This window comes from Seriola aureovittata, chromosome 19 (assembly GCF_021018895.1).
Source record: "Seriola aureovittata isolate HTS-2021-v1 ecotype China chromosome 19, ASM2101889v1, whole genome shotgun sequence".
NCBI classification, from domain to species: Eukaryota; Metazoa; Chordata; class Actinopteri; order Carangiformes; family Carangidae; genus Seriola; species Seriola aureovittata.
Window position 1 is genome coordinate 17,335,567 of NC_079382.1, and position 219,749 is coordinate 17,555,315.

Here is a 219,749-nt window from a genome sequence, read left to right on the forward strand (position 1 = left end):
TTTTTCTTTTTTATAACAAACTGGATCTCCCTGAATCTCGGAGAAACTGAATCACTGGCTCCTTTTAAGTTCCCAAAGGTAGAAATTTAGCTCTTTGTAAATGAAGGAACAAAATCACAGCAGGCTCCAGCGCTCCCTGATCAGACTTCAATCTTGGTCTTACACTTCTCTCTCCGTAGCAAATCCTTGAAAGGAACCCCAGGTGATTCAGCCCCCACATTTTCCACCTGTGCCAAAGATGACTAATCTGTGGCCTCCTCCGCATTACACCTCTCCTCCTCTGTACCGACACTGCAGTCGCTGCTGCGCTGGCCTCAAACAGCCACAAACCTCCCTGCAGGTGGACAGACTGAAACAAGCAAAGGGTCAGTCCGCAGCAGCAGAGGTGACGCACCAACGAGTCTGTTTATGCTTCTCTACATGCACTACTTGTTTTCTACACAAATTAGTCAGATGTTTAGTCTTACAACAGATATATACTTGTCAATGCACTTGACTGTGAAAGTGTTCAATCTGCGCAGAGATTTACTGAAGCTTCACGGAGGTGTAGCAGTTTTTTGTGTAAAAGGCAACAATCCCCTGCATGTGTCAAAAATCAAAAGGGTTTGGACAAGAAGACTTTTATTATTATCTATGTGATAGAATGTGAACTATGGCAGCTTAGAGAAGAGGTAACCTTGACTCTGACTCTTTTAGTCAGGACTACTTATACTGTTCATACGAGTCCCTCACCTCATTGAGCCGCGTCTTTTTTCTTTTTTTTCCAGGAACGAGAATAAACTGAGGTGATGCTTGTCATTGTTTGGTACCAGCAGAGGGAATAGTCTTTCTTTGCTCCATAGTAAAGACGTGATGTTTCTTTTCTCACTGCAAAAAAAGGGAAATTCAAGTCATAATATCTCATATGAGGGTGAAGAATCATCTTGTAAAGAACCATTTGCTTTAGATTATTAAACAAATGCATGAGTGCTCTGCTATTACAACATCTCAGGGTCCTCGTGGTTACCTCAGCTGACAAAAAAAGAAAAGAAAAGAAGAAGAAGCAATTAAGTCTGGATCATTTAAATTAAGCTGAATTAAAAACACACAAAAAAAAGTTGTAGCGCAGCTAGAAAGGAACTTGTGGTGACCCGTTCTGGTTTCCAAAGTCAAGAAATGAACTTTCTGTATCAACTTTAAAGTGACAAGTGGGCAAAACTTGGCTGAAGAAGAACATTGTTTACTCAAAAAATAATCTTTGTTTCAAGAATTTTTCTCTTGACTTTTCATTTCTTATCTCAAGCATTTCCTACTTTCAAAGTCAGACAGTGCCCCGACGTTTCTGCTAGTCTCAAACCTTTTCATTTTTGGTTAGTATATCATTTTTAGTTTTGATAACTGCAAATTTGTTTAGATTTAATACTAAGACCAGATGTTTTGCAGAGACGGATGTCAGTATTAGAACTCTTTTAGTAAAACAGTGGTGCAGTGTCCAGATGAAGTCATTTAGGCTGATACCTTAACATTTAGTTCTAGTATAGAATGACAGCGCTGTTTGGAAGTTGATATGAGTAGTTATCTAAAAAAACAACAACTGTTGAATTCTATCATTTCCCATCATCTCTTTCAGCAGTGCTGTCCATGCATAATGAGTGTATAAGAAACACAGGTGATGTGGTTTCTGGCTGGTGAGAGCAGTTAAGGTACAATCAGTTGAGTCAGTGTGACACAGGAGAACAATAGCACCCTGAGGGAGACACCGTGTAAATCCCAGGCCTCGACCCCCTCCTCACTCTCTAGTTACTCTCTGCAAGATACAATCAGACAGAAGCTCTGCAGGAGACAGTAAAGCAAATCTGTTTCCCTTCAGTATGAGAGACACAGTGAGGAAAACGTGAGAAAACGTCGGTGAAAGGGAAAAAAAAGGAAGCATCAGAGGAAGACGATTAAAGAGGGAAATGCATTACAGTGCAGAAACAAACAAGTCCAACAGCGCCGCAAATCGATACAGCATTTATTTATTTCAGAAACTTACTGTGATCACTGCAAATGTCTTTTTCATACCTTTACATTTTACAAAGACAATGGATCTGGGATGTAAACAGTTTTTTTTTGTTTTTTTTTTTTTAATTCTGCAAAACCTATGGTCCTCTTGAAATTGTGTTGTGCTTTATCTCCAGTCAGAGCTGATCACATTACTGCTTAGGTTTGTTCTTCCAACAGGAGGAAACACAGACAGACACACACGTCACAGCAGCGTGAGCCGCGACTCTGAGCTCAGCGTAACCTTCCTCCCCCTGATGCAATCACTGACCTCACAAGTTGTGCTTGACTGAAAACCAGCATCCCTACAGAACAAACAGCATCCAGCCTTCACTTTTTTTTTTTTTGTGAAGTGAATAAAGTCAAGCACCTTCCTCTGTTTGTCAGGAACTGCACTGGCAAGAAAACTATGGAGCAACATCTAGACAGAATATTGCACAGGAATGGACCAGTTCACCCTTCTTATATCCAAAACCTGTAAACACAATCCTTTATATAAAACATTGTGCAAAGGATCTCAAAAATAAGATATTACAAAATGGAACATTTGAACATCTGCACATTCACATTTCCCATATCCTTCTTAAAAGCAACAAAAACAAAGCGGAGGGAAGAAAACACACGACTTGCATTGAAAAATAACTTGTCACAAGAAAAGAACTGGAGCGGTGTTGTCTGTTTATGTCTTTGTATAAGGTTGACGACTGTATCTAACATCCAACCTGATGCACACTTTTAAAGATGCGAGTAAAACATCTGCACTGCACAGTTGAATCATTTGGCCATACTTCATTTGAAATACAAAAAACTAGAGCACTTTCCATGTACATTAAAATACGAAACATTACCTAATAGTCATCAATTAAGCTTCCACATAGTTCTGGATATGAAACCAGTGTTTATGGCAAACAAGTTACAACCAAAACTTTATGGATCAGGAACATTTCTGCCTATATAACTAATCTTTTTTTTTTTTTTTTTTTTTTTTAAAATTTGAAGGGTTTTTCACATTATCGCATGACTGCTGGACTGTTTTTCCCCGACTGGCCGACTTGTGAAACTGTTAAAACAAGCAAAATCATCTCACCAAGCAAATACTCACTGTCCACTAGTGCAGTTACCGTCCATGGCTAACAAGAGATTCTTAAAACAGAACCCACACGTCTACATCCCTTAGTTAAGAGTCCACTCATCTCCCTGCAGAACTGCAGAGCTGAATGTCAGTTATAGTAAACATCACATTTCTTTAGGCTTGTTTATATTTCTCTTTTACATTCAGACCGGGTGCCGTTTTTGTGCTATATGCTGCAGGGTTTTAATTGCATCGATTTAAGATGCAAATTTACTTAAAGAGTTTCAAAAACTGGGAATGCTTTTTCATCAAAAGGGCTTTGATGGTAGAAGACAGGGAATTAAGGCTTACACCACTACTGTGTAACAGTTTCAATGTGCACACTCAAGTTAGTGACCTGAAATAACCCCCCACCCCCCTCAAACACTCTTGTAGTCATGTTTGACACCTGGCTGAGGAAATAGCTCAGTGGCTGCTGCTTGTGTTGTAAGTAGCTTTGTGATCTGGGGTAAATGTTCTTCCAATACACTGTTATTACAGCAGCCAACTGGTCTGAATGATATACTGCATGTAACTGAATGCAAAGGCACGCACACGCACACACACACACAAACAAACAAACACTCTTCACACACTCTCATCCCTGTCATCAGGAGGCTGCCTGGTCTGTGAAAAATATTCATCTGAACGAGAGAAAATGGCTGAAGCCTCGCAGCAGATTCCCCGGACAAACATTTATGAGGCTGAATCTACAACAGTGAATATGATGCTGATGAACAATAATAGTGTTTAAAACAATAAGTTTTTTAAAAAGAGTGTGTGTGTGTGTGTATGTGCGTGCATGGGTGTGTGTGTGTGTTACCAGGTGTGTTTATTTTTTTCAGGATGAAGAAGAGCCATTCCCTTTTATCTGTTCCCCAGGTGCTGTTTCAAAGGCACGTCCCTGCTCTGCCTGGGAGTAAATGACCAAAATAAGTGACTGTAGGCACGACTGGATACACTGATGTACATTCACACAATGACAACACACACTCTGCCACTCGTACGGCCGGTACTGTAGCTCCTTCTGATCATGGGTATTTTAATATAGCCATACAAGTGAACTTTTGTTGAATTACTTTCTGAAAAGATCCCCAACAAAGACTGAACCTGAGCAAAACTAGACGTTTGAAGCACCGACAACACAAACACACGCACACACACATACACACAAGTACACCTATGGTCTGCTCCCTTTATCAAAAATCAACCTTTGATTGTCTCTCAGAGCTGGCTTCTGATTACTCTTCCTGTGCTGTGTGTTTGTCTGACTGATTGCTGAGGAGGCGTTGGAAAAATACAGAGTGACTGGCGGCACATTTAATAATCATGACATTTCCACTGGTCATCACTAGAGGGCACTGTAAGCAACACGACAGCAGGCTTGGGCATCACAAAATACAACATAATACAGAATAAAAAGCATATAGTCAGGCTTTAGCCAGAATTAAGAAAGAAAGCCATTTAAATAATATAGCTAGTGACCTTTTTCTTGAGGAACTCAACACTGATGTCAGTTGTACTGTACGAATAGAACAACTTATTTATTGGAATTATAATACAAGGAAATAAATTAACCTGGGAAAACCCTTAATTTTTCCCTCCCAAAATGTCTCTGTCATTTATTATCAGCTGGCTCTCTGTATTCCAGACAGTGACATGATGAGTGGAGTCCTCTCTTTCCTTTTTCCCCCAGAGCGTGATGTTCAGTGGAAAAAGATGGAGGTTCTTGTGCAGCAGAGACTGTCGTCTTACAAGTTTTACCTTTAAAACATCTTTTCCCACATCAAACTTCTTCCCAGAGCAAACTCTCCATTTTTTTTTGTTGTTGAGAGAAATACAGGAGTCCTGACTTCTTCCTATTGCTTTTAAGACACGTACAATGGACCAAAGTACTCTGGATATCAGTCTTGTTTTATGGCACCACATGCCGATGGCTTTTAAATATACTCCTCTGTCAAGTGTTGGCTTGTGCTGTTGAGACAAACAGAATCTTGTAATCCAGATCTGAGTGACACAGAGGAGAAGAAATGGAAAAAAAAAAGAAAAGAAAAAAAAAGTAGCTGTACAAATCCAGATTTTCCTCTGGTGCAGAGGCAGATCGACCTGCCTACGTCTCATTGGCTGACAGACAAACAGCCACAGTGACCGTTCAGAGAGGTTTAAGCTTTGAGGAGAGGAAACACAGACCTCTTTACTCTCCATTTAACATGTGAAGGAAATTAAATCTTCTCCTGTGTCCCTGTGGGCTTGTGGCTTTAGATTTATTATGAGTGTGTTAGTTTGTGTTAGAGCTAACACTCAGTGGCTGGCAGATTTGCTGCGTGTCTGACTTTGCGTGGCATTTCAGAGACTTCCACTTACAAGTCACCTGGATTGTCTCTGCTACCCCTCTGCTGTGGTGGGTTTGATTTGGCACAAAACACTTAAGTCACCTTTCAGGGAAGCTGGGCAACATTTGGGAAAAAAAACACAAAAAAACAATGAGGAAACAAAAGAGGCCAGATATCTATTGAAAGTCGTCTTAAAAAAGAGAAGCAGGTCCACTGGGAGAACGTGGCAGGGGGGTGAGGAGATTATTTACGTTCACCACTGGAATAAATGGAAGAGGCAAAGTCGACTTCAGAAAAAGGGAGGGAGGAGGAGAGCTTTCTCTTTGTTAGCAATTTTGCGAAAAAAGGATTTTGGCACAGCGAGATGAGAGGAAGGTCAATTCAGCAACGCTCTCGTGGTCCCACAGGAGAGTAGAGGTCAGTCCTTCATAATCTGATAAACGACGCCAATTTTTCTTGACTCTCATCCTGAGAAGTTTAACAGAGGGGTCTGTGGAGATTTGCGACTGACTGGCAATAAAACCCCCTGATATTTGAAGCCAATGGAAGATAGTGGGAGGGTTCAGCATCAGGCTAAATGAGTCTTAACAACAGGTCTCCACTTTTCTTGCCGACACCCCCCTCCCTCTGCGTATCCGTCCAGACTGTGTGTGCTGATGTATTGAGTTGTGTGCGTGCGTGTGTTCGAGTTAAAATGTGCAGGGGTGTGTCAGTTCATGTCGATGGTGTTGAAGACCCACTCTGTGAACTTCTTGAGCTTGGCAGCAGAGGTCTGGGACTCCTCCTGCAGTCTCTGGTTGTCTTCCCACAGCCTTTTGATCTGAGTCTGAAGCCGCACCTTTTCTTCACGCTCCTGTGAAAGATGGAGCAGCATGAATGAATAAAAACTACTTATTAAAATGCATTAAAACAAATGTTTTACTACAACAAAATAAGGAAAATACTGTCTGTCTCTAATAATCTCTGTTTGGTGTTTACATAAACAACTCGGGCCTGCAGACGGTGAGTCACAACTAGATAGAACTTAAGGGATTTGTGGGCAGATTTTATCAGTTGACATTTCGAATCTGCCAAAAGCACAACAAAAGTAAATCCTTAGTTGGGTGCACAAACATAAATATTGAGGCACTGGCATTTCGCAGTTTAAAGAAATCTCGGAAAACTGGAAAGAGTTGCTTCATGCAGTCTGTCAGCTCCAAGGTGACTGCTACTGGCTTGATGGTGGTTGCAGGAGGCAAGAGTGAAGCATATTAGTTTTTCCTGGTGTCAAATTCATCTATCGCTACTTTAAAAATAAAATATGTATTTGGCTCATCGCTTTCCAGCATTTCACAGAAAGCTCAAAGTTTAATCAGAATTGCATAAGAAATAAATCACAACCAGACTGCAGAAATTCTGTGGGTGAAAACTCTTCACTGCGTAGAGGTCAGACTTGTTAACTCTCTGGCTGCGAAGTCTGAACTAGCAGATAAAAACAACTCAAACCTTTAAAAAGGAACAGCGTGCCGTAGCAGCAGATGACCTTTTAGCTTCCAGTCCTCTCAGCTAAAGACGAGATGACGGAACTACTGTACATAATTACAAAAGCTGGATGAATTAAAAACAGTCCCTCGTGGTGATTTTATCAGCAGAATTTGGTGTTAATATAGATCAATCCGGTGTTGGGTCAGCAGTAGAAGCCGGAGCTGGTATAATGGTGTGAGGAGTGTTTTCTTAGTACACACTGGGTAAGTGTAGCACCAGCTGAACATCATGAGCTGGATAAACCTTGTTGCTCACTGTCTTTTACAGCCACGCTGGTTTTCAAACAGATAACTTCTGGCAGGATAATACCCTAAATTTGCTTATAAGAGAGACTCTGGAGTAGGTGGATGTGGTATTTGCAGCATGGTTGTGCCGTCATAAAATATGCAAGACTTGCTGACTGGAGAGTTAGCCCGGATAAAAAGTTGTTTTTGCCTGGGAACACAGTGGAAGTAACTGAAATGTAGACACAAACTAGAAAAAGAGTGTATGAGTGGATGGGAAACCCTTTGAGTCCATTAGTTTAAATGATTCTCATAAGAATACAAGAGCAGAGTTGAACTGTTCCCCTGCTTCCAGGTGATTTGAAGTAAGAAAACAACAGTTTGAGGGACTGCAGTGAAATCTGAGTCGACGATAATCAGAGGAGCAGAACCAAACAACAGAGGCGGCGCTCAACTGCTGACTGTGTGTTTTCTATTGAAGACGAAGTATTTATTTACATGCCCTGCTCCCTGTTCCACTGTAGGCAAATCAACTAAAGCTTTTTTAATTTTTCATCCTCTCTTGAACAGGAAAGGAGACCCAGAAAATAATCTTTTAGCACAACATGCTGTAGAGTAGAAATGTTACGGTCTACATAGAGAAAAATGGTCCTTTCATTTTCACGGCACGGAAATGAACTGAAACTCTCTGCACACATGTGTGTGTGTGTTATGTACTGTGCATGTGTCTACAGTGTGCATGTGTGTCATGTTTGTGTTTTCTCTCCCACCTTCTTCAGGTCCTCCTGGAGCATCTTCACCATGGCCTCCAGTTTAGTGACCTTCCTCTCCAGCCCTATGTGACCCTCACTGTGGAACGCACACAAACAAAGACCAATAATAACACATTGTCAAAACACTCTTGGTATTAGATAGTAGAATTATATTAAACATACATATATATCTAATCAGGGCTTTGACACACCCTGCAGAACCATGAATGAACACCACTTATAATATGTGACCCAAAAAGACATGAATAAGTGGCATCAATAAAGATAAAATATCACTGAGATGTGAGTCACTGAATTAATTTCAACTGTGTTTTTTTTTAGCAATAGCTTCCCATGATTAGCTTTACAGTTGAGTTGGCAGCGGGCTCACTTTTACTGTCTATAGATTGGCTGCAAAATCAACAAGCTGAGGCCACTTAATGTGTTTCTGGTGTAGTTCTTGTGAGTAAGCATTTAAGCCTTTTCTCTGTATCACTACTATGCCTGTAATTGTACTCTCACTCTCTCTCTCTGACGAGGTACTAATAGGGTAGATGTTACCTAGATGACGGCCGAGACAGTGGAACAGGCTGCAGCTCTATGTGAGGCTGTTGTGGACTGGAGGCCCCACTGCTTCGGTGGTTTGAATCCCCAAATACATAACTTCTCTGAACTGGAAGGAGACACAAATGGACAAAGGCAAAAACATGAAAAAGGAAAAATCATAAAGCTGCAGATCTAGAATTTAAAAGAAAAATAAATAGAAACATGCGGGAAAATGCAGATAAGTCTATTCATAGTGCAACATACAAACAGTGAAATGATCAAAGTCTATATTATAAAAGTTCTATCACAGGACTAGTGCCTGGTGCAGTACTTACTTAGTGCAAAGAAAAATAAGAAAAGGAGAAATTATTAATACCATAGTGTGTGTTTCTCTCACTCTCAAAGGTACTGGCCACATCCACCAAGTGCGTCCACTCTAGAGGGCTGTCCCTGTCTGAGGAAGGGAGGGGCATCAGCTCCTGAGGGAGGGGTCCACGGTGACGCTCCACCAAATCCACCAGTGATGTGTCGGATGCCGAAAGGTCACCTATAAACAGAAAATTATTGAGTTGTGGAAAGTATTGTATGTATTTTCTATTTCCTTAATGTATTTCCAATCAAAAGGGGGCAGTAGATCCACATCTGGAGCTTTAACAAAACTGGATCCATCACATACCCTGTCAGTTTATTTCAGTTATCTATTTATTTTTATCATCATCAAAAACAAACCACGTGGATTGGAATTAATTGTTGTGTCATATCACATCATTGGAAGTGAAGTGAATGAATGAACTCTTACCATGGAGTTTGACACCTAGCTTGTAGGAGGGCCGTCGAAGGGGCACCCCGCGGGTGGTGGGTGAACGTGGGAGGGTGGAACAGCTGAAGAGAACGTCGGCGCCGAGTGCCGGTTCAGCTACTGTGTCGCTCAGGGGGGGAAGGCGCTGTCCACGATAGATGCTCTCATCTGACAGAGTACGATGGAGTGAGCGACGGCGACTGAGGGGCTGGCCTGGTGGCGATTTCTGGCCATGCTGCACAGGAATGGGTGTAAGTGATGAGAAAGTGTAATATTACTAAAATACAAAATCTGAAACCATACATTGTGAGTGAACATCTGTATAGATGCCAGGAGCGTCAGTGCTTGTGGGTGTGGGAAATCTCAAGGCTACATCAGGATATCTGCTTACACAATTTAAAACAATAACAGTAAACTGAATTACATTTAAGATGGGTCTCATGAAAGCTGGTAACCTAATGGGGTTTCCAAGTAAAACCCTCCAGTCAATGTAATCAGGCTTTATCTAGCCCCATTTAAATAATAATAGATGTTCCTCATTTCTTCTTCTTTTACTGAAACATAAAAGCTGCATAAACTTTGTTATCAATAGTTAACTGTCCAATCATTTTTTTTTTATTACAATATGTCCCCATTAACAGATTGTCTGTGTTATATGCTTGCAGAAGCACCTTTTCCTTATGTCTGCGCGGTGGTGGGGGGCTGTCTGGGGCACTGTGCCTCTTCACGTCTTCCTCCATAGTAGATTTAGCATGAGGCTGGGGCGAGTGCATATCCCGCAGAGAGGGTCTGGCTGCAGGTGTTGGAACAACCTCCCCTCCACTCTCTCCTGGAGACTTCCTACACACACACACACACACACACACACACACACACACACACACACACACACACACACACACACACACACACACACACACACACACACACACACACACACACACACACACACACACACACACACACACACACAGTTAATGTGTTGTCCCTATATTCAAATAAAATGTGGATAAATAATAAGAGTAGAGTTCAACAGTAGTTTTTCATTGGCCAACTGCATTCATGTACTGCATCACTATTAGTCCCTTAGTGCAATACTCTCTTCAGCCACAAGGGGGTAATCAAGTAGTACATATATTATGACTACAAAATGACATCAATAGGGAAGTACTGTGGGTGGACAAGTAATGGGATCAAATGCAGTCTTATAAAGCCGCCCTGCAATAAATACTATCATTGTAAATCCAGTAATGTACTGTTTTGTCACTCCAGTATACATGTAGGGATACAGAAGACAAGCGAACTGCAGTCTGACATAACAACACAGCAAACTGTGGTCTAGAACGTTCCAGTAACACCTCTGACACAGTCTCAACATAAATGCAGAATGATAAACTTCATAAAATTTAGGTGTTATTGTGGCCTTCCTCTTTGTCTTCATCCATCCTTACTTGCGTGTATCTCCAAAGTCCACAGAATTGATGGTGGAGCCCGGCTTCCTCCAGCCAATCAGGTACTTGGATTGAGCTCCTTGACGAGGGTAGAAGCTCTTGGGCCCTGGGGACACTGAGGACTGGGATGAAGGAGAGGTGGCCGAAGATGATGACTCCTCTCTGGGGGAGCTGTGGCCTGAGTGCCTGGCGCTGATGGACAGAGGAAAGAAACAGAGGGACCCATCATGGTAAGCAACCAAAAACAAGTAAGCTTGGACGAGAGAGAGGATTATGATATAGCTTTGTATATATCTTACACCCAGGTCTGAAAACTGTCATCTAGGAATTTCCATGGAGGACATATATTACTGAGTTAGATGGAAAACTATATCAAGGTATCACCTGAGGTCAAGCCAATCCTGGCAGCCTCATTCCCCTTCCACCACTATGACAGAATACAAATGCAGCTTTAATGCTGGACAGATGATGCTCAGGTCATGAACTGTAATTCTATCTGAGCGGGTGAATTAAGACCTGCTCACACGGGAAGAGTGGTACACTGGAGTTCTCCCCGCTCTAGACACCAGTTCAGCTGTGAAAAGGTGGACACGTGTTCCACATTTCCTGAATCCTAATGTGGAAAGATAAGAGGGAGTTGAAATTACTCCTGTACTTGGTTTCCAGGAAAGAGAGAAGGGAAGTGGTCTAGTGTTTGTTCTTCTTGGGTGAAGAAATATTGGCTTGGGTAGTGAGTATTGGAAACATGTTGCAGAGGGGATGCAAATACCGAGATGACAAATGACAAAGTAAAAGAGGTTTAATTTAGGTCAGTTAAAGCTGTATGAGGCAACTTTTATTCAGTGAAATTAGATTTGCAGTTTTTCTTATTATCTTATGCTGATGGAAGTGTCTCTTATGGCTGTTTCACCATGTTTGTCTGCATCTGGCTTTAGATTTCAGCATATTGAGGGCATATGCTATTGGCTGCATGGGTGTGGCTAGTGGTCGGCTGCTTGTCCTATCAACGGTGACAGGGCAATAAGTAAACAGTAATGGTGGAAAGCCATAAAGAAGGAAAAAAAAAAAAGAGTAAAGCTAAGTCAGGAGCACAGAAGACCCACAAAAAAATCTAAATATCCTAAATGATTTGTTTATTAATACAGCACATTGATTTTGTTTGCCATCTGCTTCAGACACTGATTACCTAAGGCTCAGGCTAGATTGCATTTGTTTCAGGGTAAACAGTTCTTCAAGATGAGTAACAAGTGTTTGAGTAAGAAGTTGGCTAACTGTGTTTGTCAGGCCTCAACAATACACAATGTGTTTTGGTGAGGAACACTGAATGTGAACCAAAATCTTTTTGCTTTTAACCCTTAAAAGCAAGCAATATTTGCCTGTGACTCCTCATCACAGGCCACTAGCATCCCTTCTCTGACTGTTTCATTTGAATCATTTTTAAGGGGACATAAACTATACAGCATTTCCAAAGAAATAATAAAAATAGCAGAATTGTTTTTTCTTCTTCTGTCTTAACTTGTTAATCAGATTCCAACTCCTTAGACGGCCCCGGCCCCAGATCTGGAACCACTCCCTTAAAAGGATAAAGTTGTATACTGTTGCTCCATGTTTGGCAGAGATACACTAACTCCTCCTCCCTCTCACACAACCACTGAAAGATCACCAGGAAGTACACAAATACAGACCTTGAGTGCGAACCAGCATCACTCAGACTGTAGGTGCTGCTATCTCGAACTAGGAGATGAGTAGGTGGGCTTCGGCCTGTCCCGTCCAGGCTCCTTTCTCCCGGAGGGCCCGGGGACTCAGCAGCAGCAGGCGACCTCTCCAGCATCCTGCGGCCCCCCTCCGTGGGGCTGTGCCACGGAGACGCTGACCGCTCCCTGCTCTCTCTGCTTCCGCTGGGAGCCAGCAGGGAGGTGGCGCTGCCATGATGAGAGTGTGGGTGGGCGTGGTGCGAGGCTCCGTATGAGCTGGTGTCAATGCCACTGTCGGCCGACGCCCCTTGGAGATAACCTCCTCCTCCCAGGCCATTGGGCTCTGTGTCGCCCTGGTCACCGCCGGAGCCTCCGCCCACTCCCAGTTCATACCATTTATCACTGTCACTGTGGCCCCCACTGGAAGCTGTGCTGGATAGAGTGTTACTGCTGGAGTGACCAGAGTAAGGGCCGTCGGACTGCCAGAGCAGAAACAGTGGAAGAGCAAGAGGTTTCCATGTTAGTGATAAAATCAACTCAAAAACATCAGACTCGGAAAGTATTATTAACTGCGCTAACAGAATGCTAACTATGCTAACTTTAAGACTATATGCAAACAGAGATTCAGAAATCGTTTAAACAGTACTGTCAGAATTCTGACCTGGCTGCCCTTCTTCGGGGACAGGTGGATGACCTGCTCTTGCCTCTGGATGCGAGGAGCTCCAGAGTAGCCTTGACCAGACTTGGAGACTGGGGCCTCTGCAACAAACAGACCAATACACACAGCTGATGACAAACACATGCATAGACCCTGCGGTGCAAACAGATGACTTGTTGATGATTCGACAGAGAAGTTGTTCCCCCCTGCTCTGCTCATTTATGTGTGTTTTGCTAGTACAGCACGCCTGCTTCTAGGAGGCTCATGACACTGACATAGTTTTCATTCTGCCTCTGCCATCTCCTCGAAACAAAAACCCAAATCACTTGTCATCAAATGCAACATACATCAAACGGAAATGTATCCCCAGGCAGTGTCTGCTGGATTTGTTTGTTCTGGGCAAGCTGTGCCACGTGAGAGAATGTGTGTATGTGTCCTGAAGCAAAACTCGGGGTATAAATGGGACTGTTGTGTAATTGTCTAGATGTTATGCAACAAGACATACAGAGTAGGCAGCTAATGACCACAGCACCATGAGAGGGAAAGCTAAGGGAGGTATCATAACATCTGCTGGGCCTGAATCTAGTAATGTAGTGAACCAGCTCATATCTCACTAAGAATATTCATTACTCTGCATAGTTCTCTCTGCACAGCGACCCACAGGGTTTTCTGCACTAATTAGAGACGGTTGCACATGTGCGTGCTTGCTTGTTTGAGTGCTTGTGCTTGTGTATGCTCTACATTAGTCTACATGCTTGTGTGTGATATACTGTTTTGTTTCTTAAGAGTTTTGAGATGCGATTGATCAACCAGATGTGTTCGTATGCAAGGCCTGCCATTTCACGACAAAACAAAAGCATCAATCCCCAGCAGCTTGGCTTAATGTGTGCATTCCTGTAGGCTAGGTAGATAAAAGTCGCTGTACAATAATGGGATAGCAATTTTTTTGCATCTCACCAGCCAATGCATGAATTAACCATAAACCTGCCACAGGGTATCTAAAGAAAAAGCAGCAAATGCTGTGTTAAATGGTAGCTGCAACAGGAATTCTTGATGCAGTAATTATGTCAATGCAAAACCCTGCATAGGCTACATTAAGGTCTAAGTTAATGTTTTTGTATGACAAGAATTAAGAGATGAAAAGAGCAAAAGTGAGTCTTCTGCCCTCTGCATGACTTGTGTTATTTCTGGACAAAGCGTGGCCACATCATCATTGCTGAAGACTAGCGGGTCAAGGGGGTAAAATGGGAGGAAGAGAAAAGGACAGAACCCTAAACCACAGAGACAGCAAAGTGGACTGTGTACGGCTGGACACTTGGCTGACTTAGGCTGAGCTGGCCCAGCATTCATTGTTCCGCCCTGACCAATAAAGACTTAAGTGCTATAAACAACCACAAAATTAAAGACTGGTGGCCCTTCTCTGTGATTGTGGCGGTCAGAAACAGGTTGAGGACATGGCTGAAAGTAGGCTGGTCAACAATCAACCAAAGCAACATCCTGCTGGGATGTAGTCTTTATGGCTTTCTGAGACTGAGCTGGAAAACAAGAAGAAAACTCCCCAAAAAACAGTTTATGGGAGAATACTCATAATTAAATGAAAGCCAGTGTACAAGAGCATAAAAAGACACAAAGATACAAAGAGACAAACATAAATGTCAGTGGAGAGTGAGGAACAGACTGGAGGGAGAGAGGGAAAGAAGTAAAGGCACACAAAGAGTAGTTTGGCCAACTGTGTTGATAGGAAACAAAGAAATTGCCCCCCTCTCTTTCTCTTGAGAATAGAGAGAAAGTGACAAGAGACAAGGCTTTATATTATAATTGAGATCAGTGACTGACCCCCCCCCCATTCAATAATTCTCTCTTCGCTATTTCTGTTTGTCTCATCATCTTTCCACCTTTTTCGTCTGTTTGCAGAGACATCAAGACCTTCTCTGTGAAGGCAATATAATTCAGAGCTAGCTGAGTAGGAGGAGAAAGAGGATGACAGGGGGGAAAGAATGGGAAGAGAAGTGCTGTTTAGAAGAAGTGTGGATTCTGTCAGAGTTCGGATCTCAGCACTGGAAGGAGGAGGCTGCTGCAAAAAATGAGGAGGCACACACAAACATCATGTGCACACACTCTTCTGCATACCTGTCATCTCAAAAGTTTTAGTAATATGGATATATATTTGGATGATTTCCTTCCTGCGCTGTTACTCCCTCCCTCGCTATTCAAGAGTCAAACATCCTTACATTCCTCCCATATATAACAACATACACACACAATAGATGATGTTTATAAAACCAGCATGAGTAGATATATTTACATTTTTGAAAAAAATAGAATCTACTTGCAGTATCAATCCACTGCACATTCCTTTCTTACCAAGTTTTCTGTATTAGCTCCACTATTTCAACAGAAGATATATTCACCTGTTGACCCTCGTTCTGCTCCTCCCCCTTCCTCCATTCTTGACCAATTGGGAGTGGACTTCCCACTGCACCCGCCGTCTCCGACCACCTCTCGTCTCTCCGAAGACATGGGAGAATGGCGGCTGCCTGCAAACCTGGTATATGAGCACACATGCCCAGAATCAGAACGAATTCTTTGTTTTTAAAATAAGCTTATTAGCTTAAAATCAGTGTCTCCTCTTATTAAAAATGCAGAGCAAGAAAAGATAGAATAACAGCCTTTGAAAGATAATAGATTTTCCCACAGGCTGTAGTGGGTGGATGTAAAAGAAAAAAAAAAAGAAAAAAAAAAGACGTTTCCCACAGACAAATACACAAATTCTAGCACCTCACTCTCCTACCCTGTCATACACTGACACAACTGTCAAATTAATACATTTCAAGCCAGCTTTTGCTATATTGCAAATAATAAAATATGAATATGCAAATTTAACTTTCTGGGTTGAAATGAATAAATCAGCTTCTTAAATGCAGAGGACAACACTGAAAATAGTCTCACAAGATAAGTTCAGTCTTTCAAAAGATGAAAACTGACAAGTACCATTGCATTATAATGCATCAGCTACTGAGAAAAAACAGACATGTAATAAACATTTTATGGTTAAGAATAAGAAAAATAAGAGCCTCAAGCCAGCAGGAAACCTTTTTGTGAAACTGGGGGACCTTTTTTGCTTTTTTATATGATACATCAAAATCTGCATAAAAAATAATCCGACACTAGCCCAGAGACAAACACAACCCCCCTCCCTCCTCTTCCTTACTGCTCAGGCATGGACTTCTGTCTCCAGTGAGCAGAGCTTCCGGAGGCGTCACTGGAACAAGACAAGTTGCTTGGAGAGCTCCGATTGTGAGGGGAGCGACCCAACGCCAGGGAGGAGGCCAGGCTGTAGCTTTCACTGCCCGGAGACATCCTGGTGTACATACAATGACACATACACACAGGAACTGTGAGGATTTACAGGCGCATGGAAATGGAGGAGCAAAAGGAAGATGAAATAAACAAAGCAAAGCATTGTAAAAGTTAAAAGTTTTTCCCTTCAGAGGAAATTCCATTGATTGCTACTTTGTGATCCCAGTTCCCACATATTCTGGAGAGAAAAAAAATGTTGTGAATACTTAAAAGTTTCTGCTATATACCCACCAGCTGCCTTTTATGAGCTTTGTCAATACACTAGCATGCAGAATCTCATTTCACCTGAGTCTTAGAGGTGAAAATAGAAGCTGCAAATATTCATTATTTCGCATGAAAAAAAAGAAAACTGTCAAAATACCAATGACTCAATGATTACTTCACCAGCTGTGAGAGTTCTGGCCTTCAAAATCCATATTTTCCAGTTTGTACTCTCTTTTGGAAACCTTTCCCACCCTCCCCCCTACTATAAATGTGATTTTCCACTGATCCATATTTAAAAAGTGGACAGGTTCAAACCTTTTGGTGTCCAGGGGTCGACCATCACTGCTGACGCTGCGTGGGATGACGGCGCCCCTCTCCAGCCTCTCAGCTGACAGCGTCTTCCCCACAGAACTACCCAGGCTGATAGCACGGTTGGGCGTGTGGGGCTGTGGCGAGGCAGTCAGGGACTGCTGAGGGCTGCTGGACGTCCTCTGCCATTTGTTGTTGTTGCTGCGGAAGGGGAACTTGTATTCGAAGGAGCCACTATCGCTGCTGCTGCCCTTGTATTCTGACACAGGCATTCGATAGAGCTCTGAACAGCCTCTGTAGAGAGGGACCAAAGATGTTTAGTTAGACTCTAGTTTGTCTCACAGGGATTTCAAAGGTTTAAAATATTATTGTCTCCTTAAATAATGTGAATCCTGATGACAGAGTGCATACCATGGAACATTTTGGCACAAAAGAAGAGCTCATCTGTTTACCACCTCTGGAAAATAGTAATATTAAATAAGTGCCTTATATAAGTACCATCCCACCTACCTGCGTGGAGTGGCGTCATCATGTGGTGGGATGATAACAACACGCACTGTCACTGAGGTCCGCAGGAGGTCGATCATCTGCTCATGGGTCAGTGTTGCTACAGCAACTTTGCAGATTTCTACCAATCGGCTTCCCTGCCGCAGTCCTGCCTGCCAGGCATAGCCGTACGGCTCCACCTATAGTAACAAAATTTGATTGCATTACAGCTGAAGTGGTAAGATGCATAATTCTCCAAACAGTAATAAGATGGAAAGTCAAACTGTCCACATATGCCAATTCCTGGTTTATTTAAAAGTAGTTTTCTCCATTGAAAAAATTAATAAATTGGCATTTGTTTCTGCTGTTGTGTGACTGTGTGATACTAGCACATCTAATATAAGACACTGCACAACAACGCATGCAAGCAAATGACATCCACAGCCTGGCAGCTACACTCTTATGATCCAATCACATGTCTAAAATGAGGGAGAGCAATGGTGTAAAGATTTCTCTAATAAACCGGAGATAAAGCAGCTTCAAAGATACAGATCAAGAACTAATTCAATAAAAAAAAAAAAGTATTTTCACAAATTCATCACATTAATAATTAGACTACAACTAATAAAGCATATTCAGATGTTCTATGTAAACACGTGCTACCCCAATGATTTACTCTGTGGTACATTTTCAGAGGAACATTTGGGTTGTACAGAGGGATACCTCAGCCACGATGCCTTCATAGTTCACGTGGAAGCCAAGCTGCCCCAGGCCATTTCGACGAAGTGTCATCTCTGATGTCTCACAGCCTTTAGTCAGGAGCTGGACATCGGAAGGGCAGAGAGTATTGCACAATGAGAGTATGAGAGAAGGAGTGACAGTAATGATGGGAGGAGAGATGATGACAAAGAGCAAAAAGGGGTTAGAAGGGGGGGTAAAGGAAAAAAAGGGAAGTACAGAGAGAAAAAAAAATTGAGGTAAATTCATCTCATCTTCCACAACGTCAGTCAAATTTTCATAACAACCAAACACTGTCTCTGCGTACAAGTGGTTGCGGTTTGGTGTGCATGTCTATGTACATGTTCAGTGCATATGTTCACATGCTTCCTCTTAGGCTGAAGAGGAGATTTATTTTAAACAACTCAAGTGATCCGTTAGAGATTTATGGCCATAAATAAAGATGAATTAGTGCTTCAATGTAAGTGGCACACCTCTCACTAGATGTACGTGCACGTACATTCATACGCTTGACATATGACAGAAATGAAAGCAGATGTGTTTTTTTGCCATGACACTTCAGGCTGTGTTCACACAGAGATGCGTTGCTCAGGAGACCCGTTTTTGAACTTCATGTTTTTTCATGGAAGGATGTGACTCTTAGCATTCAGGAAAGGGTGGGGGAGCGCTGCAAAGCGGACGCTGTTCTTTCTCAAAGAGTGCCCGGTGAAAAAGTTGAAAATTGTTTTAATGGAGACACAGCTTGCATACTTGTCAAAATGCAAAAGGCTGCCAATGAAAAAACAGTCCTCAATCTCTACTACTTTTTCACTGTAGTCAGTCACAGGTGATCCGTCCTTCCCTCCCTCTATCTAGTGATACGCCTTGCATCAAGGTGCCTTGCATTTTTCTGTCTGAACAGGACGTTAGCAAACTGCTCTATAGAAGCCAACCTTCACAGGGAAGTGTGAATAAATCATGCTGCAGACTGGCACCTGATAGGAATTGTTATGATGCTCTCTGATGTTTCTGAATGTGTGTGTGGGAGAGGAAGAGAGTACAAGAAAAAAGGGAACGATAAACAGTAAACAAGAGGAAAAAAAAATAAAAGAGCAAAAGGAAGAGCATGAGCGAGAGAGATAGAGAGACAGAGACTTACAGAGAAGGAGAGGGAGTGAGAGAGAAAGAGACAAGTTCCATAAAGCAAGTCGCCCAAGGCCACTTCTCTTCCTCTCTCTGGCACTGAAGTAGTCCAAATGATTGAAGATTAACGCCAGATGCATAAAATGCAACATGAAAGTGATACACTTCTGAGTCCTGAGCCAAGTAATGATGTGTGTTTGTTCAAGTATGTTTGTATGCATGTGTGCAAATCAAAGATGGTGGACTCAATCCAGGTTACATAAATACATGATAAAAGCCATCGCACACACACATGCATGCACACACACACACACACACACACACACACACACAGTTTGAAGGTAGGGGGAGACTGGGGAAATGAAAGTATTCTAAAGCACTGATGATGACATAAGAAAACACCTTTTTTTCTAACCAGTTTCCATGGAAACAGCTAAGGAAGAGCTATCACCACTTCGCTGTATGTGTAGGTGTATGAACCATTAGGAGTATGTTGTCCAGAGGTGTTTCTGAAACTCCCTCAATAAGCTGAGACCAGTAATGAGACAGCAACTTGGCATGTAGACACAAAAATGTTGTCATTTTGGCAGACTGACAGCCGACGGTGAATAGTAGGAGAGACTGTGAGTGGGCCAGGTAAATGATCAATGGTATCCAGCAGCATTTATGTCCATTGATCTGCTTTCTCAGTACTTGCCTGCTCTATGTGAATGAATGTTTGTCACCTTTAGCCATTGTTTTTTTGTCTCATCCAGAGTCCTCTAACTACCACATGGAGTCTGGTACAATTTTGCAGCATAAGTGGTGCCACCCATTTGGTAATAGGGTAAATTATTTCAGTTCTCTTGGCAAATAAACTTGGCACCAACTGACCTAATTTGACTTTGAATGTGCAGTGTCCCAGCAGAGAGCAAAAAGCCCAGCAAATGTCAATTACTGATACAATTATGAAAATAAAGCAAAAAGTTACAAGTGAGAACAGGTTTTATAATTTCATTATCTAAGCATGCTGAGCACACTACCATCAGTCTCATCACAAATGTAATGTATCGGTGTGTCTTCTAACCTCTAGACGTTTGACCACTTCTTTGAAATCCTCAGTGTTATTACTGATACTCCTCAGAGATGCACTTTCTCCCCGCTCATAAAAAATCCGCAAAGACGCAGGGCTGCTCAGCGTCCAGCCAATCACGTCTTTTGTGGCACAGTTGAACACCACAGCCTTGGCATCTTGGTCCAACAGAATGAGAAAGTCATTGGACATGGCCAGAAGACCCTCCAGTTCCCCTCCAGTCCCATGATCCTCAGCGTGGACCAGCCAGGTCACCGCCCCCAGGCTGCGCAGCTCTGCCCCTCCGTACGGCCGGCTCTTCTCTTTCTTCTTGTGGGCCAGTGAGATGAAAGGAAACTTTCCAGAGGGGTCAATGGGCGTGCTGGTGGTGTGGCGCTCAGCCAGGTCACGCAAGTACTCCTGGCGTGTTCGGGTGGCCATGGCACGGAACTTGTGTGACTTGTGAGCGGCATTTTCTGCATTAATGACCTTGGCCAGCAGGAAGTCCCGGAACACAGAGGACTTGGGGAAGGTGACACCCTCTGGGATTGGGGGGCCGAATGAGGGCACGTCTTTGGAACGAGTGACCGCCACACTACATGGGGAGAAGTAGACCAGGAAGAAAAAATGAGACAAGAGGGGAAAAGAGGAAAAGTGGGAGGAGAGAAGAAAAGGATTAATGGTTAACAAATCAGTTGTTCCAGATGGGCCAACAATTTGGCAAATTTAGGCTGCTGGGTGTTTCTCCTCAGACATTACAGATCATATGGCTTAAATTCAATGTTTTATTGCACAGTAAATCAACATCCAAACATCCAAAGCTTGAAGGTTTAATGTCATTAAGATTTAAAAGTTAAGAAAAAAAAAATAGTGGCAGCCAGATTTGGCAACATAGATAATGTTTGATATAAAGCTTAATGCCGTTTGCTCACTCAAATATGGGAACACATAAAAACACAAAATCCTTGACTGGTATATATATTATATCTCAGGACACTGACACCTTTCCCACTAATAAATTTAGTCTGTTTTTGTCCGAGTTAGTTCCATTCTCCTCATTTTTCCTCTTGCTAAAATAATCTTTTTGGTTTCTGTATAATGTACTTCAAATGAGTCGTCTGCTGCTTTCTTTATTACCTCAAAACAGAGTTATGTGTCCAAATGATGTTCATAATAAGTATTAATGACTTTACTATAGCATGGAGGCTATGTGTACTTGCTGCCTTTTCCTTATAGCATGCATTTCATTTCCATGTCCTATACCTCCCTGTTTTCGCTGCTCCCCACCTCCCCTCTCATCTCCCTTTTCCTTTCATTAAGTCCCTGGAATGGCCATCTGAGACTGTTTGCCCTGTCTGGTATGTCAGGAACTCAGCTGAGCGGCCACGGAGAGGAAGGAGAGGAGAGGAGGAGGATGAGGGGAGACTGCTATTCGAAATCTCCTGCCCAAAGCCCCAGAAAACCCAGAGTGAGAGAAAAGGAAAATGTGGCTGAGAAAGGAAGAGTGTGTGGGAGACTGTGAGAAGATATGGGGATGACTGCTCATTGGAAAAAAAGAAAAGAAAAGACAAACAGACTTATGCCCAGATCTGAATCAGAATATCTGAGTCTGAGGCAGTTAAGAAATAAGGGCCTAAAGAGGACTATGTCTGTACATGGGTCAAATGTCCTGGTCTCAACCTCTTCATGACCAAATGAGCTCAATCACATATCTTCACTCAGGTGATAATTACCGGCTGACAAGAGTAGCACTGGAAGTCAGAGCCCTCAACCCACACACATCCCTGGTGACATGCATCAGCACACATGTTGACACCAGGATTAATCGCTTTGTCTAATAAGCATCTAAAGTCAATACGTCTCCCACATATTTCTAAACAAACCTTAGAGACAACCTGTCCTCACCGGAGACGTGCGACGTTCAATTATACTAACCGTCAAATTGTTGACACCTCATTTCCCACCTTTCCTTATTTGTGACAGATGCGGGTAAGAGAGGAAGCATGTTTTTTTTTTCTAGCTGAAATTGCCTTGGGAGAGTGAAAACAGACTCCTATACTGTAGTGCTGGTAAATGAATGCTGAGAAGCTGATAATACCCTCAGTAGTTGCCAGTGTGTCTAAATGTTGCTTGCATTTCCCACATTCCCCACAAAGGATAAGGTAGAAGAAGGAAAGAAGGTGGTGTGTGTACACATGTGTAGGTGGAGGGTCATACAAACATGTTCACATAAACATCTCTGAAGCTATTGTGGGAAGAAATTGTGTCAGTTTTCATTTGACTGCTTGTGTAGTTTCAATAAGAACCTTATCTCGATCATTGCTGCCATCACAGAGAATAATTCAAACAGTGGAAGAAAATCGCTGTGGCATCACTATGTCAGTTCATACATACTTTACTCAGGCAGCTCCTCCAGATGCAGCTTTGGTTTGCTGCTGATACTGCTGGTGCCACGATTGATAACAACAGACCTAGGATGGTCAGTCACAAGTGGCTGGGTTTTCTATGAATCAGCACATGGGCGGATATGGTCATGTTTCCTTGTTTATGGTCAATGAACCAATAGTGTGTTCACACATCCCTCTTCTTTTAGATATTTGACCAATTATGGAGTGTAAGCTATCTGTAGTAATCTCTCTAAGGGTATAAACACTATCCTCAGGGGTTCCTGCTTCAGATTTGAGGTGACATCATGCACAGAAGCCTGTATTGATGAATCCTCCTTTCTCCTTGATCAAGCATCAGTAAACATCCTCAGCATAAGACATCCTGGACTCCAGCGCTCTTTCTTCACCACCGATAAGAATTTTCCCTAACAGTTACAAACATCACTCAAAACATTACACTGGAGCTCTAAAAGCACTTGTACTGATCACGAACACCTGTGAGTCAGTCAACCAAAGACCTGTGAATCACGCAGGACAGAAGGAAGTGATGGAAAGAAAGAGCGAGAGAGAGAGAGAGAGAGAGAGAGAGAGAGAGAGAGAGAGAGAGGGAGAGAGAGGGAGAGAGAGGGAGAGAGAGGGAAACAGGACAGAGAACAAATCAGAAAAAAAACATGAATGAGAAAAAAAGAGAGCGAATGAGAAAAGAGGGTGAGAATGAGTGAGCCAGAGAGAGAGGGGTGCAGTGGGGATTGCTGGACTGTGAGGCTGCTGTGTGATCCTCGTGGCAGGAGGGTTGGCAGTAGAAATGAAAGAGCACATTCCTGTGGTTTCAGTGATTTGTGGTCTTATAAATATCCAGTGTGTGGGCAGCTCTGCTCCTCCAGCATCCACAACCTGCTGCCCACTGAGCCAGGGCAAGAAAAAGAACATGTCAATACCTATTGGAGTTGGAGGCTCAGAGGTGTGTGTGTGTGTGTGTGTGTGTGTGTGTGTGTGTGTGTGGGTGTGGATGTGGGGAAGGTACGCATCACATGTTTTTGTCGACTTGTCACTTGTTATGCAGTATTTCCAGTTAGGTTTGAGTAGCAGCTTTTTTAAGCTAAGGTGGACTTGACATTGGAAGAGAGAAATAAATATTTAAAAAGGACAGATTTGAAGTTAAAGATTCAATTAAACTACTACATAGATAACTGGAAACTGATGACTACAGGAATGACCTCAGACCTGCAATAGTAGTGTTTTCCACCAATAATATACAGTGGAACACAGGACAAGATGAATGTGTGAGCCAAAGAGGCCACATGAAGTTGTCATAAAGCCAAATAAATCCTGGGACTAAAATAATTTTTAGAATCAATTTTTTTTACACCATACAAAATATATTCATTGGATGTTACGCTCAGCTCAGTCATACAGTCACTATTACCTCATACAATGTAATGCGTCCTTGTCTCGTACAGTCTCATTACTTCAGAGACATGTGTGTGAAAAAAACTACTGCATACTAAGCACTCAGCCCTGAAGACATCTGTGAATTGTTGCATTAATCACTTTTCTGGAGATGAACTCTTAACATTTACTTTTCAACATGTGTTAAGTGTTTGTTTACAATGACACAATACCAATTTATTCTTTAAAGAAAAAACACCATAATTGCGGTCGCGCACACTCTTTCTCTTTCAGCATTGCTGTAATCTTAAATTCAGTACTTCTCATATCATAATCCATTTTATCTGCAGACATTAAGTCAGCCATTATTTGAGAGTAGTTTTTTAAAGTAGTTGGGATTAACAGGTAATCACATTCAATTATACTAAATAGCAACAGCATTTGAGCAGTTAATAAATAACAGAAAACATGTGGCCTGGTTCACCTCAAATAGTTGGAGAGGAAATACTCCTGTATGGGAATAATCTCTGTGTTGTTGGACTATTCAGGAACTTGGCGAGATGCATGTCTCAGAGGGAAAACGCGCTGCCTTGATTTTGGGAGGATAGGAAAGTGGTTTTAGATTTTTGGACCCCAATGTGCATCAATGTATTGACATTTATATTTAAATTTTTTTGTGTGTTGTATAACAATAACAATTCTGGTATAATTTCCGGTAAAACAATTAATCCATTAACATATCCTGGAGCCAGATAAGTGGCACAATATTCAGGGATGGATTAACCATTTTAAAACTATTAATTCAAATTCATTTTAAACTTTCCTTAAATTGAGTCTTCCTAGCAACTGTAGCCAGCAGTGACAGCAGTGACAGTGCTACAGGACTGATGGTGCTGACTAAAACCACATAAAAAAAAAAGGATTGAACAAACTCCTGCACACACCATCTACTGTCACATCAGTCTCACAGCCCACAAAACCACATTACAAAGTTAGAACCACTGTTACTGTCTACAGCAGGCAGGGAAAAAAATATTCAGGACCAAGAAAGATGCTTTTTCAGACTTTTGAAAACCTGCAGATCCCCTGGGGCGGCAGCCCAGGTGAATCTGGGAAAAGACTCTGAGCCTTCACATAAAGTAACAGGTACATCTGGCAGAGAAGCCCTGTAGAGAGCATAGCCGTATTAAATAGAACTATGAAGTGTGCTGTATTTCCCTGCCCTCTGTGTATAGGAAGGTCCTCTGAAACCTAAAGGAAACACACCAAGGCTTCAAAGCATTTAGGTCATCCTTACTTTATAACATTATGACTCAGTCAACTTCCCTGTGGTGACTATGAATCGTAATTTACCTCCAAGACCAGATGTTTCACCTCGACTGTGTATTTTCACTTCAGAAAAAACTTAATTCACATTTGTGAATCACAAAAGGCATGTGTAATAGTATTTGCTCTATAGTCACTCTGTGGCAGGGCTCTTGAGTGTGTGTGTTGTTGCTCAGTAACGAAGTAGCCCCATGGGGGGCAATTAAGACCTCACACAATGTGCTCAGACAGCAATTAAAACAGCCATTAGTATGAGAGAGAGGAAGGCTCATAGAGGGCAAGATAAGAGAGACTGACAGAACACTAGATAACAAGACAGAAGCAAGAATAAACAAGGAATGAAATGTCCTTCATAGCTGAACAGTTTGAAATAGGAAAATAGAGAAGGAGGAGAATGTTCATTATTCCTTTAAAATGACTCCAGGTTGGCACATTGTATTTCATATTACACATCTCTGACAATGGGGTAATAAATCGTGAGCTGTGGAGAGGGCTCTAAACACTCACAGCCTACTCTATGATGGAGTGATGGAACTGCAAAGGTAATGAGAGCTGTACAACTCTCTGAGCCGACAGATAAGAGCGTTATTGTTTCAGCAGTGACAGGAAATGATTCATGAGAAATCAAGCGCATATAATAAGTCTAACTAAAGTTTCTATCTAGACTTTTTCAAAAAAACAAATGTAATGCAGTGGCCTGAATATAAGATGAGACATTGTAAGACACCCTCCCCCCGTTCTTTGGTAAGGACAGTGGAAAAATAACACAAAATGGTCGGCAGGTACACAATATTTCATAACAAAAATATCATTTTTTAATTGATTTGTTGTGTGGTACTTCAAATACCATAAACTATACAAATAACAGTCTACTTCTTTGTCTTTCTAATGCAGCTTTAACACCTGAAAGAAACCTAACCTGTAAATTCAGCTGCTAGTGGATATCCAAAGCTTTCAGCTAACTATTGGTTTCTGTTAGTAGGCATTTCTTCATTCTGTTTAGTCACTTACTCACACAAACCCCTGCCAAATATCTGGACTCAAATACTGCAATCTTAATAATCTATATTTCAGCTCACAATCTTCTACCATTCTATTCCTTATATATAATATATGCCAGCAGATAAACAAAGGTCACTATTGGACAGCTAAAAATTCACTAGCCTAACAGTGTTTGGGCTTTAAACAACCCATAATACAGCAGTCTCTTAAAAAAATATCTATAATTCATGTATACATAAAGTACACAACATGTGGTGCTGTTGAATCTCACCTGTAGGAGCTGTTGTCAGAACAGGGGTTGTGTGCCCGCACAATCACAAAGACATGCTGGAAGTGTGAGCGAATGTTTTTGGGAGTGAAGGGAAGTGCACCGGGTTCTTGGAACACAATCGTGACAATGTCATTCCCAATATGACGCTTCCGCAGTAACTGGAAAAGTTCAAGAACAGCAGGAAAAACTGAAGTTAGATGTTGAGCTACATCAAATCAGATATATAGAAAATACAGAAAAACAATGCAAATGAGTTCAACAGTTAAATTAAAATATGTGTCGCATGATAAACATTAAGTGATCATAGAAATCGAGTGCTTTAGCTATTACATTATCTAGACAATTGCCACTTAAACCATATGCAAATTTATTGAAATGATCATGGTATTGATCTTATAAAGTCTGTACAACACATTATTTTAAAAGCATAAGTTTGCATGTTACATATTTGTAACAACTTCACATATTATAAATGTGTTTGTATATATTAAAATACCTGTTGCTTATTGTTGGGTGTGTAGGGCAGCATGGTAGACACATGGAACATGATCTCATAATCCTTGTAAGTGGTGTATAAGGAGTGGGTGCCCGTCGAGTCAGCTGAGGGGGAAACAGTCACAAGGTGTTTAAAAGGCCATACTTAACCTAGCTACATTACCTTTCCACAGGGAGCGCTTTGCATGGCTGTAATTCATTTATTAGGTTACTAAAGGATGTATTGCATGTCCTACAAAAAGCGAATGGGAGAGTTTTTGTCTCTCAAAGCATTATGGGGGATTATTCAATTGATAAAAGGATAATATGGTGAAGAACATCAAACACAGGCCTTGAAAAGTCATCAAGGGAGTAAAAATATAAATATATATCTTATTTGTAGCAATCACAGAGGTGGTCAAGCAAAGGCGAGACGTACGGAGGAAAAACAACAGTATCAGTATCACTTTCCCCAGTAGAGTAATATGACACCAAAGGCCATCTGCCACATGTCTGGAATTGAAGGCATTTTTGTTTTGAAGGCAGTGCACACAGAGGAAACTGAAGAATCACCGAAAAGGAAGCCAGAGGAATCAAAGTAGACTGAGAGTGAGGTGCAGAGGAGAGAAGTAGAAGCCATATTTAAAAAACACATGCATATGGACACAAATGGGCTTGAAAGATGTGTGCTCCACTCCCATTGCACTTTGGCATTGTGCAGACTGCAAGAATTACCAACGTCAATGGCACAGACAAATGCTTCAACTCTCCTTATATAATCTATTTCAGTCCAGTTTCTCATTTCACTCCACACACTGCACATCTGTATCCTAATGAAAACCCAGATGTTAAAATTGATTTTAGATTATTTGAGAGGACATATACTAGGTAAGAAGAGCTTTAGCTTTAGACTATAAGGTGTATATTTGGTGTGCTCTCATTAGTACATAAGAATGGATGGCTCATGTACCTGGTTTACCCACAGTGGCTTCAACTACCGTCAGATCTGTGTCTGTAAACACCACTAATTAATGAGGTAGTCTCCAAGAAGAGAAGTGTTCCTGTGTACTCCTACCCCCTGAGGGTGACACCTGTGCTTTGCTGGTGCAGAGCAACACACTTTCCTGGTGTACAGTTTGGTATTTTACTAATTTGTCTTAATTTATCAAACAGTTTGGACCTCCAAACTGGCAGTGATTCTGCTAATATGAATATCACATTGCATTTTCAGGCATTGAACACACACATCATGTCAGTGCTGATGGTCACCTCCCACATGCCACAATCCATCAAATGCTTGCTAAGCGACTGATCTCAAGACTCCTTCAATCGATGAGAACTTCTATACAGTGTCAATCTGCAGTAACCCTGCTGCTAGGGCTCAGGCATTAGTTTCAGCGTCAGTTTAACAACAACACAGGTTTTTCCTCGGTACTTCTAAGAGAACTTATAATTTCCATGTATGTACATACTCTTGGTGTCCAGCTGAGCTCGATACTTGGTGAAGCCTTTGAGTCTGACCCTCTCCCCAAGTAGATGAAGGAACTCCTCTAGTGCAGGACCAGCTGATTCGTTGTTGTACATCTCCTCCTCGCTGCTCTGGCCCGCCATGCAGTACATCACCCCCACCTTCCGCTGGAAACTCAGCTGTGGAGAGAGAGAGCAGTCATTGTTGCAATGAAAAAGGGGGCACACAAGCATATTATTGTGTAGAAATCATGTTAGAATAACCAGGTTGACATTTTAGGGAGAACTCATGTTGGCATTTTAAGAATAGCCACCTTGGGATGTTCTTCAGTGATCGCGGTGCCATTTTCCAAAGAAATCATGTTGACATTTACAGAGGTTCAGCTTTTGATGATTGCGTCAGGGAGCACGGGTATCAAAGAGCATGTTTTGTATTACTTATTTTTAAAGAGGTGTGTGTGTGTGTGTGTGTGTGTGTGTGTGTGTGTGTGTGTGTGTGTGTGTGTGACACACTTTGCCAATATGTGTTTCTCCACTTATATTCCACATAATAGTCTCATGGGAGTGAATGGTTCAATAAAGCAAACATAAAAAATAAGTAATTTATAGTTCTGCTAAACAATGAGACATCCCCCTCACCTAGTCATAAAATAATTAATAAAACCCAAAATGAAAATAATGCGCTGTTCACACAATACAAGATAATGGCTCAGAAACTTGTGTCTTTAGTTCAAAGAATGAGCAATTATGCTAAATGGATTCTATTTTTGAGGAATGAAGAGGAGATTATGAAGCCTGAGTAATACTGTCTTTTTATTAAATAGATAACAGAACAAACAGGAATTTCCTCCAATATGAGCAATCAAAGGAATTAATCAAATTCACCCATCCCAACTCAGTTTGCTCATTGCATCTTCTTACCCCCTGCTCGTCCAGCTTCATCAGCTGCTCGGTGACCTTCGGTGTGTTGAGTGCCAGGCGCAGGCAGTGAGCATTCAGCTCAGGCACCAGGTACTCCAGCACCTCTTTGAGGGGCAAGCCTCGAGCTAGGCCATGCTTGGATGTGGAAGGTACTGCATCTTCCAGGATGGAGCCTCTCAGGGTGTTTAGCTGGAAGCAGCCAACCAGAGGGAAACAACAAGAAAATAGGAAATGCAAGGGTCAGAGTAACAACTAATTTTTCAAGTTTAGATAAGAAAACTCTAAAATCTTTTGCAGTAAAACTGTGTAAATGACTAAACAACTGAAAATGATTTTTAAAAAAATAAAAGAAATTTGACTATAATGACTTGACTATTTCCTATCTCATTGTACCCAAGAGCCTGAGTTAATCATTATATATTTTGGGACCTGCATTGTCTCATAGTCTCTGTGTTCTTTATGGCATTTATGTAGATTCATAGTTAATTATCCAAATCATGTAGTCAAAAAGCCTCAGAGAGAAAACCCACTGTTGCACTATATAAAACACATTTCTTGCATTCTCTGAACTCCCTGAACACTCTTTAGTTTATTTTTAGAGCATGTTATTGCAGAAGCATGGTCACAATGATACAATGAGAGTTAGCCTGGTTTAGCTGAAGTTTTCTACTTAAGATAATTCTTCTCTCTGTTCTGAACATTTTCTGCTAGGTCCTAACCTTTCTGCTCGGTGCTGTGTTGGTTCTTTAAAAGTTGCCTATGACTGGCAACAACATAAGCAAAGCTAGTTCTCCGACCACAAGTAGAACATTAGTAGGTGTCTATGTCTGGAAAGCTACAAGGAAGCCTGTGATGAGGCCTAAAGGCCTGTGAAATGAAATTCAACTTGAAGTATAAGACGGTTCTTCAGGCTAAAACAAACTCAAGGAAGACTTTAATTAATCAAGAGGAAAGCAGAGGAACCAGAACCTGAATATCTATCTATGAACAAATAAACACAGCTGGATTATCTGTAGTGGCCCCATGGCTCTTGAGAATCACTTATAAGTGTGTGTTGCGCTTGTGTGTCTTCAAGTAGTGTTTGGAAGGCCCAGTGTTTGTGCCAACACCCTCAGGGTTAAACAAACCGATGATGAGAAGCACTCTAGCTGACGAGAGGACAATCGCTGTCCTCAGTGGACACTGAACTTATCTCTTTAACATCACTGCATCCCACTCACTCCCACATACACACATATATATCTATACCTGCCCAGCTCCTTGCTCTGAAAATAGCAATTAGAGAGGAGAGAGATAGAGAAAAGAAGGGAGGAAAAGAGAGGAAAACATAGCACAGTAGGTCGTGCGTCATCCCAAGAGATTGGAAGGGCTATTACTCATGGTGCGCTTCAATACAAGAGCAATATTTTTCCTTCTCCACTCGAATACCTTTGGCACTATTTTAGTCTCGTTTAGCTGCAAAATGGCACAGCTCAGTCCTTCACAGATGAAGGCTGACAAAGACGGTAGGTGGGCGTTCAGCTCAGGGAATGAGGACATGGATCTATGGCTCTAGTCTGTCTATTGGAGGAGATGACAGCGAGGGCTAGAAGGATTCACAAAAGATTCCTTCTCACTGCAAACTAGAGATTGAGTATTGTGAATAAACAAATGGGAGAATAAATTACAAATGAAGTCAAACCTGCCATCATTTGAGGTGGTGTTAAGAAAAGGAGGCAGTGGCTTCTAAGGTCTTGAGCTGTATTTAACAACCTTATTATGATGCCTTTAAACCCCCCCCCCAGAACCCCTCCCAAATGGGTTTTTCAATATGCACAGCTGGGAACAGATCCTATATTTTAACTCCAACACAATTTGAACTCATTATAGCTCCTTCGTAACATCACTGAGTACAGAATGTACTAAATATTGACACATTTGTAAGCATGAACATTCATGGCCCCATAGGGAACAGCTACAAACATTGTATACCCTGAAGAAAGGGCAGAACAACTAAAAACAAATAATATAACACACCAATCAACAAATCAAGCTGTTAAAAAAAAAAAAAAAACATCATATGTCAATGGAGAAAGGTGTACAGAGGGTCATGTGTCAATTTCAATATACCTCACTCGTTCTGAAGATGACCCTGTAGTTGTACTGCTGCCCATGCTCCTTGTGTTCTTCCAGCTTCTCCCTCCTCAAACTCACTGCCACTGGGCCCAGGTTCTCGTCGACCCCCAGATAGTTCCAGTGTTCTGGGGGGACAGGGAGGGATGGACACAAAAGGATGATGTTGAAGAGAGGAGAGATTTATTTTGGTTTACTTGGGTAAAAACTTCTTCCATTGCCTGCCAACTTTTCTTTTATCCCTAATGCAGAATTCTCATGACTACTGAATATTGTGCCAAAGGTCAAATAGTTGAAGATTGAGTGTAAGAAAGAAATGGCAGAAAATGACATTTTCTTTTCCAATTATGGGTATAATTTTTCAAAAATTCTCTGAAAGCATTGAAGACAATCAACCTCCACACCAAAGAAAGAAAACACAGACATTTAAGCTCAAGAAATACAAATCTAGAAAGCTCAAACGTTTGCTTACCTCTGAGGTAGAAGTACTTTCGGTAGTAATAGGCGCCGAGGTCAACATGTTCCACAATGTATCGTTTGGACCTGTCAGCATGTTGGCTTGGTCCGTCCTTGGGTGCCTCCAACACAGCAACACCAGCGTTGGTAAAGTGAGTAGTGAGTGTGGCATCCAAAGGTCCTTCCTCTGTGCTGCTGGAAGAATTGCTTGAGCTCCCACCACTGCCTATGCTGCCCTGCTGGAGGATGAAAGACAAGGAAAAGTAAGGCGAGGAAGCTGACAAATTATTTAATCAGTCAGTGCATCTTCAATATGCAATAATCAGCTTTACATTGATCTTCAATTTTGTTTTTTTTCCAATATGCTCCAAAAATGAATTGTGCAGACTGCTGTTTTTAGATTAAAACTGAGGGGGCCCAGAGAGCAATCTTTTAAGGAAATAAAACAAATCATATTTATACATATTTTTACAACATTTAATAATTCTGTTCTTGCACAAACCCTACCTGTTTAGCAGGAGAGATGTTTCTTTCACCCTCTCCCCCAATCTCATTCCTGAAACAAGGGCAGCTGAGCACCAGATCATTGCTCTTGTCATCACCAGGGTCCAAGGCGGGGTTGGAAGGGTGTCCTCCTCCTGCCCCCTCCTTGCTCAACTCTTCCTGTGAGCCACAGGGTGACCCATACACTCCACTCTGATTGGAGGAGAGGGAGGACGTGGCTGAAGCAGAGGCAGCAGCAGCAGCCGAGGCACCGGTTGTGGTGTTCTTGCGTTTGGACCCAGAATGCCGACTTTGGATTGCCTCATTGAGGTCAAAGAGTAGAGACTGAATATCAAAATGGGCAAAGCCTTTTTGACACACCCAGGGTTTGGGAGGCGGGCCACTCTCATCTCCTTTCCCCCCATCTTCAGCATCGGAGCCAGCCCTCGATGTGTCACCCTCCACCTTCACACTGCGCAGCTTTCGGAATATCGACTCTCCACCCGTCTCTGACTTTGACCTCCTCTTCAAGTGCTTCTCTCGTTCCTTCAGCCGACTGGCAGGACTACCTCTAGCTGGACCTAAAGGTCCATCTGGTAGGTCAAGGGCAGCCTGTTTTATGGGGGCCACAGTAAGGAGCTCTGTTAGCCTCTCTGGAGCTGGGCTTCGCTGATCAGGGGCCTCAGAGGACTGATAACCCTTTAGCATGTCAAAGAAGCTCTCTCCTGACACACCATGTTTATCTATGGATGAAGTGCTGCCATACTCGCGGTGCATGGGGGTCCACCCTGAGAAGGACCAGCCCTCATTGCCGTCCCCATCTAGCTCACTAATGGTTATATCACTGTTACTGCGCTGGCGGATACGCCTCATGCCTTTGCGAGGTGAACCCAGATAGCCATCTGGTGACAGGAAGCGATTGTCCTTTCCCTTGCTCTGCATCTTGTTCTTTAGTGTGTTGTGGATGTTGCGCAGCATAGATGAGTCCTGTGGGCTTATCAGGTGACCCAGCTTAGCTGACAGATTACTGTGGGCTGTGACAGCTGACACCCCTCCACTACCACTGCCACTATTACCACTACCACCACTTCCACTTCCTCCTCCTCCTCCTCCTCCTCCCCCTCCTCCAAGTCTTTCTCTATCTCCACTTCCTGATCCTGAAGAGCTGGTGGTGTTGGTAGAGCTGGGTGAGTCTGTTTCAACTGTAATATGCCAAACACCCCCTCCTCCCCCATCTTTCCTTGGGGGCCAGTCAGCCACGCGGGCCCGAACCCCCATCTTGGGGACGCCGGGGTTGGTACCGGTGGTAGAGGAAGAGGAGATGTGGGCGCTCTCGCTACGGGGTGGTGGCGCTCCTCCATTGGGCAGTCGCAGGCGTCGGGTGTAGAACTCATCAGAAGCCGGCACTGAGCCGCCAACCGAACGCTCTGTCTGAGAACGCTTCAGACTAGTCATGATGGAGATGGGAGAGGATGCAGGGAGGGGAAATGGGAGGGAAAGGTAGGGATGGGGAGCTGATGGGTTTAGATTAGGGTCAACATAATGCCCGGTAAGTGAAGTGCCGAGAGTCTCATGGACACATTTGGTTCTGCAGAAAGAGCAAAGGAAAAGAAAACATGAATAGGGCATAATGTTGAATAAACAGTAGTCAACAAAATAAAAAAAAACTTGTGAGACGTTGCAAAGATATCTTGCTTTAACTTAAAAAATCAAATAGTGAGTGCTAAAAAGTAAAACAGAACATGCATAGAGGATTAAATACTTGTGCCAGTATTGTCATCACACAACACCATGTTCAAGACCATAAGTTTATATTCTCTTCAATCAAAGAATAGTAGAAAATCAGTACCTTTTTGTAGCTGGAGCTTGATGGAAAGGAATGTGTTGATGATGAGCGTTCGCAGCTGAAGCCTCTACAAAGCAGCCTGCATTGCAATCGTGCTATAACTGAACTCAATTCAGTCTGAGAACCCAGCAACTGAGAATAAGAGTACAGAGATAGAAACAGTATAGGTAAAAAGGAAGAGAGAAAGAAATCAAGTTAGAGAGCATTCAGCATTACAGATCAAACCATCTTAATGAGGCTATATTCGAAAGCACTAGGTTAGCCTGTAGGTTTGTCTTTGTTATCTGAATTTGTCTTCATGACATCAAAGAAGGCATGACTCTATGGTTCCAAGCTGTGAGGGATGTTTGGGTTGATAAATCTTGACCAATCTGCCAAAGACAACTCTTAGACAGCCCACACAATGTGGCTTTTCCCTTGAAGGGCTCAGGAAATTACAAAATCACCATTTATAGCTAGCTTAGTCAGTCAAAAATAATGTGAGAAATAGCCGATGAGAGAGTTCAGCTTGCTTAAGTATGTGTCTGTGTACTGGTTTGTCCATAATGGTGCACTACCCCTCTTCCACACCACACTTTGTATCACCATGGAGATAAGGACTTGTACAGTGCAGGTTTCTGTGAGTATATGTATGTGTATGTGTGTTTGAGAGAGAGAATGAACAGGGCTATTCCTTCCCTTCGAACAGACCTCGCTGTGAACAGTTTTTAATTGAACTACCTCTACATGGTATGTGGATTATCCAGAGAGACAAGGACATTGTTTAGGTAGAGTCACATTACTGTTGAATTATTTTAATGTACTATAATCTTCAATAAATTAAAGAGCACAAACAAAACAATATTTGCTCCCAACCTCGTAGATGTCTCACAAAACCAGAACTATATGCACAGATCCATTCCACTCCTAGTAACAGAAAATGTTTTATGTGATATGGGTGAGCTAACATTTTAACATAGATCTGAGGCTCTTTATAGTCGCATTCTGTGGCCTTGAGGCCAGTGCTCATGACACTACAGTATCTACTCTCCTCTAACGCTGTTTGCGAGTTGTTCAGATGAGTCTGTTTGAGCAGCATGACATCCTAGTCTGGGATTCAGTTTGGCTTTAAAAACTGAAGTGTTTGAAGTCTAACAGGCAGAAACTCAAAGGTAAAAACTCAAAGTCTTTCCCATTTCACAGCGAGGTGTTGGTGAGTGTATGTGTGTCTGACTGGGAGATTTCCATTTTCAGACACACATACTGCAGAGGCTTGTGTTGTGGGAACATTTTTGATATGCTAAAGAGGCCTTTGAGTTTTTCTGCCGCAGATCATATTAAAAAGAGAAAAAAAAATACTGTAAATTTATCTCAACGCTCACAAGCAGTCATGTGAGTTGTCTCAAGTGGTGTATTAGTAGATAAACAATCATCTTGGGTGTATAATAATCCAATAATTACAATACACTCTCAAAGGACATTGTGGATTGTGCAACTGAAAGAGCATGAATATAGATGAACCTCCTCCGAGGATTTTTCTTCTATGCCTGCGGAATCATTTGAACTTGTCAAACCTTTTACTTCATTGCAAATATCAAAAATATGTGAAAACCTAGCCCATCCCAATGTAAACAAGTGGTTCACCAGTGTTTTAAAATATGCTTCTATTGGGCTAGAATCCACAAAATAACAAATTACAGATATGGCATTGCACAATCACAAAAGTAACATTTATCCAAACACAGGTGAGCAAAGTTGAAAATGTTAGAAAGGCAATCAGGTAGTGGCATCAACCTAGAGAAGAAAATGGTATGTGGCAATGAACAGTTTTTCTACATTACATAATGTGAAAGACTTTCTGTTTCCTGACATTCAGACAGATTTTGATCCTTGTCACTATGGATTAATTTTAGCAGACTCCATCATGGCTCTGCTTACTTAGAGTGCATCAAGGCCTGTAGTTCTTCAATACAAATTCACTACTGAAGCTAGTTTTTTTTTGTCTTATAGACTGACAACAGCCCTCGTCATGCTGATCTACAAGACCAAATCAAAAGGCTCATCACAATATAACGTGTGAAACATTACTGAATGACGTTAATGACTTTGATCAAAAGAAAAAAAAAAAGAAAGAAAGGAATATATAAGCAAAAGTGGATTTTCAATCCCCTACAGAAGAGCCACATAAAAATGTATAGCTGCTAATCTGCATAAATACAAAGTCTGCTCTGCAGAAACATTTCATAAAGGTAGATTCAAAACATTTAAGTGTTCCCTGTAATATACAAACACTGTATAGACAATTCTTTGGTGACTAAAGGGCAACTCCTGAGAATGTAAACAATAGATTACAATTAAAAACTGTTCTTTATTTTTAATATTTCATAGTTAATCAATTTCTGATTGGGGTTAGCTCTCTACCAAATTCCTAGTTATTTTTTTATTTATTCTAGCATGAGTGATTAACAGTACATAAATGAGGCACCTGTCCCTGACGCCACATATACATATATCAAAGTAATGTTAAGATCAAATTTAAGTACAGAGGATTGTAGCCTGCTGATCCACAAAACATGGTCAGTCATACAGATCGACACCTACCTGATACATCTTCAGCTCTACATGAGTGATTTTCACAAACACAAAGCCGAGCACTGTCAGTTAAACTATGATTCATACATTTAACAGAGCCACCAAGAAAAGCACATCATGGTTTCATAATTTTTCTACTGAAAGTCACATTAAAGTACAAGAGTAGAAATTCACTAGTAACACTGTGCTGCCCTCCACTATGAGCCATTGATGCCTCTGAAATCACACTCAAAAAGTGTATCCCAAATAACTACCTGCAGAGTGGCTTTTCTTTCTCCACTGAGGACTGGGTAGTACTCTTTAATGAGAGTTGGAGAGAGTGAGAAAAACAGAGTGGAAGAGAGATCAAGAGTCAGAGAAGAGAGTGAGAGAGGAGAGGATTATACTGTGGTGTTAGGCTGGGAGACCAGGAATTGAAACGAATGAACGGGGCGTAGCATGCCTCTCTGCAGTCACAAAGGACCAATTACACTGACAGATACTCAGTAACCTTTAGCAGCCTCTGAACGAGGTCAGTTCCTAAGGTAAATATGTGGCATCACTGCTCACTGCAGCTAAGTGCTGCTGAGGTTGTCTGCTGGCCCAGTCAACTGGAAACTGTTAACAGAGGGACTTATTTGCATCTTACAGATGATGGTAGCTGGGACCATTAACGTGACATCACAAGACCAGGAAGAGTTGTTGTAATACGGTGGAAAATGTTTATAGTGATCACGTCTGTCCGGGTCAAATTGATCACTATCAGCGGATGATTAAAACCAAATAGTTTTCTTTTTTCTTTATTTCTCATGCAGATTGCCATCTAATGGACATTTGCATATTTATTACATGAATATAAAGTGATGAAACAGACAGCTTTACCATTCACTGATTTAAAGATAAAATAACAAAGTGCACTGTGGCCCTGTCCTTTTCCAAGCCTAGGCCTGCAGCCTAGTCTGACTGGTCAGGGAGAAAAAATTACATTCCAATCACGTAACACACCTGCTGCTGTGTGAGAGTGGGGACGACAATTAGGCACTGTAAAAGTCCCAGAACACGAGCAGAGCAGGAACGGGAGGGCAAAATGACTCAGTGAGCCACAGTGGTGAAGACTCTATAAAGATCCCACCTTGGAAATACCCATGGAATTTTCCAAATAACAGTGAGGTAATTATGACATCACTACATTTTGACATTGTCATCGTGATAATCAGTGGTGGAAGTTGTGTCATGATGATGTGTGAAGAAATGGATAGCTTAGATACGACTGTGGAAAACACCAACTTCATAACAGTTGTGCTGGTTTCCAGTCCAGCCCCAACTGTGCTATAAAGGAGTAATGTTAGACTGCAGTTAGTTTGTAACGATATGTTAAAAGGAACCTAATGATGACATAATCATGTCATAGATTGTGTGTTAAATTGAGATTTGTGAACGCCCCAACGACTTGTTCATCATATATGACATGTTTGACTTTGTGGGTCTCTAATTTGCTGATAATTTCGTAGCAAGTTTCCTAGAAAGAACTACGTAATTTGGTACTATTTACAGTTCAAATAAAGACACGGACATGAGACAGTTTTTGACTTGAATTAGTCTTGTTGAGTTCATAAGCAATTGTTGATCTCCAGGGGAATTTCCTTGAAAGAACTGCTCCAATTAAATTCAAGGAAATATTCATTATCGCAAATGTTATTCTTCACATATGTATTCTTGCCTATAAACAAATTTCACTTTTTTTGCATGTTTACTTGAAATGTTTAACAAAAAGTAATTAATTGGAATTAGCATGAACACCATCTACATTTTCTCTATGATTAGTGACAAATTAGGCAGTGATTTCCAGGAACCTTCATGTGAACTGACTTTTACATCTCAGTTTCTGAAATCATAGGAAACTACAGGACTACTCTAAAAGGTTGTTGTCAAGCAGCACAGGTGTGCCAGCATGGGCACCGTGTGACTGTGAGTCTTATCCAGTGAGTCATACACACCTGAAAATTACAGAGTAGATGAGCTGACTAACTAACTGACCGAGGCCATTGCTGCACAATACACACTCATAGAAAAGCTCTTGAAAAGAGGGGACACAAAAAGTTGAGCAGGAGGCTCCATCTGTGTGTGTGTGTGTGTGTGTGTGTGTGTGTGTGTTCCTGAGACTTGGGGGCAAAGAAGACTGAACCCTATACCATACATTTCTTCATAATTTGAAAGCAGTTATTTTTAGACAATTGCAGAGTGGATTAGTAATCTGTATTCATTAATCAGCCTGTATTGTAGTTGCAGAAAATGGACCTGGTTTTTCCCAGGCCTGTGATTAAAAAAGATCTCCACTTGGTAATCACATTGCAGTTTTTTAATGACAGAAAGATGGAGACAGTGGACTTAAGAAAACAACACAATTTAAAGAAAATGAAAGAAATACATCTGTAAACTTGTGTCAATTGTGCTGATCGGTTACCATGTCTACGACAACATTACACCTGTTTCACCAGACAGATCATTACCACACTGACTGATGAGTCAAGTCAAGTCAAGTCAAGTCAAGTCACATCATGTTTTCATAAATCCTCACAACAGAACAACGTCTCAATGGATTTCACAGTCCCACAACAGAAACAGTTTCACACCCAACCCAAGATCTCTAAGGAGAAGAGGAGGAGAAACCAAAAGCTTGCACATACAGAAAATAATGAAAGAAAAGAAAACCCCTCTTCTTGGACAGCTGCGGTGCAAGAGGAGCTGAAGGTGGGAAAATGCCAATTACAAATAAACAAAAAGAGGGACACACTGACTCAAACTTGGCGTGTCCTCTCAAACACCTGCTGCCAAGATGCTGCTGGGCATAGGTGTGGCCATAAAGGCAAAACATCCGTGTGTGTGCAAAGCCACTGCAGGTAACACAATGAGCCATAGGAGTAAAAGAAAACATGGGAAAGATCCAGATTGTGACTCAGGCATTCAGTGTGCACCCACAAGTGTCTCCTCTGTTTCACACACAGACAAAGAACCCACATGATGAGGAATGTTGCGTCATAATTTTCTTTTTCAAGGCATCTTTCCCAGGCTCAGTGGCATTAGTGGCTAATGGTGGTTTAATGGCATGTGAATGTAGATAAGAAAGCATAAAAATCTTAACTTATATTCAAACTTTACTAAATGTAAACTATATGCAGAAAGTTTCTAAGCAGTAATGATAGCTTCAAGCGTTGTGTGGATATTGCAATTCATAAACATGAGCAATAACTGCTCTGCAACGACGACGTCCCCAAAACAAGAATTTTGAACCAAATGCAGAAATGTCAAACCTCTCGTGTGACAAAATGTAATAGTAGTGGCCTTGTGTTGTTAAATGCTATAGAACCATTTGAAACCCAAACAGCTTTTCATCTCAGCTTGTCTGGATGTAGATGAGGAAATGGCAGGCCAAGACACAGAGGGAAGATAAGGAGGGAAAAAAAATAAATCAAACATTATTCTCTTTGAAAGCTGCTAGGCAGCAGGCACTCTAAAGTGTTAGAGTTTCAGCTCATAGCCTTTCAAAGTGAAATTGTAATTGTGTGGAAAGATAAACGTGCTTTGCTGTTTTTGCTCCCTCTGCAGAGCTTGGCAGTGGGTGGGGTCTCGTCTCTGGCTCACTGAAATGTAAAATGGCCTTTTTGGGTGCTCTGAAGTCTGCCGGTGTTGTCTTTTTCTCTCGAGTGTGAAATTGCAGAGGCATTCTATGGCACACACTCCCCTATCCCCAGCTATCACAGACTGGCAAGGGAGGCAGTGGGAGGAGATGCACATAGAGATTTGACCAAGTGATGAGAGGGGAGTCTATGCATATGTGAGTGTGTTTCAATAGTTAGAGTGAATGGCTGTTCACATTACAGTGAAATATATGATTAGAATTACCACCTGGTCATTCTATACCTCCGCCAAAACCGTGTGTTGTGCGGTCACCATAACCTTCACCTTTGACCACCAAAATCTGATCAGTTCATCCTTGAGCCCAATTGAATGTTTTTGCCAAATATAAAGAAATTCCCTCTAGGCCTTACTGAGATATGACGTTCACGAGAATGGGACGGACAGACGGGCAAACCAAAAAACATAATGCCTCTGGCCCTGGCTGTCGCCGGCACAGAGGCATAAAAAGAGTTCAAGAATGTCTCAGTGACTCTAAAGAAAGATGTTGTTGACAGGAATTTTCTTTTCTATAATACCTCAAACAACAGCTTGAAATGACTGGGGGTGTGATCTGCTCTTCACCAGAGAGCTGCACAGCTCTGCATTCATGGTTATAGCCTAATTTGCTCAGTCTTGAGTACTGTTTTTATCCATATGATCTGTTTCATGGCTCCATTTTAGCAGCAGCCTTTGACTGTCTAAGTTTTATTGTGATATTTTATTCTATTTATAAAGATCCTCCTTTTCACAAAAGCTGACATATGGACATACTTCAGCGTTTCCCTTACATAGGCTCTACTCGTGCAGCCCAGGTAGATGAAATCACTCAGTTTCAACAGTACTTAGTTGGCATTTGAAGTGAATATGTGTCTATGTGATTTATCTGTGAGGGCAGACCAAACCCCAGGGAAGACAGACACCCTAACAGTTGTTTAAAATAAAAGCAAAAATAAGATTCTCAAATACAGAATTTATTGGTGTGTATTTGCTCTAGCCTAAAACAGTCTTTGGGGTATATTGTTCTTAATGTCTTGTTTTCATGAAAACGCAATACAAAATGCAAATTGATTACAAAGCCTGTTAGAAAGCTTTACTTCCCTTATAGGCTAGCTAGTTAACTTGACAACACAGTGTTTTCAATGCTTTTAAGTGTCACATGTCAGTGAACATGATGACACATCTCTCGGACCATCCCTCTGGATTAACAGCTGTGATGATGCCTCTTTCTATGTGGAAGAGTAGAAATAGGGGTGACAGTAAACAGAGGGAAAAAAAGCAGGACATGGATTTAGAGAAAAGGGACTAAGGATAAGTGCCACTTAGTGTTTCAGGACCACACTGTGCAACAATGACACAAATAGCTACGGCCTTGCCTACATTCCCCGCATGCACGCATGTGTGTGCATGTTTGTACTGCTCCCACAGCAAACAGCTGAAAAAAATGGTTGACATATCACTACACTGAGAATACATATGTACAGGAACGGGGGGCTTTACCTCAACATCAAATATGTGACTGCCTCTGCTCAGCAAAGCAGTTTAAGAAAAGCCACAAACCATTTCAACAGCAAGACAACAATACCCGTTTCACCCTCTCTCTCTCTCTCTCACACACACACACACACACACACACACTTCCTGCCTTCCTCCTACTGTGTTTCAGGGGTCTAAAACTCCCCTCCTCTGCACTGCACCTCCATGGTGCAAGATATACTTCTATTTCTTTTACATCTATGTTTCTTAATCAGCTCAGAAAATAAACATGGAGATGGAGATATAATAGAAAATAAACAGTATGTGAGTTTTATTTAACAAATGCAGCATTAATGCACAAGAAATATGTATACTGTACACCAGTTTGACATAACAGGAACCACTATCTAACAATTCAGGACAACAAAGAATTACACACTACCTTTGTGCAGCTTACATCGCTCAACCTTCGATGATGTTTTTTGTTACACTGGTTTGTATAATTCTGGCTGGGCGCTTCTATCATTTTAGCAATGTCAGTTCATTCTGTATTGAACTAAACTTGTAAGTGCTACTGATTCACATCCAGCCAAATTCCTTCAGAATCAACCACTGAATTACTGTGCTCTTCACCATCACGCTGGTTGCAAACCATTCACACAGAACCGTGTTATCTGGGTCGTGAGAGCTCTGATGAATCAGGTCCACACAGCCAATTGCCCTCATGACGGGTTGATCTATTATTTATGGCAAGCAGAGCGGATTTTGGGAAGGTGAAGGCTGGTTGGGTGGTTGGTAGATAGGAAAAGTGATTTTCCCTGCAGGCTGATCTGTTATTTATAGGCTGATAATAGTGATGTAACTGCATTACCTCACAACTCAAACTATCAAACATTATGCATATTAGAGATGTAATTTTTCACATTTGGGCATCAGTATTTTCACATGGAGGACTATGAGCATGTCCTCACTTGTCATCAGGTTATTCAAGATGTTTTCTGCATCACTTTCCCCAGTATTATGAGCAGGCAACACCTATAGCTCCACATTTGTACAGACTGCACTGGTTGATTAGGGCAGAAAGTATTTAACTTGTCAGATGAACTGGTCTGCAGCCCTAACTTTAAAATATATGGCTTGTGCATCAGGTGCAGTTTCACTTTGTAGTGTTATGATTGTGGAATATTGTGCCATGCATATTTTTCTGTTCCACGTCATTCTGCTGAGAAAACCCCATTAAATACCGAGCAAATAAACAAAGATTGGTGTGTCATTTTTACTTTGCACTTCCTTGAATGAATGACTTGTCAAACATCATGTCTGTTTGTCTGGGGTTTCTGTTGAGGTTACAAGTGTCTGTATGCAGTGCTCTTATTTTCTGTCAGTTAAGCCATGTGCCCATCATTGTTCTTGCTCCATACACACTTCCTGTCATTAGTCTCCCTGTTGCTTTCAGGAAGTTGCTGTGTTAACAATCAGTGGCCAAGCGTAGTAGAATAGAATATACTGTAAATATGAAGATATCACTGACTATTACAGTAACTTAAACTGCAGTAGCTAAACCCAGACAGAAGCAGTAGCAAGGGGCTAATAGGCTAATTGGATGGAAAGTAATTTGGTAAGAATCTCAGCATTGCACAGCTGACCAGCAGTTGTTTCTCTTTTCTGAAACACCTTGGCACTTTCTGACATTTACTGCAAAACGCACACTGTCACACCTTGTTCACTCTTGGGTGTCTCCATAAGACAATAAATAAGTAAACAGTGGAGAACACATGCATGCACTCAGGCACACACACGGACTGAGTGAGGGTCCTATCTGAGAGGTTACAATCCATTTACCATAGCGCTTTGGTGCCTAAAAATAAGCAACTGAAACCAACCAAGCTGCAGGCATCATGCTTGAAGGACACTGTTCAGGCTCCTCAGATTCAGAGGAATTTGGCAGCAGCTGCATGATGTATGTGTGTCTGTGTGTGTGTGTGTGTGTGTGTTGTGTGTGTGTGTGTGTGTGTGTGTGTGTGTGTGTGTGTGTGTGTGAATGATGAACTTATCCGCAGTATTGGTATCTGTGTGATACAAGCCAAAAGATGTCAGATGAAAAAAAAATAAAAGTTACTATTTATTAAAAGATGTGTGATGTGAGTACACAGTGCACTTGTCAAGACTGGTTCATTAAACTTGGTTAAACTGAATTCCAATTAAGAAGTTTTGTACATCAGTGCCAAACTGTTGGCACTGAGACAATTGCAATGCATTAAAGCAGTGATTATTTTTCCCACTCCTGCTTATCAGAATTGCTGCATCTGTTTGTAGGCTGGTCTGACCTCAGCAGTGGGGTAGCACTGTTAAAAATAAAACCATTAATCAGGTGAAAGTGGCATCCTATGAGCACTCTAGACCATTTTTTCTGTGTTCATCAATTACATTTAATAGAGCAAAATGTCGTTAAAATAGTAAAGCACATTCTGTGCGAATGGCTCAGTCAGCTGTGCTCAGACAGCAGCGATGAAGCTGCCGGGTCCTCTGCAAGAGCCACCTCCGCATCACCACCAAGAGCCCTCTAATCTATGCCAATCAGATGACGCTAAACAGCCATTTGTTGTTGAATTAGGCACCAGGACACGCCCCCTCCTCATATCAACAGCCTCTGCAGACCCTAGCAAAATGCTGGCAATGTAGCAAAAGCAGGCACAGCAGAGAGGGTGACAGAAATAGCAGAGTGGTGAATAATAGAGAAAAAGAACTGTGGTGTAATTAACATGGTGGCTGGAGGCTGATGTACTGTAGAGAGATAAAGAAAGGGAGTGAAGTGAGGGCGTTCAGAAAGAATATGGAGAAGAGATGCAAGGAAAAGATGAGACATTAGTGGGGAGTTTCAGAAAGGAAAATTTTTGCAAGAAAGAAAATTAGTATAGCAAATACAACTGAGAGAAATAGAGTCAGCAAGAGAGAACAAACAAAACACAGCCGTGTCATCAAAACTAAAGAGGAAATCTGCTGAAGGGCAGATACTTTGTTATGCTCAAACTATACATCTCGATACAAGGACTATTCTGTGTGCAAATCAACAAATATGTGAATTAGTCTAAAATCCATATATCAAAAGCAAATCTGAGCTGCTGCTTAACAAGAAAAAACCATTTGGTGCATCATAAATACTGGTACATAATAGTTTAGAGATGGAGGGGGACTGGAAGGAACAGAAACAGAAATACAGATGGAAATTACATGTTTCCCAGTAGCAAGTACATCTCAACACATCTCACTAGCTCTGTTTCACTACTATAATGCAAGGTTCACTTTTAACTTGGTAGCACAGGGTGCATTTGATATGAAGCAAGTCCACAGAGTAAATGAGGATGTAATGTTACCCACTGCCTCAGAGCACAGGTGACTTCTTTAGCCACAGACAGTAAGTCATGGATTACAGGCATCAGAAAAGAGCTGCAGATTTCCAAAATGGCGCTGCTCTGCGTGGGCAACAGTGATCAGGAACAGCACTGCAGTAAGGAGAGGAGTAAGAATGAAGGCTGAGAATGAAAGCAGCTCACTCTTCAGTACTTTTGTTGTACGTGTGCTTTCTACTGTATGTCACAAGAGAAAGGAGGACAGACAGATACAGGGACAGGAGGTGAGAAATGACAAGCATGAAAAATGACAAATAAGAAAGTGAAATATCACTGAAGCCACACAGTGATTCAACAGACTCCCAAATGAGCTCCCAATCTTTGAGTACATCCATAATAAACTGCATAATTCAAAACTGCATCTTTTTCTTTTCTTTTTTTTAATCCATTTCAGCCCTCAGTCCACACTAATACAATATTTTATCACCCAAAACCTGAGCTTTTCCCAAATGATCTCTACTGTGGATACACACACACTGTGTTTGAGTGTGCACAGGGAAAACAGGGCTTCTGCAAAACAATGGTGTAAGCCTCCCCACTGAGGGTCGGGGCTCCACTGCAGTCAAGTTAACAGGAACTTTTGTCCCCTCTAACCTTCTCTGTGATTTAAATGTCAATATTGCCAATCACACAGCACAGTTGTTTCATTAACCTGTATTTATGGTGATGAGACGACATTGCAAACATCACTGCGGTTGCATAATGCAGCAGTTTAAGGACGACTGCTGGTTTAGATGTAGTATTTATCAGCCACCACTGAATCATGTCTAAATGAGAACAACTATGTCATGAATTCAGTTTCATTATAACACAGAATAGGTGATCACAGACGGCAGGAGGGAACTGAACAGAGGTTTAACAAACTGACAGCCAATCATAGAGCCAATTCATTCATTCATGACTAGATCTTAATTAGTCCTTCTGTATGCAGCATAATAGCATAACTATAAATGCTGTGAAAAGGACCAAGTCAAGCCTTTGTCCTGAGCCAGATAATGATCACTATGGAAGTCAAACAGAAAAACACCTTTTGACTGAAATCAGTTACAAGAAAATGAAAACAAATGGATGTATTTTGGGTGGAGGGGTTTTGCAAAGAATAGACTAAAGGCTCCTTATAAGCTGTTTAAACCTCGCAAAAAAGGTGTGACTAAAGTAGAAGTTAAATGCAGGTGGCTGTAATATGCAGTGGATATATAGTGAGGAAACCATGTTCCTTCCTGTTGCTTTCCGATCCAGGGCTGTGCCAGCCTGTGCTGCAGCCAAGGAAGCTGTCTCACATCCCAGCAGGAAACACATCTCAGCCACTTCCTGCTTCCCCAGAGGAAGTGACAGGTTGGACAGAGATTGGGTGAGCCAGTTGCACTCGAGACTGAAGTCTGGGTGAGAGTGATTTTCCAGGAAAAAAAACATAAAACCACTTAGAAACTGGTTCTGCAACACCTCAATAAAAGGCAGATTATCTGCTTAAGTGGCAGGGTGTGTTAACACTGCTCTGCGGTTTTTATAACACATGGGCCATTTCCATTAGGACTACCTGCAGCTGCTACTATTATCAAATTATACTACTGCACCTCTAAGAAGCCTAAGTACATAATGCTTCTACCTTTTATTGTGAAGCACATTGTGACATCAGCTGTAGAAAGATGCCAAAGAAATAAACTTTACTTACATCATTCATAGTAAAAGCCATTTCAGGATCAAACATACCTGCAACAAATGTAAAAGACTCCCCAAAGAATGTAACAGTGATACTACACAGATCTTATTTCTCATTTCAAGCATAATTTGACACAAAACACTTTAATTCACTAAAAAAGATATAGACTAATGGGAGCAAATGATAGTGTTGCAAGGCCATTGAGAAATAAAAATCACGGTTATGATTTGTTTTTCTGGACACATGGGAGACATACATCCACATATTGGTTCACAATGATTTCTTGAATCAGAAAGTGCTGTGTTGTGTTCTGTTTATTGCATTATTTGGTCAATGTAAATGCACATCTGTATTTGTAAAGAAACGGTTTTGGTGATCTGACTCACCAGGACACAACCATTTACTGAAATTGACACTGGACAGCAATGGACTATGATGACTCTGAGGCCATAGTCCAAACCCCCACACTGCTAATAAACCCTGTGGCAGTAAAGAATAAATTGCAGCATTTGTATTGAGACTCCTGCTGACAGGTAGGCAGAAGTTCTTGCCCAATTACACGAGGGAAAGGGATGAAGCGGGATAAGGCGGGCCACTAGAAAAGACCTAATGAGGACGTGGTATGATTGCTGCGGGACTGAAGAGACACACGCTCATTTGTGCCCACAGCAAGTATATTCGATTGGTACAGAATGGCCAGAATGAAGTGGCGGAGAGAGCGATAGAGATAGATAGGGAGAGATAATGGAAGTGAGAAGGATTGATTCCTCACTCAATGTGAGAGCATGTGGGAGGAGATGAGATGCTGCGACTGAAAGTGGGAAAGAGAGATGGATACAGAAAGAAAACAAGTAGTCAGTTCATCAAGTCAACTATCCCCTCACTCTCTCTCCTTTCCATCCATCCATCCATCCATCCATCCATCCATCCCATAGAAACACAGCTGGCGGAGGCAGTGCTAGGGGAACTGTCCATAATGATACAAGCCCTCAAATCATAGACTCGGTGCATGAAAACACATCTAAGCCTGTAATACAACCAGTGACACACTTTGTTAAGGCTGTGTAGCTTTCACTAAGGGCAGAACAAAACCTGGAAAACCAGGGCAAACATATGTCGGGAAGGGAGTATTCTGTTCAAAGAGAGTCCATTTCCATTCAGGCAACATTTAATGAGCCTGTTTAGACTTTGCAGTCCATTGTACCAGACTGAATGTAGCTATTGTAAATCCCTTACATCCACACGTAATCATACATCCTTATATAATCAGTGCTGCACCTTAGTGAAAGAGCTTCCTTTCAGAGAATCCCACAGAACCAACACACATCTGATGCAACAAAAATATGATCCTGATTTTACCGTCTTTCTTGAACATGAAAATAAAACTGAACCCTTTTCCCTCCTATGTGGAATATAACTGGTAAATGGTTCTCCGCCTCAGTCACTGTGACTTGATGCCATCTGAACTGACACTCACTACCAAGTGCTGGTTTCTTCCTAGCTGAGAGTTATTGGAAGATTTTATATTGCAGTGCTCATGAAGTGTATCTGTGTGCGACCAACACCACATTTAAGCATTTAAAAAGTACATGATATGGTACAAATTCAATTCTACATGGACCATCTGAATGGACACATTTTAGCCTGATGACACAAGGTAAAATACTTTGCATCTTTATTTAAGTGATTGAGGGCTCTGTTGATGAGAGTTGAATGTATGTTTTGAAGGCACTCAGCCGTTAAATGGGATCAAATTGCAAGCATTTTTAAATAAGTTAAATCTAGTACAATCTAAGGTCAATTAAAAGCCCAGAGAAACTCAGCTAAAACCATATCTATATTAAAAATTTTTTTTAAAGTATTTGCATTTGTACTGCTTCAGTGCTAAAGAGCCACATAAATTAAGCTTGACCTCGTAATTGTTATACATCAGAATGCTTTCTGAAATTCACATAATACATTTTCTCATATTTATATCGCAAACTTGGATTGGAGCTTCCTTTTTAAAACAGACTGAATGACTTCCAGGGCTCTAAATCACAGGACATCCGGTGACTTTATTGACCACTGGTGTTACTTTGGGATCCTGGTAGCTTCTAATAAATAAAAAAAAAAACTCTCGAATACTTAATGTTTTTCCACAATGTTTCCGTTTGATCTCTTTTTCTATCTCATTATTATCTTCTCTGTCTCTCTTCCCTGGTGTATTTTTCTTTCACTCTCCCCACCATCTCTGTTTCCTGTCTCCCCTCGCTCCCTGGTACTTGTGTGAATATAGTAGTGTCTGTATCTTTGTGTCTGTGTGTGTGTGTGTGTGTGTGTGTGTGTGTGTGTGTGTGTGTGTGTGTGTGTGTGGGAGGGGAGGAGAGCGGCATTGCTGGTTGGAGGAGGAGGTGAGAGAGAAAGAAAAAGAAGCGAGAGAGAAAGAAATACACAGAGAGAGAAGCAAAGCATTTACTGGAACAAAACATGCTGTTTCAATCTCATAGATAAGGTCCGCCTACTCACCACTCTTTATCTCAATTCAGATTACTACTCATTTTTACAATCTACTGAATATTATTCCACAAATTTTATATGTAATATTATATTATATTATATTTCTGCCTCCCAACTACATTACAGTTGCTACACCCTAATGTCTGTAACTCCATATTTGAAGTAGGTGGCATTAGATTTTTATTTGACCATAAACAATGGGAATAACACATTTACATCCATTTCATGGAGGTCACTTTTTTTAATTTACTGTTACAATACCAAACACATTCACACATGCACAACCACAAGTTGTTTGAGGAAAAAAATTCTAGCCGGAAAATAAATGTTAAATTGAAATGAAATAGAAAAAAGAAAAAAAATTCCATCCATTTGCTCAAGACAGGATGAAAAAAAGGGAATCCTGCTGCTACAAACTTGATGACTGCCAAATATCTATCAACAGCTAATTTTCACCCAAGGTGGCAACGATGACACAGACTAAAAGTAGCATTCTTTCTCCTGTAAAAGCTCTGTAATACAGGGTCATTCACTTCAAGTGGGACACCTTAAATGCAACAGAACAAGAGTAACCTTGACAACATCTATATATACAAGCGCTGTGTGATGAATGTATGAATGTAATCCAAACTGTACAGAATCTGAGCCAAAATGAGCAAGTTGAATACTCACTGATGATCCCAGTGATGGTCAGTGAAGCGCAGATGACACAGCCTGAAACCTTTATGGCGAGCATGAAAGAGAAGAAGATACATTGTAAGATAAAGCACGATGTACATAGTGAAATTAGCTAAATTAGAATAAGAAGTTCACCCCAGTTGCCGGGGCGATAATACAATGCAGCAACTATATAGAAAGTGTTAATGAGACCCCTCCGGCCTGATGAAATGCTTGATTGAAGGGTACTCGTGAAATGTGCAGCAAATGGTAACTAAAACTAATTTTAAACCAGAAGGGCACTCAGAGTGCGCAGACCCCCATCAAGGTCAATGTCAAACAATATACACCAGACTTCTGAGAAAAAATTTCAAATTCATAGTAGATAATCCAGATCTGCCCCAAGATGTAATGGGTTCGTCTGATGCCCAATCCCTCCACCAAGTTTGGTACAAATCAGTTCAGAGCTTTTTGCACAAATGCACGGACAAATAAACGGGTATGGGTGAAAACATAATCTCCTTGGCTCTTACCCATGTTAAGAAATTAGGGCTGCAACTAAAAATAATTTTCAATATTGATTAATCTGCTGATTATGTTGTTTTGCTTAATAGACTAACAGTCAGTTATTAAAATAGTTGTTAAATGATGTTATGTTAAATGGCTAATCGATTCAGGTGTTCAAGAAATTAAAACATATTTAGAGAGCAGGTTTCTGGACCAACTGTGTGGGCTGAACCGCTGGATTTGATTTTTCATTATACTGCTAACAGGTACTGCACATACCTCAACATCTTCTCATATTCCTCATGACTGAACCTGTCCAACACATTGGGAAGTCAGAATTTGGTTTTGGTTGCAAAAATACCTTTACTGGCATGTCCTCATCTATAAGCAAAAGCAAAATCCCACTAGGAACAATGAACTGTTTGATAAGTCTTGATATAAAAAAAGCGACACTGAGACAGAGAAGACAAGAGCCTTGGCTTTCCCTTTGATAATGCAAATTCTGATCTGTGACCAAGGAATGCACATGCATAATTTAATGACTGCATGTATTTTATTCCATTTCAAATATTAGAAATGGCTGAAGTGGGACATCCTGCACTTTGTCACATGAGCTGTCAATCAACTTGACTGATTTAATTTTTTTTACTATTAAAAGGGTGATGAATTAATAAATCATCATGAAATAGAAACCCACAGTCCATATTTTTTGAGTGGGTGACACAAAAATATTTCAGCTTGTTAAAATCAGCTCAAAAAGCCTTTTGGAAAAAATATCAGCGCTAACTTTAAAAGGAGTATCTGAGAGTGATAGTGGTAGTCAAAATTCAAAAATCAGAGACACACTAACAAGTCTCTAAAACTCATTATCACTATAATGAAGCACAAGTCTTGTCACAGTCTAATAGATATCATTCAGTAGAGTAGTTATATGTATAATGCTCATAGCCAACTTGTGTGGCTGGACACCAAAGAAGTAAAAATTGCAAAACATGCTTCAAGCAAAATATGCAAAGTGTACAGTTGGTTACAAAGGTTAACCAGAGTGCAGTGTCCAGTGTGTTCACACCTCAAACAAGTCATCTTGCAGTTGTTTTTAAAAGACACACACCTACACACATGTATTTCATTTCCTCTCCGCTGAGGCTGGCTGGATTTCCTGGAGAACCAAGACAGCAGCATGTGCCAACTCTGCAGACTGCAGGGATACTTGTTATAAGTTCCATCTGTGTGGTCCCACGAATTCATTCGATTTCATGTGATTTTTGCTCATGACTACCAACTTTAACATTTAACTTCTTAACAGATATCACCAACTCGAGGCACTACGGTTTGACAGATCTGACAAACATAATCTGTATGTTCTGACTTGATGTGATTGAAAGCTTAAATTAACCACAAATGCCAAAGACAAATTCATTTATATAGAAAAAAGACCCAGCTAAGTAGTAATAACTTACTAACCAGAACACTCTGAGTAGCAGTAGAATTATATAATAGCAAAGTCTCTGGTATGATCAACCTGACGGAAGTGTTGTCTTCATTGTCTTGATGACAATGATTTTAGATCAACCTGAAGTTTCACAATTAGTTCCAAAGAAACTTTCATCCCACAGAAAGGGGTCTAATGACTAGTCTCCAGTATTATTTTCAACACCTGGTAATGACTCAGGAAACTAATTAGCAGAGATGGTAAGCAACGTGAACACGTGATCGATAACTTACTGTTATATGCTACACTTAATCAGACAAATGCTGACACATCTCATTTTATGATCAATTGAGTCACTGGAGGATGAGAAACAGTTTCATCGGTCATTAAATGTACAGTCTTATAATGTGACCTAGTGTCTCATTTTTCCTTGAGGTTAATGTTATATTTTATAGAACTGTAATAATTCCTCCTAACATGAGCGGGGGCAGTCTATATTTCAGGCAAAGCAGCACATACCCAGCTATAATATGCTGTAGGAACCCTGCAATTATGAACAATATTCTACATATCAAATACATTTTAAATAATATGTTGTTTTGAAGTACCAACAAAAAAGTGCTAAAAATTTAGACAAACTTTAATCTAGGGAGCAACATTCAGCACTGAGATGGAAAAAAGAGGTATTATTTCTATTCCTTCTAACTGCCAATCATACTACCCTACGAACCTATTTTTACATTTCAATTATTCATTTGTAAAACTAAAACAAAAGTACATTTTTTCTCTAAACCCATTAGTATCTTCTGAGCCTACACTAGACATGTTCATTGCAATATCTGCATATGCCAGGCTATTAGTACAGACTGCTGACCTGGACCTTGAACCTCTCCATAGTCTGTTTCTGCATGCTGGCATTCAGCCTAATGAGGCTTGCTCATGGTCTACCCATGTCTGTCTGGGGAAACCTTTTACTCTATGCAAACTAGAACAGATGTACACAGTTGCTGAGCATGCACTCACTCACTCACTCTTTCTTCTACTATACACAGTTGCTTATTTGATGAAAGGACAAACATAACCCAAGGATGAGTCAACTATACACCAAACATCCCATCATACTGTATCTTACACTCAACACTCATCTTTCCCTGCTAGACAGAAATCAGAGACGTGCAGGTGTTAACTTGGGCTGGTATAGCCTGGTCTAGCCGTGTTACACAACTCACATTTTATTGACGGCACATTTTCATGGCAACATGAAGGATGACAAACTCAGGAAGCCACAGAAAGAAAAACTGCTCCCATATGGACATGCATTTTGACCCCTTATCCATTAACAAAAAACAGCTTATTTTTTGCTGTGGTTTTCTGGCTGGGGGAAAAAAAAAAAAGACTAGTGTTGAAAAATATGACTGACAGCTTACACATTCCTGACCTGAATATTTAGGAGATGATAGAAAAGCATCCAATGGAAGTGAGCATACAAACTTTAATGAGATCTACAGTACAGTAACTGTGAGGACAAGCTTTTGTTCCATCTCACCAGCTATCCACTGGGACGCTGCAGCTGACTGCTGCATGGACTAACTTCGATTGGCTTAGCGAGGCCACACTCTCACACGAACTTGTCCATTAGTCATGCTCTGTATTACTAGTTAATGATTGCGAGCCTTGTTTCAACACATTTATAAAAGCACAGCCTCACTCCGTCGGTTCACATGACACAGGGGAGTTAAATGTGAAACTAAACTCTCTACTTTTGACAGATTTGCCTAAAAGTTCATAAGAAAATCCAAAATACTGTCTGTGATTCTGAAGCTCTGGTTGCTCAGCTAGCATGATAACCTAAAAAGAATTCAGCACTATTTCAATGACTTATTGAACATAACTAATTGTAAGTAAACTTTTATTCTCCTCATTTTAATGCATTAGGACGAGAACTGTTAAATTAACTGCATAATCCATCAAGCCTGTCTGGGGAAGAACAGGGGACTGCTGCAATTTTGACCAGTGTTGTGACAGACTGAAGGACTGAAGGCGGATGAGAAAGAGAGTCATGATGATCCAGACAAAGCATGTTCTAAAATCTGTTGAGTGCTAGGAGAGGGGAGGAGATGCAGGTTTTGGAGAGCAGAGAGAAAAGGAGAACGGAAGAAAATGAAGAGGACAAAACAGGTCATTGCTGGTAAAGCTATAGTGTGGGCTGGCAGGATAGTTCATGTCTTAGGTCAACGTCACAACCCTCTCCTGATGCTTTAAAACACCAACCCCTTGTGCTACACTTAGGGCCGCACGCTGTAATTTGAAATTAAAACATATCAAAAAAGATATACACATCTATAGGTCTTTGAAAATGCAGACATGTGAAATCTCCTTGAGATGTGTGTTTTGATTTTCAACATCAGTTCTCGTTCATAACAGATTATCAAACATATTCTGGCCTCTCAGGTTCACATTAGCATGGATTTTAAGATTGTATCCAACTGATTAAGTCAATGGTCAATTTCAAATTCAATGTAAATCATTCCATAAATGGTTTACATTTATTTGAAGATTTTACATTTCATTTTATATTTGATTTTAAGATTATGGTCAACTAGTAAAGTCAAGTATCAATTTCAATTTAAAACATTGCATTAATTGTAACTTGAGTTTGCTACTAAAAGATATTTTTACCGTAGATTTGAGACGTGTTCCATCCATCAGCCTTGGCTATAAAATGAAACCCACTATGACAAAAAAGGAGGCTGTGATTAAGAAGAATGTGTTCTTTGGCAAGATTTTATAGGAGACAGCTTGACAATACAAATCACGCTGTGGTATAGTGGATTCAGACAGAGCATTAGCTCAAGTTGCAGGTCGTAGAACAGACAACGTCCAGATGTCTGGCTGGACACACAAGAACACAGAAGAGCATTCAAGAAGCTGGTTCTCTTCCCAGTCAGCTACTGATAGTCATGGTTCCTCTCAGATGAGAATCGAACCCCTATTGGGATCCACACTGGAAGCACCCAAGAATTCAAAGGGATTCGATCCAGATTGTTTTGTTTCACTTGTTTTTTAAAGAATGAGGTTGGCATTGTTGAATATTTTTCATAATGTCAACAGAGCCCATGAAGAACCAACAATGTAGTACTTCTCTCAGCACTTTACAACTTCTCTGCCCTGTCTGTGAAACTTAGTACTGAGCTCAGAATCGACAGAAGACATACACTTAAAAGTGGATTACAATTATATACAAAGTTGTATTTTCACATAAACGTCTATGTAATTTCCTATAAATAAAAAAAAAAAGAGCACTGTAGTTTTAAGTAAATGTTACACAAACAGGAGTAAGTATTACATTTACTGGGGACTATTTTCAGTTGTGGGCTGACTGACATTTGGTGTTCTAATGAGTTTTTACGGCCCCTGAATAACGTACAGTACAGCCTGTAAGTATTTGGTAAGTTGTTTCAAAAGAATGTGGTCGCTTACAGAATGCACCACACTGATGTAAAATCAACACCCTTTTATTAATGGCCTATAAAAATACCAACCTCACACCCCATACTAAAAGAACTCCACACATTATAGGAGTGAGTCAATAAAGTGTGGAGTAGCCTGTGATACATAGAGGGAGTGAAGGTGCATACTGAACATAGCCCCAAGAAGGTGTTTGGGGAAGTCAACATGCAGAAACTCACAGTGCATCAAATTCTCTGTGGATTTCATTTCAAAGACATTTCAAAGCCACTGCGAGCCAGCATAAGCAGCTTTGTTCCTTTGCCACCTATCCTCACTTTCTGCCCATTCTAAACCTATCTTCATTGTTTTGGCCACAGCTCTCTATCAAGTCTCAGCTGCCTGCTTTTCACATTCCTCAGTCATGGGGACATAAGCCTTCATTTTCCTCTCCCACACTCTTCAACCCTGTGGAAAACAGGGATACAGGCTGGCGGAGCCGCTGTGTCAAATCTATTTGTCGGTTAAACCTTCTTCAGAATCGAGCCTGGATTAGACCTGCATTTAGCTGCTGCCGCTGCTGCTATTCAGCGAAACCTGGTGTGTGTGTGTGTGTGTGTGTGTGTGTGTGTGTGTGTGTGTGTGTGTGTGTGTGTGTGTGCTTGCACTGATGGCGAGTGAGTTTTGATGGGCCAAGCTATTCGTGAAGCTCCTGATTTGCCAGGAGTTCATCCAATGGCCACAAAAGCCTCTGATTTACTATCATCACGGTAATAGTCATCAAAAGTATATGTTTACGACTGTTTACATGCAACTTTGTGTAATTTTCCACAAATGTACACACTAACAGCCTACTGAGAGAGTTAATGCTAAACGAAAGACTATTGAGGAGAGGACAGTTAAGTGCCATAGCAGCAATGTGGTTGGTGTTTGAGCCAAGTATCACTGTGAAAATAAAAGAAGAAATAAAGGAAAAGAAAAGAAAATGAGAAAGTCTGTGTGTGCCTGAAAAAGTCTGGGAATCATCTGTGAACAGAGGGGAATTGAGAAAATGTGGCAAGGAGGGAAAGCATGACCGAAGTAGCAGATCCTCTGCTACGTCTGTAAATCACACCAGAGCTGAAGTCCACAAGTATGAGACGGGGGGAGAGATACAGAGAGGAAGAACAGAAGGTGTTAACGGGTAAAATCTGAGAAAAAAGAGGAGCTGAGGGGCAAAGAGAATGCTATAGAAAGAAATATAAAAAGATAAAGTGAGACAGATGAGAAGATGTTAAAGAGGGGGAGAGGGGGAGAGTCCTGACTTGAGTTCACAAGTTCAACTGGAAAAACCTTTCCGTTCTCTTCACTTCCCCTCCGTCTCCAGGCTGCTATGTGTCAGCACTTCAGCGAGCACAGGAAAAGCACAAATATCAAAGATTCAGGTAGCCAGGGAAGTGTGTGTAACTGTGTCTGTCCATGTGTGGAAGTGTGTGTGTGTGTGTGTGTGTGTGTGTGTGTGTGTGTGTGTGTGTGTGTGTGTGTGTGTGTGTGTGTGTGTGTGTGTGTGTGTGTGTGTGTGTCTCAAAAAGCCACCTGCACCTCACCTCCCGAGATAGACCTAGGACTGCATTAACATTTAATCCTTGTGGTCAAAGCTGCACCTTAAAAAAAACGAACTGTTTAGCACCTCAGTCTAACCACAATCTGGCACAGCGCAAGCCCCCACAAGTGTGCATGTCAAGTGTGTGTGGGTCTGTGTGGTGCCTTTTGGGAACCAACACTGTGGTAAAACCTTGATAATGAAAGCTATAAATCACAGCTACTACATCCCTAGCCTCAAAGCTCATAAACTCCAGCCCACAACAGCCTGACAACAAAAACATGTTTTTCCTTCTTTCAGTTTCTTCTCTCGATCTTTTCTTTTCCTTCTCATTCACACAATAAACAACGGTGGTGGCAGGGGTAGCCATGGAACTGCCAAGTCACCATAAAGACTCCTGTCTTCTCCTGACACTGTGTCTCCAAGGTGATTCTGAGAAGTCCCTCTTGTTGAGGGCAAGATATTTTCCCCCCTTCTGACAAAACTTGAAATATTTTTTCTGTCCTTGCTAACCTTGGGTCACATTTTTATTTCATAACAATCTGTCAGCAAGCCTGCTGACTTTGTGGTGTATTTTGTACAGTTGAACCATATGCTTTTTTTATTTGTGAATATATAATAACCTACCTGTTTAAATCTATTTCCTAAACAATATGATCAGATTTCTGTGCTACTAATTTGAATCAAATGAAGCATTATTAACATGGAGTCTGTAAGTGTGTTATTTCATAGGTCAAAGTCAAAGAAATTTGAGTCACTGCTTGCCAGAAATGTGTGCCAATTTACACACCACACACGTACCCTTGGCAAGGTAGAATAGCTTCTAAACAAGATGAGGAAAAGAACTGCTGCTCTAGCATCAAGGTAGATTAAAGAGGGAGAGAGGAAGAGCGTATGCTAACGCTTTTCATCCTGACATCTGAATACACAAGCCCAGCACTTACAGCAATTAGCGCAGAGTCTTGTTCTCACTCTTCTCTTTGTTGTGCTGACACTTTAAATAATCTGCAAGCACCATACACAGTCCCAGGTAGCATCATTAACAGCCAAAAACAATGTCTGACAAGTTCTGAGGGCGGACAGCTTAAGTTAACGGATAAATTTAACAAGGGAAAGTCGACTAGTTTAAATACAGGCATAAACAAATTTCCATGCTATTACAAATAGAGATAACTCTTTGATTGGTGGTTTAGTTCTACATTTGAATGTTTGATAGTCAGTAGCTAAGCTTGATAACAGCAGAGGTCCAGAGCAACATGCTTCTTCACTTCATTACAGATTACACTGAGTACATGAATAAAATGTTTTTCTTCTACAGGTGATCGATGTTGCATTATAGAAAACCTGCATAACTCAAACAATCACAACTCCTTTAATCTTAATCTGGCATATAGAAAACTTTTCATCCCTTTATGGTTGTATGATATAAAAATACTTAACTGATTTTGTTTTGCACTAGATGTGTCTATTGGTGACTATTCACTACCACAATTAAAATATTAGATACTGTATCTTGTAGTTTGATAATCCATGCATGTAATTTGAGGCTACAGGGTAGTGATCCCCAACTATGTGCAAATGAGTAAGCAGTTGTTTTCCAACCAAAGAGGCAGTTGATTTTAAGGGGCAATTAAGCATTATTTGGCAAATTTGGTTGTGCACAAATGTAACCATGCATAGATAAGGCTCATGGTAGAAGATCGCTGAAGTAGAAAATCTGGAGTATTGATTAGGAACGAAACCAGCTAGGAGGCAAAGACTGTGAGGGCATCGGTCACAAGATGAGGAGCAGATTGACAAGTGCATGTTTAATGGCCGTGAGAAACAGTGTGCAGGGGTTCCTGGGTAATCGTGCTTATAAGGGACGGGTGGGGAGAGGGACAGGGCTGTAGACAGCTAGCCCTGTGACACTTTGACAGATACGAGGCTCTGCACCTCCCATGGGGCAAAAAAGAGAAAAGGGCTTTGAATACAAGGCCTACTGCTAAGCCTTCTGTGCAGTGCCCTCACAACTCACAGCTCACAACCAAAGGGAGGGTCAAGCCATTGCTTGACTACAGGCATCTGGGACTTTTCCTAGCCAAACAAAACAATTAAATGTGGGGGCTGGATCTTCTTGAGGTTCATCTTTCCCCTGCTTCTCACTTGCACTCATCAATCTAAAACTTTTAATGCTTTACTAGTATTTCTCTCTACCCTCTGCCTATTTTCCTGGTACAGATCAAATGTCTTTTCATTCCCTACTAGTTTTTCTTCTCCACTTTTACCCCCCCAAAACCTGATCTACATTTTCTTACTACCCCTCCCTATCTCCACTTCATCTCTAGCCCATCAAATCCTCAGTTTCTACCCATGTTTTCTATGTAATTTTCTATGGCCACCTCTGATCTCCCCCTGTGTCCAACCTCTTTTATTTACTATCCTGCTCATTTGAGGGCTGAAAAAGACCTGTAGGGGAAGACTTTAAGTGCAGGCAGACAGTGCCAGAAGCAAAGTATTAACTTTTTGCGTAAGAAACCCAAGGGTGCCTACCAGTCTCCACAATGCTCCCATCGGACTTTGTCAGAGGGGCCAAACATGGTTAAAGTCATGACAATCTGGATAGAGGCAAACTAATCAAAAAGGAGTTCCTGCTGGGTGTTTTCAGGCAGTGCTTAACAGGCTGTTGCTACACAGTTGCATCCATGCATCCATCACCTTGAGCCCAGAGCCAATGGCCTGTCTGTGTGGTCCCAGCATAGTGAACACTTAACAAAGAGAAATGCTGTCCAGTGTGCTACACTGCCATAGGAATAACAGCAATGTGTAGCTACCATCCAGCTTTAATTGACTCAAAATTTGGATTTGCTTTGGCTATAACACAACACAGATTGCTATACAACAGAAAAAGAGCACAGCCAGTGGCGCTGCTTATACTTCTTTAAGCAGTTTCAGGTTCTAGTCGCTTCATGGCTGAGGAGTGTTTTGTGTGACTTTTAGCCAGTGTTTGTTAAAAAAAAAAAAAAACAACTATTAAATAGTACATGTGAGAAAACATTGATTCGTCTGTAAGTCTAGCTGTAATGCCGTATCAGAAACACAGTTTGAGCTAAAACACAGACACCTCTTCCTTTAATTACAGAGGTCTAGGAGGGCAACATAATGACCTTTTAATGACTCTGATACAGGCTTCTTAAATAGAGCTTGCAGGGTGATAAGCCCCTTCCTGGAAGTCACCTGTAGTTTATTATTCACTCTTTACGCTACTTGCAGAGTCTGCCAAAAGAAACACACCAGCCAGCTGGGGAAATTAACACTAACTGAGTCTTCACAGACGTTCCTGTCCACTATCGCTGGGTAACACATTGCCACCATGAAGGGAGAGAAGATAGTGTGTATTGGTACCAACTAGTGTAATCTGTCCTTTCTTCTTGGTGCATTGCTCCATTGCCTGTAGAGCGGCTGTAAGGATAAGCGAATGCTACAGGAGGACGCTGTAGTTGTAAAAAAAGAAAAAAAAAAAAAGAAAAAAAAGAAAAAGAAATAAAATGGCTTCTAATTACTGTTGTTAGAACCCTGCATTATTATTACACTCCAAGGTTTCTGACAAGACAACAATTGTGCGACCATAGCAACACAGTGCCGGAAGAGGGATGATGGTGATGCCGTTTCATGTTTTGCTTATTTCAATTTGCCTCTGATCCACGCTGACTACATGTGATCACTCTGTTCAGAGTCAATCTGTTCATTGACCTGTACCCTAATCCTCAACCTACTCTGATGAGCGCAGGTGGACACATCAGTCAGGTTGCCTGGCACTACTTCACCCATGGGCTAAACAACACAGCACAGCTGGGTTCATCTGATATTATGTAACACAGAACCACCCCCGCAGGCCCTGTTCACACCACCCCTCTCCTCCTACTCCGCCTCCTACTAGTGCACCATTGGCTATTTGCAGGCAGAGGTGCATTGTGAGACAAGAGTGCTTCAGTGCTGACACGACCTGTGGGGATATTTGTGGAGGATCGTGCTTTTGAAAACTCAAAAATTTAAGATGAAACCCATGTATAGCGTGAATACGCTCCGGTGTTAGGAAGACCAACAACATTAGGCTATCAGCTTATTTTTTTTTCCACAGCTTTTTTGATTTCTAATTCATTCAAGTGAATAAAACATAAGGTAGCCTGTGTGGACCAGACACTCCCTTCAGTTGATGTTTAACAGTGACGTCTTACTACGATATAATTATTTGACTCAACACTCCATATACTGCTTTAAATTCCTAAAATGGCTGATTAGATTCCAGGGTTGTATCCATCATTGATCCCACCAGTGATTCAGCCTCTACTTCTTGGAAACAAATTTTGTTACTAAGCAATAGTTGCCAAAAGTGGAATTGCACCCGTTGCCTGGCAACATTAGCTTACTGAATCTCATATCAGGAAGCAATGAGAACCAGTGGTGCTTTGAGCTACAATCCTCTAGATACGCTTCTGATCTCGGGTGCAGACTGTAATGTCCAACTACAATGATGCTATTCAAGTCATCTGATATCCCATTATGTCTCCACACCTGGCTTCTCACAATCTTCAGCATAATCCTAAACACAGGCACAAGTTTGATCAATTTAAATTCACAGAGAAATAGTATTCCCCTGAAAAGTTAATTCCTTCAGTCTATTTGTTATTTTGTGAAGATCTGTTCACTAACTAACTGACTGCAAAGTAAAACCGGGAAAAAATAGGCTACACCTTTCAAACCACTTGGTCAGTGATGAGACTATAAAGTAGACAGATAGATAAGGGAGGCAGGTTGAGGGAGAGTTCCTTTATTTCAACCTCTCTCCAACCGTAGCCATTTTCCCCAAGGGCTTTTAGAGATGTGAGAGGGCTCCAGGCAGTCACTTCATTAAAAACAACCCTGTAGTCCCTCAATGAAGCTCTACTTCTAAACTGGCCTGCTGTCATTACAAAGCACTGCTGGGTCAGTCAACTTTTGTCCCATGAGCAAGTTGCTTCTTAATGAAAAACAGGAGCTTGCTTAAGCTCACACTGTCTCACATCCATAAACCACTGATCGAGCTTTCCTCCTTGCAGCTGGAGAGACCCAGCGGAGGCATTAGCTAGAAGTTGTCAGAACGCAACTGGAATGGATCAAAGCACTATGTGGTAAACTGCCTCCAATGACCATTTAAAGCACTCTAACGCCATAGAGCAGCCCACTCAATTTGAGTGACTGGGTAACAAGGCAGCAACAGTCTGAGTTCATGATGACAGAGAGAGATGCAGTGGAAACAGGTGTGATGGGACGACAGCAGAATTTGGTAGGAAAGCTTTCAGTTAGACAAGGTCACCATCACTTCCTTCCTGAGCCAAAAGTGTTTTCTGGATGAATGAGGGATGACAGAAGGTTACTGGCAGGAATCTACTAGACAGACAAAAAATTGGACTTCTGAAAATTGTAGGAAAAAATAAACCTTGGGAAATATCAATAGACAAGACAAAAAAAGTAATGGAGCAACTAAAAATTATTTTCATTATCAATTATTTTGAAGATTATGTTCTTGGTTAATTGCTCGTTTTGTCCGACCAATAGTCCAAAACCCAGATCATTCAAAAGGTGTCGAAGAAGGCAATTATTAGACAATTATTTGTTAGAAAAAATACATTTGATGGTTCCAGCTCCTCAAATGTTAGAATTTGTTGCATCAGATAAGTTTTGGATTGTTGTTCAAACAGATGTCACCTTCGGCTGCAGGAAAATATCATGGGTGTTTTTCTTTCCTTTTTTGATGTTGTAGAGACCAAACAATTAACTGAAAAAAATATTCGGCTGATGAATGGATAAAGAAAATAATCTTTGGTAAAGTTCTACACCATTCTATTAAACATCTTACCCTACGTCAAGACAATAAAAAAAAGACAGATTTTGCACACTATAACACAACCCATCGTCACTCAGTGAGTCTTTGTGATTGGAAATAAAAGCATAAATTAGACTTTCCTTCAGTTTACAGGCTTTCTGAGCAGAATTTTACCCTCTAACCTACAGAGGGTCAGAGAGGTTGGACCTGCATTCACTAACTGACACCAGGAACAAAGCCCATTGGAGCTGGTTTCTCTGCAACAATGTCACACAAATGCCCCAGTGTGTGTAGCCCAACACTTCCAATCCCGCTTGTCCAAATAATCATTAACCAGTTCAACCCTGGGTAAATATTTTAAGAACCTCTGTAAACAAGAAGGTAAATACCCACCTCAGTGATGGGGACATAAACACACACATACATGGTGTAAGGGGGGGGGGGGGACTGGGAAGCGGGACATGCAGATTTCATTGTTCTACAGCATGTTGAGCTTAGATGAAGTTCAAAACGATGAGGTCATCCCTATTGTGTACACAAAGCATTCTCACACATTCCTCTGTGTGCCATTGTACACCCATGGCTCAGCTAAAAGCACGATGTGATGAACCTAATGAAAGACTGATGCTCTTCTACCAAACAGTTAGTCTCTGGAAAGCCATGAACCTGAAATCTATTAAACCCAAGAATGGAAACTCCACTCTGGCTCTCAAGGCCATCACCTTTACATGCCAAAATATTCCCTTTCTTGGATGAGCAAAGTGAGCGCAGAGGTTGCAGTGAGCACTACAGATCATGACAGGCCACTTTCCTGTTTTGGTTTGTGCTTCCACCACCTGCAAGCCAGATGTTGTGAGCCTGGGCATTGTGACCTCATTTTTCTGGTTCAGGGGAAAGTTGTCAACGGGTCCACTTGATCCAGTCAATCTTCTAGCCTAGTTTATGTCTGTCTGTGAATTAGGCACTGGAATCATCAGAAGTTGGACCAAAACAATTGATCACTTGATGAACAGAATATTATCAACTATATCATCTATTAAACGTTTTAATAATTTATCAAGCAAAACTTCTAAACATTAACAGGTTCCATTTTATAAAACATTAGCTTTTTTGCTGCTTTCCTTTTTTTAATAATTGGAAATTGATAGCAATAAGACCACATCAACTTGGTAAATTTGAGGGGAATTTTGCAGTATTTTTCACGTATATCATTGACAGAGCGATAAATTAAAAAAAGAAAAAAAAAAAACGTCATGAAAAGAAATTTCTAAATTAAAATAATCTCCTAACAAGTGTCAGTGTGGAATTCACTACTATCAGCACAATCTCTGGCTTTGTGTCAGTACATGGATCTGCAAAGCAGGAAGGCTGTCGAGGGTTCAGCCAAAAGCTGCTGATGCTTTCAGTAAATCAAGATGGATTTATGTGTTTACCACCCCTGGCACAATCGAGGACCTCCTTGGAACCCACAAACCCAAGCAAGATGTCTCTCATTACAAGGATCTTTCCTCCTTGGCACAATGAGAGAGTGCTGGAGTTTCAGTCAACATTTTTTAGAGAGATGAAGATGCCATTAATATGTATCTAGCCCTATTTTAGCTTGACTTTTTTTCCTTGTCCTGAACATTTGCCAAATAGATTATTTTCTTGGAGCATTCTTTATTCTACAACTCCACATCCATGTTGTTTTCTACAATAAGACTTTTACAAATGTATATTTAAACATTATACACACAAACATGAACCTACCAGTCAGCCTCAACCAGAAAAGTAGCTGGTGAACAATCAGCACAATAATCAAGCTAGCAACAGCTGAGCTCGAGCACAAAAAATCCATCTATCTATTTGCCGTTTACTCTGTTCCAGTTCATGGGAGCCTGGAGCCTTTACAGTGCACTGGACGAATGTTCAGCGCATGCTGCAATAAAGTTAAAGCCCAAGTGATACTGGGACAGATTATATATATATTTATATATACAGCATTGTCATTCAAATGTAATCAAACCATATCCACAGTCCTGATGTGGCAGCTTAGCTTTATCAGTGTGAAAAAAGGAATAAAAAATAATGAAGTGTAAATAATGAATGAATGATTATAAATGCCCATGGGCGATAAATAAAGTTGTCTAAACTGAACTAAACAATGAATAATAATCATATTTTTCCAAGCTTTAACGTTGATTATTGCATATTTTGTAATCAGTGTCAAATAGTACCAATGGAACCGTCTTTAAGCTTTTCTATCTCCTCCTTTTAAAAACTGTCTACTACTGGGCTTTTGACAGATTTCCTTTTCCTAACTGACATTTTAAAGTATCTTGAGAACTAAACCACAACTCTGACTGAAAAGTGTGTTTCAGTATCTGAACATAACCCCTCCCAAGTAGTGGCATTACCAGAAACATCAACATGGCCACAAGATTATCTGTTTGGTTTGTTGAGGCTCAGTGGGGCATTACAGCCAAGGAAGAGAACTCAAACTGACAGTGAAAACACAGAGACTGTCAATTACAGCTCACTTGATGAATCAATTTCAAGGTTGGGAAACTCAAAAGCTTGTTGATTTAAAAGCCAGATTTTTCTCTCTGAACCACCTCGTCACACTGCGGCGGATCTGCAATGTGTAGTATGACAAAGGAGAAGACGGCATCGCTTATATCTTTTTTGTCACATAAAATAGGCAGCTGCTTCAAAGTTAGTTGATAGTGTTATACACCAAGTATAGTATAGAGTGCATTTGATCAAAAAAGAACACTTACTGCAAACAGATGACAGCTTTCCCAACTTCAAGTAGTGACAGTTTCCTTTAGATCTGAGAAGTAGCTCCATCCAGCAGTGATGAACAATGACCAGGATATGTCTTCCTTTAATCCCGTGCCTCTGTTCCCCCTACTTGTGTGACTGTCATCAGAGGAGGTTTCCCTACGGCAGCAGAGAGAAGCAGGGGTCTGTTAAGGAAGTTGCATTTTTGACATTTTGGCTACTCAACAAACTTCAGTATGAAAGCAGATCCAATGAACAACAAAAACTGAAATATGTATTAATTTCTCAGGATCTATTCTCAGAATTTACTTATTACTTTCAGAAACCTCTGAGGTTGCCTAATCATACTAATCCTGCATGAATACATTGATCAGTAATTCAAGAGGATGATCTTATTTTTGGTGCACTCTCGTCCTCTTTCATTGATATGACGGCAGTAATGCAGACTCTCTGGCTGGCTTGGACCCAAAAATGTACGGGTTACATGCACAAAACTGCAAAACAAACAAGTATCATATAGATTTTGTGGCATTCACGAATCATAAACATACTCAAACCCTACAGGATATGCAGAGGACAGGAATGTTGTTTCCCCAAACTGAACTGTGTGCATTATGTAATTGACCAAGCTCTTGTTTTACAGTTTTTAAATCAGAGTAATTCAGACATCAAATTAAGTAAATTCTCATGCCATCACAATGCTTGGATGCCAAATAATCTGATGAAGGTGGTTCAAACGCTCCAGGGGGACAAAACACTATCCATGCTTCTTTGTAACTGGGTTCTTCTGGACAGCATGTTACCCAGTGCTAAATTATAGTAGGTGGTTCATAATAAACAGCACATTTCCAGAATATGTGAATCATGTTAAGTTCAGCAGCCAGCTTGATGAATATGAGTAGCCCTCTACACACACTGCTTACAGCCTAAATATAATGCTGGAGAGCTGCTGAAATGATCACAGTCTAGACTGCTAGACTGACACCCCAACAGAATATTGTTTTTTATTTCTTTGTGTTAATGGGTTTTCTATTCAGGTTAACAAAATTGCAACTAAATTCTTCCATTACACCCCACAGAACTTAATCTGCATGCAATGTTAATAGAATTTTTTTTTTAAATGACACTGAGCTATTGGTGCAAAAAATTTGCAAAGAACATGTAATCGAGTTGACCATGACTTAAATTATTTAAGTTCATACGAAGACTAACAAGCAGCAGGAGGGCATTTAGGGCTCCACTTAACACCGGGATGGGAAAAGAAGAATTTTGTGAGCGTCAGACAAAAATAAAAATCAGCCTACATCTCTGTGACAAACAAATCCTGAGTTAATCTTCAGGCCTCTTCAGGTAAAACCTATCATATAATTAATGTGCTGTAATCCCTTAATAGAAACTCCTTTGCAAAATTGCAAATCATCTCCTCATCTTTCATCTCACATGATTTTTCACTCATTACCTTACAAAGCAAAAGTGCCTATCTGGTTGAAGCTTTGCCCAAAGGACGACATTACTGTTCAACTGAGATAGTATGATTGGTTGGTTCCAGATTTTACTCCTGGCACTACTTACTACCTAGATTAAGCGTGCAATGTGGTGGACTATTTGATATTGTTGCCATGGTTTCAGTTTGATTCTACAAATTTGTACTGACTGTTGCTGTCAACTGTCAACAGTAACAGTATCAGCAACACTGATGCTCTTTGTATTTTTCTTCTGCCTTTTCCTTAACCTGACACATGCCATTCGTTGACATCCTGAGGATATGATGTTGAAATGTGAACTCTCCACAACAACCTTTACTTGAGGAATTTTCAAACAGTGATATTGAAATAAGGCTTCGAAAGACATTGAGGTTAACACTAATGAGATCCCGTGATGTTTTTCATGAAGAGCTGCAGGTACAGACCTAGCCTGTCAAACCTGATGAGCAATCCAGATTGACTAAAGCAGGTTTGGTAATGGGTAGAGGACCTTTTATGCTTTAGAACTGATGGTGCATTATGTTCAGTCACACTACACTCATTGGTTTCAAATTGGTGCTTCATCATCACACAAACTGGTTCACACTGTACAAAGTGGTATGAAGTGATTGATTTCATCCTCTCCCACATCTGGATTCTAACAAATTTCCTATCAAGTCTTTAACTCTTCTTCAACATGCATAGATCTATACCGTCTTTGTGGGCCTGGCAAAATGCATTATAAATTATAGTCTGGGTGCAGAGAGATGTGTGATATATATAGGTTACTTTACAGTTTGGTATTTGCACATGTGACAGCCAAGACATAAGAGGACCTGCACCTTGTGTGTATGTGTTTGAGAGAAAAGGAGAGACGAAGAGAGAATTTAATCGGAACGCTGCTTTGTCACTTTTTGACCCAACCTGCCCAACTTGATGTCAGTGGCACCCATCTTGGTTGCTGACAAAGATGTGTCATCTGCAGTCCTGTGTCATATCACACCTGCCCCATTTTTGAAAAGTGGTTGTGTTTTGCCCGGCCAGTTTCTGGACAAATGGAAATCTGTCTGAACGGGAAGGGGACCAGACCCGTCTGAAAGAGCAAATAAACATGAGCTCACTGAATGGTCTGATGTCCAGGCTAAAGTTTACTGATTCATACGATGTGTTGTCTGACTACATCTCAAGGCAAAAGTGTTTACAGCTGTTCTGAATGGCCGCACTTGAAGGCAGGGTGAAAAGCCGGCCATCAAAGACAGAGGGGAGACACAGTAATCATTAAATATGGGAATAACGGCACACACCTTCAGCAATTCTTCTATGGAGAGCATTCAGGGTTGCACTTGGTTATATACAAAAAAGTGACAGCGAATGTTGTGTAACTAAATCCATATAGAGTTTTCTCACCTCCAAAACCAAACACAAAAGGCTATCAGCAGCATTAAAGGTTTTAGTAACCATCATGCTAAGCCTGTCTTAAGTCTTAATTTGCAACTAGCATGCAATATATTACAGTTAATTCTAGGATGGAGAATAGGCTCAAGTTGCCAAATATTAATTCTACTAAAGCTAATAGCCCAGAGCTGCACAAGAAATTCAGTCAAATGACATCTTGAGTGTTGAAATTGCTATGTAATTTCCTGACAAATTGCTTGCATAAATTTCAGGTTGCAGCTTCACACACTCACACTAATTTTCCCAAAATGGCACAAGAAAGACAGCAGCACTTAACAAATCCAACAGGGTCAGAGAATGTACTTCTATCACTAATACCAGCCCAGGCAGCCAACAGCAGTGACATCCTTTTAGTCATCCAGCATGACAGAAATTTGAGAGCTCTATCTGCTTGGAAACAGATGGCGAGGCAGTTGGTGGGAATTTCGGCAATGCTCCCATACATCTCGTGCTTGTTCGCGTTCTTGCAATGTCATCATGGACGCTAAGAGATGATGGTCTCAGTACATCTCGAGAGAATGATCAACTTCACACATAGAGCCATGTTCAGTAGAGGATAATGAACACGCCACACCTGCACTTCACTTTTCACACCAAACAGTCGTGATGTTGTGGTTGTTTTAAAACAGATCACAACTAAGTCAAACAATTATACTTGACTTTGTATGAAAATATCCACTAAGCAAAGTCGATTACTTGACACGGATGTTGACACCTTTTTGCAATATTTGTTTTGCTGATTCCACATACTGCAGGCAAAGTGTTGTAACTTCATGGGAGTTTGTGTTTTTATTTGATAAATATAAAGGTACCGCAGCAACATACACTCCACAAGTATGATTGAGCATCTCGTTGATTGAGAAGAACAGCATTTATGGTTTAGTGGGCCAGAAAAAACATCAATACTGTACCTAGAACAAGGTTGTAACAATCCTACAATTATTTTATAGCAAAGTATTCTTACAGTTATTATAGATACATTTGTTTACTTTTTGATACCAAAACCCTTAGCACTGTCAAACTCACATTAGATCCTGGTCAGGAGAAGAATCACAAAGCCAGATGGAATATGTGGTGAATATGTACATCTGATGCATCAGGGGTCTAGGAAGACCAAATGAAGGGATAGATAGAAACAGGCTGAATTGCTCAAAGATGCACTGTGTACAGAAGGATTTCAACATATTTAATTATTATCATTGTTTAATTGTAGATAATGTAGGTTTAAACACAAACATTATATGCATCAATGCATTTTGCTGTAGTGCCTGGTTAAAAAAGTCAACCTACTATAATATCTCTTGAGGTCCAGCCATAACAACCTGTATTAGGTTCCCAATGTTAATTGTCCTAATTAAGCATTAGTCAACAATGGGTCATTTAATATTTTTCTACCAGTCCAGTCTGCAATGTATCTAAATTGACTAGTCACTTTCACTGTGTCGCTAGCCAACCAGATTTTTCCAACACAATTAAAGTACTGCTAAAACAATATATCCAAATCTGTAGGCAACTGTTTGTTTAGTCCAAAACAGCCACATGCACTGCATCATCTTTCCATCTTTGTGTCAAAGTTTAGGATTCAACGTTGTGCTGTTGTCTGGTATTGATTGTCCACCCTGTCTTGTACTGTTACAAGAAATACGATTCCTCGCTACTGCTGACAGCATTTAAGCATTGTTCTCATTATATCTGTATCGTCCTCTCTCTCTCTGGGCTCTCCATCTGTACAGTATGTCCTTGTGTTTACTTCTACATGGATTAGTCTGCCTAGTCATTGTTTCATGATGTTTTTATAGATTTTTTGCTCATCTGTCACAACTGAAATCTGAGGCTTTTTTTAATAATCCACCCTGCTTTTGTGTGCTATAATCCACACTCTTAGCCCTAATTAAGAAGTTATTTCACCAGACAGAGAGTGGAAAATTGAGAAAGAGAAAGGGATATGATATAAGGAAAATTTAGCTTTTAACTGCCCTTGCCTCAGGTGGAATGGCTAAAATTAACAGTTTCTTCCTGTGCCCTCTCTTTCCTTTTCTGTCTGCTATCAAAGGCCCTGACATCACCAACTGAAAGCCTCAACAGGGTTTTCGATTTATCCTCCGCAAAAGGCTGCGGATCAAAAGAGATATGCAATTTCACATATCAGAGAAAACACAGCAAGGGCTGTTTGTTAAGTGAAAACAATATGCTGGCTTGCACTTCAAATGTGTCAGAGCACACAGACCTAGGCTTTCTAAAAACGCTGTACTCAAGTCTTCAGGGATACTGTTTATCTGTTTATCATTTGAAATATTTGAAAATGCTTTCTTAATTTCGCTGTCTTAGCAAAATGGCCAGACATGACCAATTATCTGTTGAATTAATAGCATTGTTATGAGTTCATTTGGCTGTGTTATCATTCAAGACAGGTCGCTGTATGAAGTCTATACACACAGCCAATAATGTCAGTTTAGAGGGGAAATGGATTGGCAACTTGGTTAATAACGTTAATAATCTTTGTATGATAGTGTGGTCTCAAATTCCATTAGCTGATTTTATTCATTCATAGTACCACTGAAAACTTTAACTCAGGTGTAAGTAAAGCATATTTTTAAATTACAATGAAATCAAAAACATAAGGCATTACCAAGGACAGATAAATTGATGTCTTTGTAAATGCACCTTAAAACTAAATTAACATGGCAAGTGTTGCTGCTGAAGGGCCTTCGCGACCTGTTTTAGTTTAAACTGAAAAAAGCAAAAGTGTAGTTTGGAATTATTTTTGCATTATTATTTTACCTGGTCGGCAGCAAGCGTTACCGCAAGCCGTTTAACTATTAGCGGATAGCCACATTAGCCGTTTTTCTCCCTGTGGTATCGAAATTGGTATCAAGTATTTTGCTGGGTATCTGTATCGAGTTTGAAATTCTAGTGTCATGACAACCCTAGCTGTGAGCCAGCACGTGACTACCATAGGTGTGCATTTTTACCTCAATTTTTTTATCAGTTTTCAAAATCGGCCTTCTTCACTTCAAGCAACCACTACTTTGTTCACAGGAAAGTCACAGCTCCAGACGGACACTAGTTGATCCATTGGATTGGTCCTCTGACTACCCCTTCCATCATTCACTACCTTTTATATCTTGTTTGAAAATAGGAATTATACTTATAATGGGCAGTGCTAAATAGCTAGCATCCTAATGCCATCCTGATGTGACTCTGGTGCTGCAACTACAATGGGCAGAGTTGCATTCAACCCAACACTCACAATAGGTGTTATTATGTTCAGGTTATGGTAAATATATGTGTAGCATTTGAGCTAGATGGCCACCTTAAAATTCTCTATGCAGGAAAACCCCACATTTGCTGGAGCGTCACTAGTTTTATTAAATCTTTCTGCCCTGCAGTGTGATCTATTCACTGTTAAAGAGTATTTCTTGCTCTGGTATTTCTCAAGAGACAGCCCACCCCAAGACCTTAAACAGAGGGAAGTCGCATTCCAATCTCCAGCAGACACAGAGAGAGCAGACAGGGGAGGGAGACAGAAACACTGAGGAAAGGAAAAGGAGAAATTAAGTCAAAGAGACAAGGAAGAGGGAGGGAGAATGGGAGAAAGAGAGAAGGAGAGATAAGGTGAGGGACATGGACAAAGATGATGAGAATGTCAGAGTCCTGGCATGCCTTCCACAACAGGAAGGAAGGAAGACAAGAGGAAAAGGCATTGGCAGTGATGGGAGAAGGGAGGAGGGAATCGTGGGAGGTGGAGAGTAAAGAATAAGCAACACAAGTGAGACAGAAGGGGAGGACGAGGCAGAGATGCAAGAAAGTAACCGGGTAAGGGAGGGGGGTATAGTGAGGCTAGTGTGGGAGGTCGAAAAAAGGGAAACAAGAATTTGCAGCTTTTGTCAGTGATGTATTGCATGTAGATAGTTTAAGTGCAAGCTGTCAAGCTATGAGATTGAAATGTCCTCTTTTTCCTGAATTTGCATTTGCCAGATCTCTGTCTTTGTGCACTGCCAAAAACCTTGCCTGTCCCAGATAGGCCTAGGCTACACATTAGAGGCTTTTTGACTGAGTGACCACATCTAGATCACAGTGCATCTAATACAAATTTAAACCTAAAGATTTTGCTTGCAAGCACTAGCTAAGGCCCTGGGAAATTCTTCACATGAAACTGCCGATAAGATCCCCTACTCTGTTTATGATGGAGAGAGTTGAAGCCCTTTCAAAGACAACTTTTTAACCAACTCCAGCTGCTTAATCCAGGAACACCTAGAGAGATGTTCCAGCTGCTCTAAATCCCAAAAGCCGGTTGCTGATGGGCAGCTAAAAGCAGCCCATCAGCAACCCTTATATTTTTCTTTTCTCTTTCCTTTTTTCCCACCTCCCCTTTAATTCGACAGCTACATGTGTTACAGAACATGCGCGCCTCCACCTACACACTCAATTTCAATAGCCTACTTAATATTGTAAATGCGACACAGCCCCCAGATCTGCTCAGCCTTGGCATTCACAGGCACCGACGAGGGAGGGCTGATGGCATGAGATGTTCGACTGCTTAAACATGAGAGTTCTGGGGTTTTTTTGACGCAGCGGCTGCAGCAGCCAAAGCAGAGCAGACAAAGAAGTTGAAACGCCGTCTCGGATGGAACGTATCTCTAATGCTGCTGTTGTGTTTCAAGTTGAGAATATGACCCACCCTGGCCACCCGATGAATAGAGATGAGATCTCTTTGACGTGTCCATTTAGGACTTCTCAAAGGGGGAAGGAGTGTGTTTCTGTGTGTGTATGCAAGCCCCCTAGAGGGTTGAAGCTAGTAGCCTAGGGACAGACTCCACAGGTGGAGATGGCAGCAATTACAGAATACAGAGAAGCTACAGGGGGTCCACTGACAGTAAAAATCCTTCTCACTGTGTCATTAGGGCAGAAGAGAACTCAGACACAAACATGGTCCACTAAACTTGCATATAAGTGAACTTTAGTGAGTCTTAAGAGTTATCTTAATTTGACTAAAGCCATATTGGGTTTTGCTCAAACAATAGATTCGGCTCATTCTGTGGTGAAATTGCTTGATGATCAAAGCATCTATGGCACCTTCATCATTTTAATGTAGCACTGTTACATCACTGTTCAAACCTGACAAGACTACACAGACGGCCATTTTGATTAATGAGGGGTTTTGACAGAGCATTAGGTAGGAATTCAGCTTTAACTTCATGTTTGATTTGCTAGTTCCTAGGTGGGCATTGTTTTCCAGTAACATATTATATATGCTTTTATAATATTTAATAACCAAGAGGCCTAGTTTTAAGAGAAAAGTCATAAACTGTCAAACCCACGGCTGCACCTCTGTCTGAATCCACACCTTACAGAGCTTTAGTGAAGTACTGCAAATGCAAACGACAGCAATGCCTGATAACAAAAATGCACTGCAATAGTCAGGACTATCCACTCCGAGTTTCTGAGAAAAGAGCTGCACGGCCAGAGATATGACAGCATTTATCTGCAATGAATAAATCACGCCAATGTGACATTTGCATGCATCGTTCACAAGTAAAAGATGGACAGCGAGGTTAAGAGAGACAGGAAACCCACAAGAGCCTCAGCAGCTAGCCATCCCAATTATACAGCAGCCACGGAGGGACTAAACTAAACAACAATTACCTTAATCTGATGGTCAGTTTGCTCGGTTTCCTGTTTCTTTAGGAGCAACGGTGAATCGTTGTCTGCATTTTAAACTGTGGACTCTGCTGTAGAGAGGCACAGAGACCGAAATGTTAACTGAATGGTGGCGAAAAGCTACACAAAACGAAATATTTAGCGAACGACATGATTGCTAGGAGAGCTCGTTAAAATACAGCAAACTGATGCAGATGTTAGCTTAAAAAATATAACACACCACACAGTTACGTTACTTAAACAACCTGACTCCTAGCTAAACTTTTCTGCGTAGTTTTCTCTCCGAAGCGTTACCTGAAATCCACGAACGTTTACCCAAACATTGAAATGCAAAGACAAACCATGAACTGCTCGTGTGTTGCTCACCAAAAATAACGGTGTTGTTATCGTTAAGAGTGTCAGTGAGAAGACCAGCAGAGGAGGGAGCGCACTCACCTTTATTAATTTCCACCTTGTCGGCGTTTTTGAGAGGAAAAATAACGCTCTCGCTGGTCAGTCACCGGTATACACAACCCGTGTCGGCCGGTAGAGGTAAAAGGAACCGGCGGTTAAGATTTTGTTACAGAAAACCTCTGGGGCTCTTCACCTTTGTGTCCTCCGTTGTCCGTGCACTCTGCCGACCGCCTCTCGGTTTGTTCAAATTAGAAGTTCATCCAAAGTTGCAGCGGTTCGCTCCGCCTCGCCACGACGATGAGGTCACCGCCTCCTCTATCAACTCCTCCAGGCCGTACTCTCGCGATACGAATCAGAGCGGTCGTGCTCACAGCCGGGCAGTCTCGCGATACGACGGAGAAGGGAAAGAGCGGACGGACAGGCAGATTGCTGATGAAGGGATGGGGAGAGAGGGAGAGTGTTGCCGTGGCAACAAAATCTGATGGGCTTCTCTCTTCAAGCAACTGGTGATTGTGTGGCAGGTTTGGGTGTTGATGAACACTGAAAATGATCAGCTGATATTGCATCATCTCTTGCAGTTTGCATCCATGTACAGCAATGTGACAGGACAACCCATCACAGGCTGACTACAGTTTTATGCAAAAGTTTGGCCAAATTTGGGCAAATTACATAGGCTTATTGTGTTGATTGAGAAGAGGTAAGTACAACCCCCCTGCAGCATACATATAAAAATGACTTTTTCTTTGAGTGTTAATGTTTTATTTAACAAACAGTGATTGTGGCATGATTGCGTAAAGGTTTGAACCCCCTACAAAACCCTGTTCTAAGTAACCCCTCCTTTGGCAGACATGACAGCTTGCAAACACTGTTATTTGTATGCATGATTTATACATTTTCACCCACACTTCCTTGCAGAGCACTTCAAGTTCTGATAATTGTAGACTGTCTTGTATGCACAGCATGTTCAAGATCTAGCCAGGCAGCCAGGGATCAAACCACCAACCTTCTAATAAGTGGACTACGCGCTCTACCTACTGAGCCACAGCCCTCCCTGTTTTAAACACTTGTTATGTGTTGAAAAACCCAAAAAAAAGAGCTGCAAGGCACTAAAACGCTCTGTATAGTTGAAGGGAGCTCAAGGGCCATGTGTTGATTATATGCAACTGCTCCTGCTGAGATGTCTTTTCATGTGCTCTGGATGGAGGATGCTCTAAATGTGCTGCGCTTTATTATACCTCTCCTACACACAAATCTGTTGTATGACACAGACATGCATTCAACTTGAGTTTGTCAAGGGCAAACACTACGTAAGTAAGCTCCACAGAAGTCACAAACCAGGGTTAGGGTGGTTCAATGTGTGAGTGAGTGAATGAAATTATGTCAGACACTTACTAGGATTTATCTTATTTATTTTTGCAGTAGTGCAAGAAGCATTTATAAATTTAGTTTTTCTTAAGTAAAGGTAACAACACACTCAGAAACATATAAGAAATAGTTAAGATCGTAACCAGTGAGGTTCTTTTATTAAAATCTATCTTCACCATTTGCTGGATGGTACCCATGAAACAGCTTTTGTATCAGTCATGAAGCACATAACACTAGTTATCAAAAGATGCCCGACACAAAGTCTCGAGTACAGCAAATGTAAACTAATTCATGAAATGAATATACAGTAGCCTGGATCATTAATATGTTATATATCAGTTTCCAATAGACGGTAACAAAGGTGCATTTACAGTATGCATGTTAAGGGACTGATTTAAATGCTATAGGCTCAGCTTTGCAAAATCCACCTGCTTGCTTTCCTCACATATACATTAATTATTTCAGCATAAAATTTTAATTAGATAAGAGAACGAACACTGTCCTAATTAAAGCAGCTCAGCAGGTAGCAACATCAGGAGTGGGTGAACAGTATGGGAGTTGCAAGAATTCATCTCTCTCTCCTACATAATCACCGGTGAATAGCTACAACTACTAGTTCTCTGTACTCTCTGTCCTTTAAGTCTGTCTGTCTTTTCTTCTCTGCAATTATTAATTCTTCTTCCAGTGACAGTAGTTCATATTCTCATCTTCAGTTACTCATTCTCTCCGCATTTACCTCTGCCGTTCTTTTTATTTCTACTTTCCGTCTATGCATCCATTACTCTAAAATGTCATCCAGCATTGCATAACAATCTAATAAAGACAAAGGAAAAGAGATTACCGTCATTAAAACCATTCTATTCCTGTAGCTCTATGGGTCTTAACACTACCCACCCCATTCTGTCATGGGGCAGATATTTGTGTGGGCGGTTTGTATTGTTCTCTGGTGAAAAACTGCTCCCACAGGATTAGCTCAAGTGGTCTAATTGAGTTGGCCACAGAATGCAGTTCAGTATGGATTAAAGCTTAGAAAAGATACATCACTGACAGTCAATGACAATGAAAATTTCCTGTTAGTTATGCCAATAAAATAGTGATATATCAGTTAATTGGTCAGCAGAAAAACTGACAACTTGAGAACACTTAATCTAATGATGGGCTCATGCTGTTTATACTGCCTGGAATCAGTTTGTTTATGAGTGTAACAGTGTAGTAGGAAACAAACACCCTAAACTACTGTAATGTCAGTATTAGATTTCAAGATGGCACATCTACTAAGCAGTCACAGTGAAAGCCTCTGTGCAGAGCACACTGCTTACTGCAGCCTCTGAAAATACTCCTGATTCCTGATGCAGAGGAGTATGTCTGTACCAATGATGAAACAAACACTTTACCAGCTGCTGACATTTCTTGCTGTCAAAACTCACTTTCCAGTTCTATGGAAAGTAAAGGAAAAAAAAAACTTTAGTTACATCCATATTCTATAAAGCCTAATCACTAATATATGCACCGTTGTATATTACTACATGTAGAATTATAGATACTATATATACTCATCTTTAGAGATGCACAGATTCAACTTTCTCTCTCCTGATATTGATTCTGATACCTCATTTGGAGGTATTTGCTGTTGCCAAGTACTTACCCAATACAATACTGATAATGGAGACACTGACTTTTTAACAACACTGACAAAAAAACTGTATTTAATGTGGATTAGTCATCCCATCTACCTAATGTCAGTTTCAGTGCTGATACCAATGGGGAGTATTGGATTGGTGCGTCCCTAGTGATCTTAATAGCATACTTTTTGGGGAGTTTGTGCACAACAAAGTAATGTAACTTTCTGTTTTTGACTATAAGGAAATTATGAAATATGTGCACTGAAGGATGAAAAGCAAAATCAAACTTTGGAAATGTACCTTTTCCTAGATCTGAACCTATCTGTATTTTAACGTTTTCTGCTGTAATTAGCGACTACTGTAACAACAATGGTGAAAACTTGACAGGTGCAGAAAAACTCACTGGAGACAGAATAAAATTCAAAACAGCAAAATCCAGGATCATGAACAGGGAAGCAGTCAGAAAAAGGCAAACATTAACAGGCAGCGATAAGGCAAAGACCCTAAGACCAAGTAACAACAGGTTCAATGGGCAGAAAACAGCATCGGCAGGTAAGTAAGCAAAGCACATGAGAGGGAGGTCAGGGGGCTGGGAAACACATGAGAACAGGAACTGCAACGACACAAGTACGTAGGTACACCAAAATAAAACAGGAAACGGATACAAAAAACATTGACTGGATGTTACAACTACATTGAGACGACAATAGTGCCCATCAACAGTGCACCAAAGATCCAGCATGCATTCTAACAAAGTGTACAAAAGTTTGTAAGTTTCTGTGTCTAAATGTATAATACTACATGCTCAAAATACAGTTGCAATTTGTGTGTGAGTAGGAATTAGGCCACAATCCTCATCAAGCCCAAAACTGTCCCAATTCCATACTACAAGTATGTCCTAATTGTATTGTATACTCGTTGTGCTGTTATATACAGTATATTATTATGTCGCAATCCGTGTTACTAGCATAATAATTGTGTACAGTACTATATTAATTGTCTTACTATACAGTTTTTGTAGTTACTTTACAAAATTTTATAAAAAAGCAAAAACAACCATGGTTAAACTGCAAGTTTGGAATATCACTGCCAATTAAACACTGACGTAGTTCTGTTTTCCCCAAATCTTCCTGGAGATGTTTTGCCACCATCCACCAGTTTATTCTTAATGTTTTACATCTTTGAGTAGCTCCACCGTTTCATTTGTGCAATGCATTGGAATGCACCTGAATATAAGCAAGCCATATATAGCAATATAATATAAGCAATATAAGCACAGCAAAACATAATTTTGTAATTCCTACTTGTTAGTGATGGATGTTGGAGATTATTTTAGACTCCTATAAATTCAGGCATGTTCTCTGTTGGTGGTGTGATGGACTGGTCTGTGAGGAAAGAAGGAAATTTTAATGAGGAAAGCTCAGTCTCAGTAATCCAAAATCAAAATCAAAATCCCCTTTACATCACATCATCAAACAAGATGGCAGTGCAGCAGCCGACTATTACGTTGAGTCTGAGATATATTAAGATGTCAAGTAGTGAACATCAACAGACATGGGGCAACCACCTATCAGATACGTGACCGTGGTAACCCAGCGAGGGAGAGCGGTAGAATTCCTGGCTCTGTTGCCCCTGGAAGCAGAGGAATGAGAAGAATGGGCCCCATTCACAAAGTTCCACTCAAGCGGCGCTCCTACACTAATAGAGATTGACATGAAGAAAGGCGACAAGTTGTTTTCACATACACTGGCTCTTTTGTTCCCTTTACTAAGGGGCGTAATGCAGACAGTGTGCTCTGAAAATAGACAGAATTTGATGCGCTTGTTTTTCGTAAGTGGGGAGCACTGTGTCTTGATTGGAGTATTTGTGCAATTAGTGTTTTGTTGTTGCACATTGTTATGGTGAGGACTATCTGCTCGGCTGAGTGAGTGGCAGAAGTTTTAGAGTAGACAAGAGGAGAATAGGAACTGATGATGTTCTGTCCGCTTGCTATAAGAGCTGATACTAAGAGATGGACAGATTTTCATTTTTTTCCCCTCAGCCCTTACATCTTGTGAAAGACTGTGGGACATTTTGAACAAATTGGACACCTGCCCCATACATGCTCATAAGTACAATCATCCAATGCACCCATTGCACATGAAAAAGAAATCCAAGTCACACAAATAACACTGAAACAAGACTAAGAGACCGTAGTAGGCTGTACTTATAGGCACAGCTATTGAGCTAAAAGCTAACGTCAACATTTCACGTCCGCGTTAGTATGCTGACACTTGCTAATCAGCAGCATACACAAATTACAGCTGAGACCGAAGGGAATGTGATTCACTTTGCAGGTATTTCATTAAACAAGTTAAAAAAATTTGACCCGATGATGACACCAGCAGAATTCATCCAGAGGGGAGTATAAATGTCTGAGTAAAATTTCATGGAAATCAATGTAACAGATGTCAAGATGTGAAGAACCTCATGGTGGTGCAAGATCATAAGGATTCATCCACTGGGCACCAGGGATGTCTGCAGGAAATTTTGTGTCAGATTTCACAGGAGAAGGATAACTTTAACCAGCTGGAGGCACTAGATGAAAAGTCAGGGGATCACCAATCATTCGTATTTTTCTTTAATTGTCATTGAAATTTCTCTAATTTATTAGAATTGATCATGTCAATTATGATACCATGACCTTGAACAAGACATGCACTTTTATGGAAAGGATGGAGGACTGCTTGGAGGTGGCGTATTATCATAAGAGCTAAAGTCTTACTCATGCATGAGTTGGAGTCTGTAGCCTGGGGCACATGGCTCAGGCGTACTTGGTTCAAAACCGTTTGAGCTAGACAAATAAACCACTTCATCACAAGCCCTATACAATCAGCTTTATTTGAACACACCTTAAATTCCTGTCCACCAAGTTCAATGCCACTGAAACAAACATAGCAAAGACAAGAATGAGGAAGAGTAAATCATCAATTATTTACCTTGTGTATATTTTAAGGGTGTTGCTTCAACCATATACCAGACACATTGAATCTATATTGAATAAATCATTGAAATAAAAGCAAAATGGAGAAGCAGGCTTTCTTCTCTTTACTTTTATCCTCTGTCTGGTTCCCCCTCACTTCCAGTCTGGCAGTGGGTGATGAAAAAATCTGCTACGCCTACAGAAAACAATTTCATTATTTGTTTTCTTGATCACTAAATGTAACAACTTCGTAAAGCTATAAGGTTGCGAAAAGGTTCTGTCATTCCTCCGCTACAGAGACCCAGATGTCTGTCCCATGGGGATTTTGGTTATCATTGTGCATGGTCCATGCAAACTCCATTACAAATCTGAGATATGAATTATACGTTAAAGAAAATGCATTGCATGAGATGAATATATAGTATATATATATATATTGTCCTCAGTCTCTGCATCGGGTAATGAGGCAGGTGCTTTCTCAGAGGATTAACATCCGAGCTGCCTGTCAAAAGCCATGCTGCGCTATGATCCTCGCAATCCCAGCATCCCTTTGTAGAGTACAGGAACTTACAGAGAACTCTTTCATGATGTGTTTGAAAAGGCAGAGGCACAGACAGAATTCAAGTTCAAAATACCTCCCTTTTGGCACTGTATGCACACACACACTTCCCCACGAAGAGAGCTGGAGCACTGTGACTCACGCTGGCGTGAAAACACAGTGGAGAGGTGGGAGGATGACATCACAGCACCCTTGGAGTTGGACCCCGTTCAAGCATGCACATAGGGCCACATACATACACCCATATATATAATATACATATCTATATATACACATACACACACACACACGTCCCTCTCCACCGCCTCTCAATCACACCAACCGCCCCCGCCACACGTGCACACAAACACACACTGAACATTTCCTTACCAGAAATAACACTGGTTGTCCTGAAGAGACATTACAGTTGTTGTGTTTTGGATTTCCAACTTCATATGGGGGGGGCGTGGGAAGAGGCAAGCCAGTGGTTGGCCAGGATACGGACACGCTCTGACAGGATTTGGGGGCTGAGGTTGAAAAAAATAGATATTAGAAAGGAAAAGGTATCCAACTCGGATGCTCTGAAGCTCCAACAATCTCTTGTGTGTCTGTGTATATATGTGTATACACATGCCTGCATTCAGTATATATTCACCCCCCTCTCCTGCTTTTCATGGGCCCAGCTCCAACTTCTGTGATGATAGCACAACTAGAAAGGAAGTGTGATTAATTTCGAAACAGAAATCCCCTCCATACATACTGCATTCAAATGCAAGAACACTCACATGCCCTGTGTTTCTAACGCGATTGAAAGGAAGAAGGCAGGATTAAAGCTTGATCTGTGAGACAAGTTGCTGATGCAGTGATTCACCAACAAAAACACATTTCACCATGCTTCTGACAAGCGCGGTGTCTTCTTTGGCAATGTTTAAAAATAGTTATCCTGGCTGACAAATACACACTTGAATCATGCAAACCCAGTCGCTTTTAAAAAACAATCTCAGATCTGGAGCCTTGAACCATACGATATTATCCCTTCATCAGCGGTAGAAATTGCAAAGTTGTAATGTTGTTGTAGATGTTTACATTTCCATTTGTTCTAAGCATTAAAAAACCTACACTAAATGATTTTTTGGGAGTAGGGGGAAAGAAGCTGTGAACTCAATAATGACATGTGATCACTGTATTACATTGGTGTATTGAACATTTAGCAATCAGTTACTTACACAACCAGCAAATACAAAGCAACATTAGCATTACTTTGTCAGCTGGTATTTGTGGTTGCAGCAGTGGGAGAACTGCTAATGTTCTGACTAAGTAGCTTCCCTGCTAGATGCTAGCATCCTCACCACTGTCACGACATTTAAAAAACACTGATAGTTTGGCCCAACTTTCAGACATTTTTGGGGTCAACATCTGTCCATCTTTGTTTTTAGCTTTTATTGCTAATGTGGCATGTAGTCAACCTGTCTTTCCTAAACGAAGCTGAAAAATGAAGCCAACACGTTAGTGCCAAAAACTTCAGTGCTTCAATGCTTTCCCTTTGCTAATTTTTGGATAAGCCGGGAGTTAAGGGCAGAGTCAGGCACTGCCATGATGGCGACGGCGGAGCAGCCCACTCTGAGCTTGAAAACCGCATCTTCATATACGTGCAGTCTATGACTCTGCTCTGTTTGTGTGGGGAGGGGCCTGGACACACTTGGTGAAACAGAAAGCAGAGTAGAGGAGAGAAACACATAAATGCACATAAATTAAATGACATAAATAAAATATTTTGTTTTTAAATTTTTTTTTTGTTGTGTCAACCAAAACAATAAAGTTGAGGATCATTTTGCTAAAACCTGCTGTGTTTGTGAAACTGTAAAAATACAACCATGCGCAACATTTATTGTTCATACTTAATTGTGAATTGGTAGCCAAATGATTTATACTGTGGATCCACTCCTCTCATTTCAAATTCCTCATCATCTTTTAATTAAGCTCTCTTTTCTCTATGAACTGAGTCAGCAAACTGAATATGAACTGCGAAATTACACTTATGCTTGGAGGACAATAAGAAAGTCAGGTGGGATTTCTCTGTTGCTGTTGTTTTTTCTTTCTTTGGAGGAAGATGTTTGTGCAGCAGACTACCCCTTCCCACTCAAGTTGTTTTTTAGATATTGTTAAAGACGATAGATGGAGGTGGTTCTCAAGAACGCAGGTAGCTTTAAAAAGCACAGTGCAACCACAGGTGGCATGAGAAGATGGAGGACAAAATGATTCAATGTTAGATCTGGCTGTATAAGAAACCTTCCACCTACACTGCTACATTTAAATGTGTGATTTAGAGTCTATTTTCTCCTCTGATTTTTCTGGCTCGCTGTGACCATAAAGCCACAGCTCCATTTGGAATGAAGGCAATGGTGAGGATGCTATAGGAAGTGCAGAGTGGAGGGAGTCGTCTGGGACTGGCTTGGCAGGGTGCTACAGCTGTTAATTAAAATTGCCGGACCGGTATTCCACGATTAGGAGTGGGTGTGTGGTGTAGTGAGGGCGTCTGATGGCCTGAGCATGAAGATGTCACCTCACAGGTAGTAGTGTCAAAATGTTCTATGCATTAGTCTGAATAGAATTAATTTGATGCGGTTCATTTGTTTGGTGTAGTGCTAGTGGAGCTGGAGCACACCGGAACAATGCACCACTACTTTTTTTCTCCAAGTTCGGAAATAGAATATTTGCAGTTCACATAATCCAGTTGAAATTTATATAGTTCTGTGCAGGTGAGAGCGTTGTGGTGGTCACTTTAACCTTTAACCTGTGTCACTTTTTCATTTTCCCCTTCATATTAGATCTGTGTAGGCCAAATATAACAGTTTAAGATTGTTAATCACCAAATTAACAGCTGTGTTTATAATTTGTTTAATGTTAATTAAACAGTTGACTTGTGGCGGGAAACATTAGCAGCTCATGATATTGAAAATATTATGTTTTACCTAGATATTATAATTAATGGCCAATGTAGCACGCATTTAGAATAATTTAGAATCATTTAGAATCATTCGCCATTTTTATAATTAACCGCACTATTATCTTTTAAGTAGGCAATGATGGCAGGTAAAGTAACTGTCAAGGTTCTTTTTTATCAATATTGATTACATATACATTATTGACATTTAATCATTTAGCATTCACTTGCAATCATTATGTTGTCAGTCTTTCTTTTTACCATACTCCTTAATTTCTTAGTAGGCGTTACTGCAAGGTAACGTAACTGTCACTGTTTCATTCATTTCAAATTAATATTGAAGCAGCTAATGCAGAAAACAGCTAATGTTACTGTCACCTTTTTGTTTTCCCTTGGCATTAGATTTTTTTCAAGGCCAAATGTAACAGCGTAAGTTAGAGAAATGTTTTAGGAAACTTGATGTTTTACAGCCAAACTTAGCAGCTAATGTTACAGATTTTCTGTTTCCAATTAAATCTTCATACCTTTTTGGGGCGCATGCCCTCGAAAACCCCCAAACAAGCACAGTTTTTGGAACCTCAATATTTCTAAAATTCTGCATACACCCTTGCATTAACATGTACAGTCAGTGAGCTGGGCACCACCTTTCTGCTGTTAGGTCATCAAGGTCAGTGTTTGAAAACTTGTAGGAGCAGAGTGAGACCAGTTGAGACCATTGCTGAGCGCCCCTTCCCAAAACCACTCTGATATGGCACAAAGTAACCCCCTTTTTCAGCATCTGTACCAGTCTGTCTTTCACCATCCATTCCTTTATTGTACTTAATACTGTGGTCAGGGCAATGGGCCTATGAGAACTAGGGTCATTTGGCTGCTTCCAGGTTTTAAAATCGATATCATTACAGCATGTTTTCACTCCTTAGAAAGACAACCAGTCTCCCACACTCTATTGATTATAGGCTATCACTCCTCTAATACCAGCTCCACAGTGTGTCTAAATAGTTGGTATCACAATCTGTCCCTACCTGGAGTGATATCTTAGCCCTCATTTTTAGCTCTTTTTAATTCCTTTATATTGTGAAAAACACGTTGACAGCACCAGAATTATCCCAATTAACTTGTAATTTATTCTATATTATCTTTGTTATTTACAGCCTCAGCACCTTTGAGGTGAAGGACAGGAATTGCAGGCTGCTGAACTACTCCTGTCATCATTTCTTTTTCTTTTTTCTTTTTTTTTCATAGGAGTCTCGCATCCAGTTACAACAATGAATTTTGCTACTATTCCAGTGTGAATTCATGGGATGTGTAGTTTTTGTACGCTAACAAATTAAACCTTGTTTAACTTTGTTACAGAAGCTTGTAGAACAGAGATAGCCCACACAGTTAGTAACATGCAGGCATTAACAGTTATTGCTTACATCATGTAAATGCACTTAAAAAAAACAATCATCATTAGTCTTGCAGAGCCAGCCCACAATGTCAGCCTGACACCCGAGGCTATGTTATCAAAATGGATTTATATTCACATTAAAAGAGCCTTTCTACAGGTATCTCTAATTATCTTGTCTAGGCGTTGCCGGGTAACCCGTGGCCCTCCATGTTGACAGAATTGAACAAATCACAGCCTGTATGGTGTAAAGGTCTGGGGAGTTCAGCTCCATCCTCTTATCTGAACATAAATGAACTCTGCTCACTGTATTCTGTACCTGTCCTCATCGGAGAGCTTCTCCGTCTTTCTCTTTTCTTCCCACATTCCCACGCACAGAGAGTTATATCACCCCGACTCCCAAACATTCACTCACATACACCCACACACACACACACACACACACACACACACACACACCCACACCATATGGCTGAATGTCAGACAGCTGCAAGACCTGGAGTAATGTGGTAGGGGATTGTGTTGCAGAAAAAGATGATTGTGATGATGTTGGCCTCCTCTCACTACAGCAACATTGAATTCTCTCCTTGCGCGCACACACACACACACACACACACACACACACATATATATATATATATATATATATGTGTGTGTGTGTGTGTGGGTGCTATGTGTCAGCGTGCAAGCTGAATTGTTATTCTGTACGTGTGTCCGTGTGTCACTCAGCCTTGTGACAGATACTGAGCTGTCATATCTGTCAACTAGACAACAGTTCCACATGCATATTCATCATTATGCTAATTTCACCCAAAGAGCTTTAATGAGTTCACAACATTAACAACTCAGATGAGGTGATAAACAAAAGCTTTGCAGTTTTTTTTCCTCCCGTAATTCTTACTGAGAAAACCCCATCACTGACTGCTAATGACAAATTTATATTAGGCTACTCTATTTTTTTTTTTGTGTACACTAAATTAAATTGTGGGGCATTGTACTGTTCTAAAACCATCAGACTTAAATGGGTTGAGGAATTATGTGGGCATTCAGCTATTCAAAGTATTCAGCTTATGTTTGATTAAAGTGACCCCCAGAGGGCAATTACATTTATATGTTGTAACTGATGGTTTGGTTTATTTACTGTTGTAAATATTGCATATGTAACACTATAAATTACTAATAGGCTTCTCACTATGACACATAAGTGCTTTACACTCTATAGTAAAAGAAGACTCTGAGGAGAAGAATCAGACAATGTGGTGAACCTGTCACCTAGTGGTCAAGTTAAGAAGTGACTCAAAAATGTTGTTTTTTGGCAAGTGGAATGAAGTTTGCGGACAGTTAAGTGCATAGAACATCAATTTGATTGCATATTATGTGATTTAACATAAAATTAAAAAAAAAAAAAAAATTAACTAACGGTCAACTTACCAGTTCTTTTGGAGGGATTTCAACCGTATTTCACAGTCTTCCTAGGTGGAATTTGCTCTGTTGTCAGGTATGAGTGAGATGAGGTTGAAAGCTCTGAGTAAAGCTAATGAGTAGATACTCGCTAGTTACAAATCAGTGAGAAAGACTAATTTAGAGAAATATTGCATTTACAGGATTTCTTTGAATGAATGTGATGGAATACCTGATTTTGAAGCTCAATTCAGTACACTCAAGCTTATGTTGGTTAATGTTAGCTAACTTTAGATATTGCAGTGTATAGGATGTTATCTTGAGTCAGCTCACTGCCTTTATGACTCTTCTCTACTTGTGCCACTGTAACACTCCTTTCTACAATGTATCATTATCCTGTATCATTGTATTGTTACACAGTTGCACTTAATCTGACAAAATCTTCAATCTGGTTATTTTACCTATAAAAGATTTCTCTCAGTTGAAGTTCCAGAAAATGTACAATGTCACAATGTATATTGATTCTGGGAGGTAAGATTTCCAATATTATTGCCCACACCTGTCCCTGTACATCGGTATTGCAAAAATATTCTTATTAATATTTAACACAAATGACCCATCCCTAATTTGATGTGTCTTTCCATTATTTTCTTTGCTACCTTTACATCTAATTATTTATTACACTGAAAAAAATCTAATATACCATACATTATTGTCTGTTTTCAATTTTAGAGGATAAATGCAAAATTTGGCCGATGCAGGGCAAATATGATTGAGCTCTTGTCTGTTCTTTTTCTGTCTTATGTTGGATTCCTGGGTCACAGCTTAACCAAGAAGACACCCTGACACTGAGTCATATATCTGCAAGTATTTACTCATAAACATCTGACATCTTTTCTCCAGGAATAACATGTTGAATGTTACATGTTGCATGTAATATATTTCCACAAATACAATTAGTCTAAAAGAAAAAAGAAAAGTTCTTGCAAACAACACAGATACATTGTGTATCCAGAACATCATTCAGTACAACACACTGCCATTTCACACAGTGCACACATAAACAGTTGTTTTGAGTAGCATTTAGTAATACTAAGTTGCAAAAAAAAAAGCCAAAGTTTGTCCTATGATGGTCATTCTGAGTAAGTCTCCAACAGGCAACTCTGGTCAAATGCTATACTTGTATTACGATCAGCTGATTATTAACTTCATTGAAGTTGCAATAAAAGAAAGGAAAGAAGAGTGAATCGCATGCAAAACTCTCGCTTGTCCCTTGTGAAATCTGAGGGGAACGGAGAAATGGCATCTCCACTGGACTCTGTACAAAACAGTGAGGACAGAATGACCAAAGACATTATTATATTCACGGAGGGAATATTTCAGACCATCTAAATTATCACTGCGGACTTTTTTTTTTATACAGCCCTCTAATGGTAATACGTTAAATTAATCATGTTCCCATCAAGATTTTATCAGTCTACAATGCTGTGAAAAACCTGGTATGTACAATGCAGTGATGGGCAGTTATCAAACCATCCAACTATAGGATATTTTCTGCTATTAACAAACTATAAAATAAAAAATATCTTAGTTTTGCTACAGGGAAATGGACCAATTCTGCTTGCAATGTTTCCTTCCCTCTCGATGCCTTAGTCAGGTACATGTGACCACTTAATGCAAAGATATTACAAGCTGCAAACTTCCTGTGTAGACAACATTTGCATGGAAATTATAAAGCAAAATAATGACATGGCTGCATATATCAAGGATCCTTTCATTTAAAAGAGTCATTGCCAGTCGAACTACAACCAAAATCAGACAGCTAAGGAAAGAAGAAAGAGGATGTGAGTATAGCTTAATACTGAACAACTCTCCAGTGTGTGTGAGCCGTTTCTGCAATGCATATAGCGCCCTCTTGTGGTGATTTCTTACACTATATCTAATGCATTCAAAGGTAAAAAGGCTAGGGCTGCATGAGTGTTGATGCTCACATAAAGGAAAATACTAAAGAGGTGGAGGACAAGAGTAATCAGTCATATTGTTGATGTGCAAGGCATATAAGAAAATTCAAAATTTTCAAGTCAGCTGTGAAGAGTTCAAAGTCATTCCCTATCCTTTGCATCCGGACTGCTGTACAAACTCTGTAAAGAAAAGATGATAAATTCTTCTTTTCCAACTCTTCTGGAAGTTTTGAGGTTTTGTATCTAGTCTTTTCAACTGCATGTCAATTGCTGAATTCGTAGTGGACAGGAACTGCATTTGGTTACATCAAAGACACACTGAACTGAGCAGGAACTGCTTTAGATAAAGAACATTCTGTCCCACTGAGGGGAACTTTGACATTGTGACCTTCGGTTAGTTAATTCACCACAAACGTTGCACTTCATGGCAAAATGTTTCCACCTTTGCCCGTGGAGCTGCTCTCTAATGGCTCATTTTTTGGCATTGCTCCGTGAACCGGGGGGGAGGGGAGTGGTGTAGCTGGTTTCAAAATTGTAGCTATGCGTGTGTCTGTATATAGGCCTAATACAAAAGGAGACACATATTTTTCCAAGTGTGCAAAGTGTGTGGTGATGACATATATTCAACAAAAATGTATGCTATCTCTTTAACACCAGCAGCCTTTGGGTTGGTCGTCCGCCGCGCTGTCACCGAGTCCCTCCTCTTCCTCCAGAGCAGAAAGATTAAGCTCGTCATTAACGGACATCCGGAGAAGATCCAAGTCCTTTTTATTGGCCGCCAGCACCTGTTCAGCCAATCGTGTGAAAGTCTTGCCACGGGATAAAAGCAAGACGAGAGATAAGCTGCATTTATCAAGTCATTTCCTGCCATTATACAATAATGACCGCATGCATTGCTCTGATCTTATTATGGGTCTGTCATCTAGTCTAATTCCTTTTAACTGACTCTCCAGGTCACCTCACCTCTGTTATGTTATGGTTGGTGAAGGCACTTGTCTCAAAGAAGTCCATTCCGTACGCCTTAGCCAACTGCAAGACAGATAACAATGACACATTTTATTTTCCTGATCCTTTTGATTTAGCAGCACAGACAACTGTTTCTTTTCCCCCTTTTACACAGATTTGTTACTGTCTGCTGCGGCCCGATGAAGTGGTGTGTTCAAGTGCAGCTTTTAATGAAAAATGTGAGGCAACACTACTGAATCACTACTTGTCTGCACTTGTTCTTTGAGGTCAAACCGTTGCATCAGGGCTCTTAGAGCTTGTTTACGAACTAGACACCCATGCCTACCCCTAAAATTTTAAATATGATTAGTATGAGCTTTTAGTAAACTCAGGCCCAGTTCTGTCGCAGAATACAAACTGAACCAAAGATTAAAGGTTTTTTGTGCAAAGTTTTCAGTCCAACTCATAGCCTCCCAATTTCTGTTTGTACACGTACTGCATAAGTCCTTATTTAATCTTTTATGTTATGTTCCAAAAATGCACCATTTTATAAACATTTTCCAAAATCCAGCCTGACATATTTGGTATCTTTGGAAACTATGCCATCTCAACCAGTCTAGAACAGGTAAATATTCATATCGTCACTGGCCTCAGGTCTTGAGTCTAAAAATCTTTCGGAGAAATAGTTTAACAAATAACCAGTGATTGACCCACCTTGATACCTTGCTCTGTGGCTACCTGCCTTTTGTCCACGTCATCTGACTTGTTCCCTACGAGGATCTTCTGGACCTTGTCTGGAGCATACTGCATGGGTTTGTCATGTGAATAGGAAGGGATATTTACAGATAAGCAAGAGGAATGAAAAACTAAATTAAAGAGATAGGAAGAGAGAGACAGATTTCAAATGTCAAGAGAACAGAGAAGGAAGAAAACACAAGAACGACAGCGCTCAGGAAATGACTCCTAGATTAAAAATATGTAGGAAGCGTGCCAAGATCAATAGTGTATATATTCGGATAAGCCCACAGAGGAAATTAGGTCCATAATGACTAAATTTATAGAATAAAATGGGAAATGGCAGGGGAAGCAGGGCAGATGAGACTGCTTGGAGACTCAAAGCCAATAGAAAAAAACGACTGCAAGAGGAAAATTTTCTCCTTCCAAAATTTATGACTACACATTTAAAAAATACGATGACAGGTATTTGAAATTGAAGATGGAACATAATAAACACAGCACAGCTGTCAGGTCAAAGCATTTGGTTTTTATCACACCATGTCAGACATGTGTTCTTTGTCAACTTGGAGCCTCTGCACAGTAAGTAGTTTTGTCAGTTTTGCCCTTTCTGCAATACAGGAAAAAAATGCTTGTTGATTTTCCACTGCGCTTGATTTATCCAATTCTTAAATCCCCAGATCTCCATGACTCACCTCGTCCACATCACTGGCCCACTTCATGATGTGTTGGAAAGATCGCTCACTCGTGATATCATACACCAGGAAGATTCCCTGAACAGAGATTGTCAAAGATTTAAAAAACAGGTGAGAACCAGTGTATTTTAAAGCACTTTAGAGAGTCGTGTTCTCAATTTCTTGAGCCTTAAAAGCAGTATTTTAAAACCGGTGACATTGATATGATTACTGTAAACAAACCAGACCACCAATTGGAAAATTGGCAGCGTCTACACTGCATTTTACATTGTAAGTGACCGGCTGGGTAAGAAATCTGCTGATTTGTTTCATAGCACGAAACAGGAACAGGATAGTTTTCTTCCATTTCCATTGCCAGTTCCTGGTAAATGGACAATTCAATTCCACCCTCTTTAACCTCGTTAGAAGCCCAAAGCAAAATTCATATAAAATTATGCCAGTGTGGCAATGGTTGCGTGTGGCCATGGAGAGTTAGTCACTATAACCTATCGGGGGGTAAAGGGGCGTGCTCTCTTTAATTAGGAGAAACACTGCGCTAACAATGCCTCTGGTGTAAGACCAAACCCTTTTATAATATTGATGATTTGAAGTTTCTAGCTCTAGCAACCTCAGCCCCTTTTAAAAGCACCCAAATGGTTCATCTGAGTACCTGAAGTAGTGCCAAGCTTTTGGCATGACTTATTCCTGTAGCTGTGACAAATTTAATTTCAGAAATAAATTAGATTTAAATTTGTAATGCTACTTCGTTGGAATAATATTGCATGACTGTGTGGCAAATCACTTGCAGCGACAGAGTAAATGGAGGAGACTTAAGGCCACCTACCTGTGCTCGTCTGTAGTACTGCTTAGTTATGGTCTGGTACCTTTCCTGGCCCGCAGTGTCCCTGTGCAGACAACAAACATATATGAGTATGCACACACAACACTTGTGAGGCTTTAATATGACAACATAAGGGGCAGTAAGCAGGGTTTTAGAAATACTGAGGTCATGAGTCGACATCCCACAGAAGATTTTAGACCTAAAATTCAAATTTCATGCTGATGTTAGCATACAGCTCAGAGCGCCTTTGTGCCTATATATGCTGCTGTAGACTCTTGTCAGTCCAATGTTACTGCCAGACTGAAAGCTGATAATGCAGGACAAATGTTTTTAAAAATGTGACTTCCAGGCTCATTTTTTCGCTACATATCAGCAGCTGTAGTAAGTTCAGGCTCCAGTTTATAAAAGCCAACTTTAATTGCAAGTCTATGACAGGACAGAGTCAAATGTAAACATAGTGAGATGAAAACTGCTGGAATTGGTTTATAAAATGCTTTGCAATGCGCAAGGTTCTCATTGTAGACCTTGAAATTCCTCCAGGTTACTAAAACCCCAAATTTCTCATGACAAATACAAAGGTCGTGACCTCAGTGTTTTCAGTAGATGCTACAGCCCTGAACATAACATCAGACAACTGTAAGTTATGATAGTTGTAGCACATTTGCAAATAAATAATATTCCCTCTGTCAGAACTACCGTCGGGTAATATCTAATAACATTTTGTTCATCTCATGCACAAGGCCATTCCACATTGTGTTTCAGTCCAATATCCTACCATATCTGTGTCCGTACTTTGATACCATCTATTACTAGTGTCTTCATTTTGAAGTCGACTCCTGTAAGAGAGAGAGGATATGGTTAGGAAATACAATACTTCATCCACGGAGGAGCTCTGGATATGTTTGATATTCCTCCAGACGTGTGAGCGTTTGTGCTCAGGCTAAAATCCTCTGAATGTTCTCAGAGAGGTGAGTGCTCTCCGGCCAATAAGTGACTGAAATCAATTAACCCGGCATGTCTTTAACAGACAAAGGTTCATGAGTGTCTGCTGTGGCTTTGTAACATCATAGAGGGCGTTAATACGATGAGAGCCCCATCATCATCCCTGTATATTCAGCCTGTTAGGAGACGGGGCTAATGATCGGGTGAGCGCGGTCCTCGTTCAGGTCTCGACATCGATCACATCGGAGCTGAAGTATGAGGGAGAAGGGCAAAGCGCTACAGCTGAGCGCTGCATAACACCACAGAGGAACAGATGAGAGAAAAAAGAAGCCAATCTTTGATTTCTATAAAGACTATATATATATAACAAAAACTAAATCCATGATTACTTCACTAGAAATACACTTTGTCAGAGTTCACAGAAAAGCAAAAGCTTACAGGACAGATTGAGTCTCTATCCAGAATAGTGCCACCAGTACTATTCAAGATTCTCCCATGCAGCACAACTCCACCTCCCTTAGAAATGTTTCACTTCACACATCTCTTATTCATTCAGTCCTACAATCCAATTTCAAGATTTCTACTCTAAAGAATATCAGAATCAGGCCTGCATGTTCAAAGCCTATCCAATAGTGGAATGTAAATTCCTTTTTATGTCATTAATCAACTCCAAAATCCTGTGAAATAATACAGAGGACCATGAATATCTGTCTTGATGGGATTTAATCCAAATGCATAAATAGAGCATCTTTTTTCTCATCTCTTTTCTCTATGATTGTCTCCTCACACTTATGCATTCAAGTCAATAAAAAAACAAGCCCACAAGTTTCTATAGAGCACACTAATCCCTGAGAAATCAATTAACAGTTCATTCCAGTTAACCTGGCACTCAGCGCTCATGTGTCACAGCTGGCATCACGCTCAGAGAAAGAGCTACAGAGTCCGATCGAATCACATATAACTGCTGTTTGTGGTTTTTATAGCTGCATTTAAAAACCACTGCAAGGTTTGTATTCCAAGTGAAACAGCTGACAGGTGTACAATAGCTGGCCCTGGCTGATTTTGAGATTGTACGTATTTGTTAAGAACAAGCTGCAGTCAAGCGAAGACCCCACAGTCTTCGCTTGACTCAGTGAGTCTTGTGCTCACTGACTCGACAGCGTGAGGCCTCATTTAAGTCGGGAGGACTTTCTCTTTGACTAGAGAGCATTCAGACCAAGACTTAGTGAAAGGTCAGCATAACAATCAGTGGCTTGCCTTGCCTGAGGCTTGAAGAGAAAGAGGAGAGTAATGAAAAAGAGGCTGTCTTCCACTGTCATTGTCCAACTGTATTAAGCTCCATTCATCTATGCAAACAACAATGGTTTATATGTGAAATGCAGATACAGACTAATGGATTCTCCAGCTCTACAGTGGGTGTCTAAAGGAAGCAGATGGATGAAATCTGAAAATTTTTTAATGGTTTACCTTTTTCATTATTTCCATTCATCACGGAGGAGACATTACATACAAAAATGAAGTAACTGAAATATTGTGTTGTTCTTATAATCTATAAAATCATAAATTACTCTTATATATTTATTATTTCCCCTCTGTTTTTGTAGGATAAGCAGTATGGCTAATGAATAAATGAAGGAATGTTTTTGAATTAGTTTCCCCTACTTATATATCAATGCGAGAAGATACAGAAATGAACATATTGTGGGTTGCTATGTACCCCAGTTACCTATATGGATAAGTGAGCTACTACAGGCTGAATCGGTGGGTCACATGCAGAGTAATACATTAAATCAAACTTCATACTAGCCTATACAGTGTGACTGTAAGAACAGAACCATGGCATGGCTTGTGTCACGTGCAGCATTCATGGAGTTTCATTGAAATCCAGAAAACGAATAATGAATAAATACAACACAGGTATATACAGTATATATATATATATATATATATATATGCCTTTATATATACACACACTACACTATATACAAACTTGTACCTATACATCCATAATCCCCACACAGTGTTGCTATATCACCTGCAGTGTGGCTATAGTTGTGATTTCACTTATTTCCATTGCTAAAGCAAGAGCTCCTGCTGCCTCAGCCTTCATGCCCTGTATTCTTCCTATTCATAATCCCAAAGAAAGAACCTTTAGAACCAAATGAAATGAAAGCCAGAGGTTTGTATATAGATCACTTGGATATTTCTATCTTATTACTATCATTGCTTTTGATACTGTGATTCCACAGACCAATGTTTTGTTTTGGGTTTTTTTGTTCAATTTGAATAGTTTCAATAAAATAATGTTTAGGATGCAGGGTAGAATTACATCCATTATATATGATAAAGCTCTTGTTACTTGTATCCAGAAGGTGTGAACTCTCTGGACATGTGTATGAATGTTCTGGTTTCATTTTGTGAAACATACAGGGCTCTGAGTCAATTTATGCTGGCAACTTTTTCTTGGAGATAAATAAAACCTATGAATAACTTTATCATTTAGCAACTGATGCGTATAATTATTCAAAACTATCATCCAATCTCTTTTCTGTTCTATGTTCCATACAGTCACAGCGCCCAATGAGCAACTCAGTTATTATCAGGTTTTTTGTTCTCACAAATTTGACACAAACTTCCCTCCATGTTTAAAACCACTTATTATTTCTATGAGTGGTAGTGATTGATTCAATGGAACCCGTGTGTGTGAATGGCAGTGCGCACATGTAGATTGAAAAAAAGAAAATGAATCAAGATGACTACATGGGTAAGCTATAATAGAAATAAATGGAAATCATCAGCAAGTCGATTAAACAGTTATATTTGGGAAACTTCAGCCCACAGTGTCTGCTTCCAGCTGTTGAACAAATCAATTCTCTACGGGTAACCATCTGATTGCTTTGTATTGTTTTACAACAGCCGAGCAGAATGAGAACAAGGTGCAAACCACAGTGCAAACAATGACTGACCTTAGACACAATGGGCTGAGGCTGGTGTGAAGGTACACAGAATGTCTCTCTATGTTAGAGGTTTGATATTCAGTGAATTCGTGTGTTCTGCAGCCAAACATGTTGCATCCAAGAGCGGCCTTCAGTATGTTATTGTTTGGTTTATATTATCGGGAAATAAGTGCACTGTATTGAGTTGAACTGTGTCTGTGACTTCTACGTATTTGACTTAACAGTACTTTTTCTGCATAGCAAACACTTCACACCTTTATTTTGCCAAGTTTTGAGAAACATTCAGCTGTTAAAAAACTGTTAAATCCTAAGTCACGAAGAACAGCTTGAAAAAAAAAAGCCATTCTACAGCTTCCCCTCTTCCCTTCGGAGGGAAACTGTGACAATGGGGACAACCACGATGTGCACAATATGAGAGACAGCAGTTAATTTAACATGGCAGCATTTCACAATCAGCAGTGTGAAAGCCATGTAAAACGTAATGGGTACACACCCATAACTGACTTGACTAATTACCAGGATGACTGTGTTCGACTATGCAAGACGGATTAGGACATGTGTCAGTGTGCTGTAGGTAATGGTGACAGACTCACTAATGGATGGACGGATGGACGCTTTGGCACTGACACAAATTCACTGGAGAATGGGTCTGTCATCCATGACTATCATTACCGGCTGAGGACAGCCAACAACTGTTAACAGCTGTTGTCTTTAGGCCACAGCAGGATCAAGGACAGACATTTTTATCAGTTATAAACTTGTCATCATTCTGTGCAGTTAAACTTTCTAATATTGAAATGAAATGATGATTTCATACCAGACCAGTGTTACACAGCATTTCTTTTTAGATCAGGATTTTGGTCAAACCCATGACTGAATTTAAATCCCTTCCAAAGGGAGAAGACTGAATGAACGCTGAGAGGAGAAAAACAGTTTAGCAAAAAATTAAAAAAAATCTTTTAGCTATCCATGAAATGAATATAATTTTGATTCTATACTTCAGCCTGACTGATAAATCTGCCAAACTGATACATCAGCTAATATGAGTTTAGCACAGATACATTGGTATTTACATATATTAGGGCCAATAAGTGACAGGAAATTACACTAGAGAAATGCCAAACATCATATATGTCTACGCACATAAGTGATGTCACCTGGTGATCAGTGTTGGTTGGATCTGAGCTGCTACTAGCAGAACACACCTGAATCTCCAACCAAACTGCTCACAGTTGAGTTGCATTGTGGGTAATGTGGAAGGCAGGTTTTGACGAAGAAGACTGTGTGGAGAATACAGAAGATGATAAATCTGGTCCTGCTGTATTGATTTTTTTTTTGACTGCCGACCATGAGTCCGACTGTTACTGCATCGGAGTTGGTGGACTAATCTTTTAAGTGCTATGTTAGAAATGAATTCTGGGCAATATATAATTATCAGATTTATTGGTATTGACCTAAAATGTACAGATTTGCTCAGGTTATATCCTGCACCTTTTGATTTAAAGGAAAATGGAAAAACTTTAAGTGCCAAAAATGAACTTGTTCCTTGGTTCATAGCCTAAATTTTCACCAAATTTAACTGAAATCTGTATTTTTTGGGGGCCATTTTTATGCCTCATCAAAAGACACAGTGGAGAGATGAGAGACGTGCAACTAAAGTCCCCAGCCAGATGCAAACCAGAGACGCCACAGCACATGGAGTGCACTTTAACCTCTGGGCCACCAGAGCACCCCTATCAAGTTTCTGACATAGACTGCTGCTGTAACAAACATGCTAACAAACAAACAGGATCCCAACTACATATAGATGTAAGCTCACACCTTACAGTTCCTAGAAAGCCAACAGCATTCATTTCCTTGATAACCTGTTTACAGCAGGACGGCCATCTGTGGCATCTGTGATCCATGCCAGGCCCTTTAGACTAATGAACTCATCAAACAGCAGTGGGCTGAGTGCATGACCAGGCCCTGACCACAACACCACTGGGATCACCACCGCAAGGACAGCTGCTTATTGAGCTATGATATAGAGTAGGGCCGCGCTCGTACTTCATAGGTATTTTGACAGCCGGTAGCTCTGAGGAGTCCGGTGACAAGACTGCCGAGGTAACAGCGACGAAGATTAAACTCTGCAGTGTGACTGAATACCATTACTAAATCATCTCTATACAGCTGCTCTCTGCCAGTGAAATGTGCACTTCAGGGCCCCGCTGAAAATGTTAGGAGGAATAGAGTGACCTGTTGAAATAAAAGAGGATACCTGGCTGAGGAAGGGTATGTCGATCGTTCAGGTGAGATCAGAATTCCTGATTCCTGATTATTATTTTATAGTGAGCTGTAACTAGGGAATGAAGCCATATCCTTTGTGGATCCTATTTCCAGATTTTCTATTGATTGTTATCCTATTTCTGAGTATCTCTAAAAAAAAAGAAAGAAGAAAAACCTTTGTGGATCAAAGCAAAGACAAAAATCTTGGCTTGAGTTTGAATGCAGCTCTCGCTCTGTAGTTTCAACTCTCTTTGTTCTGTGCACAAATGCTTTGCCGGTTCGAAGATTACAGAAATAATTTAAAAGACCACAAGACAGTAAAAATATATGGTATATCTGCTGTATTTCATGCAGCCTCTAAAGATCATTGACTGTATCACTGTAAAGTTTTCTCTTTGACCAAAGAATACTGTGTTGAACAACAGTGGTCACTCCTGTCCATCCACCTTTGTCTGGGGCTGTTTGTCATGGCTTCAACCGCCATACAATGAAATTTTGCACAATAGAGTGCATCAGTTTGGGGAGGGTCCAATTTCAGCATGACAATACTGTCGTGCGCACATTGAAAGAAATGGTTTTCTGAGTTTGGTCCAGCGCCTCTAGGATGAATCAAAACACAGACTACGATCCAGACCTCATCACCAAAACTTCAGTGCCCGATCTCACTAAAGTTCCTGTGACAGAATGGGAGAAAATCCCTGCAGCCAGCATCTAAAATCTAACGGAAAGTTTTCCAAGAAGGGCGGAGGTTGTTACAGCGGCATTGATGATACTTTAATCAAGTAATGTTTGGGTGTCCACGTGGCTTTATTGAATACAACTCTCTGTGTGTGAGAGAGAGGTCCCAGCAGGTTTTGAGATAATTAAGAGCAAAAAGTGGATGAGTGGACTGTAACAGGAACTGGTGAATAATGGAGCTGCCCATCAGGGGGGCACGAGAGAGAATTTATATCCTTCTGTCACCGTGAAGGTTGGGAAATTATTTATTGATCCACCACAGGAGAGCACTGATGGTGGTCACTCTTGATATCTCTCTCTCTCTCTCTCTCTGAATTTTGTATTCTTGTTTAGTCTGAGAGGTTTGAATTATCACAGGCCCATGAAACACCTCCCAGCGTGGCCTATTGACACAGTCTGCTGCCCACAACTATTCAGTCCTGCATGAATATCTGGACTGCTCGGACTCAAGAGATATGCATGTGCAGGCTGAACGTTTCTTCTAAGAGGAATCAGAAAGGCTTACAATGTACAACATGAGCATGACTCTACAGGGTGGAAGTTTCCTGTAGAGCGCTATAGGTGCACGACTTAAAATAGCATACTGCAGTCTGTGTAAGCATGTGAGCGTATATCACAACTGGCTGGAGCAGGTGGAACAACAAAAGCATTTAAGATTCAGTGTGATGAGGCTCTTGTAATGAGCAGAAGAGTGAAAAACTGGATTTTCTACCGGCTTCCACTGAGCACTCACGAATCATAAAGGCTTTGATTGTACTACTAAAGCTTCCAGGTAAAGGTCGAAAAATAATGTTAATAAATAATGTTACGTTGAATAATTAATGGTCCAATTGTATTCTCTGTGTCTGTCTGTCTGCAGATCATACCCTGACCACCAGTTTCATGACTCATTGGGAAAACATATTCTCTGTCTTTTCAATGAAATGTCAGTCATCCATCACAACCAGAGAAAACACACTTCCTGACTTTTACTTCACCCTCAAGCCACAGGGATTTCTGTATTTCGTCTTCTCCGAATTATGGACAATTACAGCAAACAGTGTCAGAAAGTAGATGCTAACTTTAATAAAAAAAGAAAAGAAATAAAAAGTGCTTACACGCACTTGGGAGAGGCAGCCCAGGTGCCACGGAGGAGGAGATAAGAGACTCCACCACAGCATGTGGAGAAAAAAACAAAAAAACATGGCTAACTGTACATCCTTATTTCCCTAACCTCAAAGTGAAGCATGGTAATGTGCCTGTCATGCTCCACACTCTGAATCCAAACTATGCAGATAGATATACTGCACAGCCCTTAACTATGAGCAAAGAGGCTGGCTTAGCTCTGCTGAGCCGATAGCATTTCCAGGGATGTGGCAAATCCGTGACAAAGTGTAGAAACTCGTGATACTTTTAGTTGGTTCTACAGATAAAGACGGAGTTGAATATGTCAAAATCAGCCTTGTCACACAAGAACAGAACATCACATTTGTGGTGATAATGATTATCCATAAACCTCATTTTGTTGACTGAGGTTTAGGCAGATGTTTCCGAAACTGACATTATTATTTCTTGTTTTGTGTTGGGATGAAATTTCATATGAAAGTCCTTGGCTCATTATAGGGATGATACAGTAAACTATCTAAAGATAAATGAAACAATGAATAAATAAAACCATTCATCTCTTTGAGTAGGAACCCCTCAGAGCCCACAAAGGGACACCTGGGGACCCCCCAAACCTCCAGTTTGGCAGGTAACATGGGAGCCTGATGCAAAACAAAGCCCATTACCTTATGCCAAAGTCAGTGCCAAGTGCTGATAGTTAATAAACTCATCTGCATGATGTTGTGTTTCATCTTTCGCCCCAGGGCGTCCTCGACCAATGCAATCACGTTGATTTGATAATTAACACACTCTTCATTCCACGCGAATTCACTCCTCTACTGAAATTGAGCCATAGCCTCTTCAAACTTTAAACTGACCAAATGTAATTCATGGAATGTAGATTGAAAATCCAGTGGGCACAAAGAGAGAGTGCTGCGCATATGGCATCAATAGAAAAGGCTGAAAGACCAGTGTAAAGCAATGGGAGAGCTAACGAATACAAGTGCAGAATAAAATTGAAGAAATAACTCGTGCTGGCGGTGCGGAGTCTTACCGATGGTGGAGATGTGAGACGGGTGAAATTCGTTGTCCGTGAATCTGCACAACAAACATGTTTTCCCAACCCCAGAATCTCCGAGAAGCAGGAGTCGGAAGAGAACATCGTACTGTTTAGCCATAGTGTTGGATTTAGTGTTGAATTAAAAAAGCCCCGGTCAGCTAACTCAGCGATGGATGACCAATCCCTCCCCACCTGCATCCCATGTCTGCTCAGATAGTCAACATAAGGCTCGGGCTTTCTTCTTTTTGTTCACTGGTGCTGGGGTCGGTGGGTAGCAAAACAGGGATGCTCCAGCTTCCCAGGCAGCCTCCAGCTTCCAGTGGGTGCGGTGGACCACTGTCAAGCAAAACTCAAAGAGAGAAAAGCACTTCCGGCTGTGCTTTCCAGCATAAAAGCCTCAGTCACTTGAGAACGTTAATTTTTTTTGTAGGATATTCGGTAGCAAAGAGCATGACTGCATGATTCTATTACATCATGACCATGGTAAAATAAAATTGTTAGTAATTACATTTCACTTCACAGAATTAATTGTATCTGATTATTGTATATATCTGCTGTTTCTGTAATTAACATTCAAAATCTACTCAATTAATTGAACAAACAAACATTAATTGTCATTTACATTTACAATCACATCTTCCATTTGCTATAGCTATTAATAATTACATTGCATTTTTTTTTTTTTAAATCCTTCAACTCAAGAAGGCCAAAATTAGTAATGGGCCCCTTTGTATAAGTTTGAAATTAGTGACTAGTAGTAGTGTGATTAAAGATCTTTTTATTTTGTGAAATGCACCTGCTAGGACATGATATACTGAAATAGCCTAATAAAGGCCTTAAATTATCATTTTAGCTGGATTACCGGGAAATGTGGGCAACCTACCCTGAGGCCCTAGGCCTTCAGGGGCTCCATAAGCCCCAGGCTTATTGTTTAACAGTTTATTTTTTTGTTTGTTTGTTCTGGATTTGATTACTTGCAAATGTATTTGGGGGTTTTAACCATCTTGTAGAAGGGCCATCTGTCAAAATGTTATATCTACGTAACCATTATACTGTATTCACATGGTGCATTTTCCTAAATAGATATTCATATTTAATATTAAATATTTGACTCATAAGATTACCTCAAAAAAGACAGGGGCAATGCCATTTAGGAGTACTGGTTGGTTTCTGGATCTCTGCATCTACAGTTTATGGGAACGTAAAAACAACGGGGGTCCATTGGCACATTTTGCACTGCAACCACCAAACAGGTTGATTAGGGTATTAATGGGGATTAAGGTTTTTATCTTAAACGTTTTCGAGTGTTTATTTTGAAGGGTAAAAGGCTTCATATTCGGTACTTTTTTGCTTATGTGTGGCTGACTTGACTTCAAATAATACGCGCGGTTGCATTGCTTCTTTCGACGTCAATATGCAAACACCAACGAGAGAAAAGGGAAAAAATAAAACTTAACGTAAATACACCGTAACGCACACACTGACTCGTAAATGTTAAATTAAAATGATATATGAACACTTTTACGAGAGGTTCTATACGTATTTGTGCGTTTGCCGTTTTTCGCACTACAGTGAATGACAGAGGTTTGTTCCTTTGAAGACGCCGTAGCGAGTGTGCGCTTAGTTTCCGCACACTCCAACCTCGGCAGGAAGTGAGCGGAGTCTAGTGAAAGTGAGCGAACTATCAAAACAAACTACGAGCACTCCTCAGCCCCAGCTTCACTGCAGATAACTGTTTTCTAGCATCACCATGGACGGTGTACCGACGCCCCTGCGGTGCTTCAGTGAGTGCCACTCCGCGGAGATGTTCGTGGATGACGGGGTGGAGACGGTGACTTCAGTGGAGCAGGTGAGCTTCGTTAGCTAACTTGGCTAATGCTAACGCCCGTTAGGATTGACTTTTTCACTCTGGATGGAAAGTGTGACAGAGAATCAGCTGTCACACGCATATTATTTATTTATTTATTTTACCCATGAATTGATCTGTGGATTAGAAAAATTATCATTCGTGGTCATTAGCTCGCCGTCTTTTAGCCAGCAATTGCGAGCTTTTAGGTAGCTAGCATTGTACCTTAATGGGATTAAGTTTGAATTACTTAGCTGTTAGTATGGTAGGACGCAAAAGGGATGGGAGACAACATACAATAAGTTACACCACGTGCATGATAGATCACTAGATCATAAATAATATTGATGCTTTTTATTTTTAAAATCAGCTGTATTACTGCTAAAACTGCGTCTAAGGATTGTTTTTATTCTCGATAAATCTGCAGAATAATTCCTCAATCAATCGATTAGTTGTTCTATCAATAAAATGTAACAACCCCCCCACAAAACAGATGCCTTCAGATGTCTTGTTTTGTCAGATTCTGGTAACAGTAAGGAATGACAAAGCGTACTTTTGTGAAGCTTAAACCACCATATGTTTGGCATGTTTACCTGTAAAATGACTGAAATGATTAATCAGTTGACAATTAATTGTCCAGGGACTGATTAATCGGCGGACATTTTCTCTCAGATCAATCAAAGTTTAAAATCTAAATTATTTGGTGTTATTAGGTGTAATAAGTGTATTGTTAGTAGTAAGCCGCTGCACCCTTTCTCTTGGTATCACCCTTTTTATATCAAGTATAAGCTTATCATACTACAGAAAGCCTCTTCCCATGGCCTTTTTTTTATTAAACATTTTTTTAAGTCCTTGAGGATGCTTCCAGAAAATATATCATGTAGTGTTTGGATCACTCCCATGATAAATTGTGTTTGTTTGTTTTACAAACACTCCCTCACAGGAACTGTTGATAGAAAATACTGCAATTTTTGTATTTTTAAGTCTGACACTGCAGTTTATGAACAAACCATACTTCTGCTCTGCTTTCAGCTAACAATAATGAATAGCTGATGAAAGGCTGATTTTATTGTTGGTATTCTTAAGCTCCTGCTGTTCTTCATAATGTCCGTTTACCTTCATCTTTCCTGCCCTTTCTTTTTTTCTATAGAAAAAAGTGGAATGCAGCATTGAAGAAGTCATCAGCGTTTACAAGCAAATACACAGCCTACGACAGTGAGTATTCACAGTGTCAACATGCTGTAGACAATCTGTGCTGCTGCAACTCATGAGCAGTTTCTTTAACAGCGAGTTCTATCAAACAGAAGCTCAGACAGCAACTGAGGTCGGAGAGTTTTGTCATTGACAGTGCTTTTTTCCCCATGATTTTCTGCGGTCTTTACACACACAATTTTCTGAAATTCATGTTCCTTACTGTGAGTTTCAGACTTGTAAAGTGCATGAGCTACATGATCATGGTAAGATCACTTTGGAGACAATTTTTTAACCAGAATATGTGTTGTAGGGCTGTTTCATTAGGTCTGTTGTTTTCATATCCATGGTTGTAATGTTGTTTGGCACTGCTTAGTAGTTACTATCATTCACCTCAGATCTGACAAGAAAATTGCCTCCTGGAAATACTCCCTCAGAAAAACTCTGTCCTGCAGACGTTATTGTTTCATCCCAGTGTTTTTGTCTCAGCTGTCAAAAGACAACAAAATGTAAATTGCAGTCAATTGGCTATAAATGACACCATTGTTACTGGCATAAGTTATTTTTATATCCTAAATATTAAGACTAAATTACTCAAGTATTGTATTTTTTCAATGCACTTTGAGGATATCACAAGCACATCACCTACACCTATTATTTTCACTAAATGTTGTTAAGCTTTTTCCTAAAGAGAGGTGGATCTGTCCTGTTTATGTGTAAGAAAGAGAAAATGAAGTTGCTTTGCGTTTGCTTCAGACATGTGACTCTGTTGGGTTTATATATATATATATATATATATATATATATATACTAAATTACATTAAATTGGCCTGACCCCAATTCAGTACATCATAAAAGCCTTTATATGATGTAGGGTATAAAATGAAGTATACAGAACTACGTATTTTCAAACCCAAAAGGTGATAAATTGGTCAGATAGTATGAATCCATAGTAACGATGATCGTCTGTTCATGGGGCTCTCATAATGAATAGCTATTATTAAACATTTCCAAGAACACTGCTGATTGGCTGTGGCTTTTTTTTTTTTTTTTTTTTCTTTATCACAAACACCTGCTGTTTGCCAGTAGACATGGCTGCATGGAGATGTATGATGGCTATTATCTAAATGATGCACTGATCAGCCCACATACTTTGCTCCTGCTATCAGCTGTCATCAGTCCTCCTTTAATGGGATGACTCATCCTATTTCTATGACAACTGCTTGGACCTGAATGTCGCCGGCACTGTGCTGCCAGTGGAGAAATGTTTAGTCACTGCGTCGTACGATAAGAAAATTAACGGTGTTAATCGGTGGAAGTCATGTGTTTAGTAGTGATGGTTTGTTTTATGTGGGTTGGCCTGGTCTTTGGGTCAAAAAGGTTAGCTTCCAGCGTTTGGTTAGAAGTTAAAATGAGTCTTGAGGTTAATTACAGTCATGAAAGGAAAGAATCCAGGCTGTGGTTATTTTCTTCTCTTCTTACCATAATTTTAGCAGTTTAATCAGAAACGCTACTTATCTGTTGTTTTATTGTTTTTTTTTTAAGTTGATACTGAGATGTAGTATTTTTCCAGCTGTATCTGCCCAGGTTAAGCTTTGCCAACGTATCCACTGAATCACCTGGTAAATTTTTTCTCTCGTTTATTTGTCAGCGGTGAGTGAGAAAAAAAGATCCATACAGAATTCACAAATATTTTACAAAGGGCAAGCTCTTATAGAACTTATTTCTTGCCTTTAAATAATAGCGACAGCCCACTTAAACACAATGACATTTCAAACTCTGCCTTCACACATACTGGTGAAGGCAGCATTTAAGTTCACTCTTGCTATTAATAAAAATGCTAGAAGAAAATTTCTAAGACGGGCTGCAGCCAGGATTTTAGAAATCCTGAGGTCAGAACTGAAACTTCCTCCACACTCCCGTGTGAGATGTTTGACAAGAATCTAAGAAAACATATTCGTTCAACTGCAAAGTTGTATTTTCTTACCTAATCAGCTAAATAATGACAGTCAAACTAATATGAGACAAATTAGATTTTTAAAGCTGATAGTGCAGCAGACTAATGTGAGTAGAAATGGTTAGATATCAGTAACGTTTATTGTTAAGTCTTAAACATCAGAGTATTGGTTCTCATTTTCCTTTCAGATTGGTGCTCTGCTCAACTCGACACTGAGATTATAGGTTTAATTTACTTGCACAGCCCCGTCTGCCCTCAGCATTTACACAGTTGAGTTGAATCCTCATCTGATGCGCATAACTGTGGTGGGTGGACCGGCTTTTAGCTGCTTAGCGCTGGCCCTGCGCTCCCCCTCTGATTGTTGTTGTGCTTCAGAATTGCTGCTGTGAAGCCATGGCCAGCGATCTGTGACTAACCCTGTGTAGGTAGAGCGTAATTACAATCGTCGTAGCGAGCACTGCGTGAAAAGGGCAGGCAGCAGCAAATAGGCCTGGGTGGGTGGTTGCTGAGGGGGTAAGGGAGTCAGCTGTCTTTGACTCGTTGACACACATACACGTGTCTGTGTATAGAGCTACAGATGCAGATGAAAGTTGCAGGGGTGTTCCTGTGGTGCAAACACGCACACTGACATTAAGTTGACGGAAGGGAAGGGCGCGTGACCCTTTTGTTCTGGAATGTGAAGACACAGAGCCGTCGCTGTAATTGGCAGTTTCTTTTTTGCATACCTATCAATAAACATAGAGCACATTCATGCACGCCGACCTACATGGGTATTATACTGTGTATAGCTTGTTCTACGTACACGACACTCTGCTCAACAGACTTAGTATCTGTATAAAGCTTTTTATCTATGGTGTAGCAATAGACACACAAAAACAAACAATGCACAAAACAATGAAACAATAACTTGTCTCCCTGTTTTGTTCACCTGGACTTCCTGTTTCTTTTTCTTTTATGCTCATAATGAGGACAGCACTGAGTATTCTCCCAGTTGAACTTGAATAACAGTTTTTTGTACAGACATACATTTTTATTGATGAAAATGAAAAATGAAAATAAAGAGCCTTATATAAATGTGTATGTGATACAGTGTATGATTGCAATGAGTGGACAGATTGTTTGAAATATAAAACCTTTTTTGCAGTTACATGTGATATTCAAAATAGCCAAAACAATTGTACCTCTGTATCAGCTGAACTTACTATATTTAACGTGTCTGTGGCCGAGAATATCATTTCTACAAAGGCAGCGAGTTGAGCCTCTTCTTGCAGCTGTTTCTCAGATGTCTCTAAGGCATTTTCTGTTACAGTCTACCTTCTGCGTGTTTTGTGATTGATCTTTCCGTTTCTGTTTTTCTTCCTCAGGCCAACGTTGTTGCGGGAACAACACTACCAATATCTCAAGAAGGGCTTACGTCAATTATCAGACACTTATGAGGTAAGGTATCTCTCATTCAAGCAAACAAAGAACACATGGTGAAACAGCTGTTGTGGACATTCTGGATAACTCTGATGACACGTACAGCCCAGTTCTCCCCTTCAAGCTAAGCTTCTACCAAAGTTCACCCAGAGGTTGCTTTAGTTCCAGTGTGTCAGTAGTAACCTGGGCTGACCTGAAGGACAGTAACACTCACTGCCTCTGGATAGGTTCCTGATAGGCTCTCTCTGCTTTAAATAGAAGTACCATTGTATTCACTTTTCAAAAAATATGCTTGCCTACTCTTGGGAAGGTCACTTCTTTGTGTGTGTAAGTGTGTGTGTGTGTGTGTGTGTGTTTGTGTGAACTATTCTCTACTCTCACCACAAAAGAGAGAGAGAAAAGAATTTGTTGCTCTCCCCACCTCCAGCTCAGACTCGGATTGATTTGAGTGAAACCCCGACTGACAGCACAATGTGTTCACAGTGCTGTGACAGTGTATTTATATTTTTAACTAAACATTACCCGAGTCATGCTAATATGTAATAAAAACACTACAAAAGACATCACAGCACTGTATTATTTGTGTCATAAAAAATTAAACATGAAAATAAGTGGTGTGATATTTTCCCATGTGTCTCGGCTCTTATCATCTTCCTCCCGGGCCTCTCCTCTGTGCGTCTGGATGACTTGTTTTCCCTTGTCTCTGCCTCTGACAGACTGATCTCACTATCTCGTTTATTGCTATAATTGGTCATCTGATGCCCATCTGATCATGTGATGTGTGTGTGCGTGTGTGCGTGTGTGTGTGTGTGTGGTGTCTGTCCCTGTGCAAGTAGTGTCTGGATGCTAGCAGACCGTGGCTTTGCTTCTGGATTCTTCACAGTCTGGAGCTACTAGAGGAGCCCATTCCCTCTGCTGTCGCCTCAGAGTGAGTCACACACGCACATGCACACGCACACACACACAGAGCAAGAGAGTCATACTCTACAACTAAACTACTACCAATGGGCAAAAATCTGCCAAATAAAGCCTGTGCACTGCCAAATACTTTTTATTATTTATTACCATTGCATAGTTCTCATAATTACTAAATGCTGCTGAAAAGCCAAATACAAAATGAACAGCAGCAGCTACACCTAAACTGCCTTTGCAACAATAGGTTCTTTATGACTTTATGTTTTGGCTCGTTTTCATGCTGCAGAATGAAGCGACGACCAATCAGATGTCCTCCTGATGATGTTGCATGACGGATGAGAATCTAAACATTTAAAGAGCTTAAAACCTTTACACAGTGCTGTATTAAGAGAATTAATTTACAACATGGTCCTAATATGTTTAAACATGCTCATGAAACTTGTTACAGTAGATTGTTAAAACCAAAACCACATCAATGCAAACAAACAGATGAATATTACCTGTCATATAATATTACCTTATCCCATAAAAAGCTCTGACCTGACCAATGATCAAAGTCCCTCTTACTTATCTCAACGTCATATTTCATGGAAAACTCTTTCACAGTGCAACAGCGGTGTGAAAAAAGAGTTTGGCCTGTTTGTACTCTTTAATTCTTCCACTTGTAGTTTCCATGATTAACTGTAACTGTAGTAGTCTTAATTTTCCACTGTAATTTATAGTCACAGTGTTGATGTGAGAAGCTTGGAAATGAACATTTTTCCTCAAATGATCATGACTGGTATTTTGTGATTAACAACAGTAGTGACAGAAGTGGGCAGAATAAGCAGGTGTGTTATTTGAGAGATGTTATGCAGCCATGACCTCAAACAGTGTTGCTGTTATTGCCACCAAAATGTCACTTGATTAAATTATTGCCAGTTGAAAGTAACACTCTGCAAACCCTGAAGTGAGTGCCGATACCAGGCTGCCAACCCACACTCTCATTATTACTGTGAGGCGAGCCAGCACACCGGCTGGCACTGCCCAGCGCCAATGTGACGCCCTTGTGCTCGCACACACACACACACACACACAAACACAAACACACAGGCCCTGTTCAGGGCTTTATAACAATGCAACCTACAACAGATTGCTTCCTCAGTCCCATGAAATGTACACTGTTCTCAGGTCAGCACTGGCACCAGACCGGTTGGCCAAAGTTGATGTAGGTTTCCCTTCCAACTCACTTGGCTCAAGGCATGCTCGCAGTTTTGTGATTTGTCTCCATGGTGGAGGATGAAGAGGACATTTGTCAGAAAAGCATCTTGGTGCACGGAGGCTGGAAAGAAAGGAAGCTGTGGTTAAGACGGGCCGCTCTCAGCGCCACGTCAGCGAAAGGGAACGAACCCAGTGTTGCTGGTTACATAGTCTGTTGTGGCTCTGCAGGCCAGAGACGCGGAGCGTGAGCTCTGATGAGCTGATGCGTTGAGACAGTGTTGTTTGTGTGTAAGACTAGTGGTTTGTCCGATTACTGGTAATGAAAGAAATGTTTTTCATTGTGTGTTTGTTTTTTGAATTTGGAGATAAAGTTAATGGGAAATGCATCGTCATTGTCAGACTCATCTGCCTTCATGCACAGTTAGACACATTCACATGAGGGATGTGTCCAGTGCAACCTCTGCTAATCATGAACAGCTCGACTGGAGGTCATTGGATATTTCTCATCTGTTACACTTTTAGTCTACATTGAAAAATAAGTTTAACGTTGACATAGTGAACTAAAATGTGCAGAATCTGTAACAAACTTATAACTGGGTGGGCCAGTCACTTACCATTAATAACTCCTCCACTAACTATTAGGAACACCTGTTTATTTTTGCAATTATCCAATCAGCCAATCGCGTGGCAGCTGCGTAATGCCTAAAATCGTGCAGATACAGGTCACTAGCTTCAGTTAACGTCAAACATCACATCAAACACCAGAAAGAGGAGGAAATGTGATCTGAGCGACTTTCATCGTGGCATGATTGTTGGTGGGAAAAGCAGTAGTCATCCAGTGAGCAGTGGACTGGTGGGAGCTGACAGAAAGGCCACGGTAACTCAGATAACCACTCCTTACAACTGTGGTGAGCAGAAAGGCATCTCCGAATGCACACGTCAAACCTTGAGGCAGATGGGCCACAACAACAGAGGACCACGTCAGGTTCCACTCCTGTCAGCCAAGAACACAAATTCCGAGGCTGCAGTGGAAAACAGGTTCACCAAAACTGGACTGGAAAAATGAAGCCTGGTCTGATGAATCTGGTCAGAATTTGGAGTCAACAGCTTGAATCCATCAACCCGACTCGCCTTGTGTCCAGTCCAGGCTAGTGGTGTTTGTGTAACAGTGTGAGGATTATTTTCTTGGCACAGTTTTGGCCCCTTAATACCAATCAATCATGGTTTGAATGCAACAGTCTATCTGAGTATTGCTGCTGACCATGTGCTTTCCTTCATGGCCACAGTTTACCGTCTTCTAATGGCTACTTCCAGCATGATAAATACAAACTGTTTTCATTAGTGTTCTCTAATAGATGCTCTCATCTGTCAATAAAACTGTGTGATGCACAATTTCCCACTACATTCAAACCCACTTGTAATTGTTTTGATAATAATAATAATAAAAAAAAGCATGCTCATGGTTTTTATGTGTTTACATTGTCAAGCCATACATCTCCATTGGTCTGGCTTACATAATTAGTGCAGGTGTAATGATGAAGTTCCTTCACTTCTGCTCTTGTCTCTGCAGCGTGTGTCAGTTCCTGGCTCGTTGTCAGAGCCCAACAGGGGGTTTTGCTGGGGGACCAGGACAGCACGCCCACCTCGCACCCACCTATGCTGCCGTCAACGCTCTCTGTATCATAGGCACAGAAGAGGCCTATAATGTTATAGACAGGTACTGTCCCAATCACACAACCACAGTTAAACACACTGTTAAAGAGCGTAGACAGACTTATTGATGCAGTTGAATGTTTTTTCATATTGAGTTTTTTTTTGTTCATTGTTTTAATGCTGCACTATTTAATATTTCATGTTAAAATGAATCCTCAAGTAAAGTAACAAATGTGGATCAAAGCAGAGAAAAAGCACGGTGTTCCCACATTAATTTTAAGTATTGGGTATGTGCATAGAAAAGACTTAAAAAAGCTGAGTTCAACACATATTTAGAAGAGGACACATACTGTATATCTGATGCCAAACATCTCAACAAAATTCATGCTCTACATCAAAGCTGCTGTCAGTAATACTTCAGCTTTCCTAACCTCAAGAGTTTTGGGGATCGTAAGACTCAAACAAAATCACTTCAGATGCCCAGATCAGCGATTTGTCATAGTGACTTCACTGGAGAGATACAACTCAGAGATGCACCATGTGCTATAAATACTGGAATATACACAACACTGTATCAAATTGCCTTAAGGTATCACAATGTGTTTGTGCTGAAATCTCATGCAGTCTGAAAAAAAGGGCCGATTATTCAGGTTATAAAATAACTAACTAACTTACAGTCCAGGCCATAAGTATTTGGACACGTACACACTTTTTTAAGTTTCAGCACATTCAGTTAGAAATAAAATAATGGATATTACATTAAAGTACCAAGTCTCAATTTTAATATGAGTAGGTTTACATCAACATAGAAAGTGAATTGTGTGGGAGATATAACCATTTTAACACTTGCAGTTGTCTGTCTACATGAGGACTAAAGAGGAGACCATGCAAGTGAAGAAGATCATAACACGGCTCACAAAAAGAAAAAGTCTCTCAGAGAGATGTCATACGTTGTTGGTTTGCCAAAATCAACAGTTGAGTAAAGTCTAAACAAGCAGGTGGAGAGGAAAACTAGGAAATTGCAAACGACCTGGTCGGCTTTCAGATGAAAATCATTTGCATGGTGACGAAAAGGTCTTTTATGACTAAGCAGAAAGTCGAGGTGTAGACATACGTGTTTCTGTCGACTTCACCACAAGATGCAAACCCCCGATAAAGCCTCAGAAACAGAAAGTAATAGGCTGCAGTTTGCAAAACAAAACAAAAAAACCTATTCCAATTACTTTTGAAGCCCTAAACTATGTCTCAAAAGAGGCTTTATCTCCCACACAGTTCTTTCTATGCTGATGTAAACATGCTCAAATTAAAGCTGAGAAATGGCACTTTAATGTCGAATCCATTATTTTATTTCAAATTGAATGTCTATCTGTCCAAATACTTACAGTCTGGACTGTATACTGATTATTGATGGGAACAAATGTCATGAAAACCGTACTCACATTACTGAGCTTTTAATTAGTATCTGTATAAATGTGTTAGAAATTCATTTATTAATTGACTCATTCAAATCCTCCTCAGTGTAATTATATTTTTCTGCAGTGCTACATCATAATAACTGTGACCTTTTTACGGTTGTAGGAGAACATAACAGAAATCTCTTTAAGATGCTATTTACACAGAAGCTAATTATAACCATTTGTATTGCAGAGGCAGTGTTTACACGACCTTTTACCCCTCATTTTCTCTGCATTTCTAACTGCGTAACTGGCACTGAAGCTACTAATGTCCCCGCTCGTGATTCCTGTTTCCTTGATGTGAGGCAGCCTCAGACAGCAGGTGTTAACTTTGGATTAGTGCTTTATTAAATTGTCTCTTGTTCTCACCATATATCTCCTCCTCCTCTTTCCAATCACCCTCTCTCTCTCTCTCTCTCTCTCTCTCTCTCTCTCCTGTGCTGACCCTCTCTCCAGGGAGAAGCTGCTAGATTTCCTATGGTCAGTGAAGCAGCCAGATGGCTCGTTTGTGATGCACGTCGGAGGCGAGGTGGACGTCAGGTGAGAACCCAGAAGATAACACTACCTCCGCCACCCTCCAGCTTCCGTTCTCTTCCCTCTTTTTTTCATGGCTTTTCACTGTTCAGTGGTTGGTTGCTTTATCGTCACAACACAGACGGATCCAGGAGGATGAAAAACACACAGAACTAAGACGTTATTTATTAAAAACATTTTGTCATTATGGTGCATTGTTGTACTACAGTCAAAAATATTTTTACAGCTAAATTTGCATGCTGAGTCTGAAATAAGTAGGACATTTTTTTTTTAAAGTACATCGTCTTTTCTTTTTCTATCCCCCTGCATTTTTTAATGCTCTTTTGTTCCTCTTGGTGTTGATAGAAAAGAGGAGAAATACCCACATCTCACTTGCGTAAGAGTGGATTTATGTTATTTGAGTTATTGTGTGTGTGTGTGTGTGTGTGTGTGTGTGTGTGTGTGTGTGTGTGTCTCTGTGTGTGTCTCCTCTCTTTGAATCTGCTTTGTGGGCCAGTGGGTTTTTAATAAGCAGCTTTGAGGTATCGTCTTCTGTTGCAACAAAGAACATCAGCAGTCAAACTTACTTCCTCAGTCTCTGAGGCGTCTCTTATCTGTTGCCAACCAATTAATGTTCTGCTGTCATTATGTATTATTCAGCTCTTTGCTTATCAGCCGCTGCCCTGTCAGAAATCATGCATCTCCAACTTTTCATAAACTAAGAAACACAGCCTTGTTTTACCTTTAACTCGTGAGCTAATCCTCTGGGTTTGAAAGGGTTTTATTTGCCTGTGAAGCTCCAGAGTGTTTTATTGTTTTGTTTTTAATACATGTACCCGAGGCTGCCCTGAAAGAAATATTGATACTGAGTGGATTGTCCTGGTGAAATTAAGTAAACTAATCTTGCAGTTACATGGTTTTCGCTGGGAAGCAACCAATAAGAAAACCCACTTTCCATTAAAGACTGGCAATATTCTGTGTTTTTATTATTGTCAACAAATCCCATGAAAAGACCAAAAGCAACAATAAATGAATCCTATTAAGAAGATAAATCGTATTATTAAGCTTTTAAACATACGTCTCGTCTCGTCGTACTGACGAACACTGTGGTTCATTTTGACTCAGTCCCATAAACAGCATCCTGCAGCTGTAAATACTCAGTAGAACAATCAATACGTATTAATCCACAGCTGAGAATAGTCCCCAGCAAATGCACAATTTCCTCCTGCTTCAGTAATGGTAAACTAGTGGCCACTGTTTTGTGAAGCTACTGAGCCTTTTTTTTTTTTTTTTAAATAAAACTATTTATATGTAACCTGTTTTAAAGATTTCCCCCGAGAGAAAAAAAACACATTGGCTTTGTCTCTTTATAATAAAAACAGAGAAAAACAGCAGCCTTATCTTTCAACTTTCAACATACAGCATGTATAGATATGCTCTGCCAGAGGTGGTGATGTTGACTCACTAGCAACGCTGCCATTTTCTAAAGGAGAACACTTGTTTACATTTATTTGTTTGCTGTTGTCCACGAAAATCCTCAGAAGAGACCGAAACCAGCAATGAATCTCTCCTGTTTCCAAATCTGAAAGTCAGTTAATATGACTAATGCAGTTTATTTTGGAAGCTCTAACACTCTGGGATGACTGGTGGTTTTTTTCATTTTGGAGTATTTCTGTGTTGGGCAGACATCACTGAGCAGACAGACATCTCACCCAAATACAACAGTGTCTTTTTAACAGCTTTTGGATGACAGGAGGAATAAACTCTGCTCTGCTTGTTGGTTGGATACATCCAGTGTTGCTCGTGGTCTCTTCAAGCCTTTTGTTAATATTCATAAAGAGATCAATTAGCATCAGCCTTGAGTTCTTGATAAGTTATTCATTCCAAAAGCTTTTCAGCCTCCTGACAGCAGAGAAAATAAAACGTGTCGAAGCTGAGATGACTTGACAATGTAACAGGTGAACACAAAAAGCAAAATGGATGTTTATGCTCGGTGTTGCTGGTGGTCTAAAAATACAGTGCTGTGGACGATAATGTGACAGTGTGGGAGGAGCCGTCTTCCTGCTCAGCCACGTCTCTCTTTGTTGATCTCTATCAACATGACTGTGTTTTTTCCTTTCACAGGAGTGCGTACTGCGCAGCGTCTGTAGCGTCGCTCACAAACATCCTCACGTCTAAACTGTTTGAGGACACGACCAGCTGGATCCTCAGGTACAACAAACCACCACAGAGGTTTATCGAAGACTGTTTTGTTCCTCTGTTTCCTCCATAATCGAGTTGTGTTTGCGTTCTGTTGTCCAGGTGTCAGAACTGGGAGGGGGGTCTAAGTGGAGTGCCAGGCTTGGAGGCCCACGGCGGCTACACTTTCTGTGGCACAGCCGCCCTCGTCATCCTGGGCAAAGAACATATGTTGGATCTCAAAGCTTTGCTGGTGAGCAATCCAATATGATATCTGGAGATATTTGATGTTATTTAAGAAAAAGAAGCATTAAAATGACATAAAACACCCCCCGCCCCAGAGTAACCTCATGGCCTATTTGCCCTGAGTCCTAAAAACAAAAAAGATGCGACCAGTATAAGTCACAACAGAGCCTTTGTGCTAAAGCAACATCCCTGTTATAGGCTGCTGTGAGGAACCGAGCACAGACACATAGATGAGATAAAATAAGAATAAAATGTTATGACTCAGAGCGAGATTTTACTCAGCCGAACGACTGATAACGCCCATTACAGTGAAGCTCACAGCTTCGGTCTTTCTTGCTTGTTTTACATCGACTTCCGATGAGTTTCCTTTAGATGTCTCATGGAGCCTTTTAGAGATGGAGCTTTGAGCAGTACCTTGACATTATTTCATTTTACTTGTTTATGTGTGTAGCCACCGGGCTCTTGGCATATTGGAGGTCAAAGTTTCCATCACTTTTCCTGCAGTGGCTTGTGTTGTGACTATCAGGAGATCGTGATTAATCCGCTATAGGGAAATTCTCTCGTCATTTTCCTGCTTCCAGAGAAGTTAGAGATCAGAACAGCAGCCCTGGAGCTTTATGTGCTATGGGCAGCGCCTCGCTCAGAGACTCTGCAGCAGGGCAGATGCTTGCTGACACCAAGCTTAAGGTCATCTGGAAAAGAAAAGAGAGATAGTGTGTCACCAGTAGACCAGCCCACAGCATTTTTTAAAAAAAAATCTCTTATTGAAAGGAGAAACACGGCTCCTGTTCAGAGTCAGTTTGGTTTCTTTTAGCAACGTTTGCAGTAAATGTCAAGGCTCTGCGGCGCAACCGTCGTCCGACTGTCACCACCCTTTAGCACATATTCAAATTAGGTGTGGTAATAAAGTTACATTTGCATGAGACTGGTCAGAACACGTGTTCCCCACACTCCATCAGGCTTGTACATCGTGCCTCCTTCTTTAAACAGCTCTGTGGTAACGCTCCCAGCCAATGTCACAGGTGAACAGGAGCAGGTGTCCCGTGTCACTGCCCCTCCCCTTGAGACCTCCCCTCCCCAGCATATGGATTTGTGTCTCAGTGGTTTAACCTGAGCGTCAGTGGAGGTGGGGGTTGCCAGAGATGGTCTTTGATGGTGCGGCAAAGGTTGTAAGTCGACACCAGATCGAGAATATCTACAGCAGCACGACTCACCTGCTGTATCTCCCCTCCCTAAGCTTCTCTAATGTGAGGATTTGCTGATGTTCTCTGTTTTATATCATTTACAAGATGAATATTTTCATATTTTGTACTGTTGGTTGGACAAAACGAGCAATTTGAAGATGCCAGCTCAGAGTCTGGAAATCAATCAATCAATCAAAACAATAATCAGCAGATTATCGCACAGTGAAGCGTATTGTCATGTGCAGCCCTAATGTTGAAAACATTTGGTTATTTATTCACATTAATCTAATGATTAATAGACACGTCTGAAAACATCTGTTTGGAAACATCTGTCTTTACAAAGTCTTATAATCTCTGGTTCATCTTAAGACAGTGATAATGGATTTCTTCCCAGCTGTATTAATATTTTTCATATTTTTGAAACAACGCAGTGTTGGAGTAGATATGAACAAAAATGTCTTTCATGTAGTTTCTCTTTACACCTAGTGATGTAAGATGAGTCACACTGCATAAAAAATAGTTCCAGTTTCATCTCTGAGAGAATGAATTAATGATGTTGATGGAAACGCTGAGATTTATGAAACCTGGTTTTATATATATATTTTTTTTTTTTTTTGCTCAGTATTAATGAAGTTTAACTTTCAGGAATGACTGAGCAGTGGAGAGATGAGCGCAGATATGCTTTGTTCTTCACTGTATGAATCCTAAAAATGACAGTTTGTAGTTACAAGGTGCGATTGATATGATATGACGGTGTGTGTGTGTGTGTGTGTGTATGTATGTATCAACACCAGCTGCTTCAGTTGACTATGGGAACATTCACTGGCGCTGCTGAGGACAGTGTCGCATATTAACTGTCAGGTAGAGAGGAAGGGAAGCAACATGTTTCCCACAGTGCAGCCGGGCCAATGAATGAGCGGTCTGTCTAATTCAAATCAAACACAGACTGCAGTGAACTCAGCAGCAGCTAGCATGAAGCATTTATGATGTCGATTACACTCTGTGTAAAATGTGCGGGGGCCAGAGTGAAACTAAAACCCGCCTGTGATGCATATTTACAAAGAGTGTTTCCTTTGTCCTTCATTTGAGCATACATATATCTACTCTGCAGAGCCTTGTGTTTGTACATACTGCATGTGGCTCAGCTACAGCAAGGCTGAATACCCTTGACCTCCTCCTCCTCTGTGTAACACTCAGTACTGAAACACTGCGTTTTTCACTGAAATAAATCCCCGAACTAAAGCTAATAAACTAAACGTCGTCGTCCTCCCTCGTCCGCAGACAGACCAGACCCCAGCTGGTATTAAACCCAATATACTCAATCTAAGCCGAGAAGACTGGTTGCGCACCAATTAGTGGTTTCCATGGCGACCATGCTGTAAAAAAATTCCTTCCCTTCTGTTTTTGAAAATATTGAAACACCGCTTTCCTTCAGCCCGTCTTTCACATCTCTGCCTCTGGTCCTGTGGGGGTCTCTGTCTGTCACTGGCGGTGTTCAGGGTGGATGTGATTTACAATGAAAGTGAGATCAGAGTTTAACATCCTCATAGTTTCAAAGGGACGCACATGCTGTGTTTTTCTTTTCTTTTTTTTTTTGATTATATGAAATGTGTAGTTGTCGTGTGTCTTCCTCAGCGCTGGGTGGTCAGCAGGCAGATGCGATTCGAGGGAGGCTTCCAGGGCCGCTGTAATAAACTGGTGGACGGCTGCTACTCTTTCTGGCAGGCTGGACTCCTGCCTCTCCTCCACAGAGCCTTATTCAAAGACGGTACTGTATCTCCGGTCATGTCACTGAAGGTAGACATGATGCCGATTAGTTTTTTTTCTTCTTTTTTTTTTTTTTATCATGTTAGAAAAAGAAAATACTGAGAAGCTGTGTCATTCTGACCAGTTATGGCATTTTCTACTTTATAACCACATTATCAAGCGAATCGTTACTGCTTTTTTCGCCGGAGGGTCAAATCAACATCTGCTGAACTTATAAACATGACAAAACTGTGAAAACTTTTCTCCTCCGATGCCACAAAATCTTGATTTTGGTCACAATTAGCCACAAAAATAACTCCTTGTAGGTCTTAAGTGCAAGTAATAAAGTTGTCAGAGCAGCACTGGATACACACAGTGTGTTATGTTTCTATGTATGACGTCATGAGTTTTGTGTTTGACTGAATTGTGTTTGTGCAGGAGAGTCGGAGCTGAGTCGGCAGTGGTGGATGTTTGAGCAGCAGGCCTTGCAGGAGTACATCCTCCTCTGCTGTCAGAACCCAACAGGGGGCCTTCTGGATAAGCCTGGCAAGTCAGTACCACACCATCTGGACACACACACACACACACACACACACTACGACACATAAAGGCTGGCATCAGCACATACACACACACACACACACACTCTACACTGTTAAACGTGATACAGGCATATCATTTGTATGTCACCGTTCTGTATTGTGTCTTTGTGTGTGTCCAGATCCAGAGATTTTTACCACACGTGTTACTGCCTGAGCGGCCTCTCCATAGCACAGCACTTTGGAAACATGGACCTCCACCATGAGATGATCCTCGGCAGGGAGGAGAACAGATTGGTGAGGCTGCAGCAGGGACGGGGAACAGGGAACGCATGAATGAGGGTGGATTCATTCAGAAATTTACTATTAGAAACAAACAGGACCCTGGTAACTGCTGAAGATGTATAACCTCTAGTCCAGTCAGTACAGTGGAGCCTCAATGATATTACATGAATATTGATATGTATTTTGGCCAGTATGCAAACATGTATTACAGAGCATAAAGCAGATATGCAGATGTAAGCGAATAAGAAACCTTTGGTTTAGATGTATTGTTTATGATACAGTGGTTTTCAACCTTTTTGGTTTTAGCTGATTTTAATGTGGATGTTATTTACTGTTGATAATTATATAATGATGAGCAGTGTTGCAATATTTTTGTCATGCAATGTAAACGAATCCTGCAATCGTCGGCCATTAGACTGGCTTTCCCATTTTTTCCGGTATTTTTTGCAGTAAGTTTGAATGTGTACCACGATTACCGGTTCTCTAAGTTAGACGTTTCACTCGCTGATCCATGATGTCCAACTGTCTGTTTCAACTTCTCTACTCACTTTCACCCTCGGTAATAGAGTCATACCACTGTCGTGCCTGTCTGCTAAATATAACCTCACGCCAAGCCTGTAGGACACAAATATTTGGAAATTTCTTTAAAAAAAAAAAAAATTCAAATTAGTTGAGCTGCTCCACAATCTCTCCATATGGTTTATTAAACTCTGCTGCAAGTAAAGCTTCACAGCTGAACAGTCAGTCACGTGCAGAGTGGAGAACCTTTGCTAAAAATAATGTTTGTTTTTCAAATGCAGAGCAGCCTGCACTTAGCACAGATCTTTGCCACGTCTCTTTGATATCCAGATTGAAGGGTTCCCTCCAAAAACATGAGTGGTTCACTAAACATATACAAGGAAAAGTGTTATCAGTATGTTTTTGTTTTTTTTATTCCCAGTTTTATGCGTCATTATCGGCTCAAAAAGATCAGCATTAATCCGACTCCTTACAGTTATAATTTTACTGAATACCAAACGGCGTGATGTGATCAGCTGTGATGGTTTAATGCTGGAGTCTGCAGCAGTGATGTGCATCTACAGGTCCTTGAAAATGAAAAGGAAAATAATTTTTTTTGTTAATTAAATTAACTCAAGGCATTTCAAAAACTCCCATCAGCTGCTCATTTTTCCCTTGATGCACTTTTCATTTCTCCACCATGAATTAAACTATGGGCTTGTTATTTTTGCAGCGTGCAGAATGCAGTTTGGATTTAATTGCATTCACTTGCATCAAGAGAGCATGACACTTTTCTTTGTGTTTGCACATTAAACGCCTTAGATGTTCAGTTTAGTGGTCGGGGGGGATTACTTCCTGATCCAGGTTCATTTTGAGGCAAATCTAAAAATGAGAGTCACTGGCAGATGTTTGAGGTTGGGAGGGGTTGACAAGTAAAGCAATCGCAATAAGACAAATGACGTGTGGTTACACTTCAAGATGTGAACAGCGTCGGCAGTGGTGTTGGTTTTATTTTCCTGTTTCCTGTGGTAATTACTGGCACTAACAGTCGGTTACAGTAAGCCTGCCCCCCACTCCACCCCCACCTCATGTATGCATACCAGCTCACACCAGTGACATTAATGCTTCATCTTAGCATTGGTTTTGTTTTCATCACACGTCTAAAACTGGACATCATGCATCAGACTAGAATCCAGGTATAATTTTAAACCTATAAATCTTCTAGGTGTGGACAACAAATCAGGAAAACATGTACAATTTAATTTAATTTAATTTATGAGCCCTGCAGCAAATACTGAGCATTGTTATATTCTCTATTTTCTTAGAGAGAGGTGTTGATTCAACTCTGGACATTTCTGAGCTTGTGTTTTGTGGTGGTGTTGCATTAGATGATATTGTAATGTCTCATCCGCTTCCACAAACTAACAAAACAAAAGGAGGTGGTTTTACAAAGGTAGAATTTATCACAGGGCTGTCAGTTTCTGTCTTACATTTACATTTTTATGTTTTTGTATTATTATTTTTTTGTTCAGTATTTGTTTTGTTGTGTTGTTCTGTTTTAGACTTTATATGTCTTACATATTGTTTCTGTTGGTAGCCATGTTGTCTGCCTCCGTGTATACAGAGAGGTGATAAAAAAGCATTCGATATTTTTGTTTTCATTCATTTGAAAGTAGTTAAAAACGCTGTTTTTTTGCTGCTTACAGTGCAGAAGTGATTCTTCTTTCACAGGCCAGTTTCATTCTCAGGATTTAAAGAAAAGTGTCCCTTGATAGTGGAGGGTGTAATAACTATCGTCATTGTTAAGACATAGTGAAACTGTAATTACACTCACACCAGAATAGATAAAGTAGATGTGAAATTGGGCCAAAAATAGATGTAAAGAGTAAATAGATGCTTTAAAAAACTGTAACAAATTGTTTTTTTCTTTTGTTCTGTCCTGTAGGCTCCAACTCATCCAGTTTACAACATCTGTCCAGAGAAGGTGGCTCAGGCCCTGCAGCACTTTCACCGGCTGCCTGTCCCCGAGGACACCAGGCCGGGCGTGTCTGCTGACGTCCGACTGTCAGACCCTGCCGCTCCCTCTGGATCAGCTGACCAGTCTTAGTCATCAGCTGAGATGTCACTGCGTGTGAACCAGCCAACTCTGGGGAACGGACTCGAAGCCGCAAACAGCAGCCAGGTCTGATGTGGACGAGCCCGAGAACCTGCAGGATGGTGGACCTTCAGTAGAAATGAGGGCTGGGAGTTTAGGAGGAGTTTGCCCCAATAAAGCTCAACAGTTGTGTGTGAGCAGCTTTGCATACAGCTGATTTTTTTGCTTGCAATGCCTGTTGTTTTCATTCTCTGAAATAAAAGTGAAACTTTATATGGTTTCAGTATGACCAACGTTAATAAAACTTTATAGAGCACTTTTTATATTGGTGTTATAAGATGCTTTATGACTTCTAAATATGTTGGTAACATTTCAGACAGAGCTTTAAAAACAGGCAGATGCAGCAGGTAAAACCAACAAACTGCTGTAGTTTAGTTTATAAGCACCTGTTGATTTCCAGAGGAGTTTCTTTGAAAGAGCCATTTAAAGCATTTGACAGCCAACTCAATAATTTAAATATGAACCATCCAAATGGTTAAAACGTTTTAACTACTTTCATATTGGTGTCTTGGGGGATTTCTTGCATCCAAAGGGAAGTACAAAAAAAAAAAAAAAAAGAAATCCACAATCCCTAAATAAAGACAGCTTCACTATGTTCATTCTGTAAGTAGGTTGGCTACCGGCTGTTGCTCACAGATGAAAACATCAGATGGCCCAGTTTTTCCTCCTGGCCACACAGTTAAAAAAAAAAAAACAACAAAAAAAAACTCCTGTGTAAGGGGAGAATCGTTACATAATGGGACATAGAAGTGCATTATGCCCTCAGTCTTATTCCAGCCACCTGCCAGCAACACTGGAAACCAGAAAAACCTGAAGTCATGTTTGACTAATCCACACCAGGACATCCAGTCCTCAAAACCTTTTCTGCAGCAGTTGAGGAAGTTAAGAGGGGAACTATGACTGATTATTATAAAGTGAGAAACCCATCATTAAATTTACTGCAGCAGATTTTAACCCTTTGGTCTGACAGCTAAAGAAAACACACAGTGCATGTTAAAGGATAAAATAGTTTATTTTATAGTCTCATAGTAAAGGTAGGCCTCAACTTGCAAGACAATTGTTGGCAGTATGTACAACATACTTGTAATTTCCATGGAATGGAATCGGACAAACAAAGACCTATTACACTAATTATATCCTCCTAAATGGAAATAAAATGGAAACAATATACATACACACACGTTTCCTAGACACGCAAAAATGCTTCCTTTTTTCCTTGGGGGATTCAGCAACAATGATTTTTACTGTGTAAAGCACAACACATTGACAGGGACTTATTTCGCTTCCTTGTACTGCAAAAAGACGGGAGCTACCTTTTGACATTCAATACCTATTTTCATACCCTTAAGGAAAACTACAAGTGACAAATTGGCATTTTCCCATGACTTGTGAGATTACTACAAAATGCATAACATATTTTTGAACTTGAAAACATCCAATCAATGCTTTTTATAATATATAAAACGAGATGCCTAACGTATTCAGCCACCTAAAGTCATTCACTACTTCAAGCTAAAGGACAAAATACGATACAAGTTTAGGAATATTCTCCTTCAAAACATCAATTTCAACAAAGGAGTCATGTTTTCTTTTTTCTTTTTTTAATCTTGTGTTAACAAATGTGTCAGGCAGAAAACATCTGCAATCCAGTGGGCCTGAGGTGGGTATCACTTTAACATTTGCTTCAAAGCGTCTTCACATTCTTTAGTGGAAAAAGTAAGCTACAAATGTTTTTTTCATTTTATTTTAAAAAGGTAAACTTCTTATCCAGGACCATTTATCTAGGTGTGTGTGTGTGTAAATTCTAAACAGGTTTTTATCAAGAATAACAAAATTAAAACAAAACAAAACAAAAAAAAAAACCAAAGAAACAAAAATATATAATATAGCAGTGCTTGAAAGAGTACGCCTGGCGCACCCTCCCACCCTCCCACCCCCCAAAAACAACCCGGGTAGGAGGAGGGGCTTTATTGAGGGTACAAAAAAGCATCAAGTCCTTAAGTAGCCAAGCTGCCTCTTTTTGGGTTTTGGATTGTTGACATTGCTAGGGGGGAAATACCAATGACGCAGAACCAGAGAAAAGGGAGAGAGGGATGGGAAGGGGAAAAAACCTGAAGCTCTCTAGATGTATTGAAGCAGTCGTCTTCCACCCTGCTGACTTCCTCCCTCTTGTTCGCGGAGATCGGGTGGAAAGAGAGACAATTGTGATGGCGGTGTGAGGAGGTTTGAGGGGTCATGAGTCTCCAGTGCGAGCCCACCCAGAGATGGAGGAGAGAGAACGAGGACGTCGGTGAGGGAGGCCGGGGGTGGTGGTTGTTGGCATGAGGGGGGAGGGTTTGATGAGCCTCGAGAGCTTTGAAGGCTGCGTTTCCTCTCACCCTCCCTTGTGCTCCGCCACCTCGACCTTGGCCAGGTTGTAGCTGCTCGGCTTTCTAGCTGGCCTCCACGCGCAGCTTCTTCCTGTTGGGCGGCTCATCGGCCTCTGACTCGGAGCTGGAGTCAGAGCCTCCGTCAAACGCAGACACTGCGCTGCCTTTGGGGTTGGTGTACAGGCTGCTGTCAGACGACGAGTAGCTGGTCTGGAGCTGAGCGGAGCCCTTCACCTTCTCCAGAGCACGGACTGCGTGAGCACACATGAGAAACATGAAAGCAGGAAGGAGGCGAGGAAGCAAAACAACAGGATTTCAAATGAGAGAGAAAAAAATACAATAAAATCAGGCTGGGGACACACTACTTAGCTATCCTTACAGAGCTCAGTCAAACCAGGAAATCTGTGCCGCCAAACATTTATAAACATTCATAATAGTGCGTTCAGAAATACAGATAACCGCAGAATCCAAAATGGTTGAAGCCACGACATAATCTGTGTCTCACCATCCATTTACCCTGTTTGACTGAGTGGGAAGCAACATCAGATATTTCTTCCTCTTTCCCGCTTTGCTATAAACAAAAACTTGCCAAAACCAACACCACCACCTAAGACGTGCAGTTGAATTTTGCTGTACCACATTCTGGTGTAACTAGACCCGTACAGATAACTTAGGTCATACTCCACTTTCCATCCAGCCTCTGTTACACTATTATCATTTACTCAGTGTATTTTCTCATAGAGGGTTTTGTTATTTTTTCTAAAAGCCTGACATATGTTCCCAGGGTCTTTTCATCAAGGGTGATAAATGTTCATAATTAACATATTTAAATTGTACCGTAGGCCATGAAATAAACTTTTTTTGTTTGGTCAAAATTCTCTGTCCAATGCGGCAGTAGATACCAATTTGTCTTAAAAGTATTGACAGAAAACCCAAGAAACATGTAATAATGACAAAAAGAAACTGACTGAGAACTAAGTACGGCAGAGACTATCTGACAGTAGGAACAGGCTTAAGGTCTATTTTGTCTGCGGTTTGATTGCAAGATTGGGACAACATGTTCTCAAACCATTCATGCGTGTTCTCCTCTATCACTACAACATGCTATCAAAACAAACATGATGTTGGAGCATTTGCATTTCCTTGTCCTCCCCCTCTTTCACTCAACACATATCAGCTGCTGCGGGTAAAGTCTCATTGAAAATATGTTTTGAAAACAAATTATAGGTATAATCAGTCAAAATCTCCCCCAGTCTAAAGAGAAAACGGTAGTGAAACAGTGTGAAATCCAGCAGTGTTGTTACCTTGCTGCTCCAGCAGCGCATTCTGCCTCTTCAGGTCGTCGATGTCCTGCTGGTGTGTGTGATTTTTCCGCCTCATGTACTGGATGTACTCTGTGGCTTTGTCTAGGATTTGAGCTCGAGACGCCTGTTTGGTAGACTGCTGTTAGTGACACATGCAAAAATTGAAGCAATGACGCAAGTATACAGAATCCTTATCACATTTCTAACACAAAAACTTATGCTCATGTAATTATGCTACACAGACTGGCCCTGAGGCCGACACACCGCAGACTCCAACGACTGCAGGAGACTACAGAGAAATCTAGGACAACACAGCTTGCCTCCTCTTAACCTCTCAAAATCCTCTAGCACTTCAGTCTGACATCCATGGGCTAGGTCATAACCCTGACAGTACCGTCAGTGCTTGCCTCGATTACAGCAAACAAAAGTACTGCTGCATCCTGTTAGTGGCTGCAATCAGCTCCATAATCTTCAAGGACAACACACTTTATTTAACAAACATTAGCAAGATCCCTTATTGACTCAGCTTTGCCATTATGCCTCTTTAGGGTCCATGATCTACTTGGTGTAGTCAAACACTGACTTCAGATTAAACTGAGTTTTCTACTCATTAGGGCTGGGTCATTTTCAGATACTAATGTCAATTCTTGTCAACTAAAACAAAGTCCACCTCCATCATGAAAAGCTCTGACAATTTTACAGAATCAAGAATTAACTTGTGAGGAAAACTAGCAGGAGACTATGACTAGACACTTAAGCTGCATTGCATTATTACTTCTGCCAAGGAGGTTGTGTTTTCACCCATGTCTGTTTGTTTGTCAGTAGCATTAAGCAAAAAGTGTTGAACCGATTTGCACCAAACTTGTTGGACAGATGGAACAGGAATCATTTTTCTTTTGTTTAACATTGGCCTTGGCAGAGGTCTGCATTCTTCGAGTCTCCCTCATTGTTTTCTTTATTGATTCATCTGCCAATTATTCTCTTTGGTAATTGGTTTAGACTGTAAGAAGGTCAGAAAGAGTAAATATTCATCACAACTTTTCCAAGGCTCAGCTGACATAATGTAATTGATTGTTTTATCTGAACTGCCTAAAAACCCAAAGATATTCCATTTAATATTATAGAAAAGGAATAAACCCAGAAAATATTTACATTTGAGAAGTTGTAACTTTTACATTTTTGGCATTTTTTTCTTCAAATTCAGCTTAATCATCTCTCAAAACTGTTGCCAAATAATTTCCATTGACTTCTCGTTTCAGCTTCAGTTACTGTATTTAATGACTTTGACTACTGTTCTGACTGCCAACTCCAAACTAAACTGATCATGAAACGAGATGAGTCAGGACCTACGTGGCTTACCGCCTCAGCTAAACAATCTCCTTGTGGAAAACGATACTTTACATCGACAAACAAACATTATTCCATAAAAAAAAACCTTGCCTTCATTTGAACAAAAGAAACCTTTTACCTAAACAATTACCACACAAAGACATTGCCTGAATAAAGAGTCAAAAACTGTCAAATCAGAAACTAACTCATCAAAGACTCAGCAAACATGAGCAAGAATCTGACCAGAAATTAAATGCCAGGTTATTTTTAGTGCTTGGCAGTTTTCGATACTCAGTGCTACAGACAGTAGTAGTTCAGTAGTGTTCAGGTTTCATACCCAGCCCTGATGTTCATTGTTTCTACTCTGCTTCCTCTCACAAGAAACAATACTGCACTTTAAAACAGAGCTATAATATCAGTATGGTCATGGGAGAGGGGTGGGGGTCGAGTACTGAGGCAGCTGTAACCAAACACTTCATACAAATTATGAGCAAACATCCCTCACAGCATCTCATGAGCCCCCGCCCTTCACGCTGCATGTGAGTCTTGAACTGGTCTTTTAGGGGAAAATAAAACACTGTGCCCAGTTACTGAACCCACTCCAAATGCTCTCAATGTCATGGATGTCAAAACAGGAAGAGAGCAACAAAATTTCCTCATAATAACTTCCTGACGCTGGTCCAAGTATTTAGACTGCATCACTGTCTTGCTGCTGCCAATCTGCACTCTTCCACCATCTGCCCTCCTCCCAGTCCCTTCAACTGTTTCCCTCCACTGACACGCACACATTAAGCAAGTGAAGACATCTGCGTCAAGAAATCATTAAAAACAACCTCATGGTAAAAATGCTCTCATCCCTAAATATTCTGAACAGTACATTTCATGTTAAACACAAACAGACATATTACACTTCACATTTTAGCAAACAATGAAAAAATACAAGTAGAAAATGAGTGTGATCGTGTGCATGGAGAACTTACAGTTTGAGCTTTACCAACCTTTTCTCCCTGCAGGGCGGGCACAGAGTCCCGGAGGCTGTGAAAGCTGTCTTTGATGTGGTCCCTACGCTTGCGCTCCAGCGCATTGTGGTGTGCCCGTTTGTCTGCCTGCAATGAGAAGAGTCACAAGGCCTTCAGCCTGGCAGCAGAGCAGCGTGGGTAGAGGACAGTTTGTGTCCAGCCGTCCATGGTCAAACCTACACAAACCACTCTGCTGCCAAGTCCCACTCTGCCTGTACGACAAGAACAACACTGTCACTGTGCTTTTGATTCTGTGCAGTAATTATTATTCAAACCATATATTCAAAATGTGTTTCTATCCATCATGAGGTGAACAACGACGACTACCTAGTACCTGATTTTTAATAAGAGGCCGACATCAACAAGATGACATCAGAGCTCTAACTAATGATTAATTTCATTATTAATCAATCTGCTGATCATTTTGTTAATTAATTGCTTTACCTATAATAAAATACTGACACCTAATGCTCAAAGCAACATCTTCAAATTTCCTGTTCTGTCTAACCAGCACTCCAAAACGCAATGATATTCACTTTAAATTCATATATGACAGAGAAACACAAATAAATGTGCAAAACAAAAAAAAAATTCAATTTTCTGTCTATCAATCAATCAATTGTTCTAGCTACAGATGACATACCAATGTAACACCAACTTCTGTCTGTTTAATATCAACAGAAGCTCATCCTTAATGTTATTACTCTCTGTTGGGGTATTTTAAATTAAACTAAGAGCAACTGCAATATCAACCAAACCTTTGCTGATAAAGAGTTAAACTAATGTAGATAAAAACTGAGCAGCATTTAATTAGCTTTAAAAATAAAACCTGAGCTTTAAAGAGGACATCCGGTCTTAACAACTATCATGGGTCCTTAAAAAAAAAAAAAAACAGTGACTGACATGTCAGACCCCAATTTGGACACACTGTTTTGGCACAGACCTCCTGAGGTCAGTCAGTCAGCTAAACAACCAAGATGGAAAATATAATCATCTTGCTTTAAATATTGGTGTATTTTAGTTGTGGCTGCCAGCTAGTGAGTGAAAATTCACTTTCAGAAGCACATCGGAAAACTGAAACTTTCTAAGTATAAGCTCGACAAAAAGATACACGTTACCAAAATCTCCCCACTCATATGAAAATGACAAGATCGGTACAACTTGCAAATATTCTGTATATTTGCTTGAGAAACTAGAGAGCACTCAGAGTGTGCATCTCCACCAAGGCTGCACAATCAAAATAAATTGAAATGATCACAGACAACACACTTTCAAGTGTAATAGTTAATGTAAAAAACAAATGTTCTACGATGCCTTATCTCACAGTGTTGAGAAATTCCTGCATCATAAGAGCCAAACCAAAAACTAATCACATTCTTTGGCATAACTGTGTGAGCACCAAATTTCACTAAAACCCCTCATGTAGTTGGGATATCCTGCTAAGAGACAAATAAAACCGAAATCAACCACCTTGCTAGGCATAAATGATTAAACTGATTAATTTTTCTGTCATCACGACAGTCAACTACTCGATAACCTCCAGGAGCCTCACTGTAAAAATGACCGAGTGCAAGAAAAGACTACTCTGGAGTTCAATTCTCCTCACTAGCAGTTGCTGGATTATCTGGCCATTTAACCATGACCAGGTCAAGGTCAAGACACTCAGATCCTGAATGAGGATTACACTGACCGATTGAATTAAAACAGCGCAGTGACCAACAAAGGCCTTGTGAAATGTAGATTTATGAAGGTATTGTTAGAGATTTGCTTTTTGTAGCTTAAGATTCAGGGTTTAAAAGCAGAAAAATGTAGCTCAGTGCTGTTTAGTGTTTGTTTTCTGTACTGAGCATTTGTCTTCTCTAGTGTGCCCTGTGCTTTCTACATTACACAGCTTTAATCATATGACCTCCCCTGCACAGGGCCAAATTCATGGATAATTTCAGGCTGCTGTGCTGAATCAAACTCCACATTTCTCATGTCTACTGTCAAGTTTTTAAAATAACTCAGCAGCAACAGAAGCAGCATCTAACAGGCTGCATATTTCAACAGCACATTTGCATTCTAATTAGACTGTAAAGGCATAAGATGGCTGCCATAATCACATGACCAGAGCCAGGCAGGAGATCAGTTTGCTGCCTGTAGTTTAAACTGTTTTTAGGCCAAACCATCACACAGCCTCCAATCACATCTGATTCTGGACTAATCCACACTGTCATCAAGCCGAGACATCAAGTGCAACATCCAATCAGATCCTGTATAGCAACGACTGATCATCTCGCTTCATACGCCTCCGACAAACCAAAGGCCTGATTCAAATATTAGCAACAAAACAGCAGAGTGATGCAAGTGCTCACGCCATGGCATCAGGCTGACGGGAGACAGTAGAAGTCGTGTGACCTGGTATCATCTGACTCATTTTGTCCATGGATCAAAACAAAAACCAAAGTAGCCGCAAGTGAGACAGCACGCAGGTTAAAACAAGCCCTCAGTGTGTCATATGTCTGGTGGGAGGGACAATGTGTTTGGTGTGTACTCAAGTACCCTTTGAACCATATAGAAGAAAAACACTCAGCTGATGTGACTGACTGGTCTATTGGTTAGCAATTTAATGTTAAAAAACAACAGAACACGAAACTGAAACAGTAATAAAAACCACTATTTAAAATTCACTACACATTACCCACAATGCCAGTCTTGTGATTCGTGTGGCTGGCATGGTGACAGAAGCACAAAGGCAACAAACCATCCAGGAGACACAAATCCACCAGGACCTCCCTGTATCATACAAACAGCCACCGAGAGGCGTGACTGCACTCCTTCTATTAACCCTTGCCTAAACAAATATATGACTGTTATTGGTGGTATGTGCAATTACAAGTCAAACAGCCATTTTCACATGCATGGTTTCTGTGAATAGACAAGGGCGTTCAGTATCGTACATGTGGCCGATTTTCTTACCCCGCAAGTGTGGGAGAGACAATTACAACCTTGAATACCTTGAATGACTTTGCTTTTGTTGTGGAGTTATTCATGTCAAAGTTGCATTTAGCATAAAACATTTACATTTTCAAGTCGTGTATAGAAAGTCTGATGACACGCAGTGCTCACAAAACATTTTAGACGTGTGAGAGCATCAGCTTAACTAACTCTTTGAAGAACACCTTTTTTCATCATTAATCAGTGAAAGTTAATTAAGACGCAAGGACATACTCAAGCAGGACTCTATGGAGCTGCTCCATATACAATCACTAGACATTAAGTGCCTCAGGTGATTTAAATAAAAACTTGGCTATTTGCTACTCTGCAACAATCTTACTACATCCCAATTAAAATAAGCTTTTCTGTGTAAAACCATCCAATAATCATACAAAGCTGGAAGATTTGTACATTTTTATAAAACCAAGTATGGTTTTCTATGGAAAAGGGCAGAGGTTCTGTTTCACACAGGCAAGACTACATATTTTTTAGGCATGGCTGCTACTTCAGCCAACATCTACAAACTGAACTGATCGCAAAGGCAGGATCAATCAAGATCAGCATGGCTAACCACCTCTGCTAATAAAAAAAACCCAAACTCTTTAACATTACTATGTTTGTTAGTTTTGATTTCAAAATATATATATATGGTTATATAATGTAATGTACTCAGACATGTTGTGGTGCCTTCCTAGCTATATGGCACATACTATCTAAGTTGTTAAGCACAACAGGCACCACAAAAACAGGTGTCCAATTACCTAAGTGCAACCATTATCAGTTCATCATAAAACCGATACCTTTTGCTGGCTGCCTACGACATGCCAGCTGAGCTGCTCTCTCACTTCTATTCATACCTGCCCATAACACATTACATAACTGCTCCAGGTGCGGAGTGGAAGAGCTGGTAGCTGCAGCTTCCCGGCTACTGATGGTCATCTCACATTCTCTGCATGAAAGCCTACACTTCTCTCAGGCTGGTGGAGAACATGGAAACCCTTCTTGCACTAACAACAGTAGAAACGCCAATAAACCAGACGCTCCTGTGGGTGAATGAGATGCTATACTCAGAGCTGCAAATACCACAATTCTTATTCTCACTTAAACTAATAGTAATTATTTTCTTAGTTAATTGTTTGGTCTATAAATTGAGAGTAAATAGTAAAAAAAAAACATCCATCACAAGTTCTCAGAGTGCATGGCAACATATTCAGATGTCTCGTTTTGTCCGACTAACGATTTACAATGATATAGAACAGAGAAAAGCAGCAAATCCTCATATTTGAGAATATAAGCGCATGGAGTTTCGCCAGCTTTACTTAAAAGATTAAGTAGGGATTATCAAAACGGTTGCCGATAAAGTTTTTCCGTCAAACAATTAATTGTTTTACTTCTATATTCAGGCCTAATATATGACATAATGCATATTATCTGTTAAGCCTTTGGTGCTCAGCGCCCAATGCGACTCGACGGTCAGTCTCTTATCTCACCCTAAGACACACTGTATCTCCAGACAACAGACCCGCTATCTATGTTTGGAAACCTATTCAATGTCTGCCACACTGCACTCACAGTTTAAAAATATTATTTGCTTATTTGCATGCAAGGTTAAATCATTTTTCACCTTTATATCTTAGATGCAAGTTCTGGAATTTAAGAGCTGCGATTTTTAATTATAACTCACATTATCAGCAGTGTCTTAACCAGCTGTAGCCAGTGAAAGTTAAAGCTGGTTGCTGCTGATTTCCCCAGCTGTAATGACTACTGTTGGTAGTAAATTTACTCAGCTGAAGCTAATTAACGTTAATTCTGCAAGTTGCCAAAACCACAAAAGAGAAATCTTGGCTGCTGCCTGGTTTATAGGCTCTCCGTAGCCACCGTTGGTAAAAATGCCTGGCCAAACATGGTTTTGTGGAACAAGAAACACCACTTTATATCAATTTTGATATACGAAACAATGGGCGTTGCTGTTCATGAAAGACCAACAGTTGTTTTCTACATAATCAATAAACAATCTAGGTGAGCTGAGTAGTTGTGGAGTGAAAATTAAATAACAGCTTTAATAAATTTGGTATTTGAGTAGTGTCAAGTATACTGCTAATGTAATAGCTTAATAAATGGGGGCAAAATTGATTTAAAAAAAAAAAATATATAAACTACATACATTTACTTCAAAGTTTAGTCTTTGGTCTGATTTTATCAAAACAAGTTTGTTTTTATTGTTGGTTCAATTTTGTTTGTAATGCAGACCACAAATAAAGGGATGTGGTTTAATTTACAGATATTAAATCACAATTTTTAAAAACAGAAATATCTATAAGCAAAATCTTATTTGTTAATGTGCAGATTTTAGGGCCACATTCTCATTCAGGACAAGATGTGCAGAGATGGAAGCACAAACAGCTCTCAGGACATACATATTTATGTTTATTGCTCTGTAATCAAGTTAAATGACGCTAACTGAACAGAAATCGGGTTCTAGTCTCTCATGTGGCTCTGCAACTGAGCTGATGTCTGTCTTGAAGCAAAAGGTCTGAGGTCTGTTGGAGGGCAACAGCATTAAAGCTTTTTTCTATCTTTACATCACTAATGTATATTCTATAATTTAACGCTAAATCCCTAAATGATTTTCTGCATTTCAATTTTGACAATCCGATTAGACGCAAGACGTCGTGTTGTGCAGCCTGTGCATTAACCAAGTGTGCAGGGTGTTTTTCTCGCCGGTATGCGATGCAGCTATACGTCATTCATTTAGGCTGCCAGCCCTTTAGTGGCCTGTAGAGAGAAGATGGCTCTAATCACTGGCTGCAACACAGGGAAACATCCCGCAGCACCCCTTCCTGACACGAAGGCTTGTCCGAGATGCAGGCGCGGCCACCGCTCCTCTACACATGCAACAACCTCTACACCTTTCCTTTTCGTCTGCATCCTCACCGTGGATGCAGTATAAAATGTAAACGGTCGTTCTTTACCGAGATGACCTAGATGTGTAATTTGCAAATCATGAGCGGAATCCCCCGTGGTGTGAAGTGCAACGCCGGGGGAAAACGACTCGGAACGACTAACCAGCTGCCACCTCGCACAAAAATCTTTGTATTAACCGGAAAAAAATAATAAACATGCAACAAAAAGCCTTTGTAGCTGGATAAAGCTTTGGTCTAAATATAGATGTCGTGTCACCGTCCTCCTATGGCCGCGTACACACAGGATGGGGGATACCCTGCAATGCACTACTAACGCTGATACCGAGGAACAATCGCTGCACAATTAGAAATGCATGGATAACTAGTTCAGCGCTGTAGAAAATGACGGAAAGTTGCCGTGCACAAATATAAATTTGATAAATATATGTTGGCAGAAAGCAGCACTTTCACATTCTGTTTGAAGTGACATCAACCTCCACAGTGCAATTTTACCAATCGATAATATACCAAGAAAAAAACAATGGCATACTATTATGGATAAATTAACTTTGCAACAACAGTGAGACATTTTTCGACACTGGACAAATCCCCCCAGCATTACGCACCACAGAGTGATATCTCGGTGATTCTTCCTGCAAAGAAACAGAACAAAAAGTACAATTGTAGCCATAATTGTTCAGCAAATCTTACTGTTTCGCTGAGGTCACTAGAGAGTAAAATAATTTAGCAGATAAACAATGCTCAGAATCAAGAAAAGCTAGAGTTGCTTATCATTTAACTAGAATCCCGACAAACATACTTATCACAGAAAAGCAAAGCTAGCCAGCCTACTGGTAGCTAACGCTAGCTGAGAAGCTAGTTCAGCTAAATCGCCAGCTAGCAAAATAACATCCATAAAAAGCGAAAAGTGGTCATACTCACGTCACTATCGACTTCGATATCATCGTTATCACTCATTCTTCGATAAAATAGTCTAGTTTAAAGGGACGGGAGGCTAAAAAAACAACATGAATCGGTTTAGCACCGAGCGGCGCTCCAACAGTCAGACTGCTAACAGCTCACGTTCTGTTTGGACAGAACCGAGGTGGACTCTACCGTCTCCACGTGACTACTCTCCACACACAAGCCTACCGCTGTGCAGCGCGCATGCGCCACATCACTGGGGTGGATGGGAGTTGTAGAGGCTGGTGCAGTTTTTCTGTGTATCATTGGAGAACAAATACATTCTTCAAGTATTTTAATGTAGATATATATAAAAAGAAATATTTGCCAAGCGATGAGCTGAGCAAACATTAGCAAGCGGCTTTAATATTATTTAGAAAGAAGCCAATGTAGCCATTTGTAAACTACAACAACCATGAGTCGATGAGCTTGTTAGTGACGTCACAGCGTCTTGTTTCTTCAGAAGCATTATGGGAATTGCAGTTTGAGTCGTATTTGTATGTCAGAGGAGCTAAACAGGGCCATGGCTGAGACACGTGGATTTTAAGAAGACACTCAAGACACACAAACTCAGTAGACACACACTCTCAGGTCCAGTTACATGAGCCTACAAGTATGCACCAATCAGATGATTCCTTACTCTTAGCGCTTAAAATGCAGCCTGATTTATTTATTTATTTATTTCCTTTTTTTAATTAATTTCTTTTCTTTTTCGTTCAGTCTGAACAATATAATTCTACTGCTGTAATAGCAACTGTAGAGCTGAAGGGACTTGTCAATTAATTGATCGGTTGAGCAAAAGAAAAATAATCTGCAGCTATTTTAATAAATTATTCATAATTTTGGTCAAAAATTCACTGGTTCCAGCGCCTAAAAGGTAAATATTTTTGTGGGTGTCTAAGTGTTTGATTTGGTAACTTGAATACTTTGGGTATGGACTGTTGGCTGGACAAAATTATATTTCAATGGACATTTATCAGTTTTTTTCAGCATTTCATGACTAATTGATTAAACCAGAAAATAATCATCAAATTAATTTGTACTTAAAATAATCATTAGTGGTATCCCTAATCATCTGACATATAGCCATTATGATGCAAAACTCAGTGACCATTCTCCTCAGTGCAACTATTTTATATCATTACTGGTGGAAAGATAAATAAACAAGACTGTGTTATGTAGTGTGGGGGCTGGTCACAGGACAAATTGCAAATAATCTGCTCTACTGCTTCCTTTTTCACAAAATTGTGCTGTCGATAAGAAGCTTACACTGTGGATTATTTTGCGCTGCAACAGTGGATCAGTCAATGTGTAAAAAACAAGCTGGGAGCAGCCTCATCCATTCCCCCAGCAGGTCAAGAGGCCACAGCAGCTGCAGGCGACACCCTGGCCTCCATTGCCTTCCCTGGCGAAAAAGGGCTTTAGACCTGCCTGATCTTCATCCTACCATCTCTTCCTCCACCTTTAAACTGGTCTGGATTATCCCCCATTCTGTTTTAACCTCTGTTTCTTGTCCTCTCTGCCATTTTTACTCCTCATATACTATTTTATAGAATGACTATGTATGTCCTGCAGCAGCAGAGCCAAACAGGGTCACCCAGGAATATATGGTCTGGTAACTGTATAGCCTATTTAAAGGATGACAACACAATAAGGCCAGGCTTTAATAATGCATCCACTACAGTGAAGTCTCTCCGTCTTCATGGATGACAGCAAGAAAGCATATAGCAATGTTTGTGCACTACGATCACATTTAAAGTAACCCAAGGGATGGGTAATGTTACAGGAAAGATATGATAATGAGGCTCGGCTCACAGGAACCAAGATTTTTCTCATCTGCCTTCTTGCCACACCCATAATGCTATTCCCTAAGGTCTGAGCTGAGTTATGAAGTGTTTTAGCACCATTTCAGTCCATAATATTCAGGCTGCAGGGAGCTCAAACACTGATTAGCTGTGGCCGGGTCTGGAGGAGGAAAAAGTGGTAAAAATCCAGGCATGTGAAGAACTCGGCTGTAATTATAGTTAGAGAGGCTGATCAGTCCAGGCAGAGACTCCCTCCCCTCCCCCTATGTCCTTACAGGGCCAGCCTGTTAAACCATTAAAATGCCCTCCTTTTGTCCCTTTCCAGCATATTGCAGACTACACTGAGGGTCCCAGTATGCAGTCACCATTAGAGATTTTTTTGTTCTTGCCATTGTTGTTCCTGCATGACTTATAGAAGGGAGGGGGGGGGGGTCCCAGGCAGATATATCATCAGATGAAGGGTAGAGTAGTTTCACTATGCCTGTAAAGTGTCTTGGATGAGCATAATGTAGTTTCCAAAGCAGTTCATGAAATTCTGTCCCTTAACTGTGTAGTGTTAACATCTGAAAGTGTTGTAGTAAATTCTCACTAAAATATACTATGCATTATAAATATACTGAATGTTAAATTTATATAATCCAATGGAATAACTATACTCACAACTGAGGTTAGATTTGTATGTGAACCAGCCTTTACTGAAGTAGGATTGTTAAAGAATGGAACCTGGAGGGAATAAAGTTTAAAAAAAAAATGGTCTGAAGGCCCTGGGAGCGAGGCCCAGCCTGAGGATAGACGAGGGCCTTAGGTTTAGATTGGACGAGGGGCTTCTGGACACCTGGTTTGGGGAATTCCACACGGGGCTGGACACCATTGTTCCCAAGGCGTTAAATGGTTCACTTAGAAGGAAAATAGGTGGAGAATCCACCTAAGAAGCAACTATATATGATTGAGTACAGGCATTTTTGTAAAAGTTAAGTGTTTGGTGAAGAGGTGTAGACTTAGTCTCTGGCCCGGACCTTGGACCTTTTTTCCTCCAACAAAAGCACATGCAGTTTTCCATAAGCAGAAGTATTTACAGTAATGTCACCTACAAGTGATCAAAACATCTAATGTTTCCTGAAATACAGACATTCAGGGCAGAAGCAAAGTCAAATAAGACAGCTGATAGAATGAAGTTAAGTCACAATCATCGTTTTAGCCTTGTATGACTCTAGGATTTACCGAGGTATAAACTACAATGCATTATGTTTATACTTAGAGCAGTGCAGTGTATTCTCGGTAAATAGAATTCAAGTTTAGAAAATGATCCACTCTACATCACTTCTGTTTAAGTTTTGTATTTTTTCCTCATTGCCACTTGTATGATCTTTGAGAGAATTACCTTTAGTAGTAGTGGATATAGTGGATTACTGAATTTGCCTATCGGGCACAGGCCTATATGGGGCCAGCGTGGTTCCAAAACCCATCAGTAGACATGACGGTCTTTACTTGCTTCTGTATCATGGATGTGTATACCCACCAGGCATAATCATAAGTTTCTCTTAATGCCTTTTATGTGTGTATTGCTGAAAGGTGCTACTGTATATAAGTAAACTTGCCTTGCCTTACTCCTACTCATCTTTATTTTGTTATAAGCACAAAGGAAGACAAAGGAAGGTTTATTGTTTCACTGAGGAAGAAACTTATTTACATATCTACCTTTCAGCCAACCTCATTATGATTCGTCATGATCATCCATAAGCAAGTCAAACAGAATGCAGTATTTCCCCAGAGCCATCCCATAGATTTGAAGTGTATGGTGGTGGCTTTTCAGCAGCTGCAAATCACTGGTCCACCTCCCTCAATGTCACTGCTTAGGTTTTTGTGCATTTGAGGAACAAACAACACCTTGTTCTACTGCAGAGATTACTCCGTCATTAACACCACCCGTGTGCATTTGCTCTGCTACCACTTGGATGTTTTTTGTAAAACTTATCCATGTCTTATAGAAACCTTTTCACTCAAGGTTTGGTTTATTGTAGCTGATCATTTAATGCAGTAAAGAGCAGCTTCTCAATTCATAACCACATTTTTGTGTTTATTTTCCTCCTGTCAAATCAGCTGAGCTGCTCCACAGTTGTTGTTTTTTTTTTCCACAGCCTTCATTGTAACTGCAGAAGTAGCCCCTGGGGTAAAAGCACATCTGGTTGAGAATCACTCCTGTAGCGCAGTTACCTTTTTCCAATGCGTTAAGATACAGAGCTGCATGGATGAGGAGTTTCCTCTTTCATTCATTCTCCACTGCAGATGATTTCGTAGCACATGAGAACCATCATGAGTCTTGGCAAGAGCTTTGAAGTAACAGTCTGTGAACTGTATGTAAATTGTGATCATGTGCAGAGTTTGTTCTTGGCAAAAAGCTAATGTGCTCGGCTATCCAGAGTGCTGTTGCCAACAAGCATGATGATAACATCGAGACTTCAGTTAGCTGTAAAGCAAAACTGTAGACTCCTAATGATCAGAACATACATGTGTGTTTTTAACGCCCTGCTCTTCATAAATTCTGGGGCCTCATTTCAGCTTAACTTCCTGTACAAAAACTAGCTTGTTAGCTTTTCTGTTGGCTTGGCATCAGTGAAAGCAAACTGTTCTTTGTTTGTTCCACCAACAGTTTTCTATTGTGAAATGTAATGGAACTCGCCGCCTGTTGGAGCCACTCTCTTAAGACTTTGATGTTGTGGTTTTATTTGGCAAAGATAGCTGAATTTTCTCGACCTTTGCCTTACTTCTAACCCTTTCATCTCAGAATAGAAACATCCACAGTCAAAAGTTGTAGCAGATAAGGAGAAGCAACGTGAATTATACTCTCACAGGACAGAGATCCTCATTTAGATATTATTCTCTTCTCCTCTATGACTCATTGTGGTAACTAGTAAACAAGTCAAACAGAAAGAGCTTCAGGGAATGTTGACAGGATCTTCCTCTGAGATTTCCACAATGCAGACTCCTTCGCAGACGTCCGCTCTTCCAGACACAAATTTACCCCAGAGAGGAGAACTTGCAGTCAACATTTTAAAGAATAATTCATCTATTATGTCTTCGATGGATTCTCAGCAACATAAATTAGAAACTTGTAAAAAAAAAAAACACACAATTACTAGCCTTAGTTACTGACAATATTACACCCATAAATTATGTTTTATCGAAATGATCACAATGCCAACCAAAACTGTGTTTAGCATTGTCCGACTACAACACAAGGACACTTTATGATCTAATACAAATAGACAGATTTGTTGGATATTAGTTAATGTATTCTGCTTTTTCTTTAGTTAAAGTCCGATGTGAGAAACTCTCCTGGAGCAGGCTTCTCTCCTCTCGAGCTGCAGAAGCCAACTGTGCACTAGATGGCACTTCTGTACTGCCGGTAGCTGTCATGTGTCATTTATGATTGACAACAAAAAAGACAGGAGCAAAACACAAGGACTAGATTTTGTCTTGGAGAGAAGAGAGGAAAGAAGAGGAGGAACCTCTGGCCCAACAGGTGATACAATGTATGAAATACAGCTGCAAACATGTCTGACAGTTTTACACTTCAAGTGGATGTAAGTGTTTGTTTCTGGGGAAAATCCATTTTGGGGGTTTTTCTTCTATTTTTCTAAGAACTGACCTCCAAGAAAAGGTGTGCAATTCTCACCTACAGAACAGTTGCTAGACACATTTATGAAACTCTGTGGTATTTAAGTTTGTTTGTTTTTTTTAACGTGTTTCTTTTTACGGGTGCAAGATAAATGTGAGAAATCCTGTGAAAGTAATTTGTCTACACACAGCATGTGAGCATGCCAGTAGGGAGGATGTGGTTGTCAACTCTGGAGATGCAGGTAAACAAGGCACTGATGCACGAAAGAGAGTGAGGTTCAAAAACAAAAAAAAAAAGCTGTGTTTTTCCTCCATAATGCACAGATTAAACAGATTTAAGTGACTTTCTGCAGAAATGTGACGTTTTTGCGTTGTCATAAGGTTATGAACACGTTTTTTTGGTTCAGTTTCAAGAAATGTGCAATCACAAATGTTAGCAAAGGAATAGATTTAATCAAATCGGGAAACGTTTGTGACTTTTATTTTGGAGGATATGACACAGATCTGTTTCGGAAATGGCTCATTGTGATCACTTTGATCGGACACCAACAGCAGGATACACACTGTACAGTATACGTCGTACGCTTTACGATTGCTGCTTGTAAGTTTCAAACTGTAATATTATATACTGTAATGTTATATATGGAGTATACATAAGATATTAGGTTGAAGGATCTCAGGACCATATAATGTGTACTATGAACTGAAAGATTATGCTGTCTTTGATCGCTGATCTTGTGCGATGAAAAGCAAGCACGCTTATCAACACAACAGTGACCTTTCTGCCGGTTGCAGAGACAATGAACACCACAATGTAGGAACTGTGGACAGGAAAGCACAAAAAGGAAAGTACCACTGAACATTCGAACTATCAAAGGCTATGAAAACATCTGATCTCTCTTCATATTTCTTTTGGGGATGGTATGTATGTCCATGTGATATTTGTTAGTGTAAGGATAACAGTTGCATGCTATACCAGCTGTGTGGAAGAAATTTCACCTATACAAAAAACAGTATTATGTCTGTATATCTGTAAATGTGTCCTCAGCAGCATAACTTGCAGAGTTGCACCGGTGCTATCTCCCTTTGCTACTTGCATAAAGCTTCTGTCAAACTTCTGAGAGTTTTTCCTCAACAAGCCGACTCTCCTTCTGTCTGATAAGCAAGGTGAAACATTATCAGTACCTGTCACTGATTTTTTTATTTTTTTTCCTGGCTGCTTAACTCTTGTCATGCTCTGGTTATCTTTTTTTTTTTTTGTAGAATCACAAAAAGCAGTTGAAGTGTTGTGCATGACTGATGGATGAGGAAATGAGAAAACTGTGAAGCTTGAAGACACAGTTCTGTGATGTTAGATTCCTCATGACTTATTTCCCAGCACACACCAGTCTGTTTTTCTTACTGCTCTCACTCTCTCTCTCTCTCTCCCCCTGTCTTATACTGTGTGTCAATGTCTGTGTATGTTTGTGTTGTAAGATTACTATTCAGTACCTCGTGTGCTGCTCCAACATGGAAGGCACCATCGACTACACAGATGATCTATTTTCTGATTCAGAGTTGTGGGACAACATGACGGCTGGTAACACCAGCTCCGTTTTCACGCCTATGCTGTCGCCGGTACTGGACAAAACCATCAACATACTTTTGGTAATCGTCTTGTTCATCACCATGGTTTCACTGGGATGCACCATGGAGGTGTCTAAGATCAAGGTGACTGCAGAAACACACAGTTTAATGTAAATTATCTCTGTTGTACAATGAATACATAAAGTATTTATGATTGTTTTTATACTAAAAGACCTTTTCCCTTCATTCCAGCGACACATAGTGAAGCCTAAGGGGGTGACGATAGCAGTACTGGCCCAGTATGGTGTCATGCCTCTTACAGCCTTCTGCTTAGCTAAGGTTGGTAGTGCTGCTTAAAATTATTAACACTTTATCTTTACTATTCAGGAAGCATCTGAGGCCTTCTGCAGTCTGAAACAATGTACCCCAGTATACTGACTTTTGCTATTGAATATATTCATACTGATCAATATATCATATCCTATTTAATCACATTATATATGATTTTTGTATTTCATTTTTTGTTTGTTTTAATGTATTTTTCAAGGAGGATATTAAGTAGTGCTGGTTCGGGCCTTGTATATCATTGTGAATTGAATCTTTAGGTTTATACTCTAAGAAATTAGTTAATTAATCAAAAAAACTTACCAATAAATTAATTGACCACAAAAATAATTCTCAGTTGCAGCCTTTATTTTTTAGAAAACATTGCTTGCATTGGGCTCAACTCTCAAAGCTTTACACATTTCTTACAGTTCCACAAACTGAGGAGAATGGAGTAAAGTAGCATAATAATAATAAAACAAAACAAAGAGACTGTATAAAAACCTAATGCAGATGAAAACACAACACATTTACAACAAATAACAAAAATGTGGCGAAAGACTGAAGAAAACTTGTCGATGATTATAATTAGTGTGAGCTATTAATTATATATCTTTGATTTATTTGTTCACATGGTTTACTCTATCTCCTATAATCTATCTCCTATGCATTAGTGATATCATTGTTATCAATACCAGACTATCAGCGAGATGATGTTGTCATCTCATGCTGTAGGTGTTCTGGCTGGACGAAATGACGGCTGTGGTGGTTCTGATCTGTGGCTGCTGTCCTGGAGGAAGTCTCTCCAACATCCTGGCTCTGGCTCTGCAGGGGGACATGAACCTCAGGTACACACACACACGACCCATTTGTGTTGACCCACACATACGCTCCAAAAGTGCAATCAGAAGTGATTAAAGTTCAAGTGAACACCACAACTGAACCTTTTTGTGGGCTCAGTAGCAGATTAAGAAATGCTCACATTGCGATATTGGCGCTTTACATCACAATATTTTTGCACAACAGTTAATAACAGGTCAGAGATTCTCATAAAGTTGGCAGTGCACTTGTTTGATTGAATAAACAGGAGCTCAGTCTGTGGATCTGTGTGAGATGACAGTGATTGTCAGCAGCCTGTGTCTTCATATCAAGGTGAAGATCGTCGCTCTTGAAGAAGTGTCTCCTTGAGGTGACGGATGAAGTCGTACCCCACAGACATACAGAAATCTTTACAACTAGTGTTTGACAGCTGTTTCCCTCAGCTGTCAAGAGACCTTGCGTCAGATCACAGTTATTCATTCTTTGAGTGATCTGATGGAAATGTTTTCTTAAAGCTTAAAGGGCCAGTTCACCAAAATCACCAAAACATACATTCCCCACCAAGTGGCATCCAGCCATGCAGATATTTTTTGGTTTTATGTGCCAAGGTATTGAGATATCTACCTCTGAGACTTGTGCTGCCGACACTAAACAATGGAAATGGATACATTTTGTTTCTGCTGTTCAAATAACCCAACAGAGACGAATCGAGCCAGGAGAAATGTCACACTTTCTCCAGATAATCCACAGACCTCACTGTGAGCAGTTTAATTGGAACTAAAAACCCAATAATAGACACAAAACTGAAACTCTGCATGAAATGATATGACTAGTAGGAAAACATGTTGTTTTGTGATTTTGTTGAACAGACCCTTTAAGTAAAAGTTCAAGGACCGCGGCCGATGTGCTGGCACATGCTTTCATTCAGGTGCAATTAATGTTACTGTGCCAATCAGAGAAGACCCTGTGATCCAATCACCGGTGGCACAATTCCTATTGTTATTAGAGTTGAACGACCTGCAGGACATCGCCAGTCTGATCATAAAACATACAGGACAAGTTATGCTCCTAATAACGTGATATTACATCCCTTTACTTGCAGCCACGAGGCCGTTCACCTCATTAAGTCTTCACAAAGGTGTGGTCATTATGGTGGCGTGTTGTTCAGGACATTCCTGCTCTATCTGATGCCTGAGCATCTTATCTGGGCTACAGCTATGAGGCAAGGTCTGACAGGAAGACTTGAGGCATTGATGATGCAACTAATGACTAAAATAGACGGAAGTATTGATTAAAACAAGCTGTTTTAGCCACTGTTGAAGTTTTTCCTCATTTGAGAAAATATTTGAAAGAGAAAAGGTTAATTTGTTGAAAATATCCCTTTAATATCATAGATTTTCTTTTAAAGATTTTTGTGTTAACACTAGAAAATGAAATCATCACCACAGATCACGTTTGCAAATAAAAACAAGAGTCCTAATATCATTTTTCTAATCAACAATCAGCTTTAACAACAAGTTTTACAGGATTTGTTATTAGAAAGTAAGTGTGACTGTGACATGTAGTTAAACAGCTGCTGCCATATAATGGGGCCGTCTGGGGGTCATAAACCTTGTAATAATTGTCTGGCAGATAAGTCTAATGCATCTCAGAAAATATTTCGACCTGCAAATTAACATGTCTAAAGCCCCATCAGCAGCCCCTGCAGGCTTCAGTTTTCATTACACCTCACTACAAAAAAGATGGACAGAGGTGGGGCCAGAACTCACAACATACTGATGAAAAGTGTTGATCCTGTAGGGAAAACTCAAGGAACATGAATGTGTTGGAAACTAAAAGAAGCACCAACAAAGTCTCAGAGAAGCCAAATTAATGCACGTAATTAATATATACGTATATTAACACCCCTTTATTTTCTTAACTTTTATTTTATACAGTCTACTAGTGTTTATGTAATGTGTCACCTTTGCCATTTTCTTCATCTGTAAAGCAAAGACATGCAATGGCATTTCTTGTGTACACATGAAATTTTGGTCCTGATGGTTGAGAGATCACCAAAAAAAAAACATGAGGATTCATGAACATCCCCTGTAAATATCATGAGTATCTTGCCATCGTGTCTTGTTTTCAAGATAAAGGGAAACAGGATGCTTTGAGTGTTGGGTCAAGGGGCCGCCAAAATAAGGAGGAAAATACGGATCGTAAATGAAAAAATCTGGCCAGTATTTGTTAATCTCGTCTCTGTCCGCCCCTCAGCATTGTGATGACTTCCTGCTCCACGTTGCTGGCTCTGGGCATGATGCCCCTGCTGCTCTACCTCTACTGTCAGGGTTTCACAAACCTGCAGAACTCAGTGCCCTACGTGGACATCATCGTATCGCTGTTCATGATTCTCATTCCCTGTGGAGCCGGCATCCTCATCAACTACTACAGGCCGCGGTACGCCAAGACCATCACAAAGGTCAGCGCATAGACACGAGGTTCAGAAGGTTAAATCAATACGCTGAACAGATAAGTAGATTTACCAGTTCTTAAAATGTATCTACAGCACAGAACATTACGACCGTGTTCCCCTTCTCTCTCTTGCTTCATTTGCTGTCAACTATCTACTGTCTAATAAAGGCATGAAATTAAGCTACAATTTTTGGTAATTTACTAAATTAGTAATTCAGTTTCAGTAACTTATCATGCAAAAATACCAAAAATGTGCTGTTTTCTGCGACCATTACTCAAACAAGAGTAAATGCTGCATTTGTTGGGTACTACTTTCAGCTGCGGATGAATACATATTTGGTGGCTTAGTGAGTATTTCCTGCTGTAAGACTGTATATGCAGGATTGACTCAAAACAAACGTCATTGCTCATGTTTACTGTAATAAAGGAACATGTCACAGCCAATTTAGGTTTTTAATGGTTTGTGAACATCAATGGAGCTCTGTGGCGCAGAAGTATATCAGACAGAACCTGTTCATAGGGGCAATTTATAATCAGTTTTAGTATTTTTATATTGAAACCAAATAAAATGCAAACATATCTACAGTCTGATTTACTTCCTGTCCTGCTGTTCTCAGGTCGGCCTCAGTATAATGATGATTTCTGTTGTGGGGATCGGCACCGTTGCCAGCTTTGCAATCGGTGGCTCCATCCTGACGGTGCTGTCTCCTCCTCTGATGGCCATCGGGGCTCTCATGCCTTTCACAGGCTACACCTTCGGATACATCATCTCCTCACTCTTCAAACTCAACCAGTCGTAAGTCAGGAGGACTGGGGGTTATCTCGGTGCCTCTGTCTGATGAGGCCCCATTTATAAAAGGTCTAAAAGCTGTTATTAATAGGCTCTATTATTGGTTAATCAATGATCTATTAAGGCTTTGTAGATCAGGTATAAGCCATTAATAAGAACAATGTTTGGAAGCCAAGCTGTCGATAATTAGTATAATTAGTTTATTATATTCATTTGTCAGTGACTATGTACAAAAAATATTAATAATGCAAAGAAAAAAGATGCATCGTATCAGATTTAGCCAGTAGATTCAATTCCATCTATAGCACCTGTGAAGGTAGACACAAACACTAATGTAACTAATGCAACTAATACTGCTAAATTCAGCCGAACACACAACCACAGAAGGTGGCGCCATTACTTGGTTGAATTCGGGCTCTGATGGATATTATTGTGACGGAGTCATGACAGGAAAAAAAAAAAAAAAAATCATGAGTCTTTCTTTATGTATCCATGACTTATGTATAAATCTGCCCCTCCTCCTCAGGGAGCGGAGGACTGTTGCTATGGAAACAGGCTGTCAGAACATCCAGCTGTGCTCCACCATACTGAAGTTGGCCTATGCCCCCGAGGTGATCGGCCCTCTGTTCCTGTTCCCCATGGTCTACGTGTCCTTCCAGCTGCTGGAGGCGGCCGTGCTCATCGTGCTGTTCAGGTGTCACCAGAGGTTCACGCCCACAGAGGAAGGTGAGACTGACACCAGGTTTTTGAAGGGTTAACGGGAGACAATACAGGCCTTTTCAGACATTTCATTTGAGTGGGTTGCAGGATTCCAACTGTGCTGAAGAATTTACTTGATCCATTAGTCGAATGAAACAAAAGAAAATATTTGACAATTTAATGGTATTCAATTAATCCATCAAAGGAAAAAGCAGATGATATTCTATTTTTTCCTTTTTGACAACAATGAATTGATCTTGCTAACAGGTATTATCTCTGCATCCAAAGCCTGAAACAACTTATTCCTCTGTGCCATAGAGCTCCAACACATCAATGCACCAGAGCTTTCATCATAATGAAAAATGAACATGGGCACTTTATATTTAGAGTTGATCCTACATACACTGTTCTGCTGCCATGAATACTTAGAGCACAGTAACACTGTTCACCCCCAGCCCAGCGCTTATCTGTAGTTATTTAGCCTTTTTGAATTTTCAAGTATTTATTTGTGACCCGATTTTAAACATTTACATCTCCTTAAGAATGACCGGGCCTCAGACTTTTTATCAAGCAAAAAACATCTGATGGTTTCAGCTTCTCAAGTGCCAAAAACACAACATTTGGTGAGGTAAAAGGAAAAGTCCAGATTACCACTGCTACCAGTGTTTGATAAACTTGCAGCCTGGGTGGGCCCCTTCTCTCCTTTAATACATGTTGCAACCACGAGTAAGTGAATCAACAAGTACGAACACGCATCTGTAGTTGTTATTTGGGTAATCAGTGATGAAGTGTTTATAATGCATTTGATAAAGTCTGCACAATATGCAATCTCAGCATGTTTCAGCCTCTTTTCCCAACATTCTGTCATTATTGTGTGAAGCTTTCACAACATTATACAACCCTATTCCTCTTGTGGGCATTCGACAAAAGACTGGTTCCTTCACTGAAAAAGGATTACTTTTGTTTATTTTGGTTTCCAACAGATGGTAGCCCACTCTCACTTTAAAAGCCTAAAGGCTCTATCACAAAAGTAGTCCAAGTATTAAAACAGCAAACATGGGATTACAAGCCGTTATTGAATGGTCTGAATACAGAGGGAGGCTCTCATTATGTTTTTTGATGCAAGAAATAATTTTGTAATCTGCTCTCTCCATCCGTTCACTTCACTGTCAAACCCGAAGGCACATACCAACCAGCCAGCACTGAGGACAACTTAAAAGAGGCGTGTGAGGGGACGGTGTGATGGACGGACCTCATACAGCTCCTGAATTTTTGTCCAGCGATGTGAACTATTGGGAGACGAGACAAAGCCCTGCAGTTCACTCAGGGCTCCTCCACTACTTGAAACAAACTGCAAAGATGTGAATCTGCAAGGAAGCCATTTTGTGTAGTAGTTTACCTGTACTCATCCAGCACTGACGAAGACAAAATTCATGATTTAGTTAAAATGCTTTTATTGAGTTCTTTGTCTTCCTACAGCATACAAACGTCCATCATATTTTTTCACTGTAAAATAAAATCCTTACGTAAAAAATGTTGAATTTTTGTCTACATGTTCATTTGAACCACAGTAACACCAGTCACAGTACCAACAAGAATTCTTGGAATTACATTTATACACTAAAACAAAAGTCTCCAATGCTGTACACAAAACCCTTAACCAAAAGGATAAAATAACATTCATTACAATGCTAGAATTAACTGCATTATGTGTCAATATCATTTTAAAGTGTTCAAATCAAAGAGTTGACCTCATCCTCAAAAGAGCCACACATCCAAAAAAAAAAATAAAAAAATTTAACAGTCACTGAAAGAAATTGTAGGATCCTTGAAATAAGGTAAGTTTACTGTACAGCTCTTTAACTGATGGAACAATGTGCTTTATTCTACACGTGTTCTTGATACTGAAGCTGCCAATGCCAGTTATAATGATGGTTTGTATTTGAGTTTTAAACAGAAATAAAATATCAGTAGAATAATAAATTCTTAATTTTGATCAAACAAAAGCCCATGCAAGCGTCCTAATTTATACAGATCACTCACAGCAGCTGTGGCGGGTACAGTAGGTCAGGAAAGAGAGGAAAAGATGTGAGCAATACGGAGAAAAATGTGGAAAGTGATTAAAAATTCTCACACCTACAAGCAAAAATATCACAAGGAGTAAAGAAAGTGGTCACACGACTCATCAAAACCATCCTGTTACTGCTGAAAAAGTGTAGAGATTGATGACTCTCGAGCCCACTAACGGTGAATGTAGATGCTGGTTCATAATGATGGCACAGCAGCGCTGGACCTGCAGCCTTGTTGGATGAATTATTTAAAGGTAAGGGGTCACTGGGTGTAAACATACACATGGGTCCATACTTAAGGGGAACAACACTGTGAATCTGCTGCCTTCAAATAATCTTATTCAGTTTAAATGCCCAATGATGATAATAAAATATCTGACTATCATTCTATTGTTCCTGTCTGGCAATGAATGTACATGTTTAATGTGAAAAACTTGGAGATAGTGATGAGAAAAATCCAGACAGGAAAAACCTAACTTTACTCAGGGAAAACTCGTCTCGGCTGTCAGAGGGGTTTATGGGAACTCCAGTGTGCCAACTCCTCCAAGCTGATTCTACTGCTGAAACAAGTTGTTTCTATTGTTGATTCCCATTAAAATTAAACACAACTCTTAGCGCTGGCTGTCAGTAGAAGGAGAACGAGAGCGGGAGCGTGAACGGGAGCGCGAGCGGGAGACGGAGGCTCTCTGAGCAGGCGGAGGGGAGGGTGGGGTGGCCGATTTGCTCGTCTTGGAGGAGCGCTTGGCGGGCTCCTTTGACTTGGGAGCTGGGGATGAATTGCTGCCGGCAGGAGAGGCACTGCGGGAGCGGGAACGGTTGTGGGCCTTGGCGGGGCTGCGGGAGCGCCTGGGGGAGCGAGATGGAGAGCGACCACGGGAACGAGACCGTGAGCGAGAAGAACTTTCAGACCGGGAACGACTTCTCGACCTAGGAAGCAGAAAAGAGAGAAACATCGGGATAAGACACAAATATATATGTGTGTGTGTGTGTGTGTGTGTGTGTGTGTGTGTGTGTGTGTGTGTGTGTGTGTGTGTGTGTGTGTGTGTGTGTGTGTGTATATATATATATATATATATATATATATATATATATATATATATATATATATATATATATATATATATTATATATATATATATATATATATATATATAATATATATATATATATATATATATATATATTTTGTTTTTTATTTAATTTATTTCAGTCAAATAAAAAACTAAATATGCTTTTTTTTCTTTGCCTTTCTCTTGTGCTGCGATGATGTGAATTTTCCTCCCAGAACAAATAATGTGTTATTTTATTTCTGTCTTATAAAGTAAATTTTTTGTATTTAAATATTTTTACTGGGATTTTGCAGGGCATAACAAAACAAAACTGCAGTGTTGTTCAGTCATTAAAGAGAAATGAGAGTATGAGGATACAATAACAGCAGCTGGCACCAATGCCAACATATAAACAAAACATCAATGAACACAAACAAAACTAAGGATGTTTATACTGTATGTATGCCAACACTGAAACAATCCCTCCGCAGTCACTGCCAGCAAGCTACACATACTGATATATACCTGCCACACTAAGGACTTGACGTGTGTGAGTAATATTGTTAAGCTGAACCAATAATCAAGAATTAACAAGGGTTGTATTAAAAAAAAAAAAAAAAAAAGGATTGCATATTTCCTGGAATCTCGCATTTGAATATTGAAGCGAGTATCTGATCTGATCTGACAACCATTGTGTGAATGGGTGGGGCAGCATCCTTCCACCTGAGTAAAATGGCTCGCTGGGCCAGAAGGGAAACAAAGGATAATGTTGTTTATCTGCATCTCCCCTCCAGAGATCCCAAACAGAGTAACCAAAGATTTCGTTCCAATCTGACATTTAATACCTGAGAGAGTGCGAAAAACCTCCATCTAATACTTGCAGTATACTTAGGCTAGGGCATGATCAATACATATCAGTGAGGCAGGCTTCAGCACTCCTGAGCCCAGGATACATGCAAGATTATTTGGCTTTTGAAACATGAGCCCTATGTAGCACTTTGAACTGAATTAAGCAGTGACGAGCACATAGATAAAGCACATTTGAAGAGAAGTTCCTCATATAAATAAATGATAAGAAGCAGAGAATGGCTGTCTGCCTGTGGACAGGTGATTCAAATAATTATAGTCAACCCTGCCAGATGTTATAATGATCTGAAGAGGACTTCCTGTGTCTGTGGTCTGACTCTTAAGAGGTTAAAAGAAATGTTAAGTGCTATTCTCAAAAGTGCCTGAGTGGCACAGTAATCAAAAATCAATACAATTTTACACTTGCCCCTTAGGCTTCTTAGCAGAGTGTTACAACTGATTGGCTCATCATAAACCTCATATTCTTCTAAAGCTATATACTGTGATAACAAAAATTATGAATCTTTCTGCCTTGTGATCTCTGAGACTTGTTCTTCATACATTGCTTATCTAATCCTGGCTAAAAAATCATTATAAGCCAGCCACAGTCATCTTGTCAGTTCTCATCCAGCTAAATCAGTTCTCTGAAATCAAGTGGAGCAAATCAATCAGTACTGGATGAAGTTATCTTGGCAACAGTGGGCTCTAATTGTGAATAAAAAAAAAGGCAGCCTGAGCTGAAATTGGAAATCATCATCTGCACATTACTAATCATGGGTAGAAAGGAATGCATCAGCCACAATCAGCTGACTTCTCTAATATGTATTGATTTTTCTTTTCTTTTTTTTTTTTTTTTAGTGAATGGAAGTTCAGCAGACAACTCACCTCTTCTTGGCTGCCTCTATGAGCTTGATTTTCCTGCCATTGATTTCCTTTCCAGACAGTTTCTCAAGGGCATTTTTAAGGTCGCTGTAAGAGGCAAACTCAACAACCCTGAAAAACAACATGAGATGTCATTATTTGGAGCCTTACTCATGCTATTTGTCATTAATAGGATGGTTATTTTCCACAAATTGCAAATGTAAGCTTGATCTGACAAACAAAAACACGTTTCATACTGTGATATTCATTAGTCAGTTAATGGTCTTACCCTTCGTTGAGCTTAGGGCGATGTGCGTCTGCGAATGTCACCTCTCCAGCTTGTCTCATGAAATCTTTCAGGTCCTACACATGTAAACATCAGTCAACTTACGGAGGGGCTCAGGACACAAGCACAGGCTGAGACATAAAACAGGACTGATTTACCCAAAAAGAGAGATGGTTAGATTCTCTGAGAGGACTACACAGGCTACTGCAGATAAGGAGGGTGAGTCCAAGAACCTCAAAGACCATGTTTCATCAGCCCATCCTAAACAAAATGAGGTTTATCAAAAAAGAAAAAACAAAGAAACAAAAAAAACAAAGAAACAAACAAACAAAAAAAACAAAGAAACAAACAAACAAAAAAAATAATAAAAAATGGAAAAAAGTATGTGTGGCAATTTAGATAAACGAATTTTGACTAGTGTTATTACTGGACAGGCTGAGTATTTGCAACAGCTTTGAGATTCTTGCACCCACTTCTCATTACAACTACAGAGAGATGAACACCATCTGCATGAACTGAACTGCAGTGGCGCCGCCTGGGCAGCGTTTGGCACAAAGAGCCCCATTTTCCCTGGCAAGGAGGGCACAGGGCTCCGCGCCGGGACCGCCCCTGTCTCGGCACCCCGCCTCAGTAAAGAGAGTGAACAGGGTGGAAGAGAGGAAACTACTACCTGAGAGCGAAACCCTTTGGGGTGGGCCGCAGGCTCTCCGAGCCCACCATAACCTCGGGATAACAGCAGATTATTTCCATGGGCACCTGGGAGGAATTCACACTCTCTCGCTCGCGATGTGCGGGAACACCACAGGGGGGAAGGGAGGGGGGATATCGATCGATCGAAGCCCCTCAAATTAACGAACCATCGATCAATACGCCACCACCATCACCGACTCTCGCTCTTTCCTCTCCTTTCTCTCTGCCAACTCTCTGTTTCCTCTCTCTCGCTCTCAACCACACACCAGGCGTTGCAAGTGAGTGAAGGGGCCGCCAGCGCCTCTAGTGTGGAGCGAGCGCTCACATGACCAGCAGGCGTCAACTAGGAGTAGGACAGACTGGCTGACACCACAGGCTCAACCCAGACAGAAGGACCCAGAAGGGGTTAACTCCACCATAAGCGAGCTCTTCCATATGACACAACAGTCAGGCTGGCAAATAAAGGGGTGAAGAATTGGTTAAAATTTGAAAACAGGCACAGATTTAAGTGTTTTGCTGTTGTTACTGCTCTTTGACTTATTACTTAGCTGCATGAAATGCAGATTGATAAGAGCGATGATTCTGAAAGGGCTTGTATAGATTATTGATACATATTAGAGAGCTAAATTCATTATTATTGATTTGATTTCAGCAACAGAGTCTCTATGTTGTTTTTTTAGCATCACTTCTAGAATTGTATGTGTATATTGTTGGAGGCAGACTGTTGGAGGTGGTGTTGCAGCTGTTTAGAGGCTTGCTATGAAAAACATGTGGGGATACTAACCTGCCAGCTGACACGAGAGGACAAATTCTCCACGATAAGCCGGTTCTCAGTGCGCATTGGAGGAGGGTTTCGACTGAAACAGAAAAAAAACTCAGTCAACTTAAGGATAAGATTGTGTGGCTGAGATACAGACTTTATCACAGAGCATAAGAGCTCTCATTAGCTGCTTGTCAATAGCAAGGCTAATTAAGGAGCTTTCAAGTGTACATGTATTGCATTTCAAGTAGGTCCATCCTAGTTAACTGGTTCACATGATGAGAAATGAAACACAAATGCCCACGATGGCTATTATACACATGGACTACAATAATCTGACTATTGACGTTTAACCAGTATTTACACATTTCAACTATACAGCTACTAATTTACATCTGTTCCTTCCTCATTTGAATGCAAGCAAAGACAAGCATCCTGCCATTGTTAAGCAAGTAAACTCTTTTATCCCCTTATAGACCGTTACCTCCGACTGTTCTGGGACCCCCGGCCATAGCGATCAGAGAAACGTCCTCCTCCCCCGCTGCCACCTCTGCCACGGCCGCCTCGCAGACGAACACGAGCATGCTCAATGGTCACCCTAAAGTTGAGATAAACATTTTTAGACAAACTGCTTACCACTGAAAAGGTCAGCCAGCAAGTGGGAAAGGTAAAATCACACAAATTTAGTTAATTAACATTTTTTATTTACATTTACCACAATAGAAATTCCTACCTTTCATTGCACAGCTCTTTGCCATCAAGCTCATACACTGCATCTTCAGCATCTCTGGGATCGTCAAACTCCTACAGAAAACATAGCATACAACAACATTTACAAAACCATTTGTATGTCAGACATTCTTAAATGTGAGGAAAACAGTACCAAACTATTTTAAAATATGCCAGTACATACTTTCTTTCCCTAGCTTCAACATACATGGACCAAGCAACAAACTGCTGTGTCCTAGTTGCACACTGTTCCTGGAGTTGTTTCACCAGATTAAACATCATATGTTTCCTTTGAGCATTGCACAATAGTCAACAGAACTATACACATATCAGTAGTTCTAGAGATATCTAAAGGGTAATCAAAGCAAACAGGATGAAACCATGCTCAATTTAGAGTACCACAGCAAAGGATCTAAATATGGTGTGAAGGAGAGACTGCCTATTGAAATTACCCAAAGCCCAAGGTGTGATTTCAAATGTTGTTTTGACTAATCGACGGTCCAGAACACAAAAATATTCAGTTTACTGTCCTGTACCTCAAAGAAAAGCATTAAATTCTCGCATTTGACAGGCTGAAAGAATCAAGTTTTTGGCAGTTTTGCTTAAAGAAAAAAGACTTAATTTAAGACTTGTTTAATTATCACAGTAGATGCCGATTTTAAGCAAATTCACTAATCATCTAATGACTTATTGCGACTCAAAAGGGGTTTGAATACTTTAGTGTGTGCACTATGTAAGTTGGACTATGTTTAAGGCTCAGAGGCGTTTTCTAAAACATACAAGTTATGATGGTTAATTTGGCATGCAGAAAACCCGCCAAGCAACACCTCATCAAAAAAAAAAAACAACTAGATTTTGAACTGGATCACAGAGATCATGCTGGCTTTTTTGCAGTGAGGGTGTGTCAGCAAATATGATATGGAACAAAAGTCAGCCCGTAAATTAATAATAATTTGTTTTTTTATATACGTCGATGAATAACGTCCGATTAAGATACATACAAGGCTCTATTCCTGTAGAGCGAAGTATAAATTGACAGTTGTGCGCCATTCTCTTCATATAAGAGAGCTACTGTGACTCATTTACTAGTAGCGTTAGGATACTAACCACAAAGCCAAAGCCTCTCTTGAGGTCGATATCTCTGATGCGGCCGTATCCTTTGAAGAACCTTTCCACGTCCTTCTCTCTGGCGGAGGGGCTCAGCCGGCCGATGAAAATACGACATCCACTCATGTTGATGTTGGAAATGTGTCTACAAACAAGAAATACATATATTAACCTCAAGGTTTAGCTAACAAAGCGCTTCGAGAACGATAAATAACGACAAGAACACGCCGAATTAACAAATGCCTTATCTCTTTCCAGGCCTGTGTAATTTTGGTAGCGAGCTAACCAGGCAGCTAACTTAACGGCCTTGCTACCAAATTTAACCCAATTTAAGCAAACGATACCTCCTCACGACAGATAACGCTAGTTTTAACGAAACAAGAATTGACATTATAATGCATTTCAATGTCTGTAAACATACCTTCAAGTGGTCCAAGTAATAATTTTGTTCGCTAACTGTCGACAGTAACTGCAAAATCCAGAATCAAACAAAATGGAGCCTGCGCTGTTCAATGAGGGGGCAGAAAAACGGACCAGGTGACGTACGACGGAGGCTGACACTGCAAAAGACGAAAAAAAGCGAAGTGCGGCGATTGGGTCTCCGAACATGACGTCACTGAACCGCCTACTAGTGCAGTTTCTAAGTCTGACCACTAGGTGTCCCTCATACACAGTTATACCGTGACAAAGAGGAATACCAGATTATTTTGTACAGCAGCTGTCGCTTTGTGAGGCTCAGCAGCGACAATAGTATAACAACAGGACAAAGGACATAATAATAAAGCACATTTCAACCAGAAAGAATCATTTTTACAGAATTCAAAACATACAAAAGTGGTTTTAAGGGGCGGTTTTAAAGATACTACAGCTTTACAGGGATCTTAACTCTAATCACAGCAGCATAACTCAAGAAGCAGTTATGAACCACTTATAAATGACACAACACTAAGGCGACCTTTGCCCAGAACTACATGTAGTTCCACTTTAGGTTGGTAAATGTTTAACTTCATTTTGAACTGATGTTGTATTTTATTCTAGGGTTTTACAGTGATCTCATAGCAGGTAAGAGTACCAAAAGTTACTATTATACGACTTATGGTCTACTTTATAACTTTACTAGAATCAAGAATTAACTTTACACTAGAAATAGCTTTAAAAATATTATGTTGATCACTGGTTACACAGTGCTCAGATGTAGGCAAGTGTAATCATTCAAGCTGATCTTGACCAGGAGGAGCATTTCCATGCTTCAGATCTTCCAGGATCTAATCCAAAGGAAAATGAATCACATTCTTTTGACGAACGCAAGTGGATACACATTGTCATAGTTGATGGTTACTGGAAATGTCCTTGTACATTAGACACAGACCTAACTTTCAGTCTGAAAATGCGTACTTTAAATCAGTAAGAATAACACAGCAACACGGAGGACAGTCTGACATGAACTTAAACAAACGACACATCATCTTCCACATTCAAAAGAAAGCTTTAATTAGAAAGTTATATACACACTGTAAAATTAAATTAAACTTTATACAAATATTAAATTACTATCTTCACACCCATTGCCATGTACAGAGGGAAAACCAAAGCTGAAAGCATTGAAACTAAGAATCAGGATGTGTACTTTTTTAACCTGTTATTTTCAGGGAAGCAACACTGTACAACAGTGCTTCTGAACGCAAAGTTAATTTCAGTTTTTTTTCTTTTCAATCCCATCATTTTTTAATGCCTTGTAGCAAAAGAGAAGCAAAGGAATAGTGAAATATAGGTACTTATAGGTTCATCATCATCATCATCATCATCATCATCATCATCATCACAGTAGCTGGAAAAGCTAGGGGAGGACAGAGAGGGATGGACATTCGTTTAGTCGTGTCCACACCACAACAGAAGTAAATTCATTGATAAATACACAAAGACAGTTTATGCATAGAATAGAAAAGAACAGAGTAAGGCCATTGGGAAAAAAGAACATGTTGCAATATCGTAAAGCAACCAACGCGGAGGCTTAAGATTATACATCAGAAAAAAGAAAAAAAAAAGAAAATGTACAAGTCTAAGGCAACATTCTGTTTGCATTAATAATGTAGCCGTTGACAATGACACACAGCCACGAATGCCAAATAAAATTGACAACAGAAATTCAGGTCGTCGTGTTGTGTTTTTTCTTAGCTGTTAAGCTTGAAAAGTGATTCTCAGGATCCATCTGAGTCATGCTGTTTCCACGGTGACCAGCTCAACCACCAAAGCTTTCCAAGTGGCAATGAAAACAGAGGATGACTTCTAACAAAATAACATGATTCTCTCTTAACTTTGCACTTGGCATTAGAGGGGTGAGTGAGTGTATGTGGCGGGGGTGGGGTGCTATATAACAAAAACTTTATCATTTCACTGCAACCAGTTGCAGTTGTGTCAATAATGCACAAAAGTGGAGAGTCTTCAGTTCAGTGTGAAGGTGGGTGAGAGCCAGTTCCTCTAAGGAGACTTGTGTTTTCCAGCCATTCAGCAGAAAATTATAAATATTCTAGCTTGAGAGTGCATGAATAATACACACATTGTGTAGTGGACTCATTGCCTGAAGTGACGCTGGTTTGTTCATGTGACTAATTCAACGCTGGGAGGGATATTTTCCTATGGTGAAAGACAGGGGACATTGTGAAGCCAGCCTCTGATCTGAAGAGAGGCAAATCAGGAAATGGCTGTATCGAGGCCTACCATATGAGGACATATCCTCTCCTGCCTAGCTGACACACAAAGATACACACACAGACACACACTCTCACACACTCTCACACACACACACACACATACATGGACTCAGATTCAACAACTCAGAGCAAACTGAGCCACACACCAAACAATAAATAAGTGGGAAGAAAATTAAACACAAACAACCTGTAAGTGTGCCCAGTCACCATGTTCAAAGACAACCCTTTCCTCAGCTTTCAGACAGAATGTGACATCATGTCTCCCTTTCCTTATACAAGTAAGATGTGTAGCACAGTCCTGGAACCAAAACACCAATCAATCCCACTCATGCGACAGAAGCAGCACCTTCCAGATACTGAGTGCAGCTGGCAACAGAAAAGAAAGGAGCAGGTATTTTTATAGCTGTGATATGGTGCTTCGTAAAATGCTGCACCCTGCTTTTAGCTCATGTGAAGTGGTTCGCAATCCCACTAATCCATATGCTAGACGCCAACCGGATACACAGATAGCTAGACAGCTAGAGAGAGACGGAGGAGGCTTCATGCTTCATTCGGACTGTGCTGTGACAGCAATAACTAAAAACAACATGCAGCATTCACAAAGAGGGCCATAAAAACCCAGCCCATCACTCACAACTTTTCAAGTACAGCGGGAACACGGTTCTGATTCTGAGCTCCACAGCGTCAGGAGCGAACATCACGTTATTCTTTTTTTTTTTATCCACAGTAATCCCAGACAGAGTCGACGTGTCTCGATTGCGAGCAATGTTAATATAGAGAACTACACCTGGGAGGAGGCAAGTGTATGGTAGTACATAGCCTATAGTACACAACCTTGACTCAGTATGCATGTTTTACTCATATACATAGGATCTACAGGATTTATGTTGAGCTGGCCCCACTTGTCTGACTTGTCTTTAGTCTGATCCAGTAGCTGGGTCCAGTGGTGCTCCATCACCGCTTATGATGCAGTGAGTGTTGGTTGTTGGCTTTGCTCTGCATGGGTAGCAATGGTAGAAGAGGTTGCAATAGGGAATGGGCATAGTTCTAGTATTTTCTCTGCTGGCTGCTGAGGGGAGTCGGGGGAAGTAGGTTGACAGCCACAGTCAGTCCTGGTCAGCAGTGACAGATAGTGAAAGAGGGGCTCTGCTGCCAATGCTGATAGCAGGCTGGCAAGCTTCATGCTTCCTTCAGCAGGGGAATATCTGCAGGGAAACAGAACAGACGTTAGAATAGAGCAGAGGCTATAGAGCTGCAGCCAGTGCTCTACCCACCACACAGTCACGGTATTCATACTTCTCAAACAGCAATCCATTCCATTCCATCACCAGAAACATTTCAGCGTAAATTGATTTTAAATGTTTTAGTCATTTGCAGTCAGTGGTTTTGTCTATTCAAAAATTATGTCAAAAGTGCCAATAAAAAAGCCACAGTCTTGTATTAGACAGGCTCCTTATTGACAACTCATAATGCTATTGTCTAAACATTTCCCACTGTTTTACCACTACATGCATGGAAAGTTTCAATGTTTAGCTGAAATTATTCAATTATGTGAATGTGGTGAGTAAGTTTATGGTTAATTACAAACTTTATCCGATACAGAGAGTGTTTTTAATTAAAACTGCGTTTGTCTTTACTGAACATCTTGAGCAGTACCTGAGTCTACACAATAAATAACACTGAAAATGGGGTGACATGTCTATTAAAAAGTATTGATTTTGTTGGCCAATAAAATGACTCCTGACAGGAGTTTTTTGTCTTCACTAGTCCTTGGCAACCGAGGAAAGAGTTTGAATGACTTTGTGTGTCTTGTTATTTGGGCTTGACTGATAAACTGGCTGTTACTTGCTAAAAGCATGTAGGTGGGCAAGGTAGGTAACAGGACTTTACAGTGCTGGCATACTGACGATGTGTTTAACAATCAACCACCAAAGTTTATTTTTCAACTGTTAACTGTTCTGCTTAGTACATCCGTCGGTTATAATTATTTAAAACAACAAATTAAGGGATTCCTGCCAAAAATGGTGTATGCTTATGGGTAAAGAAGAATGAATATCAGCTCATATATCACGGTTGAGAATTTCTACCTGAAATAATAATATCTGGATCAGTTGGGTTCTCCTTGTGTGTGTGTGTAACACAAACTATTCCCTCTTACCATCAGAAAATTCATCCGTAGAGGTGACAGAAAGCAGACTGTTCTGGTCACTGCTCTCAGAGTCTCTACGGAGAGGTAGGGGGCCTGCACATGCACCCCCAGGGTGCTCTCTAGCCCATGATGATGAAGAGGAGGAGGAGGAGGAAGAGGGGGCCTGATGTACCAACACCGTCTCTGCATGACGGCGGGAGGAGAAGGATGATGAGGAGGAGGTGGATGGGAGACAGAAGTCTAAGTCTCTGTGGTGGCGGGTTCTTCTGGGGCCTTGGCCTCCCGTGGCCCCCTGAGGAAGCCCCTCAGAGAGCACGATGGGGACTCGAGACTCTGGAGGAGCAGGAGGAGGTGGTGGAGAAGGAGGAGGACCAGAAGCACCGCAGGGTCCGCTGCTTCCGTATACAGCCTCTTCATAGGAGGGAAGTGTCACCTGGACACCCTCCACCATGATGGAACTGGCCTGTCCTGAGACTCCCTGCTCCCTCCTGATGCACAGAGACAAAGACAGAGTGAGGCTGATAGAAAGACAAATGTGGACAAGGTGGATCATGACACCAGGCAGAGGGTGAAAGGCATGATGCAGTCATGTGTGTTGCGTGCCACAGCAGAACCTCTGAGTGGAGGTGATTAGTGTTGACTGTACAATCCCTTTATAGAAGGCTGCACTAAGCCCTCAGGCCCACTACACAATCAACGAGAGTGCCAATGAGCATTAGATCAAATCGTTCTGGCCTTTTTATCACAGAGCCACAGCAGAGGTGGTTAGTGACTGTGATGAGATTAACTTCTGTTTCGTAGTTTTACTTTCATTTCTCAGGTTACTTAACAAATGCCAACTTGTAAAACTAGTTGCAATCTTATGTGGACAACTTAACATAGTTGTTTCAACCAAAACTCCTGGATGATAGGTGTGTCCACGGAAAGAATGACGAGTAACATCATCTGTGTTAATTTGTAACATAGTGGGAGGTAGTTATACAGCAGCAAATATAAAAAGGGCAGTGTTCTTCAAGAGCAAACAAAGCTAAAACTTTTTAAGACTCTCTGGCAACATGTGGAGATAGAAGGCTGATAAAAAAAAAAAAAGTTATTTTCAACATGTTCAAGTTTTTCATTAAAGTCAAATAGAAAACTAAGTACACTCAGAACAACGTGGAGGCTGAAGGGTCTGACCCAAAAACTAATAAACTATTTAACTCGTGGTCTGGAGACGTGTCAGGAACAACTTTACGATGGAGTCCATTAATGCAAACAAGAGACAAAATCAGAGGATCAGAGGTGTTTAGCAGGCAGGATATCAACAATACTTTTGTTGCTCATCTCAGCGAAGAGATGATTCAACAATGCAATAGTCCAGACTAGTCATTTAACAGCTTGACTACCATGCACAATACTGCAGCTGAAAGTGTGTATGTGTGTGTTTTTTAAGCTTCAAATCTATTGCAGACATACAGTCAGCACGTGATTGTGTAAAGATATGCTGAGCGGAGTTAGTGTGTGATTATTATACCTATAAAAAATGTGAAACTGAAATGATGAGCCAGAACAACCAAAGTAAGATCTGGGATGTAAGAAGCTGGAATCTGTCTTCAGTTTTCATAAAAATCAGCAACTAATGACCACTGGCATAAGACAGGTTATGATCAATTCATTTGACATAAAATTTAGAGTCTGGCGTCGCAATACAGATATGGTGAAGTTGAGGGATTTGGTATTTATTTAGGGTAAGAATGTAGCAATGTGTGTGTATCTTACCTGCTGTGATGGAAGGACTTGAGTTTTGGCTGGACAAGAACAAATAGCACCACTAAAAGCAGGATGAGTGCCACAGAACTTGCTGTGGATGCCACAATGGACAGAGCCGGTATACCCAGTGGAGAAGATGGCTCTTTGTCTGAGGGACACAAGGAGAGAGAGAGAGAGAGTACGTGAGAATGTGGTTCACTGATTCTGGTACTACATTTCCTGCATGAGGCCATGTTTGACTACAAACAAAGACAAGGTACACGGAGGCTGAGGTGAAGGACCTTGCGTTAGTCGGCAGCTAATCTGCATGGGACCATCCCACTCGCCGTTCTGGCAGGTGAGGAACTTGTAGTCTCCCTTCAGAGCGTAACCCTCGTCACAGAAGTACTCGATGACGGTCTTCTGGGTGAGGCGGTGGCAGGGAGATGGGTGACAGCGGTAGCCCCCGTTCTCTGGTTCAGTGGGGGGTGCACACACTGGGAAGATAAGGAGGCAATAGAGATTTTTAACAATCACGGCTGTTGTTGTGTACAGAAAATGTGTTTGGCTGTAATTTCTACCTGTGGTCAGGGGTTGATTCCTGTGGTTTAATAAATGCTCAGATTTAGCTGAAATTTCCCAGTGTTCCCTGCTGGCTCTCAAGGACAACCTCACTGTTTGTGTTATGATATTGCGTGCTCTTGAACTGATGTTATATTTCAGTTTCAATGCAGTCATGTCTGTTAGAGCGCATGCTCAACCTCAAAAGTCCATAAAGCAGACTTTTTAGGAAATTCCTTATTCCCTTATTACAACTGCCACCCCATGTATAAGTACATGGGGTGGCAGTTATAATAAGGGATCTCTATAGGCTGGAGTTATTTCTTCTCAGACACAGACAAATTAGACTTGCATATAAGCATAATAAGCCAAGAATGACCATTTTAAAAAGTAAAAGAAGCTTTCAGGGAATGCTCAGTTATATTGCTCATATTGTGATTGTCGTTTCTATGTATTTTTGAATTTCGGTCACCGTTACTTCTGATGCAGCGTGGTGGTTGATGGGACCAGGCTCCGGAACTGATGCAAATGATGGTGGTGGGTCCATCTGCAGTGTAGCCTGGCTCACAGCCGTAGGTCAGTAGGGTGCCCGGGGCAAAAGATCCCCGGTTAGCTTCAGTCTGGTTCAGCAGGTCTCCGTGCTGCACGCCGGGAGGCCGCGCACAACCTGAAGACACAGAAACAAGTGAAAATAGTCAGAATTAGTTGGTTGCTTTAAGGCCTAAATGATAGAATCACTCCAGGTTTTGCTTCCTGAACAGGACAAGAGTAAGATATGAAGCTTCTTCCTCTGGCTCTAGGCAGGTCTCATGATCATTGGCTGCTTATGTAAGGAACTACCAGCTGCAGGCCAGCAGGCAAATTGGGAATCTGAACCATATTTTAATAATGTAAGGTAACAAGCTCATTATAAGGTATGTAAGTAGCCTTAATGGAGTTGAGACTGCCTGTAGACAGGATATGTAGCATCTTTGTTTTCAATTTATGCAGGGATTTCCATGTATTAAAGGCCTGCTGGGGAAATAAGGACAATTTGTCTCACACGTGGTCTAGGTTTTTGAAGAATTATGTACCAATATTACGTCAAATAAACCAAGTATTTACAATCACTAATAGTGTGTTTGTTGTGGCTGGCCCCATCAAAGTTTAATAGAAAACTTTGATAGTTTTCCAGTGACTCTAAAATTTTTAGTATTACATCAATGTAGGACTGCTGGGATATTGTGCAGTTCTATCATTACACTGACACAAAATGTCTGCTGGTCTCCTTTGCAGGCAGCTGCCACTGGGTCAAACAACTTTTCACAGGGAAACTGTCAAGTTGACAGGCTGAGCTGATAATTAAAGCTCAGAGGTATTGTTACTTGAAACTAGGCTGCATTTTACACAGGCAAGAGAGAAGCACTGTATCAATATGACAAGTTAGGTAGAGACAGCCATGCTGTGAAGTACAGAGAATATCTCAAGTGCCTACAGTGGATTAAAATGTCACAAGGGGCTTCATATAGATCTAATTACCCTAGAATATCTTCTGGTCATTAGACAGTGTTCATCTCGCACGAACATTGGTCTATCTCTCCGGTGGTGAGACTGGTTCTTTAGCAAAGCTTGTTTACTTGGCTCTAATGACAGACTTGAGGCTCTAAGCCAGCCAATAAAGACAGGATGAGCAGAAGACCTGAAGTTAATTGTGCTTTGATCCACCTTCCCATGCTCCATCTATGATGTTGCAATGTCACGCCAGCTTCTTGTGTGTGTGTGTGTGTGTGTGTGTGTTTCATTGCAGTGAAAGAGTAAATTATCTGAATTGGTGCTGCACTCCTGCAGCTCCAAACACTGTCCACACACACACACACACACACACACACACACACACACACACACACACACACACACACACACACACACACACGTCAATATACAGACACACACATTTGGAGCTGCAATCTGGCAAGAGCAGAGAATCTAACTCCACACTCTGACATAACATTGCGACACCTGTGCAAACTGAGACACAACAGCAGGAGGCCGACTTTACTTTCAGTATGACTGACCAAGGTTCTGTGGAGATCATAAGATAGTGACAGCCCAATTTTATTAGTACTGATCTGGCTGATAAGTGGTTCTGCAAGAATCTGGGCTTTGCTTCAGTGGAACATTTTTAAGTACTAAGTCTAAGCACTTATATCCCCTTTGGGCTATCATATATAAATTAAATCTGTTATAGTAAAAGAAAGATTTTGTGTGTGCTTTATCCGTGAATCTTATCTGTCTGACTCATTAAATGGAATTACATGATGTGCAGTGATTTTTCTCAGTAACAAGGCGCAAACATGATAAAATTTAAAACACCCCCACAATAAAGAACATTAATAATACCATCATCAACACTAATGACCATATGGCTCATTATTTAATCCTGGGTCTGAGCATTTATAAAATCATATTAGCCATGGTCTATTGCAGTGCCTTACCACTTGCTTGACATAAACAAACACACCAACATTGCAAACAGCCACTTTGTCTTGCCTCTGTGTCTGTTTAGAGATTGAAAGAGAGTATTTCCACAGCAGTGCCTCTAACATCCTCTAATCTCCGGGGAGAAACGGCGCTCTAAGCTGGCAGCACAAGATTAAATGCAAACACTCAAATGTGCGAGCGCCTATTCACTCACACTCACACTCTCTCTCTCACATACACACACACACACACACACACACACACACACACACACACACACACACACACACATACACACACACACAAACAAAGTCAACACCCACAAACAAAGACACTCCCAGGACTAAGTCATGTAATACCAAAGGGTGTGTTATTGAATTCAGATGGGGACAGATTTGCTGTGTGTGCTCAAGAATTGCTAAGTGGAACCAAACATGGATTTACCACCTGGTTCCTATAGATCTACTACACAGCTATTGATGTGAAACTTGTGTAGATAATGGGGCTGGCCTTCTCAAATTCTATCATTCTCAAATCACAAAATCATTTGCTATAGGGCTACAACTACCTATTACTTTCATTATTGATTAATTTGCTGATTATTAAATAAAGAATGAAACAATCAATGTATGGTTTGGTCTACAGAATGTCAGAAAATCCAGTTTCCCAAAAGCCAAACTGACATCTTCAAATGACTTGTTTTGTCTCTCCAAAAGCTCAAAACCAAAATATATTGAACTATGATGTAAGACAAAGACACATCTCTGGAGCTAAATTAACAACAGACTGTTTGCCATTTTTGCTTAAAAATTGACTTAATCAACTGTATTATCAAAACACTTGCCAATAAATTTTCAGTTGATGAATGAATGAATGTTGACTTATCAATTTATCAATTAACCATTTCAGCCCCACGTTGTTAGTTATTTCTAAATCTTTCACAAGGAGACTGAAGAACAAACATCCTTTGAAACGAATCATCCGCACTGAATCTCCTGTTCACACACAAAAGCACAACAACTACTTTGATTAAAATTAGAGTTGCAATGATAAATCAGCTGATATTAGTTCATTGCAGAGAAGGAGGAGCATATGCTGTGATTACCCAGTATCCAGCCATGAAAAACAGTCTGGTTTAATGTCTCAAACACAAGCTGAAGGTTTGTTTAATAGGATACAACATGCACACTGTTTGTGCATTAAGGTAGTACTGATATTTCTTCCTCAAACACATCTATACTTTTGATCTCACACACAGAAACAAAACCTACACACCCACATTTCAGGATGCCATTTGACACCGTGACCTGAGCAGTTGTTCACTGAACTGCTTCAGTGCAACTAAAGGCCCTCTGAGGAGGAGATGGTGCTAATGGAGGTGGTAAAGGTGATAAATTGATGACCCCAGGCTGGGAAGCAGCAGGGGACAAAAAAGGCCTTAGGGTGCAGTATTGGACAATAGGCTTTCGCCATTAGCCACTGTTATGATCTTTTGTGGAGCACTGCAAGGCAGTCAATAGAACTGTAGAAGACTGATGAGTGTTAATGGGGTTCATCATCTTTAGCTTGTGAACTGCTCTCTCTCATCTGCAGGATTTTCTCAGAGATTAAGGCATGTGCAAACACAAATGAATGAGCACATTTCAGTACAATGATTTATGTTACTCTTAAATAAAGGATGAAAAACTCTGTAATCATGCTGCATACCATGTATTTAAAACACTGGACCCTGTCAGTACCTGAAAACCTAACTGTAACAAAAGCTTCCTCCACACTCCACAAGTCTACAGTGATTAGATCAAACTACATACTGTATGTAAATGTGCTGCTTGATAAAAATAATGAGGGAAACCAAGGGATGAGATCAGAAGGAAGGACATGCAGCATAATCTGGCTTTAACTCTTAAACGATGACAATGTCCTCATCAAGTACAAGATTTTTAAGTACAGAATGGGCCAAGCTAGTTATTCTTGTAGATTTAAGCAAATCCTCTATTGTTTTTGTTGTTTTTAAGTTCACAAGGAGCCTCCCTGCATTAGCATGGGGTTTGTTGATGAAGCACTAAGAAATAGTTATAGTGTCAGGCCTAACCCAGTTGAGGGTTATTTCTAACAGAGAGATCAGCAGGTCACAGAGGTCATTGAAGTCAGGTCAGTCTAAACCAGTGATTTTCAAACCGGGGGGGGGGGGGGGCAAGCCCCCTGGGGCAGCATAGAACCATTGGGGATGGTAGGGGGTGGTGGAGGGGACTGGAACTAAGGCTGCATCCACACTAACACGTTTTCATTTTAAAAGGAAAACAGAATGAGTGAGCAGAATTTAACAGCTGCTAGCAAAGGCAACAAGGTCAGGATTTGTTATCCATGTTGCATTCACTGCTTGTAGTCGTGACTGATAAGACCCAATCAGTAGGCAAGGAGGGTGTGTGTGTCATTGTTTTTGCCCGTCCAGACTAAATTGCAACCCTAGATTTTTTAACTAAAAGTAGCATTTCCAAAAAAGTCTCCAGTTTAGGATCTTGGAGTATTCTGGACACCAGGCAAACACTTAGTGATGTGTTTTAAAACTAATATGTATTTTACTGATGCTATCATCGTGACCTTTGTTTTGCTAAAATTCATCAAGGGTCCTTTTATATTAGTTTCTTCCTCTATCATTGATAATGATTGACAAAACTTGTGGGTTGGAGTCCAAAGCCATAAAATGTCCATTTTGAAAACCCTGATCATTTCAGAAGCCCAATAAACTAGGCTCTCCCTCTCACACAAGAAAAACCTTGTAACTTGTACAAACCAGCTAGTTTTCCGAATGTCATGCCATTGCACCTACTGCACTTATACAAGCACTTACAAGCCTTTACCTGCCTTGTAACACACACAGCCAAATACATTATTACAGTAAATAGAAGAGCACAGTGTACGGACATGATTTTTACTAATACCTCGCATATGCAACTTTACAGACATTCAGTATCTCTTTTATGGTATTTTGTTTTTTAACCAACATAACAATACTATGAACTGAAACACTTGTAGAGAGAATGTCCATTTCACACAGTAATAATAACAACTCTGGACAGATGCCAACAATAGTTTTAAAAGCTGACATAAGCTGATAAACGTTACATTAATATATCAGAGCACCTCTGGGGTTATGTTACTATGCTGGTTCTGATGTCATGTTTCATTGAGCTGAAACAATTAGTCAATTATTCTATGATTTGATCGACAGAAAAAGTAATTTGCTGCTTTTTTTTGTCACATTCATTGCGTATTAGTGCCAACCAACAACATGGACCTCGAATATAGAGTAGATATACATAAATGCACACACACACACACACACACACACACACTTTCCTTGCACATTGCATCCCTTGAGAATAGCACAACTCAAACCCATGTCAGCTTAAAAAGTGAAAATGAAGAGAAAATCTGGAAAGATAAAGAAATGTCAAAAAGTGGTTGTAAAACGTAGAGCAGTGAAGAAATGTAACTTAAACTCACTCTCCCACGGGATTATACTTGTCAAAAGAAGTCAGCGCCTACCTTAGAACAAGAACATGAGACAAATATATAAATATATATGACTTCAAATAATTGAGTTTAGCTAAAATAAAAATTGAGGGGTAAGGTCAGGTAAAGAAAATAAAGCGAGTAAGTGAGAAACTGAAAACACACACTGACGGGAAAATGTGCCCTTCATCCAAACAGAAGAACGAAGAGGGGGAGGGGAGAAAGGCAGCAAGAGGAAGAGCACAGAAAAACGTCAGCATCATGGAGCACTGTGGCCCAGAGCAATTACAAGCCAAAAAGAGACATGTCTTGGCAGGTTGACCAATAGTTCCGCATGTTAGGGAGAGGCTCTGTACAACAACAATGGGAAGAGGAGGCAGCAGGCTGCTACAGTACATACCACACCGTGGGCTGGGCTAGCACAGACGGAGAGACTCTGTTAAAGGAAAGAATGAACGCCTGGTTCAGTACCCAGAGATGGTGGAGTGGTAAAGATATATAACCTTGCCGTCTCTCCCCTTTTCATCACCCTCTCAGCCTAGATTGAATACCAACTTTGAAAACACACACACACACACACGGAGGGGAAAAAAAACTGATTAAAGCACGAAGCAATGCCAGAGTGGATTTCAGCACACCATGTTTTGTGCTTATGAGGAAGGGAATGAGTCACAGTTAAACACAAGCTGTTCTCCCACTGGTCTGATGTTAAGAATTTGCTCAAGAGAACAAGTTTTTCAGAAATGTTAAAAGCAATAATGACTAAAACAGAGTCACAAGTGCTTTGTGAAAACTAGTGGAAGGTGTGAGTAAGAAAAAACACTTACATTAATAAAAAAAAATTACAGAAATGTCTAGTACATTTGTGTTTAAAGTCAGATTATCCCATGTTTGCTTTCAATATCCACTGAAGACCTGAATACTGCTTAAGATTTGGCATTTGCCATATTGAATTAACTAAAATGGACATACAAAAAGGATAAACGATGAGAAATCTTCTGGGCACACAACTGTAAGCTGATGAAAGAGTTTAATTGCTAAAAGGTTGGAGAAACACATGTGCTGTAGTGGGAGGACTGGGCCAGGACAGAGCACCCATGAGGATGATTGCTAATCCCAACACCCAGCGTCTTAAGGCTGTGCTGGAGGAGACTCAGGCCATGGGGGGCGTTAAAATCCCCTGCCTTACTCTGAAGTGTCTGCCTGGCTGTGAATATCTCCCTTTCCCCATCTGTTACCGATGGCACTCGCCCGCTAAGAGCTGGAGGGAGGGGGAGGATTGAGGAAAACCCTGGTGGGGGGAAGACAAGGGTTTTAGCCCTCTTTGCCCAGGCAAATTAAAATTCTAATTATCCTCTATTACAAGCTGGGAGCGCTCTCAAGCAGATCAGATACTGATGACTTCTGCATCCAGCTGTTTGGTTGCTCCGTAGAACAATAGGCCATAAAAGAGGGTGTGTTTTCCACTATATGTGTGCGCGCCGTGTTCAAGTGTGTCGGGAAGCAGGGGAATTTGTGTGCATGAATATATGCTTAAGGGGGGCTGTGCGTTGGATTAAGCTAAAGACCGAGGGGATGATGCTCTCTTTGGCCTGGTAAATATGTTTTTGTTGCATTGTTGGCCGCTCTCCAAGTCCTCTGTTGTTGTTTTTGATGATGTTGCTGTCATTTTTGGGACGAGGGTGTTTTTGTTTTTTGCCACGTTCCCCAGTCTCTAACGCTAATCCATGGGATTTTTAGCCAAGCTGTTGTTATTAGAGTGCAGTACATTGCAGCAGAGGCCGTGGTGCCATAGTGCTAGAAAGAATAAGATGGCGCCCCATTCAGCTCTGCTCTTGGTGGATAGCTGTTGCTCAAAAATGACAGAGACAGGGGGAATTTTATTTTATTTTTCTTCTGAGGTTATGTTTTGGCAATTTTTGCCTTTATTAGACAGCTGACAGTGTAGCTGAGGATGGGAAATATATAACAATTTTAATATTTTTTAGGTAATTTGTCAAACAAAAATAGCAATAATTTACTTCCAGCTTCCTAAATGTGAATATTTTCATTTACAGTAAACTGGTTTTGGATTGTTGGCTCGACAAACATATTTGAAGACTTGTGATGGACATTTTTTCACTATTGGTATACATTTTTGTGGGCCAAACAAATAATCGATTAATTTAGGAAAGAAAATTAGTAGAGTAATTGATATATAGTAACTTTCATCCTAAAGTAAAGATTTATCTGTATGGTACTTAACAAAACAAAGTTACAGTGGTTCACATTTAAGCACAAAATAATAAATAGTCAGGATAGTAACATATACAAGAACAACAACACACAGACAGACAACATTTGTTAAAAGAAGCAAGGGTATATAACTGCTTCTTGAAAAGTTTTTTTTTCTTTTTATTAAATTGAGGTAAACTGCCCCTAAATTAGGATGGCGAACACGGGCTTTCCATTTGTTCTAAGTGAGGCTCTGTTGATATTGGTTGGCAGACTTAGGAGACTCTACGATTATGATATGGCCATAATTTGTGAAAATACTCAGGGTCTTCGCCATGAAGCCTAAAAGGCACCAACTAAACATTTTTTGTTAGAGATATAAGTTTAACAGAGGCATAAAAAATTTACTTCATTTAATTATGATTTACAAAACAGACCCAGTTAGGTGGTAAATATGACACAGCTGAGATATACGAGTCTATCAAATCCTAAAATTCAAAGTGACTGGTACAGTGTAATAAAAGTCAAAATGAAAAGATCTGTACATTTTACTAAACTTCAGATATTATGTTAATCTGTTCCAGACAGTCATAGTGCAACTACAAAATGTGATACGATGTTGATATACGTGTGTGTTGAGAGTAAGGTTCCTGTCCTCACTTTCGTTCTTTCACACATACACAAACATCACATATTACTTTTCAGCGTGTGACACTTCAAACAGTATGATATGACACGACTCAGTATGTTGAACTGAGTGGGTGACACAGGGCCGTAACATGGGACTCTCGATGTCTGGGTGAGCGATACTAGCAGTGTCATGTTCTACTGTGCGCGACTGAGAGGTCATCATGCCGTAACACTGACACACAGACACACACACAAATATCTGCTTTCATATTCTGTTCACTCATAACAGCTGGGCACTGACTCGAAGAGAAAGTCAGAAAGAGAACTAAAGCACATTTTATTGAACAAGGGGAAAGGTCATGGGAAATTAAAGTGCGAACAAAAAGGTGGACTTGTATTACTGTAGGAAAGAAAGAATGCAGAACAAAGCTAAAACCTCAAAACAAGAAACCCATTTTTCCAAAAAGCGCTTTTGTTCCATATCCAGGGCCCTTAAAGGGAGGGTTGAGGGACCTAACTGAGGAAAAGTGGAGGAGGAGGAGTAGGAAGAGGAGGATGAAGAACAGGGAGGTAGTGTGAGGGAGGTGCTGGCACGTTTATATAAAAACCTGAGTACACACAGATACAGGCAGACAGTTTATTCACTATGCAAGTGTAGGTTGCAAGTGTCCCAAGGCGCCTTCGTAAACAGCAGGTTTGTGTTACTCACTGACAACCTATCTCTGCTGTGTGAATGGTTAGGGGCACAGGGTATGAATCTGAGTGGTAGACAGAGCAGTGGGCACTCAGATCATCACCACACACTCCTACAAAGGCCAAGTGATGTCCGTATTGTACACTGGTGCCAAAGCCAACAGTGTCATTTCTACAGTAAACAGGAAATACGCCCCAAAACATGAGTCAAATAGCTGTGAGCCTCCGTAAGAGCATTTCCAGAGAACTTAGCTGACCACTCATAGCATCTCTTCCTGCAGCTGCAACACAGAAACAAACACACTGACTGCATACACCCATGGTGGAGGAAGTCTCTAAACAGACAGAAACATCCTCCCTCTCCCCACCCATTCCTCCCCTGCTGTTGCAATGCATTTAGCAAGCCACGTGTACTGCCATTACACCCCATTGTCCCCGCTCACTGAGGGATGGGGCACAGTGACAGATTTTAGCAGCGTGCCTCCGAAAAGCACAACAGACAACTTTGCATTTGAAGGGTTAAATATGCATAAGAGGCCAAAGAGGGTGAGGGCAAGGGGGAGTACCACCATTGTGTGACCCTCTCTTCAACCCCTAAGATACAAGCATACACACACATACACACACTTTCTGCCCTCGAGTAACAGATGGGAGGATGTTAGTGGAGGCGAACAGTGAGCTCCCCCTTCTCTCGTCTATCACCCTCACTCCAGAGGACAGCTGGGAGGCAGACATTCCTTCTTCTCAGCTTTCAGAGGAAAACAAAAGAGTGTGTGGGACCCCTCCTACACACACGTGCATGTGTTCACACACACATACACACACAAAACATACCCCCCCCCCCCCGAAAAAAAAAAAACTGTCAATGCAACTGTGGGCTGATCATATTTCAGCAGCCTGAGCCTGCCAGCCAGCAGAGATACGAGTGCTGAGCCTGGGACATTTGTTGAAGGTGAAAGTCAGGGAGATAATCCCAACCCTGCTTACCAGAGCCGGCACGCTGATGTGTTAGTGGGACCAGAGCCACTGGTGAGGGCAGTGTAAGTCTGTCCGGAGCTGTAATAGTATGGAAATTTTTAAAAACTGCAGTAAGACAAAAGCTTAGTCTGCAGCTGGCTGTTCTTTTCTGGCCGACTTATCTTTACCGGCACGCCTGGGTTGTTTGGTGAACAGGTTCTCTGCAATAGCACAGCACATACCGTACTACACACAACACACTGGCTAGGAGAAATGAAGCAGTGATATTGCAAAGAGCAGGAAAACTTCTAAGACAACAATAATTGTTTATTTCTGTTTTGTTAACACAGCAGGATAAAGGATTATCGTGATGTATCTTTGTCAAAAACAAAAAAGGCAAGGAAGAGAGAGATTGTGTCCTGCATTTTGAATTGCATCTCCAGTGATTCAACAATGCAGTCATTGTCACAGCCCAATGTCCATCATCATTCTAATGACGCCCAACTGCACTTTGATAGAGCAACTGCTGGAACAAGTCATCAAGAGAGTGAACAAATGGCAGCAAGCATCAGTAGCCTATTTAACACATACAGTCTGCTCTGCTGAGAGAAGTGGTATGCCATTTGTTGTTAGAGTGTGTCCTGTGTTTTGTAAGAGCAGTGGGTTCTTACATGTCAACATAATGTGTGTTTAGTATACATTATAGACCATTGCAGAGTTCCTTAACATACAACATAGACCACTAAAAAGTGAAACTGCTATAGATCTCTTAATCATAAAGGGAAGCTGATCAAAGGACATACTTGACAAAAGTTTAAGTGCAGTTTATCTTCCTGGTGGCGAACCCCAATCCTGGCATTTTACTGACAAATCCTATTGCCTACATAATGTCAAGACTGACCTATTTCTAAACTTTTGTTTGCTCTGGGTACAGAAACTGTCATTATGCAAAACAGTGGATCCATGTTCTAATGAACCCCATTGTGAGCATATAAACAGCTGAGCATATAAAAGACATGCATTAGCAATTGATGCACTATGTTCAGTGTGTGAGATGCTAGATATTAAAGAACCTGGATCTTGATTAGGGGCAAAAAAATTTGATCAGGACATCCCCACTCACTGGTATATCACTACGTCAGTGCTACTGAAAAGAAAAGAAAAGCTAGGATTAGACGCAGCTTATTTGTCAGGAACATTGAAAAATATTCCCGAAGCAAGTATATCAAGGTCCTGGGCAACTATCCATTAGCCTTAAAGTAAAAGCCAAGTAAAAGTTTTGTCAGCTATGAATATCAGTGGTAGATACAGATACATGTGCAATATAATACTGAAACCTGACATTTTTATAATGAAGAAATGGAAAAATACCAGTAGACAAATTTCACTCAAGCCAAAAACACTAGATCACAGAAAGTTTGTTGTCAGTAGGAAGTCCAGTGATAGTGCTTCCAACAAACTACTGCTTATCATCATGAATAAGTGTGTGTGTGTGTGTGTGTGTGTGTGTGTGTGTGTGTGTATGTGTATGTGTATAAAGTGTGAAAAGAAGCACAGCCAGTAAACGGCAAAAAAACAGTTATTGACTCACAGATGTCGAAATAAATGTTGAAGTCATTAAGCCTCAACTTATGAAATATGTCAGACGGAAATCACAAGTTTCCAGTTATTTTCAAATGTTCCAAGAATGTTATATATGATCAAATTTGTGATCAAGACTAACTGACATTTATAGTAACAATGACTTCAGCCCACACACACAAGCTCAAGCTGTCAAAGATAACATGCTTAAACAAGCTGCTAGTCGAATCCATTGTTGCAGTCATTTATTTTTAAAAAAAAGTAATTCTTAGAGTTGCTCACATTTCTCCATTTATTATTATAAGTTGATTATTGGAGCTTTTCGGCTGTGGGTCAGACTAATCCAACAATTTAAAGACGTCTTTGACCTCTGATAGTTTGTGATGGCCATGTGTTATTGTTTTTGAACTGAATATAAATTCAAAGATTCATTTGTAAATCTACTGTCCTGTTCAAAGAGATATGCAGATATAAAAATAGATAAGACACAGAGATATGCACGCTTCTCATAAATCCTGACACAATTATCCAAATGGACTCCAGTGATGCCTATACAAAGACCTTCGCCATTTGGCTACTGTTTGTTACAGAGAGCTGTTTACAGATGATGTAATAAGGACAGAGGGTATTAGAGTGGAGCTAAGCCAACTGGCCACTAAACATCTCACAACTCCATCTAATGGACTGGATAGTTGGAGGGACGGGATTGGACTGGATGGAGCAAACAGAAAAACACAGAATAATGAGAAGTAGGGAGGAAATATTGAATGTTAATTCATCCTGTTGGCAAATATGAGACCAAGGCATGTACAATGTACTCACAGTAAAAACCGAATTCTAGCCATGTCGATAGGGTAATGTAGAAACCAGCTTTTAGTGTGGACCCAAGCTCAGGCCTACAAGTCAGCAACCATGCACAAACGCTGAAGTATCTTTTAGGAAGGTATTTAATCCCTAACAGCTCCAGGGGTGCTGTTCTGAATCCAGCTCTATGCTCCGACTTCCCTCTGGAGGACGATCAGCTAAGAATCATGAATTTTCGTGTGTTTTCCTCTCTCTTCTCCTCATTTACAATCTCTATTAAACATCTATCGAACTGGAAATTGCCTAAAAAGAGGACAGCAGTGGCGGAGCAATTTCTGCAGAACTGCAATCAGTTAAAGAGAAACAGTGTGACAGGACAGCACATGTATACCACAGCCCTTCCCCTCAGCTCAGTATGAGCAAGTCTGTCAGATCATGTGGTTTAATTTATTTTGCTGTCTGTTATGCCTCTAAGACTGACTGTGTTTGAGTAGCCTTGCACTTTAGGTAAGGTATTTGGCAAGCAAACTAGCAGAATTTCTGATGAGAGCTACTGACAAAGCTAAAGTTGGACTAAAGCTAACAGCTGAATCAACAGAATTGGGACTTGTGCATGATGCAGTGCGATATTGCCCCATTTCCACTGTGTTGCCACAGCTACGACATGTTGAGGCACGAACAAATGTATTTCCAATGTAGCAGCTGATAATCGTGATTACTGCTGTTGTGCTAAACTGATGGTCTTGTGATATCCAGTTGCCTGTACTGAAGCTTCTGTCTAACCTAAGAACTTCAGTGATTTAGAGTTGTAATTGCTGTTTTGAGATACTGCTAAGGAAAGCCAAACATGTACTGCTGCTTCTTCACATTAAAAGCCTTCTACTGGCAAAAGGCTTTATTGTGAATCAGCTATAGGAAGTGCACCTTATTTTGTGACCAACATTACATAAATAACTTAGCTCTCCTTGATCTACAAAGCAAAATAGGGATATTTTTCAAAGGATCAGTTTAGTCTAAAATTTCCCAAATAAGATTATGGGGAAAGGGTAAAAACCTCCACCAAAATATCACCTTTTTACCCTGTTGAACTGTTGACAGAGAAGCATTCATGTTGTACCGCTGTTATGACTTGTGATCATGGTTGTTCACAGTCTGGCACAGTGTGGATGTCTCAACAATTGGCAAATTCAGCATGTGTGTGTAGGATGCTTGGTGCCTTATGCGTAAGCTGATGAACATGTTTGAACATGATGCTGTTGTTGACTAACGGTGTGACGAAAAATCGGCCCACAATGTTTCAGTGGGCCTGAAAAACACACATCAAAGAGGTGAAAGAGGAGGGAAAAAACAAGACTGATGAAGAAAACGGAAGACAGAGCGGAGATTAAAAAAAAAAAGTGAAAAAGAAAGAGATTAACATGAATTTGTGCTTTGGCAAGTTTCTGAGGAGACAGTTTGACAATGCAAACGCAAAAAATACACAGAAAAAAAACAGAGAAGAAAGCTAGGAAGTAGAAAGATGGTCAGATGCAGAATGAAAGTAAAGAAAAAGAATGAATTAAAGAGTAAAAGACAGAACAGAAGCAAAAGCTACAGAAGACAGGAGAGAGTGGGGGATATATTTAGCAGCTCATTAGTCAGAGATGTCCTCTCCTCAGCAGGCTGGTCCCTCAGATGAGGCCCTTTGGAAATCATTATGACTGCCTGCTGCTTCAGACAACCACACACATTTCTCTGGAAAACAATTTACAAACTGCGTCTCCTCTCCCCAGCCTTAATGTAACTTTAAAATAATCCCCGAGTTCTGGAGAGAGGCCCAAAAACAAAGCTTTGAACAACGTGAGTGAATACTAACTGTGTGGGTTTTAACATTAAATTCATGGCATTAGCATGGATAAAATAACCAGGAAGAGCTTGGTTATAAATGCACCTCCATGTATCTAAACTAATTTTGTATGCAATCAGATTTGACCATTGGTGTGAATGGTGCTGCCAGTACCACCACTCCCTGCTTCGACATTCATTAACCTTTAACATAAAGCACCTGTCATCAGAAATAACAGCGTGTGGTCAAAATACTGCTCACACAAACTGCAACCACAAATATATGTGTCAAGAGAAAAATGTGAAAAAGAAACATCAATGAAAAATTAACATCAAAGTGGGAGTCAAAAAATGAAAATCACATCATAAGTTAAGTGTTGGCAGGCGAGTGGGGGCGATGTGTAGCTAACAATAATCCTGGCCATCTGGGATCTTCACAAAGTAATGGAACTGTCTGGTCAACTGTTTAAAGTGGATGAAATGGTCTTGCCTGTCCGCACTGCAGTATCTGTTTCCATGGTGTATTTCTTTTTCTGGCGAGGCATTTAAAGTTTCCCTTTAGGGCTTGATTGGGTGGGAGAGCTGTTAAATGACACAGGGTGAGAGCAGAGAGTGATGGCTCAAGTGATAAACACATAGGTAATGAAAGAGAAAGGCTGATGGATTCGACCAGACTGCCGCTAATGGGCTTCGGTCTCACCTGGCTAATGGCTGGAGCCTTTAAGAGAGAGGGAGAGAAAAACGAAGAACAGAGACATCATAGAAAAGGGGCTGTGGTGTGCTCAATATACCCAGTCTCTCTCTCTCTCTCAAACACACACACACACACACACACACACACACACACACACACACACACACCACACACACACACACACACACACACACACACACACACACACACACACAGTGAGTTAGCAGTCCTAATTGCAGAGTGGTGATCTAGTGGAGCTGCAGCTTGCTGTGGTTTAGCCTGTGGCTTCCAACACCGCCCCTAAAAGCCCTCTTTGTTCTCACATTTCAGAAAGGAGCCAGTAGCCAACGTATTGCTTTACTCCTGCTTGCCTGCAAAATGCCGTGCGAACAGGAGTTCAGGGGACTATTTTGAACTGTTAATTGCACAGGACCCATTGTTCACCCCCTGGGGCTGCACTGTTTGTAAACCCATCCTATTTAACAAACTTTTCTGCTAGGGCTGAAAACCAACAGTGTGCAGGCAGACTTGCACACTGTGGCTTCTTTGTACACACACACCATTTTGTTTGGCTACAGAAAGCAACAAGTTTCAAAGACTACAGCTGTTTGAAGATGCCAGAAGTAGGGCATGGCTCATTCAGATATTTTCCTCTGCGGTCAGAGCAGTGACGCTATGCTAGCCACTTGAGTCTCCACTGTTATTAAAGAGAAATGAGAGTTGTTGGGACTTTTTCCTTGAGCAACTCAGCTTTCGAGAAAACATCTTCATATCCTTGGGTTGGTCATACACACTGATTCAAGAACTGCCAAAACAAAGGGATCTGACTGTGCAATAGGTCTTCTTCAGGCTGAGCGGAATCTATTCAACTCAAGCCAAGAATGGACAATCGATTGTTAAAAACAAACACAAATCTCAGAGGAAATTATAAAGGCAGCTCTCTGCTTCCTTTCTTGCTCTCCTCCCCTCTCCCCCTGCTCTTTTCTTTACCCTATGACTCTACTTTTCTTCCAGGCCCAGGGAAAGCCATTTCCCGTTCTCACACATAAACATACATAAACGTCATCGCCTCACAGAGCACACAGAAGGCTTGTTTGTGGGAGACTTCTGGTCCTAGCAGGCACTTTCATGTAAAGCTTTAACTCAGGACAATGGGATTTTAGAGGGCATCATTTATCTATTTAACTGGGCCCACAAGGATGGTCAGAGTCCTTTTGCCTCCTGACATATAACACTGTTAGGGCTGAAAACATGCCGTGTGATCATGTGAATAGACCCTTTGGTGCTCGGATTTCCCATCTTCACTCCTTCAGTTCTGACTCACTGTCTAGGCCCACTTCCTCTGAACTAAACCACAAAGGCTCACTGTAAGGACTGTAAGACATCATATTAGGAACTGAGCTCTGTATAGGCAACATTAGTGAGATGTCAAATAGACTCAGAAAAGACATGAAACAAGTGATGCTTGCACTGTGCCCTGAAAATCCTCCAGACCAATGCCATTTATCCTTACATACACAAAACCCAAGGTGCTGCTCTGTAATGTGTGTGTTTAGCGGAACTCTGCTTGAATGGAGAGATGTTTTGTTTAGCATGTTGCTGCTATGTTTGGAAAAATGTCCGTGCATCATAAACACAAATGTAATCATACGCAGTAATCACAAACACAAATTTGAGGGAGCCATTTACATTAGCTCAGCAGATACCCTGCTGGTAATCTTGTTTACAATGAACAGCTGAACAACAGATAAAAAAGACATGACTTGGACTGTGATTGGTTCTAAAAATAACTCAGCTCCAAGAGGTTTTGTCACTATGTCCTAACAGAACGTATTAACAGGTACAAGAAATCGTTGTCCTGACCTTTCCACAAACAACATGAAACCACCAAAAAGGAGAAGCTTAAAGCTATTCCTTTCTTTGTTCAGGGAATCAAAAGGGGAAGCAAAGAATGCCTCAACCTTTACGGTCTATCATCCCGTCTCTCCATCTAATTTACCATCACTGAAATGCCAAATTTCCTTAAAAGAGACATATCTACAAAAAGACCAAAAAAGGGAACCTAAACCTCCACAGACCAGAAACAGCTTTGATGCTGCTCTGTGCTGTATTCTGGTCTCTGGTGTTTGGAGCTTTTGCTCTAGTACGCAAATACTGTACAGTATATTTTTTAGTATCCATTTCTATTCATACCACTCACAGGTATTTGTATGAGTCTGGAATAAGCCTGTCAGCGGTGATGAAATTTCATATTCATGAAAATTTCCAGAGCAATCTCCATCCCTGGAACACGTCTAGGGATTACCTATGTGAATTATGTATGGTGGGCAGGAGAGAGGCCAGTGAACAGGAGAACTAATGACATGATGACTAACTATGGATTTCAGGTCATACATGGATGCTGTAAATGCTGTAAATTCATGTCTTGGTTGTTTTAGTGTTGTAATTGTTGTAATGTCTTGTTCTTGTGTGTACATCTCATTGTTCTTATTTATACTCCATTTCCTTTGCTGTTTCCTTGTTTTCTTGACTGCAATGAAAGTCATTACAGTTTAATCTCCTTTCTTGCGTGATCAGGACTTAACAGAAAAGCTGCTGGAAAGGAGCAGTAGGTTATGTTTAAAAATATCTTCTAGCTTTTTTTTCCCCCCTGTTACTTCTGTTATCAAGGAGGTAAGGCTCTAAATCTTTCATTCCTCAATATAACTTGTTTGTGATGTCTGATTAAAATTTAAGTTCATACTACAATGCCTGAATTGAAAATGCCAGAAAACTCATCAGAAATATGAAATACTATACTCATTCATCATTAACAAGTTGGGGGAAAAAATTTGTTTCAGTACAGTTTACCTAGAAACCTGTATACCTGAGCCATTCACTGTTATTAATATATTTAGCTTGTATTCATTCAGCGCAAGAGTGCAAATATCAAGGGCTGTACACCATTTTGAAGAGCCAGAACTCTTGAACTGTGAGTCAGTATAGATAACTGCCTCATGTACTATAAGGAAGTAACTAAAGTTAAAAAATACACAGCTATGATGGCACCTGAAAAATAACCTTTGTATTGTCGTCATTTCATTCATAGTATTATTTTCCATTACATTCCTGAGAACTTGGTTTATTACAATATGAAATAATGCCAATGTCAAAATGAACACAAACTAGATTGAATGGGCGTGTTGTCCATGCAGTCTCCTTCAAGCAGCTCATGAGATCATAGGTCTAGAAAAGTTCAGATCACAGTTCATATACTTCACTGCCTTTAACCAAGCCAGTTGAAAATAGTCCTTGCAGTGGAGTCTAGAGAACTATCTGTCCTTTTCCATCAATTGACTGGCAGTCTTAAAGGGCAGGTGCATCATGGGTACTGGAAAGAAATTCTTGGGTGCACATTTGTCCCTAAGTAATGCACCGACTATCATATTGAATTTTGATACCCTGAGTCACAGAATTTCTGGCTACAGCCTTATATGTTATTCTATGTACAACATCCACAAATAACCAGAGTACGTGAAGCGCACACGTAAAGATAGGGTTGCACACATACACATGCATAGAGTACAGGGAGCACGTGGGCTGGTGATTTGAGGACACATTTCCTTGGTATCGGTAGGCAGTGTTATGTGTGTGAGTGTTTTGGACGCAGAACGTGAGCACGATACCAACCCCTCTGGGCTCAACATGAATCATGTGTGTTACATAAGAGAGAGAGAGAGGAAGAGCGAGAGAGATGATGCACTTGGGAAGTGCCATCCCCTTTCTCATCCACCCATCTCTCTTTCTACTCCTGTTGTCTCTCATACTCTTACACACATTCATTTATTTATGGCATTAAAGAAAGAAAATCAATTAACACTTTACAAACATCCCAGACGCCCCCCTCACACCCTTAAACACACACACACACTTACTTATTCATACATACACAGTCCGCCTGCTCTCTGTGGCAAGGACATCTGGCACATTTCACAAGCTGGCTATGTGTGTGTGTGTGTGTGTGTGTGTGTGTGTGAGTGTGTGTGGGTAGTGCATGTGTGGAGGTAGTGTGTGTTTGTGAGTGGGGGGGGACTGGAATATTGGAGGGCTGAAGTGAAAGGAAAGCTGGCACAAGTGAAGGGGTTCGACGAGTACAAGCAATCAGGACTGTCTTCCTTCAGAAGAAAAACAAGACACAAGCTTTATAGGTCCTGCAGTGACTGATAAATACCTATATTACCTCTTTTTACTTCAACTTCCATGTGTGAACCACAATGCCTCCAACAGATAACAATCAATTCAATTTTAAACCCTGATACCTAACATTCAAAGATAATTATCTAAGATCGCAGGCTGAAATAAAAACCTGATCTGAGGGCTGTTGTGGGGTAATAACCAAAACTGTCTAGCTGCGCTAAAAGCTCTCAGAGGACGCTAAATGTCATGGCTGATTAAAACCTTATGACAGCAATGTGACCACAGACAACACCATCTCTCTTTCACTCAATAGCGGAGGAAAACTGTTGTGACTCATTAGGGCAGTGAATGGATTCACAGAGTGGGTGGGATCGAGCACTCAGCTGCCGCACAGAGGCAGACCAACCTGACCGACCCAAGGGTAAAAGAGACCAGTTTAATCTGACTGACCTGCAAGACGAGGAAAAAATAACCTCAATCAATTTACAACAGATGGGCGAAGATGGCGGTTTAGTCGATGTGTATCATGTGGGAGCAGAAACAGAGAGAAAGAGTGTGTGTGTGTGTGTGTCTCTGTGTCTTACCTGATGCGTGACCATGAGGGAGCAGGGCGAAGAGGAGGAGAAGCGCAGAGGCAGCCAGCCTGTGGGCTAGAGAGGAGGAGGAGGTGGAGGGAGAAGAAGAGGAGGACAGGGCTCTCGTCTGAAACGCTACCATTCCATCGCACATCTTTTCTTCTGGCGACCAGCGAGAGTCCTCTACGGCTTAACCTGTCCAGGCCACATAGAGGAAGGGATAGAGAGGGATGGGGGAGGAAGGACACGGATTACTATCAACATTCAGCGAAGGATTACGTAACCAAAAGCAACACAGAGAGACAGGAGGGAATAGAGAAAGAGCTTTAAAGACAGGAAGAGAAACAGAGTGTGACTGAAAAAAGGATTTTCTGTACGGCATCAACTAACAATTGGATTAGTGATGATAACAATAACTAAATGAATGACTTTGTGTACTTCTTGCTCTCATGTGTTGGTTCCTCAAAACAATTAAACCACCCCCTTGAGAGACAGACAACAACTCTCCTTTTTAAAATCTGCTAGTGGCAGCAACAGTGGCTTGAGAGTTACTCTGATCTCCCCCTCGATCCCCAATCTTGTCTTTGCCACAAAATCTAAATGAACCAGCAATTAGACTCTGCCATAGATGATGTAACAGGGAATCACATCCCTGCTGCTGATGAGGTAGCAGCATTAGAGGGACAGAGGCTAAAAATGTGCCCGAGAGAATCAGCTCAAAAACAAAACAGCGATTACAACTGCAGCTCTTACTAAAACCCTGCCGGTGAGTGGAGGAGCTTGTCCAAGTATCTGCACTTTACTGTAGCTTCATCATAAAATAAGTAAAATTTCAATAAGTTTTTGACTCAGGCTGCTCCCTAGTGTTTAGCCAATGTCGCTGATCAGCAAAACTTGTTACTTTATTTATTACCTAGTTACTAGTTATTCAATATTAGTTTGTTTGTGCATCTATAAAAGCGCATAAACAAACACTCACTAAGCAAGGAATCCTCAAATGTAGTTATTAAAGAGTCCTGATAGAAAGGGCACAGTATTTTACAGTTGAGTGATAAACAGATGCTATTCCACGGGCTGCTCAGCTGTGATGCTACGCTGCCATATGCTGCAGATTGTTATCTGTGATAGAGTTTGACGGACATATTATGTAAAGATAACTACATCAGGTGCCTCTTGCTGATATATCCCCAGTATTTTTTAACCACTCGTATGGCCAAACATACTTTATAAGCTGATGATAGTTGCAAAGTGTATTTTATAGCCAATACCAGCCAATAATATCAGTATAATAAGCTTCTGTTTTGTTCCTTGCGTCACTTATTATAGATTGCAGACAATGTTTTTCCTTTTATCTGGGATTTTTTTCTGTAAGTACAATGTAAGTGCAGTGTAAGTGGTATCTGTAAATGTAAAACATCTAACATGTAAATGCAAAATCAAATGCCGTGTTCCGTGATCAGTGGGAAAAAAAAAACAACAAAAAAAAAAACACAGCCATATGCACACAGACAAAAACAGCCCCATCCTCTCTCCACTAATCTCTCTCTGTGTTACCACTTTAACTAACTTCCTAAAAGCATTTGTTGGTTGATTGTGGAGATACAACGAGATGTATACTATCATTTTGTAAATGACATGCACTTGCACGTAGTATAGGGTATGCAGACAGTGGAACCTAAACGACACTGGGATGAAGAAGCAGTAGCTGCGTTCTGTGGGGAACTAGCCGGCTGGCAGGCAGCATATCCTCAAGAGAGGGCAGCGGGCCCATTACAGTTACACAAGGCTGCTGAGCTAATGGCTACAGTAATGGCATGGCTGCAGTTAGACAGCCACAAATTTGATTGCAGAGCTGCCGCGTAGCCACTGGCGCTGCCACACATACCATCAGGAGCTACTATGATGAGGAAAGTAACAGTAAACAAACACATGCTTGGCCAGTAGCATTCACACAACATGCTAGGAGTGTGAATCCACTGGACTGCATCAGAGCAAATAGTGGCCTTAAGTGGATCGTGTAACGTGAAAGATCCACATTAAATGCAATTTCTTAGTCAATGTCATAATAAAATTCAGTTTTCATAACAGACCATTGACTCCAGTTGCAGTGACACTGTGTGTCTACCTTACTGGACTGATTACATGCTGCAATTCAACTTCCGGATATCTTATGCTACTGCCAGTGCTTCCACATGTGAGTGTCCTGCACTAGGCTAGATTTCAAATTACCAAAAGATGAAGATAAGTTAAATTGGCAGAAAATTCCAAACACACACAAACAGCAGGGCCCCCTACTGCCTGCCACCTTTCTGATGTCTCCAAGAGTAGGTGGGATGGTGAGGCATACCTGCATGTGGTGCAGGCCAGTGGGAGAGAGTGACGCAAGTCGGTTTTGGCAGGACAGTTTGGTTGCTGCATTGAGCCAAAGGGCAGCCAGTCAAAAACACACGCAGGGGACCTGTGCCAGCCATTTGATCCACAGACGCTTTCTCATTTGTCCATGTTGGGATCAGACTACTGCTGCTAAGGCCTGGGTTACAGATAGGCTTTACATTAACTTGTCTAAGAAAAATCAAGGACAATCAAAAGTCAAAGGAAGGACAATAAAATAACGTGTTTTGTTCAAAGGCACTTGTTGGGATGTAAATAACCACTTGGGATGGCATTTATAATGCAGGACTGACCTCCCGAGAGCGCTGAGGGCAGAGTATTGAACGGCCAGTACGATCGCAAAGTGAAAACTTAAGCAGAATTAGCTTAATTGCTTTCACACAAGATCATCTGAAAAAGGAGAAAGTCATTAACTCTGTGCTAAGGTATCCCACAAAATACAGCGTTCCAATTAGTTAGAACAAGATAGTTCTGAGCCTTAAAGGAATTTTTTGCAGATCTCATGATGTGCTGACTTAATGTTCATGCATTTAATTGATTAATAACACAGCAGGCAGTTTGACAGCAAAAGCTCAGAAATACGTCATGTTTAACTTTCAAACTTGCAACTGTGTGGGTTTCCTGTCAGACACCACCAAAGATGGTGAGCCTTCTGTTTCCTGGAACAACATTTTGTTCCAAACCACACAAACAAATACTTCCTGCCCACAGCTGTAAGAAGCCACGTAACATTAGCTTACTAAAATCACAATTTAGGGCATGTGATGACATTGGTGTATCTACAATCAACGTGTGCAGCCATCAGTGTCATTCTAAATGGCTGACATTCAAGCCATTATCACAGTATGACTACTTTCATTTATATTAGTACCAATAGAATGGGGTATTTAACAAAACAGAATGTATCTTTTTAAAGTGAATGCAATAACAGCAGGACAATTTAAAGGAATGTATAAATGAGCACAAAGCAAAAGTTATCTAAACTGGCTTACTGGACAGATTTAATTAGAAAAAACACTGAAGATTTTAAACATGTCAGCCCATGCACATAGATCCAAGAAAGGCACACACTTCAAGGTTTCATATAAAAGAACAGGACAACTTCCTTTTTTAATATTAAATAAAGCTCTGTGAGTCTAGGACCCAGATTAAATCATTTCAAGATAGTGTTAGTTTCAGAAAACACAACTAGACCTATATAAAATACATGAAGAATTATTGTCAGCTCTGAGTGGCATGTGGCTTAATTGGTCACCATAATCAATGTGATCACTTGTTCCAATCCAATAAAGAAAATAGCATTTTGTGCAACAGGGTAAGAAGAGGCAAAACTAGACACCAAACCATCCAACAAAACTAGCGTTGCCAGTTCTAGCTTACTGCTATGTTCATATGGAGGAGCAGAGCACACTGTACAATCTCTAATCTGCAGCTCTCTGTCAGATTTACGGGATAGAGGGGAATGGCACCCTTATGTGGAAAATACTGCCAAAACCAGAACAAAGCTGTTCTGAAGCTGTGTTGAAATCAAACATCATCATCAATCAGGCTAGCTCATAATGAAGATGCGCTGTTGCCATTTAAAAATTTATGAACAGCAACATGCCTTTGTTATGCCAGACGTTAGTTCTGTTTTTCTACATTTCAATGCTCAAACAATAATATCAGAAAACATCACAAAATAATAGTCAATAACGAAAATAATCATTAGATGCAATGCCAAGCCATGCTTGTTATTGATTGTGTGGGCCATGTTTCAATCCAGTGCATTAAGAAAGTTGAGTTTTTACAGCATTAATACTTTGTCTCTTTAGTCCGCCACTTGAGGAAAAAACTATGCAACTCTCCACTTCAGACACCAGTGAGACAACCAGCCAGCCAGCAGGCTGCTACTGCAGTTTTTCAGCTGCCCGGGGCTCCTGGAATGCAAAGGGAGCCAAGGAGAGCAGCAGCACAGGCATGTGTCCGGGAACAGAGAGCACTCAGTGTGCCAAAGAAACAGCCGAGAGGAGATTTCCACCCAATAGGCCCCAATGCTACTGCTGCTGGTGGAGCCCGTCTGGGCCTGCGGAGGGAGCCCAGAGATGGGACTCTGCATGGCAGCACTGAAAAGACCCTTTGTTATGAAGCATTTTGTAGTGTTAAGCCCCACAGGGCCTGAGCATCCTTCTGCACTTCCTTAAGGAGTGGGACAGAAACAGACACAAAAATAGAGGAGAGAAAAAAGAGATAAGGAAGAGAGGAGTTAAGGGGAGAGAAGTAAGATGAAACAAGACAATGAAAGGGGAAACACACTAAAAAAGAGAGAAACACTGGCAAATGTTATGTTGACAGTGGTGAAAGGTAGGAAAATCTGAGAATGGGACTGAAGCCAAACAATGTTCTTATCTTTACTCACAAGATGTTTTCTCTAAGCTATGTTGTCAAACAGCAAAGCCTTTGAATGCTGGACCGGGAATCATAAAACTCTCAATGCAGTTACACAATGTGTTTTAAACTGAGAACCATTAAAGCTGCACACAGTATGTCTGCTAGTTACTCTGTGAAAGCCAGAGCATGTACAAAGTGTAAAAACTAAACAAGTCAGTCCAAACAATGGAAGTCAGATAAGTGATTGTAACACTTATACTTATCGCAATACTCCTATCAATTCTGCAAAGAAAAACATATTTAGATTTGAATCAAGCCATAAAAAGTAGAGAGCGCTGTCCAGCAAAGTAACATATTACATACTGTTGAACACTTCAAATACTGTATCAACAACTCATAGGTGCGATAGGATTAAAAACATTATAACATAACAGGAAATAATAGAGGCAGGCACAACACCACATAAAATAATGGCTGCCATTAAAAATCACACAGGTTGATTTTCTAGCGACAAAGTGGAGCAATGACTCAGTGCAAATAGCATGTTATTTGGTCGGTGAACACTGCACTGCTCAACAAAGTTGCTTAGGAGCAGGACAATGTTCACTGACAGTGGATTTATAATTATGGGAACAGACTGAATTTACAGCTGTGATAATTAATTTTGTGAAAAAGAAAAAAAAATACCTCTATGATGGACAATATGGATAAATTCATATATCATGGTAAATGCACTTTTATATGATACTAATCTATAGTATCAGTTAATACAGGAAAATCTATTGAGAAATTGTAAATGGATAAAATACCCAGACATAATTGTTAAATTGCTAATCCAGCAAATGAAACCATGACGTATCAAGGTACTTCATCAAGTTTATGCAGAAATGAAACTAAAATCTACTGTTTCTAATGTTGGTCAGACCACCTAATTGAACAGTTAATTGATAAAGTAACTGGCAGATAAACCGAAAATGAAAACAAATGTTAGTAACAGCACTACATATCAAATACAATGGACAGGTTCCGCTATATAAATGATGTGGCAAAATGGGACAGATAACAGACTTATATTCTCCCCTACTCTCATAACAACATGTGTTGAAAAACGATTTGATGAAAACATTAATCCGAGCCCTATATTAAACACAGAAAATGAAGCTATTTTTAGTGGAAACATTAGTGGGAACGGAATACTTCCTTAACATCAGTGGTTTCTCAAAATGTATGTTTCATGATAAACAAAAGCTCTCATTTGGACTTCCCTGACTTTTGCAATGGCAAAATGTCATCTTTTACTAAACCCAGCAAACCGCTGAAACTTTTCTAGGACCAAAAGCTCAGGAGTGGGAAATTACAGTATTCTGCAAATATCTGAGGAAAGGGACCATCAAAACTCACTAAAACATCCCTGCAACTGTACCAGACGTGGTCAACTGTGTTCATAGCAGCCCCTTAAAGCAGAGTCACACGCTTCGACACGTGCAACTGTACTGCGAGCTATTTAAACAAAGAGTGTGGTGGGCTGCCAACACACACACACACACACACACACACACACACATAACGATGGACAAAAACAAAGACAAACCTAAAGCAACCTCATTCTAACAAAGTAAAATAGCTACCCACACAAATGCTGGAGCTTTGTTTCAGGTAGTATTATGGTTATACACCATGTATAATTCGGATATTATGCGACAACGGTTTTATTAACTACCCCAGCGAACCTCTTGCGATTATTGTTCACATGACCGAAATGTAACAATACAGTAACGTTACAGCTGTTTCAGACAAGGCAGGACTGACTAGCTGCTAAAACCGGTTTTTCTGTTTTAATATATTTCTAAGCACTTTGTCATGATGGAATTTGCCCTCTGATAAAAACATATATCCAGCTGAATACTATAGGGTAGTCCTGACAGAAACAAAATACAGCATTTACCCAAACGTTAACAGTTATTAACGTTTGTCACAGCTCACGGTTAGCTTAATTAACAACACATAAACAAAATTGACAACTCATTATTCTCCACGATAAGTTATTAATCGTTGCGACATTTTATTTTTGTTTATAATTATGTAATGAACCAAAACAGGCAGGGGGTGGAGAGGTAAAGAAGAGAGCAGGAGATCTCGTAGTGGCCTATCTGTGCTTAGCTTGCAAAAAAAAAAACAGACAAGACTCACCAACGTAAAGGTTACCAGCAGCGAGCCTCTCCCCTCTCTCTCGTTCACATTCGAGGCATTAACGGTTGTTCAGATGGAGACACCCAAACGAGAATGTGGCAAGATAAAACAAAAATATAATGTTTTCGTCGTCTAGTTCTGTCAGTACTGCTCCGTTGTTCCTCGTCCTCGGCTCGTCAGCTCTTTATTTTAGGTGAGCGGAAACACTCTCTGTGAGGGCTCTACCAGCTGCCTCGCTCTCGCGCGGTCTCCATGGCTACCTCGTTAAAAGGGCGGATCCTAATCTGTCAAGCCAAACCACAAGACTTCAAAATAAGAGCACAGAATTAGGTGGGGAGACAAAAGAATCCACTAGAAGAAAAATACATAAAAATATAGAACAATAAAAACTGCAAATGCCTTAACTACATATCAAAACTGTATTTAGTTTATAGTGACAGTTGTGTGCAAACGCCCGGGCAAGTAACATATCGTATCATGTTGACTTCTTTAAGTGAAAATAAGTAAATACAACCCCTGCAGCAAACAGACATGAAAAATTGACCCACCCTTCAAATGTTAATGCCCTAAAAGGTTTTATTTCATTATCTTAAAAAATTAAACAGTGAAGGCATATGTAAAAGTTTGGGCACCCTGTTAAGTATAAGGTGAAAATATTATGGTTGGCGTTGATAGGCGTTTCCTCATACCTTAACCTCACCCTAAACTCACCTTAGCCCTAACTAGTTATGTCATATGATGCGTAACCTGAACCCAACCTTATCCTAACCCTAACCAGTTATCGCTGCCTGGTCCCAAACTGTGAGATCTAATGTTATTGAAATAGTCTGCTTTAGGGTTGTATGGCAGCCTGTGGCACAGGGTTGCTTAGTGCTGACTTAGTAGGATGCCCAAACCTTTTCACACACTGGAGTTACTGTATTTTTCTAATTTTTAAGTTCATGAAATAGAGAGCAGCAGTGCATTAACATTAGAAGAAAGGTTCATTTTAATGTTATATTGTTGCAACGGCTGTATTTACCTCTTTCACTTCAAGAAACAATAAAATATTGTCCAAGGGTTCCCCAAACCTTTGTAGACATTTATGTAAACAAAAACATTTACAGACAAATCATCACTAAGCACAGAAAAATTATGTATATTTCTTTTCAAGAGTCACTATATCAAGTTCCTTGCTATAAGATGATCGGTCTGTGGATATTTTAATATGTTTTGCGATGGTATCTACACTGATGTTTGCATCTTGATATCCTACAACCATGGTCTTTTACAATTTGATACTTTTACCATGTCTGCCTCCTGAAAATTGTATTGGTTACTAATGTAAATCACATTTTCTGGCTTTTTATTTTCTATTTTGTCTATTTATTTTTTAATGTCAGACATTTAATGCCATGTTGGACATTGTTGGACTGTTCAAACACCAGGGACAAAGATGGAAATAAATTCAGGACTTTGTCTTTCTATCCTCTCTGACATTTCACATGGTTTTTCTTTGTAGCTGTTGTGACTGGAAAAAGTACTGTACATCATCACAGTGTGCATATGCATTAGATCTATACTCCAGTACTTGCATAAAGAAAGTTAGTAAATCTGATTATATAATGTACAATATAGTGCTACATGTACACACTGCACTGGCAAATTAAAGATAGATGAGAACAAATGTGTGGAAAATTTAATTTCACTAGCTCATCAGGGAAAGGAAGTGAAATCTCTCATGCAGTTCACTCTGCACTATAACCTTGCTAAACCAAGTGCGTCACTGTGAAGACACATCAAAAGAGGCAGTCAGTTATTTTTCAAATCCCTGCCTACTTCCTGTAGGTTCATAAAGTTCATAAAGTATTTGCAAACATCTGTCATCAAACTAGAGACCAGAACCATATCATACAGTAATCTGCCCTTTATCCTCAGTGTCTAGTGAACTATATGGAGCTCTCAGAAGAAACTACATTCATGTTAATGTTGAGTATGGTAAATGAATTTGTATTTTACAGCTTTATGTCTTTTCCTTCTACTTTTAAATATTCTCTGTAGCCTATTGTCCTATGAATCATGTCATGCAATGGTTGTTATAGGGAGTAAGATCATATGCCAACAATAACGAAAGAGGTGATTCTTTGTGTGTAAAAATGCACACTAAGGAAGAATGATGCCACAATGCCTCAATGTTCAAAATTACATCACTAGCATGTTAGTTAAAACTAACATTCAGATGTTGACAGATTTGTTAGTTCTAAGTTATTAAATCCACTTCTACTTTCACTTTCTCCAGTTCCAGTTAAACCCCGCCCCCCCCCCGATCTCCTGTTACACCCATGTCCTGTCCCAATTTACCCTCTTTGGCTATGAAAAATTATTTTCGTAACTCCTTTCCATTAAAAGAAGTCTGTGATAAAAGAGATTTTGAAGTCCTGGCACTGCCCAAAGACTGATTAACACCTTGACATGCCCCTGAGTCCTGTAAAGAGTTTCTGAAAAGACACTCACAGGTTTATCCAATAAACAAGAGGCAGCAGAACCTAGTGTTCTACCATTATGCTCATTATGATATGCAAGGAGGTGGTTCAACATCTTATCATATCATCTTCACCTAAGGAGAAAACACATATGCTGCAAATGAGTTTCCCATCATACAGTGCTGTTAATTTGCTGTGTCCACATCATTGAGACCAGTGCATTCTCTAAATACTGTTAGGAGATTAATAGAAAATAGATGAAATGCTCCTCATCTGCCAAGCCTTCCCAGTGTTTATACTGTGCCAGTGCTGACATCTAGTGGATGCATCACCTTCCTACCTATATATCGGTTCCTGAGTCGATAACGTTAGTTGGGGAATTATTAAAAATAGATAGATAGATTATTAATTTTATTTCATATTTGAAAGTAACGTTAATTTCTATAGGAAGCACATATTTTAAAAGACGATTTTGACATACTACTAGTGTAAGAGAGACAGCACAGGAGAAGAGAAGCAGCTGATAGTGACTCCCCCCTTTCCTTAGCAAAGTGGTTGCGCCCAGTTGCTGCCTGCTTGGTACGTGCTACTTTTGTACACAATAATGCTTAACTGTTGTACAGGTTTGAATTTTTTGTCACTTTCTGGGTGGTTGGAGATAATACTTTTTAACAGGCATTAACAGTATGGCTCAAATTATTGTTCGCTTTTGTCGTTCGGTCGTTTGTTTGACCAAAACAAAGGCGCTAAACAAAAACAAAGACCATAGTCAAACTGAAACCTGCAAACTTACTTTCTTGCTAACTAGCTAGCTAAATAAACTATACATGCAGGAGTGGATGCATAAAATACAGTCAGTGCTTGTGTTTTGGCTGTTAACCAATTATCTCTTTCGTCTAAGGAACAGTGAGCTGTGTTGCCGACCTTTCACCCAGTTAGACATTACCCTGTCCCTGAATGCACTTTTTTCCATCAACCTAAGACCCCCCAAAGCATTTCTCAGTTAGCTACAGAAACACGTTGTCTACAGGCAATAGCATGGCTAATGTTGTTTATCTAGTCTGTTTCAAATTGAACCCGTCAGTGTTGCTCATGTGATTGTCGGTCACGGAGTTGATATTATCTGGGTGAAAGGTGGTAAGTGACTGAACGCAGTTTACATTTGGCCTTCAAAAAACAAAGACACGCTTTACCTGCCTCAAAATGTCCGTGCAATTGTCTTAATCTCCTCTATAGACACCCATGGAGCACTTTATTAGGAACACCTGTACACCTACCTATTCCTGCGGTTATCCAATCAGCCAATCATATAGCAGCAGTGCAGTGTGTAAAATCATGCAGATGCAGGACAGGAGCTTCAGTTAATGTTCACATCAAAAATGTGATCTCTGACTCTGGCATGATTGTTGGTGCCAGACAGGCTGGTTTTAGTATTTTTGAAACTACTCATCTCCAGGGATTTTTATGCACAGTCTCTTGTGTGTATAGTGCTCCTGGTTACATTTAGTGATGGCACTTTAAACACAATACAGAAAATTCAGGTTTTACGGGCAAACTTGATCTTTTGTACGAGTGAAGATTATGCTTATTAAAAATGTAAAATGGGTTTTTATGTTATGTGAGATGATTTACTGAGGTTCTATAAATGTTTTCATTTAAAACTTGAATTAATTTTGTGCAGCATCAAATAAATGTTTAAATATTCCAATTAGAAGAAGAAAAATCCAATGCAACATTTGTCAGTAACAATTTTGATAGTGCTGAGGCACATATAGAGTTGATTTTTTTTGTGAAATCTATGATATTCATTCAATTCTTGGTTGTCTTGACAGATGCAGTGACCATAGAGCTGGACCAACAAGACTGAAATAAAGGCCCTAAGAAAGGGAAAGGATATTGAGGCCGTAACGGTGAGTCACTGTTCCCATCTTCAGGAACTAAAATGGCCTCCTCACAGATCCGCCTTAAAATTCTCCCCAGCGTCCGTTGCCTGTTTGATAAAATGGTGCAGATAAAAGTAGAGGGACTTGCTCCTTTAAAACCAGTCGAACTAAGGTCCAAGTTGGTTGATGACAGAGGGGTGATTTTCAAGGCCTCTGCCCAGTACAAAGCAGATGAAACTGGCCAGGTGGATGTTTGCAATGCACCTTCTCTGGGAGGAAGTTACACCGGAGTGGAGCCCATGGGTTTGTTTTGGGCCATGGCACCAGACACTCCACACAGTAAACTCCTGAAGAAGAATGTGCTCAGCCCAACACAGGTGGAGATAGCAGCGCTGTGTGGGGAGACTGGTGAGCTGTTAAGCTCTGAAACCAACGAGAGAGGATACATGACAGAAGGGATGAAGAGAATACCTGTGCAAGAGGGCCGGATACGAGGAGTCCTCTTCATACCACCAGGTTAGTTGTGTTTAACTTACAGGAGAGTTGAGAAATATACATAAAAACTGGAACAGTGTTGGTGTTTAAATCAATGTTTTTTTTCTTCAGGAAAGGGTCCATTCCCTGGAATCGTGGATTTGTACACTTTAGGTGGAGGGCTTACTGAACCCAGAGCCAGCCTCTTGGCAAATAAAGGTTTTGTTGTTCTGGCACTGGCCTATTATGGCTACCAGGGTTTACCAAAAAACCCTACAAACCTGGATTTGGAATACTTTGAAGAGGGTGTAACATATCTGAGGAGGCAGCCAGAGGTTAGTACTGAAGATAATAATCTCAGAATCTCTATTGTCTGATATTTACTTTGCTGTTTTACATCTTCAAACAGCGTTCAAGTAATTCATAACAACTGAAGTGAGAATATGATTTATGCTCATGTTTGTATCTGCTGTGTCTATCTTGCCATCTATTGGCTTTTGATGACACAAACCTTTGGTTGTGACAGAAGCTAAACATTTTTTAGATGCAATTATTAATTGATTAATTAAGAAAGGAAATGGCAGATTAATAGGTAATGGAAATAATTGTTAGTTGCAGCCTCAGTTTATATAAGCCCTGGTTTTTGAATGGAATTGAGGAATCGTTATTTATCGCTCAAAAGTATATTTCATCACATCTTTATGACTTAAGACATACTGGCAGGGGTACACGTGCTTATTAACGCAATACCTCTCTGCACAGGTCAAAGGTCCTGGGATCGGCATCATATCAGTCTCTCATAGCGGTGCTTTGGCTTTGTCCATGTCATCTTTCCTCTCAGGGATCTCAGCAACCGTCTTTATTAATGGCTGTAGTGCAAATACTGTGATCCCTCTACACTACAAAGACACTGTAATCCCTGCACTCCCCCCTGTCATAAAGAATGTTAAAATCACAGACTCTGGGCTTGTAGATATACGCGATGCCTTACCGGACCCTGCCTTGGAGAAGAACAGGGCATCTTTGATTCCCATTGAACGTGCCAGCTGCCAGTTCCTGTTCGCTGCTTCTGAAGATGACCACAACTGGAACAGTGCTTTTTTTGCACAACAGGCTGCCGCAACACTGAGAAATCATGGCAAAGAATCGTTCCAGCTGGTTACTTATCCTAAAGCTGGACACTTTTTGGAAGTCCCTCACATGCCTTACTGTCCGTCTGGTTTTCATGCAGCAGTAGGGAGAGCGGTGGTGTTTGGTGGGGAGCCAAAAGCCCACTCTGAGGCTCAGCTGGACCTGTGGGAAAGAGTCCAGGAGTTCTTCAAGAGCCACTTGGACAACAAGAGCACTTGTTAGCAAGCAATGCTGCATCAAGTGTATCAAGCATCCCACAATGGTCATCCTTAGCTATGCTTAGCCTTGAGTTTCTAATGAATTAATTTGTCTAAGGGGTATTAAATTAGACTGTATGAGCATTTCTATGTTAAAGCCTTTTGTTTTTGGACTTTTCTAGACTTGAAACAGACACAGATCATTTTTTAAAAACATTTTGAAGTTTTCACAGAAGGTATTTTCCATTTAAGTATTCCACTATAGGCAGCCCAGTGACATATCTAAATGGACTACAGCCATCACTATTTGTGTTAATTACCATTGTGCTTTTCCTACAATGATAGGACAAAATGCCTGCTGAGATAACAACCTATACATCATGGACTACAAAATAATTATCGCACTGTGTGATTGGATACTATTATTAATCATTATGGATAAGGTCTTTGTATATAACACTGTTTGCTGCTGTGCCAAATGCAGTATAAACATTCTGAATTACCAGTATTGTTGATAGAAGTTGAGTTACTCTGTAATTCAGTAGTGTATTTTATTGACTTTGGTCGGTGTTGTGATGATGCCATCGTATTTTTTTATTGTTTCACAAAATGATAGTGTAGAAATGAATTCCAAGAATACTGAAATATAAAACAAGGGGTTAAAATGAGGGATCACCACATGTTCAGCAGAACAGTGGAGCACAGTTCCTCCAAATGAACATTAACATGATTGTTCTGCATGGATTGATTTTGTGATATAAATTATCAGAAAAAATACTCTTATGAATAAAAGTAGACGTTGCCGAGCTCTAAACATGAAATGAAAACACTATTTTAACTGTAGAAAATACTAGAAATTTGTTTTTTTGTTTTGCTATTTTGATAAATACTGTGATATCACGGCTGTTGGACGATGATTGTAAATGGCAAGAACAATGTTGGTCACAGTGAATTAAAGTCATGCACTAAGCTGATCAGCAGTTGCATCATCTTGTTATCACAGCCTGTGATAATAAAGCCTTCTCTAATACCAATCAATATCATTTTAATACAGTTAAGTACAGCAGTGAGTCTCCCAGAATCAACTCCATCAATGTGAATTATCATTTGTGCAAATGATGACATCTAGTGGCAGCTCGGCCCTCCTGCAATTACCTCTGATGTGTCTTACACCTAATGAGAGATACAGTGTGTGTTCTCTCATACAGTGCGATGTGAAGCAGAAGAGGAGAGGACGACGTTTATGATGAAAGATTTTGAAATGAAAACATTAATCCCACTGCTGTGGTTTTATTCCCATGTCAAAGTTCAAAAACTTTACATCTCTTTACATGAAGGGTTTTGTCTGTTTCAAAGGGTTTGGGAATTCACTTTGATGATGTAAACCTTTTCCTGTGGGATTGTATTAACAGTGTAACCTGCCTCAGATAAAAGAAGTGGGTCTGATTGTGAAGTTGGAGAAAAGACGCTGACTCCACGTCCATCTCTATGGAAACGCTACCGAATCTGGTGTGGACATGCAGGACATCTCACACAAGGGAGGAAAGACTTCCAATTTGTTGAGACAGTTGTCCTCTTTGTTTAAATAAAATGCCACACATATGTTACGAACTGAACAAAAATGTTTTAAAATGGAAGCAGTGAATGCATTTTAGCATTGTACTGTATTATTATGATAGAGCGAGAAACATTTTCATTTTGTTTTCAGAGATATATTGAAAAGTAAGCAGCCTCTGACCCCAGTCTTTTTTTATTCTAACGCTTTTACCCATTGATCTTGTCAGTGGGGCCCTTGGACTACACAAAGGAGACTACAGTGGATTCAGTTATTAATGAAAACATAAAGTATATGATAAAATGTTTTGTATTATTGAGGTTTGCTCGCTCCTATTTTTTTGTATTTTCAGCAATGGAATGAGGAATGTCACAAGCTGCTGTGAGGGTACAGACTGAACAAGACAACAGCAGCAGTATTGTGAACGAAGACCACCAGGTAAAGTCAAGTTATTACCTTTTCCTGAGAATTTAACCAACTTTTTAAACATCACAATGATTTCTCAGTTGTTTCAGAAATTTATTAGTTTTACTCCTGAACATTTTCCTTTTAAAAGGAATATTTTCTTAAACTAACTCTTTTTGGGTGATGATGACAACCTATATGAAGTTGACCTAAGTTATATTCACCATCAGTGATCAGGGTGTAATGCGGTCACACTCCCCTCTCTCCACACTTGTCATTCATAAGATTCAGTGGAGTTTCTTGGTGCTCTAAGAAGAGGAGGGGCTCTCCTCTCCAGTCTTGAACCTCACACTGTGAAATATTCACTTGCTTTCTCCCCACACCAGCCAGACTACCAATAAACAGCCTCTGACAGTGCGATCGGCAGCGACAGCAGGAGTAACAGCCTGTCAGATACAATATTTTTTCTTCTGGACGACGAGAGGTGATGGGAGTGTGTTCTCGGTGCTGCAAGCTTCATTCCCGGAATGGACACTTCGCAGCCCGGTGTGGTTTTGGGTACACCGGGTGTCAGAGAGCACCAGCGTCCAACCAGCCGCTGACTGCGCACGGATTTCAGTGGCTCTGAATGATTTCTACCATGCATCCGCATTGAGACATGAAGGGGCACTCAGTCTAGGCTTTCCATCTTTTCCCTGTGCTATTATGTGCGGTTGTTACACCATGTTTTTTCCAAATTTATCAGACATGTTCACTGACAGAGCATCATCTCATTGCAGGCAGCTGGGCGCCTTGCCTACCTGTGTCCGTCTCATTGACATCTCCTCAGCACATAATCTGTAGATCCCCCCCCCCCTTTTTTTTTCTGCAAGGCAACATCATCATCATCATCATAATCCTCATCCCCAATGCCTCTTCATTGCTGGCTGCTGACATCCCGCCAGCCTTCTTAAAAACCGGGAGGATCGCGGGGTGAACCGTCATGGATAGTGGGAGCCGGGCTCCGACGGTCGGGGACGGTGCAGCCAATTTCACGGCATCCCACCTCTGGTTGGATCTCCTGAACGCTTCGAGCCCGCCGACCCGGTGGGACAGCAGCCCACCTGCCGAGGGGACCGGACTGGGCGAGGAACAGCGCCTCATCCGAGAGCAAGCCTACCGGGACTTCACCACCACCATTCAGGTTTTCATCCTCATAGGTTCGCTGCTCGGTAAGTCTGTGCATACACATACACATGTACACGCAGGCCCAGCATCACATCACACCATATGTGGGCAAATTAAAACGTTGTAGACTTTTATTTAACTGCTTTATTCATTAAACCTTCACACTCTCCATGTTTCCATTGGCCTCACCCTTTTGTTTCCCAGATCTGGGCCAGGGGAACTTATGGGGACATCCTTTGTGCCAGAATAATAATAAAAAAATAACTGAGGAAATTTGCAACAACAAACAAGTCTTCAAATCATCAAAGCCTGAAAGACTTCAGGTGAATAGTAAGCAGTATTGTGTCTCTGTAATAGTCCTGGGTAATGCAACATGTGAATGGATTGTACAATGTTTAGGCAATCTTTAAAGGTTTGCTTTTCTTACCGATATAGGACACAAGTAAATGATTATTTTACATAATTTAAAACATGGCAAAAAGAATCAGTTTTAGGGGAAAAAAAGATCTGACATTATACTGATGAAACCGAAGCAGCAGTCCGTTTTTCTGGCATTCTCCACTCAAAACTGTAAACAACTGCTGCCCAATGTCTGCCCTTTAGTGGGTACTGTATACTGTAGCATGTTGTCAACTTCATTTGCCAAGATTGTGATCCATTATCATTTAAATTTAATGACAAGGTGTCATGTCTCCAAATAGTGGTCAGACTCACTGTGCACTCCACTTCCTTCTGTTATGGTGAAATTATAAAGAAGTCAAGATACACAAACAGTTCTATACTCATTTTTGAAAACGTTACTGTCAGAAGCTACTACAGCACTGCAGCTGTGACTCCATACAGACACACTTCTATAGAGAAACTTAAGCTTTGGGATATTGGTGTACTGCACCAAGGACAAAGCATGCATATAATGCAGGAGACTCTTGAGCTTTACATTACTTTAAGTTAAGCTTGGTTGGTAAAGCATATTTCCAAACCAGAGATTCTTACTGAACTGGAGGCCAAGTGCAAGTGTTTTGTCATATTGTTCAGAATTGTGTGTCCGTGTGTTGTCTGTCTGTCTCTGTGTGTTTAGTTAGCTTGAAGCTAACTTGAATATTGGATATCAAACTGCATCACATTAAGGAGTTACCTTTAATGTGAAAAACATACAGGAAGCAATGGACTGGTGCATTTGGTGCCTTCATTCATTAAAGGTTTATTCTGAAGTTGACAACCCAATGGGAGACGGTTACATTGGTTGACAGGTGTTAGCTGATATTACCTATTCGACCATTAAATTGGCAAATATTAGTAGCAAACACTTACTGTTCACATTTGAAGCTGCTTTCAACCTGAGTCCGTGCTGGCTCTGAGACAAATGTTCCTGCTGGTGCCGGAAGAAGCAGAGGCTGCTGCTGCTGCTGCTGCTGCTGCTGCAGATGATGATGATGATGAGAGTGAGGAAGGAGCTGTGTGAACTGCGCCTCAGTCTCACACAGTCCTGGCTTTGACATCCCTTCCATCACATCGGCAGCCAGAAACATAATCCTCCTGCCTAAAATGAGCGCTGCATATGAATGTGTTGTTTGTCGTAAAGGTGGCTGTATTATCCGGACTCCTCGCTGCACCAAACACACACAGTAGTGCTGTTTGGAAAAGCATGGACTTTGTGGCACTTGCACAAATTGTTCACCATGATGACATATGGTGAAATTGACACCAAGACTGGCAAAAAAAATTTGACTATTGCTGTGACTCAATACCCCCTCCTGCTCTGTAGTGTAATGTGGCAGGGTCGGGGAAGCATGACAGAAATGTGGGCCTTTTGGCAGCATGGTTGAAAATACCTATTTTTTCTCTATACTGTGTAGATATGGCTTGGAAAAAATATAATACATCTATTTTCTTCTCAAATAACCAATTTATATGACTTCAAAATGTAAAATATATAAGAAATGCAGCACATTTCTCTTTAAGGCAGAAGTTTTTACAATATGTAACCTCGACCTCTGGAAAGCAACAAGTGAAATGAAGTAAATTAAACATGTAAAAAAACACAGACATGATCCTTGAGCACTGAAGCAAAAGTTGCCCTTTGCTAATGAAATAATTCTCTCTCTCTGTCTCAGGAGAAGAGAGAACTTTACATTTCCAGTGACACAGAGTGCATGTATATTAGTTATACAACGCAAGAATACTGTCGCTGAATGAATTAAGAATAAAATGCATCAAATATCGAATTAATTTTAAGATCAGTCTTTATTCAAACAACCAATGCACCTAAAAAAGGAAATTCATCAGCAACCAACTCTCGACCTTGCCATGAATACATAAATAACCCTGAGAATACAGCAATGAATAATAAAAATTATGATGGTACTTGAGGTTTCAAACTTCAAAAATGTGTGTGCTTAATTCTCAAGCCACTTTTGAGGATATAAAAAAAAGGTTTTTGTGCTATGATAAAAGCAGGATATATCTTTCTTTAATACTCAGACAGCACTTATTATAATAGGGATGATAAGCGATGATATGTTGGTTCCGTCATGGAGGCATGTGGCTGAAAGATGCCAGCAATTGTCTTGTGGAAATATCCATAGTCAGTGTGTGCTGAGGTGTCCAGACCTTTGATACACCTTTGATAGATGCAGTCAGGGTTCAAGTGTGTATTTAATGTCTCCACGGATCAAGTGTGAGGCCTGATGCACAGACATGAGAAAGTGGTTACAGGCTGTAAATAAATGCTTTGTGTGTCTCCGCTTCACGTCCCTCCCTCGTCCGTGACACACAGGGATACGCAGAGGTGAAGAGAAGCTGTGACCTCATGTTATTCAAACCACATGTTACACATTACACATTAAAGGTCTCACTCTGGCAACAACCAGTGCATGTGGGTGACAGTATTGCTCGTATGTGTACTTTGTATTGGTGTAAACAGTTGAAGTGACTTTAAGATGAGGAAAGTCTTCATATTCTATATTGTCTGACACTGTCTTTCTCATCTTGTTTCCGTTCTTCATTGAAGCGTTGTGATATTTACACTGAGTGAAATCTTAAAACTCTTGACTCCATATCTAATGGACATACACGACAGCGCTATCGATCAATACGCATATTTCTGAAAATGTTGAACTATTCTTTTTAGCATTCCCAGTAATAAGCAGAGACTTTTTCTGATAAAGTACAGATCAAAGTTTGACTGCAAATCAGATTAATGTGCCACAGTGTGTGTGGCACTAAGGATCAGGTCTGTGAGGAATTATGTGAACTATGTGGATATCTGGCTCTCTCTTCCTCTGTGGGTTACCATTCATAAAGAGGTCTCTCATTCAAACCAGAATATACTCCCAGCACCACAGGGATGCAACTACGAAGGTGTTAAGTGTGTTAATGATGTTTCACACTTCGAATTTTAATAGCATATGTTACTATGTTTGCATGAGCTACGTCACTGATAACAGCTCATTAACACCAGTCCAGAAATGACTTTATATACTTTCATGTTCATGAAGCAGACAAAAGAAGCCTTTCTTTTTTAAAAAAGAAAAGTGTTGTGAGTTCATGCTGCTACCTGTAATTGGACTGCCATTTGTTAAGTGGAAAAAAAGCAATCATGTTTAGTGTTTGCTCTTTCTCCCCATTGGCTCCTGTGAGAATGGTTGCCAAGGTGTTCATCAAGTGCCAGGTGAGTATTTTAGGCACAAAAGGACAAAGTGGTTTTACAGGCAATGGAAGCTCTGACTATAAAAAAGGTCCCAATGTTGTCTGCATGAAGACATTTACAAGTACACATCTTATTATTAGTTTGTCCTTGTTTGTGAAAGCGATTTTGCACAAATAAACTTTTATTTTTATAGATGTTCTTAAAAACCACTTACATTCGCAGTTACATAATGTCTATCTAGACTTGATGATTTTGTCACAGATGTGTGAAGGATCACCAGCCTTAATGCTTATAATAAAATCTCTCAGAACACAAAACCTTACTTCTTATGAGAGACATTAGGAAGCTCCATGTGTCCTTGTTTAGGTGGATAATTCTCCCAAATGCCAGTAACAGGACGTGTTTTTCTAATATTAAATACTTTTTTGAAACTGTGATCCCACATACGTCAGTTGTATTGCAACTGCTGGGTAGGTGTGACATCGCACCATTGCAGCTGTACTATAGTTAGACTCTCGCAGCTCCTGTCAAAAATCTTCATCTTGCACCGGACTTATTACCTATAGTGATTTGTAAACACTGGAAACTATCAGTGGTTAAATCTATATGTGTGAAATTGTTAGGTTAAAAATAACCACTTGTATTTTGATTAAGACAGTTGCTTTTTCATCCTTATCCCCTGAGATTTGTACAATTTTAGGTATTTTTCCCCTCCATTCTTATACAAAGACAATCATGAGTCATTTCTGTGACAGTCATAGGGATGCCAGATTAGAAAACATTTAATATAGATACAGAATATCATAATAATTATCATTTTTTCTTCTTTTTATAGACTGAAAAGGTGTTGGCTCGTCAACCCCTTAATAGATAGCCATTATAGTTGTAATAATTATGTAATTAATAATTGTAACATAAGTTACAATACCAATATAGCAGAGTCTGTACATGCTGGAATGTAAAAAAATCCTCTCTTATGTAATGCTGTGCTAATCTCATTATCCAATGTGAGTCAAGTTCACAGAAAGCAGAAGCTGAGCATACCTCATCACTGATTACCTCTACATTAGGGTTTCCAGGAAATAGTAGATATGAAATACTGTGTGGTTTTCTGTCACACAGTTTGTTACCAAAATCCTGCACAGTAAGAAACTAGCATTAAGCACACCGTGTTCCCTTTAAAGCAGATTCCTCCAGCTCCATCGAAAAGCTCTCATGCCTCTCATGTCTCGATAACCTAATCGACAACAATTGATTGTTATATCTAATCTTCCCCAGAGTTTCTTTCAGGAACATTGTATTTTTTTCTTGCACGCCAAATGATAGAAGAGCAATGTTTTTCTCAGAGTGACTGTGGCCTGTTTTCGAACATTTACAGACATGAGAAACAAATAACTGGAGGAAAAAAATAAAAAAATAAAACAGCTTTCCTCACCAGAGAACATCTTGCTCTGTTCCTCACAATGAGAGTGCAGCTCACACGCTGCGGGTAATTACATTTGGAGAGGCTGGTATCACACGTGTCTCTATGTGACCTGACATCAGTCAGTGCTCCACAGGGAGTATAAAGTTCACCTGTTTAAACCTAATTAACAATCATTACTCTCTTGATGCTCCAAATTATGGAGGGATTTTAACATAAAAACGCCACATTTTCCCTGCTTGCACTCGAGTGTGTGCTGTCTCACTCAGTTCAGGTTTAATTGATTTCTCCTCCCTGCAAAGAGCTCCTTGTGATTTCAATCCTCAGTAGCTTAAAGTTAAAAAAAAATGACACTCAGCTAGCACTTTATTAGGGACACCTACACCTGCTTATTCATTATTATCCATTATTCATGCAGTTATCCAAACAGCTAATCGTGTGGTAGTGTTGTTTATAAAATCCTGCAGATACAGGTCACAAGCTTCAGTTAATGTTCATTCAAAACGGTGCAAAAAAACACAACAACAGAAAAACATCTCAGAAAGCTCAACACATCAACCCCCCGAGGTAGATGGGCTATAACAGCAGAAGACCACATCAGGATCCTCTCCTGTCAGCCAAGAACAGACATCTGAGGCTGTAGTGGAAACAGACTCTCCAAAACCGAACAATTAAAGACTGGAAAAAACGTGGCCTGGTCTTTGGGCCTCTTATTATCAACAATCATGGTTTGACTTGAACCATGCAGGCTACTTCTTGCATGGTTAATGCACCATCTTACAAAGCTAAAGTCAAACTGGTTTAATGACCATGACAGTGAGTTCAGTGTATTTCAGGGGCCTCCCCAGTCTCCAGGTCTGAATCCAGTAGAACATCTTCAGGATGTGGTAGAGCAGGAGGTTGGCAGCATGAACGTGCAGATGAGCTAATCAGCTGCACGTTCAGTTTGGCTTTAAACATGTAATGGCTAATGACACCAGTTAATAAATTTAATGTTGGTGCATGGTGTAAAATGAAGAGCTTGGCACCAATGTGTTATAACATATTATGTCATTAAATCATCCATCCATCTGTGCTAACTCACAGAGATTAGACAGACGGTCAGCCTTCTTTAATACCAATGGGCAATTTAGAGTCTCCAGGCGACACAACTATTTTCTCTCTGTACCTTTGAAAGAGGAGGAAACCTAAACAACCATGAGGAGAGGATACAGAAAAATCCAGGGGCTCAACCTCTATAAATATTTTAGTTGTTAAAGGATGTGTTCACACTAGTGCTCAGAGTGGTGTCCTCCAACTTTGACCGATTTCTTTATTTAGTCACATTCAGTTGGACGTGTCACAACAATGACGGCAGAATTCAGGTGGCAAAAATAACGGCATCAACATTTCTGAAAATTTAGATTCTTGTCCTTTTACAGAGTTGTCTTACAAATGAAAGCAGCAGTCTAGTCTTTATGGGGACATGCCATCCTGCCGGGCTACAAAACTCTATTCAATAAATAAAATGTTTTAGTTTATGTTGCATGTCTCAAGCGAAGTAAGTAGATCATAAAAACCTAAAATACATAGAGGCAACCAACTAAATCAGAAAACAAATGTCTGATCTCATTCTAAATCTCTTCACCTTTCTCCCCACAGGAAATGCCACAGTGTTGTGGTGCACCTGCTGCACAAATGTCTTTAAATCTGTGACCAATCGCTTCATCAAGAACCTGGCGTGCTCGGGGATCTGTGCCGGCCTGGTGTGCGTTCCCTTCGACGTGGCGCTCGGAGCCAGCCCTCGTTGCTGCTGGTGGCTTCACACTCTGGTGGTCTGCAAGGCCATCAAGTTCCTCCATAAACTCTTCTGCTCCGTCACCGTGCTCAGTTTCAGCGCCATCGCACTCGACAGGTCAGTTGGGAAACACATGTTTGACGTGAAATCCTTTTCATGTTACACACGTAGTTAAAGTAGACGGAAAAAAAACTTTTTTTTAGTCACAGATAATTGCTGTTTTCACTTGAAATTAGTATATAACAAAACGGGTGAAAACCAAAAGAGCACTCTGCCCTTGAGTAGCATGAGTGATGTTTTGTTTTTTGCTCACTTCAGTTCTGTAGCCAGACCTACTGACTTTGAAATATATGTTTGAAAAAGGCTAGCGGGCACATCCCACTCACTTCACAGGATATGGAAGTGCCACTTGCGAGAAGTGGATGGTTCTCTGATCAGTTTATCAATACATTGCCTGGCTGAGTCAGCTCAAGTAATTCACCTCCTGAAAATGGAGCACAAATATCTGGGCTGCACAAGCAGAGCAGGAAGGACTCAAGACGAGGAATAAACTCTGGAAGGTTGCTTGTGTCTTTTTCAGTCTCCATCTACACCCTGTGGCGTGGATGAGAGAGGGTAAGGGTCTGCGATTGATGGAGCATGCGTATGCCATGCTGAGAGGCCGTGTCCCAGGTCTCCCTGCGGCGCTAAAAGCTGCAGCCAAAAGCAGCCGGAGACGGCTGCTGCTTACATAAAGTCTCACACTTTTAGAAGTAATGCTGATCATGCCCTTACTTACCTGGAAGCAAGGTTTACCTCACCTAAACATTTTTCATTTACAGTTCTCTCTCTCTCTCCCTCTCTCTGTCTGTATGTACCCAGTATATAGCTAGCTAGTATAAGTATATAACTGTGTATGTACAGTATATAGCCCATATATATTTCTCAGCCAGAGAAAGAGCCTGGAGAAAGCCCTTTTATTTTAACTTATTCTGATATTTGTCTAAAAACTGAATGAAACTAAAATGTTTAAATATTTAATCTAAAAAAATATCATAATCTGTCTTAAAAAATGCAAACATGTGTAGTATTAAAACAGGACAATTTGTATGAGATGGAAGGAAACCTCCACCTGTTGGACTGCGACCAGTTTAACTCATTCAAAGCAGCCTAGCAACACGCATAAAGATAAATGTTGAAACTTTTGTCAATATTAACAAGCTACACATCGTTAGCTCAGCTAGCTCCTCCACGATTCAACTGCTCATGTTACAGAAACCATGAGAACAAAAGTATAATTCATTCAGATTTACCAGCATTGTAAACCAGCATGTGAATACTGTCATGTGAAGTCCATTGCAGACCGTCGGGCAACTTCTTCTTCTTCTTCTTTTTATGGTGACTGCAGTCGGATGCTGTGTCGTTGCAGCCTCATCTCAGCCTTGGTTTCACTGCTACAAAGATTATATCACCTCCATAGCAACTCATACAAGCAGAATGCTATTAAACCAATGAATTATTAATTCTCAAGGAGGGTAATCGAGGCTGTGAATATACCGGCAGGCTGAGACTGCAGCACAGTTATAGGCTTCTATACGCACACACTCATACACTCGCTTGTGCTGATGAAGAGACTATCCGGGGAAATAGGAAAGTCCTTCATGCGTTTTGTTTTGCTTTTGATTAAGGGACAATCATGGGTGAGAGACCCATATTATCTGATTAGCTATGAGGAGATCTAGTTATGCTGTTGTGGCTGTACATTAAAAACACGCCCACACGATTTCAACCTCTGCATAAGGTAATACACCACAGATAAAGGGAGAGAAAATCCTTTCATCCCATTCCAATAAAATGATTGGAGCATTCAATATTCACCTCTTAAGGGTTATAGCATTATTTCAAAAGCTCAACTCAGTCAACAAAAAATTAAAGCCACCTTTGTTATTGATTTGATTATGAGTGCTATTAGCACATTCAAATTAGTTGCTATTGAAAAAAAATGGCAGATTTATCCTTCATTTTTTGTTTTCTCAACTGATATGTGTCCAGTTCACCCACGGTTGGGTTTTTAAAGTATTTTACAGAAGCATTTATGGAAAATTTTCACGCTTTATAGAAGAATACCTCACAAACCAGTGCTGACAAATGATTTTAATAAGCTACTCTAATACACTGTGATAGCACTTTAACTGTTTTACAGAGGCTGCAGGATAAAGTTGATGTCTGCAGATTATACTTCAAAATAACTGCACCTCTTTCTCCCTTTGTCAGTATTGCAGCTAATGTAGTGAGTGCAGTGAGTTTTATGTACTTACATACTTGAAGCTCTACTTGAGTGAAAGAGGGTCACAGTTTCACTTATGTAATTAACTGTATGGCAACAAACAAATGTGGACATCTATGTACTGAGCAAGATTATTCAGCTACTGTATTTATGCGGATCTTTAGCTACATAAATGTTTAGTTCCACTTTGTTCATTTGTATTTTAATATAAGATTTTCAGGACTCCCAAAATGCCAATAAAATATACTCAAAAAAAAGAGAGAGATCTTCATAAACCGTCGCAGCACGACTGCTTTCAGGCAACGCTGTAGTCAGACAACAGTGCTTTTCCACAGCAGACATTTTCACTTGTCACAGTAAGAAAAGCACAGGTGTTGCTCTTAACATTAAGGATGGCTCTGTTCTATTCAAGTGTCCCAATAAGTAATAAGTCATGGGAGTGTGACAGTGAGTCAGCATGCACAAGAAAGCTCAACTAAATTCAGTCATCATACATTTTGTTGTTTACACCTGTGCTTTCTTTCTGTAGATACTACTCTGTGCTGTACCCGTTAGAGAGGAAGATCTCAGATGCAAGATCCAGAGATCTGGTCATCTATATCTGGGTTCATGCGGTGGTGGCGAGTCTCCCCGTGTTTGCTGTGACCAACGTGACGGATGTGTATGTCACCTCATCCTGCTCAGATGACCACGCCCGCTCCCTGGGACACATGGTGTATGTTTTGATCTACAACGTCACCACAGTGATCCTCCCTCTCGCCCTGGTCTTTCTCTTCATGCTGCTGATCCGCAGAGCGCTCAGTGCCAGCCAGAAGAAGAAGGTGATCATCGCGGCGCTGAGGACTCCCCAGAACAGCATCTCCATCCCGTATGTGTCCCAGCGAGAGGCCGAGCTACACGCCACTCTTCTGGCTGTGGTGCTGGCTTTCTCTGCCTGCAGCGCCCCCTACGGGGCCTTGGTTGTTTATCGCACCATTTTGGCAGACACCAAGGAGCTGCCCATCTCACTGTATCTCACAGCCCTCTGGCTCCCTAAGGTGTCTCTGCTCACCAACCCACTCCTGTTTCTGTCTGTTAACCGCTCAGCGCGTCATAGCTGGCTGGACCTGCTGGCCAGGGTTCACAGACGCTACAGTCGCCGTAACGTGGTCAGCACTGGGGGTCTGGCCTCTTTAGGAGCGGAGGGGGTGATCGGGGAGCCGGTGGGGCTGGAGACAGCCGGCCGCTCTGGGAGCCAACTTTTGGAGATGTTCAACATTGGCCAGCAGCAGATCTTCAGACCCTCTGAGGAAGAGGAGGAAGACGAGGATGTGGAGAATGAGATGCCTTCTCAAGGATCAGGAACCTGCACTGGGCCGAAAGAGGACCTCAAGGGCGGGTTGGGACTAGGGAGCCTCAGAGGGGAGGTGATCACCAAAAAGGACCCTCTGCAGGGCACAGGGGGAGGGCTGGTCATCACCAAAGAGGGCCCTCCTGCAATCATAGCACCCCGGGCCTCTCCGGTACACACATGTGCTTATGCCTCTTCGTCACAGGTGGCGCCAGCCACGCCTACAGAAGCTGAAGACTCTACACAGTTTGGTTTTGGACCGTTTGAGCTCCCTCCTCAGTGGTTACCTGAGACCAGGAACAGCAAGAAGAGGCTGCTGCCTCCACTGGGTAACACACCTGAGGAGCTGATCCAGACCAAACTACCCAGGCCACGGCCTGAAAGGAGGATCAGCAGAAACAATAAGGTCAGCACCATTCCCACTGTGGACCAATGAAGTATTCCTGCTGGCCTCTGATCTGCAACACTGGACCCACTGCACATTACAGTGGGTCGACCAGGCCACGGCAGGATATTACTGTGTCAAGCTGTTCGGTGAGATGCTTGGTTTATTTTGGTTAATTTAAACCTTTTGACTTTTTTCTGATTTTCTCAGAAGTAGTTGTAGCCACTGTAGAAGTCCAGATACCTGAGGCGCTGCAGTTTTCTTGTTGGACGAAAATCAATTTGATCAAATATTTACACTGCCGTGAGAAATATGTCTGCTCAGTCCAACTTCACTGCCACTTGGTCCAATCCAATTCCATAATTAAAGACTTCTACAATGACTACATGATTGAGAGGGCAGATACCTTTTTGAATCTCCCTTTTTTTGATGAGAGCTGACGTCAGTAATTAAATGAAAACACTGTACGAACCAATTATCCTGAGCGATGCACTGATACTGGATGATATATTTCCACAGCAAATAATCTGAATATCTGGATACTGAACCTCCAAACAAAACATTTTGTAAAATGGTTATAATGTGATTGCACTCTGTAAATGAACACATCTCAGTGTCCATGTTTGCCAAGTTCTACTTCAGTATTTGGGTTGAAGTGGCCCCTTGTTGGCCCTTTTTTTCCTCAAACCCCTCTTTTGGGATATTTGCATTTCTTCTAATGTTGTAGGTGTCGTCATCATTTGTATTTTAAATGTAAGTGGATTTCATAAGATGAAAAATGCAGATGTACAGTATGCAAATTTATGTTTTAAAAATGTGACATTTTCAGAGTTTAACTGTGTGTTTAGACTTGTTTTCTGGAACCCGAGGTGCGACAAAAAACGGAAAAATATTACTGGTATGTGGAAAAAAAAAAAAAAAGGAAAGGGAAAGAAAGAAAGAAAGAAAGAAAGAAAGAAAATCATCCAGATTGGAGATCTTTTAGTCCCCCATGATAAATTTTATTGATTTCTCCCAGGTTTCCTGAAAATCAATTGCTTGTTCGATTTGTGAAATAAAGCAAATAAGAGCAGAGATAAAAGCACACATTTTATGTCATCAGAAAATCTGTGAAATGATTTTCAGTTTCAAATTTCTGCCACTCGGACACTGTCACTGTTGACTCTGTGTTCTTTGTGATGCATAATTCAATAGTAGCAGCCTCGTCCTGAAGCTTTGGCTGAGGTAAACAGAGCTGGGCTGCACTTCAAATATTTGTCAAGCCGTAACTCGCTTTGGGGCTACCCACAATCCCCTGCTATGTCCACAAAGAACCAGAATCTATGCCGCATCCTAGCCATGCTGTTATCAGGCAAAATTGTGCAGTCACGCCTCACTGGAAACAATATCCATTGCTACAACTTAAAAGAATGAGATGAATAATATGTTTATTTTCATACATCTACTCCAGTGATGACTGTATTAGTGGTTGAATTAGACAGTAATTGCAGTGTACAGTAGCTGCGATGGTAGATTTACAGCGCAGAGAGAATATTAAGCCCAAAATGCTGTTGGAACTTCAAAGCATTACATGAAACAGGAAGATCATTGATTTCTGTGGTGTGAGTGTTTAAGAAAACACCAGCCTTGGCTCACATTTCCCACCTTGCTTGAGTCAAGGCTTATTCAAACAACAATCTGTTGCTCCTGTGGCCATTCAGAGCTTGACAACAGATACAGTTCAGCGGTATGACACAGACTAGGTTGATGTGGGCTGGACTCTCAGAATCAGAATTTATCAACATTTGAAATATAATCTGATGACAGTAAGTGGGTGGTTTGCTTATGTTGCCAGGTCACTGTGAATCCAGACCCACAAACTTTAACTTATATTTAGTCATGGATATTAAATGTTAAAGAGAGAGATTTGAAACCAAAGGAAGATGTAATTTATTGGATTATCATAAGATGTCCAATGTTGAACAAAGTCATTATTGAAGCTCACTATTCATTCTTGGCCTTGGAAACAGCAGTTGCCGTAAAGTCCATTTAGTAGTTGCTGTGCAGCTTTTGATCATATTACATGATCGTCATCAGCAGGTAGAGTTTGCCCAGTTGTTATGGAGTTACAGACTTCCTTTTTTTTCTGAGGACTTTAAAGACTTCTTATTTATTTTGGCTGTTCCCATGTTGAAAACAGATGTTGAGAAAAAAGTCTAACATCAAAGTCCAATTAGTACCTGTTTTGGAGCTTTTGATCGTATCACTCTATCTTCATTAGCGTCCGTTTCCAAGGTCAAGAATGAACGTTGAAGCTCAGCTTTTAAGCCAGAAATATATGAGAGGTAGTGGTGTTTAGGAAAAATGGAAATTTGAACATCTACACTTTTATCATAACTGGCCCAACCCCATCTGTCAAGGATTTTGTTTTTGTGACTGATGGGGCAGTGAATGTCTAGACATGTTAATAAGAGATCAGAAACTTACTTCCTACGCAAAAGCTCTAATGTATTCTGTCAGCAACACAACCTCTGGGTCTGGACATCCAGCAGCATGTGTAAAACTCCCAGTTCAGATTGTCGGAGTGTTTTCAGGCCATCCTTTGCCAGCTCGAAACTGGCTCTCCTCTTCCGCTTCGTTCGCAGAAATAGAAGAAATCACGGATACAACATTTTAAATTGTAGCAAATTACAGCAGCTGTAATCCAAACCATAAAACTAGTTTAATCTTCTTTGCAGTCTGTGTAAGAAGGAGCGCATGAGGAGCCTTTGAGTAACAGAAGCAGGAGAACAAAGCCTCTTTTTGTTATCAGCTTTGGTTTATTGTAATCTAAAGCAGGAATTGCCGTCACTTGTGTCGTCATTGTTGTCCCCGCCTCTGCCTCCGGTCTTCTTCTTCTTCATGGAAAGTCCAACGTGGAAAACAGCATTGTATGGTGTAGTCAAAATCACGCGACACAATCAACCAGTCACCTCACCGCACACAAGGGGTAAGAGATGGAAATTCACTGGGACATGCATATATTGTGCTGAGGTTTTTTTGTTATTTCATTTCATTAAGGTCGCAATTAAGATTCATACATTTTCATGAAAACATTTCAGTAAAACTACAGTGTTAACTTTTATTTTTGAGCCATTACATTGAGAGTCATTGCATATTCAAATATCCCTCTTTTCTAGGCCGGTTCTGACAAACTTCTGGAAATGCATCTACTTTTACGCTTAAGCATTATGCAAAACCATCCATTTAAACTTAATATGATTTCAATCAGAATATTGATGTGTCTAATTTAAATTAGAGGAGAAGCTACTCTTGACTCAGGGCCAGTGCTGTAAAGCCTCACTCATATTTATTAAGTTTATTTATTCATTTATTCACATGTCAGGAAGTCATGTGGGCTCTTGACACCGACAACGGGGGGCAAGCAGAACACACTGAAAACACAGCAAAGAGACATAACAGGTAAGTTGGTCTAAAGATTCGGTCCTTTCTGCTTTCACTCCAATACAATGGAGGTAAATGGAATTTTGATGTGTCGCTCACATCATTGATGAATTGTATTTAAAAACCTAAACTGTTACTTTATTGGTTAAAGTGTCAGTGCCTTCGAAACCATAGCAAAAAAACAATGCTTATGAATGTTTTCTGATCTACTTAGTATCAGTACTTGCAAGGCCAACCAGAGGTCATCTGTCCTTACAAACAAAGATTTATTCATTCATTTAAGTCATTGGAACAAATGATTGATATTTAAGCGGAGAAAGTAGTTTCAGTAGAAAAATGTTCACAGCAATGTGTGTGACCTGGCCTTTTAACTACCAATCAGCTTCTGAGGTTGGCTGACAGAAAAGTCTACGGACAAAACCCAGAGACTTCAATTACATTGTAATCAGGAGGCAGAGACCCAGTGTGAAGAGAATATGTGAATTATAATTTCCTTCCTGCTTGAAGCCGTGTTAATCTACAACTGATCTACAATTGTTTTACAGATAAAACTATACTTGTACGTCCCACATCATTTGGCTCAACATGCAACATTGTTCATGTCTTTTCATATACCGTCTACAGTTCATATTCATTTAAATGAATTCATATGTTGCTCTCAGCTGCAGCTGCTGAGGGCTGTAAGCTAACGGAGACTCACAGAAAACAACAGTGCAGTAAATGTGATTGGTTCATTCAAATGCACAACAACAATGACAATTTAATATTCTCCCTCTTATTATGCAGTTGTCAAAGCTTCATTTAATTAGAGAAAATCAATCACCAAATGGTTGACAGAGCCATTATGGACACCATGGATACATTCATTAACAACAAATCCACTTATTGGATTTACAAATACATGCAGCATAAAAGAGTTTTTAACAACTTAATTTTTTTTGTTGCCATTACTGATTTAATTAGCATGGTTGCTAGGCAACAGGTAACCCAGATGCTGTACAGCAGGTTCTATAGCAGCTGCAGTGTTTCCCTCACTCCTGACTTCAAACAGAGAGTTGAGGGGAGTCCGAGTGTGAGGCTAAGGACATAATACAGTGTTATGTTGTTAATGTAGAGTGACTTTGTGAATCATGGAGGTGGCAGATGGAAGCAAAGCCCTTTCATTTCATTTGAAGCATCTCAGAGGAAAGGACATTTATGAAGATTTAATTTATTCCCAGCCAGCTTCTCCTTGACATCAATGAACTGCTTTTAAAATCAATGTGACATTTCATCTATCTTCTCATACTCCAATTAAGCCTCTGATAAACAATCTCACCTTGATTCTCAAATAAGCTTTCAGAGTGATACTTTTTTTTTTTTCTTACTGAATGGTATACTTTTTCACAGCTTTTAGTGTCAGTATTAGTGATGAAGTCCAAGTATGAACGGTTCACACTTAAGAAACTAGAAGAAAAACAACCCTAGTCTGCGGCCATGCTAGCAGCTCCACCAGGTTATACTGAGGAGCTAAATGCTCTAATGTTAACATCCTTACAATGACATGTATATATACGTACCAAATTTCAAGACAATCCATTCAATCATCGTTGAGACATTTCACTCAAAACCTCAACTGTCAACTTCATGACACTAGAGGAAAAGTCAGGGGATCACCAGAGTTATTGGGACTCATCCTCTGGGAACCATGATTGTCTGTACAAAATTTATTGGTGATCCATCCAATAGTTGTTGAAATTTCCAAGGAAACCAATGGCAAAATGTTCAATTTTTTGGCTTTTTCACATGATATATCTAAAGGTGTAAGACATCTGTCTCTGAACTCTTGTTGTTGTGTCCCTTAATAAATGAATGCAGCCTTGTGTGTCTGGCGGGAAGCTTGTCTGAAAGCTGGAGGTCAGAGAGACCCAACTCTTCTTCTCTGCTCGGCTCAGATTGTCTGATGGCCAACCAGTGAGTCACAGTCCTGTTTTTCAGCAGAGTTCAGATTTCTGCCTGAGAGTGAGTGAGTCAAACAAACAATTAACTGGACCTGAAAATCATCAGTAAGATGTCACATAGCTCTATTGTTAAGCCAGAGAGGAAAGCATTAGGCTGAACATAGTAAATGGAGGTTCATAATGACAGCACAGTATCTGGACTTTCTTAGTGAAGTCACCAAAGGGGCAAATAAAGCTGGTTTGCACATTTGTTATCACAGATTTAAGATATAGCCAGTGTGTGTGTGTGCTTCCTGTGTAGGTGTGAGGTGTGTGACAGGTGTGATCACTGTCAATGTCAGGTCACCTTGACTCTGGTACTTGGTCACATCTGCGAATGCTTGACATTGATGCAGCAGTGTTTCAAAATGTTCCATTTTTGCCATCCACAGAAAGCTTCATCAACATGGATGAACATGAATGAATCCATGCCAGTAGCCCTCACCTCCACCTCTGCCTCTCGTCTTTCATAAGTAATGTGTTTTCATGGAAACATAAAGGTCTGTGATGATACATCTCTTGAGACTTTTGCAGAGCTGATGCAGATGCTGTGGAACCATCCAGACTCCTGTCTCATCCCCAAAAAGACTGTGTTTACATTTTGAGTAGATATTTTATATACATATGTGCACTCAACATATTTCTGTTTTCAATTTTCCAAATTTTTATGTTGAAGCTTTTTTAAACATTTAAATTAGCCTCCAGCAAAGAGCAATGTACACAACTTAAACTTCACTGAAGTGAATAAGTCAGGGGCAAACCTGTGTTTTTAGGATTCAATCCCACTCCAATATATAATGAATATAACTGTGTATTATACAGAAAACATTAGATTCAGCTGATTCAGCTAATTTAAAATGAGCTACACAATATTGTTTGTATCTGCTTCACTTATACTAATGCCAGGAAGAATTATTTATTTGTGTAAGTAAGAGTAGCAGTACAGCACTGTAAAACCTTTGCAAGTGGTCTAGGTGAAGCTAATAAAAAAGTATAAAAGTATTTAACATATCAGTATCTTAATCTTTAACCATACATCACATGATTGTGTTTGGCTTTTTAGCAAAAATATATATTACTAAAAGGGGAGGGGGGAAGAAAAAGACAAATATCCGGAAAAAAAGTTAATACTGCTTAAACCAAACAAACAGTAGCCTTTTTTTTTTTTAAAAAAAAATCCACTTTGCAAGAACAGTCAGTATCAACTGGTGAATGAGTGTGAGGAAGAAAACATGAGAGAGAGAGAGAGAGAGAGACAGAGAGAGACAGAGAGAGAGCGAAAGAAATAACCTGTGCTGGTGAATGGTGACCAGCAAACATCCCCATGGCAACCTCTTCCCCAATTCTCAGAATAATGGTGATGGTGAAAGCACAAATAGACCAACCCGTTACATAATTTGTACAGTAAGATTGCACAGGAAAAATACATGCTAGATTCAACAGCTTCTGTCTACTTTCTGTCTATTTTTATTCCTCGCAGTCTGCTCCTCATGTCTCAGAAAATTCATTTTTGATTTACAAGAGGAATTAATGCCTCAGATATCATCGCTCAGGTTTGCACGGCAGCATATTTATGGCCCAAACATCACAACTTTGTCATCAATATTTAAATGTTAGCGACAGAGCGCAGGGCAGGACCTAACCTCAGCTTGTCACGGCTTGTCAGAGAGGTTTAGGTGACAGAGCATCATCCTCCTGGGGGGGCCACTGTTTGCCCCGGGGCGTCTCCTGCTCTCTAGGACTCATGCAGGGTTTGTGTCGGAAGGTGAGTCAAGGAATGACGACAGCAAAATACATCCTGAAGTCTACAGGAGGTATGCGAGTCTCACCACAAGACAACCTGCCAGCTTCAGTTAATGAATTCATAAATTAAAGGGTGACTACAATCGATAATCAATAGTGTCAGCAGACTAATGTCAGGGCATGCTGACCTCTGGTCTAAATTTATCATAGCAATGCTTCCTGTCAATCAACAGCAGTGTATCAACAAAACCTCACTGTCTCACCAATGTGAAGTCAGTACAATACTCATGCTGAGCAGCCAAATCCACAGAACTTTATTTTAAATTCTAAAGGGATTTTACAAGTTTATGGAAAATATTTCAAGCTGACTCTTGATGAAACGTGTCTAGAATTTAGAAAAAAATTCCATTTAGTAAGAAAAAAAACATAGCATTTTGGGTTTGAGTATTTGATGATACACAGCATATGTTACTGTCAAGCAGAGTGGAACAGGATGATTTTAACAATGCTGAAGCTACTTAAATGGTAAATCAAAGGAAAGTGGGTTAGGATTAGGGGTTAGGCTAATAGTTTAATGCCTTATGTCTCACTACAGAAATACATGTTATTGAGTGTATGGAGTGATCAGTTATACTGACATTTGAAATGAGATGGTTAGAAATGACAGATCTTTTCTTTTTTACAGCCATGCAGCCTTTGACCAGGCTTATGCTGTTGTTTTCCATATCTCAGTGTTCCCCATCCATAATGACACCAGGCCAGCTTCTCCAAATGTCCTCTCCAAATGTCCAGCCCAGGCATCTCCAAATGTCTTCACTCTGGAGATGGTTTTCTATTTTTGAGTTAGTGTGGATGGATGGCCAAAGATGTGTTTTCAAATTACGCTGGCTTTTGCTTGGTCAGACTCACAGATCTCAGATCTTTGGTGTGGATGCTGTCGATGTGTGGATGTGATGTGAATGTCATATTCAATTCCAAGCAATAAGATGGGCATACAAGCAAGTGTTAGTCACATTCACGAACCCCTTCATTTGCAATGTTTGTTTCATACACTTTTGATTATACTGTTTCCCTCTATTAATCCTAAGTGCTGCTCTCATAACCAAGACGGCTGATTATCCATCCTTTCGTGCTTGAATTTAGACACTTGCTTGTTAATGCATGCCTGTGTGTGTGTTGAAATGAGCTTGAAACAAGCCCATACATACACTGTGCTTTTCAGTTATTTTCACTGCATTTCACCATCCTCTTTTATGCCAGTTTTATTTGAGAGTGACTCAAAAGGCGTTTGATTTTTACTCCCTCATTATTCGCCAACCCAGACAGCTGACATTTGGCCCCGAACATGACTGTATTCCCTAATTCTGATGAGAGCCTGGTCCTCAAACACTAAGCACACATGGCACTGATCAAGTGTGGCATTTCATTTTCTAAAATTGTCCACTTGAGTAGAACCATTAGGTTGTCCTCAATTAGGTTAGACATGATTGGATGATTTATTTATTTTATTTATTTATTTTATTCTTTTAATTTACCTGACCTTTATTTAAACAGGTTCCCAGTTACAAGGTACGGAGTAGACTTTATCATCCCTGCAGGGAAAAACAGGATGATGAAAAGCAGTACGACTGCTAACCCCTTATCTCAAGTGTCCAGTCCAAATAGATAGATAGATACTTCATTTATCCCCCAGGGGAAATTCATGTGTCCATTAGCTCATTGTTGATAATAATAATAATAAAAACAGTTAATAATAAATAAACAATAATAATTAGATTAGTCCACTTCCTTTGGCTGAGGTGTTGTATGGCCTGATGGCAGTGGGAACAAAGGATCTCCTGAACCTCTCTGTTCTGCAGCGCAGTGAGATGAGACGTTTGCTGCACCTGTAGCTGCTTCTCTGTCCTGCCAGAATGTTTTGGAGAGGGAGGTTGGTGTTGTTTAAGACGGCCTCCATCTGACATTGCATGTGTCACTCCGCAACAGTCCTGAGTGAGTCCACACTCCTGCCAAGCACAGACCCAGCCTTTTTGACCAGCTTGTCCAGTCTCTTTGTGTTCATGTCGGACATGCTGCCACCCCAGCAGACTGCAGCATAAAAGAGTACACTGGCCACCACTGGCTGATAAAACATGTGCAGCATTTCACTGCAGACGTCAAAGGACCTGAGCCTCCTGAGGAAAAAGAGCCGGCTCTGCCCCTTCAGGTATGTGGCATTAGTGTTCAGGGACCAGTCCAGTTTACTGTCCATCTGCACACCTAGGTATTTATAAGTGTGCACCACTTCAATGTGCTTCCCTCGAATGTTGACTGGCTGAAGGGTGGGCCTACATGCAACCTTATATTCACTGAATTGCTTAAAATTAGTAACATTTAGAATTAAAACTTTGTTTGTCAGAGAAATCTTATGAGAAAGGCAGCTGAGCACATCGCTGTAGGCACAAACGGATGAAAACACTCACTGTTCTACCAATAGGGGGCAGTAGTGCGCCATAGGAAACACTTTTTGACCTCTCAGGTGCTTCACTTTAATTGACAGGAGCATC

The 219,749-nt window shown here is 40.5% G+C and overlaps 9 protein-coding genes across 23 annotated transcripts; 4 read left to right on the forward strand and 5 right to left on the reverse strand.

The window, feature by feature from the left end:
• Nucleotides 1-1,979: 1,979 nt before the first annotated feature.
• On the reverse strand, nucleotides 1,980-75,287 carry sipa1l1 (signal-induced proliferation-associated 1 like 1). 4 transcript variants are annotated; one of them, XM_056405229.1, is made up of 27 exons: nucleotides 75,036-75,287; nucleotides 74,586-74,671; nucleotides 66,018-66,180; nucleotides 50,461-50,509; nucleotides 34,522-34,650; nucleotides 32,697-34,260; nucleotides 32,206-32,428; nucleotides 31,731-31,861; nucleotides 29,622-29,810; nucleotides 28,706-28,880; nucleotides 27,256-27,359; nucleotides 26,760-26,917; nucleotides 20,400-20,979; nucleotides 18,197-18,295; nucleotides 17,498-17,673; nucleotides 16,994-17,281; nucleotides 16,326-16,475; nucleotides 15,526-15,659; nucleotides 13,118-13,215; nucleotides 12,448-12,935; nucleotides 10,763-10,954; nucleotides 9,983-10,151; nucleotides 9,312-9,546; nucleotides 8,889-9,059; nucleotides 8,528-8,639; nucleotides 7,985-8,063; nucleotides 1,980-6,319 (listed from the first exon to the last, which is right to left on the reverse strand). In XM_056405229.1, the coding sequence occupies exons 6-27, from the start codon at nucleotides 34,125-34,127 to the stop codon at nucleotides 6,176-6,178; spliced, it is 5,526 nt and encodes a 1,841-aa protein (XP_056261204.1). In that variant the 5' UTR covers nucleotides 34,128-34,260; nucleotides 34,522-34,650; nucleotides 50,461-50,509; nucleotides 66,018-66,180; nucleotides 74,586-74,671; nucleotides 75,036-75,287; the 3' UTR covers nucleotides 1,980-6,175. The 4 variants fall into 4 exon arrangements, with proteins under 4 accessions (XP_056261204.1, XP_056261205.1, XP_056261206.1 ...); XM_056405230.1 differs by lacking the exon at nucleotides 74,586-74,671 and having other exon boundaries at nucleotides 32,206-32,425; XM_056405231.1 differs by lacking the exon at nucleotides 74,586-74,671 and having other exon boundaries at nucleotides 8,910-9,059.
• Nucleotides 75,288-88,065: 12,778 nt separating this feature from the next.
• On the reverse strand, nucleotides 88,066-101,739 carry rab15 (RAB15, member RAS oncogene family). The gene is made up of 7 exons (XM_056404524.1): nucleotides 101,411-101,739; nucleotides 93,144-93,204; nucleotides 92,372-92,432; nucleotides 91,549-91,626; nucleotides 90,833-90,922; nucleotides 90,137-90,202; nucleotides 88,066-89,982 (listed from the first exon to the last, which is right to left on the reverse strand). The coding sequence occupies exons 1-7, from the start codon at nucleotides 101,532-101,534 to the stop codon at nucleotides 89,821-89,823; spliced, it is 642 nt and encodes a 213-aa protein (XP_056260499.1). The 5' UTR covers nucleotides 101,535-101,739; the 3' UTR covers nucleotides 88,066-89,820.
• A 1,202-nt stretch (nucleotides 101,740-102,941) lies between these two features.
• fntb (farnesyltransferase, CAAX box, beta) lies at nucleotides 102,942-122,608 on the forward strand. The gene is made up of 12 exons (XM_056404782.1): nucleotides 102,942-103,265; nucleotides 104,413-104,477; nucleotides 107,775-107,847; nucleotides 108,666-108,757; nucleotides 111,515-111,661; nucleotides 113,508-113,591; nucleotides 115,689-115,775; nucleotides 115,866-115,995; nucleotides 118,808-118,940; nucleotides 119,357-119,468; nucleotides 119,640-119,754; nucleotides 122,186-122,608. The coding sequence occupies exons 1-12, from the start codon at nucleotides 103,167-103,169 to the stop codon at nucleotides 122,345-122,347; spliced, it is 1,299 nt and encodes a 432-aa protein (XP_056260757.1). The 5' UTR covers nucleotides 102,942-103,166; the 3' UTR covers nucleotides 122,348-122,608.
• Nucleotides 122,609-123,388: 780 nt separating this feature from the next.
• Nucleotides 123,389-135,413, reverse strand: max (myc associated factor X). Of its 8 annotated transcripts, none has more exons than XM_056404784.1 (5): nucleotides 135,238-135,413; nucleotides 134,922-134,948; nucleotides 128,378-128,503; nucleotides 126,069-126,192; nucleotides 123,389-125,015 (listed from the first exon to the last, which is right to left on the reverse strand). In XM_056404784.1, the coding sequence occupies exons 1-5, from the start codon at nucleotides 135,271-135,273 to the stop codon at nucleotides 124,828-124,830; spliced, it is 501 nt and encodes a 166-aa protein (XP_056260759.1). In that variant the 5' UTR covers nucleotides 135,274-135,413; the 3' UTR covers nucleotides 123,389-124,827. The 8 variants fall into 8 exon arrangements, with proteins under 8 accessions (XP_056260759.1, XP_056260762.1, XP_056260758.1 ...); XM_056404787.1 differs by having other exon boundaries at nucleotides 128,396-128,503; nucleotides 135,238-135,412; XM_056404783.1 differs by having other exon boundaries at nucleotides 126,069-126,207; nucleotides 135,238-135,412.
• A 5,825-nt stretch (nucleotides 135,414-141,238) lies between these two features.
• Nucleotides 141,239-149,494, forward strand: slc10a1 (solute carrier family 10 member 1). 2 transcript variants are annotated; one of them, XM_056405548.1, is made up of 8 exons: nucleotides 141,239-141,602; nucleotides 142,158-142,391; nucleotides 142,500-142,586; nucleotides 143,307-143,419; nucleotides 145,647-145,851; nucleotides 146,462-146,640; nucleotides 147,161-147,360; nucleotides 148,515-149,494. In XM_056405548.1, exons 1-8 carry the CDS (start codon nucleotides 141,600-141,602, stop codon nucleotides 148,574-148,576), a joined length of 1,083 nt encoding a protein of 360 aa, XP_056261523.1. In that variant the 5' UTR covers nucleotides 141,239-141,599; the 3' UTR covers nucleotides 148,577-149,494. The 2 variants fall into 2 exon arrangements, with proteins under 2 accessions (XP_056261523.1, XP_056261522.1); XM_056405547.1 differs by lacking the exon at nucleotides 141,239-141,602 and having other exon boundaries at nucleotides 141,621-142,391.
• Nucleotides 148,764-156,307, reverse strand: srsf5b (serine and arginine rich splicing factor 5b). Its single transcript, XM_056405549.1, has 8 exons — nucleotides 156,152-156,307; nucleotides 155,731-155,875; nucleotides 154,628-154,698; nucleotides 154,379-154,492; nucleotides 153,919-153,991; nucleotides 152,448-152,521; nucleotides 152,183-152,290; nucleotides 148,764-150,329 (listed from the first exon to the last, which is right to left on the reverse strand). Exons 2-8 carry the CDS (start codon nucleotides 155,854-155,856, stop codon nucleotides 150,014-150,016), a joined length of 882 nt encoding a protein of 293 aa, XP_056261524.1. The 5' UTR covers nucleotides 155,857-155,875; nucleotides 156,152-156,307; the 3' UTR covers nucleotides 148,764-150,013.
• An 890-nt stretch (nucleotides 156,308-157,197) lies between these two features.
• susd6 (sushi domain containing 6) lies at nucleotides 157,198-190,183 on the reverse strand. 2 transcript variants are annotated; one of them, XM_056405462.1, is made up of 7 exons: nucleotides 189,955-190,183; nucleotides 183,013-183,198; nucleotides 163,358-163,546; nucleotides 162,621-162,815; nucleotides 162,349-162,487; nucleotides 160,600-161,078; nucleotides 157,198-159,646 (listed from the first exon to the last, which is right to left on the reverse strand). In XM_056405462.1, exons 2-7 carry the CDS (start codon nucleotides 183,155-183,157, stop codon nucleotides 159,621-159,623), a joined length of 1,173 nt encoding a protein of 390 aa, XP_056261437.1. In that variant the 5' UTR covers nucleotides 183,158-183,198; nucleotides 189,955-190,183; the 3' UTR covers nucleotides 157,198-159,620. The 2 variants fall into 2 exon arrangements, with proteins under 2 accessions (XP_056261437.1, XP_056261436.1); XM_056405461.1 differs by having other exon boundaries at nucleotides 163,352-163,546; nucleotides 189,955-190,182.
• Nucleotides 190,184-192,901: 2,718 nt separating this feature from the next.
• Nucleotides 192,902-197,075, forward strand: acot20 (acyl-CoA thioesterase 20). Of its 3 annotated transcripts, none has more exons than XM_056363613.1 (4): nucleotides 192,902-192,995; nucleotides 194,249-194,815; nucleotides 194,906-195,108; nucleotides 195,536-197,075. In XM_056363613.1, the coding sequence occupies exons 2-4, from the start codon at nucleotides 194,359-194,361 to the stop codon at nucleotides 196,124-196,126; spliced, it is 1,251 nt and encodes a 416-aa protein (XP_056219588.1). In that variant the 5' UTR covers nucleotides 192,902-192,995; nucleotides 194,249-194,358; the 3' UTR covers nucleotides 196,127-197,075. The 3 variants fall into 3 exon arrangements, with proteins under 3 accessions (XP_056219588.1, XP_056219589.1, XP_056219591.1); XM_056363614.1 differs by lacking the exon at nucleotides 192,902-192,995 and adding an exon at nucleotides 193,003-193,039; XM_056363616.1 differs by lacking the exon at nucleotides 192,902-192,995 and adding an exon at nucleotides 193,196-193,553.
• A 1,193-nt stretch (nucleotides 197,076-198,268) lies between these two features.
• On the forward strand, nucleotides 198,269-211,158 carry gpr176 (G protein-coupled receptor 176). The gene is made up of 3 exons (XM_056404671.1): nucleotides 198,269-199,272; nucleotides 205,942-206,194; nucleotides 208,873-211,158. Exons 1-3 carry the CDS (start codon nucleotides 199,044-199,046, stop codon nucleotides 210,107-210,109), a joined length of 1,719 nt encoding a protein of 572 aa, XP_056260646.1. The 5' UTR covers nucleotides 198,269-199,043; the 3' UTR covers nucleotides 210,110-211,158.
• The last annotated feature ends 8,591 nt before the right edge of the window (nucleotides 211,159-219,749 follow it).

What these genes read in the sequence shown, in the direction of transcription:
- gpr176 (XM_056404671.1), top strand. Translation starts at nt 199,044, where the DNA reads ATGGATAGTGGGAGCCGGGCTCCGACGGTCGGGGACGGTGCAGCCAAT. An exon ending in CCTCATAGGTTCGCTGCTCG is followed by an intron (nt 199,273 to 205,941) that starts GTAAGTCTGTGC and finishes TTCTCCCCACAG; the next exon opens with GAAATGCCACAGTGTTGTGG. An exon ending in AGCGCCATCGCACTCGACAG is followed by an intron (nt 206,195 to 208,872) that starts GTCAGTTGGGAA and finishes TTCTTTCTGTAG; the next exon opens with ATACTACTCTGTGCTGTACC.
- fntb (XM_056404782.1), top strand. Translation starts at nt 103,167, where the DNA reads ATGGACGGTGTACCGACGCCCCTGCGGTGCTTCAGTGAGTGCCACTCC. An exon ending in CGGTGACTTCAGTGGAGCAG is followed by an intron (nt 103,266 to 104,412) that starts GTGAGCTTCGTT and finishes TTTTTTCTATAG; the next exon opens with AAAAAAGTGGAATGCAGCAT. An exon ending in GGAGGCGAGGTGGACGTCAG is followed by an intron (nt 113,592 to 115,688) that starts GTGAGAACCCAG and finishes TTCCTTTCACAG; the next exon opens with GAGTGCGTACTGCGCAGCGT.
- srsf5b (XM_056405549.1), bottom strand. Translation starts at nt 155,856, where the DNA reads ATGAGTGGATGTCGTATTTTCATCGGCCGGCTGAGCCCCTCCGCCAGA. An exon ending in AAAGAGCTGTGCAATGAAAG is followed by an intron (nt 154,493 to 154,627) that starts GTAGGAATTTCT and finishes TCTCAACTTTAG; the next exon opens with GGTGACCATTGAGCATGCTC. An exon ending in ATAGAGGCAGCCAAGAAGAG is followed by an intron (nt 150,330 to 152,182) that starts GTGAGTTGTCTG and finishes TCTGCTTCCTAG; the next exon opens with GTCGAGAAGTCGTTCCCGGT.
- susd6 (XM_056405461.1), bottom strand. Translation starts at nt 183,157, where the DNA reads ATGTGCGATGGAATGGTAGCGTTTCAGACGAGAGCCCTGTCCTCCTCT. An exon ending in ACGCTGCATCAGAAGTAACG is followed by an intron (nt 162,816 to 163,351) that starts GTGACCGAAATT and finishes TTATCTTCCCAG; the next exon opens with TGTGTGCACCCCCCACTGAA. An exon ending in TAGCTGCCGACTAACGCAAG is followed by an intron (nt 162,488 to 162,620) that starts GTCCTTCACCTC and finishes TGTGTCCCTCAG; the next exon opens with ACAAAGAGCCATCTTCTCCA.
- rab15 (XM_056404524.1), bottom strand. Translation starts at nt 101,534, where the DNA reads ATGGCTAAACAGTACGATGTTCTCTTCCGACTCCTGCTTCTCGGAGAT. An exon ending in AGTACTACAGACGAGCACAG is followed by an intron (nt 91,627 to 92,371) that starts GTAGGTGGCCTT and finishes ATCTCTGTTCAG; the next exon opens with GGAATCTTCCTGGTGTATGA. An exon ending in CCAACCATAACATAACAGAG is followed by an intron (nt 89,983 to 90,136) that starts GTGAGGTGACCT and finishes TCCCGTGGCAAG; the next exon opens with ACTTTCACACGATTGGCTGA.
- acot20 (XM_056363613.1), top strand. Translation starts at nt 194,359, where the DNA reads ATGGCCTCCTCACAGATCCGCCTTAAAATTCTCCCCAGCGTCCGTTGC. An exon ending in AGTCCTCTTCATACCACCAG is followed by an intron (nt 194,816 to 194,905) that starts GTTAGTTGTGTT and finishes TTTTTTCTTCAG; the next exon opens with GAAAGGGTCCATTCCCTGGA. An exon ending in ATCTGAGGAGGCAGCCAGAG is followed by an intron (nt 195,109 to 195,535) that starts GTTAGTACTGAA and finishes CTCTCTGCACAG; the next exon opens with GTCAAAGGTCCTGGGATCGG.
- slc10a1 (XM_056405547.1), top strand. Translation starts at nt 142,044, where the DNA reads ATGACTTATTTCCCAGCACACACCAGTCTGTTTTTCTTACTGCTCTCA. An exon ending in TGGAGGTGTCTAAGATCAAG is followed by an intron (nt 142,392 to 142,499) that starts GTGACTGCAGAA and finishes CCTTCATTCCAG; the next exon opens with CGACACATAGTGAAGCCTAA. An exon ending in ACGCCAAGACCATCACAAAG is followed by an intron (nt 145,852 to 146,461) that starts GTCAGCGCATAG and finishes TGCTGTTCTCAG; the next exon opens with GTCGGCCTCAGTATAATGAT.
- max (XM_056404783.1), bottom strand. Translation starts at nt 135,273, where the DNA reads ATGAGTGATAACGATGATATCGAAGTCGATAGTGAC. An exon ending in ATATCGAAGTCGATAGTGAC is followed by an intron (nt 134,949 to 135,237) that starts GTGAGTATGACC and finishes GTTTCTTTGCAG; the next exon opens with GAAGAATCACCGAGATATCA. An exon ending in AGGTTGGTAAAGCTCAAACT is followed by an intron (nt 126,208 to 128,377) that starts GTAAGTTCTCCA and finishes TGTCACTAACAG; the next exon opens with CAGTCTACCAAACAGGCGTC.
- sipa1l1 (XM_056405228.1), bottom strand. Translation starts at nt 34,127, where the DNA reads ATGACTAGTCTGAAGCGTTCTCAGACAGAGCGTTCGGTTGGCGGCTCA. An exon ending in AAGTGGTCAAACGTCTAGAG is followed by an intron (nt 18,296 to 20,399) that starts GTTAGAAGACAC and finishes TCCGATGTCCAG; the next exon opens with CTCCTGACTAAAGGCTGTGA. An exon ending in CGACCCCTGGACACCAAAAG is followed by an intron (nt 16,476 to 16,993) that starts GTTTGAACCTGT and finishes TATGTACACCAG; the next exon opens with GATGTCTCCGGGCAGTGAAA.